Source organism: Diabrotica virgifera, chromosome 2 (assembly GCF_917563875.1).
Source record: "Diabrotica virgifera virgifera chromosome 2, PGI_DIABVI_V3a".
NCBI lineage: Eukaryota > Metazoa > Arthropoda > Insecta > Coleoptera > Chrysomelidae > Diabrotica > Diabrotica virgifera.
In genome coordinates this window covers 208,018,817-208,253,455 of record NC_065444.1, presented here as the reverse complement: position 1 = coordinate 208,253,455, position 234,639 = coordinate 208,018,817, and the positions used below count along the sequence as shown (strand labels likewise).

The 234,639-nt window shown below is 32.2% G+C and overlaps 1 protein-coding gene across 3 annotated transcripts; it reads left to right on the top strand.

Annotated features, from left to right (window-relative positions):
* The first annotated feature begins 28,356 nt into the window (after nt 1–28,356).
* LOC126879789 (kinesin-like protein Klp98A) lies at nt 28,357–222,126 on the top strand. 3 transcript variants are annotated; one of them, XM_050643048.1, is made up of 21 exons: nt 28,357–28,520; nt 64,132–64,201; nt 68,103–68,321; nt 71,703–71,956; nt 77,421–77,550; nt 94,702–94,966; nt 101,367–101,572; nt 101,914–102,090; nt 103,020–103,246; nt 111,877–112,002; nt 121,738–121,945; nt 123,303–123,440; nt 128,669–128,803; nt 147,441–147,557; nt 150,051–150,277; nt 163,312–163,558; nt 184,432–184,620; nt 187,161–187,322; nt 193,679–193,742; nt 196,866–197,044; nt 204,223–222,126. In XM_050643048.1, exons 1-21 carry the CDS (start codon nt 28,474–28,476, stop codon nt 204,451–204,453), a joined length of 3,618 nt encoding a protein of 1,205 aa, XP_050499005.1. In that variant the 5' UTR covers nt 28,357–28,473; the 3' UTR covers nt 204,454–222,126. The 3 variants fall into 3 exon arrangements, with proteins under 3 accessions (XP_050499005.1, XP_050499006.1, XP_050499008.1); XM_050643049.1 differs by lacking the exon at nt 184,432–184,620 and having other exon boundaries at nt 28,399–28,520; XM_050643051.1 differs by lacking the exons at nt 184,432–184,620; nt 187,161–187,322 and having other exon boundaries at nt 28,399–28,520.
* The last annotated feature ends 12,513 nt before the right edge of the window (nt 222,127–234,639 follow it).

Below are 234,639 nucleotides of genomic sequence, written 5' to 3'. Positions count from 1 at the left end.
GTGGAGACAAAAAATAAAGGAGGCCAAGGCTCAATTTGGGCTGTAGTGCCGTAGAAGAAGAAGAAGTGTTTTCAACACTGGCTTTCCTCAAAAATATGTATAGGAATCGTTTGGAAGTCGAACCGGAGCTGAGAATAAAATTATCATTTTTTCCTCCAAAAATGAAGTTTTTAACCAAAAACGATATTTCCATTAAGAAAGTATTTGATTTTTATTTTTTTATTACATTTTTGTCTGAGCTAGACTGGTCAGTTGGTTGTGAAAAACCAATGCCAATAAAACACAAAACACACACATTGTTTGAGCTAATGATTCTTTATTAAAATATAACTGTGATAAATATTTAAATGTTTTCTTGTATACACACACCAGGGTATGAAAAAAAATAGTGGGTCACGGAGGATAAACACAAAAATAACCGGGCCACGGAAAAATAAGTTTGGGAAACGCTGCTCTATGAATTATGATTATGTATTTGACTTGAGTATCTTTTCCCTTGTCTATGCGTTTATTAGGCACAAACATTATTTACTGTACTGGTAACGGGTAATTTCCTGCAGTGAAAATTTTATTTTATATTGGTGTTAATAATTACCTACGACAATTATTGCAATATCCGTTGGGATTGTTCTGCCATGATTTTAAACTTTTGTTTTCGTGTAAAAAATATTGGACGACTTTTTTTATTTGTTGTTATTTTAAGTCGTGTGGAAATTAAGATAATTGTGAAAATGGTATGTATCACAATCATTGCATAGAATTCATTTTAAATAGTTATAATCGGGGTTCCTCTAATAAAATCCACAATTTAGAATTTATTTTGAAAAAAAAAGGAAATTAATTAGGACATTGTGTCTGCGTAACTTGGAAGCATATGGAAAACTTTTTTATTATTAATTTTGCGGAAAAAATGTATTCATAAAATGATTTGCATAGTCTAAAAACTAAAATGCAACCAATTATAAAATTGTGTCAATCTTATGAGTATCAAAAATATGAATTTCGATCAAGAGTACCTACCTTATATTTCACAATATCGAAAATTATTATTATGAAAAGTTGTTTGGAATTAATTAAAAACTATGTTTTAATATGTAATTACATCCTTTTAATTGAAATTTTTTTTCTCAAATTACAGATACCCAACGCCCTTTTCATTTATTACGAATAATGCGATAACTCTCTTATTGTTTTTGATTAATTAATTAATAATAATAAAAGAGTTATCACATTAGTTGTAATAGCTGAAAAGGGCTCATTATTAATAATAAAAGACTTATCCCATTATTTCTAATAATTGAAAAGGGCGTTGTTGAAAAGTACAATTAATGTACTATGAAAAGTTCTTTCTAAAAAGCTTTGCATGGTCTGTCTAAAATCTAAGATGCAACCATCAAACCCTATCAAATTTTTTCAATTTTATATGAGATATACGTAAAAAAATGAGTTTCGATCAAAAGTAAAGTGCCTTTCTAGATCACAATATATTTCAATTAGAAGGATGTAATTGTATATAGAAATATAGTTTTTAATGCTGAAGAACTTTTCATAATAACTTTTCAATATTGTGAAAACTAAACGTACTATGCTGTTGACCGAAATTCATATTTTTTGACATACTTCGTATAAGATTCATAAAATTTGATATTAGATGGTTGCAATTCTGAGTTCTAGACAATGCGGAAACTTTTTATGAAGAATAATTTTTTCTCGTAAAATTAATAATAAAACAGTTTCCCATATGGTTCCTAGTTATGTAGACACCCTGTATAACATTTGTTTGAAAACATTGAAATGACAAAATATTATTGTTTATTTACTTAAATGTATATTTTTATTTTAATATGAAAGGTGCTTCATTAATGTTGCAACAAATTTAAGGGGAAAGGCGCAAAATGTCGCCTGTCAAAATTTTCAATGTGTTTTAAATGTATTCATTTTTTTGGAATCCTGAGAAAACTAATAGTATTTAAAAAAAATTAAACGCAGAATGAAAGATAACGTTATTGCCGAGGGCCGACAGTCCCTTAAAATAAATAAAAAGTTTCTTTGGAATTAAATATTTGCAATTATTAAAAAGCACACTAAATATTCTCTTTTATTTTCAGCCTTGTAACTTATAAAATAAACATTATAGAAGTTTTCAGGGACTTTCGGCCTCAGTAATAATGTAGTCTTTCATTCTGGGTTTAAATTTTTCAAAAATATTTATTAGTTTTATACAGGGTCAGTGGGAAAGAACGCACCAAACTTTAAGACTTTATAATATACGTAAAAATAATCAAAAATAACTCATATGTTGTTATTCGATTTTCATTTGTTTCCGAGATACGGGGTGTTAAAATTTTTTTACAAACTGACGATTTATTTATTGCTCTAAAACCGGTTGAGGTGTGCAAATGAAATTTTGGTGAGTTGTGAGACATAGTTATTGCACATGTTTTGACATACAGTTAAGAATTTTATATTCACCATTGGCGCGCGTATGGTACGCCACTGAAATATTTCAAATTAAAAATCTTTCTTGAATTCCTCGTTCAATTTGTGACAAAAAATCTATCTTCCCTTTTTTTCATGCGACGCGCTTCGTTTTCATGCAAAAAATAAAACATCTTAACGCTTACAAATTTTTCGACGAAGTTTCTACATATGAATATGTTGAAACTTATTTCGAATACTTTGTAAGCGTTAAGATATTTTATTTTTTGCATGCAGACGAAGCGTCGTATGAACAAACATGAAGATAGATATTTTGTCAGAAATTGAACAGGGAATTCAAAAATAATTTCTAATTTGAAATATCTCAGTGACGTACTATTGTTTTTTGTTTCAAAAATTTTAGACTATTACCCGTACGCGCGCCAGTGGTGAATATAAAATACTTAATTGTGTGTCAAAACATGTGCACCAACTATGTCTTAAAACCCACCAAATTTCATTTGCACGCCTCAACCGGTTTTAGAGCAATAAATAAATCGTCAGTTTGTAAGAAAAATTTTAACACCCAGTATCTCGGAAACAAATGTAAATCCAATAACAACACATGAGTTATTTTTTTATTATTTTTAAGTATATTATAGTCTTAAAGTTTGGTGCGTTCCTCCCCACTCACCCTGTATAGTAGATTTAAGGGGCGCTCAAATATGTCCCGCACGCGGGCGCCAATCAGCCTTGCGGGGGCCCTGGAGCGATATACAAGGATAATATTGGTAAATCTCAACTTTTTCTAATCTTCTCCTTTACGTGCCATCTCCGCGACGAAGGTTGGCAATCAGCATTGCTATTATAACTTTTGACACTACAGCCCGAAAGAGTTCAGTTGAGCTGGATCCAAACCATTTTCTGAGATTTCTCTGCCAGGACATTTTTCTTCTACCTATGCTGCGCCTTCCTTGAATCTTTCCCTGCAATTTCTCCAATAGATTTACTTAATAAAATTAAACATGTCAAATTAAACTCATTATTTCCTAAAGTCGTTAATTGCGTTAAGAATATTTTGTACATTGCCGGTGACAGTAGCAGAAGCGAATAGATCCTTTAGTTTTCTTTCCCGCATAAAGAATGTTGTGATATTTACAATGAAACAGGATTGGTTAACTCGCCTATTAACTTTGAGCATTGAGAATAATTTGGTAAAATCATGCGATTTTTCGAAAGTTATCGACATCTTTTCCAATCAGAAAACTCGAAAAGCACCTTAGTCTGGGCTGATTATCGGAGAATAGGCCATTTTTGGGAAAAGTTATTTACCAGCAATTTTATTGCTGGAATCGAAACTTATGATTGTATATATTAATAATATAGATATGCAAAGTCCGCAGATAGTGTGCTACTTTTTTTATAAACAAAATGGCGCCCGAAAATCGTGTTTTTTTTAATTTTTGCTCTATAACTCCAAAGATTTTAACTTTAGATTAAAAACACTCAAATAAAAATTCACCGCAATTAAATTTTGCATAGAGACGTGATTTTTCCGATTTACTTCGACGAAAACTTTCCCCGGAAAAAGCGGGTTTTTCAAACAAAATCTTTAATTTTCAACTAAACTTTTAGATAAGTAGTTGTTAATCAATAATTAAATAACTTGGTAAAGTAAAAGCCCTTTCCGTATATATTATAAGTCCAGCAGCTAATGGAAATTGAATGAACAGTTTAGCAACAATTGAAATGTTAATTAAAAATTTACGGTCGCTATAATTACGACAATAATTATGATGCATAAGAATAACTATGATTCTTTCATAAAAAAAACTATACCTATCTAGTGTACTTTACAGAATTGAAATTGGACTATTTAAGCGGCCTCAGGAATATTTTAAAATTATAAACAATTTTTTGGCTTATAAACAAATAGAATATCTCGGGAAATATTCAACTAAATTAAATTGTGAAAACGGTATTCAAAATACAGCGGCAGGACGCTTCTTTTAAAAGAAAAAACGTTTAATTATGACGAGTGGTTCCTGAGATACAATCGGTCAAAGTTGACCGAAATTTACGGCAAAGATATAAACAATAGGATCATAATTTTCAAACTATTACCTTTTTATCTTTGTTCTATTTCTCCATACCAATTTTCATATCTTTAAAATCCTCAAAGCATATATTATTATAATAAAAACTATCGATAATACGTGTGAAAATTGCCAAAAATAGCAAAATTCCAATCAAAAATTAGGTTGGAGAAAATGTAACCCTCAAAGTTCAAAATCGGTGTACGTTAAAAATATGCATTTTCTCGGCTTCCCATTGAGCAATTTCCTTCATTCTTTTTGTTCCCAAGTAACTCGAGTAGAGCCATCGAACTAACGCATTATTAATTGTCAAACTTGCTTTTGTTTTGTTATAATGAATTTATTTATTTATTATAACACAATATATTAATTTGTTTAAATAATTATACAGCTTTCAAATGAGAATATTTATGTTTTTAACTTTAAAAGGTACACTTGTACTAAGTTTATCTAAAAAAAAGCCTACAACTGGAAAAAATATGTAATTTTCTGTTCTTATAAATAAATTAATCTATTATAAGAAAACAAAAGCAAGTTTGACATTTAATAATGCGTTAGTTCGATGGCTCTAGGGAAATTGCTCCATGGGAAGCCGAGAAAATGCATTTTGTTAACGTATACCGATTTTGAACCTTAAGAGTTACATTTTCTCCAACCTAATTTTTGATTGGAATTTTGCTATTTTTGGCAATTTTCACACGTATTATCGATAGTTTTTATTATAATAATATATGTTATGAGGATTTTAAAGATATGAAAATTGGTGTGGAGAAAGAGGACAAAAATAAAAAGGTGATGGTTTGAAAATTATGATCCTATTGTTTATATCTTTGCCGAAAATTTCGGTCAACTTTGACCGATTGTATCTCAGGAACCACTCGTCATAATTAAACGTTTTTTCTTTTAAAATAAGCGTCCTGCAGCTGTCTTTCGAATACCCTTTTCACAATTTAATTTAATTTAGTTTAGTATTTCCCGAGATATTCTATTTGTTTATAAACTAAAAAATTGTTTATAATTTTAAAATATTCCTGAGGCCGCTTAAATAGTCCAATTTCAATTCTGTAAAGTACATTAGATAGGTATAGTATCTTTGTATAAAAAAATCATAGTTATTCTTATGCAGCATAATTATTGTCGTTATTATAGCGACCGTAAATTTTTAATTAACATTTTAATTGTTGCTAAAATGTTGATTCAATTTCCATAGACTTCTGGAATTATAATATATACGGAAAGGTCTTTTACATTACCAAGTTATTTATTTATTGATTAACAACTACTTATCTAAAAGTTTAGTTGAAAATTAAAGATTTTGTTAGAAAAACCCGCTTTTTCCGGGGAAAGTTTTCGTCGAATTAAATCGGAAAAAACACGTCTCGATGCAGAATTTAATTGCGGTGAATTTTTATTTGGGTGTTTTTGGTCTAAAGTTAAAATCTTTGGAGTTATAGAGCAAAAATTGAAAAAAACACGATTTTCGGGCGCCATTTTGTTTATAAAAAAAGTAGCACACTATCTGCGGACTTTGCATATCTATATTATTAATACATACAATAATAAGATTCGATTCCAGCAATAAAATTGCTGGTAAATAACTTTCCCTTGTATTTTGCTAATTAGCCCAGAGTACCTGTGGTAGGGGAGCAAAGTATGCTAAATGTGCAGTCACTCGAGCGTTATGGGGACCTATTGGGTTGTGAAGAGTAGGTCCTAAAACCAAAAAAAGTTAAGTAAAATTTTCCATTTTAGTGGGCGCTTGCCATTTTTTAATTTAATTTTCCATTTCCAATAATCGTTTTTTCCGATTATAACGCCATCTATCCATAATTCGAAAAAATGTTTCGAATAAAAGTTACTTATTTTTACGTAAGGAATCCAAATCTGCAATAAAAAATGGGGGCTTCTATTTAAGATTTTAAAGTAACCCCCCACCCCACCTCCTTGGGGAGTCGTGTTTGGTGCCATTCGATAGATTTTTTAAAAGTATCGAATAAGTGTATTTTACAGTTTTTCGATCTGATGTTCATTTCGCGAAATATCGCGGGATTCGTATTTAAAATATTAAATTTACCCCCCACCCCTCTCCGTAGGAAGTCGTGTTTGGTATCATTCGATAGATTTTTAAAATATATTGAGCACATATTTTTTAGTTTTTCGATCTGTCATTTATTTCGCGACATATTCGCTTATTTCTTGTGAAACTTTGGGACTCACCCATTTCCTTACCCCCTGCTCAAATCGTCACATTTTTGAAATATACACTCTTTTGCATGTACTTAACTTACCTTATCTTAATCTGACAATTTCGAGTATTTTTAAGGATAGATTTTTTTTTCGGGCCCCCCTTAACGAACTCCCCTGTGTTAAGAGCCAATATATGGTAGAGGTTCATCTGCAGGGTACCAGGTTTCTCCCATATGCTAATCTGACGCGCTCAAGTAACTGCAAAAATCCCCGCTTGGGCTCCCCTACCACTGTATTATAAATATTTTCACTATTATAAATATAATCAAAATTTAATAAAATTTATATTTGAAATGTTTCTTATTGCATACTTTTATTATTGATAATTTTATTTCTATAAAAGTTTAACAATTTTTTTCGCTCTTCACTTTTTGTCGGGGGCCCGTTCGTCACTTCTTGCCGGAGCCCGCTCATCCCTCTCGGCGGCCCTGCCTCCGAATTCTATCCTACTGCATGGATTTTAATGAAATTTTGGGAATAGCCTCTACTTGTCTCCTAATTCAAAGTCTACTCTATGCTGATGTGTGCTTTTATCTTGGGGGTGGTTCCCACCCCTTCTCAGGGGTGGAAAATTTTTTGGTAAGATAACCACGGAATTTGCTAGAGAACCTAATTCTAAGCAAAAACTGTTCTATAATTTTTTTGAAAACTCAATACTTTTTTAGTTATTCGTGGTTGAAAATTGGCCATTTTCATTTGAACGATTTTTTCCAATACCTTCAAAAATATGCATCTAACTAAAAAAACTGTATAAAACATTTTTGTAGGCTATAAAAAAACAAAGACACACTTGCCTTCATAAATCTTCTAGTTATAATACAAAAAGAGATATGGTAGGTGAAAAAGTTTGTTTTTTTGCTACATGCTCAAATTGGTGTATTCAACTTGAAATAACAGAGAAACGGTCGATTTTATGTGTATAATGCGACCAATACTTTGTGTAGTGCTTAAAAAGACCTTTAAAGCGAGCAATATTAAAGGTAAATTGCATTTAAACTAAGCGAGATATCTTGCAAACAAAATTGATAACTAATGTATTTTAAGAAAAAATGAGAAGTAATTTTAACCCCCATCCACCAGAATGTTAATGCATCATTTTTCATCTACAATACCTTTTATTATAGTATTATTTCTATGTTCAAAAAGTTGGACGAGTTTGAAATGAATGGTTTTTGAAAAAAATAAGATCAAATTATAGAGCGCATTTTTAAATTTCCTTAAAAATCTTCCTTTTTCTGCATGTAACTTGAAAATTATAACAGATACAGTAATAAAATAAAAAATAAATTTTTGTATAAAAAAACTCTACATTTTTGTATCCTAACTTTTTTCGCACCTCTTATCATTTTTGAGTTACATGGAGAAAAAGGAAGATTTTTAAGGAAATTTAAAAATGCGCTCTATAATTTGATCTTACTTCTTTCAAAAATCCTTTATATTAAACCAGTCCAACTTTTTGAACATAGAAATAACACTATAATAAAAAGTATTTTTGAAGGAAAACGATGTACTTATTTAAATTCTGATGGATGAGGGGTTAAATATACTTCTCTTTTTTCTTAAAATACATTAGTCATCAATTTTTTGTGGCATATCTCGCTTAGTTTGAATGTAATAGACATCTAATACCGCTCATTTTAAAGGCCTTTTCAAGCACTACCAAAGTTATTAGTACCATTATACTATTATACATCTAAAATCAAGCGTTTCTCTGTTATTTCAAGTTGAAGACACCGATTTGAGCATGCACCAAAAAACAAACTCTTCTCACCTACCATACCCCTTTTTGTATTATAACTAGAAGATTTCTAAAGGAATGAATCTCTTTGTTATTTTATAAGCTACAAAAATATTTTGTACAGTTTTTTTGTTAGATGCATAGTTTTTAAGTTATTCGAAAAAATCTGTCCGAAAGGGTATCATTTTTCAATGAAAATTGCCAATTTTCAACCACGAATAACTCAAAAAGTATTGAGTTTTCAAAAAATAATTATGGAACAGTTTTTGTTAAGAATTAAATTCTCTAGACTCTTCTGTGTCTATTTTATCCAAAAAAAAATCGTGAAAACCACCCCCACGATAAAAGCGCACATCGGCATAGGGTAGACTTTATTTCTTGAGCCATTCCCTACTTACTGTGAAAATATCAAGTAAATCGATGTAGTAGGATGGAATTCGGAACCAAGTAACCTCATTGACTGCCCTATCACTGCAAATACATCGCCGGTCCGGAATATGAATGACGTAACTACAAAAGGCCAAATTTCTCAAGAGAGCAAAAAAACGATTTTTAAATAAGTATTTAAAATAGGGATTAAATGAGGAGTAATCGTCCGAGCGTCGGTATTAGGGATCGCCAACTTCTTGAAAATTTCAAGATCTTGTCTTGATCTTGTCTTGATTTCAAGACAAGATCAAGACAAGAAGTAATTTTAGATTTCAAGACAAGACAAGAAATTTTATATCGGTCGTTAGTCGTCATGGCGAGTACATGTACTCATTGTGGTGACAATTTTATCGTTAATACAAAACGAATTAAATGTAAACTCTGCGAAAATTTGTATCATTATCATTGTGTTACAGTTTAAGGACGCAGTAATTAAAGCTGTTAATGACTCTCCTAATGTTTTCTGGTTTTGTGATGTTTGTGTCATTAGTTTGGAAGAAAGAATTAAAATAATAAGTTATATAAAAAGTGTAGAGACAAAAACTGAATCATTAATAGAAGATACCAAAAGAGTGATAGAAGCTGTAAAAGTTGATATTGACCAGAAGAAAAAAGCATCCTATTCAGCTGTAGTATCAAGAGGGCAGTCATCGTTGATAATAAAACCTAAAATTAATCAAACCAGTAAAGAAACTAAAAATGAAGTGGCACAAAAAATTAAACCGGCAAATATTTCTGTAGCAGTCTCTAAAATTAAACCAGTCAGTCAAGGTAGATTACTAATTGAATGTGAAGCTAAAGAATCATTGCAAAAACTTCAACATGCCGCCGTTAATGAATTATCGGAGAAATATGATATTGAAACGCCACAAATGGTAAACCCAAAAATTCTAATTACGGAGGTTAAACAAAATGAACTGGTTGATGAAACTGTGTTTTTAAATAATATTAAAAAACAAAATTTCTTAGAAACGATGTCGACCAACGAGATAAAAATTATTAAAAAATACGTCACTAAAAATATAAATTATTATAGTGTTATTGTTGAAACCTCTGCAGATGTATTTAAGCACTTAATTAATAAACAGAAGATCTTCATTGGTTGGGAAAGTTGTCGTGTGTACGAACATATTAACGTGTTACGGTGTTTTAAGTGTTGGCGCTTTAACCATAAAGCCGAACACTGTACAGTGCCCCATATTGTGTGTGCAGAATGTGCTGGTCCACACAAGACAGTGAGTGTAAGGAAGATGAAAAAAAGTGTACAAACTGTAAGTATGCGCACGAAGTTTTAAAAATCCCTGGAATAAAATTTAATCATTCGGTCTTCGATAAGACATGCGTGTCTTACAAGCGAGCATGTGACCAAGCAAAAGCCAGAACGAAATACATCTAGCAACTACCGGTAAGTCATCAGAAGAATTCAAATCCAAGTGGTTTAATCTTATGTGTTAATATAGAAGGTCTAACAACCCATTTTTGTGAGTTAAAACAGTTACTAACAGATTTTCAACCGGTTCTTGTAATTGTAACGGAAACTCACATAACTAATGATATTGTTGAAGCTGAATAAGTACCAGATAAAAGGTTACAATTATTGTTCTGTAAATTATTCCACTAGCAGACACACTGGAGGGGTAATCTGTTGTGTACGTAGTCATATTATTTACCGAGAATTGAAACAATTTTCAATTCAAATGGAGTATTGGTGCAAAGACATAGATAATAATAAAGATCTGCGAATAATTCTCAACTTATATTGGAATCAGAAAGCTAACATCAAAATAGAAAACGAGATATCAAAAGCAATAGAAATACGTAGAGGAGTAAGACAGGAATGCATTTTGTCACCACTGCTATTTAATGTATATAGTGAAAGTATCTGTCAGGAAGCCCTTTTGCAAGCAAATGAAGGAATCGTAATCAATGGAGAGGTTGTAAATAATATTCGATACGCAGACGACACTGTACTAGTTGCAAGAACAGTAGAAGAATTACAACGATTACTTACAAACATAAATATTGCTTGCAACAATTATGGCATAAACATTAATATCAAAAAAACCAAGTATATGGTCTTCAGTAAAATCATGACACAACCAGCACATATTAGTATAAACGGCATTCAAATTGAAAAAGTATCAAGTTATAAATACTTGGGAACTTTAATAAACGAAACTGGAGACCAAAACAATGAAATAAAAAGACGTATCGAAATTGCCAGGGCCACCTTCATAAAGATGAGAAAATTCTTCTGCAACAGAGATATAAGCATCCCTCTACGATTAAGAATGCTAAGTGGCTACGTATTTAACACGCTATTATACGGTGTAGAGGCCTGGACTCTCAAACAGAACAACATAAAAAATATTGAAAGTTTCGAGATGTGGTGCTACCGTCGAATGCTGAAGATAAGTTGGGTTGAAAGAATCACAAATCTTGAAGTAATACGAAGGATAGGAAGAGACCCAGAAATTTTATTAACGATAAAACGAAGAAAACTCGAGTATTTGGGTCACCTGATGAGAGGTCATAAATACGCATTACTTCAAAATATAATGCAAGGAAAAATAGAAGGAAAACGGAATCCAGACCGTAGAAGAATGTCGTGGATGCGGAATTTGAGAGAGTGGTTTGGCTGCACCACTAATGAACTTTTTAGGTCAGCTGTAAACAAAGTCAGGGTAGCCTTGATGATTTCCAATCTCCGATAGGAGTGGCACAAGAAGAAGAAGATTGGTGTACACTTCTTAAAGTAACGATTGGTCAAAAGCATTTAATTATTGGTGGTGTATATAGATCACCAAATGGATCTAGTGCTGTATTTTTTTATTTTCTTCAAGAATTATTTGAGTTAGAAGAAATGTGTACAAATGACATTGTAATGTTGGGAGATTTTAATGTAAATGTGTTAAATGTTTCTGTAGTCGGGACTAAACTCTTAAATATTATTCAAGCAGCTGGATGTAAACAAATCGTTAAAATACCAACACGAATTACTGCAAACTCCAGAACTCTAATAGATCTAATTATCACAAATTGCAAGTTTCAAGAAAATGACCGAACTTTTCCGAAATTTACTGATCACGACATTATTGGTACGTCCATTAATATTTGTGCAAAAAAGAATTTAAAAATGGTATCTTCAAGATATATTACGCCTGAGAAAATTGAAGCAATTAACATTTATTTAATTGGAAAAGATTGGAATTATTCGTCTACCAATGTTGACGTTTTGTATGAATACTTTTTAAATAATATCAGAAGCAGTTTGGATAAGATAGCACCAACCCAACATAAATTCCGTTCTGATAGTAGTTATTGGATTGATGAAGAAGTACGAAATTTACAAAGAGAAAGAGACATCTGTTTTTCAAAATTTCGGTATACGAATAATCCATTAGATTTTCAACGGTACAAACGGAAGAGGAATGAAGTTGTTACTTTAATTAGAAGAAAGGAAAAAATATTTTACGAGCAAAAAATTGATCAATGTCGCTATGACAGTAAAAGAATGTGGAGTCCTTTAAAAGAAATTGTAAATAGTAGTAATAATACATCGAATTTTAGCATATTAGATAGTAGGTTAAATGTTACTAAAGACTTAAATAAGTTTTACTTTGATAGTATTGAGGGGATTGCTCAATATATTCCTAGATCCTCCTTTTTCCGAAATACAGCTTGATATTGTTTTTAAGATTGATCCTTTTCCCATCATTTCACTTGGTAAATTGCATAAAGTGGTAAGTAGTTTAAAAAATAAAGCAACTGGTGACGATATTCTGACAGTGTCACTGTTGAAAGGGATATTTTCAGTGGTTGGTTACCCATTGTTAAACATAGTTAATACCTGCCTGCAAGCAGGAGTTCTGCCGTCAGTATTAAAATGTAGTACCATAATACTTGTACCAAAAATAAGTAAACCACAGGCGTTTGAAGATTTTAGGCCGATTAATTTACTTCCGATAATCGAAAAAATCATTGAATTATTAGTTTATGATCACTTATTTAACTATTTAAATGAATATAATTTGCTGTTTGTAAATCACTCTGGTTTTAGATGTAGGCACTCTACTGAAACTGCATGCCAGTTAGTATGTAACACATGGAAGAAAGATATAGATGACGGTAAAATAGTAATTAGTGTCTTTGTAGATTTAAAAAGGGCTTTTGAAACAATAGACAGGCAGATGTTATTAACGAAATGCAAAAATTATGGAATAACTGGAGTTGTGTTCAAATGGCTAGAAAATTATCTAAACGGTAGATGTCAAAAAACTAAAGTAAATAATAATATTTCAGACGAAATAGGTACTGGTACTATATATGGAGTTCCCCAAGGAAGCGTTCTTGGACCATTATTATTTGTTTTATATATAAATGATCTACATCTCTATCTTAAAAATTCATTTGTAAATCTGTTTGCAGATGATACATTAATTTCTGTCTCTGGACAAGATTTTAATAATTTAGTTCAAACAATAAATTATGAATTAGATATTCTTAATAATTGGTTGATGGCAAATAAATTGAAACTAAATGCTCAAAAAACTAAGTGTATGATTTTGGGTACTAAGATAAATTGTTCTAAATTTAATCAAGGAAATTTTAGTATTGAAATAGGTGAAGATATAATAAGCTATGTAGATGAAATTAAATATCTTGGAATTTTATTTGATCCACAGTTAAATTTTACCAAACATATAAATTTTCTGTGTAAAAAAATTGGTAAAAAAATCGGTTACTTCTCTAGAATATCTAAAGGGCTTTCCCGATGGTCTAGGAAGGTTGTGTATAATACAATAATATTTCCGCATTTTAATTATTGTATGTCACTGTTTATTTCATGTTCAAAAGAACAGGTATATCGTTTGCAGTTGCTTCAAAATAAAGCTATGAGAATTGTCCTTGGATGTAGCAAGTATACCTCTATAAACTTTATGCTGGAAACATTAAATTTTTTAGATGTTAATCAGCTTATTACTGAGTCATGTTTGGTGTTAATATTTAAAATTATTAACAAGCAAGCTCCTCAATACTTCAATAATTATGTCATTAAAAGATCACTTTTGTTAGGTCAGTATAATTTAAGATTTGATAATTATCATATTGAAAGGTTCAATACAAGTGCCATGGAAAAAACTCTTTTTGTTGAAGGACTAAGAATATATAACAGTCTACCATCTAGCATAAAAGATTCACCAAATGTTAAAGTCTTCAAAAGTAGGTTAAAAAAATTGTATTTTAAGAATTAGTTGATTTTTCGTTTTTAAGTTATAGTTATTTAAATATATGTAAATGTTTATTTGTAATGTAATAGCTAAAAAGCTAAATAAATCCTATTATTATTATTAATACCAAGATTTCTTGTCAAGAAAACAAGAAATTTTGAAGTATCTTGACTAATAATGAAAACTCTAAAACGTATTTATTTGTGAAAGAGATAACATTATTTTAACAAAACATAACATATTTTAATTTATTGAACACTTTTTTTGCTAAAACGATTTACAAAAATGTAAATTAAAAATAATAATTAATGATACTTACCTAATTCTGTTGAAAATAAAATTGCAAACTAGATTTTATTTTAAATAACAAATTTAGCACATTTTTAAATCGGAATTGATAAGCCATGAATTAAGGCAGATATCACTTCTCATGGAGTCAACGCCTAGCAGATTTCTTGGCATTGTTATTGTTAAAGCTGCTCTTGAAAATAGCATTTCCGCAGGTACAAGATGTTGCTGGCGTTCCAAAAAATCCTTGGCCATTTTCGATAATGACGGGTAGATATTTTCTTGTCTTCTCCACCAATTAAGTATATTCTGACCTAGGCTCATTTATGTATTTTTCAATTTCATCTTCTTCTTCACGTGCCATCTCCGTGACGGAGCTTGGCAATCAGCATGGCTATTCTGATCTTAGATGTTGCTGCTCTGAATAGTTCGGTTGATGTACATCCGTACCATTCCCTCAAGTTACGCAACCACGAAATTCGTCTCCTTCCTACACTTCTCTTGCTCTGGATTTTCCATTGTATAATCAACTGAAGTATGTTGTATCTCTCATTACGCATAACATGCCCAGGTACTGCAGCTTTCGTGTCTTGATGGTTTCCAATATTTCCAGTCTTTTGTTGACCCTTCTCATGACTTCGTTGTTTGTTATATGCTCGGTCCATGATATCTTCAGAATTCTTCTATACACCCACAGTTCAAATGCTTCCAACTTTTTAGTAGTCGATGCGTTAAGTGGCCATGCTTCTATCCCATAAAGCAGAGTCGAGAAAATATTACACCTTGCCAGCCTAACTCTCAAGTCTAATTTCAGTTTTCTTGCACAAAGTACCTTTCTTCATTTTATTGAAGTTTGTTCTTGCTTTCTCTATTCGAATTTTGATTTCTCTGGAGTAATCGTTTGTGTGATTAATTAGTGTGCCAAGATAGTTGTAGTTTTTTACTGGTTCTAAAGTTTTACCTTTAATTGTCAGGCTTTCATCATTATTTTGGGTTTTTGATATCCTCATAAATTTAGTTTTCTTGATGTTTATTGATAATCCATATTCTTCTCCATATTCAACTATCTTGTTCATTAGCTTTTGGGGGGGGGGTCTTTAAGGTTGTCTGCTATTATGATAGTATCGTATGCATATCTAATGTTGTTAATTGGCGTTCCAATTACCTTTATTCCCGCTGGTTCTCCCTCAAGAGCTCTTTTCATAATTTCTTCAGAGTATGCATTGAATGGTAGTGGTGATAATACACACCCCTCTCGCACTCCTCTTTTAATTTCGAACTCTTCTGATGTGTGTTCGTTAATGCGTGTGTGTGCTTGTTGTTTATAATATAGATTTTTTATAATTCGAAGGTCATTGTATTGTAATTGTTTTGCTTTGAAGACGTCCATTAGCTGTTTGTGGCGGACTTTATCGAAAGCCTTGTTGTAATCTATGAAACAGATGTACATATCCTGGTTCACGTCCAAGCATCTCTGGATTAGTACGTTGAATGCAAAGAGAGCTTCACGGGTACCTACGCCTCTACGGAATACAAATTGGGTTTCTTTAATATCCATATCAAGTGTTTGGTAAATGCGTTTATGAATGATCTTTAAAAACATTTTAAGTGTGTGAGACATCAGGCTTATGGTGCGGTGGTTGGTGCATTCTCTAGCATTTTTCCTTTTTGGGACACAAATAAATGTTGGGGTCAACCATTCATTGGGTATGTCACCCGACTGATAAATTTCATTAAAGAGCTTTAAGAGGACATCTATGTACTCATTTTTTATTATTTTAAGGATATCAATAGGCAGTTGATCTGGCCCCGGGCTTTTTCCGTTACTGGTGTTTTTTAGTGCATAACATATTTCTTCCTTTGTAATTTCTACACCTGTTTCTCTATTTTCGAAAGATATGTCTTGTAGGTTTCCTCTGTCGTCGTCGAAAAGCTCTTCCATATATTCTTTCCATCGTTTTAGCTTTTCGTCAGTCGTTATAATAGTGTTTCTATTTTTGTCTAAAAGAGTTGTGTTGTGGTTTCTTTTTTGCAGCCCTGACATTTCTTTAACCTTTTTATGCAGGTTGAATAGATCGTATTTGTTCTGAAGATCTTCTATCTCTTTACATTTTCCTCATAGTAAGTTTGTTTTGTCTCTCTTATCTTTTTTCTGATTTCATTGTTAATTATTTTGTAATTGTGATTGTCTTTGTTCGTGGCTTGTCTTCGTTGGTCCATCATGCCGTGTATCTCGTCGGTCATCCAGCTGTCTCTCTTTCTTATCGGTTCTTTTAATATCTCTTCGCATGGAACAAGTAGGCAATTTTTTAATGTTTCCCATTGATGGTTTATCTCGTAGGTGTTAGTATCTAATTTATCAAAGTTTTCGTATATTTTCTGTTGAAGCCTGTTTTTTATATCAACTTCTTTCAGTTTACTAACATCTATATTTGGAGTTCTTTGGGGTTTTCTAATACGTTTAAGCTTAAGCGTGACATTAGCGATTAGGTAGTGGGTTATGGTCTGATATGACATCTGCTCCTGGATATGTTTTAACGGATTTGATGGTGTTACGATATCTCTCTTTAATCAGTATATAATCGATTTGGTTTCTTACCACTTTTTCCGGTTTATCTGCTGGTGAGCGCCATGTATATAACCGTCTCAAAGGTAATTTAAAGAACGTATTTGTGATTATTAGATTTTGTTCTTGGCAGAATTGTATTAGACGATCACCTCTATCGTTACGTTCCCCTAGCCCTTGATCTCCCATTATTGTTCCAGCACTTCCCTTGCCGACTTTTGCATTAAAATTGCCCATAACTACCGTGATTTCCCTGCACTTTGTCATTTTCAGTGCATCTTCAATTTGTTGGTAGAATGTTTTTACTTCATCTTCTGTTGCATTCGTCGTTGGTGCATATACTTGGATCAAATTTAGTTTCGTGTGTGATGTCCTTATTTGTAGTAGCATCACTCTTTCTGAGATTGGGACAAAACCCTCCATTGACTTGTTGACCTCTGTACCTATTGACAATAATTGCTACTCCACGTCTATGTTGGTTGTCAGTGTTTCCCGAGTAATATAAGGTACCGGTTTTGGTCGAAAGGTATCCTGAGTTAGGCCACCATTTCAATTTCATACGTCCAAGTTATCATTGTCAGCGTTCTTAAATAGGTAAGTAATATCTAAATCAAATTTTCCCCTTCGAGCCTTCGAGTATTGAAGAAAGTGTTTTAAAGCGTCTCAGATACTGACAAAATTTACTGATCAGAACACATTCTTTATCTAATATTTTGCATTTATTTAGATTTTAGATCGGGACTCTCCCCCCCCCCCCCCCCCAGTGTTAGTAAGTAACGCAATAAAAAGGTCGCGGGGGAATCACCGGACCGGGTAATCAAGAAATTTCAAGATCTTGAAATTTTTGAAATTTCTTGAGTCAAGACAATATATAAAATGTCAAGAAAACGTCAAGACAACATTTTTTAAATTTCTTGATTTTTTCTCAGGACAAGACAAGAAGTTGTTGTCAAGACAAGATTTCTTGTCTTGTCGACCCCTAGTCGGTATGGCGTTTATTCTTACAATGACGGCTTTTATTTTTATCCCTATTGATTCGAATTTCATTATCTTAATTTAATCTCCCCATTTTCAACCCTCTCTACAGTTGAGTCATTATTCATCTAACAATTTTTAAATATTTAAAATAGTGATAAATAAAGAGTATCTATCCGTCCAGGATCATCGGTATGGCGTTTATTCTTATAATGATGGCTTTTAGTTTTATCCCGATTGGTTCGAATTTTCTTAATTTAATCCCCCCATTTCAACCCTATCTACAGTTGAGTCATTCTTTACGTTAAACTTTTTCTGTACCAAAAAAAAACGATTTTTAAATATTTAGTATGCCGTTAATTCTTACAGCGATGGCTTTTATTTTCATCCCTATTGGTCCAAATTCCATTATCTTAATTTAACCCGCCCATTTTCAACCATATTTACAGTTGCATCATTATTCATCTGAAAAACGGTCTAAAATGGCGCGTATTTCAATAACGACGCAACTATACCCTATATACAGGGCTATACATACAGGGCTACACTATAGTGTAGTTAGGACTGTACACACTAGTTTAGAAGTTAATTACACAATAAACAGACATTGACAAAATTTGCAGTTGCGTCATCCTTGTTCCGGACCTGCGATATAACAAATTCAATTAGTAATCAAATCATAACTACATCCTAAAAAATATCTAATAAAAATATAATGAGTACAAATGTATGTGAGGGAGGTACAATAAAACCACCCCAATATTTTTGCTATCAAGACGATTTTACAAGTCGATAAGTCACATCGCAAAAAAATCGGATGGACATGCATAAATAACAATTTAAAAACAACGGTTTAAATTGAAGGTAGAGAAATTCAGATTCTTGAAAATTAATGCTTAAATTTCAATTTAAGCACTTGGAAACCTCAAAAATACTAACTTAAATATAAGTTTTTAAGCCTCGAAATGCGTACTTTCGCATTATGTATTCAGATTTTAAATCGCCAATAACTCGAAATATAAACTTTTGAGAAAAGTGACAAGGTACCTTTCTTATTTAGAATGGCCCAAAAAATCTAAAAACATCTTTTCCGGAGCAAAAAAGGTGATCTTTTGTATTTGTTTAAAAAATTGTTAAACAATTTCTACCCAAAAATTATGCCTGGCACTCTCCAGATTTGTTTAAAGGGGACATTTTTGAATAGGAATCCGCAAAGAATCCGAATCAGAAATTTTTTCAGACGGCAGCGGTCTCACCAAATGGACTAATTGTTAGGGGAGAGTTGGACAAAACGGGATACCATTCTTGTTTATTTTTATTACGGAAAAAATGTTAAAGAAATTATCATAATATTATTTTTTTATAGGTATAACATTTATTGAAGCACACAAAAAACATATTATTAGCTATATTTAATGACTGGAAAATAGTAAAAAAAAATATTTATTTAAAGTCCTGCAAATCCCGTTTTAGCATACCACGGTTGGATAAAACGGGATAGGTTCACAATATTTAATTTTTTACATAAAAGTATCTAAAAAGTATATTTAAGTAAATATAAGACTACAAAACAAAATTTACATTTGAAAAAACAATATCTTCAGTAGTCAGAAACTTAAAAATAGGCCTTTTTTATGTTTTATTGCAAAATGGGAAATAAGACATTTCATTTAGGACTAGGTACGTATATCAGAACAAAAGTCACATACAAATATGTTGTTCTTTTCTGCAGTATGAGAACACGCTTTACCGGTATTTAAAAAATTAATAGGCCAACAAATAAATAGGTGGATAAAACGGGACATAAAAAACTGTATCCCATTTTATCCAACTTATAAGTGTCCCGTTTTGTCCAACTCAGACATATTTCAAAACAACAATGGCTCCTGTCTAAACGTTAAAGTAAAATTAAATTGACTACATATGAGAATATTTGTTAATAAGTGCTTAATTAAATGTAATAGTCACCGGAATTATATGTTTAGATATGTAGGCAATATAATGTAGAAAACAACGCACTTAAAAGTACAAAGTACCAAAAAATAGAGTCAAACAATTCTAAACACAACAACTTTTTATCAAATAATGGCATCGAGGTAAAACGAACTGGGAATGTTAAAATGACGACTGAGAACAAGTTTTCGTCGTTGTCCGATTGATAGCAGCATCTCTAGGCTAGGTATCCCGTTTTATCCGACTATCCCATTTTATCCAACTCTCCCCTACTTACCGTGGTAAAATAAATTGTGATCCAGAACCAGATTAAAACGTAATGACTGTCTAAATCTAGGTACTAGAAAAATAAATAATAAATCAATACAAAAAAACTACAACTACATTATAAGAGCGTAGGCGCAAAATTTCTGGTCAATGATTTTTCGAGTCCTGAGAAAACTAATAAGTATTTTTGAAAAATTTAAACGCAGAATGAAAATTACATTATTACCGAGGGCCGAAAGTCCCTGAAGACTTCTATAATTGTTATTGTAATAAAGTTACAGCGGTGAAAAAAAGGCAGAAAATTGGGTATGATTTTTAATTTCAAATATCTCATTCAAATTTTTTCAGACGGGAGCTGTCTCACAATATGGACTAATAGACCGGGAGATATTATACAGAAGTTCAGCCACGATTTCACAAGTCCTGCCTTTTGCAATAGTGGAAGGGTAGACTAGGTACTTACAATTTGTGGAAATATCCACAAATTTCCTGTGGTATTTTTCGGTAAAAATGAGATTTTCCCATAAAATAAAAATAGGGTTTTGCGATGAATTTCTGAGTCCTGTCATATCCGTAGAATGACAGGACACTACCTATGGATTTTATGAAGAAAATTTTTTGGGCAGGAGGGTTCCTTACGGGCTAACGGAGTATATATGTATACAAACATGTAAGGAAAATATTGAAATTTTCATGATTTTCTGGGTCCTGCCAACTAAATAAATTAAACATATTTATTTCAAAATGATCAAAAAAAAATGTTGGCATGACGTCTACTACTGTTTAAGTATACTTGTCCCTTGGAAAATTATACGCAAAATTTTTACCCTAATTCCGTGATTTTCTGAGTCGTGTCTTTAAAAAGTTATAATACTCAAATGCAATCAATACCTTTTCGGTACTCGGCAGGAGGGTTAAACGGTTCTTGTAAGACGACAGGAGTCCTAGATTTGTAAGAAAATTCGTGAAAAATTCCACGATGTTCTGAGTAATGCCATTTTGCATATGTTTCAAGAATCTTAATATAAGTCTATTTACCAAGAGGCAGGATGTTTTGTAGTTATTTCGTATACAGGGTGGGGCTTTAATGTGACAAAGTCCAATTACTCGTTTGTCGTAAGAGATACGAAAAAAAGTTATTTAGGTAAAACGTGGGGCAAAGAGAGGATCATAATTTAAAAATATTTTCTAATATACAGGGCTACCCGTATTGACAGGGTGACACAAACTTATGTTTTTTAATGGAACACCCTGTATATAATTTTAAGATTCCTAAGATAATTTTAAGACAATTTAACATAATTCACATAATCCAAAAATGTTTCCTAAGGGAGCTAGAGCTCTTTGAAGATGGCGCCTTGTAATTAGATTTTTTTAATCTCCAGAACGCTTCCATTTCGATAGACAAAAGCTGGTCCGCCTTTTTATCTTCCAGAGATAAATGGATTCCATCAATTGCGAATCTCTAGTGCCGGCCATAAAGTCCGTTTTGGGTAGGGCAACGGTTATTTTATAGCATAACTTTTTTTTCTTGAACTTTTAAGCATTTTTGACACTATATTATTAAATTGTGAAGTATTCTAGTACTAAACGGTACTCTTGCTTTAAGTCGGTAGAATGCACCGTTTTCTAGAAAAATCAATTTCAAAATTTTTTGTATTTTGAATTTAAGAAAAATTTGAAAAAAATAAAAAAAAAACGGTGTGTTTACCGACTTAAAGCAAGAGTAACTTTTAGTACTAGAATACCTCATAATTTAATACTCTCCTGTCAAAAATGCTTAACAATTAAAGCAAGTTATGAGATTTCGTTGATCTACCCAAGACGGACGCCTATGACCGATACTAGAAATTGACAATTGATAAAATATTCATCTCTGGAAGAGAAATAAACTTACCAGTTTTCGTTTTTCTAAATAGTTTTTGTTTATTTTTTTTCAAATTCAAATACCGAAAAAATTTTTAAATCGATTTTTCTAGAACACGGCGTATCCTACCGACTTAAAGCAAGAGTACCTTTTAGTATAAGAATACCCCATAGTTTAATAATCCAGTGTCAAAAATGATTAAAAGTTAAACACAGAAAAGTTATGCGATAAAATATCCGTTTCCCTACCCTAAACGGACACCTATGATCGGTACTAAAAATTGACAAATGATGGAATCGATTTATTTCTGGAAGATAAATAGGTGTACCAGTTTTCGTTTTTCTAAATAGAAGTGTTCTGGAGCTATTAAAAAAAACTAATTAGCATACGCCATCTCTAAAGAGCTCTAGCTTCCTTGGGCAGGGCCGCGTTTAGGTCAATTGACGCCCTAGGCAATTCTCTATTAGCCGCCCTTCAAACATGTACCATTTTTGCCAAAAGAATTGCAGAAATTTTTATTTAAATAAGAATACATTAAAAATTGATTTAAACTACAATGTCTGTATACCTATAACAGAAAAAATTGTCATTCCAGTTCGATCACATCAGAGACTTTTCAAAAAAAAATTTTCTTCTTGACACGTTCTTGCGTCATATTTGATGGGAAATTATTTTTTATTCTTGACATTTTCGAAAATGACACGTTGGCAAGCGGACACGTTGGCAACTGGGATGCACAAATAAATGTGCAAAGCAATGTCAAAATTAGGGAAAATATCTTTCAGTCTACTTAGTGCAGTCACTGAAGGTTTTCACCTCCGATTTCGTTGAAACTCCATCGATTTTTATGAAAATTGGTGAGTAGTTAGAGGATACCTCAAGGAACAAAGGTGACATGATGCCAACTTGCGCTTTTACGGAGGTGGTTAATGCCACCCCTTCTCGGGGGTGAAAAGTATTATTTTTTAAATAATACCATAAATCGATATATAGACAAATTCTAAGCAAAAGTTATTAAAGATCAAAGATTTTATTTTTTCGTAAAAAATGCATGTTTTAAGGCTGTTTCACGTATAACTCAAAAACTATAAACTTTTACAAAAAAGTTATTATTTTAAAAATTGAAATAATAAAAAGCTGAATACAGTCCTCACTTAAAGAACTAAACTAATGGTAATTCAAAGTGAGTTATTGGTAATTGAATGTATATTTTTTTCGACGAGTACTCAAATCTATGTATTCAAGCTTAAATAACGGAAAAACGATGCATTTTATAAAATATAGGTACCGGTTAAGCACTTTTCTCAAAGTTCTTCGGAGTACCTATCAAATGAGCTCCAGTAGAAGTTAATAGCATTACCTACAATTAAGCAAGTTATGAGGAAAATAAGAGAACCCTTTTTAGGAAAAGTTAAAAATAAAACATAACGCCATTTTCACAAAAATTAAAATTTATAGTAAACCTTAGAATAATTTCTTTATATTAGCATTAGTAATGATTTAAACAATTTTGACCGGTTTATAATGCATATTTTTGAAAAAAGATATAATTTTAAAAATCAGAATTTCTAAAATTATCTTAATTTTCATTTTCTCTCCAGATATTAACTCCAAAAATACTCAATATACGTAAAAAGTGATATATGTATAACCATATACATAACCATATACATATAATAATTTTAGTTTTTTCTGTATCAAATATTTTACCTTTTTACTATTTCTGTAGGGTAAAAAATAACCGAGATAGAAACATTTAAATCTTAAATTTTGCTGCTAGAACTATGTAACCGGGGCCATTTAATCTTTTATTTTTAAAAAAGTAAGGGGTTTAAAAGATTAAATTCAACGTGGTGTAATAGCCATTAAAATTAACTTTCAAATGGTTTTTAGGCAAACCTGATATCGTAAAAATGAACAGTTATTAAAAAAAAAACAATAACTTTTTTGGAAAAATTTTTGGAATAAAAAATTTAATGCTATCAACTTGTTCGGGGGATCATTTGATGGATATTTCTAATTACTTTGACAAATGTTTAATAAGGTTATGTTATAAAATGCATCATTTTCCCGTTATTCAAGCTTGAATGCTTTGATTTGGGTACTCGCCGAAAAAATATACATTCATTTACCTACAACTCACTTTTAGTTAACATTAAAAGGTTTTTCCAGTAAGGAGTTTATTTCATTTTTTATTAGCTTCAATTTTGGTAATAATAACTTTTTTGTAAAATCTTATAGTTTTGAGTTATTTATGAAAAATCGGTTAAAAACATGCATTTTTCTCACAAAAAATTAAAATCTTTAATCCTTAATAACTCAAAAAGTTATAATTTATTTTAATAACTTTATGTAACAAATTTTGCTTATATATAATTTGTCCCTCTATCGAATTCTGGCGATATTTTTATTAAAATAATTTTTACCCCCGAGAAGGGGTGACATCCACCCCCAGGGTAAAAGCGCCAGTTGACACCATGTCACCTTTGTTCCTTGAGATATCGTCTAACCACTCACCAATTTTCATGCAAATCGATGAAGGTTCAACGAAATCGGAGGTAATAGCTTTTATCCACCTTCAGTGACTGCAATAACTCTTCTTTAAAAAATATTAAGATAAGTATGTCAATTGGTGATTTTATTGTGATATCCAAATGACCCTTTAAGTGAATGCATTCATGTATGAATGATGTATCTTGGTCGTCTTTATTTTATATCAGATTTTCAGCTTCTTTAATAATTTCTTCATTGCTTAATTTTGGCAAATCTGTTAACAACACGAAAACGTTTATAAATAAGTCGATAAGATTCCAGACGTCTACTCAGATCTCTTGATAGAGTGTCGATTATAATATAGAATGTGTGGATTTTCATCTCATCACTAGCTGAAAAGTTTAGTTCATCATCGGCCCCCTCGTCAAATTGATTTTTTTTTCTCTTTCTTATTTTTTATATGTTTTATTTGGGCACAATTTTTTGGCTTGCTTGCGGTAAAGTAATTTGAAAGAGCTTGAAACTCTTTAATGAGAGAACCCAGATCCATAATATTTATATACAAATATTTTTTGTACAGTATTTTTGCCGCCCTCTCATAATGTGCCGCCCTAGGCAAGTGCCTATATTGCCTAATGGATAAAGCAGCCCTGTCCTTGGGAAGCATTTTCGGACGAGGTGAATTGAGTTAAATTTTCTTAAAATTATCTGAGGAATCCCCGGGCTTCGATTGTTAGAAGAGTTTCTGGACACCCTGTATAATAGGTACAATCCCTACTATGTATAACCAATTAATTGTAAAATTATTGATTTTCTTCCTATTACTTTTATTACGTTTACTTAGATACAAATATTACCAGTAAGGATCTGTGAAAAAACGTCTATTTTTGGATGTGAGAGATGGCATTCGGATTTTTGCAGATAAAGTTAGGTGACACCTTCAGTAATAATAATTTACTTATGCTCCTTCTCAAATATGCCCGGAACATTAATAAAAAAATTAAAATATTTAAAAATTTCGAAAAACGTCGATTTTTTTCTGCTTTCTTTGCTTATAACTTTAAAACGATTCGTTTTGGAACAAAGTCGTAGAGAAATAAAATAAAGATAATTTAATTTTGTATGATATACAACTGGTCAAAAATGTCTTAACGTATTACCTTTTCTGCAATATAGCAATAAATACAAAATAAGGGGGCAAAATACGCCTGTTGTTATTCAATGTTTTTAACCACTTTGGTGGCACTTAGAACTTTAGTAATTCACTTAGGAAATTCTTTGTAACATACTTAAACCGTGTACCAAATTTCATTAAAATCGACCTAATAGATTTTGCATAATAAATTTGCAATCCAAATGTTTTTAAAAAAGTTCAAATGTTTTAAAATCTTTCTGAACAAAAAGTAGACCATTTAGAAGTTGGCTAATTTTTTTTCATATAAGGAGGTGCTCTACCTATCTAATACACTTTACAGAATTAAAATCGGAATATTTAAGGGGCCTCAGCAATGTTTTAAACTTATAAACAATTTTTTGGCTTATAAACAAATAGCTTTGTTTAATAATAAAAAAAATCATTTTTAGCAGTGCAAATAATTAAAACCGGTATTATTTGACTTAAACTTTCAAACGCTGTCAGCAGAATTGCTATTTTATTTTTTAATCAAAAGTTATTCGCGTTCAAAAATTTAAATTTTTCGATTTTTTGAAAGTTCCACTGCGTTTATCTCGAAAACTATGCATCCTACGAAAAAACTTGTAAGAACATTTTATGCTTAGAATTACCCAAGAAATACAAAAAATGTTTTATTTTGCGAAAAATCGATTTTATGTAATTCCTCAAGTTCTTTGTTTATAACAATCTTATCGACATCCGGATCAACTGTTACCCAAAAAAATCGTGTTCTACGGGTCAAAAAATACATAAAAATCTTGGGTAAGTCCATCTAAATAAAGGAGCGCGTAGCACCCCCTCCTGGCCACAGCACTAATTTGTTTATAAGCCAAAAAATTGTTTATAACTTTAAAACATTGCTGAGGCTGCTTAAATAATCCGATTTGAATTCTGTAAAGTGCATTAGACAGGTGGAGTGCTTCTTTATATGTAAAAAAATTGACAAATCTTTGTATGTTCTAGTTTTTGTTGTGCAAGATTTTAAAAAAATTTAATTTAAAAAAAAAGTTTGATTGCAAAATTATTATTCAAAATCTAGTAAGTCAATTTTAATGAAATTTGGTGTACGGTTTTAGCACATGACAAAAATTTTCTAAGCGAATTAGGAAGATTCCAAGTGTAACCTAAGTGATGGAAAATCATTGAATAATGACAGGCTTGTTTTGCCCCCTTATTTTTATATTTATTGCTATTTTGCAGCAAGGGTGATAAATTAAGACATTTTTAACCAATCGCATCTGATAGAAAATTTAATTATCATTGTTTTATTCCTATACGACTTTGTTCCAAAATAAATCGTTTTAAAGTTATAAACAAAAAAAGTAGAAAAAAATCGATGTTATTCGAAATTTTTAAATATTTGAATTTTTTTATTAATGTTCCGGGCATATTTGAGAAGGAGCATAAATCAATTATTATTAACGAAGTTATCACCTAACTTTATCCGCAAAAATCTGAATGCCACCTCTCGCATCCACCTAAAAACAGATCCTTACTAGTCTATAATAGCTTAAAATAAGTAGGTTACAGTTTGGTATTAGATTTGAAAGGTGTGTAAAAATCCGAGACATTACTCAGGAAAATAATATTTAATACCGTTCGATTCTTTTAACGATATAAAAATTAATTTTTATGTATTAAATATCTTTGCGTTTATCCTGCCACGTTGTAAACGGTTTTAGATTAGTGTTTTTTAAGCATACTTGACATGGCATGACTCAGAAAATTGTGTTGATATGAATATGTTTGTATAACAACCTGCAATAATTTTACTGACTTCAAATTTTATTTTTATATACGAAATAACTACACAACCATCCTGCCTCCTTGTAAATAGCTTTATATTAACATTCTTGAGATACGTCCAAAATGACATGACTCAGAAAATCGTGTAACTTTCCACGAATTTTCTTTACACATTTTTAACTATGTGTAGTAAAAAAGGTGTAACTAAACATCCTGCCATTTTGAATAATGTCTACTTAAATTATTTATTTTATAATACAATTTACTTTATGACTCAGAAAATCACGGAACCAGGGTGAAAATTTTCCAAAGAATTTTCCGTGCAGTTAGGAGACGTCATGCCAACTTTTTTGTCGATCATTTTCAAATAATTATGTTTAATTTATTAAGTTGGCAGGACTCAGAAAATTATGAAAATTTCATTATTTTCATTACATGTTCCTATATCCATATACACTCTTAGTCCTTTTGCAACCCTCCTGCCCAAAAAATGTTCTTCATAAAATTGATAGTATCCTGTCATTCTATGGATATGGCAGGACTCAGAAATTCATCGCAACTCCCCATTTTTTTTCTCATGGAAAATCTAATTTTCACAGGAAAATATCACAGGAAACCCGTGGATTTTTCCATAAATTGTAAGTACCTTTTCTAACCTTCCAGTATTGCAAAGGGCAGGACTTAGAAAATCGTGGTTGAAGTTCTGTTAATATCTCCCGGTTTATAAAATTATTACTTACCCTGGCAAAATAAATTAGTGATCCAGATCCAGATCCGTTGATCCGACTCTTCAAAAAGATAATGCATTTCCCATGACTAGCTTTCGGATAAAAAATGAAAATGAATGAATGATGACATTTTGACATTTGACATTGATGTTTTGAAAAACCAAAGGAAATCATATCAAATCAAAACAAAGATGGTTTAAGTTTTACGTTTATTTTATTGTGTTTCTAATTAAGTCTAAATACCTAATTTATGTAAAATGGCATCCGTAAAGGTAGCAGTAAGGGTGAGACCTTTTAATCAAAGGTAATTTTTATTTTATATGGTTGAGTGCACAAAAAGTACAATGAACTTATTTAAGAGTTATAAAATTTCCACTAATTTTAGAACATAAGCCTTTTATTTTGAATTAATACTCCATGTAGGAACTAGGTTTATAGTTTTATATCTTTTTCACATAATTTTTCTCCAAAAGATATTTTTTTTTATATTCTTGCAAGTGATTTACTTAATAAGATTATTAGTATTAAATAACAGTTCATTGATTGTTTTGAAAACTTATATCAGTATGTTTAATGTTTTACTTTTTATTAGTCAAGTGTTTATAAAACATAATATATTGTATATCAGAGCACTTAATTTTTATGCTCATAATAATGAGAACCATAAAGGCAACATAGATATTTTTATAATTAGTCAGGGCTGCTTTATCCATTAGGCAATATAGGCAGTTGCCTAGGGCGTCACATTATGAGAGGACGGCAAAAATATTGTACAAAAAATATTTGTATATAAAAATTATGAATCTAGGTTCTGTCATTAAAGAGTATCTCTTTCAAATTACTTTACCGCAAGGAAGCCAAAAAATTGTGCCCCAATAAAACATATAAAGAAATAAGAAAGAGAAATTCAATTTGAGGCGGGGGCCGATGATGAACTAAACTTTTCAGCTAGTGATGAGAGATGAGATGAAAATCCACACATTCTATGTTATAATCGACACTCTGATGAGAGACCTGAATAGACGTCTGGAATCTTATCGACTTATTTATCAACGTTTTCGTGTTATTAACAGATTTGCCAAAATTAAGCAATGAAGAAATTATTAAAGAAGCTGAAAATCTGATACAAAATAAAGACGACCAAGATACATCATTCATACATGAATGCATTCTTGGATACCACAATAAAATCACCAATTGACATATCTTAATATTTAAAGAAGAGTTAGTGCAGTCACTGCAGGTGGATATGAGCTATTACCTCCGTTTTCGTTGAACCTCCATCAATTTGTATGAAAATTGGTGAGTGGTTAGAGGATATCTCATGGAACAAAGATTACATGGTGTCAACTAGCGCTTTTACCCTGGGGTGGATGCCACCCCTTCTCAGGACTGAAAACTATTTTATTACAAATATCCCCTGAAAATTAGAAATTTTATTAGAAATTCGATAGAGGGACAAATTCTAAGCAAAATTTGTTACATAAAGTTATTAAAATAAATCAATACTTTTTGAGATATTACAGATCAAAGATTTTAATTTTTTGTAACAAAAATTCAAGTTTTTTACTCGATTCACGATTAAATTCACGATTTTTCATAAATAACTCAAAAACTATAACATTTTACAAAAAAGTTTTATTACCAAAATTAAAGCTAATAGAAAACGAAATAAACTTCGTACTGGAAAAACCTTTTAATGTTAACTAAACGTGAGTTATAGGTAAATGAATGTATATTTTTTTGGCGAGTACCCAAATCTAAGTATCCAAGCTTAAATAACGGGAATATGATGCATTTATAACATAAACTTATTAAACATTTGTCAAAGTACTTAGAAATATATATCAAATGAAGGGGTACAAACCAAAAGGGTCTTCTTCTTCTTCTTCTTTAGTTTATTGGCCTCCACCTACTTGGCTATTTAGCCAGCTCATCGTCGCGGAATAAGGGAAAAATTCCTTATTCACTTACAATTTGGAGTTAGTACATTGTACAATTTGATTTTTCTTCTTCTTCTTCTTTAGTTAACTGGCAATTTTGGTTGGTGTGGGAAAAACATGACAAGATAAAAAAAATTTCACGCTAGGGGTAACTGTCTATCAATAAACAATCTTCTTTTTCTTCTTTGATTTAGTAGATTTTTTGAGTTGGCTAAGTGACATTTTTTTAAAAAATGAGTTAAGCACATATATCGAAAGTTAAAACTAAACATTATTTGCTGGCAAAATGATCCAATTGATTTTTAAACGTTCTGCGCCATCTTTTGGTAAGGGGAAAAATTAGGTTTACAGATGTTCTATTTTCAGTAGTGGCAAAGTGGTCCAAGCGCGCTTAGACTGTTATGCCGCTTATTATTTTCAGTTTTTGTTGATTGTTGTCCACATTGTTTTTGCATGTGTCCATGATCTTATTAGTCAGCAGTGTTTCCCAAAGTGTGGGTCGCGACCCCCTGGGGGGTCGCAATGAGGTACTAGGGGGGTCGCCGGAAATTTCCAAAATAAGACAAAAACACTACTTTGTTAAATCATGTATTTTTATTTTAATAAAGCCGTGAATAAAAATTAACAATTAATTATCAAACGAAACATAAAACTAAATATTAAAAGTCCTTAAAAGTAAAAGAGAAAAATAAAGTCAAATATTACAATGTTAATGAGACCCATGCGCCTGTTTTTTTGAAACTAGTCTTTCAAATCTAGGCTGTGTATTTGAGACACACAACACACAATTATATCGTTTTCAAGTACGAGACAATTTCTCACTTTTGTTTTCTTGGCAGTCATAGACGAGAAACTTAACTCACATAAATATGATGTTACAAATGGAACCAAACATTTTACAGCTTCATTCGCCAACTTTCTGCATCTTTTTGGTCCAAAATTCATCCGGGTTCTGGGAAAAAAATTGGAGCTTCAACATTCCATCACTTGATATTTCAATAAGTTGTTCTTTCATGTTTATTGGTATTTCAGCATGTTGAAAGGAATCAGCTAAAAACGGATTCAGTATCCATCTGCAAGTGTCGTAACTGTTTTGAATTTCTTCGGGGAAATAATCACAGAGCTGTTGTTTTAAATTAAGCAAAGTAACTTGCATGCCTGCATAAACTTGTTCAAAATTTGTAGCACTGTAACATACATTTTCTATAATTTCCTGAACGCACTGGAATGAATCGAGCTGCTTTTGCCAAGTGAAGTTGACCATAAATCGATTTTTCTTATAAACCCCTTAATTTTATCTGTGGCTGTAATTATATTAATGTCGCGACCTTGCAAATTACTGTTCAAAATATTTAATTGTTCGAATATATCAGCAAGGAAACCTAGTTTCAAAAGCCAAATAGGATCGGAAAATTGATTTTCATATGGGGTCTTCTCATCTTTCAAATACATTAAAAGCTCTGCTCTTAAGTCAAATATTCTTTTTAACACTTTGCCCCTTGAAAGCCACCTTACTTCGGTGTGATAAAGAAGATTTTGAAATATAGCACCCATGTCTTCGCAGATTTTTCGAAAAATACGGGTCTGTAAAGCTTTTCCTTTAATGGAATTTACAACTTTAATGATGGATTTCATAACACAGTCCATTTCAGGAGGTAAAGCTTTTGACGCCAGAGCTTCTCGATGTAAAAAACAATGTCTCCATGTGGCATTAGGCATTATTTCTTGTAATCTGATGACAAAACCAGATTGATGTCCTGTCATAGCTTTAGCGCCATCTGTGCATATAGCAATACATTTTCCCCAGTCAATAACATATTTACTTGTGCGTTTCACAAAACTGTCGAATAAACATTTTCCAGTGGTATTGGTCTCCAATGGGGAACAAAATAAAATATCTTCTTGAATGCCAATATTTGTATCATATCTTACAAACGTAATAAATTGGGCACAGTTAGATATATCCGTGGATTCGTCCATTTGAAGAGAGAAGTACGTGCATTTATTAAGATTTTCCACAACTTGCGCTTGAATATCTTCTGCCATATCACTAATTCTTCTTTGGATAGTATTATTTGACAGAGGTATTGTTTTTAACTTTGCAGACTCTTTTTCACCAATCATTATATGTACCATTTCAACAGCTGCTGGCAAAATCAGATTTTCAGCAATTGTGTGCGGATTACTAGTTTTGGCAACGCGATAAGCAACTTTATAACTTGCTAATAATGCTTTTTCGTTAGTAGTGGTTGCCAATTGAAAAGTATCTTGCTGTTTGTGAAGGACGTTCAGCTTTCTTTCAAAGAATTCTACGGGTTTGTCTTTTTTATCTGGATGTTTGCTATTTAAATGTCGAAGTAACTTTGATGGCTTCATGCTTTCGTTTGACAATACTTCTCCACAAATAACACATTGTGGTTTATTGGAAATAATGGTAAAACCATATTTAAGATATTCATCACTGTAAAGTCTGTTTTTCTTTTTATTACTGCCACTTTCAGACGTAGATGGTTCTGCACTTCTTTTTAAAAACTTATCCATAATTTGTAATTTATCGTAGACGTAAATACGTAAACGGGAATACGTAAGTCGCAAAATATTTACTCATTACTTAATACCGCTGCATTCGCCACAACGTGCTGTTTCGAACTGAGGTCTCATTGCACATCGCCGCTTATATAAAGCCAAAACGAGGCTACGAGAACGTTCCAGAGTGCCATCTAGTAGCGAAGTAAGGAGTAGAGCCTTCGCGAATATCATGGAAAAGTATTGCGATGTAGACACAAAGATGTCGCGGTGTACAATGTGCAGTCGACTTTTTATTATTTATTTTTATTGTAAATGCTAGTCTGGCAGAAGTACTACTAGTGTACTAGTGGGACAGATCGCAATTATTAAAATAATTGTTGAATATTTTAAATGTATTTAGTTTGAATTTAAACAGTAAAGTAAAATAAAATTTGAGAAACCATCAGTTGTAAATTAGGCATGCTATTTTTGTCGCTATTTTGGTTTGGGTGATGAGTAGGGGGTCGTGAACAATATTTTTAACAAAAAGGGGTCGCGCTTTTGATAAGTTTGGGAAACACTGTATTAGTGGAATATCCTTTATGTATATATGAAATGAGACCATTGGCCAACGAGGATCCCAAGAACTTGGATCATGTCTTATTAAGGTAAAGCTGCACCTTACTTAGTCATTGCTTATTATTAATTAATTTTTTTTCGGTACATGAAAAATTTGCCACCAACTGTCGAAGAACTGATTTGTTACAGTGACCAATGTGGTGGTCAAAATAAAAATAAGAACATTGTTAAATTGTTTTTGGTTCAAAGTACTACTTTGAAAATAAAACATCATAATTTTTTTGAGCCAGGACATTAGTATATGGAATGCAACTGTTCTTTTTCTAGAATCGAAAAAAGAAGTAAGCTATCTTTAAACATTTTTATGCCAGAACATTGGACAGATTTAATAATGCTAACTTCCAAAAAGTTTCAAGTATATTCCATGGAACAAAATGATTTTCTCAACTTTGGTTACCTTCATAGCATAGACACATGTGTGGTCCAAAAAAAGACATGGAGAAGCGACCAATAAAATGGCGAGAAATCGTGTGGTTTGTGTACAGACATGAAAACTTTTTATTCCTTGTTTTCAATACAACGAGGCATAGTCTAGGCGCCAGAGGGGTCACCGTGTCATATTTAATTCTGATGGACAAACTCAACGGTTTCTTATGGATTTTTGGCTGCTGATTACGAATTTCGAGGGGGGATTTCGATCCGAGTGGTCAAAAAATTGTTATAAACAATTTAATTGCTTATATATTGTTTATCAGGCTCTGGCTCATAAACTAAAAGAGATAATAAAAAATGTTTCAAATAAAATTTGTTCCTTTATAAAAAACGAAGAAAAAACCGTTTACTAAACTTAAATTTAACAATTAGAACTCAAGATATTGTAAAATTAGTGCACAATGCAAATTGCAAAATAAGTATTTTTCGAAGCTTTATCGATCATAACTCGGCTTCTACTCATGCAAATAAATCTTAGAAGGTGTCGTTTTAAAGCTTAATTAACAGGCTTCCAAACAAAGTTTGTTAAATTACTTGATCTTCATTTGTTTTAAAGTTATACCCGTTTGAAGTTACAATTTTCTTAAAAATATTGTACATTCATTTGTTTATAAGGGTTTCAAGCAAATTTAAGCTATAAACATTTATACTTTAATGAACAATAATGATAGAAAAACTCAAAAGGAACAATTTGAGGTTATGAAAATGTTCATAAGTTTATTTTTGGCCAAGATGTCGATATTTTAATGGAGCTCTATGAGGCGCAAGATCGGCTCACCGCGTAAAGGTTCACGCGCTAACTTCTCGATGCAAATTATAATTTCTATGTATACATACGGTATCTTCATTTTTCGTTTTTGAAGATCCTAATAAAATTTTATCAAATAATTCTTATAATTAAATCATCATACTGTACCTCGTATCACCTTTCATTCTATTTACATTGTCTTCTATTTTTTGCACTAAATGGGAAAAAAACATTAAAAACTAATATTTCAGAAGTATAACTAAAAAGTAAGTTGATATTATTTATTAATACTATTTTTACAAACATTTTTTTCATGCATCTTCAAATCTGCATAGAGATATACAGGGAATATCAGCTTTTTTTACATCTGCATAAGTTCTTAGCGAAATTTTAACAGTTACATGGTGGTACAAGTCTGTTCTTGTAGGCAGTAAAACTAAAACTTTTTGAGGCTTCAGAGTCTAATTATCTATATAATATCCATATAAAGTGGATCTAGTTCTTTTGCAGCATCATCAAGGCCCGTCAATTGTGTGTATGCCGCCACATCATAAATGCTCGTTTTATATGCAATGATGATGCTGCAAAAGAACTCGATCCATTTTTATATGGATATCACATATTGGCTCATTTTCATGCGTAGAAGCCGAGTTACGATCGATAAAGCGTCGAAGAATACATACTTACTTGACTGTGAGCCAATCTTGCGCCTCATAGCGCGCCATTAAAACATCGACATCTTAGCCAAAAATAAACTTGCGAACCTTTTCGTAAGCTCAAATTGTTCCTTTTGAGTTCTTTTATCATTATTGTTAATTAAAGTATAAATGTTTATAGCTCAAGTTTGCTTGAAACCTTTATAAACAAATTAATGTACAATTTTTTAAAGAAAATTATAACTTCAAACGGGTATAACTTTAAAACAAATGAAGATCAAATAATTTAACAAACTTTGTTTGGAAACCTCTTAATTAAGCTTTAAAAGGACACCTTATAAGGCTCATTTGCATGCGTAGAAGCCGAGTTACGATCGGTAAAGCTTCGAAAAATACTTATTTGTAATTTGCATTGTGCACTAATTTTACAATATCTTGAGTTCTAATTGTCGGATTTAAGTTTAGTAAACGGTTGTTTCCTCATTTTTTATTAGGGAACAAATTTTATTTGAAACATTTATTTTATCTCTTTTAGTTTATAAGCCAGAGCCTTATAAACAATTTATAAACAATTAAATTGTTTATAACAATTTTTTGACCACTCGGATCGAAATCCACCCTCGAAATTCGTAATCAGCAGCCAAAAATCCATAAGAAACCGTTGAGATTGTCCATCAGAATTGAAAATGACACGGTGACCTCTATTTGGCGCCTAGACTAGCCTCCAAATAACTGCCTTGCTTTCCAATCTGAAAAGTGTTTATTATTTAACGTAGGTAGACCAAATTTATCTCTGGAAAATTTAAACCAACCCCTGTATAGAGCCGTTTTGCAAATTCCATATGCTTAGTGGGAAAATCTTATTCAGCTGTTGCCTTTTATTCCCCCAGTTCATCATACTTTTTACCAAAATATGGCCCATCAACCCAAAAAGACAAATGCAACATAAAGTAAGCCAACGACGTCGACAGAAACTAAAATGGAGGAAAATGTCCAAGAAGAAAATAATGATCTTGATATTTACTCTGACTATGATAATTAATATTTTTTATAATGTTTAATATTAAAATAATGTTTTCTTATTGAGAAATCATCGTTTTCTAAAAAAAAACTAAAGAAAAAATAGAACTAAAGAGGTTTAAGTGACTTTTTTTAAACAAACAAGCATGTAACACCATTATGTAAAACGTAATTAAACACTTAAACACATTATGTGTTTTTTTTCCTTAAAAACCCCATATGAAATATCTTTACAGATTTTACAATAAGCAATTAACTTTAACATTGAATATCTCCAAGCTAACATAACCGCACTTAGATCCTTTTGGTTCTTACTCCTTCAAATGAGCCCTCGAACAAGTTGATTTCGAAAATTTATGCACCAAATATTTTTCAAAATTTATCTTTTAAAATTTTTTCCAAAAAAGTTATTGTTTTTTTTTTAATAACTCCGTTAATTTTTACGATATCAGGTTTGCCTAAAAACCATTTGAAAGTTAATTTTAATGGCTATTAAACCACGTTGAATTTAATCTTTTGAACTGCTTACTTTTTTAAAAATAAAAGGTTAAATCGCCCCGGTTACATGGTTCTCGCAGCAAAATTTAAGCTTTAAACATTTCTATCTCGGTTATTTTTTACCCTACAGAAATAGTAAAAAGGTAAAATATTTGATTCAGAAAAAACTAAAATGTGGATATACATATATCATTTTTTACGTAAGTATATTGAGTATTTTTTGAGTTAAGTATTATCAAAAGAAAATGAAAATTAATTTTAAAAATTCTGATTTTTAAATTTCATCCTTTTTTCAAATGCATTCTAAACCGGTCAAAATTGTTGAAATCATTACTTATGCTAATATAAAGAAATTCTTCTAAGGATTACTATAAATTTTGATTTTTGTGGAAATGGTGTATGTTTTATTTTTCACTTTTTCCTAAAAAGTTCTAAAGGGTTCTCTTATTTTCATCATAACTTACTGAATTGTGATGCTATTAACTTCTACTGGAGCTCATTTGATAGGTACTCCGAAGTACTTTGACAAGTGTTTAGCAAGTATATTTTATAAAATGCATTGTTTTCCCGTTATTTAAACTTGAATACTTAGATTTGATTACTCGTCGAAAAAATATACCTACATTCAATTACCCATAACTCACTTTGAATTAACATTAGTTTAGTTCTTTAAGTGAGAAGTGTATTCAGCTTTTTATTGTCTCCAATTTTGGTAAAAATAACTTTTTTGTAAAAGCTTACAGTTTTCGAGTTATAAATGAAAAACAGCTTTAAAACATGCGTTTTTCATGAAAAAATAAAATCTTTGATCTTTAATAACTCAAAAAGTATTGATTTATATTAATAACTTTATATAACAAATTTGGCTTAGACTCTCTATCGACTTATGGTAATATTTCTTTCACCCCACTTAAAGTGGTAGTTTTCACCACCACGGTAAAAGCGCAAGTTGGCATCATGTCAATTTTGTTTCTTGAGGTATCCTCTTACTACTCACCATTCTTCATGAAAATCGATGGAGGTTCAACGAAATCGGAGATGAAAACCTTCAGTGACTGCACTAAGTGGATTGAAAGATATTTTCCCTAATTTTGACATTGCTTTGTACATTTATTTGTGCTTCCCAGTTGCCAAGGTGTCCGCTGAAAGGTCATTTTCGAAAATGTCAAGAATTAAAAATATTTTCCCATTAAGTATGACGCAAGAACGTGTTAACAAATTGTCGATTTTGTCAAGAACAAAATTCTTTTTTAATCTTTTTTGAAAAGAAGTTTTTTCAATGAAGAATGACAATTTTTTCTATTATAGGTATTTAAACATTGTAGTTTAAATCCATTTTTAGTGTATTCTTATTTAAATAAAACAATTTCCATTTTTTTTTCGCAAAAATGGTAAATGTTTGAAGGGCGGCTACTAGAGAATTTCCTAGGGCGTCAATTGACCTAAACGTGGCCCTGAATATAGGGTGAGGCAGCTAAAGGGCCTATTAGAAATATCTCGAGAACTAAAGGTAAGAGAATTATGAAAATTGGAATATAGTGGTTTTGAGGTATGAACTATTTAATGAAAATATTTTGGTCTCTTTGCTACTTCCGGTTATACCGGAAGTTGATTGTAACTTCGTTTTTTTTAATGGAACGCCCTGTATATTTTTACATTTTTGGATTCTGCTCGATGTCTTTCTTAAAATATGAGGTTTTGTAATATTATATAGGGTAGTTTAAAAGATAATTACGGTTTTTTATAAATTTTGTAGCAAACTTCACACCCTGTAGAATTGTACTGATTTGATATCAAAAACTCCACATATGTGCAAGTGACTTTTAATATAGTCTGTTATTATTGCAAATTAATAATATAGCGAAATTTTTAATTTCAGTATACAGGGTTGGTCAAAACTCGGAATGAGTATTTTCTGAGTTTTCTTAAATGGAACACCCTGTATTTTTGTATTGTAATGAAGTGGCATTTTATAGTACTTTTTTATTTCTTAAGCATTCCCTATGCCTAACTGCTTTAATTTGTAAGTTATTCGTAGTTCTTTAAGCCAAACATTAATTGCAACAAAAATTACGAAAATAAACACATATTAATCTCCACTGACCCTTAATTTATCAATACTGGTAGATATATCAAAATACCTACGTAGTTAAGATTGGTGGTGCATAAAATATTAATGAAAACAAACCATATTCTACCTAGTATGGCTTTGACACTAAACTTGATTAAACATTAGACATTGACTTTTTTTATAGTTCCAGTTGCTTTGTTACCATTACTAATATAAATTTTTGTAATGGAGAACTGATTAGTAAAGTTTTTGTTCTAGGAGAGTATAACAAAAATGTACTACTAGCAATAAGAATTTATCATCTGCAACTCCCTGATAGACGACAACCACGAAAGAAACTTCTCAAAGTTTACTAGAATAGTTTCGACAAACTAGACACTTAGATTACGAGAACGTTCATACTAATAAGCAGATTCTCTTTAATTCATTTAAATCATTTACAATAATTTTTGTTCGATCAGATTTCTCGTAGGTAATCTAAATGTCCAGTTCATTGAAACGGCTCTAGTAAATTTTGAAAAGTTTCTCTTTTTGGTTGTCATCTATCATGGAATTGCTGATGATAAATTCTTATTGCTAGTAGTATCTACATTTTTTTATTTGTTATACTCTCCTAGAACAAAAAAATATCTGAAGCAGTTCCTCATTAGAAAAATTCATATTAGTAATGGTAGCAAAGCAACTGGAACTTTAAAAATAGTAGAATGTTTAAGCAAAACAAATTAATATTTAAGCATATTTAGTGTCAAAGTCATAGCCAACTAGATAAAATTTTGCATATTTTTGTTAATATTAAACACGCCAACAATCTTAACTATAGTCCGTCCGCTATAACTTTTCCCATGCGGTACGATTCATTTTCAATCGAACTAAGTCAAAACAGAAAGTGAAACGTACGCCGATGTATGTAGTATATAGCAGCGGTTCTCAATCTTTTTGTTTCATGTACCACCAAATACTTTTTATTATTTTTGGTACCACCTCACTGAAATACATATCTATATAGGTGATCTAATTAATTATAATAGTGGTGCTGATTTTGGTTGTTTTTGCGTTTTGTGTACCACCTCAAAAAATGAAATGTACCACCAGTGGTACATGTACCACAGATTGAGAACCGCTGGTATATAGTATACAGTATACAGTATACAAAATGTATATACACATCGACGTTCGTTTCAATTTATGTTTTGACTTAATTTGATTGAAAATGAATCGTACCGCATGGGAAAAGTTATAGCGGACGGACTATACGTAAGTATTTTGATATATCAACCAGTATTAATAAATTAAGGGTTAGTCGAGATTAATATGTGTTTATTTTCTAAAAATTACTTATGATTGAATATTTTCACGGCAAACCTAATAAAATTTCACGTATTTTTTGTTACAATTAATGTTTGGCTTATAGACTAAGAGCCGCTATAGGTGAAAATTCTTAATCATTTTAGGCACGACGGGACCCTATAACTTAAATAGTAGAACCTAAAAGAAAACGTTTGAGCACTGTGCCGTCACTTTTCAGTGGCACATGCGTTTACAGTGGCGCATCAAACTTTCCACTTATGGACGGGATACATAAATTAAAAAATACCCTCCCTAATTACCAGAATTTAATTTTTTTCATTTTTTTAAGTTTTATGTGATTAAGACATAAGATTCATCGTAATTTTAACCCACCACCCCCTTCTCCCTGCCCCCACCACCAAAAACTTTATTTTTAGATTTTATTTTTGAAGTTATACTTCTTTAGGCGCGATTGAGATTGAGGGTGAATTTATATTGATCTGCGCGCATGCGTAGGTATTGTATTGTATGGTATTAGTCGTTATACGGGCTCTGATTGGGTGTTGAAATGATCTGTCAATAATAAATAATTGTTCAATATGAAGGTAAACAAATGTATAATATATTAGTTTTATTGTTGTGAGGACAGAAACAAAAAAGTTTATAATTGTAGTGACATTTAAATAGTTTTTAAAAGCAACAGGTACGTAATAATTGTAAATGTATCATAGGTACCTACCTATTTGAACCAACCAAAATACATAGTATGTAATACTTTTATTTACATAATTTGATTACCATCAAAATTTCTATCAATGTTCACCTAATATATTGTTTTCTTACTCTATGTTTTGTTGTATTTTTTCAATTCTAAATCATTTCAATTCAAAATCAAAATAATTTAAATTATTTAGAATGGGAAATAAGCCACAATATTATTAAAAAATGATTTTTATTAACGTTTCGACGCCCAAATCGGGTGCCGTTGTCAAAATACAAAATACTATTAATATAAACAAAAATGTTGTTGCTTAGTAAAAAAATTCTTCTAATAATTTATTTAATTTGACTCATTTATATCGGCAATTCAGATACATATGATACATTTTAAAGTAGAAGACTTTAAAATGATATTGCCAATATTTATGAGTTGCGTTCCTGGGACGACTTTACTGAAAGATAGTTCATTCGATTACATGAAATCAACCCCAACTCAAGAATATCCGTCACAAAAAAATCATAGCATGTGATCTGTCTTTAAAAAGACAACCACATGCAACGGTGACATTAAAATTCTCGCGTTAGAGATCTCATAGTAAATCACGAGGGAAAACCAGGAAAAACCTCGTGATACTATCCCGACATCGTAAGTATTTGGTCTTACATTTAATTTACTCTCAAAATTAATACCAAATTCTGACTTTATTTTTATTAATACTAAATTTTTACTAAATATTATTAAAATTAATACCAAATTTTTCCCTCGTGATTTACTATGAGATCTCTAACGCGAGAATTTTAATGTCACCGTTGCATGTGGTTGTCTTTTTAAAGACAGATCACATGCTATGATTTTTTTTTTGTGACGGATATTCTTGAGTTGGGGTTGATTTTATGTAATCGAATGAACTATCTTTCAGTAAAGTCGTCCCAGGAACGCAACTCATAAATATTGGCAATATCATTTTAAAGTCTTCTACTTTAAAATGTATCATATGTATCTGAATTGCCGATATAAATGAGTCAAATTAAATAAATTATTAGAAGAATTTTTTTACTAAGCAACAACATTTTTGTTTATATTAATAGTATTTTGTATTTTGACAACGGCACCCGATTTGGGCGTCGAAACGTTAATAAAAATCATTTTTTAATAATATTGTGGCTTATTTCCCATTCTAAATAGTTAAAATTGTAAAAATGCCACAAGAAAATAGCTTCAGAACAACAAAATAATTTAATTTAATTCAAAAATGTCAAAAGCTTAATCCGTTTAGTTAGTCGATCTTCGCACATAATGACACATTGCCTCCGTGGCAAAGCGTTTAAGGCGAATGAACCCCAATATACCAACCGCGTTGATAGCTGGTTCGAATCCCAATAAAAACTTTTATTTTTTTATTTTTTTTATACATTTTATGATTGCAAGTATATTTATTATATAATTTTATTTTCAGAAAATACGTATTTAGTTAAAAATTTTTCCGACAATTAATGTTTAGAAATCATTTGTGGCATTTTTAATGTGTTTGTGTGTGTTTTATTCTTTTATTATTTTAATTTTTGGCACTGTTTTAATAAAAATGTTTGAGAAGTAGTAAGTATAAATTAGTTTAATATTTAAATAAAATATAAATAAAAAGTATATTAATTTCGTTTAAATCATATAATAGAAGTATAACTTCTTACGTGCGTACAAAGTACACACGTACAAGTTTTTTTTTTGGTGGGATGCAATCAATTTTAAAATTTCAAAAAATTTGCACGCGTAGTTAAGGCTTTTATAAAACACGTCTATTTTTTATAGACCTGTAGGTTGAGTGTACATAACCTCAAAAAAATTTTAAATTTTTTTTTTGAAAAAAAGTATGTCACTTTTTTTGGGGATAGCTGCAGATCTAATTTTTTCTTAGTCTTGTGTATTTTATCAAACACTATATTTCTAATTTTTTTCAGATTTTTCTGTAACATTGGTCACCTTCAAATATCCAATAAACTGTTTTTTAAGGGGGTTTTGGAGGGTTTGAACGTGTTTGTCTGATTTTAAATATTCTAAAGAACTCAGTTACTTCAAGTTACATATAACCTATAAAAACAAAATTGATTTGATATATTATGAAGTCTATAAAATAGGGAAAATCCCCCAAAACCCCCCAAAAAACAGTTTTTCGGATTTTTGAAGATGGGGAGACTTACGGAAAAATCTGAAAAAAATTAAAAATATAGTGTTTGATAAAACACACAAGATTAAGAAAAAATTAGACCTGCAGCTATTCCTCAAAAGAAGTTATACGCTTTTTTGAAAAAAAAAAAATTTCTTTTAATTTTTTGAGGTGATGTACACTCTACCTATGGGTCTATAAAAAATAGGCATGTTTTATAAAAGCCTCAACTATGCGTGTGAATTTTTTGAAATTTTAAAATTGATTGCATCCCACCGAAAAAAAATAAAAACGAAAAATGAAGTTTTTGATGGTGGGGGCAGGGGGAAGGGGTGGTGGGTTAAAATCACGATGAATCCTATGTGTTAATCACATAGAACTTCAAAAAATAAAAAAAATTTAATTCTGTTAGTAAGTTCTGTTAACTTTTAATTTATTTACCCCGTCCATAAGTGGAAAGTTTGATGCGCCCCTGTCGACGCATGTGCCACTGAAAAGTGACGGCACAGTGTTCAAACGTTTTCTTTTAGGTTCTACTATTAAAGTTATAGGGTCCCATCGTGCCTAAAATGATTAAGAAATTTCACCTGTAGCGGCTCTTAGTCTATTAAAGAACTACGAATAACTTACAAATTAAAGCAGTTAGGTATAGGGAATGCTTAAGAAATAAAAAAGTACTAAAAAATATAATTTCATTACAATACGAAAATACAGGGTGTTCCATTTAAGAAAACTCAGAAAATACTCATTCCGAGTTTCGACCAACCCTGTATACTAAAATTAAACATTTCGCTATATTATTAATTTTTAATAATAATAGACTATATTAAAAATCACTTGAACATAAATGGAGTTTTTTATATCAAATTAGTACAATTCTACAGGGCGTCGAGTTTGCTACAAAATTAATAAAAAACTGTAATTATCTTTTAAACAACCCTGTATAATATTACAAAACCTCATATTTTAGGAAAGAAGACATCGAGCAGAATCCAAAAATGTAAAAATATACAGGGTGTCCCATTTAAAAAAACGAAGTTACAATCAACTTCCTGTATAACCGGAAGTAGCGAAGAGACGAAAATATTTTCATTAAATAGTGCATACCTCAAAACCCCTGTATTACAATTTTCATGATTCTCTTACCTTAAGTTCTCGAGATATTTCTAATAGGCCCTTTATCTGCCTCACCCTGTATAGTGGTCTCATTCTATGAAGTTTTAACATTATGTAAGGTTATGATTTTTAAATAAGAAATTTATTAGGGACTAAATTACAATACATATTATGTGTTTATTGTAATTTATTTGTTAATGGCATCCATTTACAAAAGTCTTAGTCTTAACCCTTCTACTGCTGCATTTTGCTGGAAGACCAAGACGTACCCAGGGCCCTGATTCTAAATCAAATTTCGACACTAAACAAGTCGCTTTCAATATGGCGACGTCGAAATGCGACTGTGCGGGCCTTGTGGATTTTAGTTGAACTAACGAAATGACGTCACGAAATAGCGACTATCGAAATTAATAGCGACTCCAAGGCCCTGATTCTAAATCAAATTTCGACACTAAACAAGTCGCTTTCAATATGGCGACGTCGAAATGCGACTGTGCGAGCCTTGTGGATTTTAGTTGAACTAACGAAATGACGTCACGAAATAGCGACTATCGAAATTAATAGCGACTCCAAAAAAGTGGTTGATATTATAATTTCGATGTCGAAATTATTTGACACGGAGATGAATGAATGGCCAAAAACGAGGTTAGGTTTAGTTTAGATGTGTTTTGTTTATTTCTTGCAAGGAAAACTAAAGCAAAAGGTATTAATATGGCTGGATTTAATTGAACTTTGCTTGTTTTGAGGAATTAGATAGAATAGTATTAAATTAGAAATATAATAATTTTATTGCTGGACATGCTGAAATCAAATCTTAAGATATCCTATATTAGTAATATAGCTGTGCAAAGTCCACAGAAAGTGTGCTAATTTGTTTATAAACAAATTAGCGCTCCGAAATCTTTTTTTTTTAATTATTGCTCTATAACTCCGAAAATTTTAACTTTAAACCAAAACACTCGCATAAAAATTGACAATAATTTAATTCTGCACATTGATAATTTATTCCAATTTCCTTCGACGGAAATTTTCCTCGGAAAATTCGGGTTTTCCAAACAAAATCTTTAATTTTCAACTAAAATTTGAGAGAAGTAATTATTTATCAATAATTAAATAATTTGGTGACAGTGACATAAATCTTTTTTGTTATGAGTGTCTTGAAGATATGAAAATTTGTATGTACAAAGAGGACCGGAATTAAAAGGTATCTAATGGTTCAAAGATTAAAATCCTGTTGTTTATAACTCTGTCGCAAATGCCGGTCAAATTGGACCGGTTATACCTGGAATCACTCCTCGCAATTCAATTTTTTTCTTCGAAAAGGGCACAGAAGCCGTGCCCTTTTCAACAGCGTTAACTTAATTTAATTTAATCTAATATTTTCTGAGGGGTTCTATTTGTTTATAAGCCAAACAATTGTTTCTTTATAACATTCCTGAGACCGCTCAAATGGTCCAATTTCAATCTTGTAAGGTACGTTGAATAGGTATAGTGCTTTTTTATACGAAAATCATAGTTATTCTGGTGTATCATAATCTTTCTGGTTATTATTTCGACCGAAATTTTTTAATTAACATTTTAATTATTGCTAAACTATTGGTTAGATTGTCGCCGGTCTCCTAATATACAGAGAGGGGCTAAATTATGGAATAAATTCATTTCATAAATCCCGAAACAGGTCGATTTTTATTTTTAAATTAAATTTTTTTGGCATATATTTCAAACTAGTGACGTCATCCATCCGAGCGTGATGACGTAATCGATTATTTTTTAAATAGGAATAGGGGTTCGTGTTGTAGCTCATTTACAAAGGCGTTCAATTCTCTATTCAGTATTATAAACATTAATATCATTATTTATACAGGGAGGCCAAAAAAAATTTTGAATTAAATTAATTGACGCAAGAAGAACAATGCATGTAATTTATTTAACTCAAAATACATTCTATTGCTGTCAGAAAATAGAAAAAAATGTTTATTTTGAAAATAAACATTGCTTTTAGCTTAAATTAAATGTTCAAACTGCCAATGGGTAGGAGGGAGGCTGTTTGTGATTTAATTTAAGCGAAAAGAAATGTTTATTTGTGAAATAAACCTTTTTTTCTATTTTCTGACAGCAGTACAATGTATTTTGAGTTAAATAAATTACATACATTCTTCTTTTTGCGGCAATTAATTTTTTTTAAAAATTATTTTTTGGCAACCCTGTATAAATACCTAATGATATTAATGTTTATATTACTGAATAGAGAATTGAACGCCCTTTCAAATGACCTACCACACGACCCCTATTCCCATTAACAAAATTATCGATTACGTCATCACGCTCAGATGGATGACGTCACTAGTATGAAATATATGCCAAAACATTGTAATTTAAAAATAAAAATCGAACTCTATCGGGATTTTGCTAAAAAATCGTCCGTTTTAAAGAAATTAATTTATTCCATAATTTAGCCCCTCTGTATAATCTACTATAATAAATCTTTCATGTCATGAATTATTAAATTATTGATAAATAATTAGGTGCTTCCCTAAAATTTTAATTGAAAATTGCAGATTTTTTGGGAAACCTCGGATTTTCTGAGTAAAATTTTTGTTGAAGGAAATCGGAAAAAAAATAACTTTGTGCAGAACTAAATTACGGTGAATTTTTATTTGAGTGTTTTTGGCTCAAAGGAAAAATCTTAGGAGTTACAGAGCATGCACTAATTGAAAAAAAAAGAAGATTTAGGAGTTCTAATTTGTTTATAAATAAAATAACACACTTTCTGCGGACTTGTCATACCCCATATTATTACTAATATATGCAATCTTAAGATTCGATTTTAGCAATAAAATAGCTGGTAAATAATTTTTCCCAAAAATGGCATTTTTTCGATAATTTTCCCAGACTATCAACAAATTCCAATAAATCGGAGCGCCAACCCAAATTCTGAGCAATGTCAACATGATAAGGTTAATATCCCCAGTTGTAACTAATATCGAAATGAATAAGAATCGCTATACTCTGCGGCTGTCATGGCGGTGTCGAAATGAAATTGCGACTGTCGAAATGAATTAGAATCAGGGCCCAGAAGCAGCATTTTTTAATGCCCAACACCTTACTATCATCCATACTAATCTATTTATTTATTTTCAACGGGCTGCTGCCCAATAGGATTACAAGTATATAATATATTCTAATATACATACTATCGACACCCCCATCGAACAAGGTTGTAACTCAAGTTACATCTATTTTCAGATTTGAACACAGGCGAATTCAGCAAAAAATTGAGCACACGTCAATATAAACGACATAGTTTAATTCTCAATAGTTTGGCTAATACTCCATAGAAAAAAGTTGTATTTTAACGTGTGCCATTCTAGCGTAAAGAGGGCAGTAACACTGGATACTCCCTATGTCAAATATTTACTTTCTTTATACTTGACGATTAACAAGGTTGTTAATGAGTTACAACTTTGTTGTACGTATGTTTAATTTATTAACTATTTAAACATATGGTGTATCTCATAAGTCAATTTATCGAAATGAAAATAAAAAAAAGGATTTAAAGACTTTTTTCCATTTTGATAGTTGCGGTGGACAAAATAAATATAGAATAATTTTTGCTACATACTTCTATATAGTGAAACAGTGTATATTAACATTACACATGTATTTTTCGAAATAGCACATTCACAAAACGAGGGTGATTCAATGCATGCCCTTATAGAAAAACGGAAAAAACATTAAGTCGTATATGCTCCAGACCAATGGATAACCATGATACGATATGCCAAAGCATCGGGCAAGCCTAAATCCGTAACTGAATTAAATCAGAACCAAATTCTAAATTTAAACCTATTTAAGGACACACATGTTAATTTTGAAGTAGATATTAATAGTAAAAGACTAAAGTAATCAAGTAAAATGGTCTAGAATAAAATATTTACAGATACGCAATAAAAATGCGAAAAATTTGAGATATTTTATACCATGATTTTTTCATAGTGATAGAATATTATTGTTATTGTAAAATTTATAATTTCCAATTAAAATTGTGAAAACTGTTAGTTTTTTTTTGAAAAATGGCTTTGGCAGAGCCAATTAGCCAGACTTGTTTGTGATTGATTGCAGATTCATAGTCATAAATTTCTTATTTCATAACATAAGTACATACTACAATATTATTTTAGATACATAGGTACATTGTGTTGCTTTTTTTTATTTTGTTTTTTTTTTTAATATTTTACTGTTTTTTTAATATATATTTTAATTTGTGATTAAACACTTTTTTTACTTTCTTTTTTTATTTTTCTTTTCTTTTTTATTTTTGTTTCATTTTTTTTTTATTTTTTTTTATTTTATTTTTTTTTTGTATTATTTTACTATGTGTTTTTTATATATCTTTTTTTTTTAATTTTTTCAAACCACATTAACAAATTATGCCTAGTTAGTAGGTATATATTACATTTACAACTTATATTTACATAATTTAACATGTTTATAAATGAGATGAAGAATTTCCATATCATTTGTAAATATTAAAGTATTAGGATTTATTGGGAAAAAACATTTTAAATTTTTTAATTCCTTATAAAGGTCCTTATAAACTGTTAGTTGATATTTTGTTAAAATATCCCTTAAAACTCATTTTCTCCTAGTAGTCCAGGGTAATAAGGTTTTTTCCATGACACTCGAGCAGCCAGGGTACTGAAGCATTTTTTCGACAGGTAATACCTATAAGAGCAAATTGTAACTATTTCCTGCGTAGGCTCTGGCGGCCATTTTATTTATAAACAATTAAGTGTCAAAAAATGGCATTTTCCCCTTTTTTTCAAATCAATGGAAAACAGTGAAACTTATGGTTTTTTTTAGTACAAATATCTTTGAGATTATGGAAAAAGCTTTAAAATGACGTATTACAAAGTTTGATATACTCATTTATTGTTAATATAATTGCGAAAAAAGTAGGAATTGCAAAAAAAATAATTTCGTTATCTATTGTAAAAATTAGTGTACAGCTTTGAAATTTTTGTCATATAAGTGTTCTTTGGTACTTAATATGTGATAAAAATTTCAAAGCGATTCATTGAATTGTTTAAATTTTATTCAAATTGTTTATCCCAGAGAGCATTTTTTTTTGCAATAACATAAGTCAGAAAAAAATGACGTTAGAACCATTCCACAGGTGTGAAATGAAAGAGCATGAGTTATATTTTCAATTTTGTTTAAAAAAAAGCGAATAAAAAATGTATTTATTAGTAATAAATAATTATGCAAAAGTATCGTAAATCTTTCTTTATAAACTTTTTATTTTGTTATATAAGAAATTATATATATTTATTACAATTTTTTATCAATTATAATATAAATAACATTACTTGGTAGTTGTGCACTTAAAACAGGGTAAAAAAGTTCATTTTTTTTTTTTGGACAAAGTTATTCAAAAAGTTTATAAGGAAAGATTTACGATACTTTTGCATAATAATTATTTATTACTAATAAATGCATTTTTTATTCGCTTTTTTTAAACCAAGTTGAAAATATAGCTCATGATCATCGATTTGCCACCTGTTGAATGGTTCTAACGTAATTTTTTTCTGACTTATGTTATTGCAAAAAAAATGCTCTCTGAGATAAACAATTGGAATAAAATTTAAACAATTGAATGAATCGCTTTGAAATTTTTATCACATATTAAGCACCAAAGAACCCTCATTTGACAAAAATGAGTTTAAACCTGTACACTAATTTTTACAACAGTTATTGCGAAAACAATTTTTTTGCCAATCTTTTTTGGACCTTTTTCGCAATTATATTAACAATAAATGAGTATATCAAACTTTGTAGTACGTCATTTTAAAGGTTTTTCTATAATCTCAAAGATATTTGTACTAAAAAAATAATAAGTTTCACTGTTTTCCATTGATTTGAAAAAAAAGGAAAAATGCCATTTTTTGACAGTTAATTGTTTATAAATAGAAATGGCCGCCAGATCCTACGCAGGAAATAGTTACAATTTGTTCCTATAGGTATTACTTGTCGAAAAAACGCTTCAGTACCCTGGCTGCTGAAGTGTCACGAACAGGGTATATTTTTGTCTTATTACCCTGGCCTATAAACTATACTGCAAATAACTCAAAACATACAACCTTTTAATAGTTAAACGGGAAAAAGAATTAACACAGAGAGTGTAAAATGGTTGTTAGGCGACTTACAACCTTTTTCTACGAATACTCATGTTTAATCTCAAGGTATATCTCAATCAAACTCAAGATTTTCAATAGTTATTAAAATTACAAAACATACATCTCACAGTAATCCCTTATTATGATATAAATATCATATCACATTAGTGTAAAAGAGTCTAATCATTTCGCTACAAATTTTTAAAAAGTCATGTTTTCGTTTTTTGCCTCTCCTGTAAAATCCCTAAAACTGAGTTACAACCTTGTTCGATGGGGGTGTCGTTATGTGTCATAGTTAAAATACAATAAAATAGTAATAATAAAACAATAATTCAATAAAATATAAATATCACAAAATTAATCACGTAATTCAGATTTACATAAATATCACAATAATGACTATCTATTCCACAACTACTCAAACAAACATACGCCTGAGGCCTGAAACGAATTCAGACTTCAGTGCAAAGAAATCTAGATCAGGGTGAATATTTTCCCATCTTGGTGCTCGAGATAAATAGTTGTTATAAGCATAGTTGGTTCTGTGAATAGCAACATAGAATGTTTGGTTTAATTGAGTTCTGAGGAGAGGTACATGGAGACCAACCTGCTCAATAGACCGATCAAATAAAATTACAATACATGTAAATCAAAATGTAATTCCGTACAGGTTGGAATAATTTTTTTATCAAAGTTTAGGTCCAAACAAAAGATATTTTCAAGAAAGTATATGATTCATATGAGGGGATCATTGTTTAAATAATTAAAAATTGGTAATTTTTGCACAAAATTTACTTTTTCAACTGCTGCGGTAATTCTTGTTTTTATTAAGGATATTACTATTTTTTTCTGCAAAGATGAAGAAACAGTCTTTTATATGAGACTTGCTAAATTAAATTTGACCCATAATTTATTTAAATAATTGTAAATCATTATTGAAAAACAAATTTCAAAAAAAATATTATTTGCAATATAAATAAGCACTATAAAATATTTTGTTTTGCATAAAAAGTTGCGCTATATCACAATAAATTGACAAAAAAATTGGTTGATAAATATTGAGTAGTTTATGAGATATTTAATTTGTTTATAAAAAATTACAATTTTTTCAATTGCAAAAACGCGGTTGTTGCCTGTAGAGTATAGAAGTTTTTAAGTTCTCATTTGTTTAGTTTTTATGTATATTTTCGATAAATGTATTGACAAATCAAAATTTCAATTAATCACCCCTCCATAATGGCGTTTAAAAATTGGTATAATTTGTTTTTAACTTATTTTTTTAATAACATCGCCGGGATTAAACATTTTTAAATTATTTTTCAATATTTGTATTCTAGGTAACTTTTGACATACCCAAAAAAAAATAAAAAATTTCTAGAAGCATTTTTGGCCGATATAGCTTTTCCCAGTTTAAGAATTCATAATTTGTTTATTTATCAATATTGACATTTAAAAGTACGTGAGTATATCTATTAACCTTAATACTTAACAATGTCATTTATAAACATAATTAAAGTTGTAGAATGTTTTAAAAAATGAAGATATTCGTAGCACCTTAAATGAAAAATTTTTGTCTGAAAATTGGCGGAGGAGTAGTTTCCAATATCTCCGTTAATATTGGGCCAATTTCAATATTTTATATTAATTTGCGATAGCATATAAAAATAATAACATCTGCACGACCGTTTTTGCCATAAATAATCATTATCTATGTAGTTATAAACAATTTTTTTTCCAAAAAAATTTTTTGTCTAGTATTGTAATAAATAAAATTTAACTATTTCGTTAAAGAATCACAAAAACTTTGTTGTTTGTACAAATCATTGGCAAAATCTCGCAAAAATAATGTGAAATCCTACAAAATTAAATATATAAAAATAATGGAGGACAACCTCTATCTAAATATATTATGTATATAAGTTAATAAAAATTAACAAATATATACACAATTCTTAGTGTATTATCTAACTGTTAAAAAGATTATAAAATTAATTGTAAAATACATATATATTTTAATACAAAGTACAAAAAAAGCATTTAACAAATTTTAATGCTAATTCAGTATTTTTTTTATAAAAATCTTTTGTGTCAACTTTTATTTATAACATCTAGAGAAAAAAAAATTGTTTATAACAAATTGACGAATATTTATTGTTAAAAACTACTACTGTACTACCATAAACTAAAAAGAAACATTGAAATTGGTCCATTATTAAAGAAGATATTGCAAAGACTACTGCACCGCTCTTCATGCAAAAAGTTTTCAGTTAAGGTCGCTACGAAAATCATTATTTTTTAAAATATTCTTAAATTTTAACTCTACGTGTAAATGACATTGTCAAGTAGTAGGGTTGATAGATGTACTCACGCACTTTAAAATGTTAATATTGATAAATAGACAAATTATGAATTTTTAAACTTGGAACAGCTATCTCGGCAAAAAATGGATCTAGAAATTTTTTTTCAAATAATTTCAAAATTTTTAATCCCGGTGATGTTAGTAAAAAAACAAGTTTTAAACAAATTACATCAATTTTCAAACGCCATTTTGAAGGGGTGTTTCATTAAAATTTTAGTTTATCAATACACTTGTCGAAAATACACATAAAAGCAAACAAAATGAGACCTTTAAAACTTGTATACTCTATCGGCAACAACCGCGTTTTTGCAATTGAAAAAATGGTAATTTTTTATAAACAAATTAAATATCTCATAAACTACTCAATATTTATCAACCAATTTTTTTGTCAATTTATAGTGATATCATAGCGCAACTTTTTCTGCAAAACAAAATATTTTATACTGCTTATTTATATTGCAAATAATATTTTTTTGGAAATTTGTTTTTTAATTTTGATTTAGAATTATTTAAATAAATTAAGGGGCAAATTTAATTTAGTAAGTCTCATATAAAAGACTGTTTCTTCATCTTTGCAGAAAAAAATTGTAAAATCCTTAATAAAAACAAGCATTGCCGCAGCAGTTAAAAAAGTAAATTTTTTGCAAAAATTACCAATTTTTAATTATTTAAACAATGATCCCCTCATATGAATTATATACTTTCTTGAAAATATCTTTTGTTCTGACCTAAACTTTAAGAAAAAATTTATTCCAACCTGTACGGAATTACATTTTGGTTTTATTTTATTTTATTGGGCTACAAGTGTTGAATTAATTATGCCATAAAGCATCCTTGTAGCGTTAATTACTTGTCTGTCACGCAATGAGAGAATACCAAATTGGATTTCAATGGGTGAGTTTTTAGTGCGACATTGGTTGCTAATTAAATTATGATACCTACAGAATATCCAAAAAAGTTATGTAGAAAAAATGTAAGCTACATAACTTATTCGCTGCCCGCTTTAAACGTTGTTTCCAAAACTCAAATCGAACTGATCACCCTTTCTATTACCGTATACAAACTTACTTATCAAAAATAGGTATTCATTTTCCTAAACATTGTAAATCAATGTTTTTAATAAGTTTTCTGCTAATAACTCCAAAAGTTTTCGTTTTATAAAAACAACTTTACTTAACAAAAATGTACCTTTTGAAAAAATAAACAAACCCGTTTTTTTAATTTTCTAAGACCAATAGTAAACGAGCTATACTTTATTATATGTTGGCTCTTCTTCGTCAAATGCTAAATATTGTAGTTTCAAAGTCAAAAGACGGGAAAACTATTCATTTTTCGAGGACAACTTGTTCAAACTAATTTAAAGTACTTCAAAATATCTATCTCCAGAAATAAAAAAAGTCTAGCTCAAAAATTAAGTGTCTTATAATGAAAAGAATGTCAGTCCCCATTTTTTTCAGCGAAAAATTGATCGCAATCAACCCCCTAATCACCACCCTAATTAAAATTAGTCATTAACCTTATTTGGTCTTTTTTATTTATGTATTATTAATAGGTTGTAGAAGTTTGACCGGCTTAGAATGTTTAGTTTTTAAAAAAATGGAGTTAAAAGCGAATAACGAATTTTTGTAGTTTGGTAAAAACTGCCATTTTCTTCAGAGTAGAAAGATTAGCATCAGAGAGACGAAAAAATATTTTAATATAAAATTGTAGGTTATTTAATTCCCAAGAACTTGGTTTGAAAAAAATTTTTCTACGGCAAAAATTGAGTGAATCGTAAATGAGTATATCAAAAAACATTGATTTTTTCTATACAAAACTAACACTTTCGATAGCGAATAAATCGAAAACTATTAATTTTATCGAAAAATGTATAGAACATGTTTTGCTTAGAATCAATGTTTTTATCAACTTTTGCGGTCGAAATATAATAAAAAATTTCGACCTCCCGAGATGGGGTGGCAACCACCCCCATGGTAAAGCGCCTTTCGGAATCATATAGATTTTAATCCTTGGACTATCCACTACTTATTCTCGAATTTTCAAGCAAATCGATCCATTCTGTAAAAATTGCGAGGTGAAAAGCTTCGGTTCCTGGCCTAAGAGGAAATCTTATCTGTTTAAACTGATCAGAATCATCATATAATTTATACTAGAGATTTTATTTAGGACAAACTAGATCTGCTTGTACCTTCCTGGATTTTATTTTATCTTACCTCCAAAGAAACACAATATTTAATCTGATTTTAAACATTATTGGTGATCAACAATCCCTATCAATGAAAACATTTAATCAATACGTTGGCAAATAGGTATTCTTGTAGGTAATTTATTTATTTGTCATTAAAATGTAATCATGGTAGTTAATTTAATCAGATTATACCAGGAAATTGGTTCTATTTTTACAATAATTTGATTTATAGGATAAAAATAACCTATTGTTGAAGATTTTAAATAAATAACAAAACTCTACGAAATATCTTTTTAAATTATTTAAAGAAATATGTAGAATAAATATTGAAAATTAGGCATCTTACAAATGCCCCAATTTTAACCCCCAAAGTGATATTGAACAAAAAAATCATTACATGTAGAATTCGGCATATTATCCAGGACTGCAGATTATCACCGCTTACTTTTTTTTCTTTACATTACGTATCAATCACGCAGGGTTATTAGCGTATATGGATTGTATTACAAAATTATAAATTAAATATAGGGAATTATAAAAAGCTCTAAATACAAAGTAAAGTAAACTACTATATTTTTGGTAAGAGGTTGCAGTCTTTGAGGAATGTGAAGATGGTTTTTGTATCACTGTCTTTTCCGAGTGCACTATGTAATGTTGGTGGTATGTTGTATATTTTTCGTTGCACTCTCTAGGGTAAGAACACAGCAAGTAAGTCGAGGTGGATGTGTAGGTCGCGGTAGATGCCACTAGTTAGTTAAGTCGCGGTCGATGTCGACAGCACATAGCAAGGAGGTCACCTGCGCTGTCAGTCGAGCTAGAACCACTATCAAGTGAAGTAGTTTAATGAAATTTGAATGACAAAAAGACTGCTTTTGCGATGTTGTGTCAGTCAAGTTATGATAGTGATGAAATGCCAGCTGTAAATAATCAGATCCTCCTTCATATTTCAAAAATTTACTGAATTTAATTACTTTAGAAATTCAAAAATAAACTAAATGCAAAAAAGGGATTCTATAAAAAGTATCAACTCAGATAACGCAGGTAATAACAACTTGGCTTCTAACAACGAATCAATCACAGGAAAGCATCCTTGTAGGCCTCGCAGTAGACATCCATGTAAAACAAACTCAAAAGCATCGATGTAAACCTCCTGGATGGCATCGCGCTAAACCTCCACCGCGACTTACCTGCTCTGTTCGCTTCCATTCATTACAATGTGTTTGTTTTACATGGATGTCGACATCGACCGCGACCGACAGCTACACCTCGACCGCGACTCACTTGTTCTGTGCTTACCCTTATACTTCGGACACTGCAACAAACAATGCTTTACGGTAAGGACACTTCTACACAAATCACACACAGGTTGATCGGCACGTTCGTTGGAGTATGTAGTCATGGGTTAATCGAGTATGGCCAATCCGGAGACGAGTGAAGATTACTTGCTCTCTTCTGTTTTTGAATTGTGGAATTTGATTGTGGTTAATGTCAACTTCGTATAGCTTGGTTGATGAGTCCCTCCATATGTATCCTGCAATCCTGCCATATTTTAAAAGTATTTTCTTTGAAATATGCTTTCAGGTCGGTGTGTAGGGTTTTCATGTTCTCTTCTGCGTTTGGGTTATTATGTGCATTCTTTGCTATTTTGTCTACAACCTCGTTACCTTCGATTCCAGTATGAAATGGTATAAAATTAACTTTAATATTCATATTTTCTGCATATTTCAGTTCCTTTTTAATGAAAAGTAGTAGTGGATGATCAGAATAGAGTTGTTTTAATGCCAATGTTGAGCTGAGAGAATTTGTAATAATGATGTTTCTTTTATTATTTTTGTTAACTATCAGAGCCAATGCTTTTAGAATAGCAAACAGTTCAGCGGAGAACGTTGTTGTATATGAAGGCAATTTATAAGCTGCTGTGTAATCTGACGAGTAGATTGCTGCGCCAGTTCCGTCTTATTCCTGCAGGCGTTTCTGATTTGTTTAGTCGCAATAAGCTGGTATCAGAAGAGGGATGGCGAATTGTACAATGAGGAGGGGTTTGGATTGCGGAAATATCGTAGGTGTCTGGAAAATGAATACCTATTTTTGATAAGTAAGTTTGTATGCGGTAATAGAAAGGGTGATCAGTTCGATTTGAGTTTTGGAAACAACTTTTAAAGCGGTCAGCGAATAAGTTATGTAGCTTACATTTTTTCTACATAACTTTTTTGGATATTCTGTAGGTATCATAATTTAATTAGCAACCAATGTCGCACTAAAAACTCACCCTGTATATTAAATTGATGTATCATGTCCTATAAGTTTTTTTGGAAATAATTCACAACATAGTTTACAAAAAGTGCAAAGAGGGTATAGATGATGACCATGCAAAAATATCGAGATCAACAAAAAGATTAAACCCCATAGGTATGCCAGAATGGGAAGAATATTACAAATCGCTATTGACAGAAGCAAGACCACATTGCAAAATAAATTACAGAGACTTCAGAACAGATCCAATAGACAAATACGAAGTACAGCCAATCAGTGTGGACGAGGTAAGACGAATCTTAAGGGAAATGCAAAAAACGAGAAAGCCACAGGATCTGGAAACAACCCTACTGAATTAATAAAACTCGGACCGTCAATACTAATATAATTGGTGGCAGAAATCTTTAATAAATGTCAAATCAAACATGAAAATATTCCAGGAGATTGTAGTTTGGCGCTGAGCGCATAAACTCTGTGCACAGAATAGGAGACAGAAAGAAATGTAAAAATGAGAAAGGTATAAGCGGTATTCATTTGGGAGGTTGTACGGTTGATTGATAAAATTACAAATCGAAAACCAATATGAGAAAATAGAAGATCAGAGTGAATTCCGTGCAGGCACATCTTGTGTTGTTAATATATTTGTAGTTCAACAAAATATAGAGAAAATAACAGCCATAAATTTACCGACTCATTTAGTGTTCGTTGACTTAGACTTTAGAGAAGGCCTATGATACAGTACCCTTAAAAATATTGTTTGAAATATTGACGAAGGCAGGCCTAAGTAATGCAAACATCAATTTTATAGCGAACATGTACATACATAAATACAAAAAATGGAAAATAAAATTTCAGACGCATTTCCTATCACAAAAGGCTTAAGACAAGGACGTTCTTTATCCTCAACTCTATTCAAAATCTATATTCAGGTAGCATTAAACAAGTGGAGCAGAAAATGCACAGGAATGGGAATAGAACTTGGAAACAAGTACATATCAAATCGTTTCTTCGCAAGTGATTATGGCAAACGATGAGGAAGATATGGATTCATATGATTCGAAAGTTAACCGAAGAATACGAAAATTGGGGACTCACAATCAATAAAACAAACCAGAATATCTTAGAATAAAGGACGAAAAAAGAGACCTCTCGATTAGAGATATTAAAAAATTCGAATAATTTAAATACCTAATGACAGTGATAGCGAAGGAAGGAACATAGAAACGGGACATCCAGCCAAAATATGCCGTTTTGCACCTACCCAGTCCTATAGCTGGCGTATGGGTGGTCAAAAGTAGAGCTCCATTTTCCCGGGAATTCTCGGGAATCGGGAAATTTAAAAATAAAAAGAAGACATTATTTTTGTTTTAATTTTTTAATGTAATTAGTATAAAAACGTATAAATTTTATTACAAATTAAAAATGTCTAGAAAAATTAAAAATTTTAAAGGAAATTTAAAAATAAAAAAATTATTTTGTGTTTAATCTGAATTTTCGTTGTTGTTGTTACTGAAATATGTTTTAAAAAACATAAATTGTTGGGTGTTTGATCTTTCAGGCTGGCTCTTTTATTGTACAGAAATTTGTTGAAATTGAAAACACACTTTCTGTTGATTAGTGCAGTCACTGAAGGTTTTCACCTCCGATTTCGTTGAACCTTCATCGATTTTCATTACAATTGGTGAGTAGTTAGAGGATACCTCAAGAAACTAAGATGACATAACGCCAACTTGCGCTTTTACCCTGAGGGTGGATGCCACCCCTTCTCGGGGGTGAAATTTTTTTCTAAGTAATACCATAAGTCGATAGAGGGACAAATTCTAAGCAAAATTTGTTATATAAAGTTAAAATATAAATAAATACTTTTTGAGTTATGAAAGACCAAAGATTTTATTTTTTCGTAAAAAAATGCATGTTTTAAAGCTGTTTTTCACTTATAACTCAAAAACTATAAGCTTTTACAAAAAATTATTTTTACCACAATCGAACATAATAAAAAATTGAATACATTCCCCGCTTAAAGAACTGAACTAATGTTAATTCAAAGTGAGTTATGGGTAATTGAATATATATTTTTTTCGACTAGTACTCAAATCTAAGTATCCAAGCTTAAATAACGGGAAAACGATGCTTTTTATAAAATATGCCTTCTAAACACTTGTCAAAGTACTTTGAAATACCTATTAAATGAGCTCCAGAAGAAGTTAATGGCATCAAAGTTAAGCAAGTTATGATGAAAATACGAGAACCCTTTCGAATTTTTTAGGAAAAAGTGAAAAATAAAACATGCCATTTCCACAAAAATTATAATTTGTAGTAATCCTTACAAAAATTTCTTTATATTAGCATAAGTAACTATTTCAACAATTTTGACCGGTTTAGAATGCATATTTTTGAAAAAAGATGTAATTTAAAAAAAAATCAGAATTTTTAAAATTATCGTAATTTTCATATTCTTTTGATAATAACTCCAAAAATACTCAATATAGGTAAAAATGATATATAACCAAATTGTAGTTTTTTATGTATAAAATATTTTACCTTTTTTACTATTTCTATAGGGTAAAAAATAACCAAGATAGAAACGTTTAAAGCTTAAATTTTGCTGCGAGAACCATGTAACCGGGGCCATTTAATCTTTTATTTTTAAAAAAGTAAGGAGTTTAAAAGAAAAAAATTCAACGTGGTGTAATACTCGTAGCCCTTGGAATTAGCTTTCAAATAGTTTTTTGGTGAACCTGATATCTTAAGAATTAACGGAGTTATTAAAAAAATAACATTTTTTGGAAAAAATTTTAAAAGATAAGTTTTTAAAATTTTTGGAGCATAAATTTTAATGCTATTGACTCGTTCGGGAGCTCATTTGATAGATATTTCTAAGTACTGCGGGAAATGTTTAATAAGTTTATGTTATAAAATGCATCGTTTTCCCGTTATTTAAGCTTGAGTACTTATATTTTGGTACTCGCCGAAAAAAAATAAACATCCAATTACCTATAACTCACTTACACTTTAAGTTACCGTTAAAAGGTTTTTCTAGTAAGGAGCTTATTTCATTTTCTATTAGCTTCAATTTTGGTATCTAATAATAACTTTTTTGTAAAAACTTATAGTTTTTGAGTACTTTGTGAAAAACCAGTTAAAAACATGCATTTTTCTCACGAAAAAAATCGTTGATCTTTAATAACTCAAAAAGTTTTGATTTATTTTAATAAATTTATATAACAAATTTTGCTTAGAATTTTTCCCTCTATCGAATTATGGGATTATTCTTAATAAAATAATTTTCACCCTCGACAAGGGGTGGCATACACCCCAGGGTAAAAGCGCAAGTTGACACCATGTCACCTTCGTTCCTTGAAATATCATCTAACCACTCACCAATTTTCATGCAAATCGATGGAGGTTCAACGAAATTGGAGCTAATAGCTCATATCCACCTTCAGTAACTGCGTTAGATGTAGGTCTGATCACGGTTCTCTGTGTACCGTGGGTCTGATGCTTTTTAGTGTAGTGAGCAATTTTTTTAAACGTCCGGTCAGCTGATTTGCACCAATATAATAACGTATTCAATTTCCTTTGTACTAATAATTCTTCATAAACATAATTTTCATTCAAAATAAATATTTATGTTATAATTCTGGATCCTGGATGCTTCCAAATGAATCAGATCTTTGCATAAACAAAGGAATGTTTATGCTGACGGATATGATATATTCTGATTTAACGCCAAAATTGGAAGGTTCAAAATATAATTGAAAAATAAATATTTTAAGTGGAATAATTTAAAATGATTATTAAGCAGACAGAGATAATAATTGTACATATCAGAATCATTTATTCGTTGTGAGTTAGTAATATCTCCGCTCATAATTTAAAATAAAATATTTTAAAAAATCCCGGTAAAGTAAGAATTCCCGGGAATCGGGATTTCCATTTTTTACTGATTTCCCGGGAATGGAGCTCTAGTCAAAAGTCACAAACTACACCGGTTCTGAATGGACCCCAACCACTTCTTGAAACAGAAAAAAAAATTCAGATCGGTGTAACTTTTCCACACACATACAGACGGACCGAAATATCAATAGACGTGAGCATACTTTCTTTGTCTCCTTTATAGTCAAATTTTTTAACAAATCTCTTACGAATTTTATGTATAGTGTCCACTTTTTTCAGTTATAAAATAATAAAATTCATAAGAGATTTGTTGAAAAATTGTACTATAAAGGAGGCAAAGAAAGTATGCTTATGTCTATTCCTATTCCAGTCGGACTGTACCCACAAATATTTGTAAATAGAAATTGAGTCAAATTTCTGAGCTCGGTAAGTTTTGAATGGTAGGGGAGAGTTGGACAAAACCGGGTACCACTCCAAAAACCGTCTGTATCTTTTGCTATGTGAGAGTAGCAAATGTTTGCTGCAGATTGAATTATTCTCAAATGACTTAAGTTGGATATGCCAATGTCAATTTTTAAAAATATTCTTAGATCTTTAATTTTTTTTATTTTTATGAAAATATTGCAAAATACCCGGTTTTGTCCAACTGGTATGATAAAACCGGGTAGTAACTTAATTACCATGTAAAAAGACTAATGGGCAGAAAATAAAATACTTATTTATTAAAAGTATGTGAACAAAAATCTAAAATCTATGAACAGAAGTCACAAATAAAAACTTCATCTACATCATCATAGGCACTACAGGCGTCATAAGCCCATTTGGTGCAAGACACACATTTTATCCAGCCTTCCTTCGCATTATAATTTGAAAATAGTTAATTGTAATATAGACAGGCATCGTCATTATTATCTTCTTCAAACTCTCCAAAATGTTGTTTTTGGTGCAGCCCTTTTTACCACGTTTTTTCTTTTTTTTTGTCCAGTTCATTTAGTTCTAATTTTTTTACGACTGGAGATTTTTTTTATTTTTCATACTAGCTTTCTTACTAGCTTCTTCAACAGAAGAAGCCACATGTTGTAGTTAACTAAAAGCAAAAAAACCACTGCAGAAACTGGAAGTAACAACAGGTCTGATAAAATCGGGTACCCGGTTTTGTCGATTTTCGGACTACCCGGTTTTGTCAAACTCGTAAACAAGACATTAAATGTTATTTAAATTTTTAAGTTATGAAATTATATTCAAAATTGTTGGCCAAATTAAGGGTAATATACTAGGTTACATGTATTGAATTTTGAAATGGCCATTAGTTATTCATTAGAGGAGAAAACAGCTAGAAACCTTAAAAATCGAGTTTCCTGCATCAAAAAACAGGTGAGGTCTTACTGCTCCGGCACAGATTACTCAAATGAGGTAGAAATGAATACACACGACTGTTGGTGGTAAAGGGACACTAATTTTAACATTGTCTAATATATAGCAGCAGACAGTTAGAAGAATTAAGGGGTACCCGGTTTTATCAACCTACCCGGTTTTGTCCAACTCTCCCCTATACCCGATTTTCAAAATTGACATGCGTTGGAAAGGTAATGATCAATACTAGGAAAAACCGCAAAAGTCGGACTTAAATTTTCGAAATTTTTGAGAGTTTTGGAGACGAGAACGAAAAACAGGTCCCAAATGGGTAGGGTCGTAAAACCCACACCTTTGGACCAAAATGGATGGTCGATATACAAGGTGTCCCAAAAGTAGTGGAACGGTCGAATATTTCGTGAACTAAACATCTGATCGAAAAACTGAAAAATACGTGTTCAATCATTTTCAAAAATCTATCCAATGACACCAAACAAAAACCCCGACTACACCCCCTGGAGGTGGGGTGGGGGGTAACTTTAAAATCTTAAATATAAACCCCCAGTTTTTTTGCAGATTTTAATTCGTTACGTAAAAGTAAGCAACTTTTATTCAAGACATTTTTTCGAATTGTGGATAGATGGCGCTATAATTGGGAAAAACGATTTATCCTGATACCATAGGTAAATTATAGAAACGGTCTAATATCTCACGAAATACACTTCCAAATGAGAAACTAAATAACAGATTTTTAATCTTTTTCTAAAACCTTTCGAATCAGACCAAACGTGACCCTCCAACCCACCCCCTGGGGGTGGGGTGGGGGTAACTTTAAAATCTTAAATGGAAACCCCCACCTTTTATTACAGATTCGGATACGTCACGAAAAATTAAGCAACATTTATTCGAAACATTGTTTAGAATTGTTAATAGATGGCGCTTTAATTGGAAAAACACGATTTACTAGCGCCATCTATTAGAAATTTTAAAAAATGTTTCGAATAAATGTTGCTTAATTTTTTATGGCGAATCCTAATCTGCAATAAAAAGTGGGGGTTGCTATTTAAGATTTTAAAGTTACCCCCCACCCCACCTCCTGGTGGTGGGTTGGAGGGTCATGTTTAGTGTTATTCGATAGGTTTTTGAAAAAGATTAAAAATCTGTTTTTTGGTTTCTCATTTGGAAGTGTATTTCGTGAGATATTAGACCGTTTCTATAATTTACCTATGGTATCAGGATAAATCGTTTTTCCCAATTATAGCGCCATCTATCCACAGTTCGAAAAAATGTCTTGAATAAAAGTTGCCTACTTTTATGTAACGAATCCATTTGCAAGAAAAACTGGGGGTTTCCATTTGAGATTTTAAAGTTACCCCCCACCCCACCTCCAGGTGGTGTAGTGGGATTGGTGTTTCGTGTCATTGGATAGATATTTGAAAATTATTGAACACGTATTTTTCAGTTTTTTGATCCGATGTTTAGTTCGCGAAATATTCGACCGTTCCGCTACTTTTGGGACACCCTATATATATGGTTGATTGGTGGGTCTTTTCCTAAATTTTAAGATGGTATTCGGCCCATTTTGTCAGGTGAACAGAATCGCGAACTTCGCATATATAGTCCGTCCGCTATAACTTTCATGCGGTACGATTCATTTTCAATCAAATTAAGTCAAAACAGAAAGTGAAACGTACGCCGATGTGTGTAGTATATAGTATACAGTGTACAAAATGTATATACACATCGACGTTCGTTTCAATTTATGTTTTGACTTAATTTGATTGAAAATGAATCGTACCGCATGGGAAAAGTTATAGCGGACGGACTATATATTATGTCGTGTCGCATGTAGGGGGTGTGTGCCACTATATATTTCATTTTTTTTTTAGAGAACTTGACATGGATGCTCAATTAATCATACAGATGAAAGAAAAAACCACTGGAATTTTGAATTGCAAGGTAAGAATAATAATTAATACACCCATTCTTACTTGTCGATTTAACATCTTTTCTTTATTTCCTCATCGACTTCTTTCGTTCTACCGAAGATTACTCCCAGATACGTGTATTCACTACAGGATGTGATTTCTTCATTATTCTCTAGTTCGATATTGGATAACTCAGCTGCTATGAGTAGATATCTAGTTTTTTCCACATTAATTTCCAAGCCCCACTGTTCATATTCCTCCTTTAGTTTTCTGGCCATATCCTCTAGACTCTAGATCGTCTTTATCATTAGCTAAGTATGATGACTTGGTCATCAGCAAATTGTAAGGTATATAAACAAACCCCTCCGAGGTCTATACCCATGCCTCTACCGTAGATAATGATATTTTTTTTCTATTATTTTTGTATATATTTTTTTTATTGTATAACTCAGCTGCTATGGGTAGGTATTTAGTTTTTTCCGCATTAATTTCCACAAGCCCCACTGTTCATATTCCTCCTTTAGTTTTCTTGCCATATCCTCTAGATTCTAGATCGTCTTTATCATTAGCTAAGTATGATGACTTGGTCATCAGCAAATTGTAAGGTATATAAACAAAACCCTCCGAGGTCTACATATACCCATGCCTCTAACGTAGCTAATGTTATATTTTTTTCTATTATTTTTTTTATATATTTTTTTGTATATATTTTTTTATATTTTTTCCTTCTTTTTTTTATTTTTTTATATTCTTTCCTTCTTTTTTTTATTATATATTTTTTCTTTTAATATATAACAATTTACAAGAAATGGTATACTCTATATTTTACAATTACAATTTAAGTTTAATATCTAAAATATGTTTATACAATAGTCGTTATACCAACTCATTGTTTTCTAATGTTAATAAATAGTTTAAATTAATGGGATGGTGGACATCAGTCAAAGAATACAGTGGATTTAAAAACATATTAACGTTATTAGAAATAACAGAACAGTTCAAAATTTTGTGTTGTGGGTGATCCAACTGACCACAAATGCATTGTGGACTATCAGCTAGATTAAGTTTAAATATATATGATGGTGTAAAACAGTTACTCCAGGGAAATAAGGTTTTTGTCGGGACACTTGAGCAGCCAGGTTGCAAATGGGCTTTTTGGGTACTATATACCTAATACATTATACATGCAAAAATGCCCGTCACAGTTCGGACGAGAATTTTAGTTATTAACAAATAAGGGTCAAAAATGGCACTTTTTTCGTTTAAATCGCTACAGGTAAAAATAGGGTAATTAAATATCTTATTTATAGTATTCTTCTTTTAGTAGATGAGCCCATGTTTAAAACGGCAGTTTTTTAATTTTGGTCCGATTATTTGTTGCTTCGAAAATTGCAAAATAAAACTTAAATTTCGAAAATAAAAAATTTGCTATAACTTTCGCGAAGGTGACCCTGCGACTTTTATATTTCACAAAAAGTTTAGTCAAAGAGTCCATATACTACACAAAAAATTATAAGACGATTCGTCAATTAGTTTAAATTTTATTCAATTTGTTTATCCCAAAGAGCTTTTTTTTTTAATGTTATTGTTCAGAAAATAATAATTATATAGAAATTCTGTGAAAACCACATGAAAGAACAATAGTCTTGTTTTCAAATTATTGAAGAAAATCATTAAAAAGTAATTTTTGTCACTACGAAAACATTTTACTAAAGTAGAGTCATTTTTGGCTTGAAAACAATTTGAATAGCTTTGTTAATATTGACTGTAGAGTAAATTTACCTTGGAATTTCAAAAGCTGGTATTTTTACACAAATTTAAAAAAACTGTTCACCTATGTTAATTACGGTCAAAGTTAGCCACTTTTATTATTTAATTCACAGTTACTTCAATATACATAAAATTCTCCTGTAACAGTGTTAGTTACCATACTACTCCGAAACGGCTTGGGCGATTTTTATGAAATTTTACAAGTGTATCCTATGGAACTGAGAATAGGTTTTAATCTATTTTTCATACCCATAAGTTATAAGGGGGGTTGCCCCCTGACATTTTTTTTATATTTTTTGGACAAAATTGTCTATCTTAATTTTATATGATGTAGGATTAAAAAATACATACAACCCTTAATTTACATTTTTCCATCACCAACCCCTATTTGTTAATACCCATCTATATATTTACATCTATAAAATTCTCCTGTCACAGTGTTAGTTGTCATACTCCTCCGAGACCGCTTGACCGATTTTTATGAAATTATATATGTATATTCGGTAGGTCTTAGAATCGGTTGTAATCTATTTTTCATACCCCTGAGTGATAAGGGGAACTCGCCCTAACATTTTGAAATGTTAGGTGGGGATTTCCGTACATAACGTACTCTACAAGACTACGAGTACATACAATTTAAAAAAATTAGGATCAAAATCCATCAACAAGCTCTGGAGATATTAATCGCAGCATATGTTTGAAGAATCAGTTTCATTTTTTAAGTGCACGGATTTTAATAATTCATTTCCACCGACCACAAATCGATTTCGTTAGAACGTTATTTTTAAAGCTTTATTAACAACTCTGTTGAAGTTTAAAGTTTACTCAAACTTTTACACATAAACTATATACCTTCAATTTCGAAATGGCGCTAGTTGGGTTGTTTAATTGTTATAAACAAAGTAGCTGTCAATTAAATAAAAAAAGTGGCTAACTTTGACTGTAATTAACCTAGGCAAAAAGTGTTTTTTTGAAAATTCGTATAAAAATACCAGCTTTTCAAATCCCAAAGTAGTTTTAATCTACAGTCAATATTAACAAAGTTATTCAAATTGTTTATGAACTAAAAATGACCCTACTTTAGTAAAATGTTTTCGGAATGATAAAAATAACTTTTTAATGATTTTTTTTTAAATACTTTGAAATCATGACTTTTCTCTTCTTTCATGTGGTTTTCACAGAATTGCTATTACATTACTATTTTCTGAACAATAATATTGCGAAAAAAATGCTCATTGGGATAAACAAATTGAATAAAATTTAAACTAATTGACGAATCGTCTTAAAATTTTTTGTGCATTATATGGACTGTTTGTCTTAACTTTTCGTCCAATATGAAAGTCTTAAGGTCATTTTCACAAAAGTTATAGCAATTTTTTTATTTTCGAAATTTTAGTCTTATTTTGCAATTTCTGAAGCAACAAATGATCGAACCGAAATTCAAAAACTGCCATTTTAAACCTTGGCTCATCTACAACGAGAATAACAGTATAAATAAGATATTTAATTACCCTATTTTTACCCGTAGCGATTTAAACGAAAAAACTGCCATTTTTGACACTTATTTGTTAATAACTAAATTTCTCGTCCGAACTGTGACGGGCATTTTTGTATTGATAATGTATTAGGTATACAGTACCCAAAAAGACCGTTTGCAACCTGGCTGCCCAAGTGTCATGAACATGGTATATTTTTGCCTTATTTCCCTGGAGTAAGTGGTTAAATCTCATTCTGCATATGGTTCTTGTCATATCCTTTGTTGACTCCATTTTAGAAAACCAAGGTTTATCTGTTAGTCTCTTGTAGTGATTTCCACAATTTAGTCACAGCAAAGCTGTCGTATGCTTTACGGAGGTCAAGAAACATGAGATATGTCTCTTGATTGGTTGCTACTTTTCTTTCAATTGGTTGTTTTAGGCAGAAGACATTATCTATGCAAGTTTTTCCACCGCGGAAACCAGCCTGTTCTTCTTCTTGTTTTCTATACTCCATCTCAATGTGATTTCTAAGAATGCGTCCGTACACCCGGCTTAGTGTACTAGTTACCAATATTGCTCTGTAATTTCAGCAATCCAACTTATTTCCTTTTTTATGAATGGAAGAAATATATTTTTGCATTACAAAAACATTTACACACTTAACATGTTTTTAATGATTTTCAGGCAAATGCAAGAGACGAGAACATTCGATATAAGGAATTTACATTTGACTATTCTTACTGGTCGCATGATTCTAATTCTGACAATTTTGCATCTCAGGAACTAGTTTACAATGATCTAGGAAAAGAAGTTATAGATTGTGCTTTTGAAGGCTACAATGCTTGTGTTTTTGCTTATGGACAAACTGGCAGTGGAAAAACTTTTACTATGATGGGATCACCTGTAAGTATAAAATGCAGTAATTTTATATGGTTGAGACAGTGTAAATACCGTTGTTACCTACGTCAGATAGCTAATTTGACATTGGTGCCAAATTACAAAAAAATTCCTGAATTCATTTTAAATCAAATATATCACATATACGTTAAAGTAAATAATAAAAATAATAAATATAATAAAATAAATGCTTATAGTGAACAATAAACACAAATCTGAAGTGTCAACACCGCAACTGTCAAATAAGTATTACCAGTTTATGCGAAAATGTCACCTTCGTTCAGTTAGTGTGTGTTCAGAAGTGTGTTTCATAAAAATGCTTTATAATCCACTTACAACAAAACAAAATAATTTGTATTGTGAGAACGATTTCCGAAGTGGAAATCGAAACGTCAAAATAAACGTATTTTCTAGTGAAATTGTAGTTAATTCCAACTAAATATAGCAAATAACAATTATACGTACACTTATCCAAAAAATTAAAGCACCACCTTAAAAATGGGACATATTTGATGTCTCGAATTTTCTATACCTGTTTTCCGATTTAAGTTGTTTTTAAAATATGTTATAGTCTTATTCTTTAACAATATCGCTGTAATAATATTATTGCTAGATAGATTAAATTGTCATTGCATTCCGGGTGTACCAATCAAACTGTTTTTTTTTTCTAAAAGTTCGCAACACCATGTGGAATATTACTGAAAATACTGAAATTAAAACCCAACTATAGCCTCAGGTTTTCTTTTTTGTTTTTTGATTCATTCGCTTATGTTGGATAATAAAAAAAGTGAGGTATTTTATCAACTAGCCATGTTTGTCACCAATACAGTGATGAGCGCGCCAATAACCGGCAAAATAACACAAAAGATGGAAAACATATTAAGTTGTGAGATAAAAGAAATGAAACTAGTAGAGGTGGTAAGTTTAGCGATAAAATTTAAATTTACAATTTCCTAACTCTACTAGTTTTATCTTTTTATCTCACTGCTTATTTTTTTGCGTTATTTTGCCGGTTATTAGCGCGCTCATCACTGTATAATAATACTGTCTAGTGTGTCTAGCAACAACATTATTACAGCGTAATTATAGCTATATCGCACACCTAGATCTAAAGAGAGTTAAGTCAAAAATATGTGAAATTGAGTTAAGCTTAGTTGCCACGATGTTGTTGCGAGTTAATTGCCACGATACAACATTGGAGACCTTACCAAAGTAAACGACCGAGAGGAAGACCACAGATGAGATGGGTTGATGATATTAAAAGAGTAGCCGGAACGAATTGGAAATATGTTGCTCAGGATAGAGACCGATGGAAGGAGTTGGGAGAGGCCTATGTCCAAACGTGGACGATAGAAGGCTAAGAAGAGTTAAGCTCACCATTTAATTCCCTGTACGGATACCTATCGATCAATAAAAGAGATTTAAAAATATGTACAAAATTCAAGACTAGATGGCGCCTAGAGTCTCTTTTGTTGAACGAGCGAGCCAGATCCCCCCGCGCATAAACGGAAGAAATGCTAGATGCAATCGGAATTACAAGCGGAGTGCAAGTGTTCTCCGTAAACAGTATGGAGTTATTTTGAGTTGTCCTGTTTAGTTGAAATTTTAAGCAGTATTAGTTTGAGTTGTCACCTTTTAAATGGTTAGTGCTAATTACAAGGATACAACAATTTGAGTTAAAGTTGTATCGCTGGCAAGGTAAGTAAAGTTTTTATTTTTATTTTTAGTTGTTACCCTACTCTTGAAACATTTTCGATATTGTAGTTGTGTCTGTTTTGCTGAGTCATATCTGATACTACCTTTTTTTGTAAAATATTATCAAAATTAAACTTATTTCGATATTGACGATTCGAGTTTATAGGTCGTAGTACAGTTTAATGTTTATCTTGACATTAACAATATTGGTTCCTCTTTTACTGCCAATTTTTCAAGTTGGATCCCTTTAGATGGTTTCTGACAAATTTATCTTTACAACATAGCTAAAAAAAATTAAAATGTTTTTTGTGGGCTTTCTAAATTGATTTGTGGCACATGACTCTGTAAGTTAGTAAAATAAACATTGTATATTTCAGGAAAACAATGAATCGCGGGCGATTGTTAGTAAGTATGGTAGAAGAACAGTATAAATCAAATATTACTCCTATAACTTCTAGTCAACATGCAACCGTGGAAGATAACTTGAAGATGTCATCAAGTGATAAAGTTACATCCAAAGAAACTCATGGTGTTTTGACACCTGTTAATACATCTATCCCTAGCTCATCTAAATCCCCGGACTATTATATTTCACCCATTTGGAGCGATGAAAGTGATATTGACAACTAAGATAAAGATCCTAATTTTCAATTGTTAAACAAAATGCGCACCCACCTAAGATCGTACCTTCATCATCATCGGTAACTTGATCCAGCAACAGCAGCTCCAGTGCATCGGATACCGAAGATGATAGTGACCAAGTAGGCCCAGAAGGTGTTATGGTTCCTGAAACTGGTACTGAGATTGAGATAGATAAACTACCCTGTCAAAATCTAAAAAACTAATTCTAGCAAGAATGGTTGGACCACCCTGTGGAGACAAATGTCGCCTAAAATGCAAAGATAAAGTGGACAAGATGTCAAGACAACAGGACTTTGATGAATATTGGGCACTGGGTGATCTTGGAAAGCAAAAATAATTCTTAGTACGCCACTCGCAACATATAAAGTCTAAATATCGGTTACTTAAGTACACACAATTTTAGAGCTCTCAACAATCCCTTTTATTTTGAGATTAATGGATACAAAAACCAAATATGCAAGGCATTTTTCAAATCCACCCTTGATTTGAGCAATAAAGCGATAAAAACAGCACTTTCGAATATAACAGAATTAGGTATTATTCAAGCCGATTTAAGAAGAAAACAATAATCATCATTCATCATCCAACCAAAAACTCATTTCGTTCTAAATGAATAATGCCTCTTCAAAAGAGAGGCAACTACAAACTTAATTCACCAACGCAGGCTCAACTCAAGTTAGTATTACAAATAAAAATATGTTAATAAGCAAAAGGAAATAATTCAAAAATATCGATTTTTAGCCTTAAAAGGTGTACAAAACACTAAGTACTTCAGGATAATATTCTGGTGTATAAATAAAGCAAACCATAAAAACAAAACATTCGTGCAGTGCACATGGACACCGAAAACAGCTTTTCATGTTTTTTGAAAAAAGTGCTTTTTTGACTTAACTCTCTTTAGATCTAGGTGTGCGATATATAACATATTAAAAAAATTACTCAAATCGGACAACAGGTTTAGGAAATTCGAGACATCAAAAATGTTCCAATTTTAAGATGGTGCGTTAATTTATTGGAGTAGTAGTAGAATTAATTAAAACTTTATTTCAGGAAAACCAAGGTCTCATTCCACGAATTTGTAAAGCTCTCTTTGAAAAAATGTCGGAAAATTCGAAAAGAGGGACTACGCATAGAGTTCAAGTCAGTTATTTAGAAATTTATCAGGAAAGAGTAGCTGATTTGCTCAGAGGTCGAGACAACAATTCACTCAAAGTTAGGGAACATCCTAAGAAGGGACCATACGTTCAGGGATTAACAACTTGTCTAGTGACCAATTATGGACATATTCAAGAGTGTATGGAGAGGTAACTAATCTATTAATAATTTTGATTCCTCACTTGCTCGGGAGAGAATTATATTTGATATTTTTTATTTGCATCAATTATAAAAGGTTGTTAGATGAATCTGTGTTGAGTAGTATGTTTGTTGAATAAGTGCCTTATTACTAAATAAAGCCGGCTTCGCCATCTTTAGAAAAGGCACTTTTTATATCCGTTTGATATTTCTTTAAGATTTTGTATGTAAATTTTTTAATTTGCAGGCCAGTTAGTATTGGCTGAGATTTTTGATATGGTCACTCTTGGACTTTTTCTTAAAACGTTTTGATGTTCCCCTCTTCATTTCCCTAAGGAAGTCAACAAAAATCAAGAAGTCATCAAAGTCAACAAAAGGGGATAATACGTAAAATTATATGAATACGATATTTCTAAGTATCTGTTTCTTAGTCAGAGAGCACGAACAGACGTCATGGACAGGTCGACTTGAGGCACTTCAAGTGTCCAGGACCGGATTCATCATCGTCTTTATTGTCTACTAATTCCATATCCTTTATAGTCCATGTGGTGAGACCGCCTCCGTCTGGTCACTCTTGGACTTTTTCTTAAAACGTTTTGATGTTACCCTTTTCAATTCCCTAAGGAAGTCAACAAAAATCAAGAAAAAGTCAACAAAAGGGGATAATACGTAAAATTGCATGAATACGATATTTCTAAGTATCTGTTTCTTGGTCAGAGAGCACGAACAGACGTCATGGACAGGTCGGCTTGAGGCATTTCAAGTGTCCAGGACCGGATTCATCATCGTCTTTATTGTCTACTAATCCCATATCCTTTATAGTCCATGTGGTGAGACCACCTCTGTCTGGAAAAATTTCTGATTCGGTTTCTTTGTTGATTCCTATTCAAAAATGTCCCCTTTAAACAAACCTGAAGGGTGCCGGGCGGAATTTTTGGGCAGAAATTGTTTAAACAATTTTTTTAAACAAGTAAAAAAGATCACGTTTTTTGCTCCGGAACATATATTTTTAAGTTTTGTGGGTCATTCTGAACAAGAAAGGTATCTTGTAAATTTTCTCAAAAATTGATAGTTTTCGAGTTATAGGCGATTTAAAATCTGAAAATTGCGAAAATACGCATTTTGGAGGCTTAAAAACTCATATTCAAATTAGTATTTTTGAGGTTGCCAGATACTTAAATTGAAGACTAAATATTCAGCTTCCAGATTCTGAAGAGTGATCGCGCCTAACTTTAATTTATACCGTTGTTTTTTAATTGTTAAATATGCGTGTTTATCCGATTTTTTTGCCGGTGCGGCGCGCTCCGTTTCAAAAACTCCTATTTTCCTCCGAAAAATATTTTTTCTAGATTCTTTGGGACATTCTAAATAAAATAAGTTTCTTGATATTTTTCTCAAAATTAATAGTTTTAAAGTTATAAGCGATTTAAAATCCGAAAATGCGCTTTTTTGTCATTTTTCGGATTTTAAATCGCTTATAACTTAAAAACTATTAACTTCTGAGAAAAATGTCAAGAAACTTATTTTATTTAGAATGTCCCAAAGAATCTTGAAAAAATATTTTTCGGAGGAAAATAGGAGATTTTTGAAATGGAGCGCCCCGCCCCGGCAAAAAAATCGGATAAACACGCATATTTAACAATTAAAAAACAACGGTATAAATTAAAGATAGACGCGATCACTCTTCAGAATCTTAAAACTGAATGTTCAGTCTTCAATCTAAGTATCTGGCAACCTCAAAAATACTAATTTAAATATGAGTTTTTAAGCCTCGAAAATGCGTATTTTCGCATTTTTCAGATTTTAAATCGCCTATAACTCCAAAACTATCAATTTCTGAGAAAAATTACAATATACCTTTCTTGTTTAGATTGACCCAAAAAATCTAAAAATATATGTTCCAAAGCAAAAAAACATGATCTTTTGTATTTGTTTAAAAAAAATTTAAACAATTTCTGCCCAAAAATTCCGCCCGGCACCCTTCAGATTTGTTTAAAGGGGACGTTTTTGAATAGGAATCCACAAAGAAACCGAATCAGAAATTTTTTTCAGACGGGAGCGGTCTCACCACATAGACTATTAGTAGTTTGATGTGGTTGACTTTATCAAACCCGTGTTGAGCTGCCCCCCCCCCCCCACTTGCAAAAATCAAAAAACAAATAGCCCTGATTTATGAGCTATTTATGAGCTCTCATATTCCGCAAACTAAAATTTTTGAGCTCGTTCCACTGAGCAGGAATTTGATACTTTAGTGGCCCCCCCCCCCCCACTACTTAAAAATAGGAATATTGAATCGGTTTTTGCGGCAGAATTACGAGCTATTTATGAGCTCTTGAAATTATATAGTTTCGATTTTTGAGCTCATCCCCTTCACCCCCAAACAACCCTTTAATTGATTTAACTTAAGAGAAAAATGCTGAGAAAACTTAAAATATATCGTATTGCGGATATAATTCCTATAGCTTATATACTCTAAGAATAAACTATTAAATCACGTGCATTTCGATTATTGAGCTACAACCCCTTCGCAAGAAAACCACCCTATCTTCCCGGCTTAAGAGAAAGTTGTACTTAAAATGCATTAAACTAATTATTTGGCGACTACATATCGTTGAATAATTTATAAGCTTCCAAATTACGCGCATTTAGATCAGTAAATTGCAATTTGTTTTGCATAGTGCAGTCACTGAAGGTAAAAATCAACGATTACCTTCAATTTCGGTGAACTTTCATCGATTTTCACGAAAATTGATCAGTGGTTAGAGGATACGTCAAGAAACAAAGGTGACATGGTACCACCTTGCGCCTTACCCTGAGGGTGAATACCGCCCCTTCTCGGGGGTGAAAATTATTTTATTAAAAATAACTGCACAAATCAATAAAAGAACAAATTAAAAGCAAAATTTATGATATAAAGTTAATAAAATAAGTCAATACTTTTTAAGTTATTAAAGATCAAAGATTTTAATTATTCGTGAAAAAAATGCATGTTATGAAGCGGTTTTTCGTCAATCACTGAAAAACTGTAAGTTTTTACAAAAAAGTTAATAGTAGTTTAATTCGTATCATAGGCGTAACCAGGATGATCCTAAGGGGGGGTTACAACTACCTGAAAGGGGGGGTTACAACTACTGGAAGGTCTTTGAGGGCTATGGTGTTAAGCGTATAGAGCTCAAATCACATCCCAATGGGGGGGGGTTACAACCCCCAAAACCCCCCCTGGTTACGCCTATGATTCGTATAGCTTATATTCTAAGAATAAACTCTTAAATCACGCGCCTTTCGATTATAGAGCTACAACCCCTTCGTAAGAAAACCATCCCATATTCCCGGCTTAAGAGAGTTGTACTTAAAATAATTTAAATTAATTATTTGGCGACTACATATCATTTAATAATTTATGAGCTTTCAAAATATAAGCAGCTCAATTATTGAATTGGCATTTTCTTTCTATAGTGCAGTCACTGAAGGTAAAAATCAACTATGACCTTCGATTTCGGTAAATCTCCATTCATTTTCACGAATTAACAATAACAACTTGGGGTTTTAACCTGGGGTATGTGTCACCCCTTCTCGGGGGTGAAAATTACTTTATTAAAAATAACCCCACAAATCGAGAGAGGGACAAATTGTAAGCAAAATTTGTTATATAATGTGATTAAAATAAATCAACACTTTTTGAGTTATTAAAGATCAAATATTTTAATTTTTGTGAAAGAAAATGCATGCTTTAAAGCGAGAGAGAGAGAGACATACTTTATTGATACAATGTACCAAAAGGCCATCGATCGAAGTCTTTCAGCCAGGCCTTTAAAGCGATTTTTCATAAATAACTCAAGAACGGTAAGTTTTTACAAAAAAGTGTTCATCACTAAAATTCAAGCTAATAAAAAATATAATAAATTGCTTACTTGAAAAACCCTTTAATGTTAATTTAAAGTAAGTTATTGGTAATTAAATGTATATTGTTTCTGCGACTATTAAAATCTAAGGATACAAGCATAAATAACGGGAAAGAGATGCATTTTATAACACTTAGGTACTAAATACTTGTCAAAGTACTTAGAAATACCTATCAAAAATGAGCTCCAGAAAAAGTTGATAGCATCAAAATCCGCTCACCAATTTTCGTGAAAATGAATGGAGATTTACCGAAATCGAAGGTCATAGTTGATTTTTACCTTCAGTGACTGCACTATAGAAAGAAAATGGCAATTCAATAATTGAGATGCATATATTTTGCGAGCTCATAAATTATTAAACGATATCTAGTCGCCAAATAATTTATTTAAATTATTTTAAGTACAACTCTCTTAAGTCGGGAATAAGGGATGGTTTTCTTGCGAAGGGGTTGTAGCTCTATAATAGAAAGGCGCGTGATTTAAGAGTTTATTCTTAGAATGTAAGCTATACGAATTAAACTGCTATTAACTTTTTTGTAAAAACTTACAGTTTTTCAGTGATTTACGAAAAACCGCTTCATAACATGCATTTTTTTCACGAATAATTAAAATCTTTGATCTTTAATAACTTAAAAAGTATTGACTTATTTTATTAACTTTATATCATAAATTTTGCTTTTAATTTGTTCTTTTATTGATTTGTGCAGTTATTTTTAATAAAATAATTTTCACCCCCGAGAAGGGGCGGTATCCACCCTCAGGGTAAAGGCGCAAGGTGGTACCATGTCACCTTTCTTTCTTGACGTATCCTCTAACCACTGATCAATTTTCGTGAAAATCGATGAAGGTTCACCGAAATTGAAGGTAATCGTTGATTTTTACCTTCAGTGACTGCACTATACAAAATAAATTGCAATTTACTGATATAAATGCGCGTAATTTGGATGCTTATAAATTATTCAATGATATGTAGTCGCCAAATGGATTTGTTTCATGGAAAGTTTAATGGATTTTAAGTACAACTTTCTCTTAAGCCGGGAAGATAGGGTGGTTTTCTTGCGAAGGGTTTGTAGCTCAATAATCGAAATGCACGTGATTTAATAGTTTATTCTTAGAGTATATAAGCTATAGGAATTATATCCGCAATACCATATGTTTTAAGTTTTCTCAGCATTTTTCTCTTAAGTTAAATCAATTAAAGGGTTGTTTGGGGGTGAAGGGAATGAGCTCAAAAATCGAAACTATATAATTTCAAGAGCTCATAAATAGCTCGTAATTCTGCCGCAAAAACCGATTCAATATTCCTATTTTTAAGTAGTGGGGGGGCTGACTCAGCCCCCCCCCCCCCACTAAAGTATCAAATTCCTGCTCAGTGGAACGAGCTCAAAAATTTTAGTTTGCGGAATATGAGAGCTCATAAATAGCTCATAAATCAGGGCTATTTGTTTTTTAATTTTTGCAAGTGGGGGGGGGGTCAGCTCAACACGGGTCTTTATCAAAGGCCTTCATCAAATCAACAACGTTATTATCATATTTCCTTATAAGTTATATAACAGTTTTTAACTTATTTTAGGGGGAATTCTCATAGGACAACTGCAGCTACAAATATGAATGACGTCAGTAGCAGAAGTCATGCAATATTTACTATTACCTTTGTGCAAGCCGGATATTGTGATGGAGTACCCAGTGAAACAGTATCAAAAGTAGGTTGACAATAAATTTTATTGTTTAATAGTCCTAGAAATGATGCTTAAAATAGGACAACACCTCGCAATTTTTACAGAATGGACCGATTCGCATGAAAATTTGGAATTAAGCTCACCTTACCCTCTACATCAAAATCTATATTGGCCCGACAGGTGCTTTTTATTTTTTAGCGGTGAACACTACCCCTTATTGCCAAAATATGTAAAAAAAGCTTAAAAAGAGTGAAATTTGTTCAGATGCATTAAATAATGGTTTTCTAATACTTTAACTATAATTATTGACTATTCAAACCCTTTAATTGCTCAAAGTTGCTCAAAAAGCTTAAGGAGGATCAAATTTGGATCGGATGATTTAGATAATAATGGTTTGATATTTCTAATATAATTTTTTAGTATTACAACCCTTAAAAATTAATTTTTAAGAGTGAAAACTACCCCTCATTCCAAACTGGGAAAATCTCATCAGGTTATGAAATTTTCCTAGTATTTTCAAACCTAAATTTTCTTGTTAATTTCTGAGAACTGAGGACGATGTCCGGAATGGAAATCGAAACGTCAAACAATAGTTAATCAAGAAATGTAATTTTCATTACACCTACAATTAATTGTGGCTCAATGTGGCACAAGAAATCAGTTTAAGAACCTTGCATACTCTGAAGTGTATATTTCTTGTCAGTAATTGATTGGCATGGTATAAATTCCTATAGTAACTTTTTGTTTTAGTTCAAAGTCCTTCAAAAAGTAGAGATGTCCAATCTACACACACCTTTCACTCATTTAATACCCTAAATACTTTAAATACATTAAATATACGTACATACATACTTATATTTAATAATTTGTAAAAAAATTATATACAAAAATATTTGAACAATACTGGCGAGCACTCCAATATGAAAAAGATACCCACTTACACAGATAAACACATCAAATATGTTTCAACTTTCACCTGGCGCTGCGAGCGTAGATTTGTCCCGGCTAAAATTTATGGATACACGCATACACAATCATGTATATATACGTATTCCGTATTCGTATATGTTCTTTCGATCCATGAGTCGAGTATGAATCAATGTATGTGTAAATTTCTAACGTACCTATTGTCCAAGTAAAAAATACTGTAGAATAGCTTTAAGCCGGTGAAATATGATATTCTTCAAATATAGATGTTAGGTCAAACGTTTAAGAAGCGGCCCTTTGAAAGCATCTGTGTTTTTACGGCCAGACCTCCCGCATATCTATTCACAAGTTTCGTGCAAAACATTAGTTTTAGTTCGGTAGCCTAGCAGTGTATTAGTACTGGAGTGTACGTGTGTTAAGTGATACGAGTGTTTTGTTTGCTGTAACTATTTTGAATATTGGTTTAGTATTTCGTTTGGAGAGTGTCAAGTGTTGATTATTGTAATTTAATTAATGTGAATAGTGATGTGGAGCCCGTGGGATAATGTAAATATCGCGTACGATAACGCTGATATTGTAGAAATTGCCAGTGCTAGTGTGAATGTAATTACTAAAAAAAGAGCTCGTAAAGAAGATTCGAATGCATTTAAATGCAGAAACACAGCAAGTATGTTTGAATGTATACAAAAATCTACGTACGAAATTCGGCTTCGATGAAACACTATTGGCACAAGCCATCTCTGATTTAACAGAAATTCCACTTTCTACTGTATATAAAATAGTTAAAAATGAACCCTATCATCGCAAGAAACGATGTGACTACAAATTTTCAAGACCTTTAAATCCTTCACTTGTAAAACTATTGAAAACCACAATATACGACTGCTACAAAAGCAATAAAATACCTACAATAGAAATAATAAGAAAGAAATTGGAAACAACCGGTCGATATATGAACTGCTGTGAGAAAACTCTTCAAAATTGGATAAAAAAAATGGGCTTTAAGTTCAAAAAAATAAATAAACGTCAAGCAATTATGGAAAGCCAAAGAATAGTCAACAGACGTAATATGTACCTAGAAGAAATTACTAAATATAGGCAAGAAAATAGGAGAATTTATTATTTAGATGAAACTTGGTATGATACCCACGATACAGTAAAGAAAGGATGGACAGATGATTCAAGCATGTGCATACCAGAAATGCCTGCAAATAAAGGCTCGCGACTAATTATTGTACATTGCGGAGGAATTGAGGGATGGGTTCCGAATGCTTTAAAATTATGTGGGAAGAAAATGGAAGATTGTAACGTTGACTACCACAAGTATATGGAAGCTGACATTTTTGAAGATTGGTTTGAAAACTCGCTGATCCCAAACTTGGAGAAAAACAGCGTAATAGTGCTTGACAACGCTTCCTATCATTCCCGACAGCTCACTAAAATACCAAATACATCTTCAAAGAAAACTGACCTGCAAAATTTTTTAATGGAAAATGATTTGTATTTCGAAGATTTTTACACAAAAAAACAACTTATTGAAGTTCTACACACGAAGCAATTTAGAAAATTATACGCTCTAGAGAGTATTGCCGAAAAGCATGGACACACTATATTGAGACTTCCCCCCTACTTTTGTGTTTTCAATCCTATTGAGTTAATTTGGGGACAATTAAAACCAAGTATAAGGCGTTCAAATAAATTTCCTAAATTTGACAAAAAGGTAATTGAGATAATTAAAAAAGAAGTAGCCAATATTATCAAAGTAGACTGGCAAAAAAGAATCGCCAAAGTGATCGAAGTGGAAGAATATTATAAGAAGATTGAGCACTTCCACATTAATGGTGGAAATAAATTTATTATTGAATTGGGCGATGATAGTGACGAAGAAAATACGGAAGAAGGAGAAAATGAGTTAAGTGTATCAGTATTTTAATTGTTGTGTTGTGCAATTCATTTTCCAAGCATAAGTGTACTAATGAAAAGACTCGGTTAAAAAAATATTTTTAGATTTTGTATTTTTAATAAAAAAAGAGCGGGGACATGCTTGCATTTTGTGCTGAATTTTAAAAGTTTTGAACTGTATACCTAAAGTAACTTTAGATCTAACTGTGTTTTTATAAAGTTCTTTTAGTATCAGTAATTCTAACAATAACAAGATTAATTATAAAAGCTATTCTACATCAGTTATTAATGCAAGCATGCGGTAAGAGGGAGGTCCCTGTGAGGTTAAATGTTATTAAAAAATTGATAAAATTAACTTTAACACATACAATATTATGTCCTGCTTTAACGGTATTTACCTAAGTATAAATAAATGTTTTTAACTACATATTTAATTACCAGAAAACACCAGCTGCCGGCCTAATATTAAAGAAGAACCACCCAAAGAAAGCTACAAATCTTACCTATTACATTATATAGATTGCTTGAACAATACACAATACAAAAAAACACCGCTAACTTACATTATTATGCTTCCAACTGCATCTCTCCATTTTTTTTTCAAAAACTGGTTTTTTAACCGTAATTTTTTTCATTTTTTACGTAAGAAAGTTTGGTAAAAAAGCATTTTGTAGGATTTTACAATGTCTATAAGGCTATTAATATTAAATCCTTTTAAAACCCTTAGGCTCAAAAATGGTGACACTTTGAAATGGTTGGTAAAGGTAGGTTTTGCATGTTAGTACAAGTTTTGAATAGTCAATGTCTCACCAAATTTTTGCTTTACAAAAAATTTTCGCAAACCAACTTTTTGGGAATTACAAAAGCTACAATTTCATATATAAACATTTTTTTCGTATCTCTGATGCTAGTCTTTCTATTCTGAAGAAAAAGGCATTTTTTACAACACCAAAATAATTCGTTATTCGCTTCTAACTTTATTTTTTTTAAACTAATCATTCTAAGCCGGTCGAATTTCTAGAATCTATTAATAATACCTAAATAAAGAAGACTGCATAAGACCAATGACTAATTTTAATTAGAGTGGTAATTACGGGGTTGTTTTCGCTCACTTTCTCGCTGAAAAAAATAGGGACTGACTTTCTTTTCATCTTAGCCACTCAATTTTTGAGATAGAAACTTTTTTATTGTTAAAGATTTATCTTTTTAAATACTTTAAAATTACTCTGGGCTAATTAGCAAAATACAAGGAAAAGTTATTTACCAGCAATTGTATTGCTGGAATCGAATCTTATGATTGTATATATTAATAATATAGGTATGCAAAGTCCGCAGATAGTGTGCTACTTTTTTATAAACAAAATGGTGCCCGAAAATCCTGTTTTTTTCAATTTTTGCTCTATAACTCCGAAGATTTGGAGTTATACACCAAAAACGCTCAAATAAAAATTCACCGTAATTAAGTTCTGCATAGAGACGTGTTTTTACCGATTTACTTCGACGAAAATTTTCCCCAGAAAATGCGGGTTTTTCTAACAAAATCTTTAATTTTCAACAAAAATTTGAGATAAGTAATTGTTTATGAATAATTAAATAACTTGGTAATATAAAAGCTCTTTTCGTATAGATCATAATTCCAGAAGCCGATTGAAATTGAATGAAGAGTTTAGCAACAATTGAATTGTTAATTAAAAATTTACAGTCGCTGTAATAACCACAATAGTTATGATACATAAGAATAACTATGATTTTTGTATAAAAAGACACTGTGCTTTACAGAATTGAAATTGGACTATTTAAGCGGCCTCAGGAATATTTTAAAATTATAAACAATTTTTTGGCTTATAAACAAATAGAATATCTCGGGAAATATTAAATTAAATTAAATCATGAAAACAGAATTGGAAAAATGCGTCAGGACGCTTCTTTTAAAATAAAAAACGTTTAATTGTGATGAGTGGTTCCCGAGATACAACCGGTCAAAGTTGACCGGCATTTACGGCAAAGATATAAATAATATTCTCATAATTTTTGAACCATCACCTTTTTATTTTTGTCCTCTTTCTCCACGCCAATTTTTACATCTTTAAAATACTCATAACATAATAACATATATTATTATAATAAAAACTATGGATACTACAAGTGAAAATTGCCAAAAATATCAAAATTCCAATCAAAAATTAGGTTGGAGAAAATGTAATCTCAAAGTTCAAAATCGGTATACGTTAAAAAAATGCATTTTCTCGGCTTCCCATGGAGCAATTTTCTTCATTATTTTTTTGTTCCAAAGTAAGTTGAGTAGAGCCCTAACTCACGCATTATTAAATGTCAAACTTTCTTTTGTTTTGTTATAATAGATTGATTTATTTATAAGAAAAGAAAACTACATTTTTTTCAGTTGTAGACTTTTTTTAGATAAACTTACTAGAAGTGTACCTTTTAAAGTTAAAAACACAAATATTCTCATTTGAAAGCTGTATAATTATTTACAATCTTTATTTAAACAAATTAAAAACTTTTGTTATAATAAATACATTAATTTATTATAACAAAACAAAAGCCACTTTGACATTTAATAATGCGTTAGTTAGATGGCTCTACTCGAGTGAGTTGCTTGGGAACAAAAAAAGAATGAAGAAAATTGCTCCATGGGAAGCCGAGAAAATGTATTTTTTTAACGTATACCGATTTTGAACTTTGAGATTACATTTTCTCCAACCTAATTTTTGATTGGAATTTTGATATTTTTGGCAATTTTCACTCGTAGTATCCATAGTTTTTAATATAATAATATAAGTTATGAGTATTTTAAAGATATGAAAATTGGTGTGGAGAAAGAGCACCGAAATAAAAAGGTGATGGTTCGAAAATTATGATCCTATTGTTTATATCTTTGACGTAAATGCCGATCAACTTTGACCGGTTGTATCTCAGGAACCACTCATCACAATTAAACGTTTTTTATTTTAAAAGAAGCGTTCTGCCGCATTTTTCCAATTCCGTTTTCATGATTTAATTTAATTTAATATTTCCCGGGATATTCTATTTGTGTATAAGCCAAAATTCGATAATAAGCCAAAGTTCGAAAATTATGATCCTATTGTTTATATCTTTGACGTAAATGCCGATCAACTTTGACCGGTTGTATCTCAGGAACCACTCATCACAATTAAACGTTTTTATTTTAAAAGAAGCGTCCTGCCGCATTTTTCCAATTCCGTTTTCATGATTTAATTTAATTTAATATTTCCCGGGATATTCTATTTGTTTATAAGCCAAAAATTGTTTATAATTTTAAAATATTCCTGAGGCCACTTAAATAGTCCAATTTCAATTCTGTAAAGCACAGTGTCTTTTTATACAAAAATCATAGTTATTCTTATGTATCATAACTATTGTGGTTATTACAGCGACCGTAAATTTTAAATTAACAATTCAATTGTTGCTAAACTCTTCATTCAATTTTAATTGGCTTCTGGAATTATGATCTATACGAAAAGAGCTTTTATATTACCAAGTTATTTAATTATTGATAAACAATTACTTATCTAAAATTTTAGATGAAAATTAAAGATTTTGTTGGAAAAATCCGCATTTTTCGTAGAAAATGTTCGTCGAAGTAAATCGGGAAAAACGCGTCTCTATGCAGAATTTAATAACGGTGAATTTTTATTTGGGTGTTTTTGGTGTAAAGTTAAAGTCTTTGGAGTTATAGAGCAAAAATTGAAAAAAAAACTCGATTTTCGGGCGCCATTTTGTTTATAAAAAAAGTAGCACACTATCTGCGGACTTTGTATACCTTTATTATTAATATATTATATAGTCATAAGATTCGATTCCAGCAATAAAATTGTTGGTAAATAACTTTTCCCAAAAATGGCCTATTCCCCGATAATCTGCCCAGACTAAATAGTTTCTACAAATTATCCTCGAAAAATGCATAGTTTTTCCGTCTTTTGACTTGGAAATTATAAAATTTAGCATTTGACGAAGAGCTAACCTATAATAAAGTATAGCTCGGTTACTGTTAGTCTCAAAGAAAATAAAAAAAAAAAACATTTCGTTTATTTTTTCAAAAGGTACATTTTTATTAATTAAAGTTGTTTTGATAAAACGAATAATTTTTGAGTTATTAGCAGAAAACTGATTAAAAAAATTGATTTTTTCCATATAAAACTAACACTTTCGATAGCGAATAAATCGAAAACTATTAATTTTATCAAAAAAATGTACAGAACATTTTGTGCTTAGAATTATTCGTCTTACCAATTTTTGTGGTCAAAATATAATAAAAAATTTCCACTCCCGAGATGAGGTGGCAACCACCCCACGGTAAAAACGCTTTTCGGCATCAAAAGATTGTCCTTGGACTATCCACTACTTATTGTCAAATTTTCAAGCCAATCGATCCATTCTGTAAAAATTGCGAGGTGAAAACCTTCGGTTCCTGGACTATAAGGAACAGTAGTGACCATCATCATCAACATCAAACCATTTCAGTTTACTATAATATGATATAATCATAGTTACCTTTCTTCATTGCTGCTCTAATCTCGGTCGGTTTTCTATGAATTCTGTAATCCATTTTCCATCATTATTTTTATCGTATTTCACTGTTGCACCAAAGATTGATTTAAGTCTATACTTGAGTAGTGATGTAAGAAGAGAATATTCTCTTGACAGTAGTTGTTGCGTCCTTAATCGTGCTAAGACGATACATAAAAAAGAAAAATGGAAAATGTGGATACGGCTTTTCTAAGTAAACGCGAAACAATGAGTAATTATGGAGATAATGCTAGACAATTAACAAGAATGTCAAAAAGTGATTTCGAACTATTAATAAATGTGATAGGGCCAAGAATAGAGAAGAAAGATCAAACATGAGAAACGCAATACCAATATCAACAAGATTAGCAATTTTTATTTATATATACTAAAAGTTTTAGTTTAATGTATTTATTCAGGGTGCACTACTCTTTCATTTGTCTCATAGTTCCAGAAGTATGCCAAGTTCCACAACTCTGGATGTACTGCATTAATAAACCTTATTGTGATTTCATTTGACCACGTATTCATCTTTTCTTTGTATGTATTGACAAAACCAAATTAAATTTCAACAGAGTACAGGAAATAAGGAAGAAATACAGAGCAACATGCAAAATTTTCCACAGCAGTTCGACTTTATCGGTAACGCATCAGGCACTGCAGTAGTGTTCAAATACCAGTAAGATTTTGGCCACATGGCTCAGCCAAACGGCGATATTTTCGTTAGATGGCTGTAATGTTGCCAGAAACATACCAAATATATATTTTCGGCAACATATTGCTTCAAAAACTAGCCCGTCTAAATGCCCCTTTAGACGTAGACCAATCCATGACTGAGCTGGCGACTTGTGAAAAATAAAATCCCACGTTCTCATCAGTACATTTAAATGCAGAATGTAGATGACCAGGATGAGCTAATGATAGAAATAGATTCTGAACCTGAGACCTCATGTTTTTCTGATTAAATCACCACATCCATTAATTGCATTATTTGTTGTTAAGAAGAAACTTTCATTTTTTTTATCAAATAAATTTTCTGTTTTCTGTTGTTTTTGTATTTTGTTTATATTATATAAAAAACACTGTTGTTTAGTCTCATAATATTGTACATAATTTCATGATTTTTAATATCCTATTTCATCTTCAACAATATCCCTAAGTGCGTCATAGGGTTCATTCTCAGAAAATTCTCCATATCGAGAATATTCTCTGATTTTTCATTTTCGAGAATTTTCCAACACTATACTTGAGTTACTATCAGCTTGGGGCTGCAGACAATCCTCAAAGCAACTGACGAAGTACAACAAAGTGACTTTGGTATGGGTCCCAGGGCATAAAAATTTGCTGTTTGTGTTTCTTTTTAATTATATAATTGTTCTATTTTATTTTCTTCTAACCTTCTTCTTTGAAGAGTATTCCAGTACTTCCTTGAACATCGAGTAGTTTTTTTACACTTTACACCATCATTGATAAGAGACATCATATACAGGGTGTTTCATTAAGAATGTCCAATCTCTGAGTTGTAGATTCTAGACCTCAAGATATTAAGATTTAACTAATAATAATAATATCGTATGGCATTTTTGCCGGGGAGATCCTTTCGGATAGTTCCAGCGCCAATTACATCTTTAACCCTGTTTCAAGTAACTAGTGTCGATGTACACTAGCCCAGGGGGACCGACGGCTTAACGTACTCTCCGAGGCACGGTGAGACGGCTCGTGTCATTATTGGAAATGAAAATGGTTTGTCTTTGGCAGGGCTCGAACCCACGAGCACTGTCGTATGAGGCCAGCGAATATGCCGTTACTCCACGGCCGCTCACAAGATTTAACTAAAATCACTTAAATAAAATATGGCTCCTTACTAAGTTACAGGGTGTTTTATTTAAAAATTTAAAAGACTTTTTGCTTAGTATTTTAAAACTATTCGACGTATCCTTTTCATACTTGGCAGAAAGTGTAGGTACTATACACTGTGGAACGAAAGGATAGGAAAAAAAATAATTTTCTTTCATAGAAATTTATAATAGCACTCAAAAGTTGCCTTATCATGTCTACAATAAAACTACAAAATATTTTTGTTCTAGGTTTACATCTTGAGGCGCCGCAAGAGCATTGAAAAGATAGGTTTTTAACAAAAAAATACAGAACATTTCAAATATTTTATATATTTAACTTGGTGCCGTAGCTAACATTTCTTAGTCAAATATTGTTTCTAATAACAGGTAACATTGCTATCATTGCTATATGTACACATTGCTATAAGATTTCTTTAGTTACAATATTCATCTTGATACTTAAATAAAATGGTTTTTTGTCTAAAACTTGGGCATAGTTTTTGTAAAGCAATCTTTGCTCTAACAAAGCCATTTTTGTCTCAAGACCACAAACAGTAAGAGATAACTCAGTCAGGAGCTTTATGACTCTTTTGACTGCTCTTTGTATGACAGGGAAAACACAGAAAATCCACATACTGCACCTGCCAACTAGGGTCTCTTGCTTCACTGTTTCACTATACTTTTTAAGTCCTCGTCAGTTATATGTTTTGTTATAGGAGGCTTAGTAATTTCTTCTTCATCATCCAGCCTCAAAAGTCCACTGCTGAACATAGGCCTCCTCCCCTCGTTTCCAACCCCATCTATCCTGCGCCGCCCTCATCCAGTTTTTAATTACCTTTCTTAAGTCGTCAGTCCATCTTGTAGGCGGTCGACCGACGCTTCTCTTGTCTTCTCTTGGCCTCCATTCCAATAACCTCTTCGTCCATCGCCCATCTGTCATTCTGGCTACGTGTCCTGCCCATCTCCACTTCAACCTGGCTATCCTCTCGATGACGTCAGTCACCTTTGTTCTTCTCCTGATTTCTTCTTTTCTGATTTTGTCTCGCAGAGTTATTCCTAACATTGACCGCTCCATTCTTCTCTGCGTGACTCTTAGTTTGGTAGCCGAGGCTTTAGTTAAGGTAAGTGTTTCTGATCCGTACGTCAAGACTGGGAGGACGCACTGATCGAATACTTTAATTAACTCTATAGACATTTCTTCTTCCATTCAGTTAATTATATCTATATCAGTTTAGTCATTGGCATTAAGGTTAAGCTTCGGGACAACAAACTTCCTTACACCATTTATGAGTTCCGATCTTGCCTTCAAAAGTCGCTGCAGACCTAGCTCCCTTATGTGTTTTCTCACGTCACATTACATGAAGAGAAGCACATTTTCTGGGCGAGAGAAATAACCATTCCTTTGAATTACTGGATCAATTATTTGGAGATGTTCCTCACAAAGATAACGCGAAAATTTGATGAGTCTCCATAGATGTTTTGATCCATTTACATAAAATGGTTTCAGCTTGATATGAAACCAGACTGGGACATACACCTTCATCACATACATAGTTACACTTTTCATATTATTTGAAGGATTCTCTGTTGCAATATATAACCGAAGAAGGCGATTGGCCAAAGTAAGCCATCGTGAATGAGCTAATTTCCCATGGGTTGTTAAAGAAAGATCAGAAGGACATACACCACTGGAGATTGCTTTGCACATTTCAAGTATAAATATTTTTGATCTGTGCTTAGATCATCCTTAGTCTCTAGGAGGTTGTTTTGTATGGGAACGAAATTAACCACATGAAGCTGGTTACAGATTTCAAGTTCTTTGCCTAAAAGCCCTCCAAATTCATAAGGGCCTTTAGTTTCTCCATCTCGTGCAAAACAAATGATGCAAAGGCAATTATTCATTGGTACAGAACAAACAAAGCAGCAATTACACCATTGTTAATACCGATGTTAGTAGCAGTTCCATCAAATCCGACAACTGTTTTATTGGAAATGTTTAAAGGGCTGTTCTCTTGAAAATGCTCCATTATCTTTTATAGCACCTGTTATCTGCACCTGTTCCGGAAGCAGAAGTTATGTACCCTAGCACGGTTGATCCAGGTTCCTCTACAATTGAAGTGTGCTCTTCTACTATAGTCGGAATGTTAAATTGTATTAAGGAATGAAATAAATATTTCCTATTAAATATTTCTTTAAGTGTGGAATTCAAGTTCAAACTTTGCCAGTTTTAGTAAAAATAAACATTGGATTATTGTAAGTTAAAACTAAAATGATCTTGAAAGAGTAGTTTTAGAGTGTGTATTTATCATTTCAAATAGGAATTAAGACATTACAATAGCTATTTTTTACCAAACCAAAATCATCAAAATTCGCAAAATTTAACTAAAAATTCTAACTTTCAACCCTTTTGCGGCACCTCTAAAAATATTTTGTTTCGAAAAATATTTTATTTGTGGCTTAACAATGGCTATAGGCAACTTTCTATCACTATTACACATTGAAATTATAAAATCATTGTTTTCGTTCCACCCTACTATACACCCTATGAAATTATGTTAAATAAACGTTTTTGGCTATTACCGTAACAGCGCCGGATAAAGGGGCGGGGGAGCCGGGCGGTCGCCCGGGGCGCAACATATTTGAGGGACACCGATATAAAAATAAAATATTTTATATATTAACTTTGAACATTTTTCCTAATACGATTGAATAAGTCTACTATTATTTAATTTAAAAGAAAACTATTTCTATCTATAATCAGAATTCATAACTCAAAATAAAGATTAATAGATTAACCAAAGCCCACTATTAAAAATAATGCAACCTAAGAATTGTTATGGCTTGTATCTTGTATCATTCATACAAAGTTAATGCAGAATGCAGACAAATTCTTTTACGATCTAAAAAGTTTGTCCATTCTTTTAAAAGGTCATTTGTCACGTATAACGTATGTCAACAATCTACTTAAAAATAGAGGAAGATTAAATTTTAAATTATCAACAAACTTAAGAATAGTCAGCGATACTATACTGGCGTTAATATACGCCTCATTTGTTAAATAATATTTTTAGTCTTTCTGTAATTTTGCAATGGCGCGCGTGCTTTGTGAAATAACAAAAAGTTTTGTAAGATATTGATTGTGGAATTAATGAATTTATATTATTTTTATGTTATATAGATTTAGGTAAGTTGTTATCTACGTAATAACAAAATAATAAATGAATAATTAATTTTATGATAGGAAATCACAATATTCAATGGCACATTGCCATGAGGTAAACGACGAAAATTTTGAACATTTGAAGTGATTTTTTAAAATTATTATTCTTATCGGTCTTAGTAAATATATTATTACCTATTCTTTCATTGTAAAGTGATTTATTTATTGATTTAAATTTTTTTTTACCAAACTATGACTATTGACGATTAGGAATGATAAGTTCTTCTTTACATGAATGCACACATGTACAGAAACCTATTTCGAGTACAATGGAGCCTCGATTATCCGTCTCTCCGTTAACCGTCACCTCTGTTAACCGTCAGGGTCCGTACATGAGTACATAAGAAAAAATTTAAGTCATCAATTCATTTTTTTTAGCATTGCGATAAGCCAAACGAAATTCGCTGAAATGTACAATGCGGTAACAAATGAAGTTATGGTTGAATCAATTGTTTTGTTTTCGTTGCCTAAAGCTGTCTTAAAGGAACGGTTAATTTGTGATGAGGACGCAAGCGTCTATCGATTGCTGACAGATAATGAAATCGTTGAAATGGCAAACAGAGGCTGACGAAACAGCTTCAGGAGCTGAACAAACTTGAAATTTGACGGTGGCGATGTCGATGATGCTTTTGCAACTGATAAACATTTGTCTAAAGAAGCTAGAGAAGCTGCATCGCACGTGCAACCATTCATCGAGTGGTATTCTCGACAAGAAGAATCCAAAGGAAGATTGCATGATCGTACGTCGATTAAGAAATTAAGCCCTTGCAAAATGTGAAGCATCAGTAAAACAAACGAAGATTTCAGAATATTATAAACCAAATTCGACAATATTAACACGAACACAAATTCCTCTTATTGTATTATCAAACAAAACAAATAAATAAAATTTGAGAGTTGTATTATCAATTTTTAACTTTTTTTAATGTTCTGTTAACCGTCTTTTCGATTATCCGTCATACCCTTGGTCCGGTGCCCTGACGGATAATCGAGGTTCTACTGTACTTTGTAAGCGTTAAGATGTTTTATTTTTGCACAAAAACGGCGCGTCGTATGAAAAAAGGGTAGATGTTTTGTCACAAATTGAACGAGGAATTCTAAAATGATTTTTTTTTAATATCTCAGTGGCGTACTGTTTTTTTAAATTTAGACCATTACCCGTATGCGCGCCAATGATGGATATAAAATTCTTGATTTTATATCAAAAATGCGCAAAGAAAGATTCCAACACCTCGTTTCTCGGAAATGCGTCTATAGAACAAACTTTCATTATTTTTTCATGTAGAATTACTCATTAAAGTTTGTCGCTGTTATTTAGAAACACCCTGCATCCTTTCTAAGGATTTCCACAGTTTTCAGTGTATTCCTTCACTCGACCGTTTTCTCCAGTTCTTTCTGTTTTGCCAGATACCTTCCCGCAGATTTCTTCTTTCCATTGCTTCATCCACTTCATATCTGAAAGATCTTCGGGGTCTGCCTCTCTTTCGTCTTCCTATCTGGCTCCGCTCTGTTATTCTGTTTATCCAACGTTTTTTTGCTCTTCTCAGTGCCAATACCAGGTCAATTGCTTCTGTTATATTATGTAGTCTATTATATCTGAGTTCATCCCCATTATTTTCTTAATGTCTTTGTTATTTATTCTATCTCTTTTTGTTACTCTGCAACTTCGCCTTAGGAATTCCATCTCTGTTACTCTTATTGTATTTTTGGTTTTCTTATTTATTATACAATTTTCACACCCATAAGTCAGGATACTTGTTGTCATAGAAGTTCAATTTTCAACTCTCTTCCATTGTTTTCCATAGCCTTGGTTCTAGGTATCGAGTCACAGGCCTACTCATTATTATAATAAAACAATAATCAATGATTTTCAATTGAATTCAGATGATTGTAGATGCCAAGGATATGACAACGGCTCTAACATGAAGGGAAAAAATAAAGGTGTACAAGCTCGTGTTTGCAAGGAATATTCTCGTGCTTTTTTTATACCATGTGGATACCACTCCCTCAGTTTAGTCATTGGAGATGCAGATTGTGCGCATGCAGTGCAGATGCAGATTTTGTGCATGCAGTGCACACAATCAACATCTTTTTTAGTATTGTACAACGTTTATACACATTTTTTTTCTGTTTATTGACAATATACATTTATCTTCATCTTTTGTTTCCCTCCTTCGTCGCTTGAACTTCAAATGCGCTCGTTATGCCATGCCATATGTGGCATCAGTTATATATTATAAATTACATATATTTGAAATTTTGATTTTTTGCTTTTTTTAGTATTTTTTATATTTGCAGTAAATTTGTATATTAGTATGAAAGGGCGCCAAATTCTGTTTTGCCCGGGGCGCTCAAAACCCTAGAACCGGCCCTGACTATTACCAGAGGCGTACGACAGGGGACAGTGAATGGTTGACGCTTCCCAAATTCTACGCCACTTGCGGAACTGCCATTTTAGCGCAATTTTTCGATTCTCCAATACTCTCTATGTACATAACATACTCTTCACTCATAACGATAAAGTCATTAGTTTTCGAGATATTTGAAGTTAACCATGTAACAGCACAGTTATTTTGATTAATGTATTGTGCCGCTAAATGTTTAATTTCAAATATTTCGAAAACAAGAATGAATAATATACTCTTCAGTATTAACGATAAAATCATTAGTTTTCGAGATATTTGGAGTTTAAAATTAAGTGGCACAATACATTAATCAAAATATCAGTGCCGTTACATGTTTAAGTTGTAATTAATTTCAATTTAATGACTTTATCGTTACGTGTCAAGAGTATGTTATTTACATAGAGAATATTGGAGAACCCAAAAATTGCGCTAAAATGGCAATTCTGCCAGTGGTGCAGAATTTGGGAAGGGTCAACCATTCAGTGCCCCCTGTCGTACGCCTCTGGTAATAGCTAAAAACGTTTATTTAACATAATTTTATAAGGTGTATAGTACCTACACTTTCTGCAAAATATGAAAAGGATACGTCTAATAGTTTTAAAATACCTAACAAAAATAGTTTTTAAATTATTAAATAAAACACCCTTTAAGAGCACACAGTAGCGATCAACAGGTAGCAACAAACGCGGTCCAAGATTGCGAAAGTTCTGCGGACTTTCAAAAGTGAGGTAACAGTGCGTCGGTAATTCAACACTGACAGTGACGTTTATACTATCAAGAACAATAATTTTTATACACATAGGCGCGAAATGTTGTTAAGTCAGTGGCGTTCGATTTCTTGTTATAAAAAAATCGATTTTTTAGTAGTTCCAATGTGACACAAAATCTAGGCACGGGATAAAAAAGTTTATTTGAAGAAAGTGTATTTTTTTTGTCTTTCTTAATGGCGGTACAGGCTCCATTTTTCAATATACTATTTATTTATAGAGTAATTTTCACATACTAACATATTTCTGAAATCGGGCTCTGTGCCGCCATTCTTTATTACATTACGAATATGTGTGCCAAATATCTCGACAAAATATTCAAAACTAGAGCCGCAATCCTGGAACGAATTTGTTGCTACCTGTTGATCGCTACTGTTGGCTCTTAAGAGGATGGGTACGTATTTTCGGCTGCAATGCTATTCAAATGGGGATTCATTTTTTTCGAATCCTGAGAAAACTAATAAGTATTTTTGAAAAATTTAAACGCAGAATGAAAGATTACGTTATTGGCGAGGGCCGAAAGTCCCTGAGAACTTCTATGATGTTTATTTTAATAAGTTACAGGAGTGAAAAACTAAGAGAAGATTTAGTGTGATATTTAATTTAAAATATCTCATTCAAAATAAACTTTTTATTTATTCTAAGGGACTTTCGGCCCTCGGTAATAATATAGTCTTTCATTCTGCGTTTAAATTTTTCAAAAATATTTATTGGTTTTTTCAGGATTCGAAAAAAATGAACACAATGTCCGTGGTAATATTTCCAAATCTATCTTTGTCATACAACGCACTCAGTCGAATAGAATATTGTCAGCATACTGTCAGTCAGACAGTGACAATCAGTGACAATTTTAAATATTTGACATGGCATCGGGAATATTTTGAGTTGTTGATTAAATAATATTGATATATAGTGTATTTGATAAATAATTGATTTAAGACGTGAACTTAATAAAAAGTTATTTATTGTGTATTATTTGTAGAAGATCCAAGCAGAGAATACATCAGGATAATATATTCTGAGATCCAAGTTTTTTGTTTTTAAAGATGTTCAAAATTGTAAGCGTTCCATAGTAACAATATATTATTAAAAAATCATAAACACTTTTCCTCTTTTCTCGATTGAGTATTAGTTTTTGTTGTACATATAAATTATTACAATCACTGAATACATAGTTAGTGAAAAAATTATCACATTTATTAACTGAATTAATAATTTGCAATTATAATAATAACAGTTATCCAAGAAGATTCAAAAGCCATCTCTTTAAATTAATGATGACATTTTCAAGTAGAATGACATTCTAGTAATGTTTACATATCCATACCAGTGTGAATTTTACTACACGTAATTTGCCGTGTAAAGACAGAAAAAGTAGGGATACCCGTAAAATATTTGCGGATTATGTGGCGATGACCTTAACTAGTAAGGAGTTACATGATTTGGGTTAAATCTTATTATTTTGAGGTCTAGAATCTACGACTCGGAGATTAGACATTTTTAATGAAACACCCTGTATATTGATTCAATATTCATATACTTCTTAATTATTTTTATTATGTTTATAGATTCATCTCGTAGATTTAGCAGGTAGTGAGCGAGCAGATGCAACAGGTGCTACTGGGCAGAGACTTAAAGAAGGAGCTCATATCAATAAATCGTTGGTTACATTAGGTTCTGTGATATCTGCTTTAGCGGAGTTGTCAATGGAGCAAAATGGTCAAAAGAAAGCTATTTTTATACCCTATAGAGACTCCGTCCTTACATGGCTCTTGAAAGATAGTCTCGGTGGGAATTCCAAAACTATTATGATTGCTGCTATCAGTCCTGCAGGTAAGTCACTAATTATTTACCAACACTAATAGAAAGAATTACTTCTGTAGTTCATGACAGTATAGTCGAAATGATATATTATGTATCATATACATACTGTATATGGATACAGTGATGAGCGCGCTAATAACCGGCAAAATAACGGAAAAGATGGAAAGCATAATACGTTGTGGAATAAAAAGAGATGAAACTAGTAGAGGTGGGAAAATGACAGTAGAAACCTATAATTTAATTTAAATCACAGTACCGCTATCGAAAGTTTCCAACTTTAGACGTTAGATTAAGAACTAGTTGACTTCAGTCATAAAATTGTACGTATGCCGTTCTTTCTCGTAGTCTCTACCTTATCGGTACAGTCGTGTTGAGAAACTGCAGCGTGTCCCGTTCTTTCTAACCTAGTTTAGGTTATGTATGTCTTCTTCTTATTTGGTTTATTGGCCTCCACCTACTTGGGTGATTGGCCAGCTCATCGTCTCGGAAAAGGAAAAAATCCCTTATTCACCTACAATTCGGAGATGATATGGGATAAATACAACAAAGGTAAAAACTTTTCTCGTTCAGGGATAACTGCCAACCATTACACAATCTGCTTTAATAAGCCGCAATTTTAGATTTAAATTAAGTTTATTTGACGTTTATTTATGCCAGCCGAAACGAATAACATGAAATATTAGGATAAAATGTTTTTCGGCGTCATACGTTATTTATGAATGCAGTCAACTAGCCGGGTATAAGAACTAGCTTTATCTCGTACTCACAACTAAATATGTTTTCCATCTTTTGTGTTATTTTACTCGATAAACATCAAGGAGGAAAAGGTAAAGGAAGCATTAAGAAAATTAAAAAATAGTAAATCTCCAGGAGAGGACAAAATATCGAACGAACTCATAAAGTATGGAGAACAAGACCTGGCGAAACAACTATTAAAACTAATCCGAAAAATAATAGAACAAAACAAAATACCACAAGAATGGAGATCAAGCATCGTAATACCTCTCTTCAAAATGAGACAAATCGGACCCGGAGAATTACATAGGAATTAACTTAACACAACAAAAAATTATAACATTAGCAGAAGAACAACAAGGTCTTAGGACGGGAAGATCATGCACTAACGCTATATTTATAATGAGGTCAGTTCAAGAGAAATCGTTAGAATACAACAAACCGGCATATTTATGTTTCGTGGACTTTAAGAAAGCATTTGATAGGGTCAAATTAAAGAAAGTTGTCCATTTGTTATACTCAAGAGAGGTATCTCTAGAAATAATTAAAACGATTGAAAACATGTACCAGAACAACACAATAAAAGTAAAATTAGAAGATGAACTAACTGACCCAATTGAAGCTGGCAATGGGATAAGACAGGGGGATTCCTTGAGTCCTTTTTTGTTGAACCATATTGGATGAAATAATAAAAAAAGTAAGAACTGAAAAAGTGTACCAAATGGGAGAAAAACAACAAAATAATCTGCTATGTAGACGATGCAATACTAATCTCTCAAAGTGAAGATGATTTACAACGTATGCTGCACCAGTTTATAATTGCCAGAAAATTGAACATGTTAATTTCCCCAAACAAGACAAAATGCATGGTTATATCAGCAAATCCAATAAGATGAACAAGTGATGGAGTTTAAATATCTAGGCATCACACTGTCTAGCTACGGAAAGCTCGAAACAGAAGTGGAAGATCAAGTGAATAGAGCAAACAGAGCCGCATGTTGCCTGAATGACACAATATGGAGAAATAAAAATATCGGAAAAGAAATGAAAGATATATGAGGGAGATGCAAGGTGGACAACATTAATAACTGGATGAAAAACAGAAGAGTAGAATGGAATGACCACATAAGCCGGATGACCATAAATAGAGTAGTAAGGACAGCGCAAGACGGTTCCCCAATAGGAAGACGATCAGTGGGAAGACCACGAAAACGATGGAACGATAACTTACTGGAGGCACATTAAAAAAACAGACAGAGCCATGTTTATACAAAAAGAAGAAGAAAAAGCGGTATTTTGCCGGTTGTTAGGGCACTCATCACTCTATATTACATATCAATAACGCAATTAACATATTTTAAATAGTTTATTTTATCTTCTTCTAGTTCCATTATTATCGAGTTATCGAAAGTTTGTTATCGATCATTGGATATAATGTTGGCTAGAATATTCGTTATCGTGACTTTATTGCTAGCATCATTAACTAATGATGTCGATTTTTCGTACGATTGTTTTAGAATTTAGATTTTTCAGCTATGATTTTCTTCTTCTACCAGGACCACTTTACCTGTGTAAAGTGTGTCTCATAATGTGACCGAAGTATTCCAGCTTGCGTCTCTTTCGTATATTGACCAGTTGTATTGTTTGGTTCAGCCGTCTAAGGAACACCTTATTTCTAACTCTGTCGACCCAGCTTGTCTGTAGTAGTCGTCTGTATACCAATATCTCAAAGGCTTCCAAGTGTTTAAGCTTGGCATCACTTAGAGTCAACACTTCCGCTCCATATAAACTTACGTGCATAGAAATCGGCCCACGTAAAGATTTGGTCATTTTTGATGTCTCATATTTCCTAAACCTGTGGGCCGATTTAAGTGATTTTTTGAACGTGTTATAGCCTGATTCTTTAAAAATACCACTGGAATAATACAGTCGGAAAAATGAAAGAATACCCATGGACGATCACATCAATCACTTATTTTGTATTTGCTATCTTTTTCTATAACAAACATTTGTTATTTATAGAAAAAGACAGCAAATACAAAATAAGTGATTGATGTGATCTTTCACGGGAATTCTTTCATTTTTCCAACTGTATTGTTGCTAAGCAGGTAAATTTTCATTGTATACCGGGTGTACCAATCAAACTGTGTTCTTTTCTCAAAGTTCACCACGCCTTGTGGAATATTCTAGCTTTTATAAAATACTAAAATTAAAACCCAACTATAGCCACAGGTTTTCTTAACATTATGTTTTTTGATTCATTCGTTTATGTTGCGTAATAAAAAAGTTAGATAATTTAACAACTAGACATGTTCTTCATCAATACACGGTGTCTTTAAATAAGTGCGACAAACTTTAAGGGGCAATTCTGTATGAATAATAATGACAGTTGGCTTTATAAACGTATATCGACGATTTATGTGACGATTTATTTATTGCTTTAAAACCAGTTGAGATGTGCAAATGAAATTTGGTGGGTTTTAAGAGATAGTTATTGCGGATTTTTTGATATAAAATTAAGAATTTTATATTCACGATTAGCGTGCATACGGGTAATATGATCGGTCATATTACACGTATGCGCGCTAATAGTGAATATTAAATTCTTAATTGTATTTCAAAAAATGTGCAATAACTACTTCTTAAAACCCACCAAATTTCATTGGCATATCTCAACCGGTTTTAAATCAATAAAATAAATGGGCAGTTTGTAAGAAGAAATTCAACATCCCGTATCTCGGAAACAAAACATTTGCGGACAGACTTTTATAAAGCCAACTGTCATTATTATTTCATGCAGAATTATCCCTTAAAGTTTGTCGCACTTATTTAGAAACATCGTGTATTGATGAAGAACATGTGTAGTTGTTAAAGTACCTAACTTTTTTATTATCCAACATAAACGAATGAATAAAAAAACAGAATGTTAAGAAAACCTGATGCTATAGTTGTTTTTTAATTTCAGTATTTTATAAATGCTAGAATATTCCACAGAGTGATGCGAACTTTGAGAAAAAAATACAGTTTGATTGGGACACCCGGTATACAATGAAAATTTACCTGTTTAGCAACAATATTATTACAGTGGTATTGCTAAAGAATCAAGCTATAAAATGTTCAAAAATTCACTTAAATCAGCCGACAGGTTTAGGAAATATGAGACATCAAAAATGACCAAGGTTTTAAGTGGGCCGATATGCACGTAAGTTTAGTAGCACTGGAAATATATAACAATATGTCAGTTAGGTACAACAACAGAAAAACATAAAGGACATTAAAAACAACAGAGATAAACAGGGACGAAGATCGGTGGAAAATTAAAAATTGTTGTTTTAACATTGCATGCATTGCTAAAATTTCTTAAAAATAGAAAAAAAAACACTTATTACCATCTCATGTTTTTACTATTTGAATCGCTTATTTATGAAAGGATATAAGTCACAATAATGAAGTATTGAGGAAATTTAAAAAAAGTGTTTATATCTGAAAGAAATAAAAAATTTGTGATTTTTACTGGAAAATGAATTATTTTATTATAAGTTTGATAACAATATTGTATGTACAGTGGAACCTGCTTAATTCGAACTTCCATAATTCGAAATCTTCTTTAATTCGAATTTTTATTCTGGTCCCCAGCATTTCCTATATAAGTAATGGTAAAAAGTCGTAAATAATTCGAATTATATTTGGGATAATTCTAACTTTTCTGCTATCTTTTCTGAATATCTTAGAATCTTTTGTCATTACTGAGAAGCTAAATTCTAAAAAGCAGCTAAAAATTTAGGATCTCTTTGGAAAAAAATAAAGTTGGTCTTTTTTATAGCTTGCAAATGTTTTAATTGGTATTTTTGGCCGAATTTTGTTGGCCCATTTTTTTAGGTTGACAAAACTCGGGCAAGAATAGGAACAAAAACATCTCCAAGCGATAAAAATGACCAACTAATATTTTTTGCTGATCAACTACTGATATTTATCATTTGCAGATGTTTTTGTAGGTAATCCTTGTTTTTGTAGATTTATTTTTTAATTCGAATTTTTTTAACGGTCCCCTGAGATTCGAATTATCCAAGTTTCACTGTATATTGATTTTTGTTAACTAATAGATATTTTATTTAATATTCTATTTTTCTGACTTACATGTTTTCACGAATTAATTAAAAAAAATGTCGTAAACTATTATTTTTGGCCGTATTTGTTCAAACTAACAAAAAAACGTTTATGGGCCAACTTTATTACCAGTATTAACAAATGAAATATTTTAAACTAAAAAAATAAAAGACTTTGGTTTTCAATCTAATAGCTTAAAAATATTACTTTACATCCCACCAAACTGAAAACAATGAGAACCTTCTCTGGTTACACCTCCGAGGCTTCTAAAATTTGCAAGCCATAACGGATGCTGAGACTAAAGAAGATGAGGGAATTATTTATAATTCACGTCCCATCTAATTGAACTAGAATATAATGCGGCTGTAGTTTCGTGTTGCAACGAAATTGAAAATGGTTATTCATTATAAAAAAAATAAAAATTAAAAGCAGTTTTTTATAAGATACTCATACGTCAGATCTTTCTACTTCAGTGGTTGGCCAACCAATTATTTCGTCATAAAATTCTTGATAATTTTTAGGAAGATACCTAGTAATCTTTCGAATATCATTGACTTTTTTAATGTTAATTGGAAATTGTTCCATAGGATAAGCTCGTTCCTTTGGAAGTTGAACATTTTCGTTGTTATGACTTTTTAGAACAACGGGACTGGTTAGTGTTCCATCGATAAAATTCAATGCTTCAACAAATCCTGTTTTTGTATTATTGAATAGATGTAGCGGAAGTTTCAACAGAATGGCACGTTTTTTCGTAATATTTGGATCACCAATTTTTTAAATCCAAAATGTTATTAGTTCTGATCATTTGTACAGTAAATTTCTGCCTCTTTACAGAACTTACAGATTGCTTCGCAAACTTCCATTGGTGTATACAGCCTATCCATGCGATTGAGTTTGCGTTTTACCAAGCCAAAATGCCAGTCAAAGATCAGCGGCAAATTTATGAAACGATATAAGTCAATGACATATCGTTTCATAAATACATGGAATATTCTGTTGACTGCCTACCTATCAACAGTACTGAAGACTTATATTCTTTTGTGACTAAAAGTTAGATATAAGTATTGAAAACAAATTTTCAGTAGTAATTGCACAAGAGCTCTAAAATTATTGAATTTTTCCCGAGTGTCACTTTGACAGTTTTAATTTGTCACTGTCACTTTGACAGTTGCTATTTGTTGCGATTATTTCATGAATAAAACTGTTCAAAACCAAAATTTTATTGTAATTTATTTATGTAAGTACAAATTAGTACAATTAAACACACAGTTGTTCTAAATATTAGTTTGACGGTTGAAAGTCATCACTTTTATAATTTTTAAAACATTAATTGTCATTAATGTCACTGAATGTATTTTTTCGTAGCAACGAAGGGCATCTGACGTAATATACTTGACGACGGGAAATTATCAAAAATTATCGATTTAATTTAGATTTCTGTAGCTTTCTATTGGTCAGAATCTCCTATGAATGAAATAATCGTTATAATCTCAATTTAAATTTACATAAAGTAGTGACTTACATACTTTCATAAATAAGCGATTCATTTATTGTTCATTTCTTACAGATTGTAATTATGGTGAAACGTTAAGTACACTTAGGTACGCAAATAGAGCTAAGAATATTATTAACAAACCTACGGTCAACGAAGATCCTAACGTTAAATTAATTAGAGAATTAAGAGACGAAATCAGTAAACTCAGGGCAATAATGTTTTGTGAACAACGAAGTGATATGTTAGCGCAACTACAAGAAAAAGAAGCCCGAGAAAAAGTAAGTACACAAAAATTATTGATGGATTCGAAAATTATCTTAAAACGGCAAATTTCATTTAATTTACTTTTTAATTAGGCCAGGGATCTTAAACTAAATTTTGTTTTTGTTTATTACTTCACGAATTTTATTATTATTCTAAAATACTACTTTAAATGCATAAAAGATATACCCTTACTTCAATTATTTTGAAGTGATATTTGACATTGACCATCGGAAATACCAACATAAAAATAAATGTTCTTCAAATAAAAAAATCTAACTCTCAGCAACTTTTATTGATATATGTTAAAATTTATCTAGTTGTAGAAAAAAATTAATGAGTCTATGAACTCTTTTAGGAATTGACAGAAGAATGGACTGGAAAATGGAGAGAAGCACAAGCTATTCTTAGGGAGCAGAGAGCACTTGGCTTAAGAAAAGCCGGTCCTGGAGTTGTTTTAGATTCTGACAGGCCGCATTTGGTAGCAATTGATGACGATCCCTTGACTACTGGCGTTACTCTTTACCATCTCAAGGTAAAACAAACCGTATAATAACTGATATAGTTAATACTCTCATGAACTAGTTATTCCCAAATGTTGGTGCACTATCTCGATCGTGAGCGTCACAAAAAAAAAATAATAAAAACCGCGGCTTTAACCCCTTATAACTACCGTCGTCCCCCAATTTGGTTTCCGGCTCTGGGGATTTTACTTAGTTATGTCATGGACTACTTATTCCCAAATTTTGGTGCACTATCTCGATCAGGAACGTCACAAAAGACCCAATTATAATTTTTATATTCACCCCTTCCCCCACCCCTTTGTCGGCCACGTAGCAATCTGCCCCTGGAGATTTTAATTAGTTACGCCATGAACTACTTATTCCCAAATTTTGGTGCACTATCTCTATCAAGAGCGTCACAAAAAAAAAATAATAAAAACCGCGACTTCGACCCCTTATATCTACCCTCGGCCCCCACTCTGGTTTCCGGCCGTTGGGGAAAGTAATATACACAGCTAGTTCAACATATCCCCATATAGTTTTTCCATATTACTTATCACGCACAAAATCCGCTTCTATCTCTCCGACTAATTAGTTGTTAATGCACACTGATAGCCCGTCCTTTATTAATAAGCGCTTTATTAACAATTAAAAAACAATGTTTGAGAATTAAACATACCAAAGATTCTTATGGGAAGCTGATATAAGAAGGTTTGAACTACGGATCACAAATCCCTTACTCCCATACAAATCGTGCAAGCCATTTCCGAGATAATTGAAGCGTCTCGTACATAAAACTCACTCTATATAACTATCATGGTTTATGGTACGTAATAAAATAATGTAGCTACCAGCGTAAATGTGAACTTTTTTAATATATGTTCGATACAATTGAAAAGATAAAAAAGTATAATAAATGTGTCAATATTTTTTTATTATTTGCGTTTCTTTTTTCCTTTAGGAAGGAAAAACTACAATCGGGACAGAGGAATCTGACGTTAAACAAGACATTGAATTAAGGGGTGCTGGAATGGAACCACAGCATTGCACCATAACCTTCGAAAATGGCGTGGCGACATTAATTCCTCACCTAGGAGCGCAAGTGATGCTTAATAATACTCTATTGGAATCTCCCGCTAGACTTTCTCAAGGATGTATAATTTTCATTGGAAAGGCACATGTTTTCAGGTAATTTAGATATAATTATTGTAATACTCCTTTTTGTAATAATTTTAAATTAACCCTTTCAGCTTCGCTTTAATATTTCCAACCTCAGCTCCTGTGCCGGCAGAAATCATTTCATTAGAATACCTACCTGCCAGGGACGCGCTACGAGTCATCCTATCTATAGTATAGTCATATATAGGCGCGCGTGCGCGTACGCGTCACCGGAGCTCAAAGGGTTAATTAAAGGGCCGAATTCAAGAAACAAGTATTAGATTTATTATTTAAGAAATAAAATTTCGTGCCTGTCTTCTTGTAAATGTGTACTAATATTTTTAGTCAATCAAGATTTAATTCAATTCAAACTGTTGCATACGCAGAGTGTTTCACATACTCGTATATATGCGTTCAAAGTTCATCATTTGAACATTTAAAATTGTGGTTATTGACAATGTTTACATAAACGTCAATATACACTGTTGATCTTAACATAAATGTAAACATTTTGGATCCCAATTGCATTCATATCCACAGTGAGATACAATTATTTAATTAAATTCACTTTATTAATTAATTGCACATCAATCTATATTCGGGAGCAATATACAGGGTGTCCCAGACTAATTTACCCACGCTATACCTCTTAAACGAATAAATATAAATAATCTAAATAATCATCCCTTAGTTACAACCCCTAACTTTAATTTGTTTAATAGCACCCTGTATATTTTTTTATAGTTTTGGATGTGGTCTTCTATCGTCTATTCAACACATTTTTTGAAAATAAAATCGGTTCGTAAATAACCAAGAAAATGTCAGTTTACTTTTGTTAATTATGTGTCCCAGACTAATTTATTAAGGCTATATTTCATAATCGAATAGAGATTTTCGAATGGGACAAAAACTGATCTATTACATTTGTAATACACTTCAATATGGCATAGAAAAAAAATATCACCTAAATATTCATCCCTTAGTTACAACCCCTAACTTTATTTTTTTTTAAATAGCACCCTGTAAGTTAGGGATGAATATTTAGGGGATGAATTTTTTCTACGCCATATGAAAGTGTATTACAAATGGAATAGATCAGTTTTTGTGCCATTCGAAAATCTCTATTCGTTTTAAGAAATATAGCCTGGATAAATAATTAGTCTGGGACACACAATTTAACAAAAATAAACTGATAGTTTCTAGGTTATTTACGAACCGATTTTATTTTCAAAAAATGTGTTGAATAGACGATAAAAGACCACATCCAAAACTATAAAAAAATATACAGGGTGCTATTAAAAAAAATTATTAGGGTTGTAAGGGACCGTTCAAGTATTACGTAACGCAGTTGGGGGGGGGGGGCTAAAAAATCTTCAAAAATTGCGTTACGTAATAGTTAAACGCCCATTACAGTGTGTTACGTAGGGGGGAGGGGGGTCAAAAATCTTAAAAATCGTGTTACGTAATACTTGAACGCTCCCTAACTAAGGGATGATTATTTAGGGGATGATTTTTTTGTACGCCATATTAAAGTGTATTATTACAAGTAGAATATATCACCTTTTGTCCCATTCGAAAAGCTCTATTCGTTTAAGAGATATAGCGTGGGTAAATTAGTCTGGGACACCCTGTATACCTATGGTTTATTTTTTAACCAAGAGGAGTAAACTAAAAAGGCAGATTCACACCCAAAAAGTCACTAGAAATATCCCCAAATACATCTTCTTTTTTGGTTGATCATGTCGGCCCTCAACGGTAATCCATAAATATATTAATACGTCGCTAAAGAGTTCTAAAAACTAGAAATCTAAAAATTAAAGGAATAACACAGAAAAAATCATCGATATGACTTAATTAACCTGTGAAATGCCAATACTGTCAAAATTTGATAAATGTCATTAGTGTCAAAATTTTATAACGGTGGAGTAAACTCACGGTTATTAGACTTTATTACGGTTGTCTTGTCCGACGGTGGTGGGGAGACTTATATTTTTGACTTTACGTCACAAGAGTTTACATTCCCATATTTTTAAATGATTTTCGATCATTGAATGTGTGTTATTGTGTATATATGTGGATTATTTGTGTTATTATGAAATAATTAGACAAATAGTACACATTTTATCTTATACCGGGTGGTGAATCGAAAAAGGGCCATAGGAAACTCAATGTAAAATTCTGAATCGTTGAATTCCTGCTTCCCTAATTATTTTACATCAAAAGTCATGAGAGAATACTTGTAGAGAATTAAAATCTGTATTAAAACCAAAAGTTAAAATTGTTCTACGATTTAAATGCATTCCAAAATTTTGAAAAATATGATACATTTGCCACAATAGGTATGCGTGTAAAAGTAAGGCCACACGTTACTATTTAACTGACAGTGCTCACACCATTGACTGAATAAAAAAATCTTTATTATTAATCCTTTCTCCGCAACTGAGGGTATCTTATCAACTGTATTGTTTTTAAACAATAGATGATAAAATAAAAATATTGACAGTTCAAAAATGTGAACATTATTGCATTGTGTGTGGCCTAAGTTTGGGCTGAAAACTAAAATGTATTACATTTTTACAAAATTTTGGAATATGTTTAATTACGTAGACCAATTTTAACAGTTATTTCCAATACAGATTTCAATCCTGTACAAATAGTTTCTAATGTCTTTTGATGTATTTATTTATTTATTCAATAAACGGCAGAGCCAATTTACAAAAAATGTATAAAAAAAATGAAATATTATGGTAAACAGTAAAGATAACCAATTTTAACCTAAAATAACAAATAACAAAAGATAATAAAAATGACAACAATGACAACAATAAAAACCAACAAAATTAAATTAGTAACAATAATAAATAATTAATAAATTATAGGAACTTAGTGCTTTACTTCAGTTACTGAATTATGTATGCTTCTTTTAAATACACGAAGATTGTCCACAAATGGATCAAGACTGTTTTGATTTTGATTAATTAGACGCAAGGTGCGTGACAATGGGGAGTAAAAGCAATAGTTCGTATTATGATAAGGTATGCGAAAAATTGGGGAAACCCGTCTTTGGACAGTATTGAGGCTTATAGCTTGTAAGATAGTTGGGCAATGATATAGACCATTTAATATTTTATAAATGATTGTTAAATCTGATTTAGCCCTTCTTACTTCCAAGCTATCCAATTTAAATGTTTGATTAACCAGATCATAATTAATGTTAAAACCCTGACGAATATTGATATGAGCTCGAAATGCCAAAGAACGAAGAAATGTTTTCTGGACGGACTCAATATTTCTAATGTGACAATCATAGTAAAGTGACCATATAATTGAGGCATATTCCAGCAATGAGCGCACAAAAGAAACATATAACCTTAAAAAACAATTCGGTGACAGTTGAGAACTATTACGTGTTATAAATCCAAGATTTCGCATACTCCTATTAATCATGTCTGTAATATGTGGTATAAAAGTTAATTTTTTGTCAAACAAAACACCTAAGTCTTTAATACAGTCCACAGATTCAATAACAGTATTGTTCAATATATACGTTTTTACAATGGTATTGTTAGAGCGACTGAAGGTAATACTAAAGCATTTTTTAACATTTAATTCTAGACCATTATCAGTACACCATACACATAAGTTATTTAGATCCTTTTGTAGCAGTACAGTGTCTAGTTCGGACTCAATAACCTTATAAAATTTGAAATCGTCCGCAAAGGCCAGAAGTGCAGAATGTAATATTATAGTACTCAGGTCTCTAATAAACAAGTTAAACAAGACAGGGCCTGAGTGAGACCCCTGTGGAACACCTGAAAGCACCTGAATCTCGCTAGATAAGTAATTGTTAATCCGAACGAACTGAGTACGCCCAGTTAACAAACTATAAGAAAATCTTACAAGGCTCTCACCCAAACCCATTGCACTTAGTTTGGCAACAATATGTTTATGACTAACTCTATCGAATGCCCTCGAGAAGTCCGTGTAAACACTGTCTACCTGTTTGGAGCTCTCAAAGGCATTCAACATGTCAAACTGATACGTTAAAAGGTTGGTCACGGTGGATCTACCTTGAGAAAATCCATGCTGCTCGTCATTTAATATTTTGCGACAGTGCCAGGATAGATGGGTGGAAAATAATTTATCAAAAAGCTTAGGAATAGCTGATAGTATGCTAATCCCTCGATAGTTACGAACGTCACTCTTATTGCCACTTTTATGGATAGGTGTAAGAAAGCTGACTTTCCAAAAGTCGGGAAAAATACCAGTGGAAATGGACAAGTTAAACACATGCAGCAAGGGTTGGCTCAACGTACAAACACATTTTTTCAGCAGCACAGAGGGAATACCATCTGGGCCATGTGAATACCTACTCTGCAAACTATTTATACCATCAAAGACCTCTGTTAAAGAAAATTGCACTGTATTAAGATCTAAACTATAATTAAAGTTATAGTCAGGAATCTCCCCATCATTGTTTTTATATGATAAAGCAAAATGTTTTGAGAATAAATTTACAATTTCTTGACCACTGTCGGCAGTCTCATTATCAAGAAACATACTATTAGGATATGCACTTGATCTCCGTAAATTATTCACATGTTTATAGAACAGACTAGGGTTAACGGACAATTCTGTATTTATTCTCATTATGTAGTTGTTGTGACATTCATTGCGTAAAATTTTACATCTATCTCTACTTTGTGAAAATAATTGATAGTCCTCATAATTCCCAGTCTGCTTAAATTTACAATGTGCTTTTTTCTTATCAATGATTAGCCTCTGTAATTCCCTGCTAAACCAAGATGGAAAGTTAGATGACTTAAAATGTTTAATCGGGACAAAATGATCAATAGCAGAGTACAAAACATTATAAAAATATTCCACACATTTGTTAATGTCACCATGATCAAGTGCATGATCCCAGGATATGCTAGCTAAATAGTTGTTAATAGCATTAAAATCACAGTTCTTAAAATCGTAGTAAAAAACGTCATATTTTAAATCTAAATCACTTTTAAGAGGGATGATAAACTCATATGCTGGGTGATGCTCTGTTATGGTGGACAGGTTTTCAGAAGCATAATTAACTACAACACTACACATATTTGAAAAAATAAGATCTAGAAACACACCAAAACTATTTGATAAGGAATTCACCTGCTTAAGGTTAAGATAGTTGCAACAGGCACACAAAATATTAGCGGATGTTATAGATGCTGCTCCCTCAACCTGCAAACCATCCTCGGAATTAACCCAGATAGCTTGTGGTAAATTAAAATCACCGCAAATCACAAATTCACAATTTGTATAAACACCCACAAGATCTGAGGCCGCCGAGGAAAATTCTTCATATACAGTCACCGGTGACCCTGGAGGGATATAAACTGCACCCAGAACAATATTTTTCCTGCCAGTTGAAATGTGAACAAAAATATTTTCTAGATTTGAGTTACTGGTATGTACTAATTTTGATTTAATATTTCTCCTAACTGCAATTAATGTGCCACCACCTCTGCTCTTTCCCGTATTTAATTGGTTCCTATCCTGCCTAAATACATTAAAATCAACAAAGCCTAATTCTGCTAATAAGTAATTCTCGTTAAGCCAAGACTCCACAAAAACTATGACATCATACACACAGGCATTGACAGCATTACGAAGTTCTGTTAATTTGGTTCTCAACCCCCCCGCATTATGATAGTAGACATTTAGTTTTTTGAGGTATTTCTGTTGTTTTCTTTAGTTTTTTGTTGAACAACACAAGGAATGCCTTTTATATACTGAATGTGAAGATCCTGCTCAACTTGAGAACGCTGAGCTAGTTCCTCGTGAGCTTTTTTTAGTTGATTACGCTGTAAAACTGTTAAGTCAGCTCTTATTTGCAAGTTGAGGTTATTAATCAATTTACGATTTTTTAAGCAAATATGTGCCAAACCACTATCCGAAAAGACAATCTTTAGAGGTCTCACATTGTTTTGTCTCATTTTACCAAGTCGGAAAGCTTTAAACTCAGAACAAGTGACCTTTAAAGTAGGATGATGTACAATAATTATTAGGGAAGCTGGAATTCAACAGTTCAGAATTTTACATTGAGTTAATGCAAAATTTTGACGCATGTCAAAATTCTCAATGTGTTTTAATTGTATTCATTTTTTTCGAATCCTGAGAAAACTAATAAATATTTTTGAAAAATTTAAACTCAGAATGAAAGACTACATTATTACCGAGGGCTGAAAGTCCCTGAAAACTTCTATAATGTTTATTTTAATAAGTTACAGGGTTGAAAATAAAAGAGAAGTGTGATATTTAATTTCAAATATTTCATTCAATAGAATCTGCTTGTTTATTCTAAGGGGCTTTCCGCCCTCGGTAATAATGTAATCTTGCATCCTGCGTTTAAATTTTTCTAAAATACTTGGTTTTCTCAGGATTCGAAAAAAATCATATTACGATTCAAATGACAGTAAACTCTCGTGACGTAATCTCACCCTTAATGTTCATTGGTTAGTCGATTTAGGCAACCGTAGTAATGTCTAAGAACCGTGGAGTAAACTTGCCTGAGATTGGACCAATTACAAACAAGCATTACAGCGCGGTATATTTGAATCACTCCTCTTGGTTTAAAAACAAACTATAGTGACTATGGAGCAATATTAAGAATTCAAATTTAGGTTGTGTTGCTTACTTCTGCTTTATTATGGTAGAATTCCACTTTCCGCTTTGCATTAATTTGTTCTTATAATTTTTCGGAAACGAATAGGACTTGAATTGGCTATTGTTGTATTTTTACAGTACATAAGTTAGCATTTGCGAAGTTCCATTTTCGTCAATGATAGTCCTTATGAAATGTGCTAATAATAATAAATAATGCACAGTTTTGCTACTACGACTTTTCAACGCTTCTCATTTAAATGGGTCCGCCGAATAACGTTGTAAGCTACACATCACTCGATTTTAAGAAATCGAAAAAGAAGTTTTAAAATTATAACAATGCCAAACTTAAACATTTTAAGAGTTAGTAATAAAGTTTGTAAATACAAATTACAAACTGTACTACTCGCTCTTAAGATGTATAAACTCACCATTATCACAATTTTAAAACTTTTTCTTCAACTTCTCAAAGACCAACAATGCGGCGCTTACAACGTTATTCGGCTGACCCATTCATTTGTTTCAGGCTTCTGTCATATGTCGTATATTAATATACACGGATTATACGACATATGACAGAAGCTCCAAACAAATTAGAAGCGTTGAAAAGCCCTCTTCACGCACACGATTGTTTCTCGTATCCCTTTCAAGTACTTGCACAGCAAATACACCTACTAATAGTAGGCAACCAATTATTCAGCCGCGTACTATTGGTAAATAACATTTATTTTTGTAAATTATAATTTTAATCGAGAGTAGTTGATAATTATTATATTTTTCTACTACTTAAAATAAAAAAGGTCGTAGGAAAAAGTATAGTATTCTACGCGCATGTAATGGCTATTACTCTTGATGAATTACGATACTCGCTGTGTCGCAAACTTCATCATCGTGAGTAATAGCCATCATTACATGTTCGTTGAATAATATACTATTATTGTATGTTCAATAGCAAACCATAAAATAAAAAACAAATTCCAAAATATGGACTAATGTAACAACAAATAAAAATTTACAATTTGTTTTTTATTCTGGGGTAAGATATTTTTCAAATTAACATAAAATATTTCTAAAATATGGATACTAATATCGAGTATTTCCTCCTCGAGCTCGAATAATAGCTCTCATTCTTTCTGACATAGACTGGATCAAAACAGCAATGCCGTTTTACGGTATTTGTTCCCACTAGTTTATTGGCGCCAGTTTTAACGGTACCACTGTTACAAATTCGCCATATTGTACCTAACTTCTGTTCCCAAGTTGTCCCAAAAATGCTCTATCGGGTTAAGGTCTGGACTTCTAGGAGGCCAGGCTAGTAGCTGAATACCAACATCTGTAAAATATTGCATTATTATCCTGGCTATGTCCGGCCGAGCATTATCCTGCATTAGAACAAGAAGAAACAAAAGAACAACTTCATCAGTGTAGTCCGCTTAATGGAAACAAGAATTTTGGTTTTGTTTCAGTTTTGTTCTTGTTTTTCGAGTTCTAGAGAACACAAACAAATCATGAACTCAACTGTCTGTTTAGGGGAAACCGCTATTATAATATTGTTTCGTGCACAGTATTGATAGATGCGCTGAACTACTTAGGATATCACCGATTTCTATAAAGTATCTTAATATTATTATTATTCGAGCATCCAGATTTTAGATAAACTGATAACATTATATTTTAGGAAGTACATTCAATGCATTGTACGATAACAATAAAGTAAATGAACTGATATTAATGTATTTAATTGACAGTTTTGTTTTCGTTGCTTTAATAATAGTTTTAAATCACGGGAGACGTGATATTTATTTATTTCCTTGCATTTGTAGTTAATGTTGTAAATATTTATCAATAAATAACACACACCTTAATTTAATCGACAAACAAAATTGATCTCTTTTTACTTCGGTCATCAACAATTTTTATCTTTATATGTCTCCTAAAGTGATTATTGATTTTTTCACAGTAAACATTGTATGATATGAATTGATATGAGCTACTAAATATTTTAGATTCAACGATCCGGCCGAGGCAGCAGAGTTAAGAAAAGGCGAGAAAACACATAATTTGTCCAGACTTAGTCTTTTAAGTTGGTCTACTCCAGATTTGGCTGTATCAATGGAAAATCTACAATTAATGTGAGTATTAAGTAGAGCAATAATTGAGGAGTTGTCAATCAAAACCAATCTTGTCCACCTTAAGAAGTTTTAGGGACATCGCAAAAAACGTATTAGCAAATATCCCTACACTGAAAATCGGTTAAATTACCCGAGTAGCACAATAAAAACAATTTTAGTTTTATTTAAGGTTTATAAAGGTTTTATTGTGGTAAATAAGAAGATAATGGTTTTAAAGTTACCTTGTAGATATACTGCCAGAACTTTAAAACTGTTAAGCATTTGTCACTAGTTTTAAAGTATCTAATAAGAGTATCAAGTAAGACTAATTAATCTTAATAGATAATTTGTCTTGTTGTAGTTTTAAAATGGCTTATTCTCGGTTCACTTTAAAACTAATCAGTTTTATGAAAAACTTCCGGACTGTTTGGTTTTATTAGATTCTAGTTTGTTACCTTTTAGTTTGATTGCAATTTTAAAGATTCTCCTAATATGACTAATAAAACCTATTATTAAAACTACTTGATCTCAAGACTATTATGTCAGTAAAACATATGCCTTAAAACTATTTTTTAGTTTTCTTTAAAGTTACTTTCATAAAAGCAATTATTATAGGCTATATTAAAACCAAACGCTCTTAACTGACTCAATTTGGTTACCGTAAAGACTAAGCTACGCTTCTTATTAGAAACAATAAAACTAAACTCATCCCCTCTTCTTTCATATCCAAAATGGTCGGCTATTTGTTTTAGAGCGAAACAGTGATGTAGTGTTTTGTAAAAAGTGGAAGTACAGTTAGTATGGAAGAAATAAGTGGCAAGTACTTAAAATATAAACGAACTGGTCATTTTAAAAGAAAAATACAACACACACAGCACTCGACGCCTCGATTTTAGGTTAGATTCACAGTAAAACCGAGTGGCATTATTGACAGCAGCATTAAAACTAAACGGTTTTAGTTCCAAGGCAACCTTGCGTTTATGTAGGATATATACTCTTGGAAAGGTATAAAATACAACCATTTGATCTTGACAATTCTCTGTCGATAGTTTTATTTGGATTTCGGCCATTTTGCTCTCTGGAGATGCTGAAAGCCATGATAGATTACAATATAAGGCTTATATAAAAATTATAAATAAGCGTCTTAAAGACCTAAATTCGATTTATTTTAACATTAAAACATTAAAATTGTAGATATAATTAAAAAAAAATCTTTTATAAAAGGTATATTTAAAATATATACCTTTTATAAAGGATTTACTGTTTTTGTATTACATGGTGTACAGCCAACTACAGGAAAACTTTTTCCTTGTGGAAAATTATTTTTCTTTCAAATTAATATTTTTCGGATTTCATTTTTTTTTATTTTTTAATCGCCAAAAGTCAGAAATTTTAGGGGGCGTGAGTTATTTCGACTTATTTTTGTTAACATTATCAATATAGTTGGGTGCGCAAGTGTTTTTCTACCTTGAAAGTTAGAAATAACCAAGTACTTTTTATTATTTTATGGTTACAAAAATACGTATGTACCTATCATAACACATGTAAAAATTTGTTGGCCTATACGGAATATATGGGTTTAAAGAATCATTTAATATGGTAAATTGTCTTTAAAAGTCTCCGTTTAAGAAACCTTTTTAAGTTTGCTATAAAACTGCCTGCACTTAAAGTGTCTTTTAACATGGTTTTAAAAGCACCTTCACAGCAGCTTTAAAACCAGTTGCTTAAGAAAACAAAGTTTTAAGAAGGTTTTTATTTTTGGTTTTATTGACCTCTTTCAGAGTGGGCTCTTTTATGCTGAAAGCGGTTTTATTGCAACCTTAAGGTTTACTTAAAAACCAAATGGTTTTAATTTTACTTTTATTCTACAGTTTTAAGGCATCCTTAAAAGACTTCATAAACCCGTTCGGTGCTACTTGGGTAGCATATATCATTATTTTATTTGGTGAAATTAAATTATTATAGTAAATATTTCAAATCTGAAGGTATAAATAAACCTGTAAATACGTTTTAAAAAAAGGACATGTTCTTATTTGATTGGATTTCACTGACATGATCTTTTTTGTTTGAAGTCTTATGGGACATGTTTGATTTTGGTTGCTCTCCAGTAAGATGGAATAGAATATTATTCTATAATATGTTTACTTCTTTGTGATTTTTATTAATATTTTTATCACGTGACCAAATCCGGGCACTGCTATTAGCTAAATGGACATGTGGTTGTATAATAGAAACTAGCTGTGGACATGATCGCATTTGATTTGGGACCCTAATATTGTGTATTATTTTAAACAGGACATAATTTTTTTAACCGAAACCGAAAACATCACAGAATAGGATTCACCATTTTTATTATGAAATAGCTGCTAACTTATTTTTGATTTTTATGGACATGATTGATTTTGATTGACACCTCCTCAATTAATACTATTAGAAGGTACCGAAACCGGTCGATTTTTGTTTTAAATATACTTTTATTTAAAATCATAATCCTAATCTTATTATCTTATTATCGTGTTTCATTAATAATTGTCCATGTAGTAACTGGAGTAACCTTAGCACAAAATACGAAGATTTAACTTAAAACACTTAAATAAAATATGGTTCCTTACTGAGTTACAGGGTGTTTTATCTAAAAATTTAAAAACTATTTTTGCTCAACATTTCAAAACTATTCGACGTTTTCTTTTCATACTTGGCAAGGAGTATAGGTACTGTACAAACTACTAAAGTATGTTAAACAAACGTTTCTGGCTATTACCAGAGGCGTACGATGGGGGAAAGTGAAGGTTGACCATTCCAAATTCGACGCCACTGGCGGAATTGCTATTTTAGTTGAATTTTTGGATTCTCCAATACTTTCTATGAAAATAATACACTCTTTATTCGTAACGATAAAGTCATTAGTTTTCGAGATCTTTGAAGTTAAAAATGATTAAGACACGGTTATTTTGATTAATGTATTGTGTCGCTTCATTTTTAATTTCAAATATCTCGAAAACTAATCATTTTATCGTTACGAATGAAGAGTATATTATTTACATAAAAAGTATTGGAAAATCAAAAAATTACACTAAAATAGCAATTTCGTCAGTGGCGTAGAATTTGGGAAGGGACAACCAGCCACTATCCCCTGTAGTACGCCTCTGGTAGTAGGTACTAGTAGATAGAAACGCTTATTTATCTTAATTTAGTAGAGTGTACAGTACCTACACTTTCTGCCAAGTATGATAAGGATACTACAAATAGTTTTAAAGTACTGGATACAAATAATTTTTACATTTTAATCATATTAATCATATCATAAATTAATCAAAATAACTGTGCCGTTTCATATTTAACTTCAAATATCTCGAAAACTAATGACTTTATCGTTACCAATGAAGAGTATATTATTTACGTAGAAAGTATTGGAGAATCTAAAAAGGGTACTAAAATAGTAATTCCTCCAGTGGCGTAGAATTTGAGAAGGGTCAACCATTCACTATCTTCTGTCGTACGCCTCTGGTAGTAGCTCGAAACGTTTGTTTATCATAATTTAGTAGGGTGTATAGTAGTCGCACTTTCTGCCCAGTATGAAAAGGATACGTCGAATAGTTTTAAAATGCTGAGCAAAAATAGTTTTTCAATTTTTAGATAAAACGCCCTGTAACTCAGTAAGGCACCACATTTCATTTAAGTGTTTTAGGTTAAATCTTCGTATTTTATGCTAAGGTTTCGGCGGTTACTATATGGACAATTATTATTGAAACACCCTGTATACAGTTGTTCTTTGGACATGCATGGAATTATTCACGAATTACTTTTTATACTAGGTCTCTTTTTTACTCACAGAAACTTGTATTAGCAAAATTTAGCCGCTTGTCAATAGAAACCATATTAAGTTAAAAAAGGATAAGCGAAACGGCATGCTTTTGATACGTTATTTACTAGGAATTTTGACGTTTATCATTTTCAGTGACATTGGCGCACCTGTGTTTAAAAATGGTTTTTCATATTATTTAAACTATGTATACTGTTTGTACATTTCACTGTAATTTTTGTTTTCAAACATATTTGTTCAAACGACTAACTGTTGCTCTCTTATTTGATTACTTTCGGTAATTATTTCTTTTTAAGCTAATGAGACAAGTAATATTTTTTTAACCTATAAAGTGTCATTATACTACACGAGTCTGGCTATATGTATATTTATAGTTCTGTCGAACGGAAACTTATTTGAAAGGTAAAGTTTTCAATCCTAATACAACATTTATAATATTGAAAAATATTAAAAATATTACTAAAAGATTTTTTTCTAATTGATAACTTATTGGTCCATTTCCCTGGTGACACCTCCAAGGTTTCTACAATATGCAAGCCAGATGGATGCTGCAGTGAAGACAAAGGGGAAGGAATTCTACACTATGCAGTTCACAACCCCCGTCTGTAGCTTGGTAAAGTTCCAACGGAAAATGGACCTAGTTATTCTATAGGAGTAATACTAATATAAAATAAAAATAAAAATGTATATCATTTTTATTCAGTTGCAATTCGAAGGCAAAACAATCTTATTTTTCACTTAGAATACGGAGCGCAGTCCAACACTCTGAATCGACGATTTTCGACTCTTATTGGAGTCTCATCGGAGAGACGTAGGCCTGCTGCTCCATACTCGAAGTGAGACCTACGTCTCTCCGATGAGACTCCAATAAGAGTCGAAAATCGTCGATTCAAAGTGCTGGACTGCGCTCCGTATTCTAAGTGAAAAATAAGATTGTTTTGCCTTCGCATTGCAACTGAATAAAAATGGTATACATTTTGATTTTTATTTTATATTAGTATTACTCTATTAGTAGTCTATAGAGTAACTAGGTCCATTTTCCGTTGGAACTTTACCAAGCTGCAGACGACGGTTGTGATTTGCATAGTGTAGAATTCCTTCTCCTTTGTCTTCACTGCAGCATCCATCTGGCTTGCATATTGTAGAAGCCTTGGAGGTGTCACCAGGGAAATGGACCAATAAGTTTTCAATTAAAAAAAAATCGTTTAGTAATATTTTTAATATTTTTCAATATTATAAATGTTGCTACATATTAGGATTGAAAACTTTATCTTTCAATTGCCAGTTGACGCTAGTCACCTAATCCATACACGTCAGTTGCAATGTGGGGGTAATCTTTCATGGTTGGTCACTTCGAGTATGGAGCAGCAGGCCTACGTCTCTCCGATGAGACTCCAATAAGAGTCGAAAATCGTCGATTCAGAGTGCTGGACTGCGCTCCGTATTCTAAGTGAAAAATAAGATTGTTTTGCCTTCGCATTGCAACTTAATAAAAATGGCATACATTTTTATTTTTAGGAAACTTATTTGTTTATTTTCGAGATTACTGTTTAACTTTTTATTTCCGATATTGAGTGAGGCTAAAGCTCTTACGTCTAGTATTTGTTTATGTATTATTTCTCTATTTGTTATATAATATTTGCGGTAATAATATTTGTTATTATACAGGGTGTTTGGTAAAGAATGGGCCACAGCTTAACATCAGATTTCTGAACTTAAAATAGCTCGATTTAAGCTAACCCTAGTACGAAAGCTGATAATAACCGAAATACAGGGTGTCAAACTTAAACTTTTATTATATTTATTCTTGAATATTTCCTGACAGGCATAGGATAACAACACGAACTTTGGTACGCGGGGGTTTTTTGGGATGAAAAATCTAAATTCGCCACCAAAAATGATGTATTAGCTTTGTCTTTTTTACATTTATATTGAGTCCATCTTGTTGACTGTAATATGTGATTTTGTTTAAAGTTCTTGGTTATTCTTTTAGGTTGTCCGCAATGCAAATACAGCATTGCCTCACTCCACGCATCCTTTTCTCATATTCGGTGTGTTCATTTTCAACTCTGAGATTTGCGGTCTGATTCCAGTAAAAGTTTCTAATTATTTTCAGATCTTGATTGTTAATTCCTGCTTCTTTTAATATTTGCACCATCTTGATGTGATGTACTCTATCAAACGCTTTCTCATTATCAACCAGACATGCCTATAATCTATAATACATCGCAGTTGACGTTTTTGCATCTCTGGAATAAGACTTATATTGAGAACTAAGCCTCCCTCTTACCAACTGTATTTAGGAACCCGAACTGGTTGGGGAAAATTTGACTTTTACACAGCTTGTAAATTCTCTTATGAATTATCCTTAAGAATAATTTCAGGAGATAACTCTTGCGGCTTATCGCACAGTATTTTTCGCATTTTTTGGCTCCTGGTTTTTTTGGAAGTGCGATAAACTGAGCAGTTATTCTGTTGGTATTTTTCCAGAATTGTATATGGTATTGAGTATCTGCCTCTATATTATCGGGGCCTGCTGATTTGTCATCATTTAGCTGTGTTATTGCAGAATATACATCACATTGTAATATTCTTGATCCATCATTTACCTCTTCCTGTAGGTATTCTATCCACGTTATTTTACTCTTTTGGTCCAAGATGATGTTCCATCAGAATCAGTTAGATTTCCATCCTGTCTCCGTCTTAGTCCACTTGTTAGTTCTTTAACTTTCCTATGTACATTGTGACCAACGCACTGTGACTGTAGAGTCTCAATTTCTTCGCATCTTTCCATTGCTTCTTTTTATGTCGCTTCTCTGCTTTTCCTTCTTATTGAGTAAACTATTTAGAGTAGAGATACCAACCCAGATATTGTGAAATTTGTTAAAGTGCAGAGACTTAGATGGGCTGGACACATTGCTAGGATGTCAGATCATTAATACACGAATAGATTAACATTTTCAAAACCAGAGGGCACAAAAAGTATAGCACGACCACGAATAAGATGGACTGATGGTGTGGAAGAAGACCTAAAGATTCTAAGGATCAGAAGATGGAGGGAAGTTGCCAGGAATCGACAGGAGTAGCGTTTTTTTTGCGAGCTGGCCAAGATTCATAACGGATTGTCGAGCCACTTATGATGATGATTTAGAGTATTTAGACTAAACTAAATTTTATAATTTTTTTACTGGCTAATACTGGCAATTCAAAAAAATAGTAGTAAAGTAAATCGTCGCCCTAAAGTGTTAACCTGCTAACTTCGTTTTACCCAATTTTACAGGAGAGGCAAAAAACGATTTCACAGCTCTTATTTTTATAAAAACCATTGGAAAACAATAAAATAGTGCTTAAAACTAGTATGTATAATAATTGTTGTATCATTAAAACTATTACAAACTATACTAAGAATTGTAGTTTTTATTATTTTTTTGGGAGATAGCTGGTTATCAGTTTTTCAAATTCAGCTAATAATTGACTTGGCAGTTTAACGCAATCAAACACGCCTATTCTATACGCAACGAAACTTTATTATTCTAAGTACAAAAAGGCTAAAAACAATAATAACGCTATTCGTAGGGAAGATCATCATAAAATTTATGGTAGTCTACCGACAATGTTTTCTTGATTGCCTGAAGGTCTTCATATTTTTTGGCGGTTATTTTACGTCTTTCCAGGTATAGTCGCTTCAATTGGTCCCAATAATGTGAATTAATTTTGTTGTTCTTCCGTTGAGGAATTGTTTTCCATTGATCAGCAAAGTTGGCTTTATAATAAATTTCTCCTTCAGGTGTATACCTCAGAGCACGAATATTTGTAACTTTTAAATCACCTTTACCTCTTCCTGGTCTAATTGTTTTATAACGCTGAATTGGAACAAGATTTTTGAAAAAATCGTGTGTTAAATATTTTACTTGGTAGGGAGTAGGCTTTTTTCTTGCTTTTTGACAGATAGGTACGTAATCCGCTGGTAAGTTAATGACTTTATCTTTGAGCTTTTATTCGATGGCTGCATGAACAGAATCAACTTCCATCTGCGTATGGCCAGATACAAGGTATTTTTGTTCTATTATTACAGTACGAGTGATTGCTAGATTCAACAGAACATTTGGTCATAACAGCGTTCCTATTTTGGTACCCACAACCGTCCGTATACATTATAATGGTGTTTCTTTCATCAGTCCTTTCTACAGAATGAGGGACACTGGGCAAAATTTTCTGTTCTATGAAATACATCCAAATACTTGCAAACTCCTCAGAACCAAGACCTCCTTCACATTCGTTCCATATAAAACAATAGGCATCGGAATTCACTAAGTTATAGAAACAGAGATTATGTAGCTTTGTTTTGTAGTATAATGTGGAAACTTTTGATTTTGGTGCCATCAACACGGCTTGCAAATCTGCTGTGAAAACATTTTGTTTCTCCTTTTTATCTTTCTCTTTTTCTTCTCTTGTTTCTACTTTCCTCTGTATGTGACTGTTAAATTCTTCTTCCGAAAGTTGTCCAACCCTATAGCTCACACACTTTTCACGTTCATCTTTTTTAGGGCGGAAAAGTGCAAAGTTCTTTTCATCGAAGGTTTTAGAAAACGATGCTATCGAAAGGGGCTCTTCTTTCCTCGATTTGCACCAATCCTTGACATACAATTCGTAAACACTTTGCCGAGACTGCCATCCAGCCAAAAGATATTTTTTTGAGATGTTGACCTGCAATAATGTGACTCCATAACCGGTAACGAATCTAAAAATTGCAGCAAGCATTCACGGCGATCTTTGAAAGGCGCCACCCCATTGGTCGACTTGCGTACAATGCTTGGAGCACATACTCCATAAGAACTTTTCCAGCTAAGAATTGTCCAGCGACCAGCGTTTCTTAATACAACAGTATTAAGAAACATGGTTCTGCACACTCTAAAACTTTCTTCTTGAACCGGTAGAAAATATTCTAAAGTCCCCTTTTCGTCTCGATTTCTTTTTTCGGTTCCGATGCCTTTTGGTCGTTACAGATTATTAATAAAAACCTTTTTTTAAAAACTTAACAAAAATTAATCATTTAATACACATGTACAGCTGGTTCCAAAAAAAACTGATACGACTCTTAAGCGTATTTTGTAGAAAATTGAGCAGTGTACTTTCTTCTTCTTCTTCTTTTTGTTTTTGGTCTCGCTGTAAGGCAATTACCAGCACGATTTATAGGCGATCTTGATGTAGTCTGGCTCTAAGCCATATCAAAATCGCTGACTATGTTCTTGTAAAAAGCTTTTGATGAGGTGTGATATAATGAATATGAGTTTAATTATATTTAATTTATTATATTTTGAAGGATAAATACTTATTATTTACATACTGTCACTGCCAAATCTTAAAATGTGTCAGATAACTTCAACCTCAAAAAATGACTGTTTGTTTATTTTATTATCTGTCTGTTATAATAAATATAATATAATGTCAGATCAATCATACACTGCTCAAAATGATCAAATCTTACTAACAGTCGTATCAGTTTTTTTAGGAACCAGCTGTACACTTACCTTCAATAAATCACTCAAATAATTATAAAACTATAATAGGAAAAACTGACACCGAGCAAAGCGTGTACTTGTCAAGCCAAGTTTTACTATATAAATGCATGACTGTCAAGGACTTATAGCTGTGCTTACGCGGGAAAATCAAAGCAATCGGAGTTAGCTGGTGTACAAATCATACAACATTTTAGGTTTTAGATAAAAAATGTGACTTGACTGTTTAACTAATCGATAGACTAAATTAATACTATTATGAAGATGGTAAAAACTCATTTTGGCTCAAATGTGGTCTTAGCAGGTTAACACTTTAAGGTTAAGGCGACGAAATATAGTTTTTCTAATAATTTCGACAATTTACTAACTTTTATTATTGTATTGAGATTGCTGGCTTATTTAATGTATTTACAGGAATGCGGACGATGATAAGAACGAGGTAAAAATAGAAATAGAAAATCAGCGGCTGAATTTCGAAAAAGAAAAGGTGCAGTTTGAAAAGGAGCAAGTTGCCTTTGAAAGAAAACAAGAAATATTCGAAAAAAGGAAAAAGAGTTTAGAGGAAGCTCAAGCGAAGTTAGAGGCGGAGAAAATGATGGTGAAAAAAGAATTTGAGGAGCAGGTAAGATGAAAATCTTTTTAATTCTTGTTTGTTGCTTTCCAAGTAGATTAATATAATATATTCAACGCTTTATTTTGTGAACTGAAAAGTCTCATGATACAGAATCCACCATTATAATAAAAATTAAAATAGTAAATAATTATTTAAATCTGAAACTTTTCTTGTTGGAAATTCTTTCTGGTACATCCTTAATCTGCGACTTTTACAATTTATAAGAAAGCAGACGACGAATATAGAAAACAAAAAGGGCTCCACTATAAGCAGTCACATTTCGTTTTCATTCGTCTAGGAAAATGACAGAAAGAAACTTCCTAGTACTCAAATCTGAGTAAGGATAGAAACGTAAAAGATGGTTTTTGCTTGCGTTTGATTCAGAGGGATGCACAATCCCTGGAGAGCTGTTTCTGCCTTATAGGCTTCCTCAGCAGAGCTAGCGTGCACACCTCTGAAGCGAAAACGAGCCAGCCCATCTATTTAAGGTAAATTTCAAAGATCATTTGAAATCCACATTGTTATGCAATTCAGCGACATCTCTTAAATGAACTGAAAAGTCTCAGATACAGCACCCACCATTATAATAAAAATTAAAATGGTAAATAATTATTTAAATCTGAAACTTTTCTTGTTGGAAATTCTTTCTGGTACATCCTTAATCTGCGACTTTTACAATTTATAAGAAAGCAGACGACGAATATAGAAAACAAAAAGGGCTCCACTATAAGCAGTCACATTTCGTTTTCATTCGTCTAGGAAAATGACAGAAAGAAACTTCCTAGTACTCAAATCTGAGTAAGGATAGAAACGTAAAAGATGGTTTTTGCTTGCTTTTGATTCACAGGGATGCACAATCCCTGGAGAGCTGTTTCTGCCTTATAGGCTTCCTCAGCAGAGCTAGCGTGCACACCTCTGAAGCGAAAACGAGCCAGCCCATCTATTTAAGGTAAATTTCAAAGATCATTTGAAATCCACATTGTTATGCAATTCAGCGACATCTCTTAAATGAACTGAAAAGTCTCAGATACAGAACCCACCATTGTAATAAAAATTAAAATGGTAAATAATTATTTAAATCTGAAACTTTTCTTGTTGGAAATTCTTTCTGGTACATCCTTAGTCTGCGACTTTTACAATTTATAAGACAGCAGACGACGATTATAGAAAACAAAAAGGACTCCACTATATGCAGTCACATTCCTTTTTGTTTTCTATATTCGTTGTCTGCTGTCTTATAAATTGTAAAAGTCGCAGCTCTGCTGAGGAAGCCTATAAGGCAGAAACAGCTGTCCAGGGATTGTGCATCCCTCTGAATCGAAAGCAAGCAAAAACCATCTTTTACTTTGCTTTATTTTGTTTTTAGACTCGGCAATTGCAAGACGATTGGCGAAATCTAGCGACCCAGCAACGGCAGAAAGAATTAGAATTAGAAGAGAAGGAAAAGGATCTTATATTCAAACGAGAGAAGTTGGAGAGGGATAGAAAGACTATATTATCAGAGGTTTGTCGAATTTTTATGTTTCATTTTTTGTACGATAACTCAAATAGTAAAATTAGATGTAAATAGATTTTTAGATGTTAGTTTTAAAGTCTATTATATATTTTTTATCTTTTTCTTAAATCTTAAATCTTAGTCTTAAAAATTGTTTATAAAGTAGAGCAGCTTGTTCACCGTATTCAAAGCAATATATTGTATCGATTTGCATTCCTAGCTCCACGGCTCTTTTGCCTCCTATTTAGCTTAATTCAAATACCTTTCCTTCGTGGCTCTTCTGTTTTTTTCTGGTGTTTGTGATTTTTATTCTTTGCTATACTTTTTATTCTTTTTGTTTCTTCGGGGACTACGTTTTCTTTATTCTCCGATTCTCCATGTTATGTTCACTTCTTCCCGTGATGTTGATGTGTCATGTTCAGACTTGTGTTTTCTTCTAATTTAAATTTCTACTTCTTCTTTTTGTGTAGACATGAATGTGTCTGTTTTTCAATGTGTCTCCAATAAGTTGTCATTCCATCGTTTTCGTGGTCTTCCCACTGATCGTCTTCCTATTGGGGAACCGTCTCTCGCCGTCCTTACTACTCTATTTGTTGTCATTCGGCTTATTTGGTCGTTCCATTCCACTCTTCTGTTTTTCACCCAGTTATTAATGTTGTCCACCTTGTATCTCCGTCGTATATCAGCACTTCTAGCTGTATCCCATAGTATCTTACCATCGATTTTTCGAAGTGTTTTCATCTGTGCTATTTCTAGCATTCTTTTTGTCCTTTCTGTATCAGTAGTGGGAGCACGCAAAATTTTATTTTAGTGACGTCACGTTGCCTAGCAGCCGTCGATTCTTGCATTATGAAATTCGATTTTGTGACGTCAGCAAAATAGAATTCTACTTGGCGTGCTCAGGGCCCAGGTCGTGTTTCTGCCGCGTATGTCATTATTGGTCTGGTGACTGTTTTTGTAAATTCTGCCTTTCACTTCTTTTCCGATATTTTTATTTTTCCATATTCTTTCATTCGGGCAACCTGCGGCTCTACCTGCATGACTTGTTGTATTATCTGACCCTCCAGCTCTAATTTAAATCTTATTAGATTTACTGTTATAACCATGATTTAGTCTTTTTTGGGGAAATTAACATGTTAAATTTTCTAGCGGTTATATTAAATTGGTTCAGGGTGAAACATACGCTGTAAATCATCTTCACTTTGAGAGATTTAGGCTAGCGGCAGGCCCCACCAGGTACTGACCACGGAGAGGTGAATGGCCAATTTTAGACATACTGTATGTTTATGATGGTGCTGAAAACGAAAATGAGATTTATTTTGAATATCATGTGGGGGAACATTCTCAAAATCGCAATTTTACCCTAAAAATAAATAAAAATAAAATCAAGTTTTTTTGCGTTTACCTCGCTACAACTCGGTTCCATTTTAATATTTTTTTTCTGAAATTTTTACAGTACATAGCTCTAACATTTGTGAAGGCAACGGTACCTGTTTCAAGCTTTAATTCTTATTCTGGCAACGGTTATGAATTTTTCAAAGGAAAAGGTGCGGATTTGTGCATTGCAAAGTTTAATCGAAAAATTTGAGTGACGAAATTTAAAATTTAACCTTTTAATCACGTTTATGTTAAAATAGAGAGTACAAAGAAGTTTTCTGGAAAATTTTAGATCAAAATGTTTTATAGAAAAAAAAATAGTGCAACTTTAATTATCGACATTATAAATCCCCAATATAACGGTTATTTTTCGAGATACTGACCATGGGTGGTGAATGGCTAATTTTGGTCTTATATGTATTATGTTTTTGACGGTGCTGAAAACGAAAATGAAATTTATTTTAAATTTTAGGTGGGCGAATATTGTCAAAATCGCAATTTTACTATAAAAATGAAAAAAGTGAAATCACGTTTTTTGCGTTTAACCCGCTACAACTCTGGTCAATTTTAATATTTTTTTCTAAGGTTTGTACACTATATCTTGCTCACTTTTTTGAAGACAACGGTATCTGTTTTAAGATTTTAGTCTTATTCTAGTAAAAGTTATGAATTTTTTAAAGTACAAGGTGCAGATTCGTGAATTGCAAAGTTGAGTGGCAAAATTTAAAATTTATCTTATTATTCACATTTATGTTAAAACATAGAGTACAAAGAAGTTTTCTGGGAAGGTTAGTTACAAATATTTAATAGAAAAAAAATGGCGCAACTTTTAATATAGACGTTATACATCCCCAAAATAACGCTTATTTTTCGAGATACTGACCATGGGCGGTGAATGGCTAATTTTTTGTCTTATTTTCGGTATTGTTTTCGATGGTGCTGACAATGAAAAATAGGTTTATTTTGAATTTTATGTGAGGGAACATGGTCAAAATCGCAATTTTAACCTAAAAATGAAAAAAAGTGAAGTCACGAATTTTTACGTTTAACTCGCTACAACTCTGTTCCATTTTAATATTTTTTTGTCACGAATTTTTACGTTTAACTCGCTACAACTCTGTTCCATTTTAATATTTTTTTCTAAAATTTCTACAGCAGATATTTCTCACATTTGTCAAGACTATGAAAGTAACTGTAGTCTTTCAGTCTTTTCTTCATGAAAGTTATGAATTTTTAAAAATCAAAGGTGAAGATTCGTGAATTGCAAAGTTTAATCGCAAAATCTAAGTGACAAAATTTAAAATTTATCTATTTGATTACGTTTATGTCAAACCATAAAGTTCAAAGAAGTTTTATGGAGAGATTTAGGTCTAGATGTGTTATAAAAAAAATATGGTGCAATTTTTAATTTTAAGAAAAACGTGGTTTAATTTTTTTATTTTTAGGGCAAAATTGCGATTTTGACAATGTTCTCCCACCTAAAATTCAAAATAAACTTGATTTTCGTTTTCAGCACCATCAAAAACATAAAGTAAGACCAAAATTAGCCATTCACCACCAATGATCAGTATCTCGAAAAATTAGCGTTATTTTGGGGATTTATAACGTAGATGTTAAATGTTGCATTATTTGTTTTCTATAAAACATTTTGATCCAAAACTTTCCAGAAAACTTCTTTGTAGTCATGTTTTATTTTTGAATTTGTTTTAAAATCTATATTTCAAATTTTGCAATTCACGAATCTGCACCTTGTACTTTAAAAGATTCATAACTTTTACTAGAATAAGACTAAAAGCTTAAAGTAGAAACCATTGTCTTCAAAAAAGTGAGCGATATATAGTGTAGAAACTTAAGAAAAAAATATTAAAACGGACCAGAGTTGTAGCGATTTGTCAAAAACATTAAACATAAGACCAAAATTAGCCATTCACCACCCATGGTCAGTATCTCGAAAAATAAGCGTTATATTGGGGATTTCTAATGTCGACGTTAAAAGTTGCACTATTTTTGTTCTATAAAACATTTTGATCTAAAACTTAGCAGAAAACTTCTTTGTACTCTCTATTTTAACATAAACGTGATTAAGAAGCTAAATTTTAAACTTCGTCACACAACTTTTGCGATTAAACTTTGCAATGCACAAATCCGCACCTTTTCCTTTGAAAAATTAATAACCTTTATCAGGATAAGAATAAAAGCTTGAAGCAGGTACCGTTGTCTTCAGAAATGTTATAGCTATATACTGTAAAAATTTCAGAAAAAAATATTAAAATTTAACAGATTTGTAGCGAGGTAAACGAAAAAAAAAACGTGATTTTATTTTTTGAGTAAAATTGCGATTTTGACAATGTTCCCCCACATAAAATTCAAAATAAACCTCACTTTCGTTTTCAGCACCATCAAAAACATACAGTATGACTAAAATTGGCCATTCACCTCTCCGTGGTCAGTATCTCGAGAAATAAGCGTTTTTTTGGGGGTGTTGTCTAATTAGTATTGCGTCGTCTGCATAGCAGATTATAAGTTGTTTTTCTCGCATTTGGTGTCCTTTTTTTTGTTCTTACGTTTTTTATTATTTCATCCATGATCTGGTTGAACAATACAGGACTCAGGGAGTCTCCCTGTCTTATCCCATGGCCGGCTTCAATTGGGTCTGTTAGTTCTTCATCTACTTTTACTTTTATTGTGTTGTTCTGGTAGATATTTTAGATCGTTTTAATTATTCCTACAGGTACCTCTCTTGCATACAATAAATGGATAACGTCCTTTAATTTGACCTTGTCAAATGCCTTCTTAAGGTCCACGAAACATAAGTATGGCGGTTTGTTGTATTCTAACGATTGCCTCATTATATCTTCCCGACCTAAAATCGTGTCGTTCTTCGCTAATTTAAATTTAAAGGTGTAATACCCTTTCCCGAATTTTACCACTTCGTATGGTTTATGTTATATCTTTTAAATTTTAACTATTTAGAATGGGAAATAAGCCACAATATTATTAAAAAATGATTTTTATTAACGTTTCGACGCCCAAATCGGGTGCCGTTGTCAAAATACAAAATACTATTATTTTGTATTTGGGCGTCGAAACGTTAATAAAAATCATTTTTTAATAATATTGTGGCTTATTTCCCATTCTAAATAGTTAAAATTGTAAAAATGCCACAAGAAAATAGCTTCAGAACAATGTTATATCTTGTTCTAATAAGATACTGTAGAAACATTATGTGGTTAAAATGTGTCGAACATTTCCGACCACCTGGCAAGTAAAAGTTCCAGTAATATGCTTTTTTTCTTTCATCAAACATTATTAGGTTTGACCTCGGCTGAATAAAATGAGTTCCTTGGGTGAAACCAGAGGTAATAATAGGCGGTTGAAGCGTAGCACTGGCCCTGTTACCTTAGGTATACCGTAGGTCCTAGATATAGCCGACTATCCTGCTATAATCCCAAAGCCGCGTCAGCGGTATAAAACGGGAGACTATTATTATTATATCAATTTGAATACATCTATTAGTACCACTCTGAGTTTATTTGCCATTGCCAACTGTGCCACTCTTATACCGCTGTTGCTGGTAATATCATGTAAACTATACTTACCAAAGGATTATGCATATATTGGCTCTTTTCCCATCTTGGCGTTCATATCATCCAGGACTATAACTGCATCTCTCTTATGTACGTTTTCACATTCTACTTGTAGTTGGTCATAGAATTGATCGGGTTCTAGTTCATCTGCTGCTTCTGTTGGGGCTTGGATATTAATAATTGTAATATTATTATTTAGCTGCTGTTTTAAATTTATTTAATTATAGTTTTGCACTGCTTTCATTTATTTTACCTTATTTTATTTACCCTTAGATAGAAAACGAATGTGCGAACCTGCAAGATGTTAAAAGTGACATTTTAGTTAAGTTAGCGAGTACTTGTGATGTAGTTGCTTCAAATGCTAACGAAATATTATTCCCAAACGCCAAGGCTAAGTCTGTATTTCAGGTATTTTGTTTTTGTTTATTTTTTAGTTTTAGTTGATTTTGTAGAAAGCACTTTTATTTTGTAATATTACTGGTACATTCCATATCAAATCCCTCAGACAAAAAAGTTGAGGATTTGTCTGAAACTTTGTGTAAACTTCTGCGTAACATAAAAATAAGACATTTAAGCCCTAACAGTCGGTTTTTAAACGCTTTTATTTAGTTCAATAGATTGCGTCAAATCTTTGGATGTTAATTTGACTACCTTTTCTTCCATGCAAATGAATGAAAATTTGCAGACATATGCATTCTCGGTGACAATACACGAATAGACAACAAAGAATTTTTGTTTATGTTTATTAATTGTTTAAATAAAAAAAAAAAAAGATTTTAATGGAAAAAGGCCTAAATTCTCTTGTTTTTTACAATGTAGAAACTTGAAACTTTTACGGATGGTAGCTAATGATATAACCTATACATAATTTCACTTTTTACGTTAATTGTTTACGTTATGCGTCATAAATAAACAATAAAGTTTTAAATTTTGAACACTCATATATTTGTTTATACAGTACGATGCAAGTGAAAGGAATAAATTCGTTATTTCGTAAAAAGGCCACTTGAACCCTGGAATGCTACCTGGGGTACACTTGTACCCCAACCTTGTTTGTAAGTTACACCAATTTGCAGTAGTGGGTGTAGAAAATATGAAAATAAACTTGTGAATAATAATATAATAAAATATTTTTGTATACAAAATAAATTCTTAGCATGTTATCTTAAGATTTTTTTGTCATAAGTTCTTAAAACATACATATATAAATATTTTAGGTCGATTTTATTTGGGGTACCACTGTACCTCGATGTAGCAGATTGAGTTTAGAAAATAAGTGTAGCAATCCAGGGTTAAGGGAAAATCCCGAAAGAGGTCGATTTTATTTTTAAATTACGATATTTTGGCATATATGTCATACTAGTGACGTCATCCTTCTGGGCGCGATGACGTAATCGATGATTTTTTTAAATGAGAATAGGGGACATGCGATAGCTCATTTGAAAGGTCATTCAATTCTTTATTTAGTAATATAAAAATCTATATAATTATTTGTACAGGGTGTCCAAAAATAATTTTTTTATTAAATTATTTGACAAAAAAGAAGAATGTATGTAATTTATTATTAAACACTTCTCTTTAGTTCAATCGTTTGTGTCAAATATTTAGACGTTAATTTGACTGCCTTTTCTTCAATGAAAATGAATGAAAATTTGCAGACATGCATTCGCAGGAACAATACACGAATAATCAATAAAAAATTTTTTATGTTTATTAATTGTTTAAATAAAAAACACGATTTTAATGGAAAATGCTTAAATTCCCTTGTTTTTTACAATGAAGAAACTTGAAAGTTTTAGAGATTGTAGCTAGTTAAATGAACTACACATAATTTCACTTTTTACGTTAATTGTTTACATTATGCTTCATAAATAAACAATAGAGATTAAATTTTTTTGCCGATTCCGACTAATTTTCATGTTTGTTAATCATGACATGTTATGTTTTATATTATAATAAACATGATGATATATTTTAATGTTTGAAAACTGTAAGACTAAAAAGTAAAAAATAAAAAAATATAAAAAAAATTTTTAGGAAACGCTTTTCTTTATTTACGAGTGACTAAAGTTAAAAATATAAAAAAATCAACTAAAAAGCAAAAAGTAAAAAAAAATTCAAACACATTCGTTAAAGAAAAGCGTGGAGCGCATCTTCATCGAATAAACGGTTTTCGCTCCACGCTTTTCTTTAACGAATGTGTTTGAATTTTTTTTTATTTTTTGCTTTTTAGTTGATTTTTTTATATTATTAACTTTAGTCACTCGTAACTAAAGAAAAGCGTTTCCTAAAAAATTTTTTTTATATTTTTTTTTAATTTTTTTCCTCCAGTGATTTAAATATACTTTTAGCGATTTTACAATGATTTGGTATTTGATGGATTCGACCGTTACTTGATGGAAGTTTTTTTATCTAACAATAAAACACTGAAACTTTTGTTTTCGTTACTTCCACAAATTTATTTTTAAACTATGTGACTACAGCTGTTTCGACGGAGTGCCTTTCTCAAGTGATTTATTTTAGGATGTGTTTGCACTTTAAAGTCTCTAACTGAATAGGTTGAGGAGTAGGGAGCTAGTTTTCTCAAGTTGGTCATTCAGAATTATATCTGTATTTTTCATTTTATTAATTTCCATAGATTCTAATAAAGATAGCTTAAGGCCTTTATTTTGAATATGAAGAATTTGAAACTGTTCATTAAAAGAATGATTAAGATCTAGAAGGTGAAGTGCGTACGTAGAAGTGTCTGTTTTTCTATTGTTGAAAGCCCTTTTGTGTTCTGCTATTCGTTTGTCAAAAGTTCTGCCAGTTTGACTGATGTAAGTTTTTGGACAGTCACCACATGCCAGTTTGTAAACACCACTCTGTAATTGCTTTCTCTTTCTGCTCTTATGGGTCTTAATGTATTTGCCGTAGTTGTTATTAGTTCTGAAAGCTGGTGTTATTCCTTCCTTTTTTACGTATCTGGCTATTTTTGATGATCTCTTGCCTGTATATGTGACAAGAATAAAAAACCGCTAAACGCCGTAAAAATGAGTGGCGCATAAAATATTCCAGCTACAAAAGATCTGATATGAATGTTACGTGGCGCGAAAATGGATTTTCATTTGATACAAAACAAAATTCTAGTTTTATTTTAAAATATTTTTCCATAATATTTGCTAAATTTGAAGTAAACGCGCCACAAAAGAGTAACTTTGATAGTTTGAATTTTGAAACTCTTTTGTGGCGCGTTTAGTTCAAATTTAGCAAATATTATGGAAAAATCTTTTAAAATAAAACTAGAATTTTGTTTTGCATCATAATGAAAATACATTTTCGCGCCACGTAATATTCATATCAGATCTTTTGTAGCTGAAATATTGTATGCGCCACTCATTTTTACGGCGTTTAGCGGTTTTTTATTCTTGTATCAGGAGTTTTTCAAAGTTATTTATAAATTAAATGTATGAAGTTGAATTCAATGTTTCTCGATTACACATTAAGCTTTATAAATGGTCGCCTTTGTCGCACTATCTCCCAAATGATCTAGTGTCCATCGAATGTACACTAGATTTCTTTCTATTCGAAATAGATTGAAAAAAATATAACTTAAAAATATATATACTATAACTTAAAAATTCGAATTTTCCCGGATATGAGGTATACACCGTTAGATTCGTCTTGAGTCCTTCTACAAACGCTAAGTTATTGGCGCAATTCGTAGGTTAAAATGTTGAGTAATTGTCGAAAAACCAAAATTTTCAAAGTTTAGTTTTTCAGTTTTTCGGCTATACTGAGCCGTGTGTATGTCTGATCCTGACGGCTTTGACACCATTTGAAAGCTTAAGTCAACACTATTGATTTGATGTATTTACAATTCTCCTGCCTCTTCTTGATCCGATTATATATCGGCATATCCCAAAAAATATGCCGTTTTGTACCTACCAAGTCCTATAGCTGGCTTATGGGTGGTCAAAAGTCACAAACTACACCGGTTCTAAATCGGCCCTGACCCCCTCTTTAAACACAGAGAAAAAATATCAAATCGGTTTAACTTTCAAACACACATACATACATATCCACAAACATTTTCCCTTTTTTAAATAAAAATTGAGTCACATTTCTAAGCTCTTTAGCTTTTGAGTGGTATCACCGATTTTCAAAATTAGACATGCGTTGGAAAGGTAATGATCAGTTCTATTAGAAGCCGCAAAGGTTGGACTTCAATTTTTAAACTTTTTTGGAGTTTTGGGGACGAGAACGAAAAACAGACCCTAAATAGGAAGGGCCGTAAAATCTACACCCTTGGACAAAAGTCAATGGTGATATATAAATGGGTGAGTCTTTTTCTGAATTTTAAGATGGGAGTTGGCCCAATTTTCAATTCAGTCAGATTTAGAAAATCGAAAATTTTGTATATATAATATAGTGTCGCGTGTAGGGGGGTGTGGGTGTGCGCCACTGGCGAGAACTGCCGTTCTCTGGTAATGTTCAAAATTAGACATTCGTTGGAAAGGTAAGAATATGCGTTCTCTTCTCTATATCAGGAAATTTACTACCAACGTTTCTATCACTGAATATATCACCAAGTACAGGGCAACCTATCTTAAACTTATAAAATCAGCTAAAAAAGACTACTACCATAACCGTTTGGGAAGCTCAAAAAGTGTTGCAAAAGAAACTTGGTCCATAATAAACGATCTTCGAAATAAAACCCACACTGCTAAAACAATTTCCCTTCCAGACCCTGAAAATCTAAATGAATACTTTGTTAATGTGAGTAAAAATATTACATCAACTATTTTGCCACAACAAGATCCCATTGCTTATCTCCCTAATTCAAGAAAGGTCTCGAATTCATTATTTATAAAACCAGTCGATAAATCTGAACTGATCCAAACAATCAATAGTATCAAAAGCAAATCCTCCTGTAGTACTGATGGTCTATCGATAAAAATTTTTTCTAATCTCCCAGAAAATGTGTTAGAAGTCCTCATCTCACTAATTAATGATTCCTTTGAGAAAGGTAAATTTCCAGAGTGCCTGAAGACAGCCATCATTATTCCTCTTCATAAGGGTGGTCAAATATCTAATACCTGCAATTATAGACCTATTGCACTACTACCGGTACTCTCCAAAATTATTGAGAGACTCATAAAAGCCCGACTTATGTCCTTTCTAGTTGAAAACAACATTTTATCACAAAATCAGTTCGGCTTTTTAAATAATAAATGCACCACTGATGCCATCTTTTCTGTACTACATGAGGTTTATCAAGCACTGAACAATAATCTTCACACTCCACCGTTTTTGTGACTACGCCAAAGCTTTTGATTGTGTAAATCATAACATTTTGATAAGAAAATTAAATTTCTACGGAATTCGAGGTATTTCTTTAGATTGGTTCCAATCTTACTTGGATGATAGGAAACAACTGGTTAGAGCAAATGATACAGACTCTAGTCTCAAAAACATTGTATGTGGGGTACCTCAAGGTTCAGTATTGAGTCCTCTACTTTTCCTTATCTTTATTAATGACATCACTAGTTTAAAAATCGATGGAAAAATCTTTCTTTTTGCTGATGATACCAGTATCACTTGGAGCAACTCAAATATTGCAACTCTTCATGCTACTATAACTTCTGATCTACTTACAATAAAAACCTGGTCTGACTCTAATTTACTCTCGTTTAACGTAGATAAAACAGTAGCATTGTCTTATAAAGGAGTCCTTCAACCCTTACCTCTTAATAACAGCCAGATCAGTACCGTTGATTCTGTGAAATTTCTTGGTATTTTTTTAGACAGCAACCTTAAATGGCCCCACCATATCGATTTGTTAAGGAAGAAACTATCCTCAGCTTGCTATGCTATAAGATCTGTTTCGAATGAACTCAATTTAGCATCTTCCAAAATAACATATTTTTCTTTGTTCGAGTCACATCTTCGTTATGGTCTTCCTTTTTGGGGTTCTGGTACAGCTGCCCAATTCGATGTTATTTTCAAATTACAAAAAAGAGCAATTAGATATCTGTTTGGCCTCAGAAGAACAACACATTGCAGAAGTTACTTCAAAGATCACAGAATTTTAACCCTTCCATCTTTGTATATTTTAGAAACTGTTTGCTTAATTCGTAAACATCTACATGTCTTTCCACCAAGACCTAATCATGACTACTTCACGAGAAATTCTACGTTTGACGTCTATATGCCGACCCCGTCCTCTGAGTTAGTAATGAAATCTATATTATATTCCGCAAAAAAACTTTACAACCATCTCCCTCTACAACTTAAATCTGCAGCATCTTTCCCCAAATTCCGTAAACTGACAAAAGCCTACCTATCTGAAAGACCATATTATTCAGTAGAAGATTTTCTTAATCAATAACTAAGAAATTACAGTACCCTTTGCACAAGTAGTATTTTTATTATCATTTTTTTTGTCTATATTTGGGTGTCATATGCAGCAGCTTAACTTTTAAACTTATTAATTACTAGGTAGACTATGCATTTGCAATTTACTTAAATTTTGCAATTGACTACTTCTGTTTAACTTCATTATTATTGTTATTTATGTAAATATATTGACGATTTATGTAATTTTAGTAAATTGAATTGTTATTGTTTTGTTGTCTTGACTTTTAATAAGCTTTGTCGATAAAATTGTACAATTTTTCATGACAATAAAGCATATTTCTATTCTATTCTATTCTAATGATCAGTACTGTTAGAAACCGCAAAGTTCGGACTTAAATTTTCGAAGTTTTTGGTAGTTTTGGGGACCAGAACGAAAAACAGACCCTAAATAGGAAGGGCCGTAAAATCGACACCCTTGGACCAAAATGGATGGTTGACATATGAATGGGTGAGCCTTTTTCTGAACTTGAAGCTGGGAGTTGGCACAATTTTCAATTCAGTCAGATTTATAAAACTGAAAATTTCGTGTATATAATAGTGTCGCGTGCAGGGGGGTGTATTTCTGCGCCACTTACCAGAACTGCCGTTATCTGGTAATCTTTTCGATATAAAACTAACAGCTTCGATAACTAATAAATCAAAAACTATTAATTTTATCAAAAAAATGTATAATGAACATTTTTTGCTTATAATGAATATTTTTGCCAGCATTTGCGGTCAAAATATAAAAAAAAAATTCCACCCTCAAGATGAGGTGGCAACTACCCCATGGTAAAAGCGTCTTTCGGCATCATATAGATTTTGATCCTTGGACTATCCACTACTTATTGTCAAATTTTCAAGCAAATCTATTCATTCTGTAAAAATTGCGAAGTGAAAAATTTCAGTTCCTGGACTAATTATACTTTTGGAGCTCTATAACTTCTGAACGGCTTACCTGATGTTGATCACTAAACATGAATTTGAAACGTATTGACAAGTAGTATCTGATGCATCCAAGATCGAGTATGATAACTGAACATATTACAGGAATTATTGAGCTTGAAAAACCGTTTTTCCCATAAGAAATAGATTTTATCATATTTATGAAGCCTATAACTTAAAAATTCGAACTTTCCCAGATATAAGTTATACACCGTTAGACGCTTCCTGAGTCCTTCTACAAACGCTCAGTTATTGGCGCAATTCGTATGTTGAAATTTTGAGTAATTGTCGAAAAACCAAAAGTTTCAAAGTTTAGTTTTTCAATTTTTCGGCTAAACTGAGCCGTGTGTATGTCTGAGCTTGATCGCTTAGGCGCCATTTGAAAGTTTAACTCAACCCTATTGATTTGGTGTATTTGCGGTTTTCCTGTCTTTCCTTGAACCTAAGATTTTTTTTTTTTTTTTTTTATATGGCTTTGGCAGTTTGCCATACAGCCAGTTACATGTTTTTTTTTAATCTCATTAGGAGCAGTAAAAAGTTTATGAATTATTTTCAATTAAATATAGACTAGAATAGATAAATTTAAAGTTGGAAATCAATACAACAATTAGTGAAAAGAAGAGAAAATTTTATATATATATATACATACACATTAACAAGGGTCACACGCTTCACGTCCAGGGGCCCATCAGGACATTATAATATAAAACATATACAGGAAAACTAGGCCACGGTAAATAGGATTAAACATATAAAGGAGAGAAAACAAAGGTAAACAGTAAAAACAAATTATTATTATTTTTTTTTAACTAAAGAAAAATATTACATTTGGCCAAAAAATCGATTATGCAGTCGTAAATTAATCTGTTTTGAGTCGCTAGAGCAGATAAAACGTTAAACGGAGATTTACCGGTAATGTGAACTATATTATTATATAATAAGGTGGATTCCAGATTATTTTTGGCACAACCAAAAATTACATGATCTAGGTCACCTTCTACTCCACATTCCACACAGTTTTTACTCTCAACCACATGAATTCTTGCAAGATGAGCAGGAAAGCAAGCATGTCCAAATTTTAGCCTAGATATCGTTGTTATATAACGCCTAGGGACATTATAGGTTCTATGCCAATGTGAAACAGGGACAGTTGTGTGTAAAGAAGTGTATCTATTTGGGTTGGTAAAGCAAAACTCAGACCATAGGTCACTCCATTTATGTTTCAAGGCTGCCTTACGTGTGGCAACCAAATCAGAAATACTTTGTAGATATTCTGTGGTTTCCCCTGAATAAATACTTAATTTGGCTAAATGGTCCACATGCTCATTATGTTTAATCCCACTGTGTGCTTTTGCCCATATAAATATCACATTTTTTTTATTTTCTTTAAATTGTTTCACCAATTTTTTAATTAATATTATATAGGGATTGGAGTATGTGCTTGGAAAAGTAGGTTGGTTAATAGCTGTGAGAACTGACATCGCATCTGTAACAATAATAACGGAGGATTCCCTGTTAGAAACAAAAACTAGGGCTTGATATATGGCAATTGCTTCCGCACTAAATATGGAAATATTTGCTTTTAATTTGAACATTTTTTCTACCTTTTCCATGGGGATGTAAAAGGCACATCCTGTACCGTCTCCTGATTTGGAGGCATCCGTGTAGTGCTACTCTTCGCCGATGTTACCGGTTTTTATTGAAGGTATGCGAAGGTAAATAACTAGTTTTATTTTCTACCAAACAAAAAAATAATAATAAGAAATCAAAAAAATCGGAGAATTCACAAACTATTTATTCTTATTAACCAAAACTAAAAAAATTCATATTAATCTTAATTGAAAGTATAAAAAAACCAAAAGGAAAAGGTAAAAAGCTCAACTAAAGGTTATATTTGCCTCTAAGAATATTCTTTTCAGCGTACACCCATATTATAATTCTTAAAACTATGTAAAATTATATTTAGGTACTATTTACAAGAAAAAAAATACAAAACCGAGATATTTGTCAGACTGCTGTATGGTGTGGTGGCTTAGACAGGCAAAACAACGTTCTTTTAAGAGAAGTATTGGTTTGATCCTACCTTATGTTTTTTTCGTCGATGTTATACACGTGGATGATGTCGTACTGCATTTATAAACTTGGATACTTCACAGATATACAGGTTATATAAATATCGACCCTGGACAAGGGTGTTTCAAAAAAACTCACAACATCAAAATGAATTGGAGAGAAAGAAAAATTGTTGGCCTTAAAGATAGCGTATGGCCAAAAAGAAAGGTCTTGGGGACCTAAATATCCAGATATTTTAAATCCTTGCTGAGCAAGACAATCGTCAACTTCATCAAATTGAATATTTCTTAATTAGTTATCTGGATTACTTCTGATTAAATATCCTCAAGGAGTTTCATAGGACAATACTAACTTGTCCTCATGAAGTGTAAATCAAAAGTGAGCAAGATATGACACTAGACAGGTAAAGACAAAGAGATGACCCTTACTAGACAGGTAGCAATGTATACCTAAAGCCTACTTCATGCCTGATTTTCTATATGATTTCGGACTTAAAAATGGCTTGATAGCCGCTAATGTTCAAGACAATATAGAAGCCTGATTTTTATAATTGTTTAGGCCAGTACTTGTGACAATAAAGCAAAAATTATGACAATCTTATTTATAAGAATCGTTTCTAGTTGCTTAGCGACTTTTAACCCGTAACAGTAGATAGTACTGTGGTAATCCCAATTGGATAAGATGCTTGTTATAATGTTGTTATTTGCTCTTCCAGTGTTTACATAATTTGGTTTAATAAATTTAACGTCATAAAAAAATGTTTCAAAATCATTTGTATCTGTGTGTGATTTTAAGTTAATAGCTTCATCAGCAGAAACTGTGTTTTCTCTAAGAGCTTCACATAGGGTTGGAGAGTTTTTCTTCATCCAATATTTATTCGTTAAATCATAATTGTTTAAATTTATTAATTCGGTATAAAGGAAAGTGTTCTGGTGTTTAATTTTCAGTAAAAATTTTTCGGCCAGGAAATGTCTTCTAAGAGAAATTGGAGGCTCAAGTGCTTCAACATAAAGGGGCTCAATAGGAGTTGTCTTCATGGCTCCAATACAGATCCGCAGACACTGGTTTATAAATATGTTTAATTTGTTTAGTAAGTTCTTGCTGGCAGATCCATATAACCAACATCCATAATCTACGATAGAGCGAATGTACGTCCTATAAAAAAGTAAGGAAGTCTGAACATCTGTTCCCCACCAAGTTTTAGTTGTCATTTTCAGAAAGTTTAGGCCTTTTTCACATCTATTTAACATATATTCTATGTGAAATTTCCATGTGAGTTTGTGATCCAGTATAATGCCCAAATATTTAACTACCTTTTTAAAAGGAATTTCTCGCTGTTTTACTATGAATGTTTCTATATTGGGAATATTATGTCTACTGAAAATGGTCATTACTGATTTTGTGGTCGACAGTTGAAGGTGATTTTCTTCCAACCATATTTCTACAACATTGTAAGTATCCATTAAAAATCCAAAAGCTTCATCTCTCTTCTTTGTTTCGCAGTATATGCTGAAGTCATCTGCATATTGGATAATCTTAAAAGGATATTTTTCCAACTTTAATTTATGTAGGTCAGCTGTGTATAAATTGAAAAGCAAAGGACTTAAGACAGCTCCTTGTGGAATTCCTGTAAAAACATATCTTGGGCCTAATAAATGGTTGTTAAAATCCCTGACATAAACATGTCTTTCTGAATATAATCCGACAATAGCATATACTATTGCCTTAGGAATTTTAAAATCAATAATCATTTTTTTACTCAAAATATTTAAGCTTAAGGTGTCATATGCTTTCTCAATATCAATAAAAATTGTTGGAAGATAGTTATTTCTAGAGAAATTATTTTGAATATTTGTTACTAAGGTTGTAAGTGCATCTAGCGTACCCACTCCTCTTTTGTATGCAAATTGATAGGGCGTAAGCAGGTCTTTTTTATGTAGCCACCATTCTAGCCTATGTTTTAGCATACGTTCGAAAGTTTTTTGCACACATGATAGCAGAGAAATCGGTCTATACGAATGGGCCAAATTAGGGTCTTTACCTTGTTTAGGAATCGGTGTGATTATAATTTTTCTAAAGTCTTCAATGCATTCACCTGCAAGCATCTCATCAAAAATTTGTAGAAGAAACCTTTTTGCTATAATTGGTAGGTTCTCTAACATTGGATACTTTATTTGATCAAAACCCGGGGCAGTACATTTTTTATTTATTAAAGCATAATTTAGTTCATTAATGTGAAATTTTTTTGCCAAAAAATGATTTTTATCTAAGAACGTTTGTTCGATATTTACAGTGGAAGGAACAGTCTGGGGAGCTACATGATTAAAAAACTCATCTATTAAATCATCATTATGTGGCTTACCCAGGTTTATTGCTTTACGATTCATTTTTTTTGCTTGTTTCCATATCATGCTCGCTGGAGTATTTTTGTTGAGATTGGAACACCATTCAATCCAACTTTTTTTAGCTTTTTCTTTTAATGTTCGTTTAGTAAGTGCCATACATTTTTGGTAAGCAAGAAAATTATCTTCTGTGGGGGTTTCTTTGTATACTCGCAGTAAATGTTTTCTTTCAGAAATTATGTTGTCACATTCTGCATCCCACCAAGGTGAAGGTGTTCGATTTTTGCACTTAAATGGTCTGTATTCTCTTAAAGTTCTTTGTGCTGCATTATTTATACAATTGATTAAGAATGCATATTTTTCTTTGGTGGTTGGATATTCTGCATCAGTAAAATTATAAAAATAGTCTTCCACAATCTCTTTATATTGCTCCCAATTAGCTCCTTTTAGGTTCCATCTATATCGCGGAACGAACCTAAGATATATACGCCCAAAAAAATATGCTATTTTGTATCTACCTAGCCCTCTAGCTGACCTACGGGTAGTCAGAAGTCAAAAATTAGACCGGTTCTGAATCGGCCCTCACACCCTCTTGAAACACAGAAGAAAAAATTCAAATCGGTTTAACTTTCAAACACACATACATACATACAGTGCTAGTCAAAAGTCCGTACCCCTCCTCGTATCTTTTGAACGGTTATACCTATAATAGTGAAATTTGGAGGGAGGAAATAAACGGACGTAAGCTTCTTAACTAGTCATGACAGGTGACGTAATAGTGACAGATGAAGTTACAGAGCCACTGTGACCGATAATTTTAAATGAGACCTTATGGCAAGTGATACCTCGTTTGAAAGGTATTCAAAATACCTATTCAGTCATACCAATTTTTTTGGGCTTTAGTTGATTTTAATTTTGGTGAATAAATTAAATAATTATAATATTGTAGTTTCACATTTAATTAATAAAAATTAAAATGTCCGCCTTTGCTTTTTTTGTCAAAAAAGTTGACGTTTTTCAATTCTCTAGTAGTTTTTACGTCAACGTCAACCTTTTTGACAAGTAATCATATGCGGGATTTTGAATTTTTATTAATTAAATGCGAAACTACAATTTTATATTTATTTCATTTATTCATCAAAATTAGTTTAAACTCAAACAAAATTAGTATGACTGAATAGGTATTTTCAATACCTTTCAATCGAGGTATCACTTGCCATAAGGTCCCATTTAAAATTATCTGTCACAGTGGCGCTGTAAAGTCATCTGTCACTATTACGTCACCTGTCATGACTAGTTAAGAAGCGTACGTTCGTTTATTTTCTCCCTCCAAATTTCACTATTATATGTATAACCGTTCAAAAGATACGAGGGGGGGTACGGACTTTTGACTAGCACTGTATATACATACATACATATCCACAAACATTTTCCATTTTTTAAATAAAATTGAGTCATATTTCTGAGCTCGATAACTTTTGAATGGTATAACCGATTTTCAAAATTAAACATGCGTTGGAAAGGTAATGATCTGTGCTATCAGAAGCCGTAAAGGTCGGGATTAAATTTTTGAAATTTTTGGGAGTTTTGGGGACGAGAACGAAAAACAGGCTTTAAATGGGAAGGGCCGTAAAATCCACACCCTTGGACCAAAATGGAGAAGTAAAATATGGATGGACGAGTTTTTTCCTAAAATTTAAGATGGGATTTGGCCCAATTTTCAATTCAGTCAGGTTTAGAAAATCGAAAATTTCGTGTATATATAGTGTCGCATGTAGGGGTGTTGTGCGCCACTGGTGAGAATTGCCATTCTCTGTGGATAGTGCAGAATGTACTGGTACATTCAGTGGTGTGATACAGGCAAGATATGATCCGAAATAGTCAGATACATAAAAGAGAAAGAAATAACACCAGCTTTCAGAACTAACAACAACTTAGACATTAAGAGCAATAAGAGCCGAAAGAGAAAGCAATTACAGAGTGGTGTTTACAAACTGACATGTGGTGACTCTTCAAAAACTTACATCGGTCAAACTGGCAGAACCTTTGACAAACGGATATCAGAACACAAAAGGGCTTTCAACAATAGAAAAACAGACACTTCTACATACGCACTTCACCTTCTAGATCTTAATCATTCTTTTAATGAAGAGTTTTAAATTCTTCATATTCAAAATAAACGCCTTAAGCTATCTTTATTAGAATCTATAGAAATTAATAAAATGAAAACTACAGATATAATTCTGAATGACCAATTTTAGACAAATAGCTCCCTACTCCCCAACCTATCAATTAGAGACTTAAAATGCACACACATCGTAAAATAAATCACTTGAGAAAGGCACTCTGCCGAAACAGCTGTAGTCACATAGTTTAAAAATAAATTTTGCGGAAGTAACGAAAACAAAAGTTTTCAGTGCTTTATTGTTAGATTTGGTACATATTTATTTAAATAGGTAAATTTGTATATTTTAGCATAAAGTATCAATGAAAAAATAATGTTTCAACAGAAAGGACTGAAAAATGTCATTATGCGGCATTATAACAAGTAATTTTGATGTTTTCGATCTTTTAGTATAGAAAACGTTAAAACGCAATTTTTTACATTGTCTTCAATTCCCAAAATACATATCCTTCGATCTTCGATTTGGCTGAAAATTTGCCTACAGACAGCAAAAATACATGACTTTAAGTGGTTAAAGCGTTTTAGTTTTTTACGATAAAAAAGTTACATGCAATAATATTAGAGTCAAAAATATAGACGTCTGTAAGTACCGGGTGTCCCAATAAGAATGGCTCTCGGCCATATCTCAGGAACCGTTCATAGTACAGCTTTGAGAAAAAAATATTTATAACAAAAGTTGCCTCGGGAAAAGCCTGGAAATTATTTTCATAATTGTAGGTCCACCGCTAGAGGGCATAATTGAATACCAAAAATTAAAAAATCAAAATTTTACAAAATTTACCTAATGAAAGGGCTCTGGAAATCCAATCATCGTATTCTTCATAAAATTCTGCGCATATTTGATTTCACAAGTTTAAGTATATCTTTGCAAATAAGAGGTGGGGGTGAGTGGGAACCTTCTTATGAAAAAATTGCTTTAAGTCCGGTTCTGCTAGAACGAATTTTGCATGCTTGGTATTGTTGAAAACGGCTCTTTTTCGGAAATTTAAGAGACTTATTCTCGAAATAGCCTAATGCCAGCTAGTAGGCGTCATTTAATTATTTTCGGAAATCTAGTTTTCTTTGGAGAATATTAAATACAAGTATGCATTTTTAATCCTATGTTTCAAAATTAGACCAAATTAGCAACATAATACCGAAAACCGCATGTCTATACCTTTTTTATCTTTTAGAAACTTGTATATCTTAAGAAACGTGTAAATTTTAAACAACTGTAATGTCATCAGTAAACGAAGTTAAGGAAAAGTAGTGTGCTATGGAAAAAACAAAGAAACATTTTCCAGATGTAAACGTATGTAATTAATTAAAACAACAATAAGACAAACAACACTATAAAATATAACAACGAAATAAAAGGAACTACTTACTTAGTGACGACCTAAATGTTCAAATGTTTGCTCATCATTTTCGATGCAATAATTTACTCTTTCAAGAGTAGATTGAACATCAGTCTCAATTTCTGCTTTCGCAATGCTTTGAACGGCGTTTCGTATTCTCTAGATTCTAGATCATGTTTTCTCGCGTAGTGGGCCTAGCGGCAAAAACCAGGTCTTTAATCCGTCCCCATAAATAAAAGTCTAAAACAGTTAAATCTGTTGCTATTCAATCTACTCTTGAAAGAGTAAATGCTTGCATCGAAAATGATGGGCAACAGTTTGAACATTTAGGCAGTCACTAAGACTAAGTAAGTAGTTGCTTTTATTTCTTTGTTATATTTTATAGTGTTGTTTGTCGTATTATTGTTTTAATTAATTACATACGTTTACATCTGGAAAATGTTTATTTGTTTTTTCCATAGCACACTACTTTTCCTTAATCTCGTTTACCGGTGACAGTAACAGTTATGTTTAAAATTTACACATTTCTTAAGATATCTCGAGATAGAAAAAAGGTATCGACATGCGGTTTTTGGTATTATGTTGCTAATGTGGTCTAATTTTGTAACACAGGATTAAAAATGCATAGTTGTATTTAATATTTTCCAAAGAAAACTAGATTTCTGAAAATAATTAAATAACGCCTCCTAGCTTGCATATTACTTATAAGGCTATTTCGAAAATAAGACTCTTACATCTATGAATAAGAGCTGTTTTCAACAAGACCAAGTATGCAAAATTCGATTTAGCAGAACCGGACTTACAGCCATTTTTTCATAAGAAGGTTCCCACTCACCCCCACCTCTTATTTGCAAAGGTAGACTTAAACTTGTGAAATCAAATATGCGCAGAATTTTATGAAGAATACGATGATTGGATTTCCAGTGCCCTTTCATTAGGTAAATTTTGTAAAATTTTGATTTTTTAATTTTTGATATTCAATTACGCCCTCTAGCGGTGGACTGTAATAATTTCCAGGCTTTTCCCGAGGCAACTTTTGTTATAAATATTTTGTTCTCAAAACTGTACTATAAACGGTTCCTGAGATATGGCCGAGAGCCATTCTTATTGGGACACCCGGTACAATTAACTCAGAAAATATCGACGGTACGAAAAAAATTGTTTAAAAAGAAATTGTTATAATAATAATTGTAAATGCGATTTATTTGAAACAATTTCAGTTCCTACCATTTTTGTCGAAAAGTTTAAAATGGCGGACATATTGAACAAAAACAATTGCTATTGGTAGGGGAGCAAAGTATGCTAAATGTGCAGTCACTCGAGCGCTTTGGGGACCTATTGGGTTGTGACGAGTAGGTCATAAAACCAAAAAAAGTTAAGTAAAGTTTTCCATTTTAGTGGGCGCTTGCCATTTTTTAATTTAATTTTCCATTTCCAACAATCGTTTTTTCCGATTATAACGCCATCTATCCATAATTCGAAAAAATGTTTCGAATAAAAGTTATTTATTTTTACGTAAGGAATCCAAATCTGCAATAAAAAATGAGGGCTCCTATTTAAGATTTTAAAGTAACCCCCCACCCCACATCCATGGGGGGTCGTGTTTGATGCCATTCGATAGATTTTTCAAAAATATTGAATAAGTGTATTTTACAGTTTTTCGATCTGATGTTCATTTCGCGAAATATCGCGGGATTCGTATTTAAAATATTAAATTTACCCCCACCCCTCTCCGTAGAAAGTCGTGTTTGGTATCACTCGATAGATTTTTAAAAAATATTGGGCACATATTTTTTAGTTTTTCGATCTGTCATTCATTTCGCGAAATATTCGCTTTTTTCTTGTGAAACTTTGAGACTCACCCATTTCCTTACGCCCGGCTTAAATCGTCAGATTTTTGAAATATACACTCTTTTGCATGTACTTAACTTACCTTATCTTAATCTGACAATTTCGAGTTTTTTTAAGGATACATTTTTTTTTTCGGGCCCCCCTTAACGAACTCCCCTGTGTTAAGAGCCAATATATGGTAGAGGTACATCTGCAGGGTACCAGGTTTCTCCCCATATACTAATCTGACGCGCTCGAGTAACTGCAAAAATCCCCGCTTGGGCTCCCCTACCATATAAAACTTTGATCGAAAACTTCAAAATAGCTTGGTTATAATGCCGTATAATGGCATCTTTGAGTCCATTCTGTTAGATATACCAAAATTTTAGGAGCTATCGAAACAACTGGGAAGGAGACATAAATAAACTTGGGATTAAAGTATGGAGGGTAGTTGACAGGGAGACAGAATTCTTGTAAAGAGTAAATATTGTAATTCTAACGGTGATTATGAAAAAAAGCTCCTTCATGTAAATGTTACATATTTTCCATATCCCCTTCCCAAAAATCGAGACTTTTTAAAAACTTTTTAGGGTGTCCCAAAAGTAGCGAGGCGGTCGAATATCTCGCGAAATATACATTGCATCAAAAAACTGAAAAATACGTTTTCAATATTTTGCAAAAATCTATCAAATGACACCAAACACGACATCCCCTCCACACCCTGGAGGTGGGGTGGGTCACTTTAAAAACTTAAATAGGAACCCACATTTTTTATTGCAGATTGGGATTGCTTATGCAAAAATAAGTAACTTTTACTCGAGACATTTTTTCGAATTGTGGATAAATGGCGCCATAGTCGGAAAAAACGATTTATCCTGATACACTAAGTAAATTATAGAAACGGTCTAATATCTCGAGAAATACATTTCCAAATGAAGAACCAAACAACACGTGTTTAATATTTTTCAAAAACCTATCGAATATAACTAAACACGACCCCCCCCCCCCCACTCCATCTAATGGAGGTGGGGTGAGGGTAACTTTAAAATCTTAAATATAAATCCCCATTTTTAATGCAGATTTGAATATCTCATAAAAAAGTAAGTAATATTTATTCGAGACATTTTTTAGATTTGTTGATAGGTGGCGCTAATAAATCGTATTTTTCCAATTACAGCGCCATCTATCAACAATTCTGAAAAATGTCTCGAATAAATATTCTTTACTTTTTCCTGAGGAATCCGAATCTGCAATAAAAAACGGCGGTTCCTATTTAAGATTTTGAAGTTACCCCCACCCCACCCACATCGGATGGAGTGGAGGGGTCGCGTTTAGTGTTATTCGATAAGTTATTGGAAAATATTACAGTGTTGTTTGGTTTTTCGTTTGGAAGTGTATTTCTCGAGATATTAGACCGTTTCTATAATTTACTTAGTGTATCAGAATAAATCGTTTTTTCCGATTATTGCGCCATCTATCCACAATTCGAAAAAATGTATCGAATAAAAGTTACTTATTTTCACTTAAGGAATCCAAATCTGCAATAAAAATGGGATCTTCTAAATGAGAAATAAGCCACAATTTTACTAAAAAAATGATTTTATTAACGTTTCGACGTCCACATCGAATGTCGTTGTCAAAATACAAAATATACATTAATATTTTGTATTTTGACAACGACATCCGATGTGGACGTCGAAACGTTAATAAAGTCATTTTTTTAGTTAAATTATGGCTTATTTCCCATTTAGAATAGTTGATTACAAAATACCACAAGGAAATAGCTTCAGAACAACATAAAAATGGGGATTCCTATTTAAGATTTGAAAGTTACCCCCCACCCCACCTCCAGGGGATGGAGTGGGGGGCGTGTTTGGTATCATTCAATAGATTCTTGAAAAATATTGAACACGTATTTTTTAATTTATCCTGTATAAACATTTTATTGTTTTTAGGATCTGGTTACAAAATCAAAACAGGTTACTTTACTACCTCAAGAAAATGACCAACTTGTAGAAATATTCAATAGTGTTTCGGGATCTTCTATTATTAAAGATATCGTTGACAAACACGTAAGTCAGTTTTTTGTTTATTAATTTTTAATCGTTATATACTTTTTCATGTACAGGGTGTCCCAAATTGGTATGTTTTGCAGTGTATACCGAAAACTAGAGGAGATAGAAAAAAAGTAGTTAAGATGTCATCACTTCTTTTTTCGTTAAAGTGACGATTGCCCAATCAAATCATCAATAGCTCCTCACATTATCGAGATACTGGGCGATTATTGAAAAATGTCGAAAACGACAGGGTTACAGATCTTCTTTATTAAGAAAAATTTTAAAAAACTTTATAGGAACTTTTGATAGATATATTATGGACGGATTCAGTGGCGTAAAAAAACTTTTTTATGGGGTCTCGTTAAGGAAATATAAACCATACTTATGTTTTTTTAAATGGGACACCCTGTATATTTTGAAATTTTTCGTTTACCTTTTTAGTTCTCTTTCATCTGATATGACATATTATTATCATATATCTATTTTCAGTTGTTCGAGCTACCGTGCAAATAAATTGTTTATAGTTGACGTCAGGTTAAAGGCACTTAAAAATAAAACACTCGGTAACGTATTTTAACATTTTAATATTAGGGTACCAATCCTTGACATTTTTATTTAGCAAAAATAAAATCAATCAACTTAAAAAATAGGAATAACGAATTTACCAACAACAAAAAACTACTAAACTACAAGCATTAATTTTACAAAACTAATAACATTAACATATACCAACAAACAACAATAATAAACAACGTAACAACTATAATTAATTTTACAAAAATATGAAAATTATAATAAATGTTAAAAATACTTCCCGTTTTGTTGTAATAATAATTGACACGATATTGATATCCTAACGATTATTTGAGAAGGGTATATAAAATTGCAGAATGGTAAGAGAGCAATGTAATGAAAATCCAAATTTTTATTTAAAGGTAATATTATTTAGCGATAAAGCTCGCATATCCAGTGCAGGAATATTTAACCGACACAATGAACAATATTGGAATGACTCAAATTCCCACTTAGTTCAAGGGACCAGGAGGCAAGGCAGATTCGGTTTTAACGTTAGTTGTTTTGTCAAGCATAATAAATTAGTTTATCACGTATTTGACGATAAACTATCATCTTGGAAACTAATTTAAATAACATTTCTGATGATTAATATTTAAACATATTTATCATCTTAGAAACTAATTTAAATAACATTTCTGATGAGTAATATTTGGCTGATCAGAATACATTTTGGTTCCGACAAGATGGAGCACCTGCCCATAATGCAGAATTCATTGGAAATTATTTAAATGAAAAATTTCATAATCGGTGGATTGGAACTTATGGTCTTGTTAGGTGGCCCCCTCGTTCCCCAGAACTAAATCCTCCTGATTTTTTTATTTGAGGATTTTAAAAAACAAAATTTATAAAACTGAATTTAATACAAAGGAAGAATTATTGCAAAGCATTCATCAAGCATTTAGAAAAATAAAACCAGTGCATAATATGCACTGCATATACTCAATTGTGTAAGATCTGTAAGAAAAAGGTGTCAATTATTATTACAACAAAACGGGGAGTATTTTGAACATTTATTATAATTTTCATATTTTTGTAAAATTAATTATAGTTGTTACGTTGTTTATTATTGTTGTTTGTTGGTTTATGTTAATGTTATTATTTTTGTAAAATTAATTCTTGTAGTTAATTAGTTTTTCGTTGTTGGTAAATTCGTTATTCCTATTTTTTAAGTTGATTGATTTTATTTTTGCTAAATAAAAATGTCAAGAATTGGTACCCTAGTATTAAAATGTTAAAATACGTTACCGAGTGTTTTATTTTTAAGTGCCTTTAACCTGATGTTAACTATAAACAACTTATTTGCACGGTAGCTCCAACAACGGAAAATAGATGTATGATATGTCATATCAGATGAAAGAGAATTAAAAAGGTAAACGAAAAATGTCAAAATATACAGGGTGTCCCATTTAAAAAAACATAAGTATGGTTTAATTTCCTTAGCGAGACCCCCTAAAAAAGTTTTTTGTACGCCACTGAATCCGTCCATAATATATCTATCAAAAGTTCCTATAAAGTTTTTTTAAAATTTTTCTTAATATAGAAGATCTGCAACCCTGTCGTTTTCGACATTTTTCAATAATCGCCCAGTATCTCGATAATGTATGGAGCTATTGATGATTTGATTGGACAATCGTTACTTTAACGAAAAAAGAAGTCATGACATCCTAACTACTTTTTTTCTATCTCCTCTAGTTTTCGGTATACACCGCAAAACATACCAATTTGGGACACCCTGTACATTAAAAAAGTTTTTTAGTAGTATAGGAAAGATATCCTGTATTTACATCCATTATTTGTTTTTATTCTTTTTTAAATTTAAAAAGTAGGCTTATTTCATCTATCCTCAATGAATTCTAGGAATTTTATCTCCATGATAAGCGAATCGACTGTATTGATGTATGCGTTTGTTTAAATAAGGTGTTAATATTTTAGCGGAAAGAATTGGCAGAACTTCAAGCTGAACTAAATAGACGGGTAAAGACTTTATGCGAACGACAAAAAAGTGTACAATTATTGGATAAAAAAATTGTCGATCTAGTTGATGAACAAAAGTCTTTGTCGAAGGATGAAAACAAAACCGAAGAATTGGAAAATTTGAAACAAGAATTATGTAAAAGAACCGAAGAGGAATTAAAAAAGATAGAAGAAAAGAAACAAGGGTAATTTTTATAATGTATACTTGAAACATATAAGCATATTCTTTTCACTCTATTTCCCATATGAAATTTTTAACACTGTTATCCAGCACTTTCTCTCTTTAGTCCGTATCTATCTTTTCTTTTCTTCTTTTAGGAATAGACTTCGTAGTATAGCCATTTTGGACATCTTTTTATTTATCCATTATATAGACGTCTCCTAACCGTCTTCATTGTTTTTCTAATCCATGCTTCTGTCAATCTTTCTGCTTTATAAATAATTTGCATTTCCATTCTAGGCCAATAAATGACCGTTTTGGAGTGTAATTTCCAGGGGCAACTCCGAATTGCATGAAAATTTGGATTTAGGTTCTACTTACCCTCCACTTCAAAGTTGAATTTGTGCCGTTGGTTGCTTTTACTTGGGAGTGACATTTACCCCTTCTCGGGGGGTGAAAAACGCGTGTTTAAAATAAGGCCGGAAATGGATAAATTGACTTATTTTAAGCACCTTTTGTTCTATAAAGTTTTTTACGTAAGTCAATACTGTAGCGTGACTAGTGTAATTACTTCTAATTACAATAAAACCAGCGGTTCGTAATTTATATACGACTTTATTTTTTATTTATACAAGTTTACTTTACAAACTTTAGCTTAAGACTAACTCTATTTACAAATATGTCCTATTTATATATGCGATACAGATATTCCAGAAATATCTATATATCTCCAGCTATGTCCATGTGACTCGACCGCTTGCAGTGTCATCGGCGCTGCATCGGCGTATCTCGAAACATCGATAGTGTTCTGTCTGTGCGGAGACGGGAGCTGGTATACGAGGGTAGGTCAATAATTATTTTGTTACACTGCTCCCCTCTTAAGATCTGAGCGTCCCGATCAGCAACTCTAGATGGCCCAGGATGGCGGAATCTACAGGATTCTCCAGCTCTGCATACACCCCTAGAAAAGAAGTAACAGTCTACTGTCTTTGAAGGGTATGACATCTTTGGGTTCATGCAACACACAGTAATCCGTACGCCAGTTTCTCTGAAGATCACTTCCAGCATGCTTCTCACAATCTTCCAATCCAGATTTTCTACTGCATGGCCAATTTTTGGTAAAGCCAAATCTTTGATGTCATAATTACAGACCATTTTCTTCAAATTAGTTAGAGCACGCCATATGTTCTCGTAGCTTGGCGTGTCCGTATAAGACTTCCTGGTCACTATATACAGCAAAGATCGAGGACCATCTTCCAATCGCAATACTCTTCCAATTTTAGGTTGTTGATTCCTTAACTCGTCCAGGCGGCCGAACTTTCTATTGAATACGGACGAGATTCCTTTAGTCATCTCGAGGTCTTGGGCAACACAGTGGGCTAGAGAGACGTTTTCTGGAACACCAAACAGATCTTGCTGAACTTCTGTGGTCACGCCGAATCTAGCACTCTTTCTCGCTGCGTAATTTGACATAAATTGATTAAAACTTGGCTGTGCGACATCTTTCATCTCCTGTTGGAGGACTCGTGCTTCTTCTGTTTCATTTGAGCCAGCATATGGTGCAAGACGATTTATGTGAATAACTTTTGGTTTACCGTTTGGCAACTTCTTAATTCTATATATTACGTCATTTATTTTCTTCTTAACTTCATATGGACCTTCCCATTGTCTTTGCAGTTTAGGACATAAGCCTCGACGACGTTGCGGATTATAAAGCCAGACAAGATCACCTACTTCGAAGCTTTCATTCTTGCATCGAGAATCATATTGATCTTTCATTCTGTCACTGGCTATCTGGATGTGTTGTCGGGCAAGTTCATGAATGTTGTTCATTCGTAATTTCAGGCGGTCAACGTAGTCTTCGCCTGCAACATGTTCCTCGGAAGGTCCGCAGCCAAACTCTAGGTCGCAGGGCAACCGAACTTCACGACCCAACATCAGGCAGGTTGGTGTTTGACCTGTAGTTTCATTTACGGCCGAGCGGTAGGCCATCAGGAATAAATGAATGTGTTGGTCCCAATCTCGCTGATGGTCAGATACAACTTTGGACAAGTGTTTACCCATCGTTCGGTTCATCCTCTCGACCATTCCATCTGATTGAGGATGCAGGGGTGTTGTTCTGGTCTTATTGGCACCAATCAATTTACAAACGTTTTGGAAAAGAGCTGACTCAAAGTTTCGCCCTTGGTCGGAGTGGATCTCCAAGGGAACACCAAATCGGCTGAAGAATTCTTTAACAAGTACCTCTGCAACGGTAGCAGCTTCTTGATTCGGTAATGCATAGGCCTCGGTCCATTTCGTAAAATAGTCCATGGCTACCAGAATGTATTTATTTCCAGCATCGGTTTCTGGAAATGGACCTGCAATGTCGATTGCTACTCTTTCCATAGGACTTCCAACATTGTACTGTCTCATGGGTGCTCTCTTTTTACCAACTGGACCATTACCGGATGCACACAGTTCACATTTCTGGCACCATCTTTTTACATCATCTTTACAGTTCACCCAATAGAACCGTTCTCGAACCTTTTGCAGAGTCTTCGTAATACCAAAGTGTCCACCTGATGTACCGTCATGCAACTGACGCAATACTTCTGACACTTTACTTTTAGGTACAATCAACTGAAGCTTAGATTCTGTACCATCATCGTTCTCAAAGGTTCTGTACAGAAGATCATCTTTTAGTATCAGGCAATTCCATTGGCTCCAGTAGGCCTTGACTTCCGGACTACATGCACTAATGTTTTGCCAACTAGGTCTCTCACCTCGACGCATCCAATCCAATACTCTTTTTATACATGGATCGTCTTCTTGGGCTTCTTGTAACTGTTGTGGCTGCCATTGCTCATTAACGACGGTGGTTCGTCTCACGGGGCAAAATCGTTCCTCTAATTTGGCACAGTGATTACAATTTGCACTGCATGGTCGTCTCGAAAGGGCATCAGCATTTGAATGAACTCTTCCGGCCCTGTGTTCTATCTCATAATCATATTCTTGAAGTCGTTCTAACCATCTTGCCATCTGGCCCTCTGGATTACGGAATTGTATGAGCCATTTTAGAGCAGCGTGATCTGTTCGAAGAAGGAACTTTCTGCCGTACAAGTATTTATGGAAATGTTCGCAAGCCTTCACTACACCCAGCAGTTCTCTTCTGGTAACGCAATAGTTTCTTTCTGGTTTCGACAGGACTTTGCTGAAATAAGCGATGACTTTTTCCTGTCCATCCTGGATTTGTGAGAGAACAGCTCCTATGGCACTGTTGCTAGCATCGGTATCCAAAACAAATTTTCCTGCCTGTCCCGGGTAGCTTAATATCGGTGCACTGATCAGAGCCCTTTGTAGTTGTTCGAAAGCTTTTTGACACTCCTCACTCCATGTATATTCTTTGCCCTCCTCCGTCAACTTTGTTAGGGGCTTGGAGATATTGGCAAATCCTTTGACAAATCGTCGGTAATATGTACATAGGCCAAGGAAACTTCTAATTTCATGTTTATCTTTTGGTACTGGCCAATCTTTAATTGCTTCAATCTTTTCAGGATCAGCTGTTACACCATTACTCGATACAATATGTCCCAAATACTTAACTTCTCGTCGAAACATGTGACATTTCTTTGGACTTAACTTCAAGTTCGCTGCCCTCAATCGTTGAAAGACTTCTATTAGATTCTTGGCATGTTCATCAAAGGACCTTCCAACCACAATTACATCATCCAAGTAAACCAGGCATGTTTTCCATGTTAGACCTCTTAAAACTGCCTCCATTAATCTTTCAAATGTGGCAGGGGCATTACATAAACCAAACGGCATAGCCGTAAACTGCCAAAGCCCTGATCCTATCGAAAATGCGGTTTTCTCCCGATCGGCTGGCTCCATGTCTACTTGCCAATATCCACTTTTTAAATCGAGTGTGGAAAACCAACGAGAACCGGAGAGAGTATCCAATGTATCGTCTATTCTGGGCAAAGGATAACTATCTTTTTTTGTTACCGCATTGAGCTGGCGGTAGTCGATACAAAAACGCGTTGAACCATCTTTCTTCTTTACCAGAACTACTGGTGATGTCCATGGACTGTTCGATGGTTCAATTACCCCTTGTTTGTCCATATCCTTGATAATCTCTTCGGCTTCATCTCTTTTCGCAAATGGAAGTCGTCTAGGCCGTTGTCTGATTGGCTGAGCGTCTCCGGTATTTATTTTATGCGTTACTATGCTTGTTTTTCCCTTATCCTTCGTGTCAATAGCAAAAACATCTTGATACTTTATCAGCATAGATGTCACTTTTTCCGTTCGTTCATGATCAAGATCTTGGCATCTTTCAATGATCATCTCAACAAGCTCCTTTGGATACTTCGCCTTCGATGATTTCTCATTGGTATTCACAGAGCAAATTGAAGCCACGGGAACACACTGCCCGATCAAAGCTCCTCTACTTAACTTGATAGCAGTTTCCCTTAAATTCATAACTCTTACAGGGATCACATCTCGAACTTTTACCAAAGTTTTCGCCGTTAGGAACTCGACATTATCCACATCTTCGACCATCCTTAAACTTCCCTCTCGGCAGTGTCCATCAAGCATGGTCATCAGAATTTTCTCACTATTACCGGGTATGGTTACGTCGCATGTAGTAAGTAAGCGGATGACATCTTCTTTGTCGTCGTGAAAGGGCAACTCTTCACCATTGATCTTGAGAACTCCATTTTGAACATCCAATATTGCCCCCACTTTCCTTAGTACGTCCATCCCATGGACGTATAAATAAAGATGGACTAGGCATGCTCTACTCTCTTCTCGCTTAAATTTGAAGCCGAACAGTTTATAGACGCGGAGAAAGAGACGAGGCGATAGACTGTGACACTTCCCTCTTTGTCAGTGGCGTACCTTACAATAATTGAAAGGTATTTGAAACAACTTTTTTATTTGAATAAATGATGATTATTGGTCTTGGTATAGTTTTGATAGTTTTGGTTATTTATTCTTTATTTAAGTGCACACCTACATTGGATCCGATTTTATCCGATCAGATCAGATCCGATCCGATCCGACAGGCGGTGCCTACATAGGGCTTTTCATCGACTGTCATTTGTTTGGAGCTTCTGTCATGTGTCACATAATATTAATATATCTACGCCATACGTCTTTGGTTTGTATCATTCCAGATACCAATAACGTATGACGTAGATATATTAATATTATGTGACACATGACAGAAGCTCGAAACAAATGACAATCGATGAAAAGCCCTATTGGATCCGTGTTTCTCCGATCAGATCAGATCCGATCATACCGGTTTTCCGGCGAGGGTGCCTACATTGGTTCAGTAATTTTCCGACCACCGACCACCGACAATGAGTTCCGATGAAGATGTGTTAAGGAGATGATGAATTGAATATATTTAAACATGTTAGCTTGCAACCCCCAACTTGCAACCAGTTTGAAACCAGTTTGCAACCAGTTTGCAACCAGTTTGCAACCAGTTTGCAACCAACTTGCAACCAATTTGCAACCAATTTGCAACCAACTTGCAACCAACTTGCAACCAACTTGCAACCAACTTGCAACTAAAATTGCAACTCAACTTGCAACCAATCGGAATGAAACCAAACACTTCTCGATGAGAATAGGAGAAGCTACTCCCGACGTCGGTCGATATCGGATCTGATCGGATCGGAGAAAAACGGATCCAATGTAGGTACTCCAATTTAATACTATGGGTTTATTTTTTATTCCGACGTCGGATCTGATCTGATCTGACCGGATCGGAGAAAAACGGATCTAATGTAGGCACCCCCATTTAATACTATGGGTTTATTTTCTATTCCGACGTCGGCCGACGTCGGATCTGATCTGATCGGAGAAAATCGGATCCAATGCAAGTGCGGCCTAAGCTGAATATAGATAACCACATATCCAGCTGTTGATTCTTTACTGGGAACCTGCATATTATATTTCGTCGAATCGATATATTTATAGATAGTCCATTAAAATGTTACATTTTTAAGCCCTACCTTGCATTTGTTAGAGGAGTCAATTTTATTTCTTTAATGTGTAGGGGGGATCAGTAGAAGCTTAAATTCAAGTTTTTGGAGTCGTCACCCTTGTCCCCCGGCCGCCATCTTGCAAATGGGGTGCAAAGGGGTTTCGCGCTATATCTCGTAAACTACCAACCCTACGGAAAATCTAATTTAACATAAAATGTAGCAAATTAAATTTTCTGTAATTTTTTTTCTATTACTTTTTATCGTCAAGTGACCAACAAAAAAGATATAAACAAAAATATGTAAAAAATTTTTAACAAGTTTCCTTTTGGAGGTTATAACTTTTTTTCAGTTCATTTTAAAATAAAATAACATTATAGCAATTTTGTAGAGGGTTTTTCAGCGAACAATTTCCACTATATAGTTGTTTAATTCTATTTATTTATATAGGTTTTACAGCGCTCCAACCTTGACCAGATTCTCGAATGATCATAGGGATACAATAAAAACAAAAGTTAGGCTTACTTTTCTATCTATATATATTTTTTATTCATACAATTTATTATGATTTTAACATTCCTATGCTATTGTTAATCTGTTTTTGACTTTCTACCACTATAAAACTTATAACCCTAATCATATATAGAAAAGGCCCAAGAAGTTATTTGAGGACAAATTCGCCGGTTTAGAAGAAGAATGACGCAACCGCAAAATGCAAAATTATTAAGAAGAGCAAAAAACGATTTTTGATATCAAAATCATAAAGTATGATCAAAATTAGCCATTCACCACACCGTGGTCAGGGTCTCGAGATATAAGCGTTTTTTGGAGTGTGCCGCTTGTCTATAAAGTAACATAACTTTTTTCCTATTGTATATTTTGACTTAAAATTTTCCAAAATACTTCTTCTTGAATTATATTTTATTGTTGTGTTCGTTGAAATTAAAAACTAAAAAGTTTGTCACTCAACTTTTTTAAGTAAACATGAAACTAACGAAATATGATGACAAAATGTTTAAAAATTAACAACTGCTTTTTTAATCTGCTTAAACATTTTGGACAAATTTCATTGTTATCTACATACTTCAAAGATGACACAGTAAAATTTTCAAAAGGAAATATTTACAGCGAGGTAAATTTGAAAAATCATCAAAATTGATTTTTGGCATTTTTGTATAAAATTTCATTTTTGAACATGTTCCACCAACTCTAGATAAAGCGACCTCGAAAACATAAAAATAGACCAAAATTGGTCATTCACCTTAAATTTGATTTTAGTGGTCGACATAACGGTTGATGCCGCTCGCCTAAATATATAGATAGAAAAGTATTGTTTTTATTGCATTCCAATGAGAATTCGAGAATCTGGTCAAGTTTGGAGCGCTGTAAAACCTAGATAATAAATAAAATGAAACAACTTTATAGTGAAAATTGTTCATTTAAAAATCCTCTACAAAATCACTATGATGTTATTTTATTGTGAAATGAACGCAAAAAAAAGTTATAACCTCCAAAAGGAAACTTCTTACAAACTAATCTCTTATTTTTGTTTATAACTTTTTTGTTGGTCACTTGACGATAAAAAGTAATAGATATGAAATTGTAGAAAATTTAATTTGCTACATTTTATATGTAATTAAATTTTCTGTAGCATTGGTAGTTTAGAAGATACAGCGCGAAAGCCCTTTGCATCCCCTTTTCCAATATGGCGGCCGGGGGACAAGGGTGGCGACCCCAAAAACTTGAACTAAGCTTCTACTGAACCCCCTACACATTAAAAAAATAAAATTGACTCCTAAGAAATGCAACCCTAAATGTAACATTTCAGTGGAATAAGAAACTATATTGTAGATTAGAATAAATAAATAAATGAATAAATGTATTTATAATTACTACAAAATCTACTTTATTTCACAAAATTAAGTTTTATTTATTTTATTTCAATTCAAGGATTAAGTAATATCATATCCCTGTGCTACGCCAATGGATGTTGTTTATAATACAATACCAATACCAATGACAATACTTGATAATATACTTAGGAATGAAATGTCAGTTCTGGATGTAAATATGCAGTTTTTCTGCATACAACACAGTTACGCACCATGATTAGGACACTTAACGATTACGATTGTTCAATTCAAAGTCAAAATACGCTGACAAATTCACTTAAATGTCACAAATAAGGAAATTCTGAAATTATCAACACAAACGTAAACAAAGACGACTCCATGTTCCTTATTCTTGAAAGCGCGATGATTGGTTGATATTACCAATGGTGCCAAGTTTCACAAATAGTTAAAATTATCAGAATATAGTTTCATTTAATAATTAAAAAATTAATGTTTTTATTTTAATTCCTTGGTTGCGAAATAAGTATATTTAGAAATGGTTTCTAGTCACTAAGTAATATATTTTGATTTATAAATTAAAAGTAAATTATTCTAAAAATTGAAAATTATTTTGAATATTTACTTGAAAACAAAATGATATGACAACGTCAAATTAAGGATTTGTGCCTATGACTGTGACAATCTCCTGACTTCAAGCAAAGATGTAAATAAACCGGTCCATCTTTATTTATACGTCCATGGTCCATCCCCAATATGAATTCGTCGGAGATCTCGGCAATTAATACTTGATGTTCAACTGTGGTCTGGCCAATGGATACTGACATATTAGCCTCGCCATATGTATTAATTAGCTCACCAGTCGCTGTTCTAAGCTTTACTGTTGCAGGTGATAATTTATTATGGTCTCGTACTACATCTGGACGTGCGATAGTTCTCGTTGCACCTGTATCCACCAAAAATGATCTACATCTATTACTGATACGACCTTCGATGTATAAGTTGTGGATTCCACCGGAGGACGTAAGGTTGACAGTTACTATGGGGGCTCTAGTTCTCGAGGTCGGCAGTTGCCCCTTGGTGTCGACCCGCTCTAGTTTTCCGACGGCTGTACGATCTTCTTACAATTACGACGAATGTGGCCTACGTCTCCACAATTTCAACATCTAGGCTCGCGTCTCTTTGGCATCTGATTACTTAATACTCTCCGTATCATTTCCTCCAGACGTTCATCGTTGTGTTCGTCACTTTCTTCAATGGTTCTTACTCTATGGCCTCGTGAAGTTTGACTAGCCGTTTCGTGTTCCAATGCAATAGCAAGTGCTTCATCTAAAACTTTCGGTCTTGCTAGTCGTAAAGCTTTCTGTAGTTCATTATCTTTCAGCCCATTGACGAAGGTATCTACTGCAATTTCTTCTAAAACGCTGTCTGGCACCTCTGGATAAGCCAACCGCACCACACGAGCCACATCTGCTTCAAATTCTTGCAGATTCTCACTTGCTCGTTGACTTCTACTTCGCAGTTGTGCTTTGTATACTTGTTGTAGATGGGCATCTCCATAGCGTTTTTCTAGACGAGTGAACAAGGTCTGGTAACAATTTTCTTGACCCTTAGGAATTGATCTTAATATATCTGCAGCATCACCTCGCAAAGCAGCAGTCAAGGAAACAGCCTTTTCCTGTTCGGTCCAATGATTGGCGGTCGCAATAGCTTCAAATTGTCTAAGATATATGGACCAAGAGGACTTTCCATCGAATGGTGGTAATTTGAATCTCATATTATGCGACGTTTCGTCTCTCGGTAGTTCATCTTTCACTACCGGATCTAACGCTGCTGCATTAACTGATGGTTGTACTTTTGTATCGGTTATCATGCTCTCTAGTTGTTTGATCTTTTCTTCTACGGTCTCTACACTTTTCTGCATCTTATCGAATGTTCTAGAAACTTCTTCAAATTTCTCGTCATTCTGTCTACAAACGTCTTTAATTACTTGAGAAACACTTTCAAATTTCTCGTCGCTTTTTCTAGAAGTTTCATCGATCTTTTGAGAAACACTTTCAAATTTCTCGTTGTTCTGTCTACTAACTTCTTCAAGTTTCTCGTCGCTTCTTCTAGAAGTTTCATCGATCTTTTGAGAAACACTTTCAAATTTCTCGTTGTTCTGTCTACTAACTTCTTCAAGTTTCTCGTCGCTTCTTCTACTAACTTCTTCAAGTTTCTCGTCGCTTCTTCTAGAAGTTTCATCGATCGTTTCAGAAACAGTTTTTAATTTCGATAAGATTACTTGTTCTGCTGACTGGAAGTGGAACGTCTTTGGGTCTTCTCCCTTCTTCGTGAGGACATCCTCGAGTCGTGCTTGTAGGACTATCTTGAGCCCACTGCTGTCCAGATCCCGTTCCTCGAGCTGTTCACGGAGCTGTTTTACTGTAAGTTCTTGTAGCAACATCTTTGGTCGGCACACACGTACTTTCCAAAATGTCTTTTAACAGTCTTTCCGAATACCGAACAATCAACGCACTTTAACTATTCCCGACGAATAAAGTCCAAAAGTATTTTAAAGTCTTTCCGAATACCGAACAATTAACGCACTCCGGTTATTCCCGACGAATAAAGTTCAAAAGTCTTTTAAAGTCTCTCTGTAATTCACTTATTTATATCGCACTAAGTTAACCGAACACCGACACCAACTGTAGCGTGACTAGTGTAATTACTTCTAATTACAATAAAACCAGCGGTTCGTAATTTATATACGACTTTATTTATATTTATACAAGTTTACTTTACAAACTTTAGCTTAAGACTAACTCTATTTACAAATATGTCCTATTTATATATGCGATACAGATATTCCAGAAATATCTATATATCTCCAGCTATGTCCATGTGACTCGACCGCTTGGACGTCATCGGCGCTGCATCGGCGTATCTCGAAACATCGATAGTGTTCTGTCTGTGCGGAGACGGGAGCTGGTATACGAGGGTAGGTCAATACTTATTTTGTTACAATACTTTTCGAGTTATTCGCGATTTAAAATGTTAATTTTTCGACAAGAAAACTACGTTTTCAGACCGTTTTTCCCAAATAACTCAAAAAGTAAATATTTTATCGAAAAAAATATTTTTAGCAAAAGTGTAGCCTATAAAAAAAAACGAAAAAAATGGTGTACCAGTAAAGTCTACAAATTGAGTAGAAGCAAAGTTTTAGCTCATGAAAAATACGTTCTTATTCGTCTAATTCCAAATCGAATAATTCAACTCGAAATCACCGAAGAAAGAAGCGGTTTTCGGGAAAACCTTATTAACATTTTTAAAGTATCGAAAAAAAACTTATTATTTGTTTTTTTACAAAATTTACAGCATCAAAAATAAACGAGTTACACTGAAAAAAAAAGTTGGCCCCTTTTTTTTGGTAAAAAAATCGTGAAAACCTCCCTCTATTTAGCACCCTAAATGAAATTAATCGTTTGGCTTTACCATCTATTTTAACTGTATGTGTATTGTTTATATGATCTGTAAGTTTGATTGGTGTAAAGTGCTTATTTTAGAAAACAGTTGGTTTTATAGTAAAAAAAAATTTCTAAAAATTTTTGAAAAATTTCATTTTTGCAAAATAACTTAAAAAGTATTAGTGATAAGAAAAATCTTAAAGAGTAAAAAAATGTAGGTTTTGCTATTATAAATATGCTAGTTTCATTTTGTTTCTCCGTAAGACAAAAATTGGTTAAGATATGGCTGTTCAAAATTTGCATACACTCGTGATTAGTGACCCATTCAAGCTTTCTCAATTATAACCCTTTCAAAAATAAACACTTTAAACCGGTGAGACTGACAGATCATATAAAGAATAGATAGGTAAGTGAATTGTTTGTAAAGCGGTAGCGATTAATTTCATTTGGGGAGGTAAACACGGCGAGATTTTCATGATTTTTTACAAAAAAAAAGAGGGCTAACTTTATTTTGAGCGTAACTCGCTTATTTTTAATGCTAAAACTTTTGTTAACAATTAAAACAAAGCTTTTTATAAACACTTTAAAAAAGTTTAAATGGGTTTTTCCCGAAAAGTGCTTAATTTTTCGGTGATTTCACCTTGAAATATTCGATTTGGAATTAGACGAATAAGAACGTATTTTTCATGAGCTACAACTTTGTTTTTATTTGATTGATAGACTTTACTGATACATCATTTTTTGGGTTTTTTATAAGCTACACTTTTGCTAAGGATATTTTTTTTCGATAAAATATTTACTTTTTTTGAGTTATTTGCGAAAAACCGTCTGAAAACGTAGTTTTTTTGTCGAAAAATCAACATTTTCAATGGCAAATAACTCGACACGTATTGACACGTAAAAAACTCTATAGAACAAAAGTTGCCCAAAATCAGTCAATTTATCCATTTCCGGTCTTATCTTGAACGTATGTTTTTTCACCCCCGAGAAGGGGTGACTCACCCCCCAAGTAAAAGCAACCAACGGCACAATTTAAACTTTGAAGTGGAGGGTCCAAATTTTCATGCAATTCGGAGTTGCCCCTGCAAATTACACGGTATCGCCGAATTTACCGTTCATTTACTGGGCTATTCAGTCTTGATCTGATTGTCTCATATCCCAAGTTTCACTAAGCGTGTCTCAAGATTACTTTATAGATCCATTTTTTTTTCACGTTACATATTTTGACTTCATTGGTGTCTTTAAGCTTCCATACTTGTTCCTCTGAGTTATTCTAGTTATTATCTATTTATCCTCGTGTTTGGATATTATTAATATGGAGTGCCTCGTTGTCTTTTGGATCTTTTGTAATGAATTTTATTTTATTTAAGTTCATTTTAATACCATATAATGTTTGTCAGACTTTGTAGAGTTTGACAGTGTCATCGGCAGCTCTTATTTGCCATTTAAAGATTTCACCGTTATATTTATGATCATCATATCCTTACTCTCCTTAAGCTTCTTGGAAGACGGCTTCGCTCTATATATTAAACAGCAGTGGTGACAATACACAGCTCTGTCTTACATCCCGAAGAATTTCTATTTCTTTGAAAGGTTTGAAATTACTCGGATGTCCGCGGCTGTCAATATTTTTCAGATTTAAGATATTAATTAGTTTATTGTGTTGGACCTTGCCAACTGCTTTTTCTAAATCAACAAAGCATGTGTACACGTCTTGGTTCATGGTCAAAATTTCATTGTTTTGTTGTAAAAGTAATATATGTGAATGTTTAATGTGCATTTTAGACTTACTCTTAATTTAAAAAGAGTAAACTCCGTTGAAAGTCCCGATTCGTGTGAAGTCAATTATACCAGTAGTCCGGAAGTTATTCCAGATACTTTAAGTAGTGATACCTATCACACCGCTCCAAACACATGTTCTCCTCGCTTTTCGGACACGAAATTGGATGCCCTTATGAGCGATAGTGGTGTAGAATTAAGGTCTTCTTCTCGACCCCAAGACGACAGCGATCTCTCTAGTAATGAAGATAAGGTAAGTGCTTTTTTTTCTGCTTATTAAATATTAGGTAAAAAAATTTGGTTTAATATATCTACCAGTTCGTTTGCTATTTAGAGTTGTAAATTATTTGAAAGGAGAGCCTGGGGTGCTAAATTTGCACTTACTAAAGCGTTATGGGGACCTGTTGGGTTGTGAAAATTAGGTCCTAAAACCAAAAAGTTAAGTTTTCCATTTTAGTGGGTGGTGAGCGGATACAAATTTTCAAAAACGCTTTTTTCCGATTATAGTGCCATCTACCCACATTTAGAAAAAATGTCTAGAATAAAAGTTGCTTATTTTTACGCAAGGAATCCAAATCTGCAATAAAAAATGGGGGTTGCCATTTAAGATTAACTTTGTGACTTGCCCATTTTCTTACGCCCCACTCAAATCGCCAGATTATTGAAATATACACTGTTCTTCGTGCACTTAACTTACCTTGTCTTAATCTGACCCGCTTGAATTTTTCTGATGATAGATTCTTTTACGGACTGCGCTCAAGAACGCCTCTGTATTAACAGTTAGGTTGGCTAGGTGCTAAGTTTTCTCGACTTTGTTTTTTGGAATGGAAGCTTGGAACTTGAATGCGGGATCAATGAACAAAACTAGAATCATTAGAGCTATGGGTGTACAGAAGAACAAAGAGGTTCTGAGAAAGATGAATAAAGAAAAGGAAGTCTTAAATACAATCAAAACCAGAAAATATATCTCGGACATATTACACGTGGAGAGAGATACAACTTGCTCCAATTGATTATGCAGGGAAAGATTCAAGAAAAAAGAAGCATAGGGAGGCGCAGAATATCGTGGCTGCTCAGCCTGAGAGAATGGTAGGGATGTACATCAAATGAACTTTCAGAGCAACCGTCTCTAAAGTCCGAATAGCTATGACGATTGCCGACCTCCGTCTCGAAGATGGCACTTAAAGAAGAAGATAGGGTAGGCGTACATTACAGAGTACAATGTTTCTCCCCATGAGATTTTCTGACGCGCTCGAGTAACGCACAAAATCACCGCTTGGGCTACCCTACCTAGAGATTTAAAATTTCCGGAAAAATTGGGTGCAGGAAAAAACCTGTTTTTTTTTTCGGAAAAAAACAGGAAAAAATGGAAAAATACGGAAAAATTGACATTTGTTACAATATACTAAACAAATTCTGCATCCCGTATCAAAATCGATAAATTTAGTAGAATTCGATAGATCTAAATTATCAGAAGTGCCTTTTGTCTTTAAGTAGGTATATAAAAGACACAATATTAAAAAATATTCCCCAACTAGTTAACCAGACTAGTTCTCTTATCGAAAGCTTGCTAAAATATGTATGTTGAGAAACTCTACGAATTTTGTTCTAAGCTGATTCACTTTGCAGCCTCTTGATGCTCGCTTTAAAGAAGAATAATTGAATGAAGACCAACTACTGGAAGCCATAGACTTCATTTCTGAAATGGCTTGTTCACTAAGGCCCGGTACTAGTTATCGGGAAGTTTATTTGACAGATTTACAGTAATCTGCCGGATAAACTTCCCGATAACTATTTATTCGGAGGTGAAAAGACTGGGCCTAAACCTAGATGTAGGGAAGGTGGTGGCAAATCTAGCCCAATTTAGAATAAAAACTGGATTGTTTAGTCGAAATTATTTATGAGATAGTGCAAATATGTAGTAGGTACTAATCCCGTTATATGGTAGCAAGGTTTATGTACATCGCAGCCACTTATGCAAATTGCCTCCCGAATTTTAAATGGACCTCCATATTCCGCCTCTTCAGAAAGAAACTGGTCTTTACACGGCCTCATATATACAAGCAAAAAAATATGTTATCACAGGATAAAATTTATGTTGTTGCTATTCATTTAAATTTGGTTATAAACGAAAAACATATATTTATTTACGATACTAGACCCAGATCCACTTTTAAAAGAGACTGACAAAAATCATGTTGTTTGTGTTATCCGTTCAGGATGGTGAAGCGGAGATCGAGTCTGAATCAGATGCTTAGTCTGAAGATTGAGATTCAGATTCCGATAAAAATATACCACTGAGCAATTTGGTTAAATAATGTGCTTTCTACCTTTGAAGTTTCGGTTTTGACACTTACAATTAAAGTCTCTTAGTTTAAGAACACTTAAGTCTCAATTAAAAAATATTTTCAAATTTTCCCATTTTTTCCAATTTTTCCAATGGTCTGGAAAAAAACGGAAAAAAACCTGTTTTTTCCCAATTTTTCCCGTTTTTTCCGATATGTTAATTCTCTAGATACAACTTGCTCCAATTGATTATGCAGGGAAAGATTCAAGGAAAAAAAGCATAGGTAGGCGCAGAATATCGTGGCTACTCAACCTGAAAGAATGGTGCGGATGTACATCAAATGAACTTTTCAGACCAACCATCTCTGAAGTCCGAATAGCTATGATGATTGCCGACCTCCGTCTCGGAGATGGCACTTAAAGAAGAAGATAGGGTAGGCGTATATTACAGAGTACAAGGTTTCTCCCCATGTGATTTTCTGACGCGCTCGAGTAACGCACAAAATCACCGCTTGGGCTCCCCTACCATTATAAATATTACCTTAATTTTAGTTAAAAATCAAAGGGAAATTTCCTACAGAGGGGTTGAAAGAAGGGGTAAAGTTGAGAATTTTTAAAATATACATGGATGTCATTTTACTGTTCTTTTTGCTTTATCTCAAGAAAAGGAAATATTTGGTAGGATAAAGAAAACTGAAAATTCGTTGACAAACTTTGTATAGGGTTTTTGTGGTGGTAAAAATGATTGTGTCAACTATAACCTTATCAAAAGTATATTTACTATTTCCATTGGGAATAAGCCACAATTTTACTGTAAAATAAGTTTATTTGTTGTTTCAATTTCCATTTCGGAAATCGTTCTTAAAATACAAAACAATAATAAATTAAACAATTTTTTTTTGTTTCTTTGTAAAAAAATCTAATAATTTTCATTGATATTGACAATCTATACATATGTTATACGTTTTTAAGTAGATGATTTTAAAATGATATTGTCAATATTCTTAGTTTCGTGCCTGGGACGATTTTATTGGAAGATAGTTCATTCCATTACAGGAAATCAACTTTAACTTAAGAATACCTGACAGAAAAATCATAGCATGCGATTTGTCTTCAAAAAGACAATCACATGCAATGATGCCAGTAAAATTCTCCTGTTAATGATCCCGTAGTAAATCGTGAGGACAAACGAGGTAAAAAGCTCATGATTATATTCCAACATGGTAAGTATTTGGCCTTACTTTTAGTTTACTCTCAATATTAACACCAAACTCTAGTTTTTATAATATGTATATTATTTTAATAAAACATACTACATTTATTATAGATTCTAGAATATGTTGTTGACCCACTACTAGTGGTATTTTTTTTCTGTTGACCTCCTCCTTTAGTATGGGTAACCAGATTCTACTGCATTCTGCCGAGAAATTTGCGAATTGGTTTCATTCATCGGCAGAAATTTAAATTCGTCGGTAGAAGGTAGTAGGATCTGGTTATCCATATTAAAGGAGAAGGTCAACAGAAAAAATACCACTATAACTGGGTTAATATCACATCGAGGATACATATCATTTTATGTATGTTTTAAAATAACCTAGATATAAAATCAGAGTTTGTTGTTAATACTGAGAGTAAACTAAATGTAAGATAAAATACTTAATATGTCGGGATAGCATCATGAGGTTTTCTCCTGGTTTTCCTCATGATTTACTATTTTCCTCATATTTACTGTCATTGTATGAGATTGTCTTTTTAAGGGCAAAGCACATGCTATAATGTCTGAATCGTAAATATAAATGAGTCAGGTAAAATTAAATTAATAGAAGAATGTTTATCAAGTAGCAAAATCAAAATTTGTTTAATTTATTGTGGAACGATTTCCGAAGTTGAAATCTAAAGGTCAAATAAACTCACTGTACATTAAAACTTAAAAATGAGATATTTATTTTATAATTTTGTTTTGATAATGACTTCTAAATTATTGCCTTCTAATTCTATTAGAGGTAATATTAGAGTTATTCTAATTGTTGGGTAATTTTTTTCGCCCCTATACTTTTTCGTTTAATACATTGATTTTTATGTTAAACCATTGACAAGTTGTGATAATAAATATAACACTAAAACTACAAAAGATACTCCCCGTTAAGATAGGCAAAATTTCCTCACTCCCAGGATCCAATTTTTTCATTGTTAAACGGTACATGTGATAAGAAATAAGGCAAAATTTTATGCCACCGCGCCATCCCGTCCCCGTACCACAAAAACGTAATTTTTCCGTTTTTATTTATTTTTATTCTTTTTTCGGTGGGTTGCAGGCGATTTCAAAATTTCAAAAAATTCGCAGGCATAGTTGAGGCTCTTAAAAACTTGTCTATTATTTATTTATTCTTGACCCGTAGGTTGAGCGTACGTAACCTAAAAATGTTTTTTTTAATGCGTATAACTTTTGTAGATGACTGCAGGTCAATTTTTTGTTGTGTATTTTGTCAAAGTATAAATCTCTAATTTTTTACAGATTTTTTCGAAAGGTGTGCCACCTTTAAAAACCCAAAAGGTGATAACTGATTCCCCCTCCCCAAAAACATGTTTGTTCAAGGGTTTAATCGATACAATCTGAATCAATGCGTCTTTAGTTTATATTTAAAAAAAATATGAAAAAGAATAGTTTCAGATCTCAAAAAAGCAAATACAGTATGCGGCAAAATCAATAGTACTGAAATGAATATTAAATGTTTATGATTACTTATATAATATTTAGTATACAGGATATAACCTTGCAAACATTATTCACGACGAGGTTTCCGATGAAACAGGTGTTAAAGATACCCTCTGGGACGAAAAAAATCTTTAATTCTAGTCCACAGTTCCGGAGTGTCAGACGGTGGATCCTTCTGCCTCCTTTACCATTCCCCGTGTGTTAGGTGTCAGGTGGCATTAGGTCTGGTAAGTGGCTAGGGCTAAGCAAGAGACTCCCTGACCATGTGACAGGTTGTGTCATCCTGTTGAAACCATTGTTGATTTTAATCTTAGACCGTTTTGGGGACCTTTTCCCTAAAACTGTAAAAAGTATTCCACGATAAAAAAAATTCTGCAAAACAGAACCATCCTGAAGCACCTAACATTAACACGACATTCACATACGTTATAACGAGGTTTGGAAACCACTCAGTACGTTTTGGCGCATGACACATACATCCTTTAGGCATACGCATTTTAGTACTGTTTATTTTGCCGCATACCATACAACCATTGTTTATGCGAAAAATCAAGTTTTCAAGGGTCATTCGAAATTTTTTACTGGATTTACCCAACTTTTTTATTTTTCTATATCATAACAGCCGGTTTCAAATTTTTTTATAAAATAACATGAGACTACGTATTTTCCAAATTCCGGGAAGCTAGAGGTTTCGTGAAACATGCGAAAACTCTGTTTTATTTGAAAATGTGCGCATCTTAATAGTGTTTAACGGTGATTTAAGATGGAAGAATTCAGTAAAAATATCCAAGAACATTTGAAAACTGGAATTTCGTATAAGGTGGTGTTGTATATGTATATTTCTTCTACGGCTGGAAAATATGTCATCTCATGTTTTTCAAGAACATACTTTGCAACGTGTCATTTAATGGCGCATAACGACAAAAATAACGACGAAAAATCTGGCAAAAACACCAAAAAATACTTGTCTTCTTCTTTGTGTGCCGTGCTTGTTTTCAAGGGTTGGCTATCGTCGTATTAACAAACTGATGAAATGTTTCTCCGTCGGCAGCTATATGAAACAATTCCTCGACCTTTCGACCTGTCCATTGTCTAATGTTGCGCAGATGACAGTTGTTTTCTTTCTCATTTTTATGAACGCTTCTAATTTGTTGAGATTCTTCATTTTTGTTGTCCAAGTTTCACATCCATAGAATAAAACGGACCAGACGTAGCACTTCAATACTCTTAGACGTATGGTCAATAACAGACTTCTACTGTATAATACAGAACGCCAGCTAATAAAGCTTTTTCGTGCAAGTTCTATTCTGGTCGAAATTTCCTCATGACTTTCAACCCTGCAGTCAATCCAGCTACCCAGATATCTAAAGTGTTCCACCCTTTCCAGGATTTTGTTATCTAATTTTAGTACTGAGACCACCAACTATTTTGTTTTCTTTTGCCGTTAAAAGCCCTTTGCAATACATTCGTTGTTTACAGTGTTCACCAGGGTTTGAAGGTCTTCCAGTCTCTCTGCCATTATGGTGATGTCATGCGTATCTGATGTTATTAGTGATTTCACCACCGATATTAATACTTCGCGACGATTATTTTTAACGCTTCCTCAAAAATTGGTTAGGTGTACGCATTGAACAATGTCGGTGAGATAACACATCCCTCTCTGACACCACGCTTAATAGAAACTTTAGCTGAAATTTCTTGGTCCAACTTAATACAAGCGCAGGGCCGTGCGGTGCTATGATGCGGTGAGGCAGCCGCATCAGGCGGCATCACAAGAGGGGCGGCATAATCAGTAAAATCAAAATACAAATAATTGAGCCATTCAATAATTAAACATATTGTTGTGTTTCATGATTATTGATATGAGATAATATTTTTATATGTCATTTAATTTAATCAATGCTTTAATAATAATCTAATTAATTTACCAGATCACATATCAATATGTTTTCAATCTCAGGGCTTTTTATAAAATTAATTACTTACATACGTGGCTTCTAAGTATTTCTTAATGGTTCCTAATCGGGATAGGAAAGAAAAGAGTAAAATAATAACACATATGGGTTACAATTGTAATCAAAATATTGTTTATTTTATTTAAATGGCAATCACTGCTTAATATTTGCTATATCTTATTATTCTTAAACATAACATTTACACATGGGAATCTTATTTCCTTTTGATTTCCAATTGAAAGTTTTTATTAACATTTAACTATTATGATTTATTAGCAACAATTCTATTTAAGTTTGATGAAGCTTTTCTGATATTATTGATTATGTTTCTTCAATTTTAAATGTGGTATTTACTACGAAAAACCCATACATTCATGTCCAAACAAATGAGACTGACCTTTTTCTGGTGCACTGAGAATGTCTTCACACAAGACCCGTTTCCTGCTATCCTTGGCTGCAATCAAAACCTCGTCCTGGCTTCCAGTAATGTTCTCCTCTGAAACTAGCTCGTATAGCTCTCGTTTCCTGCTTCTGTCGTGATGCTGTGTTCTACCTTTTTCGAAACTGCAATCAGCTACCGGGAACTCTTGGCTCAAGGAGGTTCTTTTACTCTCAACCTGGCCTACCTCTCGTTCTACGATAGATACTCCACACTCACGGAACTACACCGGCTTTCTCACTCTCCGTACACTACCGTCTACTACTCGACTTCACTTCTCGACAGCTCAAAACATTCTGCTCTCTATTTGTCATTCATTCCCCTACTTTCTAAATATCCCTTCCAGATTCACAAATCAAAATTCCACCACCAACTCTCATTCGCAGTATTCCTCAAAACCAATTTTTAAACTTTCTAAATATGCTTAATGGATTTCAAAGAAAATAGTTAATTCCCATTCTAAAATTACTTTCTACTATATACAAATTTTAATGACCTATTCTCTATTTCCACTTAGTCTTATTTAGCATCGGCTAATGATCGATCCTTCCGCGAACAAACATAATTACCTATTATCGATTTCACTTGAGTCTTATTTAATCACTTCTTAAAATTAAATATAACAATTTGTTGTATACAGGTTGTTCTAAATTTATATGCCCGTGGTTGAGAAAATTGAAATTATTTTATATTAAATTGAATTTTGTTTATAATTATCAAAATTTAATTTTCATATCAAATAGAAATATAACAAATCCCCGCCTTGTATTCGATAAAATTTATCTGCATTTTTAAATAAATTTTCTCGAGGCAAAACCAACTCCCTGTATATTTCCTTACTTTAATCTACTTCTTATATCCTAACTTACTATCTACTTCATGTAATTCTGTCTTTTATTCGTGATATTTGTATACATCGTGAATATTATAAATTCCTCGGATCTTTTCCGAGTTCCTGTGCCTCAACTCATAACTATTTATCCCATTTTCATTATTCACGATGTACGGGCCTTCGAAAACAGGCATCAACTTTGCGCAAATGCCCCCAGGAAGATTTGATACTCGTAATGCCCTCACGAGTACTTTTTCACCCTTTTGGAAAGTCACTGGTCTTCTTTTTCTATTTTGTTCCTGTCTTTGGATATATTTTTCGTTGCTTCGCCGTAATCTTCTCTGTACGGTTTCAATCACCTGTTGATATTCTTTTGGCTCTTGGTCTTCCCATGGCCTTATCGGCAATACACCCTTCATGATGTATTCTGGGGTCTCTTTTGTTACTGTGCTCGGAATTGTATTTAGATACCTTTCTATTTCCGCCATTTTCCTGTCCCAGTGGCGATGTTGACCATCTGTTGCAATGCGAAGAAATTTCGTCACTTCCTGTATGAATCGTTCCGAAGGATTACTCTGTGGATGCCTGATGCTGACAAAATTTGTCTCTATTCCTCGTTCTCGAAGTTGTCCCTTGAAACGATCATTTCGGAAATACGTTGCATTGTCCAGTAGGATCTTTTTTGGTGTTCCTACTATGGCTATAAAATTGTCGATTTTTCTTAATATTTCCTCCCCCTTTGTGGTGCGGCAACTATATAATTTTACGTATTTTGAAAACACATCCACCATTACCAGAATATGTTTGTTCCTTTTAGTGGTCATAATTAGATCGCTTAACATATCTATTGCTACAATGTCTAGTTTGTTTCGGGCTTCAATATTTTTGGCAACATTTTCGTTTTTGAAATTCCGACTCTTATATTTTTGACATACATCGCACTTCTGGGTAATTTCCTTTGCAATGCGGTAATCCTGTCGGCTGATGTAATTTTCCCTAAAAACGAGCCAAACTTTTCTGCTACCGATATGCCCATTGTCCTCATGTAATTTCTTTATTATCTTTTCGGCCAATGTCTGTGTCACTAAATATAGTTCCTTTCCGTCTATTCTCTTAAAATATATGTCATTTTCTACTTCCGCTCTTCTTTTCTCTCTTTCCTCTAGGTCTTCTTGGTTTGTCCTTATCTCATTTAACGAATATATCCCTTCTTCTTGTATTAATCTATTTAGTCCCACCTGTAGAGTAATTGTTTCCTTTTTTCCCGTGTCCTCATCCCGTGTTAGAGCGTCGGCTATTATGTTGTCTTTTCCTTTTATATATCGGAACTCAAAATCATACTCCTGTAATAATAGAATACCTCTATGTATTCTATTATTTACTAATCTATTCTTCATGATATGTACTAAAGCTGCATGGTCTGTTTCGATTGTGAATTTTGCTCCCAATAAGTAAAACCTCAATTTGTTTACGCAATATAGTACACTGGCAAACTCCAATTCTGTAACACTATATTTTCTCTCATGTGTTTTAGTCACTCGCGATATAAAACATATCGGCACTTCTTGGTCGTTTTGTATTTGAGACAGAACTCCTGCAAATTTTTGTATGGACGCATCAGTTCGGAGTATAAAAGGTAAATTGTAAATGGGGTGGTATATTTTCGTTCCTTTTGCGAATTCTCGTTTTAATGTTTCGAAAGCTTCCTCCTGTTCTTCTTTCCAATTCCATTTTATTCCTTTTTTAAGCAACTTTATCAGAGGGATTTCCTTTTGGCTCAAATCGGGAATCAGTTTTTTAAAATAATTAATCGTGCCAAGAAAACCTCTCAATGTTTTCAAATTCGTTGGTCTTGGGTATTCATCTATGAGCTTGACTCTGTCTTCGGATAATCTTACTGTTTTGGTGTCCAATTGAAAACCCAAATAAATGACTTCTTTTTGAAAAAATTGACATTTTTCAATGTTTAATTTCAATCCCGCTGTGTCCAATTTTTCCAGAATTATTTCTATGTGTTTCAGATGACTCTGAGTATCTTGTGAAAAAATTAATAAATCATCGATATAATGAACTATGAAATCTTCGTGGCGATTCAAAATGGTATGTAGAGCTCGGACGAGTGCAGCACAAGCACTCTGCAATCCAAACGGCACTACCTTAAACCGGTAGACAATACCATCAATAGAAAAAGCGGTGTAGTTTCTACACTTTTCAGCTAACGGTATCAACCAAAAACTGTGTTTTAAGTCAATTTTCGAAAATATGTGTGACCCGGTGATTCTTCCAAAAATGGCCTCGATGTTTATAGGTGATTCATATTGTGATACAGTGTGCTGGTTGATATTCCTGGCATCTAAACATAATCTCAATTCTCCACTGCTTTTTTTTACTATCACAATCGGGTTAACATACGGTGAATCACATCTTTCGATGATTTGATCTTCCAACATTTTATTTATTTCTTCTTTCACCTCTTGTCGATACTTGTATGGAATCGGGTAAGTCTTTGATCGAAAATTTCCCAAGTTTTTCACCTCAAATGAATGTTCGTATTTTTTAGCCACTCTGTTTTCCTCATTGATCAAATTTTCGTAGTTTCTTAACATCAACCGCAATTCTTTTTCTTTCCCTTCTCCACATATCAATTTTCTGTCTTTTTTCTCAGATTCTTCACACATGTTTACCGTGCATTCTGCATCCTCGTTTGCATATACCTCCTCTTCAAATACCACTGTTTCAATCATATTCTTTTCACTTTCATTTTTTAGCTTTATTTCTTCTTCTCCTGAGCCCGTCTCTTCTTTTGAGGAATCCCAGGTTTCCTTTGTTTCTGATACTCTCAAATTTTCTTCTTCTGGGCTCAACTCTTCTTTTGAGGAGCCACAGGTTTCATTTTCTTTTATCTTTTTCTGACCTTTTCTCCTTTTTCTTCTTTGTCCTTGCTTCGCTGCCAAATTCATTTCCACTGTTTGTTCTTTACCTGATTCGTCCGTATTTTGTTTCTCATGTTCCTTGTCCTGTTCTTTTTCTTTTTCTTCTGTTAGTTTCATCGTATTATTTTTAAAATCTATCACTACATGTTTTTCTGCCAATTCGTCCACTCCTACTATCATATCATGTGACATGTTTGGCATTATTACACATTGTAGTGCATACATATTCTTGCCCAGTTGTACCATTACTCGTATGCCTTCATTTATAGTTGCCAATGTCCGTTTGTTTGCGCCCACTAAATTTACCCTAGGTATTTTATAAATTAAATTTGTTAAGTTAACTTCTTCTATTAGTTTTCTGTTGACCAATGTTATTTCAGATCCAGTGTCTATCATAATTTTAATTGGTTTCTCGTTGATAAATCCATCCACAAATTTTAAATTAACTCCATTTTTCTTTTCGTTGTTTCCTGCCAATTTAATAAACTCCTTGGGGTGACAAAAGATTCCTGTTTGATTTTTGGTTTTTAGTGAGCGCCGTCGTGAAAAGACGCCGGTTGCTCATCGTTGTTTATATTTTCGTCATAATGTCTCTCTCCGTCATATTCATCTGTCTGGGTATTATTTACTTCTCTTCTATTTGCTCTTGGTCTGTCGGATCTGTTTCGGTTTTCTCGATATCCCTGTTCATTTTGTCTACCATTATTTCTGTTTTCTTGATTTGAGCGTGTGGTGTTTCTATTCTGGTATTCTCGATTTCTGTCCTCATTCCATTGCCTATTTCTTTGTTCATAATTTCCTCTTCCGTTGTCTCTATTTTTGTTTTCCCTTCTGGGATTAAAATCTCGTCTTGTATAGTCACTCCTATTTTCATTTCTATCTCTGTACTCCTGTGTTTCTCGGGGCCTGTAATCTTCTCGCGACCTTCTTGATTTTCTTTCTCTTAGACGTGATTCTCTTATTTGTAGGAATTGGCATAAACTATCTATGTCTTTGTAATTTTGCAATGTGATATGGTCTTCCAGCGTTTCCTCGAAATGTCTTGCAATCAGTTCGACTAATTGTTCCGATGAGTAATTATATTGTAAATGTTTTGCATTATTGTAAATTTGCAAAGCATATGTCCTTTCTGATACACCCATCCTATCATTGTATTTCCCATTTTGCAATTCCTTGTTAATTTCCAATTGTTGGACTTTTCCCCAGAAATAATTCAAAAATTTTTGTTCAAATTGTTGCCAATTGCCGAATTCTTCTTCTTTACTATCGAACCATAGGCTTGCTTCATATTTGAGATGGTTTCTGATAGTTTCTTTTGCTGTTTCGAAATTTCCGATGTGCTGTATTTTCTTTTTCAGGCTCTTTATGAACGGCACTGGGTGTAATCTTCTTACATCCCCGCCAAACCTTATCTTCACGTCATCTGTGCTATGTATAACCATTTCTCTTCTTTCTCCGACATTCTGTTGCGTCCTGTTTTCGGTGACTTGTTTTTCTATTTCTGTGATTCTTTTTTCCACTTCTTCTCTGTCTACTTGAATAGCATTTTCCAACTTATTTTCCAAATTTTCTAGTTCCTTTTTCTGGCCATTCGTTAACTCCTCCATTTTGTTTTGAATTTTCATTTCTTGTTCTTTCATGTGGTCCTTCATTCTAATTTCTTGTTCTTGCATGTGATCTTTAATTTTCATTTCTTGCTGTTCTATCTCGTTTTTCATTGTTGTCAAACATCCTTTTATTTCCTTTTCATACTTTTCTATGCGTTCCTCTATTTTCTTATTGTTCTCTTCTATTGCTTGTTTTGTTTCCTTTTGATTGTCATCCATTTTTTGCTTTGATTCATCCATTTTCTTTGATGTTTCTTCCTGATTTTTATCCATTGTTCGTTTTGCTTCATCCATTGCTTGTTTTGTTTCTCTTTGATTGTCATCCAGTTTTTGTGACTGGAGTTGCATCAGTTGTAATAGTTTATCTATTCCTGATAATTCTTGCTGTTCTGATGCCATGATTGTCGTGTCTAAAATATCTTCTTGGTCTGAATGTTCTTTTTGTTTTTTGTTGTCCTTGCTTTGGCTTCTTGTCACAGACATTTGTTTTCAAGAAGTATTATCCCCGCCAAATATGAAATTTTACTAGTATGTTACCAATACGACTTTTTTTTACCCAAATATTATAAATTGTCAATAAATATATCAAATGTAAATATCGTAAAAATAAAATATTAAATCAGTTATGTAAAATTTGTACCTAAAGAGATCTAAAATTTTATGTTATCAAATGTAAGTATCTCACTTTTTACCACAGGCATATAAATTTTCAAATACCGGCTTTACTCTTTCTATCCTTCAAATTTGCCACTAGAAATACTTTACAATGCCCTCCACGTTGGACGACAGTTGTTGTGTTTCATGATTATTGATATGAGATAATATTTTTATATGTCATTTAATTTAATCAATGCTTTAATAATAATCTAATTAATTTACCAGATCACATATCAATATGTTTTCAATCTCAGGGCTTTTTATAAAATTAATTACTTACATACGTGGCTTCTAAGTATTTCTTAATGGTTCCTAATCGGGATAGGAAAGAAAAGAGTAAAATAATAACACATATGGGTTACAATTGTAATCAAAATATTGTTTATTTTATTTAAATGGCAATCACTGCTTAATATTTGCTATATCTTATTATTCTTAAACATAACATTTACACATGGGAATCTTATTTCCTTTTGATTTCCAATTGAAAGTTTTTATTAACATTTAACTATTATGATTTATTAGCAACAATTCTATTTAAGTTTGATGAAGCTTTTCTGATATTATTGATTATGTTTCTTCAATTTTAAATGTGGTATTTACTACGAAAAACCCATACATTCATGTCCAAACAAATGAGACTGACCTTTTTCTGGTGCACTGAGAATGTCTTCACACAAGACCCGTTTCCTGCTATCCTTGGCTGCAATCAAAACCTCGTCCTGGCTTCCAGTAATGTTCTCCTCTGAAACTAGCTCGTATAGCTCTCGTTTCCTGCTTCTGTCGTGATGCTGTGTTCTACCTTTTTCGAAACTGCAATCAGCTACCGGGAACTCTTGGCTCAAGGAGGTTCTTTTACTCTCAACCTGGCCTACCTCTCGTTCTACGATAGATACTCCACACTCACGGAACTACACCGGCTTTCTCACTCTCCGTACACTACCGTCTACTACTCGACTTCACTTCTCGACAGCTCAAAACATTCTGCTCTCTATTTGTCATTCATTCCCCTACTTTCTAAATATCCCTTCCAGATTCACAAATCAAAATTCCACCACCAACTCTCATTCGCAGTATTCCTCAAAACCAATTTTTAAACTTTCTAAATATGCTTAATGGATTTCAAAGAAAATAGTTAATTCCCATTCTAAAATTACTTTCTACTATATACAAATTTTAATGACCTATTCTCTATTTCCACTTAGTCTTATTTAGCATCGGCTAATGATCGATCCTTCCGCGAACAAACATAATTACCTATTATCGATTTCACTTGAGTCTTATTTAATCACTTCTTAAAATTAAATATAACAATTTGTTGTATACAGGTTGTTCTAAATTTATATGCCCGTGGTTGAGAAAATTGAAATTATTTTATATTAAATTGAATTTTGTTTATAATTATCAAAATTTAATTTTCATATCAAATAGAAATATAACAATATATATAGGACCAAGTGTCAGCCGAAAATATTTAACCGGTGAAGGTACAGAACTTATTTTGACAAATTTGGAAAAATTAGTTCTTGATTTAAAATGGCTATGATAACAGGGTTAATATGAAAGGAATAGGAAAGGGGTTTCAAAAACAGAATATTTGAAAAATATCCGAGGGCGTTTTACGTGCCCTGTGCATGCCACCTTAGTCATAAATGACGCAGCGTCTTCTTCTACAGAAAAAACAACCTTTTTTTTATATTATACATACAAGAACTGTACACTTTTCTCTGGTTTTACAAAGCGTTGGGAAGTTCTGAAAAAAAAAACCATGTTGCACAACTAACACTAAAACCATTGAGTACTACTAGATGGTTAAGTCGAATAGATGCATTGAAACCTCTAAGATTTCTATTTTGTAAAATATATAATGCATTCGAAATAGTAGAAGATGTAAACAATGATTCAGAAACTAAAGTCAAAGCACGAGGATTAGTAAAAAAAAATATTAAAAATTATAAATTTATATGCCGTGTAGTTATTTGGCATGATATTTTATTGCATATAAATTCAGACTCGAAGACGTTGCAAGATGTAACTATAAATTTGTCAGATTGTGTAAAAATGTCGTCAGAAATCATGGAAAAAATGAAAATTTACTGACAATTTGGCTATGGCTATGATCAAATGAAAATTACTGATAATGAAATTGCAGAAAAGGGAAAGATGATAAAATACTAGAAAATCTTCATTCAATACTTTTCATAGAAAAAGAATCGGATATAGAGGCAAATGATTTTCTAGAAGGATTATTGCATGGTTTATCCCAATATACCCTCCATGAAACCTTTAGAGGTTTTGAACTATTTGTGCCAAAATAACCTAATTTCTTTATACCCGAATATAGTTGAGTTGTATCACTAAAGGCCGGTATTATCTGTCCCGATTAAACCCCGGGAAACCCCGTATTTTGTCATGCGAGATGCAGAAAGTACCGGCCGTATAAGAATTTTACTAACACTCTCTGTCTCGGTAGCTTGGGAAAAGAACTAAGACTTTTTTAAAACTAAAAATGATTAAAAACTATTTACGAAGTTCCATAAGACAAACAAAACTAAAAAATTAGCACTTATTTTAATAAATTCCTCACTAGCTGCTACTTTAGACTACACCAATCTGATTGACGAGTTTGCCAAAATTAAAATCAAAAGGATAAAATAATTGCAATTTTCATGAACGTTATTTAATGTTAATACATATTTCATTTAATTTAAAATATGTTTTGTTTTTAAAATAAAAGTTTTCGTTCATTTTGTGTAATTTCATTTAATAAAAATAAATACTAGTATTAAGTTTCAATAATATTGAGGCGTTTTGAGGGGGCGGCATTTCGAAGACTTGCATCATATTGAAAAGATGTACCGCACGGCTCTGTACAAGCGGTCTGATTGTTGAAGCACGACAAATTAGATAAATATACAAATATACTTAGGACATTAATGTTAGATCATAGGCTTGGCAAAATTCGTGCTACATAACTTTTTGTAATACCCCGGTAGCTACAGTGTCAGAGAATTTAGCGAGTGAGTTTTTGAAATAATATTTGTTATAAAGAAAAGAAATTAATAATAATTGGGCGTTATCAACAAATAAAAAACTATTGCCATATGCCTACACAAAAATTACAAAACAAAATACTCAAAATGGAATTCCTTTGAATAGAAAACGGTACTTACCATTGATGTCTGATGGAGATAGATGGTGCAAAAAGAATAGAAAGACATATAAGTTTGAAACATAATCATAGTTTATTTATATAGAAAATTGTTAAAAGAAAATAAAACTGAACTGGTAAAAAGGCAATAAACATACTAAGTCTTTCGTGTTTTCAAAAGTTCGAAAACAGAAATAAACAGTTTGTTACATACCGGGTGGTGAATTGGAAAGCGGGCCATAGGAAACTCAATGTAAAATTCTAAGCTGTTAAATTCCTGCTTCCCTAATTATTTTACATCAAAAGTCATCAGAAACTATTTGTAGAGAATTGAAATCTCTATTGAAAACAACTGTTAATATTGTTCTATGAACAATAATTATTCAAAATTTTGTAAAAATATAATACAATTTTCAGAGTAATACGCCAAAGCTAGGCCACACACAATACAATAATGTGTATAAGATTGCATTTGTTGACAATGAATTTATTATATTAACAATTAGAACTGTCAATTTTTTAAATTATTTTATCATTTTTTGTTTAAAACACAATAAAGTTGATAAGATACCCTTAGTTAAGGAGAAAGTATTAATAATAAAGATATTTTCTTCAGTCAATAATGTGCTCACTGTCAGTTAAATAGTAACGTGTGGCCTAACATACCCACACATACCTACTGCGGTAAATACATTATATTTTTCAAAATTTTGGAATGTGTTTAAATCGTAGAACAATTGTAACTTCTGTTTTTAATACAGATTTCAATCCTCTACAAATAACTTCTCATGACTTTTGATGTAAAATAGATAGGGAAGCAGGAATTCAACAGTTTAGAATTTTACATTGAGTTTCCTATGGCCCGTTTTCCGATTCACCACCCGGTATACCTGATGACCTGCGGTGATTGTTCTGTGGGCTGCTGGACTGGTATAGCTTGCTGGAGCTCTGGTAAGGCGGTACGGCGAACTTCACTTACACTTTACAATTTCGGATCTAAAGTACTATTACACAACTTGTTCTTTTTTTATACGGAAGATGAAATTCCATAGTCTTGTTTAATATGTAAAAAAAAAGGAACTGCTTATTTTGATTATTAGTGACACTTTTCATCAACTTGATGATAAAACGAATTTGTTTAGACTATTGGTTGTTAAAAGTTAAAAGATTGAGTTAATTTCTTCTTGCAAAAGGCATACTAAATGCCACTACTATGAACACTATTCCATTTATTTTAACGGAACAACAACACAAAAAAATACCGGTATGGTATCTATGACAAACACATCGCACTTGCGACTTGCACTACAGAATCTCTCCTGATTCCATCTGAGCCTAACTTTGGCACAGACAACAAAAATTGGACTTCTTCACTTCATGTCCGCTGAAACTTAATTGACCTCCTGTCCTAATTCCGGACAAGAATTTCTTCTCTCTAGCCACAGAATTCACCTCCCATTCTGGGACCCATCGAATACTTTGTCCAATAATAATAAATCCAAACATTTTTCTGCCAATAAGATAGCGAGGAAATGATAATCAGAACATCCCACAGATGCTATGACTCTTCTTCTTAGCCAATATAAAAACGCTTATTTTCCATAAACAGATCTCTGTTTCTCATCGAAATCGCTGACTCAATTATAACGGCCAAATCTTGAGAACTCGGGCACTTAACGATTTTATCGCCACTATGGAATTTATTATATCAACATTCTCCAGACTTCTTGACGCAAAAGCCTATTAAATCCGTTTAACAGTAAGCCGACACATGGCACAACGCATTATTTCTGGGTATTTGGATGGCAAATGAAAAACATCATATCGTCATATTAGTCTAGGCGCCAGAGGGGTCACCGTGTCATATTCAATTCTGATGGACAAACTCAACGGTTTCATATGGATTTTTGGCTGCTGATTACGAATTTCGAGGGGGGATTTCGATCCGAGTGGTCAAAAAATTGTTATAAACAATTTAATTGTTTATAAATTGTTTATAAGGCTCTGGCTCATAAACTAAAAGAGATAAAAAAATGTTTCACATAAAATTTGTTCCTTAATAAAAAACGAAGAAAAAACCGTTTACTAAACTTAAATCTAACAGTTAGAACTCAAGATATTGTAAAATTAGTGCACAATGCAAATTGCAAATTGCAAAATAAGTATTTTTCGAAGCTTTATCGATCGTAACTCGGCTTCTACGCATGCAAATAAGTCTTAGAAGGTGTCGTTTTAAAGCTTAATTAACAGGCTTCCAAACAAAGTTTGTTAAATTACTTGATCTTCATTTGTTTTAAAGTTATACCCGTTTGAAGTTACAATTTTCTTAAAAATATTGTACATTAATTTGTTTATAAGGGTTTCAAGCAAATTTGAGCTATAAACACTTATACTTTAATGAACAATAATGATAGAAAAACTCAAAAGAAACAATTTGAGGTTATGAAAATGTTCATAAGTTTATTTTTGGCCAAGATGTCGATATTTTAATGGCGCGCGCTATGAGGCGCAAGATCGGCTCACCGTTTAAAGGTTTACGCGCTAACTTCTCGATGCAAATTATAATTTCTATGTATACATACGTTATCTTCATTTTTCATTTTTGAAGATCCTAATAAAATTTTATCATATAATTCTTATAATTAAATCATCATACTTTACCTCGTACCACCTTTCATTCTATTTACATTGTCTTTATTTTTTGCACTAAATGAGAAAAAAACATTAAAAACTAATATTTCAAAAGTATAACTAAAAAGTAAGTTGATATTATTTATTAATACTATTTTTACAAACATTTCTTTTCATGCATCTGCAAATCTGCATAGAGATATACAGGGAATATCAGCTTTTTTACATCTGCATAAGTTCTTAGCGAAATTTTAACAGTTACATGGTGGTACAAGTCTGTTCTTGTAGGCAGTAAAACTAAAACTTTTTGAGGCTTCAGGGCTTATCTATATGATATCCATATAAAGTGGATCTAGTTCTTTTGCAGCATCATCAAGGCCCGTCAATTGCGTGTATGCCGCCACATCATAAATGCTCGTTTTATATGCAATGATGATGCTGCAAAAGAACTCGATCCATTTTTATATGAATATCACATATTGGCTCATTTTCATGCGTAGAAGCCGAGTTACGATCGATAAAGCGTCGAAGAATACATACTTACTTGACTGTGAGCCAATCTTGCGCCTCATAGGGCGCCATTAAAATATCGACATCTTAGCCAAAAATAAACTTACGAACATTTTCGTAAGCTCAAATTGTTCCTTTTGAGTTGTTTTATCATTATTGTTAATTAAAGTATAAATGTTTATAGCTCAAGTTTGCTTGAAACCTTTATAAACAAATTAATGTACAATTTTTTTGAGAAAATTATAACTTCAAACGGGTATAACTTTAAAACAAATAAAGATAAAATAATTTTACGAACTTTGTTTGGAGGCCTCTAAATTAAGCTTTAAAAGGACACCTTATAAGGCTCATTTGCGTGCGTAGAAGCCGAGTTACGATCGGTAAAGCTTCGAAAAATACTTATTTTGCAATTTGCATTGTGCACGAATTTTACAATATCTTGAGTTCTAATTGTCGGATTTAAGTTTAGTAAACGGTTGTTTTCTCGTTTTTTATTAGGGAACAAATTTTGTTTGAAACATTTTTTTTATCTCTTTTAGTTTATGAGCCAGAGCCTTATAAACAATTAAATTGTTTATAACAATTTTTTGACCACTCGGATCGAAATCCCCCCTCGAAATTCGTAATCAGCAGCCCAAAAACCAAAAGAAACCGTTGAGTTTGTCCATCAGAATTGAAAATGACACGGTGACCTCTATTTGGCGCCTAGACTATATACCGTCGATATATTAAGAAGTTTTCGCTATATAATGCTTGCATCCAATTCCCAATTCACTCGTCACCACAGGGACGGACTGGTTCATTTATAAGGCGATGAATTTGAGACTGTTTCATTGTAGTAAAAAATACTTGAAAACCGGGTTATTCGCAGACGGACAAAATCAGAAATCTATTTTTGATAAAATACAAAAATAAACCTGCAGACATCTCAAAAAAGAGTTATACGCTATTTTCTGTTACGATAAATCATGTTTAGGTTATGTACAGTCAACCTACTGGTCTAGAAAAATAGACAAATTTTGTAGAAGCCGTAGAAAACTGTGGGTTTTTTTAAATTGATTGCAACGCACCGAAAAAAAAAAAAGAAAAAATGACGTTTTGGTGGTAGAGTTAGAGAATGGGTTGTCGGCTAAAATTGAGTCTTATTTTTTAATCACATACAGAGAACGTAAAAAAATGAATAAATTTAATCCTGATAATGAGGGTATTTTGCCTATCTTAACCCTTAAAGGGAGGTACCCTTTTTAGCATTATAATTCATTTTAAAAGTTAATAAACTACGCGATGCATATACGATCTGTGTAAAAAAAGCACGTAGTACTTCATGCTTTCTCTTTAGTTAATTCTTTTGATTTGCTAATCGTACGCAATATTTATTTATCTGCATTATGTGTTGTCTTTGCTAAAAGGTGGTGGTTAGTGACTCACAGTCAACTAGTTCAATAGAAAATAGATCGCCGTCGAATAAGAAAAATAAACGAAGGGAAACGGAAATGTGCTTGAGAAGACTCGCCCAAAGAATAACACAGCAAAAACTTCTTATCATGAGAAATTTGGATGGAAATTGTTTGAAAGTACATATAGATAATCAAATCGCAGTAAGTATATTATTTTCTATTGACCTAAGAATGTGAGAAGTGTATATAGCCGAAAACTAATGTTAGTGTGCATGATTGTATTTCTCTTAGTATAATGAGAATATGTAAAACATGTATTGGGACCGTGCAAGTTCGGCAAAGCGACCCCTATTTCTACGCTCTGTACTTTTATTCGCACTTTTAATTATATTGGCCAATTATATTAGTCCTGGTTACTGGATAATTGTCAAGGCCATAGTCCAAGAAAATAGTAAGAAGAAAAAATAAGATTCAGGTTATGTTATGAAAACGTGAACAATTGTATGTAGTAAATAAAATTATTTATTAAAATGCAGTACTGCACTAAAAATACAATTAATTAAATTTACGTTTATATAATAATTGCATATCATATCAATATTGTGGAGCAATATATAATTTTTCTGCTTCAATGACAGAAGGTATGAAATATACGTCAATTTGACAATTTCAATTGACAATATGAATTATTTAAGATAGTTGCAATATTTCTCCGCGACTCGCGCACGGTCGTTTCTCGTTTCCCTTCCAAGTACTTGCACACCGCGAATAGAATCTTTTATTTGTTCACTTGATTTTCATATTTAGGGGCATGGGCGCAAAATGTCGCCTGTCAAAATGTTCGTTTTAAATATATTCATTTTTTTTTCGAATCCTGAGAAAACTAATAAATATTTTTGAAAAATTTCAACGCAGAATGAAAGATTACATTCTTACTGAGGGCTAAAAGTCCCTGAAAACTTCTATAATGTTTATTTTAATAAGTTACAGGAGTGAAAATAGAAGAGAAAATTTAGTGTGATTTTTAATTGCAAATATTTCATTCAAAAGAAACTTTTTATTTATTCTAAGGGACTTTCGGTCCTCGGTAATAACGTAATATTTCATTCTGCGTTTAAATTTTTTAAAAATACTTATTAGTTTTATCAGGATTCGAACAAAATGAATACATTTAAAAAACATTGAAAATTTTGGCAGGCGACATTTTGCGCCTTTCCCCTTAATATACTTAACCTACTTTGTATTGGGAAATACTCAAACAAAAATCTTAAATGGGATCGAATATATTTGTACTTTCAATTTACATAAATTTGGGATGATTTCCTACTTTTCTGAACGAATAGGTACTTAGGAAAATATAAATACCTAGGAATATTACTAAACATCATTCAATTTATTGATAATATAAAAATATTCTCCAAAATGAAAAACTTCTACTACAGAAAACTTCATAACCGACCAAAACATAACCTAGTTATATAAATAATAATCTGAGATATAGTTAATATGTTTAATATTGTACTTAAGTAGTCGAGAATGACTATAATTAACGTACAAAAACTGCAATATATAAAAGCGGTCAAAAATAAGGATCTTCATAACTATTTTAAGCAATAATTCAAGAAAACGTTTAAAAATCCAAAAAAAAACGTTAAACTTATTACAGAAGATATACCTATTATGTTTGCTGGTAGTATTTGATTTGCTTAAGAATGCCAGAAGTATGTGTTATATATTGATACAAACTAAATATAAATTTGGCGCTTTGTTAGAAATTCTTCACATTGTAGAAGCAAGGACACTTTACATATCTTGACACAGAAATCAGTCAAAAGAATTCCATAAGTAGGGAAATTAAAGCATCGATTTCTAGTGGGAATTGTACATACTATAATGTACATAATATAATAAAATATTAATGATGTCGCCATTATTATACAAAAGAACCAAAGTGACTACCTACATAATATTAATTACGCCCGTAGTGACCTATGCTTGTGAAATATCTGGGTAACAACCACAACAGATGAAGCGCAACTCAAAGACATTCGAGGGAAAGATACTGAGAAAAGTATACGGCCAGGTTTAAGAGGAAGACGATATATGGAGAATCAGGAGAAACGACGAGATTAATGAATTGAATGAAGAGCACGAAATTGTAAGATTTGTTCAAAGTCAAAGACTACCATGGCTGGGACATGTCCAGAGGCAAGAAGACACAAAATCAACAAAGAAAATAGTAAAATGGAAGCCAATAAGAAGACGAAAAAAGGATGACCCAGAACGAGATAGTTGGATGACATGGAAGACGACCTGAAGACTATGACTGTAAGACAATGAAGGAGAAAGGCACAAGAGGGGTCTGAGTGGAAGGAAATATCCTGATAGGCAAAGACCCATCCAGCGTTGTGTTGCCAAAAAAGAAAAAGAAGAAACAGTGAAAAATATTTATAATGCTCACTGACATTTATAACAGACCCGATACAAACCGAATATGTTTTATATTGATTAATTTTAGAAGTTACTCTGTCAGAAATTTCTACAAAAATAATATTTTTCCTTCTTTTTAGATTTGCTTTCGTTTGTATGCCTGCATTGGTTCCATTTATCTATCTGTAGAGCAGAATTTCATGTTAGCCTTTCATCTATCATCCACTTCCATAGCTGTGTGATTGTTCTAATAAATTTAGATTAATAATGATAACTTTATAAACCTTAAATACATCCTTTGCGGCTTTTAGGTATTACAAGAACTGCAGCGCCAATATATGTCTTTAAAGTTTGGGTGTACTTCAGCTCTATCTCCAACATCTGAACATCCTCTGCAAGATATTGATAGTCCTAGTCCTATTAGGCCGTTACATACTGGGTCTACGTCAGCTTTATACTCTCCGTCGTTACAGGTGATTTATTGTATTATGATATGTAAAGTTGATATCAAACCCTTCTTTTAGTGCGTCATTAATTTTGACATATAGGATTTTAAGAATGTTGCCATAGCGGGGAGGCAAACATTAATGTTATTTTATCAGTTCTTAATGTGTTTTAGATCATTTTAGTTGCGTTTCGTTGTAATTTTGTAGGATTAATTCCAGTGGCGGCTCGTGACATCTGCTATAGGGTGTGCTGCATGAACCACGGCCAATATAAAATAATAGAAATAGAATAACATACGAAAACAAAAACAATAAAATTAGCTTTAATACTAATTAATAGTAACTAATAACGACATGCTATAAAAATCTGATTAACTTACATTTATTGCATTTTTCTAAATTGGAAATTAATACGCCGGTCCTTTTTTGTCGCAAACTTTTCGATTACTTTATCGTTACCTAAGAATTTCTAAACACGGCACAGATGCAACGGTCACGAATAACTGTCGTGAATTGCAGCTCGCAAACACATTTCCGAGGCCGTTAATCAGCCGATTGCCGAAGCACATCGGCTAAGATCGCCGTTTGCCTAATAAATGCATTTTACCGCTGCCAGTGTTTCGGTTCTTATCGACGCGGCTTCACTGGAGCAGCAAATACGTAAAAAGATTGCTTCACTGGAGCACCAAATACGTAAAAAAATTATACGGTTTCACTAGAGGAGTAAATACGTAAAAAAAATAATATTAATCATCGTTGTTGGTGAATTATTATTAACAGTTGATGTTTAATATGATAATATGGCAGATTTGAAATAAAACTATATTAATTATTCTTTAATAATTAAGATTTGCTATGGTTGTTTGGTAGTTCTGCAGCTCAGCAGCACATAAAGAAAAGCCGCCACTGATTAATTCATTCTCACGAGAAGAATTATTAATTTAAAAAGATAATATGCCTCATTTCTGTTGTGTTTTGAAGTGTGGAATGCGAAGTATTCATGAAGTTCAGTTTTATCGGTTACCATCAGTACTACATTTTAAGTGTAAAACAACTAAATAAGTTATCGTCTGAGAGGCAAAAACATAAAACAACTAATCAAGTTATTATCTGAGAGACAAAAACAATGGTGGTTAAATGCTATAAAACGTCCTATATAAATGTTAAATAGCTGTATCCATGTTACTTACGCTTGGAAAACGTCTAAACTGTAGGTTAACTCAGACCCCTTGAGGGAAAGTACTTATTTATTTTGCCAATATTTTGCTTGTACCTACCACTGTGCTTCTAGGTACCTACTAGCAACATTTGTATTCTCTACCAACAACTTTGTATGCACTCATGTTTATTTATTCACTGCTTAAAACTAAATAAAGTCGTTCAAGCATTTCTATAACTAAAAACTACACAAAATCTACAACAAAATGTTCGGAAAATACAGCTAAAAAACTGGTAACGGTAAAAAAACTTAAGAAACATGTGGTGCAAATAATATAAACATAATCACAATGTTTTACAGTTTTGCCTCCCAAAAGTCAAAGTCTTGGAGTGCCCTATACACCAATGACATAAAATATTTATATTTACGTCGTTGAAAAATACTAACCTAGAATTAGGCTAAGGCTCCACGGGCAACAAATTTACGCTAGCAGTAGCCGTAAAACGAACTTAAGGTTCCGCGGAACGGAATAGGAATAGCCGAACTGAACCGACCACAGGACTTGTGCGTAGTCGGTTCAGTTCGGCTATTCCTATTCCGTTCCGCGGAACCTTAAGTTCGTTTTACGGCTACTGCTAGCGTAAATTTGTCGCCCGTGGAGCCTTAGCCTTACAGTTGTCATTTTATCCGTTACCATTGTGAAGGTACTGTCACGATCGATTACTTTTGTGTCGAATTATCTTTATTCGCATCATTGATTGGTTATCTGTGTAGAGTATTGTAATCGTCAACCAATTATACATATATTTAGTATAAGTCGCTTTAATATGGAAATACCTGTTAACGAATACATCATTTTCGAAGTTCTATGTATAATAATTACGGACGTACTTTTTTTTCTGTCACTTCGAACTTAATGCTCCAGAGAGAATTCGATAAAGTATGACGCACTGAAAGGAGGGTCTGGTATGAACTATATCAATAAATATGTATTTATTAGTTTGTTAAATTTATTATGTTAAATATAACTAAATGGTTTTATTTTTTATTATAATTATTTTATTACGCCTGTTCAGATTTTGTACGCAAAGAAATATCAAGAGATTGGTGTAATTTATATTATAATTTTTGTGAGAAATAATTATTTTTTAATTATTTATTATATAATTTTTTATTTATAAATATTTGCAACTTAGCAAAGCAATTTAATATTTATTACAATTAGATAGTTGCCAAATGGTCAATTGCTCTTTTGGAACGTGATGTAAAGTAACACAACGGAGAAAGTACAAAATGTCTGACAATTTGAATATCCTATGATGTGTCTATTATCCTTTTAGTATTTTTTTTTTAGTTGATGACATTTCTCTCGGGTTCCAATTAATTATAATAATTTATACTTGTATTATTTTCTCTTCAAAACCATCTTTTTTTTGTGAAACTGTAAATCTTCTAAAGACAGTATCAGGTGAATCGTCCCTGGCGTTACTTGGATTCAGAGTAAACGGATTACATCCGAGTGCAATTCCCCCTTTGGGAATCTTGCCCCCAATTGATCCCTGGTATACAATGCTTACCTTCTAAAATTCCGTGAACCGTTATATATTATTCCGTTATATTATATAATTCGAAAAATTTTCGTCGAGGCATGATGCGAAGGATGAGGCGTTCCAGAACGATCTCGATCCAACAGCTTATGTACCGGTGAAGTAGAGATAGGCGTGGATTTTTCTGGAACGATTTATTTTTAGTATGGTATAACTAGACCCAAACCCAGACATCCAAAGTGAAAGTTATCCTTCAACACCAAATTGTTCTATATGCAGTGGCGTAACTAACGCCAATGCAACCAATGCGGTGCATTGGAGCGCAGGCCTTAGGGGGGCGCAAAATTCTGGAAAATTTTTAGCAAAAAAATATGTCGAAGCAAAACTCCCTGTAACTTACCGAAAATAAATGTAAAACAAATATTCGAAGAGCCGTAGGGGCTTTGTCAGGGAATAGGAATTAACGTACAGTGTTGTCACTACGAGCTGTAGGCAGCTCTTTGACTGTAAGAATGTATCATCTAGTAAAATTAATTAAAGTTTGAGAAACGGAACATAAACATTATATTGTAGCTTGCGATATCATGTATACTGTATGGGGCACTGAATAAATATCAAATGTTAAGTAAAGTAAGAAGTAGTCTATATTTGATCGTCCTAAAAAGTACAATAATTAATTGTAAGTATGTACTGTGATCCTTACTTCAAACTTCAAGTTATGTTAATGATGTTTAGAAATGTTTAGTAACTTAATTTTACTTTCAATTAATTTTTTGAATAATATTTTTTTTAATAATTAACTTTAAAATTACTATACATAATAAATTATATTTCTTTGAATAATCTTTCTCTCACTGGATAGAGCTTGTACAATGTCGTGTGTAGTGTAGAGAAATGTTGTTAGTTTCGTTGGAGGTTATGGGGAGGGGGGAGAATTAGTCTACGAATATGGGCGCACGGGGGCATTGGGGCGCAGCCAGACTAGTTACGCCACTGTCTATATGGTCTACATATTGTTCAGTAAAAAGTCACACCATTTTGAGCGCCGGGTTTGGGGGGTAGGTGGGGGAGAAGTGGGTAAATTAAGAGTTTCTTGTCAATATTTCCAAAACTATGCGGTTTAGCGTGAACAATGTTCTATACAAAAATGTTCTACATTAAATTTGCAATAAAAAAGATCCTATGCATAATTCTTCTAAAACGAACGGTTCCAAAGTTACGGAGGTAGTATAGTATAATTGGTCCAAAAAAGGCCTAACCCCGTCATCCAAAATAAAGGTTTTCCTCTCAACACCAAATTGTTCTGTATCGTCCACATATTGTTCAGTAAAAAGTTACACCATTTTGAGCGTCGGGTTTGGGGGGAGGTGGAGGGGAGAAGTCGGCAAATTAGTAGTTTTTCGTGAATATTTCTAATTAGCGTGAACAATATCTATACAAAAATGTTCTACATTAAATTTGAAACGAATATTTTACTATTGGAAAGATATTCATGAGATATTGTCCATAGAAAGTTCAGATTAGGTTTCTCCGTACCAGAGATTTATATGACCTAGGCCTGTAAAAGCCTCTTGTTGAGGTTGACGTTCCTTCAAGAGCGTATCAGTAACATACCACCGGCCAATGAAATAGCAAATTATATTTAGAAAACAAAATCCTGTTAAAAAAATTAGTTTCTTCCGTAATAATTTTAGAATTAGTCCAAACAGTGTAGAAAATATGGAAAACCTCCACTTTACACTCTCCGTAACACCGGAACCGTTGATTTTAGAACAATTATGCAAATTTAATCGTTTCAAATTTAATGTAGAAAAGTTTTGTATAGAATATTTTTCACGCTAAACCTCTTAGGTTAAGAAATATTGACGAAAAATCTAGAAAACTGCTAATTTACCGACTCCGATACCGTCGGCATACTGAAAAAACTGACCAAGTCAAAAATTACTGTTTTCGAGAAATTACAAGTTTAACTTGGAAGCTGTTTATAAAATCGGATATTAGCTATTTATGACTGCAATTTTGATGTCCTGTCTATTAGAAACTTTAGTTTTTAACCACGATATTTAAACATTGTGGACTTTGAACAATTAAGAAAAAATTGTACTTGGTCACTTTTTGTTGTCGAAAAAAATTCGAAATTTGACTTGGTCAATATAAGCAACACCGTATTAGGAAATTATATTTATTAACTACGGTCTTTACATAAAAAAATTAAAATCTAATCAGTTTCTGTGTCGTCGCTTTCAGAAGAAGCTGGTTACGGTATGAAAACTTTTTTTGACTACTGGAATCGATTTATACCACTCATGGAACTCTTGCGTAATAATTTTGTTTCTACGCAAGGAGGCTGTTTTTATTTTGTTCTGGTATAGACAAAAGTCTTTTGTATAACATTGGAATGTTCTTAGGAATAATAGCTGGTCTCACCTTGCCACATACTCTAAGAGTAACGCATAACTTTTAATTTTAATCACGATAATTTGTTTCCATTTTAGTCTTAGTCTCTGTTTTTTAAGAACATCTGTGCTTAAGATCGAAAAAGTCTGAAAACCGTAATTCTTCAAGTCTGTAGGCACCGTCTCTTTGTTGAGTCTTGTAGAACGGGCTAGCTTGAAAATATTCAACAGATCGTTCATTGTAAAAATGGCAACATTTTTATTAACAGACTATATGGCACTGTGCATTGAGTTTACCTCCATGTACGAATGTCCTTTTTCCATAAAATTATGCTGCAAAATCTTAATGTGTGTGTTACAACAACATACAAATTAATGCGGCAATGAACGAATATAAAAATCTCTGATAAGTCAGAATATAAACTGATCTCTGTGATGCCTTTTGATCATGTGATCGCAGAGTTTTTATCCACTTGATCAATGCTATTCCAATTTCAGAGCTTCCACGTTGACCATTAATCTCTGTCCAATTATAACATTGCGCATTATTTGGAGGTGCCGCTTCATAGATTGTAAAGTTGTAAACACACAATTTGAAAGAATATTATAGTTGTGACAAATCTGAGGGTGGTATTTGCAATATACTTTATAAATATTACTGTTAAAGTATAAAATATCGTACTCTTTTTAAAGTCTAAACAGTTCTGAATCATAAACTAACGATACGGACAAGTGCAATTTGCTGACAGCCAAAAGTGACTAAGTTGACTTAGTCAGTTTTGTATGTAACAAAAAATTGCCTTATGCACATAGTCATTATAGACGAGTTTTGTTTGACGGTTGTATTACGTTTAAACGACCTGGTCAATTTTTCTGGTAAAACTAACAGCGGTTCTTAGTGACTTAGTCAAGTTAACTCAAAACTGACAAAATTTGACTTGGTCAGTTTTTGCAGTATACCGACGCGACTTTTCCCCTACCCCCCCCCCCATAACCCGACGCTCAAAATAGTGTAACTTTTTACTGGACAATATGTAGACGATACAGAAAACAATTTGGTATTGTAGGAAAACTTTAATTTGGAATGACGGGGTTTGGCCTCTTTTTGGACCAATTATAATATACTACCTCCGTAACATTGGAACCGTTCATTTTAGAGGGATTATGCTTTTTTGTTTAAAATTGAATGGAGAACATTTTTGTATAGAACATTGTTTACGCTAAACCGCATATTTCTGTAGAAAGTTTTGTATATTCATTATGCGCTTTATTTATTTTTAGGGTCATCAACGATTATCACCATTAAATCAAAATTTGTACAGATCAATGCCTTCCATTAATGTTGGTAAGTAGATTTATTCATATGATAGACTCTTATAAAATGTTGGTTATATGTGCAGAATACTTAGCACCACAGGCATATAATACCTAGACTAAAAATACAAAGAAATGAACACTAACAACAGTATATTTGTAAGACTGGACTTCCAGCTAACTAAGAAAGTACCTATACACACAGTTATAAGGCAGGGAGAAAGCTTTAGTTAAATTATCTTCAATGTGATGATGGATAAGACCATAAAAAAGATACAACAGAGAACCTAAGAGTTGTAAATTAGCGGCAAACAACCAAAGTGTTTTCTGCAAGTTATGGACGTTAAATGTCTAGGAGTCAACATTACCAGTAACAGAAAACTAAGGAGGAAGTCAAAGCACAAACTAATAGAGCAGCAATGGCATCTGGATACATCTAGTGACATTATCTGCAAAAACAAGCACGTGAACATAGGAAATAAGGTGAGAATATATTCTGCGTAGATAAGATCGCTGAGATCCATTGCCGGTTATACTCTTAAAGGGACCGAAAAAGGAATGAGTTTATAAGAGAAAAATTCGGCATCCAAGATATCGTAAGATGAGATCTGGGAGATCTCGAAAACAGTGGTACGAGAACTGGACATCAGAGTAAGAATAAACATTGTGTGGAAACTGTGAATGAAGATTTTAAGAATGAAGAGGACTTAGTCCTAAATTAAGAGGATTAAGGATTTGTCATATAATTGTATAGATATAGCTTTCCGTTGGTATTATATTGTTAGTTTCGTCCTGTACGCAAGCTCACTTGTTAGACCAGTAAGGATCTGCGAAAAAACCTCTATTTTTGGATGTGAGAGGTGGCATTCGGATTTTTGCAGATAAAGTTAGGTGACACCTTCAGTAATAATAATTGACTTATGCTCCTTCTAAAATATGCCCGGAACATTAATAAAAAATTAAAATATTTACAAATTTCGAAAAACATCGATTTTTTCTGCTTTCTTTGCTTATAACTTTAAAACGATTCGTTTTGGAACAAAGTCGTTGAGAAATAAAATAAAGATAATTGAATTTTGTATGATATACGACTGGTAAAAAATGTCTTAAGGTATTACCTTTTCTGCAATATTGGGACCGTGCAAGTTCGGCAAAGCGACCTCTATTTCTACGCTCTGTACTTTTATTCGCACTTTTAATTATATTGGCCAATTATATTAGTCCTGGTTGCTGGATAATTGTCAAGACCATAGTCCAAAAAAATAATAAGAAGAAAAAATAAGATGCAGGTTATGTTTAGCAAACGTAAACAATTGTATGTAGTAAATAAAATCAGTTATTAAAATGCAGTACTGCAAGCAAAATACAATTAATTAAATTTACCTTTATATAATAATTGCATATCATATCAATATTGTGGAGCAATATATAATTTATCTGCGTCAATGACAGAAAGTATGAAATATACGTCAATTTGACAATTTCAATTGACAATATGAATTATTTAAGATAGTTGCAATATTTCTCCGCGACTCGCGCACGGTCGTTTCTCGTTTCCCTTTCCAAGTACTTGCACACCGCGAATAGCAATAAATACAAAATAAGTCTGTTGTTATTTAATATTTTTTAACCACTTTGGTGGCACTTAGAACCTTAGTAATTCGCTTAGGAAATTCTTTGTAACATACTTAAATCGTGTACCAAATTTCATTAAAATCGACCTAATAAATTTTGCATAATAAATTTGCAATCTAAATGTTTTTAAAAAAGTTCAAATTTTTAAAAATCTTTCTGAACAAAAAGTAGACCATTTAGAAGTTGGCTAATTTTTTTACATATAAAGAGGTGCTCTACCTATCTAATACACTTTACAGAATTAAAATCGGATTATTTAAGGGGCCTCAGCAATGTTTTAAATTTATAAACAATTTTTTGACTTATAAACAAATAGGTTTGTTTAATAATAAAAAAAATAATTTTTAGCAATGCAAATAATTAAAACCGGTATAATTTGACTTGAAACTTTCAAATGCTGTCAGCAGAATTGCTATTTTATTTTTTAATCAAACGTTATTCGCGTTCAAAAATTGCAATTTCTCGATTTTTTGAAAGTTCCACCGCGTTTATCTCGAAAACTATGCATCCTACGAAAAAACTTGTAAGAACATTTTTTGCTTAGAATTACCCAAGAAATACAAAAAAAAATGTTTTATTTTGCGAAAAATCGGTGTTATGTAATTCCTCAAGTTCTGTGTTTATAACAATCTTATAGACATCCGGATCAACTGTTACCCAAAAAATTCGTGTAATACGGGTCAAAATACATAAAAAAAACTTGGGTAAGTCCATCTAAATAAAGGAGCCCGTAGCACCCCCACAGCACTAATTTGTTTATAAGCCAAAAAATTGTTTATAACTTTAAAGCATTGCTGAGGCTGCTTAAATAATCCGATTTCAATTCTGTAAAGTGCATTAGATAGGTGGAGTACTTCTTTATATGTAAAAAAATTGACAAATCTTTTTATGTTCTAGTTTTTGTTGTGCAAGATTTAAAAAATTTTAATTTTTTAAAAAAAGTTTAGATTGCAAAATTATTATGCAAAATCTAGTAAGTAAATTTTAATGAAATTTGGTGTACGGTTTTAGCACATTACAAAAATTTTCTAAGCGAATTAGGAAGGTTCCAAGTGTAACCTAAGTGATGGAAAATCATTGAATAAGGACAGGCTTGTTTTGCCCCCTTATTTTATATTTATTGCTATTTTGAAGCAAGGGTGATAAATTAAGACTTTTTAACCAATCGCATCTGATAGAAAATTTAATTATCTTTGGTTTATTCCTGTACGACTTTGTTCTAAAATGAATAGTTTTTAAGTTATAAGCAAAAAAAGTAGAAAAAAACGAAATTTTTTGAAATTTTTAAATATTTTATTTTTTGTATTAATGTTCCGGGCATATTTGAGAAGGAGCATAATTCAATTATTATTAACGAAGTTATCACCTAACTTTATCCGCAAAAATCTGAATGCCACCTCTCATATCCACCTAAAAACAGATCCTTACTGGTCTATGTAGTGTAGGATGTTTTTGGTTTTTTCAAAATAGTTTTCCTATTGTTTTTTTTTCTTTCTATCTACATTAAATGTTTTTTCAGATACCGACCATGACGCCATAGTCTCAATAACAAGCTTTTGTTTAAGAGGAGCTGGTAGTAAAACACATTATGAATATGAAGTTAGAATAAATGCAGTCGACGAAAGGTGGACTATTTTAAGGCGATATAGTAGATTTAGAGATTTGCATATAGCAATGAAAGCTCGGTATAGAGATAAGGTAAGTTGTAGTGTAATGTTTATTAGATAAATTGGTAATTCAAATATAAATACGTTCAATTAAAAAACTTCTCTTCTCTTCTTATACTTGTTGTAGATCTGTCGATCTGTTAATTCCGACGTTGAAGTATTTCTTGAGAGGTAGACTCCAGCTGTCTCTCCATCTTTTGGTGGTCTCCCCGGTGGACGCTTGCCAGCTGGTTTTCCTTCTAGCGCAATTCTTGGTAGTCTGCCCATTCTCTGTCTCCCCCATTCTTTTTACGTGACTGAACAATTATCTTCGTCTTTGCCTTACTACATCTGGCCCTATCTTACTACATCTTGCGGTGTAAAAAAAGTTAATGGCAATAATAATAGGCTTCAATAAGTTTTGCGATTCGATAAGAAAAACACAATGTTATTGTTTGAAATACACTTTATTATTCAATATAGCCTCGCTGAATATCAATACACTCGTTCCAACGAGATTTCAATTTATAAATTCCATCCCTGAACTGAGAATACAGAAGGCTGCAAAATACGCTTCCACAGCTGTTATAGACTCAGCATTTGATGAAAAACGCTTTTCACGCATACATTTTTTTGGGTATCGAAACAGATGGAAGTAGTGATGTTGAAAAAGTAACTATTCGTTACAAAGTACTCGTTACTTACGAATACCGAAAGTAACGATTATTATACAGAGAGGCAAATCGTTACTTTGATTACTCTGATTACTTCGTACCAATCGTATCAGAGCTAGTAACGACTATTGTATCTACTTTGATTACTTCGTACCAATCGTATCAGAGCGAGTAACGACTATTATATCTACTTTGATTACTCTGATTACTTCGTACCAATCGTAACAGAGCAAGTAAGGTCTATTGTATCTACTTTGATTACTTCGTACTTCGTGAAGGTCGTTATTGTATCGGAATACCTATACAAAATACCTACCTACTGAGAAGTACGATTCTCGATATGATTACCGGTACTCAAATGCAAAAGTAACAAAAATAATCATAGTAATCAAATCATTTTTATTCCTTAAACAGATCGGTGAAGGTCGTTGTTATATCGGAATACCTATACAAAATAGCTACCTACTTAGAAATACGATTCTAGATATGATTACCGGTACTCAAATACAAAAGTAATCATAGTAATAAAAGTAACGAATACTGTAAATGATTATTTTATACAAAAGTAACGATTTGTAAAGAATACTCGAAAGTAACTATAATCAACATCACTAGATGGAACTCGCTTGGTGTAAAATGTGGTAAATAAGGTAGATGCTCTAACAATTCGAACTATAATTTATGGGTTTTAGCCATTGTCAAAATGCTGATATGACACGTGCATTTTCCTGATGGAAAAGGATTTTTTCGCCTGCAAACCGGATCTTTTTTCACGAATATTTTCCTTCAGTTTGTCTAAAGCCGGACTCAAACGACTCGTGTATTTGGCGAATAATCGTCACTTGCGTATATGTACTTGCTATGTCGTCTGAGTGGGTTACTCGTACAATTATTTGTCACTCGTTGCCACTCGTTCGTCTTCCAACTGTTGTCAGTAAAAATGACCCGAGTCAAAGGGATCACGATTATTCGCACACTTGTGAAGTACATACTTGTCTATACTTGCAGAGGCAGTCAAACGAAATGTATAAATAATTGGCATTTACTGCGACTATTCATTTAGCACTAAAACACCGGAATAAATCGATTTTTAACTCTAACCCCTATCGATTTCTAACACCTAGAGACTTGCTAGTTTTGCTTGTGTTCAGGATGATGTCAGGAAAAAAGTCTACAATAGAAAAATGGGTGGAAATTCCTAATTAATAATTGCTTTTTAAAGTTCTTAACATGCATTAAAAAGTGCATAAACATGTCAAAATAAGCATATTAAGGGCCAAGTTGTATTACTCGCGAGGTTTTTGAGGTCGCTGAACATGACTAAGCTATCAGAACCTACCTCCGGAGCACTTGGTGGTCAGGGTCACTGCTAGGGCACGTCATCTGGAGCTTCGAGGGTTAACGGCCCTAAATTGATGCAATCAGTTTACTTGGAGGTTTATGGAGTCACTGAATATGAATATGCCATCAGAACCGACACCCGTAGCCCCTGGTGCCCAATGCCACTACTGTAGCACGTCATCTTCTGGAGTTTCGAGGGATTTTGGTACTAAATTAATGCAAACGGATTATACGGGGATTTGGGTGCTGCTGAACACGAATACTCCATCAGAACCGACCCCCGGAGCACCTTGTGACCTTGGTCACTTCTAAGGCACGTCATCTTCTGGGGTTTTTATGGTTTTCGGCACTGAAAGCATGCAAATAGATTAAGGGGTCATATACGTTTCTCGGCTTCAAAAAATCGATTTTATTTTTTTTGTTTATTTTAAAAGGTACATCTCTTAGAAACATTTTAAGACCAGAACGAGTTCGATATTCGAATTATTGACGAAGTTACAGCTGCTTTAAACGGAACTAGTCGGGTCGCTCCGCAGGTCTTGCAAAACTTTAAACACGTTTTTCTCGAAATAGCATTTTTCATAACGGTGGGCATGATAACTGCTTAACCGTTCGTCCAATTAACTTCATTTTTGGCACACATATTCTAAATTAGATTCACTATCGTGCGACGAGAGCTTTTTTGATTAAATTTAACCATTTTCGAATAGCAGTAAAAAAATAGACAATTCTTTTGGTGAAAATTACGACTTTTTTTAATTTCGACCGTTTCCGTAATTAATTTTTTTTCTTAAATTTCTCTCGTCACACGAGAACTATGACTCTAAAAAATGATAACAAATAAACAATTTTTGTTTCAAATAAATATTACGAGCTGAATCATGCCCACCGTTGGACCTGAAAAAAAAAACACGTTCTACGCCACTGGACGCGGCCGCCATGTTTTTAATTATTTTTTTAACTTTTAACATATGTTTTATGCTCCTTAAGAGTCCACCTTTAAAATAAAAAAAAAATGAAATCAATTAGCCCAATAGTTTTCGTACAATTTATTATTACATTTAGACTACTTTTTAAGCTCGAGAAACGTATATGACCCCTTAAGTAGGCGGTTTTTGGGGTCGCTGAATACGGATACGCCATCGGAACCCACCCACCGACCACCTGGTACACAATACTAAGGCATGTTATTTTCAGGAGTTTGGAGGGTTTTTGGGCATCAGGTGCAACGGGGGGTCGGTTTTGATGGCGTATCTTTGCTCAGCTACCCCAAAAACTACCGAGCAATCTGCATAAATTTAGTGCCGAAATCCCTCTAAACTCTAGATGACGTACCTTAGCAGTGAACCTGGACACCAGTAAGTTGGTCCAGGTCAGGTGACGATTGGCAGTTCTGATGGCGTATTCGTCCTCAGCAACCCAAAACCCCCCGAGTAACAAAATCTGGCCTTAATACTATTTTGACATGTTTATGCACTTTTGGATGCATATCATGCAGTTTAAAATGCAACTATGCATTTCCAGCCATTTTTCTATTGTTGATTTTTTTACTGGTATCATCCTGAACACAATGAAAAAAGTTGTAACTTTCTACGTGCTGTATTTAAATATCGATTTATTTTTTCCTAAATATCCGGTCTATTTATTAGTAATCACACCACTGATTCATTTGTCAAGGTCGTTAAGCCAAATGTTTACGCTCGCGTACTTGTAAATTGTACTCGTCGTGTGAGTGCCCTGTTTGTCATTGCAATCGCAAATTCGTATACTTTCCAAGTAGGCGAATAATTTTGTACTTGCGAAGTACATGAGTCGTTTGAGGCCGGCTTAATACTTTGCAATTTATTGTTTTACCAGTATACAAGTAATCCACAAACAAAATTCTTTGCGCATTTCAAAAAACTGATGGTAGCGCCTTCTTGGCCGATTTGTGGACACGAACTTGTTCAGGAGTCGAAGAACCAGGTTCACACCATTTTTTAGCTTCTTGTTTTGATTCAATATCATGGTGATAGCAAGGAATATAGACGGTGATAGAAGAAGAGTTTAAATGGGACAAATGGTCACGTTTATTTGTCAGTTCAAAATACTCTTGTAGAGGACGATTCACAGACTGCATAAACTCAAACCGTCTCAAACCATAGCCAACAGCGCGACAGCGTTAACTATTATTAGGCTTAGGGGAAAGTGGGAAAGGAATACGAACGGAGCAATTTAACTTTGCATCCAGATCAAATCAAATTTCGATGCCATTGATTTGCAAACTGTTTTTCATAATAAAATCTTTATTTTTAATATATTAAATTGTTACATTTATAATTTAAAAACTTAAAAAGCTATGAAAACTTCAATATTAAAAGTATTAATTTTTTTGTATATCAATAAAATTTTATAACTTTGAATTAAAAATTGTTCCGACACAACGAAAAACCGCGACGTAACTCTTTGTTGAAAAATGTTTATATGATAAATCAATATTGTTTTTCGCTTAAATTCAATATTAAAGCTGCCACCCACATGCCTCTTAGCAGTTTGAACATTTAATTTAAGCGAAAAGTAATGTTTTTTTTTCAAATTAACATTTTTTTCTGTTTTCTGACAGCAGTAAAATGTATTTCGAATTAAATGAATTATATACATTCTTCTTTTTGTCTCAACTAATTTCATTCAAAAAATTTTTTGGGCACCCTGTATAAATAATTATGTTAATATTTATATCAGTGAATGGGGAATTGAATAACCTTTCAAATGAGCTGTCACACGACCCCTACCCTTATTTAAAAAAATCATCGATTGCGTCATCACGCCCAGATGGATGACGTCACTAGTATGATATATATGCCAAAGAATTATAATTTAAAAATAAAAATCGACCTGATTCGTAATTTATCTCCAGAGTCGCCCATTCTCGAGAAAATGAATTTATTCCAACTCAAACGTCCTGACTGTACCTATAACTTCAGAGGCTTATATCTTGAAAACATGATTTTTTGGAGCTACGCGCCCATTGAGTCTTATGTTCTACACATTAAGGACTACCAGAACCCAAAGTTTCAGAGCATTTGACAGAGAGCCATTTCCCATAAGGTTTCTGGGGGTCCTTTGAAATTTTCTATTTCGCCTGTTTCGTCTATTTCTATAATTTTATATTATTTACATCGACGTACGATCTAATAAGTGAAGGTTTCAATTAGCAAGAACTAAATTAATTAATATTTGTTCTCATCGTCTCTACAGTCAGAAACTGCACCGCTGTGCTCGCAGTTTTAATTTTATAAGTGTTTATACTTATTGACTTTTAAAATTTGAAAATCCAAAATAATACTTTGTAATTTCGAATTTTCAAATTGTAAAAGACAATTCTTTAGTGTATGTGCTATAAAGCATTTCTACCAAAATAACGAGATCGGGAATTGTTTTTTCATCGAAACACCTTAGAATTTTTTTGGAACTCCTCTCCCAGTGACTGACTTTTAATTAATTTTATTATTATTTTATAAGAGTTTTGGTTTGTTTTCTGGCCTTGGTTTGGAACCTTTAGTGTATTATTATTTGTAGATTATTGTACACATTTAAAGTGAAAATTTGAATCACAATATTGTTTATGTAGTTCTAAAAAACTCAGTTATTAAAAATAAAAATAATATTTCATTTTTTATAAAAAAATTAGGTGCATCAGTAGTTTTTGATCTCTAATTTTATAAAATGCAAAAATGTAAGGGATTTAAGTATGCACACAACCACATGGCATTTAGGTAAGAAAATAAGTATCTTAAACAAATTTTAAGACCAGACTTGCAGACGAGGGATTTTGCGGCCGCGGTGGTGAGGAGATCGCGCAAGCTCCGTAGTCGTTCTCACGTGGTTATTCCGCCATAGTTTCTACTCAGTGGGAACACAAATCCTATGCTGAAAACTTACAGGGCAGTACTCTTCTACTCGTCTATAGTCTTTGGTGATAGTCTTAAGTCTCATGTATAGTGATGAATCGTCGCACAAAATCCATTTTATTTTTTCAAAAACGGTCTGAATGTTGCAGAGAAAGTCATATTCGAATGTGTTTTTGTTCCATTGTTAGCGAATGCAACATCCATTGTGAACACAGCTTTCTGAAAACCAGTACGTCAGTAAAGATATTGCTTACCACTAACCAATGAGATGGTACTAGGGTTTCTACTAAATCTCTTTCAGTAACTCAACGATTTTTCAATGCGATATCTTTTTTCTACGATTTCTGGTGTTGTTACTGTTTTTGAACGTCCTTGAAGTGGATCGACTGCAAGATTTGTACGACTACGTTTAAGATAGTAGTACACTTTAGAAGACCAAAAATAATATTTTTTTTCAAGAATTTTTTTCTCAGAACCTTTATTAAAAATAAACATACAACTTTTTACATATCAATATACAACTCTTAGAGAGTACAAAAAATATATCTGTTTTCATTTATGCACGTACACTAATATTGTAGAGGGCGCAAACGTCGAGGCCTCGAAAAATGATGGCGTACAAGTTAATCTCAGGATTGGGATATCTGAAACAAAAAAATCGTACTGCATTTGTAAGAGGAAGGTTTCTTACTTGACAATTTACCACAATTTGACTAAAAAATTAAAAATAAATGTGACTTTGTGACTTTTCACAAAAATTTTTCAAATTCCCGTAAAATCTTTTTTAGCGGAATTTTTCACTAACGGTGATAAATTGTCACGTAAGAAACCTTCATTTTTCAAATGCCGTACGATTTTTTTGTTTCAGAGATCCCAATTCTGAGATTAACTGTCCGCCATCGTAACTACTTTTTTTCGAGTCGACTTTGGCGCCCTCTACAATATTAGTGTAGGTGCATTAATGAACAAAGATATATTTTTTATTCTCTAAGAGTTAAATATTAATATGTAAAGTTTTGTTCAATTTTAATAAAGGTTCTGAGAAAAAAATCTTGAAAAAATGTTTATTTTTGGTCTTCTAAAGTGTACTAGTACCTTAAATTCAACAAACCATCTTTCTACTGCACTAATTTAAGGCGAAGAGTCCTTATACACTTTCAAAGTTCGTTCAAAAATGTCGTTTATTTTTAAATATTCCACAAATAAAATTTAAACCACTACATGATACTTGATTTTGTCTATTCTGCAATAGAGAGATTTCACATTTGATGCTTGCAATGTTGCCAGATTTACCATTTTATCTATATTTTTTAATTTTTTTGTAGGTCTCAAACATCCCTTTTCCTTCTAAAACTCTGTTCTCGAACACAGAGGCAGTAGCTCAGTCTCGAAAACGGCAGCTCGAGTTATATTTAAGAAGATTAATAGATACGTGCAAAAACCATCCATCGTGTCCATTGGCCTACGGAGGGCCTGTGACCAAAGTTGCCTTGATAAACTTCTCACCTTTCTTCCGAAAAGGACTTTTCGAAAACGGAAAATACGGCACCTCATGATCAAAGGTTCCAAGTAAGATGTTAGTAATTTATTGTACATTGGATCCAATGTCGTTGTTTATTCAATTTTATTTTTTTATTGTTGTTTCGTTCCATGTAAATATTTTATTAGTTGTAGATTTTATTCAGTTTTATTTAGAGCAAAGCTCTTCTATTTATTTCACTATGGCTGCAGATTAAATTACTCTTGTGCCGTTGAAACGAAATTAAAGCTGTTGGGAAAAGAAGCAACACTAGTAAAATTGTTTTAACTGAATTTTTAAAATTTCAATGTCAAAATGTCTATAGAGTGCGCTAATAACCGGCAAAATAACGTAAAAAACGGAAAACCTAATACGTTGTGCAATAAAAAGAGATGAAAATAGTAAAGGTGAGAAATTATCAATAGAAACCGATAAATCTACATTATGTTGATAGTTTCCTACCTTTACACGTATCAGAAAAGTTTGGCAACCGCCACTGTGGCAGGAGAATTTTATAAAATTCTCCTGTGACAGTTTGACCACAAATTTTTAATTATTTTATTATTTCATCATTTCGAATACTTTCTCTCTCATACATCGATTATAATACTGCGCATAGACGCCATCAAACCACCGGCACCTTTAGAATATGTGCACTGTTAGGTGTCTGATGCTAATTAAAATATCTAAATACGACATTGTTTATTTTAATTTTTGTGACAATTTTCCCGTAAGCTTTCTTTCGTTGAGCACGGTACTTTGTAAGGAAACCATCTTTTATAATTATGGTGGCTAAATAGTTAAATTTGGTCAATTGCAGTTAGTAATTTGCGTATTTGGCACAGGTGTGAATTTTGACCAAATATCGATATTTAACGAAATAAATAACTTAAATATTGTTTTAGAGGAGCAAAATTGTACATAACTAGCGTCACGAACAATCTAATACCACTTCATAACAGTTTCTTCAAAATCTTTGGCCAAAACAGATCATTTTTTCGAGGAACTAGCCATAGCTCATAATAACTATTTATAGTCTAAGATCTTAGTGCAGAATCTCTACTTTTATAAGTTAGTTAATTAAAATCACATTTTTATATAAATTTAAGAAATTGATAACAGGTTGCCTGTCAAAAGTGGCCGCAAATAGTTTTAATTTTATTAAGAGTAACTCATTTTTGAAAAAAAATTCGTTCGTGACGTAGATGCATGTTTTTTATATCAAATTAAACCTATTTTTTCTAATACGATGATATAAGGTTGCCTGTGAAAAAATGCCCACAAATTAGGGTTGCCAGCCCGTAAAAATGCTAGTTATCAGAGATAGGCCACGTTCACATGACAAGCGCTTAACGCGCTTTTTGATAACGCCTGATTACAACTACACATTTGACATACATTTTATTCAGGAAATTCATTGCTAACACGTGTCACTTGACAATTCACAAATTGTCTAATATATATTATTAGTATATGGTCATATATGGTCAAATCTAATTTGGATTTAAAAATATACTCGTATAAGTAAAAAATGATTATTTCTCGACCTATAATAAAAAGAGATAATTATACTTTAAACCACTCATACGAAATTTCATGTAATTATCAAGGGAAACAAGTGAAAAATGTTTACATTTTCTTGCCCGCTTATATTTGTCCACCTAGCGGACGACACCCGTCCTAAACTGTAAAAAAATTTGTTTCACTTATTCAGCCCTATTCTGTAACTTTTAACAAATCGAACAGAAATGACCAAGTCGAAACTACCCGAAATCGAAACGTTGGATATCTATCTCGTCGTTTTCGTGTTTGACACTCTGTAATTCACTTCGTAAATCGAAAATGCCAACTTCTATTTGACGCGCTCAGGAGGTAGTGGCAACCCCGCACAGAAAAGTGAAATAAGTGTTCTGTGACGTTAAGTTACTGGAAAGAATTCATCAAAAAAAGAAGAAATTTTTGTTTGTTTTGGTTAAGTTTGACAAATTCAACACAAGAATAAAAAATGAAAAGCGGAACACCAAAGAAAAAAACATCTGCTGAGTATTTAAATTACATAGTAGACTTTATCTCTAAAAATAAAATATTATTGCACGGTAAAAGTAAGTTTTTCCCCTAAGAAAAATTTTTATTTTTTAACTAAGTCGATACTTTTCGAGTTATTTGCGAGTTAAATGTTAATTTATCAACAAAAAAAATCGCGATTTCAGGCCGTTTTTTCCAAATAACTCGAGAAGTAAGTATTTTATCGAAAAACAATGTCTTGGTGAACATGTAGCTTATAAAAAAACGGAAAAATGGTATAGTCTATAGACCCAATAAAAGCAAATTTGTAGCTCATGAAACCTACGTTCTTATTCGTCAAATTCCAAATCGAATATTTCAACATTAAATATCCAAAAAATGAAGCACTTTTCGGGGAAAACTCATGTGTTTAAAAAAAGCTTTATTTCTATTTTTATAAGTTCTAGCATCAAACCTAAGCGAGTTAAGCTCGAAATAAAGTTGGCTTTTTTTATAAAAGAAATCGTGAAAATCTCTTCCTATTTAGCACCCCAAATAAAATTAATCGTTACCGTTAACACTTTAAACCGCCCGAAAACATGTTTTTTGTTGAAAAGTAAACATTTTCACTCGCAAATAACTCAAAAAGTATTGTCTTAATTAAGAAACTCTATGGAACAAAAGTTGCTTAGTATTAGTGAGTTTATCCATTTCCAGACATATTTTAAACGTATGCTTTTTCACCCCCGAGACGGGGTCACTTTCACTCCCAAATAAAAGCAACCAACGGCACAAATCCAACTTTAAGGTAAGTGGAGGGTAAGATTAATCTAAATGCAAATTTTCATGCAATTCGGTGGCGACACTGAAAATTACACGGTATCACCGTTTTCATATTCATTTACTGGGCTACGTATTTTACTCCTCTAAATCAATGTTCATAAAATGTTATTATTATCTGGGATTAATAGCTAAGTACAACTTACACGCTAACGCTTATTATTTTGTTATATCCATTATTTATTAATCATCATAACGTATTTGTATAAATCGAAACTAAATCAATGAAAATTGTGTAGATATTTATATTTTTTACTGTAAGGAATTGTTAACTCAAATGTTGATATCTTCTAATCATTAAGATAATTTTACACAGACCTTTATATCTTCGATATTAGTTGAATGAGTTTGTATGGTAGTGCCGAAATATAATGGCATACAGATTCGGCGAAAAAAAAACGGAGCATAGAAATTACATCTAGTTGGGCTTAATCCGCTTCAAGCAGTTGGCCAACAAAAGGTTTTCAATGAATTATATTACAAAAATCAAATGCTTAAGTGTACTGCTTGATTCTGAACTATTTCCAAACAAATAGGTTGCCTCTCTCGCGACGAGGGATGCCATAGCCAAACAACTTTTGGTTATAACAGCTCATCTTTATTTAAAATAATATTTATTACAGTCAATTGTGGCTTAATCCTATATAAACATAATATTCAACTGATAAAATTCTTAATATATTTTTTAAAGTTGTAACTTGCCAATAAATTTTGACGAATTGTAAATAATAAAAGAAATCACACTGTTGATAAGTGGTCAGCAAGATATAAGGGTCTGAAATAAAATTTATAAAGCATGTTGCTTCGTGTCCATAATCATCAAAAAGTATATTTACAGTGTAAGCAATTATAATATTTTCTTATAGATTAATGTAAAGTCCTTTTAATATTCCCTGTGTTTTAAGACAGTTGTATTATTAATTAAATTGTTTCATAATTGTCTTTAAAGGTTATATATTTTATAGTAATGTATGCAAGAAGTCAAAAAAGTAATTGCATGAGAAAAATGTATCATCATACTTTCTACGTTCATGCAAAAACCAAAAATCTTTTAATTGCCAATAAAAAGCGTAATCTAAAGTTTGTACAAATGTACAAGTTCTGCTATTTTTAATATCAGTATTTCGTAGTGAATTATTTTAAATTTTCTTGATTTGTTACTTCTCTAAAGGCTCTAATACTTGTTACCTTGGGATTTATTTAACAGATGACATAAAGTTAAAAGAGGGTCTGCGACAGCGATGTATACTGCTCCCATTATTATTATTCAATATATTATATTCAGAGCAAATTATGAACCTAGGGCTAACTGATATAGACGAGAGAAGTTCAGTCGTTCTATAATTGTGGTGTGTTGTGTCAAGGAATACGCATTTCAATCCTTCAGCAAAACTCACAATCCAAGCATACAAAACACTGTATTAATGTTGTTCTGAAGCTACTTCCTTGTGTCATTTTTATAATTAACTATTTAGATGGGAAATAAGCCACAATTAAATTGAAAAAATATTTTTATTAACGTTTCGACGCCCACATCGGGTGTCGTTGTCAAAATACAAAATACTACTAGATTAAACAAAAATGTTGTTGCTTAGTAAAAAATTCTTCTAATAATTTTTTTAATCTGACTCATTTATATCAGCAATTCAGACATATATTGTACATTTTAAAGCAGAGGACTTTAAAATAATATTGCCAATATTTATGAGTTGCGTTCCTGGGACGACTTTACTGAAAGATAGTTCATTCGATTACATGAAATCAACCCCAACCCAAGAATATCCGTCACAAAAATATCATAGCATGTGATCTGTCTTTAAAAACACAACCAAATGCAACGGTGACAGTAAAATTCTCGTGTTAGAGATTCCATAGTAAATCACGAGGGAAAACCAGGAAAAACCTCGTGATACTATTCCGACATCGTAAGTATTTGGTCTTACATTTAATTTACTCTCAAAACTAATACCAAATTCTGACTTTAATATAATATATGGAGTTTAAATTATAAATAATATTAATAATAGATATATAAGTAATACTAAAATATAAAATATGTACTAACTCGATATGTTATTGACTTACTAATCGTGGTATTTTCTTTCTATTGACTTCCTCTTTCAGTATGGGTAACCACATCCTACTGCATTCTACCGAGGAATTTGCGACACAATTGGTTTCATTTAGCATAATTAGAGCCGCTTTTTTGATTTTTCTCTTTTTACTATCTGTTTCTTTCAGGACTATACTTGAATCTCTCCATTGAACTCTATGTTAGTTATCCCATGCGTGTTGACATATTTGAGATCTATCAAATTCTCTATTTTTAATATATTATAATCTAGATCTAGATCTCTATCTTTAAAATAAGACTGATGTTCACTTATTCAAATTTTGAATGATATTGATGTTCCACCTAACTAAAAATGTTCGCATTCACAAGGTATTTTATAAATAATTCTTTGTTCTTTCTTGTTCATTATTAGGTTTAGTTTTAGATAAAATAGATCTCAATGTATTTGTCGTTTTGAATGTTTTTGAAATGTTGAATTTATTCCCTATTGTTGTCTCGGATAGTCCTTTTATTTAATATATGGTATTGATATTTTCCTCGTATTATTTCTTGTGAATGTTATTGGATCCCGTTATAAGTTGTTCTGTTCAATTCCATTAAATATTCACAATTCCTTATTTATAAACGACAAATAAAATGTCGTGCTATGATTCAAATGACATGCTATGTACATGCAAGACAAATCACTTGCTATGATTTTTCTGACGGATATTTTTGAGTTGATTTCATGTAATCGAATGAACTATCTTCCAATAAAATCGTCCCAGGAACGTCCCATAAATATTGACAATATCATTTTAAAGTCGTCTACTTTAAAATGTATAAAAATTGTCAATATGAACGAGTCAGATTAAATTAAATTATTAGAAGAATTTTTTTACCAAGCAATATAAACAAAATTTGTTTTAATTTATTTATATATTTTGTATTGCGATAACGACCTCCGAAGTGAAAGTCAAAACGTCAATAAAATCATGTTTCAACTTAGATTGTGGCTTATTTACCAATTAGAATAGTAAATTACATAAATGCCACCAAGAAATAGCTTCAGAACAATATTAAGAATCAATAAAGTTTTATTGTTTGTATGAATGTAGGAAAAAGTAGTTTTAATATTACCGAATTCAACACTAATACCGATTCAATACTAATAAGTTTACTTCGTTTTTATATTGATTTAAATTTTCTCCCAAATATGGAAATTTTATAAATTCTATTCTAAATGAGAATTGTTATAGTTTCTTGTACTGTATCTTTTGAAAGTGCAAGCTCAGTGCATATCTATAGTTGACAAGTAGTTTAGAGTGAAGGGTTATTTTGGTTGCACATATATTTATTTTCATTTGTTTATTGTTTAGTTTTTAACATAATTATTCTCATAGTGGTTTAATTAATTAGAAATTCATAGTTCTCGAAAATTAAAATTCGAAAACATTTTAAAAAATGACAATTTTTTATTTGAATTATTTTTGAAAATATTAAGATGCATTACGATCCTGGTATTATGTTATTTTAATTAAAAGTTTATTTAAAGGTGCTCAAACTTTGTGTAAACAAATGTAATTGTTAACTCCCATGTTATTTTATTTCCATATATAGTCGAACCCGCTTATTAGAGTACCGGTTTATGGAATATAAATTCGAGGTCCCGAAACGTTTCCATTTACCCTTTAATAAATTTATCCGTTTATTGAAATATTGTTTAGTAAACTAATACCGCTTAATAGAATAATTTTTTCAGGTCAACGAATAAATTTTTACTACAATTTCCTAAAAATTAAAATTTGCCTGGTATAATGGTGTGTCGGTAAGAGCTTCGAAAGCCTGCTGTTTTGAATATTATTACGGTTTGTCAGGTACTTAATAAACACTTTATTACTGTGTTATGAGTAAACGCTCCTTTCCCATAGAAAATTCAAAAGGTCATAAAATAATTTCATTTGTCTACAAATTTCTATAGGTACATATTGCCACCCACTTGGCTGTTCTTAGAAACAGTTGATTTTAGAATTCCAGCAGAGATTACTTGTTTGCAAGAAGTGCGACTTCTTCGAATTCATGACATTAAATTCGAAAAGAATCGATCTTACCTTAAAAGAAAAAATTAAGGTAATTAATTAATTAGAATTAGAATTCCACCAGTAATTAGAATTCCACCAGAGATTACTTGTTTGCAAGAAGTGCGACTTCTTCGAATTCATGACATTGAATTCGAAAAGAATCGATCTTACCTTAAAAGAAAAAATTAAGGTAATTGAATACGCGAAACGATCTAAGTGCAGTCAACCCGAAATTGCTAAAAAGTTTGAAATTTCACAAGCTCAGGTGAGCAAACTTTTCAAAAATTAAGACAGTTTTATCAACGATTGGCGAGCTAATGCAAAATTAAGCCAATAACGAAAACGTTGTATCTACCGCTGTATCTAACGCCAAAAACGATGTATCTACCGCAAACACATGGATAACAGATGTGTTACCTTCATTAATTACAAATTATGAACCAGCGTGCGTGTACAATTGTGATGAAACTGCGCTTTATTATCGAGCAACTCCAGACGCCACCTATTGTTTCCCAGGGGACAAAGCTGTAGGCGGAAAAGTAACAAAGGACAGACTGATGATTATGTGTTGTGCCAATTCTGATGGAAGCCATAAATTCCACTTTTTATTATTGGAAAATCAAAAAGTCCAAGGTGTTTTAAATCTGTAAAATCATTTCCCGTAAAATACACTTTTAATAAAAATGCTTGGATGACAACAATCCTGTTTAGGAATGGTTGATTGACTTCGACAAGAAAATGCCGGAAAAAAATAGAAATGCTCTTTTATTTGTTGATAAGGAGGTTGTGAGGTTTTTGCTATAAAATTAAAATATACTTACTAATCATAATAATAAAGTTTTATGTTCATAATGGGCAAGTTATCAGACTACCCTTCTTCTAGAAATACCCTCTCCGGTCGTTTTAAAAAAAATTGTCTTCACAAAAACACTCAAATATTACGAAATATATAATTCACAGCAACTATCTAAATATTTATAAAACTGAGATACACCATAAAATGACTAACAACTAAACGAATATCAAACCGAATGAATTAATGGCACAGGACCTCGATTTTTGACACTTCGCTTCGTTATCGAACGTATTCGCTTCGTATCTGTTTAGTGTACAGATGCGAATGATCGATAACGAAGCGAAGGGTCAAATATCGAGATCCAGACCTTGAACATTTTTAACTTTATGACGTCATGATCAATGGGGCGCGTTTTGGACAGACTGCTGTAATTTGAAATTTGTCTTGATTTTAATCGTTTTTCGTAGCCAAACGAAAGACAAAAACAACTTCTTTGATATAATATTTTAAATTATGTTCTGTGGTGATTTATAGTATTATTTCGAATTTAAAATTTTATGCAAGTTCCCTATTAATAAAAAATCCAGATGCAACAATAAAAAAAGGTTCACAACAATCTCATCAATAATTTTTGTGGGCTAAACTGTTTCTGCAGGATGTATTGTGATATCTTAATATTTTCAGATTTTAATATACAGTAAACTCCACGCTACTAGATGCATGGGTAGATACCTAATTGCTATACTTATGGGCTAATCCGGTCCGTTCTCAGATGTGACTTTCATCTCTGTCAAGAAAGTATTCAAAACAATTTATTGTTTTTCCTTACAAAAATTACATTAATTAATAGTATTGTTACTCTGCTTTAAAATAACTTTATTCAAACACCAAGAATATTGCAATACTTTAAAACTTTTACAACTTCAACAAAATGACAACTATAAGCGCTAAATACGGCTGATCTATTAGTTGTCAACTTTCTCTGTTAATATTCAGTTTCTTTGCATTTTCTGACGTTCTAAACGTCACTAGAAATAAAAATAAACATTGCAACGAGTGAAGGGTCCAGAACTGTAATAGCTCAATGTTTCTATGTGTCTAGTAGGGTGGCGGTTACGGTATGTTCTAAATTAAGTTGATATTTTTAAATTATACTTTCCCTTTCAACTTCCGATATCGATATTAAGGTTAATAGTTAGATATGATGGCTAAGAGGCAAAAAAGTGTATGTGATAAAACTTTTAAAGAATTTTATGTTGTTGTGATATAAATGCAATTTTCGTTTATACGTAAGAATAAAAAAGTAACAGATGTAGGTGATAAGTTTCGGACAACTGTCACTTTTTGCGGACGTGTAAAATTAAAGTATTATTATATTTTTAATCACAAAATGTAGGTAAATATTTTCATAGTGATATATTGAAACAAAAATATTTTGGCTGTATGTTTTTAAAAAAATATTTTTATAATGGGTATTTTATATAATTATGGATAATTTTATACATGAGTACAGGTTGACAGAAAGATCTGAAACTGCCAAGGTCAGACAGATCTAAAACTTTGGTTATGTATTTCGTACACAATAATTATTTTAAATGGATGCTTACTATTTGCACAAACGCGTTCAACTGAAGTCCCGTCTCATTGATTTACTATCTGAGTTAACATCGATATATAAGCTTTATTAGCTCGAGTTTACAGCTTACTTGAATAGCTATCGACACTGACCATTTATTGTTGACACTAAATTTCAAGTTAAAATAATTCAAAATGTAAAAAAATTTTAAAAATTAAAAAAATTTCAAAAAGTAAAAAAATTCAAATGGAAAAATATTCAACAATTTAAAAAAATTTCAAGTTAAATTTTTTTTTCTGAAAAATGGCTTTGGCAGAACCAATTAGCCAGACTTGTTTGTGATTGATTGCAGATTCATAGTCATAAATTTCTTATTTCATAACATAACTACTACAATAAAAAATTAAAAGTTAATTAAGTTAAAAAATTAAAGACGTAAAAAAATTTCAAAAAGTAAAAAAAAAATCAAGAGATAAAAAATTTTACTTGGTTATAGGTCGCTAATTGAATACTTTGGTATATACTTTGATAGCTTATTTTAATAGCAATCGACACTGACTACTTATTACCGACACTAAAAATTACCGTCAAAAAAATATTCAAAATGTAAAAAAAATCAAAATGTAAAAAAAAATTAACCAAAAAAATTTTAATAAGTAAAAAAATTTCAAGAAGTAAAAAATTTCAAAAAGTTAAAAAATTGCAAAAATTAAAAGAATTTCAAAAATTGCCAGGGCGGTCCGATAAGTACGGTATGCGCCAAAACAAAGGACACTGAAATCAGGAAGCCTGTGAAATATAATCGCGTCATTGTATGAAACAAGTGACAATAGTTGTCATGGTATTTTTAAACATTGTTTATTCTAACAAACTGTCAAAAAGATTCGAAATGGTGCTTACAACGCAAGAAAAAATATTTATTATTGAGTATTATTTCCTCTCATACGGGAATGGACGATCAAATGGACCTAGTTTGTTAATGGTTGCCAATCGCTTTAGGGAAGAGTTTCAGAAGCCTGCACCGACTAATAAGAACTTTTCGAGTCGTTGCAAAATTTCGACGAACAGGAAGAGTTCTAACTCAACGCAAAAGCTGTACTGGTCGTCCAGTTACCGTGACAACAAATGCGAATCAAGGAAGGCTATTTCAACAGGTGTTAGGATCACCAAAAAGAAGTCTCCGCAGAACATCTCTAAAAATGAATTTGAGTGAAACGTTTACCCGAAGAATGTTTAAGAAGATTGGTGGTTTTCCCTATAAAATACAGATTGGGCAACACTTGACAAGACAAAACAAGAAATGAAGAGTTGTTTATTGTACTTCAGTCTTGGCAATGGTTTATGAACAACCCCTTTTTTTTTCTGTGTGGTTTACAGACGAATGTCACATCCATCTGAATGGATTTATCAATCGATAGACTAAAAATGAATTTGAGTGAAACGTCTACCCAAAGAATGTTTAAGAAGATTGGTGGTTTTCCATATAAAATACAGATTGGGCAACACTTGACAAGACAAGACAAGAAATCAAGAGTTGTTTATTGTGCTTCAGTCTTGGCAATGGTTTATGAACAACCCGTTTTTTTTTTCTGTGTGGTTTACAGACGAATGTCACATCCATCTGAATGGATTTATCAATCGACAGACAAATCGTTTTCTTGGTTTTGAACGACCAGAGATCATCGTAGAGAAACCTCTTCATAGTGACCGTGTAACGATTTGGTGCGCAGTGTCAGGTAATGGATTATTGGACCCGTACTTCGTGGAAGACGAGCGTAGAAGACCCGTTACACTAAATCAAGTGCGATATAGAGAACAAATTTTGACACCTTTTTTATTGATCTCAGACAATTCTGTCGTGCCAGAAACATACAGTTGAATACCCAGTGGTTCCAACAGGATGGGGCTACTAGTCATACCACGAGAGCATCCTTAGATCTGATTCGAGAAAATTTTGAAGTCCGCTTAATTTCCCGTAACACGAATTTTCCTTACCCTTCTCATTCTAGTCCTGTTGCGAGTGGGGGTACAACGGCCTCCTTAATTCAGATGAACTTACCCAAGTTTTTTTTATGTATTTTGACCCGTAGAACACGAATTTTTTGGGTAACAGTCGATCCGGATGTCGATAAGATTGTTATAAACCAAGAAGTTGAGGAATCGCATAACAGCGATTTTTCGCAAAACAAAACATTGTTTTGTATTTTTTGGGTCATTCTAAGCAAAAAATGTTTTTATTTACAAGTCTTTTCGTAGGATGCATAGTTTTCGACATAAATGCGGTTGAACTTTCAAAAAATTGAAAAATTACAATTTTTGAACCCGAATAACTTTTGATTGAAAAATAAAATAGCAATTTTGCTTACCGCATTTGAAAGTTCAAGTCAAATTCAATCGGTTTTGATTACTTTCATTGCTAGAAATTAATTTTTTTTTATTGTTAAACAAAGATATAAACACATAGTGATTGAATGATGTTTTCAGTGCATTTCCCATTTGAAATCGAACGAGTAGGCGCGCATACAGACCATTTTTTCTACGTAGACGTAGATTACGTACCTACATTAAAACGCATGCATTGGGCACGGGAAACACTATGTGTTTATGGCTTTGTTTAACAAATAAAAACTTAATTTTTAGCAATGCAAATAATCAAAACCGATAGAATTTGACTTGAACTCTCAAATTCAGTAAGCAGAATTGCTATTTTATTTTTTAATCAAAAGTTATTTGGGTTCAAAAATTGCACTTTTTCGATTTTTTGAAAGTTCAACCGCGTTTATCTCTAAAACTATGCATCTTACGAAAAAACTTGTAAGACCATTTTTTGCTGAGAATCACCCAAAAAATACAAAAAAAATGTTTTGTCTTGCGAAAAATCGCCGTTATGTAATTCCTCAAGTTCTTTGTTTATAACAAACTTATCGACATCCGGATCAACTGTTACCCAAGAAATTCGTGTTCTACGGGTCAAAATACATAAAAAAACTTGGGTAAGTCCATCTGAATTAAGGAGGTCGTTGTACCCCCCTGGCCACAGGACTATTCACCTGATCTAACAACTCTTAATGCTTACGTATGGGGTATGCTGAAAGAAGCCGTTTTTACAGAAAACCCACCGGCAACTGTTGATGAACTCCGTGAAAAAATTTTGACCTTTTTCAGAAGAATGCAGCAGCCTATTTTTAATAACATGCTAAGCAATCTTAAGCGTTATGAGTACTGCTTGGAACGCAATGGCGAGCACTTTGAACACATTTTGTATAAAAGTAAAACTTAAAATTCGCATTATTTGAAATGTTGTTATTTAATTTTTCATGTTTAATAAAGCTTTAGTTTTTCAGTGTCGTTTGTTTTGGCGCATTGTACTTAGCCTCCGAAAGACAAACGAAAATTTTGGAAAAGTGGTGATTTAGTTCTGAACGTAGTCTCCTTTTAGCTGAAGATACTTGACGCAGCATTGCATCGACTTCGTTAACCCGTCTGAAAAAGACGTTTTCTTGAGGTCTTCAAAACTGGCTTCCATAGCGGTGATAAACTACGCATTCGACATATATTTCTGCCCGTCGAGTTCCTTTTTCAAGTTTGGAAACAAAAGGAAGTCATACAGTGCCGAATCTGGAGAATACGGTGGATGAGATAGAAGGTCGTAGCCACATTCGACCAGTTTGGCCATGGCGATGGTGGAGGTGTGAGCCGGGGCGTTGTCATGGTGGAAGAGTACTTTTTTCTTCCCAATCAGGGCTGTTTTTTCTGCAATTCGGTGTCGAATCGGCCCAATAATGCGGCGGCGTATTAAAGCCCTGTGACCGTTTTGCCTTTTTCCAAGAAGTTGATATAAATCACACATTGTTAATCCCAGGATACACATACCGATAGGACAATCTTAGCATTTTTCGAGCACGTTCGCGGGGTGAGGTTCACTGTATGGACTATTCCTTGGTCTCTAGTGACTACCGGTAGAGCCATGTTTCGTCGAGCGACTACGAACTCCCCCACACTAGCTAGATTTTAATGAGTTCAGTTTTATAGTAGAATTAAAAGCGACTACGAACTGTCCCATGCTACCTAGGCACTTAGATAATATTTTTGTGAACATATATAGTTTTTATTTTACTTTACTGTATTCAAAAAGGAACCCAATTCCCAAAGCATGAGCGAAAATTTTAAATGATTAAATAATTAAACTATAACAATATAATCGAATAAAGTTTATTTATAAATCTACATTAACTTATATACAATAACAAAAACTACAGTTAAACAATAATGCTTAATTCTAATGTCTGATTAGTGATTAAAATAAGTAAGAGTGAACACTATATTTTAGATTTTAAAAGTTAGCTGCATAATAATTGCAAACTGACTTAATGAAGTCTAATTTAGTAATATTTTGATTAACGTAATATTCATTTAGCCTATTTTCAATAAAATCAACTTTTCTTTTTGCCGTTTTATTAATTTTATTTTTCGAATCTATGTGCAGTTCTAATTTTCACATATACTTCTGCTTGAAAATTTAACAAAATGTCTGTAAATTTAAATATGTCAGATGTGATTTATAAAAACATTCGTTAAATTTCGAGTGAAATGATTCACATGCGTTTGTAGTAAATATAAGAGATGATGAATTTGAAGCTCACATGTAAGGTGGAAATGTTGAATCTTCCGTTAAATAATTATCAACTAGGTAATCACAAAATTGCAAAACTCTGTCATCCTCTGGCATAATATTAAAAAGTTCATCAGAAAAAAGGTGTAAATATTTTCCAATGACAGTTTGATTTTTATATTCCGAGGACAAATCTAAATTTTGAATCTTTCGGTACCAATTTTGTGTTAAATGAAATTTGCAACAAAAAATAATAATGTCGGGCCACACTAACTTGGCTGCATTTTGAATTGCTATTTCAAAATCAGAAATTATTCGCTTCGGTTTGAAATTTAAATTCAAATCTGTACATATTGTTATTAATGTATCAAAAGTACTTTTGTACGATTGCTGTGATTTATTTGGTAACAAACAAAATACTAGAGAAACATAAAAACCATTTTTGTAGCCATGCATAGTAAACATCTGACAAAAATATTTAGAGCAGTATTGAAAAGTTCCATCTATACACAAAGAATCTACATTACACAAAAAGTAAAAATTTGTGAAACAACTAAAAATTGCGGAATTATTTTTCGTAGATAATAAAAAGTTTTCACCTGTATTTGTTTTTAAATTTAAGTTCACTAACACTTGTAGAACTTCTTCCTGTGACTTGGGCAATGATGGTGTGGATTTTCGTCATGCAGCGTAGATATTTCTTCGAACGCAAGAAATATCTTTCGTCGTCAGCGGTAAATTGCTGAAATTTTCCTTCCTCAATTCCGTGTGGACAATATTTAAAGGTCTTTCACATATATCTTCTACAGCTTTCCTCTTTGTAGAATTACTAAAAATTTGCCGGTCAACGTGGATATCTGGAGCATAATTATGCTCCACCGATGCTTTTTCAAGAATAACGTTTCATCACCTTTTCATCACACTTTCATCACGTTTCATCACACTTTTTGTTGACACCTTTTTTTGATGCATCGCCATCTAACTTTTCCATCTTTGGAGACATGGGCCTTTGAATATTTATATTCATTAATAATTAATAGCAGTTCTCCCCTTTGAGTAAACGTAGTCGTTGGATTCGCCATTTAAAAGTTAAACACTAACGGACAAAACCGGGCACTATACCGTAATACTTGCAACTGAAGTGAATAACTGAAAATATTTATATTCTTACTTTCAACTATAATCAAATTTGGAATTTCCGGTCATTAAGACTTAATCCCCAACTTTCTCGGCGATGGGGCAGCAGGTACTTGGGATTAATGGGCCCAGGTAGTTCGTGAGGCAGTTAGATAAAGCCGGTTTCGTCTACGGTTATAAAGCAACTCCTTTGGATTACGCTTAAACAACCGCAGACATTGCTCTGATGTGGTCTCATGGTTGCGCTTGTTGGCGTGAGAAAACGCGGCACCCATCGCGCTGGCAGCTTTCTCATGCCCAAAATTTCCTGCAGAATATGACACACGCGACTTTTTGAGATACCTACTGTTTCAGCTATGTCCTTTAGTCGGCGGTCTACCAATATGAGATCGTGAATTTCTTTCACCTTATCTTCCGTGGTAGCCGTTTTCGTGGTACCTGCGCGTGACATCAAAAATTGACCTGGATTGCGTTGAAACCTGTTAACTCAATTTTTGTTGATCGCCTTCAAAGGTGAACAGTCACCGTACACAGCATTCAAGCGCTCTTTGAATTCACTGCGCAATTTCTAAAACAATATCGCAAAACAAAACTGACTTGGCTGGGGTTTTGACATAGATCGTGTACAAGAACATATTATACGATAATACACTAAGCATGAAAATTAACGCACCACCTTAAAAATGGAACATTTTGGATCTCTCGTATTTCGTAAACTTGTTGTCCGATTTTAGTGATTTTTTTAATATGTTATAGCTTTATTCTTCAAGAATATCGATGTAATAATATTGTTGCTAAACAGATAAGTGTCATTGTATACCGGGTGTAACAATAATAGTGTGTTTTTGCCTCAAAGTTTGGAACGCCCGGGCGCGCCCTGTGAAATATTCTAGCGTATATAAAATATTGAAATTAGAACTCAACTGTAGCCTTAGGCTTTTTTCACATCTTGCTTTTTGATTCATTCGCTTATATTGAATAATAAAAAAGTTAGGTACTTTAACAACTAGCAACGTTCTTCATCAATACAGAGTATTTCTAAATAAGTTTTCTTCAAACTTTAAGGGGTAATTCTGCATGAAAAATAATGGCCGTTTGTTTTATAAACATATGTCCGCAAATGCTTCGTTTCCGAGATACGGGATGTTGAATTTTTTTACAAACTGACGATTTATTTATTGCTCTAAAACCGGTTGAGATATCCAAATGAAATTTAGTAAATTTTAAGAGGTAGTTATTGCGCCACGTGATGCGGAACGAAGAAAAATATCGAGTTCTTCAACTCGTCATGCAGGGCAAAGTATTTGGCAGGAGAGGACCGGGACGCCGTCGTATCTCGTGGTTGAAAAACCTCCGAGCGGAGCTGTTTCGCAGAGCAGACAACAAAACAATGATAGCCTTGATGATCGCCAACATCAGGACCGGATAAGGCACTGAAGAAGAAGTTATTGCGCATTTATTGACATACAATTAAGAATTTTATATTCACCATTGGCGTGCATTCGGGTCATATTACCCGTATGCACGCCAATGGTGAATATAAAATTCTTAATTGTGTGCCAAAAAATGCGCAATAACTACCTCTTAAAACTTACTAAATTTCATTTGCATTTCTTAACCGGTTTTAGAGCAATAAATAAACCGTCAGTTTGTAAGAAAAAATTCAACATCCCGTATCTCGGAAACGAAGCATTTGCGGACATATGTTTATAAAACAAACGGCCATTATTTTTTCATGCAGAATTACCCCTTAAAGTTTGTCGCACTTGTTTAGAAACACCCTGTATTGATGAAGAACGTTGCTAGTTGTTAAAGTACTAAGTTTTTTATTATCCAACATAAGCAAATGAATCAAAAAGCAAGATGTTAAGAAAGCATAAGGCTGGTTGAGTTTTAATTTCAATATTTTATATACGCTAGAATAATCCACAGGGTGTTCCAAACTTTGAGGAAAAAACACACTATCATTGTTACACCCGGTATACAATGACACTTATTTGTTTAGCAACAATATTATTGCATCGATATTCTTGAAGAATACAGCTATAACATATTAAAAAAATCACTAAAATCGGACAACAGGTTTAGGAAATACGAGAGATCAAAGATGTCCCATTTTTAAGGTGGGGCGTTAATTTTGATGCTTAGTGTATATTATGTCTCTTGCGATAGTGACGCCATAGGGCGGAGAGGCTAAGTACTTATCAGACCACCAAAGTAAAAGAATTTCAAGTTAAAAAATTTGAAGACGTAAAAAAATTTTAAGAGGTAAAACATTTTACCTCGTTATAGGTACTTTGGTATAGGTAAAATTGAATACGTTGGTATATTATTGATTGAACAAAATTGATTTTTTAGTCAGACTCTGAAAGTATTAATAATATAATTTATCAGTCATTGTGCTTTTACAGCTGTAAACTCTAAATATTCACGAATGTAATATCAAATATAGAAATGTTCATAGATAAATATTAATGAAGGTAATTAAATTGAATGTATAGGTACTTATAATGTATGTTATTCATATAAAATCAGATCAATTAATATAATTAATACTTCCATTTTTCACGTCATTTCAAAGGTTTCTTAAATAAATTATTGTTATTATCTCTTTTGCGTTTTTATTAATCCCGTATACGTTAAACTGAGTGATGCTTTTGATTTAAATCCATATTCTCCTTACTTGTATCCTATGAAAATAAATAAAGATCCATTAAAATAACCACTCAAGTAAAATTAGCATACCAACCAGAAAATATTGAAAGGCCAGGGTAGTAAGGCAAAAATATATCCTGTTCGTTACACTTCAACAGCCAGGGTACTGAAGCGTTTTTTCGACAGGTAATACCTATAGGAACAAATTGTAGCTAAACTTACGTGCATAGAAATTGGTCCACTTAAAAATTTAGTAATTTTTGATGTCTCGTATTTCCTAAACCTGTTTGCCGATTTAAGTGATTTTTTTTAATATTTTATAGCCTGATTCTTTAAAAATATCGCTGTAATGATATTGTTGCCAAACAGGTAAATTTTTATTGTAGGGGGTACAAATCAAACTGTGTTTTTTTCTCAAATTTCGCATCACCCTATGGAATATTCTAGCATTTATAAAATACTGAAATTAAAACCCAACTACAGCTTCAGGTATTCTTAATACATATTCTCTTTTTTGATTCATTCGTTTATGTTGGATAATAAAAAAGTTAGGTACTTTAACAACTAAACATGTTCTTCATCAATACACGGTGTTGATAAATAAGTGCGACAAACTTTAAGGGTTAATTCTGCATGAAAAAATAATGACAGTTTGCTTTATAAACGTATGTTTGCAATGTTTCGTTTCCGAGATACGGGATGCTGAATTTTTTCTTACAAACTGACGATTTATTTACTGCTCTAAACCCAGTTAAGATATGCAAATGAAATTTGGTAGGTTTTAAGAGATAGTTATTGCCGATTTTTTTACATAAAATTAAGAATTTTGTATTCACCATTAGCGCGCATACGGGTAATATCACCGATCATATTATTAATTTTATGTCAAACAATCGGCAATAACTATCTCTTAAAACCTACCAAATTTCATTTGCATATCTTAACTGGTTTTAGAGCAGTAAATAAATCGTCAGTTTGTAAGAAAAAATTCAACATCCCGTATCTCGGAACCGAAACATTTGCAAACATACGTTTATAAAGCAAACTGTCATTATTTTTTCATGCAGAATTAACCCTTAAAGTTTGTCGTATATATTTAGAAACACCGTGTATTGACGAAGAACATGTTAAGTTGTTAAAGTACCTAACTTTTTTATTATCCAACATAACCGAATGAATCAAAAAACAGAATATTAAGAAGACTTGAAGCTGTAGTTGGGTTTTAATTTCAGTATTTTATAAATGCTAGAATATTCCATAGGGTAATGCGAACTTTGAGAAAAAACACAGTTTGATTCGTACACCCGGTACACAATAAAAATTTACCTGTTTAGCAACAATATTACTACAGCGATATTGTTAAAGAATAAGGCTATAACATATTAAAAAAATCACTTAAATCGGTCAACAGTTTTAGGAAATACGAGGCATCAAAATGACCAAATTTTTAAGTGGGTCGGTTTCTATGCACGTAAGTTTATTTCCTGCGTAGGATCTGGTGGTCATTTTTATTTATAAACAATTTAGTGTCAAAAAAGTATTTTCTTCATTTTTTTTTTCAAATCAATGAAAAACAGTTAAACTTGTGGTTTTTTAGTGCAAACATCTTCGAGAGCATGGAAAAAGCTTTAAAATGGCGTTTTATAAAGGTTGATATAGTCATTTATTGTTAATATAATTAAGAAAAAAGGTCTAAATTGCAAAAAAAAGTAAATTTGTCATAACTATTGTAAAAATTAGTGTACAGCATTGAAATTTTTGTCAAATCAGGGTTATTTGGTGCTTAATATGTGACAAAAATTTGAAAGCGATTCATTCAATTGTTTAAATTTTATTTAAATTGTTTATCCCAGAAAGGATGTTTTTTGCAATAAGTCAAAAAAATAATGTTAGAACCATTCTACAGGTGTCAAATGAAACAGCATGAGGTAAACTTTCAAACTGGTTTAAAAAAGTATATAAAAAATGCATTTATTAGTAATAAATAATTATGCAAAAGTATCGTTAATTTTTCCTTATAAACTTTTTGAATAACTTTTTTCAAAAAAATGTATTTTTTTTTTAACGTGTTTTAGGTGCACAACTACCAAGTAATGTTGCGTAGGTATATAATTGATAAAAAATTGTAATAAATATATATAATTTACTATATATAAAAAGTTTATTAGGAAAAATTGACAAAAATTTACTTTTGAAAATTGAAAAATTTACTTTTGTCTAAATATTTATTACTAATAAATGCCTTTTTTATTCACTTTTTTAAACCAATTTGAAAGTTTAGCTCATGCTCTTTCATTTGACACCTGTAGAATGGTTCTAACATAATTTTTTCTGACTTATGTTATTGTTAAAAAAGCTCTCTGGAATAAATAATTTGAACAAAATTTAAACAATCGAATGAATCCCTTTGAAACTTTTGTCACATATTAAGCACAAAAACCCTCATTTGACAAAAATTTCGAAGCTGTACACTAGTTAAAACGTTTTTATATACTTGGCTTGGTCTTTGTCACTATGTCCGCAAATTTTGTAATCAATTTTAAACATAGTTCTAGGTTACCTAAGCACCTGAAATTTTCAGAATAGCTTAAAACTAGCTAACAATGCAATATTTAGCTGCTATTATATGGATAAATACTATTATATGGCTATAGAACTGCTATTATATGGATAAATCCATTTTTTTATTTCAAACTATTTTAAAAATGTGACTAATGCAATGACCTTTAGATTCCATTTTAAAGTAGGTACGTTAACAAATCGATAACTAAAAATTGATGGTGGCTCAGTGGTAGAGCATTAGACTGCAGATCGAGAGTTCCCCACTTCGAAACCCGGCTGTTGCGCATCTTTTTTTAATTTTTTTTAATAAATAATCAAAAGTTAATTATTATAATATGCAGTGTGTCTGCGTAACTTGGAACCATATGAGAAACTTTTTTTAATATCGATTTTACATAAAAAAAAGTTATTCTTTATAAAGTGCTCTGCATAGTCTTAAACCTAAGATGCAATCATCGGATATCAAATTGTATCAATAATATACGAGGTTTGTCAAACAATATGAATTTCGCTCAAGAGTAAAGTGCCTTTATATTTCGCAATATCGAAAATTGTTATTAAGAAAAGTTGTTTGGAATTAAAAATTATGTTTGCAATTCCACTCTTCTAATAAAAAAAAAAGAAAAATTTGAAAGTTTTCCTCAAATTGCGGATACTTAACAACAATTTTTTTTAAGATAACTCCGATATTAATAATTTTGTGAAAAAAAGTTATCCTTTATAAAAATGTCTAAATAGTCAAAAAACTAATAACATGAGATATCTTTTTTTTTCAATTTCATAAGAGGTATGTCAAAAAACATGATTTTCGCTCAAGAATAAAATACCTTTATAGTTCACAATATTTCAACTAGAAGGATGAAATTGCATATTGAAACATAGTTTTTAATTCTGAACAACTTTTTTTAATAACAAATTTCAATATTGTGAGAAATAAAGATACATACTTTACTCTTCAGCGAATTTCATATTTTTTGACATAGCTTGTATAAAATTGATAAAATTTGATATCTTGTAATTGTATCTTAGTTGCTAGACTACAGAACTGCAGAACTTTTTATAAAGAATTTTTTTTTCGTAAAATTAATAATAGCGGAGCTATCATAAATAAAAATGATGTTGGGTGTCCGTAATTTGAGGAAAATTTTCAAATTTTTTTTCTTCTGTTAGAAGGCTGTAAATGCAGATTATAACATAATTTTTAATTCCAAACAACTTTTTTTAATAACAATTTTCGATATTGTGAAATATAAAGGCACTTTACTCTTGAGCGAAATTCATATTTTTTGACATATCTCGTATACTATTAATAAAATTTGATATCTGATGATTGCGTCTTAGGCTTTAGACTATGCAGAGCACTTTATAAGGAATGACTTTTTTCGTAATATTGATATTAAAAAAGTTTCCCATATGGTTCCAAGTTACGCAGATACACTGTATATGTCAAAAAGTATATATTTTTGACATACCTCGTATACTGTTAATAAAATTTGATATCTGATGATTGCATCTTAGGTTTTAGGCTATGCGGAGCACTTTATGAAGAATAACTTTTTTTTCGTAAAATTGATATTAAAAAAGTTTCCCATATGGATCCAAGTTACGCAGACACACTGTTTAAATATTATATATGTTACGGTCAATGATGTAAATTGGACATTGACGTTAATGGCCGGGCATTGTCGTGAATGTCCATTTTCCTTGGTCATTAACGACAATGCCCGGCCATTAACGACAATAACCGTAGCTATTGGCCAATGTTGTAAAAACTTAACGTAAAATTAGATTTTTCATCAATAACCGGTCAAAAACGACAGTGCCCAGAAGTAAATGGCCAATGTTGATAAATCGATGCCTCAGTGTTTTCAGATGCCGGTGTTTTCGTCAACTGGCATAATCAGTCGCTCTTTACCACTTATTGTAATTACATCATATTTACAAACCATTCTATAGTGCTTTGTTGTTTTTTTAGCTCCCGGTGTTCTCAAAATATTTTTCGATTCTTTAATTTCACTTATTCGGCTGTTGTATTCGTCACAGTTTAAAAATTATTTATTGTCATCACGTTTTGACTCGACTATTACGTTTATATAACACTTGCTACATGATAACACTTATTAAATAAATTTACGAATAATTTCAACACGAAAACAATACACAATATACACACATGAAGTAAACAAAAGTAAAACTACACATAACCTATCTATTATTCAAAATATCAACATTGACCGATTAACAGCGGGCATTGTCGACATTGGCCGGGCAATGATAGAAATGTTATCAAGAATTTAAAATTATCATCAATGTCCAGTTTCTATGGACAATAACGTTAATGGCCGGCCATTGTCGACAATGACCAATTCAACCGGCCATTGTCGTTATTGGCCGGCCATTAACGTTATTGGCCGGATTTACGTCATTGTCCGTAACATATATACCATTTTAAACATTTTCTTTGATTTATCTGAGTTTAAATCCACTAGAGAAAAATGTGTCTCTAAAAAAGTCTGGTAGGGAAACCCAAGCGGAGATTTTTGCAGTTACTCGAGCGCGTCAGAAAATCACATGGGGAGAAACCTTGTATCCTGTAAATGTACCCCTACCATACAGTGCGTCCATAAAGTAACGCATAAATTCGTTATTTCGTAAACCGGCGATATTAAGGAAAAGTCCCGAAAAGGGTCGATTTCTATTTTTAAATTCCCATTTTTTGGCATATATATCATACTAATTCCGTCATCCATCTGGGCATGATGACGTAATCGATGATTTTTTTAAATGAGAATAGGGGTCATGTGATAGCTCATTTTAAAGAGTATTCAATTCTTTGTTCACTAATATAAACATTAACATCTTTATTTATACAAGGTGTTCAAAAAAACATTTTTTTAATTAAAATAATTGAGACAAAAAGAAGAATGTATGTAATTTATTTAATTCAAAATACGTTTTACTGTTGTCAGGAAACAGGAAAAAAATGTTTATTTGACAAATAACTAATTGATTTTCGCTTAAATTCAATGTTAAAGCTGTCGCCCACCTGTCTCTTGGCAGTTTGAACATTTCGTTTAAACGAAAATCAATGTTTATTTGTCAAATAATTTTTTTTTTGATTACTGACAGTAGTAAAATATATTTTGAATTAAATAAATTACTATATATTCTTCTTTTTGTCTCACTTATTTTAATTAAAAAAATGTTTTTTGGACACCGTGTATAAATAATTATGTTAATGTTTATATTATGGGATAGAGAATTAAATACCCTTTCAAATGAGCTATCACATGACCCCTATTCCCATGTAAAAAAATCATCGATTACGTCATCACGCCCATATGGATGACGTCACTAGTATGATATATATGTCAGAAAATCGTAATTTAAAAATAAAAATCGACCTGTTTCGGGATTTTTCCTTAAAGTCGCCGGTTTACGAAATAACGAATTTATGCGTTACTTTATGGACGCACTGTATATTGGATCTTAATACAGGTGAGTTCGTTAAGAGGGGAAATGAATTTATCCCCGTTAGAGGGCGTTCTAACCATACTGCGATATAAATTGTTTTAATTTATATCGAGAATCTACGGCCGTGATGGTAAAAATCTGTCTTCCTTTAAAGGGGGATGGAGGAAGACAGATTTTAATCAAAGCGAAACCGTAGATTTTCTTATTTTATTATTTCGTTAAGAGGGCTCCAAAAAAAATCTATCCTTAAAAAAACTCGAAATCATCAGATTAAGATAAGGTAAGTGAAGTACATGCAGAACAGTATATATTTCAAAAATCTGACGATTTGAGCGGGTCGTAAATAAATTAGCGAGTCACAAAGTTTCACACAAAAAAGCGAATATTTCGCGAAATCAACATCAGATCGAAAAACTAATAAATACGTGTTCAATATTTTTCAAAAATATATCGAATGATACCAAACAGGACAACCCATGGGGAGGTAAATTTGAAATTTTAAATAGGAACCCCAAGATATTTCGCGAAATGAACATCAGTTCCAAAAACTGAAAAATACACGTATTCAATATTTTTTAAAAATCTATCGAATGACACCAAACACTACTTTATTATCTTAAATAGAAGCCCTCATTTTTTATTACAGATTTGGATTCCTTACGTAAAAATTAGTAACTTTTATTCGAGATTTTTTCGAATCATTGATAGAAGGCGCTATAATCGGAAAAAACGATTGTTGGAAATGGAAAATTAAATTTAAAAATGGAAAGTCCCCACTAAAATGGAAAACTTACTTTTTTGGTTTTAGGACCTAATCTTCACAACCCAATGATACCTTAATAACTGCAAATTTAGCATCCTTGCCTCCCCTGCTATAATGAAATTCACACTAGTGCAGTCACTGAAGGTTTTCACCTCCGATTTCGTTGAACCTCAATCGATTTTTATGAAAATTGGTGAGTAGTTAGAGAACAGTGGTTCTCAACCTTTTTGATTGATATACCACCAAATTATGCTTGGTATCACCTAACTGAAATCTATTTAGAAAGCTATTTAGCTAGATAGTCTACGCAACTCTAATTTTGAAGAATGGATAAAATTCAACAAGAGTAATTTTTTTTCTATTATATTTTTAGGTTTTATGTATATAGGTTATAAGAAGCAAGTGGGGGAATATATTAACAAGCAGGTTAAACAACTAAAAGAAGAAAATAATATCCAACGAGAAATCAACCAATTTGAAGCAGTGGCGTGCTGGAACTTTTCAAGCAGCCCGATGATTTTATAGAAAAGCGGCCTCCCATCCTCATTTTATCTTCCATTATCAGGATGTTTTATTCTTTATTTAAAAAAACAAAAATATAAATTATTTTTGAATCAAACATAAATTTTGAATTCAATGATTTTTTTTTAATTTGCTATATTTTTTCATTCAAGAATAATAATCTTACAAATAATAAACGACATGTATGGCAATATTGTATGCCGTAAGGTAGAAACCATAATTTCCTGAATAAATATAATATGAAACTCATATAATTAAGTTACAAGTAAAATAAAAATTTGAGAATTTTTCAATTATGCATTAAGTTGAATTTTAGTAAATCAATTATACAAGAGAGTACAAATACAAGTACAGTGCAAATACTTTAATTTAACAATATTTAAAATGTTATTACTTTTTTTCCCTGTTCTTTTTCTAATATAGCCAAGCTGAAATGGAATTGGGCAGGTCACATAGCGAGACTGAAAGACTCAAGATGGACCAGAAAACTAATTGACTGGCGCCCAAGAGAAGATAAACGCAGCAGAGGACAACCACCAACACGCTGGATGGACGACATTAAACCAATATATAAGAAATGGCAACAAGACGCACAGAACCGTGGAGAGTGGCGAAAAATGGGAGAGACCTATGTCCAGCAGTGGACAGAAGAGGTTGCATGAGGATGATGAAAATGTTAATACAACGCAATAATCTAAATATTCTTTTGCAATTATTTTATAAAATAATTATTTAGCTCTCGATCAATAATTTCCGCATTAAACTAGATTTTTGAGCAAATTCGTCGATTATTTCATCATTTTTAAGCTCATACAAAGCTTCTGTACCCACTAGCATAAAAGTGATCTTGTATTAAAATACTTCTTAACCGATTTTGTATGTATTTTAATGTTGAAATGCTTTTTTCGCAAGATACTTGTGTCACTGAAAGAGTTAATAAATGCTTTATATTATACTATTTAAATTTGGATAAGCACACTGATATAAGTTTTACTTATGCAAAACGGCATATCAGCAAGCTATACAATTTTTACACTCTTTAGTACCTACCACACGGAGGTGAAGCTTTCACGATATCAACATTTGTTACTTAATGTTCATTATCACTTAGATTAATAATATCATCCCTCATATTTTCTGTAGACTGAACATATTCATCATTAACTCGATCTTTTATAATCTCAGTATTTTGCAAAATCCTATTTTTAATACAATCCATTTACCAGAGAAATCCACGAGTTCTTCTTTAATTGCAGTCGCAGATATGGTAGGATAAAAATTTCTTAATTTTTCAGTAAATGATTTAAATGCCGTTAAAGGTATACCATTTTTTATTGTATCAAAATTTCTAGGATGTAGACTGCTCATATCATCATAAAACGATTTGATTTGTCTTAATCAAATCGTTTTTCGATACTTCCATTAATTCGGTCAAAAATGTGCAAGACGTTTTTCCATTTTTTATTCTGCAGAGTACATACATGTTTAAGGGAAATTGGAGAACCATAAATATAAATGTATGCATGAAAATAAATTATTATCTGTAGCAATCTATTTATGTATATAGATTATAGAACCTTATTGATTTACTTAAACTTTATTTCACAAAAATGTTTTATTAATTTTATTAGCAAAATTAATATCTGATTAGAAATTAAAAAAGAATTTTTTGTTACATCTAAAAATTTTTGTGAAAACCTATTTGACCGGCCTCCAGAGGCCGCGGCCTCTCGGTGATTGCACTGATTCATTTATATGGCCAGCACGCCACTGATTCGAAGAAATAATTAAGAAAACTAAAGAAGACCTGCTAAAACCAAACAAAGAAGAAATCTTGGATGACTTCTGAAATCCTTCACTTAATGGAACACAGAAGGTTAATTAAAGGAAATAAAGATGAATATACAGTGTGTCTGCGTAACTTGGAACCATATGGGAAACTTTTTTAATATCAATTTTACGAAAAAAAGTTATTCTTCATAAAGTGCTCTACATAGCTTAAAACCTAAGATGCAACCATCAGATATCAAATTTTATTAATTTTATACGAGGTATGTCCAAAAATATGCATTTCGCTCAAGAGTAAAGTGCCTCTATATTTCCCAATATCGAGAATTGTTATTAGGAAAAGTTGTTTGTAATTAAAAATTATGTTATAACATGCATTTACGTTCTTCTAATTGAAAAAAAAATTTTGAAAATTTTTCTCAAATTACGGTTATGTACCCAACATCATTTCTATTTAAAATAACTCCGTTATTATTAATCTTGCGAAAAAAAGTTATTCCTTATAAAAATATCTGAATAGTCATCAATTTTTTTCAATTTTATACGAGGTATGTCAAAAAATATGAATTTCGCTCAAGAGTAAAATACCTTTATAGTTCACAATATTTCAACTAGAAGGATGCAATTGCATATTGAAACAAAGTTTTTAATTCTAAACAACTTTTTATAATAAAAAATTTCAATATTGTGAAAAATAAAGATACTTTACTCTTCAGCGAAATCCATATTTTTTGACATACCTCGTATAAAATTGACAAAATTCAATATCTTATAATTGTATCTTGGTTGTCAGACTATGCAGAACTTTTTATAAAGAATAACTTTTTTTCGTAAAATAAAAATTATGTTGGGTGTCCGTGATTTAAGAAAAATTTACAATTTTTTTTTTCAATTAGAGGAGTGCAAATGCAGATTCTAATCAACTATTTATAATGAGAAATAAGCCACAATTTTACCAAAAAAAATTTTTATTAACGTTTCGAAGCCCAAATCGGGTTTCGTTGTCAAAATACAAAATACTACTAAAATAAACAAAAATGTTGTTGCTAAGTAAAAAAATTCTTCTAATAATTTATTTAATCTAACTCATTTATATTGGCAATTCAGACGTATATTATACATTTTAAAGTAGAAGACTTTAAAATGATATTAGTAAAACTAATACCAAATTCTGACTTTAATATGTTTAAATTATAAATAATATTAATAATATATATATATATATATATATATATATATATATATATATATATATATATATATATATATACAATAAGTAATACTAAAATATAAAATTTGTACTAACTCGATATGTTATTGACTTACTAATCGTGGTATTTTCTTTCTATTGACTTCCTCTTTCAGTATGGGTAACCACATCCTACTGCATTCTACTGAGGAATTTGCGACACAATTGGTTTCATTTAGAATAATTAGAGCCGCTTCTTTGATTTTTCTCTTTTTACTATCTGATTCTTTCAGGACTATACATGAATCTCTCCATTGAACTCTATGTTCATTACCCATGCGTGTTGACATATTTGAGATCTATCGAATTCTCTATTTTTAATATAAGACTGATGTTCACTTATTCTAACGTTTAATGGTCTTGATGTTTCACCTAAATAAAATTGTTCGCATTCACAAGGTATTTTATAAATGAAATTCTTTGTTCTTTCTTGTTCATATTTAGGTTTAGTTTTAGATAGAATAGATCTCAATGTGTTTGTTGTTTTGAATGTTGTTGAAATGTTGAATTTATTTCCTATTGTTTTAAGTTTCTCGGATAGTCCTTTTATATATGCTATTGATATTTTCCTTGTATTATTTCTTGTGAATGTTGTAGGATCCCGTTCTAAGTTGTTCTTTTCCATTCGATCCAATCTTGACAATTCCTTATTTATAAACGATAAAGGATAATCATTTTATAATAAAACAGATGTTAACAATTGTTTTTCTTCTAAAAATGAATTTTCGTTAGAACAAGTAATTTTGGCTCTATCATACAAAGATTTATTGATTCCCTTTTTAACGTTGATGTTGTGATTTGATTTGTAATATTATAAAACCATTTGCAAATAATAATGACACATTTATAAAAAATACACAACATTTTTTAAACAAATTATCAAATATTGAATTTAATCCAAATAATATTTTAGTAAGTTTTGACATAAACAGTTTCTTTACAAATGTGCCATTAGATAAAACTTTAAACATAATTAAAACGAAATTAGAAAATGGTAATACATTGACAACTAGGACAAGACTAAATGTATCAGCTATAATGGAGTTATTGACATTATGTACTAATAATACCTATTTTCAACTAAATAATGAATTCTATAAACAAAATTTTGGTCTAGCAATGGGCTCTTCTTTATCTCCATTATTGGCTAATATATTTATGGAGGATTTCGAAACTAATATCATTTCTAGACAAAATTTAAAACGCACAGTGTGGTGGAGATATGTAGATGATGTGTTTTCAATATGGCCTCATAGATCAGAATTGTAGGATACATTCCTGAATATTATAAACGATCAAGAAGAGACAATAAAATTTACAATGGAAAAGGAATACAATAACACTTTACCTTTCCTCGATGTTTTAGTCTCAAAGAAGGATACTGGATATGAGACTGAAGTGTAGAAAACCAACACACACCGACAGATATCTCAATTACAAATCAAATCACAACATCAACGTTAAAAAGGGAATCATTAAATCCTTATATGATAGAGCCAAAATTACTTGTTCTAACGAAAATCCATTTTTAGAAGAAAAACAATTGTTAACATCTGTTTTATTAAAAAATGATTATCCTTTATTGTTTATAAATAAGGAATTGTCAAGATTGGATCGAATGGAACAGAACAACTTAGAACGGGATCCTACAACATTCACAAGAAATAATACGAGGAAAATATCAATACCATATATAAAAGGACTATCTGAGAAACTTAAAACAATAGGAAATAAATTCAACATTTCAACAACATTCAAAACAACAAACACATTGAGATCTATTCTATCTAAAACTAAACCTAACAATGAACAAGAAAGAACAAAGAATTGCATTTATAAAATACATTGTGAATGCGAACAATTTTATTTAGGTGAAACATCAAGACCATTAAACGTTAGAATAAGTGAACATCAGTCATATTAAAAATAGAGAATTCGATAGATCTCAAATATGTCAACACTCATGGGATAATGAACATAGAGTTCAATGGAGAGATTCAAGTATAGTCCTGAAAGAATCAGATAGTAAAAAGAGAAAAATCAAAGAAGCAACTCTAATTATGCTAAATGAAACCAATTGTGTCGCAAATTCCTCGGTAGAATGCAGTAGG

Coding starts and splice junctions, on each gene's coding strand:
- LOC126879789 (XM_050643048.1), top strand. CDS start 28,474: ATGGCATCCGTAAAGGTAGCAGTAAGGGTGAGACCTTTTAATCAAAG. Junction 68,322..71,702: donor TTACTATGATGGGATCACCT/GTAAGTATAAAA, acceptor ACTTTATTTCAG/GAAAACCAAGGTCTCATTCC. Junction 71,957..77,420: donor ATTCAAGAGTGTATGGAGAG/GTAACTAATCTA, acceptor AACTTATTTTAG/GGGGAATTCTCATAGGACAA.